The sequence below is a fragment of the Scyliorhinus canicula genome, chromosome 5 (assembly GCF_902713615.1).
Source record: "Scyliorhinus canicula chromosome 5, sScyCan1.1, whole genome shotgun sequence".
Taxonomy (NCBI): Eukaryota; Metazoa; Chordata; class Chondrichthyes; order Carcharhiniformes; family Scyliorhinidae; genus Scyliorhinus; species Scyliorhinus canicula.
The window spans coordinates 199,388,280-199,676,637 of NC_052150.1; the positions used below are offsets into that span (position 1 = coordinate 199,388,280).

Sequence of the window (288,358 nt, forward strand, 5' to 3'; positions counted from 1 at the left end):
CTATCCACAATGCTACCGTAGCTGCAAAGCTTATGCTTCGATGGGAATGTGGAATTCGAAACACAGATTAGTCATGATCTTATTAAATGGCGGAGAAGGCTCGAGGGGCAGAATGACCTACTTCTGCTCCTATTTCATATGTTCTCACCGAGCTTCATCTGTTCGGGCCCCAAGTCCTGGGATTCTCTCCTTGGACCACTCTGCTTGTCAAATATCTTTCCCTCCTTTAAGATACACCTTAAAACCTACTGCTTTAACCAAGCTTTTGTGGTTTGCTGTTATATGTTCCTTTATAATCCTCCTTTGAAGCACTCTTATTACATTAAAGTAGTTTTATAAATGTGAATTGCTGTTCAAGAATTGTTCCAAAAGTTAACTTCCAATCAACAGTTACTTAATCACTGAAAACACAATGTATTTGCTGTTTGTTAAGCTTTATTAATCTGTTTGAAAGCACAAACACCACTTACAATGATGTGTACAATGTATGACTTAAAAGTCAACACATGTACAATCAAGCATAAACCGTGAACAATATTTTTCAAGGATTAGGTATGATGCTCAACTTCCTCAGAAGCTCTAAATCTGATGTCAATTTGCATAACAGGACAAAAACAAATCTTTAAACCGTGTAATTCGAGGGGATTGTCATCAATCTTTCTACAATTCTACTTTAACATGGAAGCTGTCACTTAATACAAATTCAACAACTAAATATTCCAAACAGATACTATATAATTTGGTTATGAGTTGGTGATTAATTACACTTTAAGGAAATCCTCAACTTTAGTTTCTAAATATAAATATATGCAATTTGAAGTTGCATATACCGACAATGTCCCGGGGCTGGGATCGAACCCACGTCCTCGTGCCGTTATGTAGCAGTGCTAACCACTGCGCCACCGTACTGTCTCGATTTGAGGTAAATATATTTGAAATATATTCTTCACCTTTTATTAGTTCAGATGCCTAAATCCTAAATGGCTTATTTTATTGTTTTTAACTCTAAATTAAATAAATCTAGTATGCACAAAATGTACTTATATTCACACTTGATCTATATGGACAAATGTAACTCTTCTGTGTCATGAAGAATGTAAGTAGCATTATAAAGGTCTTTTACATTTTTCTCTCTCATTTTCCATAATCTTTCATTCCTCCATCCATGTTGCTTTGATTATCTTTTCTCATTTATTTGTTGCATTGGGCAGTTTTTATATTTCTACCTTGCCTCTTTGAGTATTTTTGAGTGAACATTTGGTTTTGCCAATTGAATTTTATTTCCTTGATGGAAATGGGATCAAGTTGATAAATTTTCTATGACAACAGTGAGACATTTTCAAGCATTTTCCTTTATTGCACTGATGAATTTGTTGCCTAAACCGGAAGCTGGCTGCAAGTTCCTAAATGTTTTGATACATTTGGTAAAGAAGAATGCTACAATACATTTTAAATATAAAACAGCAATATTTTTGTCATAGAGAAAAATCTTCAATACTGTTGCAATGTAGATAAATGTGTTACTTAGGGTTGACAACCATAAAGCATAAAAAAATTAATTTACCTTTACTTAAATGTTGGCCCTAATTTATTATATCACAAAAAATGAATCAGTTGGTATTGTGATAATTACTATATCACAATTTAATGTTTGATGTTCCTGTTCTGACCTGTTCAAACTGTAATGCTCCATTGCTTTAGGACTCAAGTTTAACTGTAAATTGATTATCATCTCTGTTTGCGATACGGCGAGAAGCATAGTGATAAAGTGACTTTAAAGCTTCCTTCAATTTATGCAGTCTTCCCAAAGTGTTTTCTTCACTTCCTGAAGCAGGCAGCTCTGGTCGTCTTGAAGCTGAAGACAATTTAGCTATATTGTATTGCTTCAGTATCTCTCTTTCTGCATCCCTGGTTGATTGCTCATTCTGTATTTTGTTCTTTATTTCCAAGTTTTTGTTAAATATCTCTTCTTTTAGTTCTGCCTGTTTGTCACCTAATTGTAAATCCTTATTCAGAATTTCGAGACCTAATTCAGGTTGTACTCGAGCGGCACTCATAATGCGCGGTTCAGGATGTCGTGAACGTTCCAACTTATCTGCAATATTTTGGGGCCCATCACCATTTCTCTTTCCTGATAATGATGTAATTGCACTAGCTTTGACTGCCTCCATTTCTTCAATAATTCTTTCTTTATCTTTTAATATAGTCTGTTTTTTGACTTCCTTTGTATCTGTAAATTGGTAATATTAATCAATATCCATAACCTAGGTCAAATTTCCCAAAATAAAGATTCTGCAAATGTTTTAAAAACAGAACAAATAATTATTGCATTTAATAGATACATGAATGGTTAAAATAATAACTAAAATTATGTTATTAGATAAATTAGCCATAGAATCCCTGTAGTGCAGAAGGAGGCCATTCGGCTCAACGAGTCTGCACCTCGTTCATAGGTCGGAGCAGACTCAATGGACCGAATGGCCTCCTTCTTCACTGCAGAGATTCTGTGACGCTCTGAAAGAGCACCCTACCTAAGCCCACACTCCTCCACATCTTTGGACATTAATGGACAATTTAGCATGGCCAATCCACCTAACCTACACATATTTGGTCTATGGGAGGAAACCTGAGCCCCCGGGGGAAACCAACGCAGACACAGGGAGAAAGTGCAAACTCTACACGGATAGTCACCCAAGGCCAGAATCAAACCTGGGCCCCTGGCGCTGTGAGGCAGCAGTGCTAGCCACTGTGCCACCATGCCGCTCATACTTTGTTTTAAAATGAGGAACTAATGTTACAGGCAGCAGTATTAAACTTTAGAATTACTAATATTGCATGTAACCAGTACATTTGCTTTCAAAATAATTAAACGTAGAAACATATAAATTAGGAGCCGAATTAGGCCATTCAAGCTTGCTCCACCATTCATTACGATCATGGCTGATCATCTAACTTAGTAACCTGTTCCTGCTTTTCCCCCATATCCTTTTATCCCTTTAGTCCCAAGAGCTATATCTAACTGGTTTAGCTCCGTGATCTAGACAGCTGGTTTGTGATACAGAACAAGGCCAGCAGCGCGGGTTCAATTCACATACCGGCCTCCCAGGACAGGCACCGGAATGTGGCGACTAGGGGCTTTTCACAGTAACTTTATTGAAGCCTACTCGTGACAATAAGCGATTGTTATTATTAACTCCTTCTTGAAAACATTCAACGTTTTGACCTCAACTACTTTCTGTGGTCGTGAATTCTACAGGCTCACCATTCACTGGGTGAATAAATGTCCCCTCATCTCATTCTTAAATGGTTTACTCCATATCCTTAGACTGTGACCCCTGGTTCTGGACTCCCCTGCCATTGGGAACCTGGGGCAGGATTATGCCGTAATCGGCAGGGCGGGTAACTCAGGTGAGACGGAGTGGCAAGAACCGCTCTGGCGTTGGGCCACCCCAAAGGTGCAGAACCACCCCGGAGTGGTTTGCGCCCCGCCGGCTGGCGGGAAAGGGGCTTGGCGCCACGCCATCCGGCGCCGAAGGGCCTCCATCGGCTGGCGCGACTTGGCACATGTGGAGGGGGGGCCGGGGTGTGCTGCCGTCATCCCTGCGCATGCGCAGAGGGCTTTGCTTCCGCACCGGGAATGGTGGACTGGTACAGCCTCCAGTGCGGAAGGATAGAGTGCCTTCACGGCACAGGCCCCCCCGCGGATCGGTGGGCCCTGATCGTGGGCCAAGCCACCATGGGTGCACCTCCCGGGGGCCAGATTCTCCTCATATGTCAGTCCCGCCATCCCAGGAAACAGTCTCTTAAACCCCTCTTAATTTCCATTCAATAAGTACATTCGTATTTATAATGATTAATGCAGCCAATAAATACATTCATGTTTAAATTAACCATTAGTACATGCAGTAGGCATTAATGTTTAAAATAAATACCAATATTGCATGAAAGATATCCAATAATATCTGAATTAATAATGAACACAGTAAGTACATTGGTGTTCAAAATAATTAAGTGATATATATTGCACGCAATAGGTTAAATTGTGTTTAAAGTAATCACTAATATTGCACGCAAGAACTACAATAAAGTTGTCTAATAGTGAAAACATTAAAGCCAATTTTAAGTGCCTCCTTCTAAAGCAAACATTGAGATTTCAGCCTAAAAACGGTATCAGGTCACTTAGGTCCAGTTTACACTACACTACATTGCTACATTTCATAACGTCTTGAGAAGGGAAGGTAATGATGCTTTTTGCAATATTCACAATGGGGTCCACTATGCACAAAGAGCCCCAGCCCAATTTCCAGATCACAGTGGCATAGTGGTAATATTACTGGACTAGTGATCCAGAGGATAAGATACTGTGGATGCTGGGAATCTGAAATTCAAACAGAAAATGCTGGAAGAACTCAGCAAATCTGGTAGAGTTAACAATTTGAGTCCAATCTTCGAAATCTGTCTTTACACTGAGGATATCGTCCATTGTGTTGAGTGACCTTACCACCATGCTAAATGGACTAGATTCAGGACAGTTCTTTTTTTAAAATATATATTTAGAGTACCTGATCCCTTGAGATGAATCACAGAATGTGCCTCGTAATCAGGGGATGTGGGAGGCCTAAATTTTCTTCCCCTTCAGGATTCTGGGGCAGGATTCTCTAAAAATGGGGTATGTCCCCACGCTGGCAGGAAAACCGGCGCAAACAACTCCGGCATCAACGGCACCCGAAAGTGAGGAATTCTCACCTTTCTAGGGGGCTAGTTTGCCGCCAGAGTCGTCCCCGCAGCTCCAGCGGCAGCGAAGGGCCGGTGCATGTTCACGCATGCATGGAACGGACGGCATGATCTCGCGCATGCGCAGACCGGCTGGCGTATTTCTGCGCATGTACGGGGGTTCCCTTCTCCGTGCCGGGCAATATGGCGGAGCCCTACAGGGGCCCAGCGTGGAGGAAAGAAGGCCCCCCCACGGAACCAGCCTGCCCGCAGATTGTTAGGCCCCAATTGCCCCAATTGCGGGCCAGGCCACCGTGGGGTCCCCTCCCCTCCCCCCCCCCCCCCCCCCCCCCGGGGTCGGATACCCCCCAGGACCACCCCTGCACACTTACCTACCAGGTCCCGCCGTGTGTGAGGTGAGTAATTCACGCCGGCGGAACTGGGCAAATCTTTACAGCCACTTGGCCCATTAGGGCCCGGAAAATCACCGGGGGGTGGCCACTGTCAACAGCACCTGACCGGCCTGGCGGAAATCCCGCCGGCCCCCCAAAAACGGCGCGAGAGAATAGGGCAGCCAGTGACGGGGCATCGGGGCGGGATTCGTGCCTCCCCCCAGAGATTCTCCGACCCGCCGACAGGGTCAGAGAATCCCGGCCCTTATGTCAATGCTTATATTGGAAACTGCCTATGTAAATTTGTCATGATGTAAGTCTACCCTTCTACCAGTGGTGGTATTCTAGTTTTACATCTGTACAATTTTTAGCCTGAACTGCAGAGATACGCCCATCATCTAACAAACTCTGCTTGTCATAGTTTTGCTGTTTAACGATAAATAATGGGTGGGATTCTCCGTTCCGCCAGTCCTGTTTTCTGGTGCAGCGCACCCCCTCAGGCAGCGGTATCCTCCATTCCGGCAGCAGGCCAATGGGGTTTCTCATTGTGGCCATTGCACACCGTCGGGAAATCCACAGGCATGGGTGCTCTACCGGCAAAGACAAGGATCCCTCCAACGGAGAATGCCGCAGAATATCTTTTTCAATTACTATACAAAACAAAACTGTAAACTGGGCGCTGATATATGTCTCTGTGCCTTAGTCCGACTATATCGCTCAAATCAACGTCATTTTACTTGTGAGCAATACCACAGGAGATTGACTGGTAATACAAAAGATACATTCAGGTTTGCAATAATAATTACTACAAAGTGCAGAAACATTAGTGTCTAAAATACCTAAAATGGAGCCAGGGGTGGAGCCCACAAGGGCAACAACATAGTACAATGCAATACGGTGGAGAATGGCTGTCATAATACATTCACCACATTCACACCCTGTTAAAAAAATTGAAGTCCAGCGGGGGTGAAGTGGCTCACAGGTTGAGTCTATCCAGCGCCCTGATCGTGCATTGCGATCGCCTGAGTTCTGGTTTCGCTGCATGCACGGGTGTTGAAATCGTTGGTGTGGGGCACGGGTGTTGAACTCGTCGATGTGGGCACAGGTGTGGACTCTGGGAACATGTATTCTGGAGCTTCTGCCCTGTAGGTCGGCGATAGGAGAAGGGGGTATAGTAGGGGGGTGGAGGCCATGTAGGGGCGGGGGCGCTGTTCGGTGTGGGTTTGGTGGGGGGGTAGGTGATGGTCATGGGGGATCCTGCAGGTGCCAGGTCCCGGAGGGAGACTGTATCTTGTCGGCCGTCGTGGTATGCCACATAGGCATACCGGGGTTGGCGTGAAGGATCTGGACCCTCTCGACCAGGGGGTCGGATTCATGGCTCCTCATGTGTTTTCAGAGGAGTACGAGCCCCAGTGTCGTCAGCCAGTGGTCGATTTCCTGGGGAAAACAAATAGGCGATCATGAGGGGTCTCGTTCGTGGCTGTGCAAAGAAGTGACCTAATGGAGTGGAGCACGTCGAGGAGGACCTCCTGCCAGTGGGAAACTGGGAGATGCCTAGACATTAGGGCCAGGATGATGGCCTTCCATACCGTCGCGTTCTCCCTCTCCACCTGCTCGTTTCCCCAGGGGTTATAACTGGGTGTCCTGCTCGAGGCGATGCCCTTACCGAACAGGTACTGACGCAGTTCGTAGCTCATAAACGAGGAGCCCCAGTCACTGTGGATGTAAGTGGGGAAACCAAACAAGGTGAAGATACTATGTAGGGCCTTAATGACGGTGGCCGCGGTCATGTCAGGGCAAGGGATTGCAAAGGGGAACCGGGAGAACTTGTCAACGACATCAAGAAAATGCACGTTGCGATTGGTAGAGGGGAGGGGCCCTTTGAAGTCGATACTGAGGCGCTCAAAGAGCCGGGATGCCTTCACCAGGTGGGCCTTATCTGGTCGCTAGAAGTGCGGCTTACACTCCGCGCAGATTTGGCAGTCCCTGGTCATGGCCCTGACCTCCTCGGTGGAGTAGGGCAGGTTGCGGGCCTTGATGTAGTGAAGAAGCTGGGTGACTCCCGGGTGGCAGAGGTCGTTGTGGATGCCCCGGAGTCGGTCATCTTGCGCGCTGGCGCATGTGCCGCTGGACAGGGCATCTGGGGGCTCATTGAGCTTCCCAGGACGATGCACAACATCATAATTATAGGTGGAGAGTTCAATCCTCAACCTCAAGATTTTATCGTTCTTGATCTTGCCCCGCTGTGTGTTTTCGAACATGAAGGCTAACGACCGTTGATCGGTGACGAGGTTAAACCTCCTACCACTGAGGTAGTGGCTCCAGTGCCATACAGTTTCCACAATGGCTTGAGCTTCTTTTTCAACTGAGGAGTGTCGAATCTCGGAGGCGCTGAGGGTTCGGGAGAAAAAGGCTACGGGCCTGCCTACCTGATTAACGGTAGCGGCGAGGGCGATCTCTGACGCGTCGCTCTCCACCTGGAAGGGGATGGACTCGTCCACCGCGTGCATCGTGGTCTTGGTAATGTCTGCCTTGATGCGGCTGAAGGCCTGGCGGGCCTCAGCCACCAGTGGGAAGATGGTAGCTTTGATCAGTGGGCAGGCTTTGTCCGTATAGTTGGGGACCCACTGGGCATAATAGGAAAAGAACCCGAGGCACCTATTCAGGGCCTTGGGGCAGTGGGAGAGGGGTGAGTTGCAGGAGGGGGCGCATACAGTCGGGATCGGGCCCTTGGACACCGTTTTCCATGCCATAGCAGAGGATGGCTAGTCAGGTTGTGCGGAAAACGCATTTCTCCTTGTTATAAATGAGGTTGAGGGCTTGGGCGGTTTGGAGAAACTTCTGAAGGTTGGCGTCGTGGTCCCGCTGGTCATGGCCGCAGATGGTGACATTGTCCAAGTACAGAAATGTGGCCTGCAGCCCGTACTGATCCACCATTCGGTCCATCGTTCTTTGGAAGTCCGAGACCCCGTTGGTGACGCCGAAGGGGACCCGGAGGAAGTGGAAGAGGCGGCCATCTGCCTCAAAAGCCGTGTAGTGGCAGTCCTCCATGCGGATTGGGAGCTGGTGGTATGCGGACTTCCGATCCACCGTGGAGAATGCCCGGTAGTGTGCAATCTGATTCACCATGTCTGCAATCCGGGGGAGGGGGTACGATTCGAGGAGCGTGTTCCGGTTTATGGTTTGGCTGTAGTCGACAACCATCCAATTATTTTCCCCGGTCCTGACAACCACCACCTGGGCTCTCCGGGGCTATTACTGATATCGATGCTCCCTTCCCGCAAGAGTCGCTGGACCTCAGACCTGATAAAAGTCCTGTCCTGGATACTGTAATGCCTGCTCCTAGTGGCGACGGGTTTACAGTCGGCGGTGAGATTTGCAAAGAGTGGGGGAGGTTCGACCTTCAGGGTCGCGAGGCTACAAACGGTAAGAGGGGGTAGGGGCCCACCGAACTTCAGGGTCAGGCTCCTGAGGTTGCACTGGAAGTCCAATCCCAACAAAAGAGCGCAGAGATTGGGGAGTACATATAGTTTAAAGTTTGCGTATTCGACGCCCTGTATCGCGAGGTTCGCGATAGTGTACCCCGGATCTGCACTGAGTGCCATCCGGAAGCGAGGGAGATTGTTTGCAATGCGGGGAAAATTTGGAGAGAACAGCAGCTTACCGTGTCTGGGTGTACGAAGCTCTCCATGCTCCCAGAGTCAAACAGGCAAGGCGTTTCGTGCCCATTGACCCGGACGGTCATCACGGAGTTCCAGAGGTGCTTTGGGCGTGACTGGTTGAGGGTGACCGTGCCCAGTTGTGGGTAGCCGGCGTGGTCAGTGGTGGTGGTTTGGTCCCAAGATGGCGGCCCTTGTCGGTAGCACGTGTCGGGCGGCGTTGAAGATGGCGCCAGGATGGCGGCCCCCGTAGGTCGCACGTCTTGGGCGGCGATGAAGATGGCGGCCAAGATAGCGGCTCCCATGAGTCACACGTGCTGTGTAGAGTCGGAGATGGCTGCCCCCACGGACAACACGAGGCGGGTGACGCGTCTGAAGGGGGCGGAGCCGGCAAACACGCAGCCATACTGCGGGGTCTGTGGGCCTGTGAATCAGAGAGTCGGGCCTGTGATTTGGAGGACTTGGACCCGGCCAGGTAAACTTTGGCAAAGTGTCCTTTCTTGCCGCAGTTGCGACAGTTTGCGTTCCGAGCCAGGCAATGCTGCCTAGGGTGCTATTTGCTGGCCACAGAAATAGCAGGGTAGCCCCTCCGGGTTGGGCGGGCAGCTGCGTGGCACAGGCCTGGGGTACTCTCTGGTCCGGTGTCCACGAGGGGGTCGCGTGGTCGGAGGAGAAAACGTTGAGGCTCTGAAACGCTACTTCTAGGGAGGTGGCTAGTTTTACCGTTTCTTCTAGATCGAGCAGGCACTGTCTGACATAGTTGAACCGGACTCCAGCCACATAGGCATCCCGGATGGCGGGTTCCATGTGTTGTGAGGCCGTGACGGCCTTGTAGTTGCAGCTTCGCGTGAGTACTTTCAGGTCGCGACGGCACTCCTCCAGCGATTCCCTGGGGCCTTGGCGGCGAGTGGTGAAGAGATGCCGCGCGTACACTTCGTTCATCGGCCTCACGTATTGCCGCTTCAGGATCGCGACCGCGTTTGTGTATGTGGTCGCTTTCTCAATTTGCACAAAGATTCGATGGCTCACCCGGGCGTGGAGGAGGTTCAGCTTCTGTTCGTCGGTGACAGAGGGTGAGGAGTAGGCAGCGGCGAGGTAGGCCTCGAAACATCGGAGTCAGTGCGAAAAAATCTCTTTGGCTTGAGCTGCCTGTGGGTTGAGTTCCAGTCGGTCAGGTTTGAGGGCTGCTTCCATCGCGATGTTGTAGCTGATTAAATTGATACGACCATCAATCCACACGAGACGGAGAGTTGAAGTGAACTGTGGCTTTAATCAGCTAGAACTGTGCCTGCCTGCGACTGCTCTGCACTGAGAGCTGCCTACAGGGCAGCAGCTCTATATACCTCCTGTCAAGGGGGCGGAGCCAGGGGCAGAGCCCACAAGGGCACCAACATAATACAAAGTGGTGTAATACAATACAATGGTCCATAGGTGGAGCCCGCAAGGGCAACAACATAGTACAATGCAATACGGTGTTTATGGCTGTCATAATACATTCACCACAGGCACTTTACAGCCCACCAGATTCAACATGGAGATCAATAATTTCAGATCAAAACTCTGCCCTCATTTTTTGTGCTCGATAGCAGCTGTTGATAATGGTTTTACTATTGCAGTTTGCACCTCCTCTAGACACATCTTGGGGGTGAATTCTCCACCTCCCCAGCTGCGTGTTCCTTGCCTGTGTGCTGTCGTCGGCAGCGGGATTCTCCATTCCGCCGCTGGCCAATGGGATTTCCATTTGTGGCCACCACACGCCACCAGGAAACACGCGGGCGGGGATGCACTGCTGGCAGAATGGAGAATCCCGCCAGTGAAGAATTCACCCCCTTATGTTTTTTTCAGTTGTGCCAAATGCCATCTCCTTTTGCCTGGAATTATCATGCTTTCTGTTACTTAGCTACTCCTGTCCGCCAACCTATTATAGACTTGCCCGTTTGTTTTACCCCACCTTCCTTTCCCTTCCTCTGTACTTGCTTAAAACCTGTTGTCTCATTTTTTCCAACTTTGACAAAAGGTAATTGACCTGAAACATTGGGGGCAATTCTCTGTCTGGCCTGCAGAGGTGCAAAGCGCATTATGGCCGGAGATCCTCATGAGAGGGCCAAAATCCGATTTGTGCCAGGGAGAACTCATTTTCAGATTCTCCCCACCCCCAGCCAGCGACATAATCTGGTTCAAGCCCAACGAGGGCATGAACCAGGTTAGTACATTTAAACACTAAAATAAAACCAGATTACTGCAGATGCTGGAATCTGAAACTAAAATAGAAAATGCTGGACAATCTCAGCAGGTCTGACAGCATCTGTGGAGAGAACAGAACTAACGTTTGAGTCTGGATGACTCTTTGTCAAAGCTAGACAGAACTGGAAATAGGGTCAGATTTATACTGCTGTGGGGGGGGGGGGGGGGAGCAGTGCGGCTGGATAGAGGGTCAGCAATAGAATCATAGAATTTACAGTGCAGAAGGAGGCCATTCGGCCCATTGAGTCTACACCGGTCTTTGCAAAGGGCACCCTACTTAAGCCCACATCTCCCCCCTTTCCCCGTAACCCAGTAACCCGACCTAACCTTTTGGACACTAAGGTGCAATTTAGCATGGCCAATCCACCCAACCTGCACATCTTAGATCATAGAATCATAGAATTTACAGTGCAGAAGGAGGCCATTTGGCCCATCGGGTCTTCACTGGCCCTTGGAAAGAGCACCTACTCAAGCCCAGGTCTCCACCCTATCCCCGTAACGCAGTAACCTCACATAATCTTTTTGGACACTAAGAGCAATTTAGCATGGCCAATCCACCTACCCTGCACGTCTTTGGTCTGTGGTAGGAAACCGGAGCACCCGGAGAAAACCCACGCACACACGGAGAGAATGTGCAGACTCCGCACAGACAGTGACCCAAGCCAGGAATCAAACCTGGGACTCTGGAGCTGTGTAGCAACTGTGCTAACCACTGCTCTACCATGATTGACAAAGATGTCATGGACATAAAGACAAAGGGAATATAAATGGTGGTGATAATGATAAGAAAGATGCTGAAGGTAGCACATTAAGAGATCAGAATGTGTTAATGGAAGAACAGGAGTAGGTAGTGTGACAAAAGACAACTTAGAACAAGGAACAGATGGCATTAGTTGGGCGGGCTGGGGGGAAGGGAGACAATGGTGACTGAAAAACGGATCAATGAAAGAAACTAAAATAAATTGATAGAAATAAAAACTGGGTGAAGGAGGGAGTTCACTGTCTGAAGTTATTGAGTCAATGTTAAGTCCGGAAGGCTGTAACATGCCTAATCGGAAGATGAGGTGCTCCTCCTCCAATTTGTGTTGAACACATTCGGTCCATCTGCAAGCAGCATTCAGACCTTCCTCACACTTGCCATTTGAACTCACCATGCTCCCATGTCCACATGTCTGTCCTTGGCCTGCTGCAATGTTCCAGTGAAGCCCAACGTAAACTGGAGGAACAGCATCCTCATCCTCCAAAGTGAAGCCGGTGGGAATCACTACCGGTGTCCAAAAAGAGAGACCAGACATGATGACCACATCGGAGGTTCAGAGGTCATTGAAGCCCATAGGTGGTCAGCGTTGTGACTGTAAATTACCAACTCACAACCAAGGGGCAGAAAGTGGGGTATTGGAGGGGTGGGGCTGAAAAAGGGGATCTTTGGCTATCCCATAGCGGAGTGTCGTTCACTTGGTGTGGGGGGGAGGGGGTACCTGATGACAGCAATGTGGAGGAGGGGGCTTTGTCAGAAATTGGGGGTGGGGAATATGTAGGATTGTCTTAGGATCAAGGTACCCTTTAAAAATGGTGCCCCGATCTCAGTGGAACCAGACTTGCCGGCGTCTTTAGGTCCCGCACATCTTATTCATGCTGCAAACTACCCCAACCAGCGTTGCTGGATTGCGATCTGGATCGCGCCGACCCACCGTGTGGAAATTGGGCCACTAGAAACCCTCTAGATTCCCACTAGAGACCACATGTAGAAATATTTTGGGGAGAATTGCGCCCACTAATTCTGGTTCTCTTCACAGATACTGCCTGACTTCCTGCATATTTTCTGTTTTTATTCTAGGAATTAAAATAATTACTAACAACAGTTATAAGCAACTTACAACATTGCATCAGTGATATGGTGCAAAATATATTCTTGCAGTTAATCTCCACATTTCTTGCCAGAATTAGTTTGTCCAGTTGTGGATACTTGCATAAGCAGCATTTCAAAGTATGAGATATATACCTGAAGAATCAATAATAATTAAGAAAGGAGTGATAATAATTAAAACAAACAGATTTTGAAACAATAGCTAAATCTATTTTATCCTTTGCAAAAGAGGAAAATTTCTTTCCAATAATTTTTCTAGAATATTTACATAAGAAACATATGAAATAAGAGGAGGAGGCCACACAGTATTAGGAGCCTGCTCCATTATTCAGTGATATCATAGTTTCATAGAAATTTCATAGAATTTACAGTGCAGAAGGAGGCCATTCGGCCCATCGAGTCTGCACCGGCTCTTGGAAAGAGCACCCTACCCAAGGTCAACACCTCCACCCTATCCCCATAACCCCACCCAACACTAAGGGCAATTTTGGACACTAAGGGCAATTTATCATGGCCAATCCACCTAACCTGCACATCTTTGGACTGTGGGAGGAAACCGGAGCACCCGGAGGAAACACACACGCACACAGGGAGGATGTGCAGACTTCGCACAGATAGTGACCCAAGCCGGAATCGAACCTGGGACCCTGGAGCTGTGAAGCAATTGCGCTATCCACAATGCTACCGTGCTGCCTACTTTCCCTACTTTCCTGTCCTATTCCACTATCCTTGATTTGGACACCGTTTGGCCTGGTCAGGAGAAACTGGCTACAAAAGCAGGAATTTCATTGTGGGGGCATGGGTGCAGGCAGGAGTCGGGCTATCAGCCAGGAGAAAAATTCTGAGGCAGTCACAACGGCTGTAGCGTGTCGAGATGGACTGCTTAAATGGTCCGCCTTAGTGCTGTGGGACTTGTTCCCAGTTAAAATAAAAACAGAAAGGACCTCCAGCCCTACTGACCCCAACCACTCCCCATGTCCCACCTCTCCAGCTCATTTCCCCACCCACTCCCATGACTACTCATAGAATCCTGACAGTGCAGAAGGCCTCCTTTTGGCCCATCGAGTCTGCACTGACCATTTGAAAGAGCACCCTACCCGGGCCCACTCACCTGCCATTTCCCTGTAACCCCACCAAACCTTTGGACACTAAGGGGCAATTTAGCGTGGCCAATCCATCTAACCTGCACATCTTTGGACTGTGGGAGGAAACCGAAGCACCCAGAGAAACTCCATACAAACCCGGGGAGAGCGTGCAAACTCCATACAGACAATCACCCAAACCCAGGTCCCTGGCTCTGTGAAGCAGCAGTGCTCGCCACCATGCCACCCCAATGACCCCCATTGCCCAGCTTTGCCCACCCCCTAACTAGCCCCTATGGTTCCTCATGCCCTATGCTAAGCCATGACACTTGTGTGCCCCTTCATCCTTTCCACACATTATACAACCAAGAAACTCCATAGTGGCAGCAGGATACGTAAAAAAAGCTTTTAAAATGTCATTCATTGATAACTTCCCACTCCTTTTTACTACAGCCAAATAAAAGTATCAATTATGTATTCTTGGCTGAGAGCCCAGACACTTAGAACACTAAATCGCAGAAAACATTGCTTGTTTGATAGTTCTAGCTCTCTGATATTTTGTGTCAATTTCACAATGTTTATTTACACAAAATTAAGAGCTTTTAAGTGCCTGCAGTTTCAGCGGTTGAAACTTTAAAGCATCTGGATGATTGACTCAGTGGAAATCCAGGGTTTACGTCCAAAAATCAATTGATCAGCTTATTTTATTTAAATTTGATTTATCTAATTTTAATTTATGGTTAAGTTCTCTTGTTTGGGGGGGGGGGGGGGGGTGGGGGAATGTGATACATGTGATGTTACAGTATGGGGGGAATTGTGGGTGTTATGGGGCTGTTAGTTGCATATTACTGCTTTTTGCTATACTTTTTGTTATATTTTCTGCAAAAAATTCCAATAAAAAAATTAAAAAAAAAAAAAAAATCAATTGATCACATTCTTGCGTATACTCAATGACTAGATTTCCAAAAGGCATTCGATAAGGTGCCACACGAAAGGGTTATACACAAGATAAAGGCTCATGGAGTTTGGGTTGATGTATTAGCACAGGTAGAGAATTAATTAATTAACAGGAAGCAAAGATGAGGGATAAATGAGGCATTTCATAGTTGGTAGGCTGGAACTAATGGAGTGCCGCAAGGCTCATCATTGGAGTCTCAGCTATTTAATTAATGACAGTAGAGATCAAGAGACTGAGCAGTATATCAGTTTTCTGATAATGAAATGAAAATGAAATGAAAATCGCTTATTGTCACGAGTAGGCTTCAATGAAGTTACTGTGAAAAGCCCCTAGTCGCCACATTCCGGCGCCTGTACAAAGCTATGTGGGAATGTAAGCTATGAGGAGCACACAAAGAACCTACAAGGAGATAGGTTAACTGAGTGTGTAAAAATGTGGCAAATGGAAAATAATTTGGGGGAATGTGATGTTATTCACTTCAGTAGTGAGAACAGAAAAGCAGAATACTTTTTAAAAGGTGTGAAACTTGTAAATGTTGCTGTTTATAAGAACTTTGGTGTACTCATAAAAGGAAGACAGAGGTTGGGATTCTCCGTTGCTGACGCCGAAATCGGGAAACGCGATTGGGTGAAGAATAGATTCCAACGCCAAAATTGCGGCAGGCGCGATTTGACGCCAAATCACTATTCTCCGTCACCTCGACAGTGGCATCAATGCATTCTGGAACACTCGTACAGTAAACACCATTTGGATATCAGTAGCGGGCCTGACCCAGTATTCTCCGGGGCGCCTGTGATTCTCAGCCTCCGATGGGCCAAGTTCCTGATGGCGTGGTTCACTTGTGCTTTTTAAAATCGTGAAACCGGCATCGTGCCTGCCCCCCCACCTCTGGCTGGGGTTTGGCTCCTGGGTGACAGCAGTTATTCACTGCGGTCGTGGCTATCCGGAGGCCACAGACCGACACAGATGCTACAACGATGCCGATATAGCGACTGTGATCGAGCGGTGTTTCGGACTCCTGCAGATGGTGTTCAGGTGCCTGGACTGCTCTGGAGGGATCTTCAGTGTGATGCTGAGATGGTCGCCCATATCCTGGCAGCCTGCTACACCCTCCACAGCATCGCACAGCAGAGGGAAGATGTACTGAAGGTGGAGGATGAACACCAGGCCTCGTCTGGGGGAAGGCAAGGGTGGGCCGGACATGGGGGCCAGGCAGGCAGAGGAGGTCGCATGATGTGTGCATCAGGGCCAATGCACACGGGACGCTCTGTTTGCCTCCCGGTTCGGGGAAGAGCTGCCACCTGCCGTTGCCAGTCCTGGAGGCCTGCTCTGGTCTCAACTATAATCTGCATTCTCACTGCAATGGAGCACAGGGAGTGAACCATCTCCGTCTGGGACTGCGTCACATCACCCATTGACTGTGTCACCACCTTCTGGGTTTGTGTCACATCAGCCAGTGACTGCGCCATCTCCCTCTGGGACTGGGCCACCATCCTCTGTGCCTGCGCCTCACTGGCCAGCGCCTGGGCAATGCCGCTGACATTCCCGCCATGGCCTGTTATGACTGGGTCAACTCAAGAGTGCTGCTGCGATTTCCAGATGGCTCTCACACATGGTTGACTGTGAGGCGGCAACCCTGTCCTGGGCCTCGGCCAGGGCCTACACTGAATGCCCCAGGCCTTGGACATGCTGTTCTGTAGCTAAAACCCTCCACCATGGATGCCACCAGTGTTGTCCTGGGTGGCACACATGGTCGGTACAATCTCCTGTTCCTGTACGTGGTTGGATTCCTCCAACTGCACCTGCAGGTGCTTGATGCTCGCCGACAACCTCTCATGTACTCACTGGCTCTGTGACTGCATCTCCACGATTGATTGGACTCTCTGTTCCACAAGCCCGAAACCCATCTGAATAGCTGCTTGTTCCTAGGATCGGCTTGGCCCCCGACCGTCCACCCCCTCGGGAGTTCCTACCTCCACCTGCTGTAGCTAATCAGCTGTGTAGTGCACACCAGATAGTGTCCCAGGAGCCTCTTCACTAAAGTGCCCAATCGAGGTGAGTGTCTCTGGACGATGGAGGGTGTTGGAGACAGCTGTGTTGGGAAATCTGTGTCATCCTCAGACTTGAGCTTGAGGGTGGGGGTGAGGGTGGTGTAGGGGTGAGAGTGGGGGTGATGGTGAGGGTGATGTTGGAGTGAGAGAGGTGTGGGGGTGAGGGTGCGGGTGGAGGTGAGATTGTGGTGGGCGTTGTGGTGAATGTGATTCACACGGTATTATAATCTGCATATATATGTGTCTATATTGTAGGTGCAGTTGCACTACCTGACCACCAGGGGGAGTAGCTCTGGGAATACTTGAGAGTTGTACTTCTCCCTTGGCTCCGCCTAGGACTCCTCCCCCAGGAGCTGCTGTATAAAGATCAGTGCCACAGGGTCAGCCGGCCAGTTCACCGAAAGTTCAACGGCTAACAGGCTGGCTCTGTTGTAAGTATATTAAAACCGCTATTCTAATCCTACAAGCACGTGTCCATAGAATTGTTGGTTCCAACAATTTAATATACTTAGGAAACAGTCGAAGAAAATCATGGAAGCAGCCCTCAAGCCCGGATGCCTAGAACTCGACCCACAGGATGCAGAGGCTAAAGACATTTTTTCCCACTGGCTGAGATGTTTTAAGGCCTACCTGGCAGAAGCCAGCACCGCTGGAACAACGGAGGAACAAAATCTCAGCCTACTGCACGCGAGGGTAAGCAACAGAATCTCCACACAGCTAAATCTGGCCGGTTCTTACACCGCAGTGCTGGCGATAGTGGACAAAATGTACGTTAGGCCCATTAACGAGGTTTATGCACGCCACGTGTTTACGACTCGCCGTCAGCGGCCTACAGAAACTCTAGCTGAGTTTGTACGGGAACTGAACAATCTTTCCAATGACTATAATTATCAAGCCGTTACCGCGGCTGAACAAAGGGAGCTTGCTGTGTGGGACGTTTTCGTAGCGGGCCTTAGATCTAACTATGTGCGCCAAAGACTGCTAGAAAAGGGGGCCCAGGACTTAGATACTACTGTGGAGGCTGCTACCACTATGGAAGTCTCCTTCCACAGCCTCACCTCGTTTCCCGTGGACCCCGCGACCTCATCGTGGACCCCCGACCAACAATCCCCCCAGGCCTGTGCCGCACGGCCCCCCAGCTACCGCGCTGCCAAAGCCAGTTACTCTGCTGCCCCAGCCAACTACTCAGCTGCTCCAGCCAGCTACTCAGCTGCCCCATCCTGCCATTTCTGTGGCCAAAGCCAGCACCTGCGGCAGCACTGCCCAGCCCGAACCGCGACCTGCAGCAGCTGTGGGAAGAAAGGCCACTATGCCAGAGTGTGCCTTGCGAAAAGGGCCCCAGTTTTTAACTCCCCAGCAGAAAGAGGGTACAGCACGCCATGCCTCTTTGACTCCGGGAGCACCGAGAGCTTTATACATCCAGAGCTGGTAAGACGCTGTTCGCTTTCTATTTTTCCTGTGAGCCAAACTATCGCCCTCGCTTCGGGCTCCCACTGTCGCTACGCTCACAATTCGAGGCGCTAGTTATTCTAAATTTAAACATTATGTCCTGCCTGACCTCTGCGCGCCACTCTTATTAGGCCTGGATTTCCAGTGCAACCTCAAGAGCCTCACCCTCAGCTTCGGCGGGCCCCTGCCCCCACTCACTATCTGCAGCCTAGCCACGCACGCTGTGCATCTCCCCCCCTCCTCTCTTTGCCAATCTCACTACAGATTGCAAGCCAGTAGCTACTCGCAGCAGGCGATACAGCCTACAGGATAGGGTCTTTATCCGATCGGAGGTCCGACGGCTGCTCAGTAAGGGGATCATAGAGGCCAATAATAGTCCCTGGAGAGCTCAGGAGGTGGTCGTCAAGACCGGGGAAAGATTTTGCATGGTCGTCGACTATAGTCAGACCATAAATCGCTTTACGCTCCTAGACGCATATCCCCAGAATTGCAGACATGGTTAATCAGATCGCTCAATATCGGCTATTTTCCACGGTGGGTCTGAAGTCTGCATACCACCAGCTCCCAATCCGCCCGGAGGACCGCCACTACACGGCATTCAAGGCTGATGGCCGCCTCTTCCATTTCCTCCGGGTTCCTTTCGGCGTCACTAACGGGGTTTTGGGGTTCCAACGAGCAATAGACCGAATGGTAGACCAGTACGGGCTGCGGGCCACGTTTCCGTAGATGGACAATGTTACCATCTGCGGCTATGACCAGCAGGACCACGACGCCAACCTCCACTGTTTTCTCCAAACGGCACAGAAATTAAATCTCACTTATAACATGGAGAAATGCGTTTTCCGCACAAACAGACTGGCCATCCTCGGCTACGTCGTGGAGAACAGAATCCTGGGCCCAGACCGGACCGCATGTGCCCACTCTTAGAACTCCCCCTCCCTCATTGCCCCAAGGCCCTCAAACGGTGCTTGGGGTTCTTTTCATACTACGCCCAGTGGGTCCCTCAATATGCGGACAAAGCCCGCCCACTCTTTAAGGCCACACGATTTCCCGTGTCTGCTGAGGCGCGCCAGGCCTTCAGCTGCATCAAGGAGGACATTGACAAAGCAGCCATGTGGGCGGTGGATGAATCCACTCCCTTTCAGGTTGAGAGCGACGTCTCAGAGGTAGCTCTAGCAGCCACTTTAAATCAGGCAGGGAGGCCCGTTGCATTTTTCTCCCGTACCCTATCCGCTTCAGAACTCTGACGCTCCTCAGTCAAGAAGGAAGCACAAGCCATCGTGGAGGCTGTTCGTCACTGGAGGCACTACCTCGCAGGTAGAAGGTTCACCCTCATCACCGACCAACGATCGGTTGCCTTTATGTTTGACAACTCGCAAAGGGGCAAAATAAAAAATGATAAAATCCTTCGGTGGAGGATCGAACTCTCCACCTATAGTTACAATATTAAATATCGACCGGGGAAGCTCAACGAGCCCTCGGATTCCCTATCCCGTGGGACATGCGCCAGCGCGCAGATCAGCCGTCTGAAAGCCATCCACGTTGACCTCTGCCATCCAGAGGTCACCCGGCTCGCCCACTACATCAGAGTTCCAAACCTGCCTTTCTCCAACGAGGAGGTAAAAGTGGTCACCAGGGACTGCCCGATCTGTGCACAGTGCAAACCGCACTTCTATAGACCAGACAGGGCCCACCTGGTCAAGGCTTCTAGGCCCTTTGAACACCTTGCGATTGATTTCAAAGGGCCACTCCCCTCCACTAACAAGAACATTTATTTCCTCAACATCATCGACGAGTTCTCCCGATTCCCTTTTGCCATTCCATGCCCTGATATGACCTCCCACACAGTCACTAGGGCCCTGCATAGTGTCTTCACCCTGTTCGGTTTCCCCAGCTACGTGCACAGCGACCGGGGTTCGCCCTTTATGAGCGACGAGCTCCGTCAGTACCTGCTCGATAAGGGCATCGCCTCGAGCAGGACTACCAGCTACAACCCCAGGGGGAACGGGCAGGTGGAGAGGGAGAACGCGACGGTCTGGAAGACCGTCCAACTGACCCTCCGGTCTAGAAAACTCCAAGTCTCCCAATGGCAAGAAGTCCTCCCAGACGTGCTCCACGCAATCAAATCCCTCCCCTGTACAGCTACAAATCAAACCCCTCACGAGCGACTCATTTTTTCTAGGGGCACTACCACGGGAGTCTCACTTCCGGCGTGGCTGAGGACACCAGGCCCGGTCCGCTTGAGGAAGCACGTCAGGGGGCACAAAACTGACCCCCTTGTTGAAAAGGTGCGCCTCCTTCATTTCAACCCCCAGTACACATTCGTGGAGTTCCTGGACAGTCACCAGGACACAGTATCCCTTCGGGACCTGGCACCAGCTGGATCCAGCCCCCCATAACCCACTGAGGAACCCCTTACCCCGTTCCCTATGCTGCCGCCCCCTCGCACCCCCGATTCCGCAAGCTCACCCCACCGGTTCCACACGCCAGAACCAGCCCGCCCCCTGCGCCCCCAGTCTCCGGTCGAGCCAGAGGAGTATAAAGTTCAGACGAGACCCGCCCCGGAGTCTGCCATCGTACCCCAGCTCTCAACACCCACCCAGCCACATCAAGAGGCTGCAACCCCGGTGCTCCGCAGATCGAAAAGAACAATTCGTCCACCGGACAGACTAACTCTGTGAGCCACCACCCCCGCTGGACTCGATTATTTTTCACGGGGGTGAATGTGGTGAATGTGATTCACACGGTATTATAATCTGTATATATGTGTCTATATTGTAAGTGCAGTTGCACTACCTGACCACCAGGGGGAGTAGCTCTGGGAATACTCGAGAGTTGTACTGGGCTTCTCCCTTGGCTCCGCCTAGGACTCCTCCCCCGGGAGCTGCTGTATAAAGATCAGTGCCACAGGGTCAGCCGGCCATTTCACCGAAAGTTCAACAGCGAACAGGCTGGCTCTGTTGTAAGTATATTAAAACCGCTATTCTAATCCTACAAGCACGTGTCCGTAGAATTGTTGGTTCCAACAGGCGTGAGGGTGGTGTAGGGGTGAGAGTGGGGGTGATAGTGAGGGTGGTGTGAGGATGAGGGTGGTGTGGGGATGGGGCTGGTGTTCGTGGTGGGGGGGGGGTTGATGCACGTGTCACAGGGACCTGCAACTCAGCAGGGTCTCACTTCATCACCTGTGGCCGAATTCCACCCCGGTGACCACCCTTTCCTCCGGGCCGCCGACCACGGGCTCTCTGGCATGCCACGGTCAGGGGCCACAGGTTCGGCGGTCTTTTCCCGCTGATGGCGGTTATGGGCGGTCTTTTCCTGAGGGGGAAAGAAAACGGAAAACAACAGTGCTAACAGTACAACCGCGCATGCAGCCCAGGAGGTGGGTATCTGATGGCCTCAGTGGCCAGGGCACCCAGCCATGACGGCCGGTATGGGGTACCGGCATGTGGGGCAGGGTGGGGGTTCTGCCACCCACCAGATTGGTGGGGGTCAGGTTACACCAGTGTGGATGCGGGTTAGTGCCAGGGGCACAGTGTTGCCTGCTCAGTCTGGCCGCCCTGAGGAGGTCATGTAGTTTTTTCTGACACTGCTGGCCATTCCGAATGGTGTTTCCCATGGAGCTGACTGTCTCTGCCACCTGAACCCTGGTACAGCGAATGGCAGTGGCTGCAGCCTCCTTCCCGGGCCAGGTTACAGGGTCATTCGCCTCTCCTCCACCACGTCCAGGAGGGTCTCTAGCTCGGCATCGGTGAAGCGTGGTTCTGTTTTCCTTGCTGCCATCTTGTTGGCTGGGATGGTGTGTGTGGGAAGTGAAGTGTGTATATCCGGCTGCAGCTTGTCAGCCTCCTGAGTGTCAATTGTGAAACCGGCGAGTCCCACAGTGTTTCTCATTGGAATCAATTGTGTTCCACATGGCGCTGGTGCTAACCCCTCAACAGTAGCAGAATTGATCCATCTGCGGCACCAGTTTTGCTGTCATGGATCTCCATGAGTCCTGCATCGGCGTCAACATTTAGTCTCAGAAATGGAGAATCCAGCCCAGTAGTTTAGTGTGCAGGCACAGCAAGTAATTAGGATGGTGTTCTATCCAAGGATATTCGAGTACAAAATAATGAAGTCTTGCTACAATTGCACAGTGCTTTGGTGAGATCACACCTGAGGTTCTGTGTGCAGCTTTGGTCTCCATACCTAGGGAAGGACACAAATATAAGAAGTATGCCGTTCAGTCCCTAAAGTCCACTCAGCCCTTCAATAAGATCATGGCTGATCTATTTGTGTTTGAAGTTTTACCTTCCACCACGATAACCTTTGATTTTCTTGCCTCACAAGAATTTATCTACCTCTGCCGAACAAATGTTCAATTGCCCCACCTTCCCCACCTTATGAGGCAGGTCCAAAAATGCACACCCTCTGAGAGAAAAGATTTCTCCTTATCTCTGTCTTAAAAGGGCGACTCCTAATTTTAAAAAGTGTCCCTAGATCTGGACTCAGCCATGTCCACCTTGTTGAGACTATTCAGGAGCTTATAAACTTCAATTAATTCTCCCTCCGCCCTTCTAAATTTCAGTAGAAAATAGCCGTGTCTGTCCAAACTTTCTTCATCAGACAACCCATCCATTCCAAATTCTAATAGTCCTAGTCACATTTACTGTTCCAATATCCCACTGCCGACCAATGGCAGGCTGCCTCCGCCGGCACATGGAAAATCCCATTCAGTGTGTGGGACTGGAACCCACATTTAATCCCACATTAGCATTCCAACTTCAAAAAGAAAGTCCAGTCCCATGTCAACAGGGTTTCCCATTCTATGCACCCCACCCCCCGCCATCAGAAACCCCCAGCGGGGGTTCACTGTCAGTGGGACCAGAAAATTCGCCAGTGAGAACTGCTGGAAAATTCCAACCACTGTACCTGGAATATTCATCCGACGACAATCTTTTTACAGGATTGGCCAATTAATGGCCAGAGAAGGCTCGCCGTCCAATTAAAGGCTCCTGAGGCCATTGGGCTAAAAAGTGCTCCTCCAGTGATTACATATGCTCAGCCGAGAGAGAGTGACTGAGTCAGGAACAGAGAGCTTACTGGCTAGCAGCTCTTGGGGGTAGGACATCCTGCCTCAGGGATGTGAAACATCAGCATTGGGAAACTAATTGCCCAAGTCACGCAAAATTAGCTCACCCTTCAATTTTCCAGCCGCCGGTCAGGGCCATGACCTCTACGATAAATTTTCCATTTTCCAATGGATTGCAACTCATGCGGCAAATGTGGAGGCTTCCCATTATGGTTTTCCTCTCAAGAATGGATTTTCCATGCCCTCACCAGTGGTAGGGTAATTGATGGCATTTCTTGGAAAATCTATGTCTTGGATCAGGTGTGTGGACAGTCTGGATCATGTAACATCAAAAAGGAGGAGGCATTGGGTCTTTTAAAATATATTAAGGTAGATAAGTCTCCTTGTCCGGATGGAATTTACCCCAGAATACTGAGGTGAGCAAGGGAGTAAATTGCTGGGGTCTTGACTGGCATCTTTGTATCCTCATTGGCTAAAGGTGAGATCCCAGAAGACTGGAGAATAGCTAATGTGGTACCGCTGTTTAAGAAAGGTAACAGGAATAATCCAGGAAACTATAGGCTGGTGAGCCTCACGTTGGTAGTAGGTAAGTTGTTGGAGTGAATTCTCATGGACAGGATTTATACCCTGGTTGGGACTAGTGGTATTTCACCGGGATCTGTGCTTGTGCCTCTGTTGCTTGTACTATACAGAAACGATTTGGAGGAAAATATAGCTGGTCTGATTAGTAAGTTCACAGATGACACCAAGGTTGGTGGAGTGGCAGATAGTGTTGAGGATTGTCAGAGGATACAGCAGGACATAGATAGGTTGGAGACTTGGGCAGAGAAATGGCAAATAGAGTTTAATCCGGACAAATATGAGGTAATGCATTTTGGTAGGTCTAACATAGAGGGGAAATATACCGTAAATGGCAAGGAATATAGAAAGTCAGAGAGATCTGGGCGTGCAGGTCCACAGATCTTTGAAAGTGGCAACACAAGTGAACAAGGTAGTCAAGAAAGCATATGGAATGCTTGCCTTCATTGGATGGGGCATCGAGTATAAAAACTGGCAAGTCATGCTCCAGTTGTATAGAACCTTGGTAAGGCCGCACTTGGAATATTGCGCACAATTCTGGTCGCCACACTACTAGAAGAATGTGGAGGCTTTGGAGAGGGTGCAGAGGTGGTTTACAGGATGTTGCCAGGTCTGGAGGGTGTTAGCTAAGTGGAGAGGCTGAATAGACTTGGACTGTTTTGATTAGAAAGACGGAGGTTGAGGGGTGATCTGACAGAGGTCTACAAGATTATGAGGGGCATAGATAGAGTGGATGGGCAGGCATTCTTTCCCAGGGTCGAGAGGTCAGTCACCTGGGCCATAGGTTTAAGGTCTGTGGGGCAAAGTTTAGAGGAGATGTGCGAGGCAGGTTTTTTACGCAAAGGATGGCGAGTGTCTGGAACGCGTTGCCAGGGGAGATTGTGGAAGATACATTAACGGCATTCAAAAGGCATCTTTACAAACACATGGATAGGATAGGTATAGAGGGATACAGTACAAGGAAGTTTTGAGTGTTTTGGCCAAAGGTAGTATCATGACCGATACAAACTTGGAGGGCCAAAGGGCCTATTCCTGTGCTGTATTGTTCTTTACATTAATAAGCCTTAATTTTGACACATTCTGGTGTTAAGATACTGGAATAAAAGAAAGATTCAAGAATTCACTAAAATTAGGATTAAACTGGAATAAAATAAAGAATGGGATAAAAAGGGAACTGATGGATGCAACTGTCTGAAGGGGTGTTTTTGATATGCAAATTAGCATAACAGTAGGAAACTGTGTTTAACTCAGTGACGAGGGGAAAATAAGAGGATTTCAAAGTGGAGAAATAAGAAAATAATTTGAACCTATATGCTAAAATCCTGGACCATGGGGTTATCTGAATAAGGTAACATCAAAGGGAAAAACTATTTATCCATAGCAGGACAATTGGAGATGGAAAGACAGGAGAGAAGCAGCTACCAATATAGCCACAACCAGCTGTAGAAAACAGGCTCTCACAAAAACAAGTTGTTGCTAAAAGCTGCTGTTTAAAAAAACTCTAACAGAGAAGATCCTCAACACTGAACTGAACATGGCCTTCCCAAACCTAGAAAATAACCCGTGGGTGCGAACAATATGCTGTATTTAGCTCTTAGAGTTATATCATATTGGATGTTGTTTGGACAGGGAGCATTTCTCAAGAGTTCTGCAAAAGTAGGTAGTTAGGAATAGCGGTTAACTTTATGAGATACTGTGTGCATATAGCCATTATTGCAGTTAGGCGTACTGTTGGTGCGTATTGTAATCTTTCTTGAAATACTTTTTTTAAGTTAATAAATATTATTTTTTACATTTATTCTTTATTAATTGATTAAGCAATACTGACTGTTCCTCATTGGTTTGTATATCTTGCCTCATATTATAACAATTGAAAATATACGCCACTAAGAACCGGTGTTCCAAGTTCCCTTCTGGGTTTTGGGGTACTCTCGCACTTAACATCAATGGGGTTCTTAACATTGGTAATGAGTAAGGTTCAGGAAATATACGACTTGATGTTTTATGAAATTTAACAGCGAGAATTTGTTCCGGATTCTCCAAAAGCTGTACAAAATAACATGTGGGTTAGATGGAATGGCTATTTTTTAACTATGTAAAAGATAATACACCTACAGGTCATAATGGTTTGGTACAATTTCGGCAAAACAAATTATTCTGCAAACAGGCTCGGAGTGCATCCTCAAAAGTTAAAGTTTTTTTAAAAATATTTCTTTATTCTCCTCCTTTTTCACATTTTCTCCCAGATTTACACCCACCAACAATAAACAATAATCAGTAACAAATATGTCAATCCCCATATCAATAACAACGATCCCATCCTCACACCAAACCCCAAACAGTAGCCCGCATGTTCACATAAACAAATAACAAAAAGGAATCAGGAATCACCCATAGTTACGATCAACACACACCGCCCCCCTTCCCCCAACCCTCCCACCCACCCACCCCAACTAATGTTCGATGTTATCCAGTTCTTGAAAGTGCATGATGAATAATGCCCATGAATTGTAGAACCCCTCCATCCTTCCCCTCAGTTCAAACTTAACCTTCTCAAGAATCAAGAATTCCAACAAGTCCCCCCGCCACACCAGGGCACAGGGTGGAGAGGCTGCCCTCCATCCCATCTGCCTTCAGGCGATCAACGAGGCAAAGGCTACAACATCTGCCTCCGCACCCGTTTCCAACCTGGCTGGTCCGACACCCCGAATATGGCCACCCGGGGGCCCGGGTCATTTCCCGTGTACCCTTTAGAACTTCCCCTAAAAACCTCCTTCCAGTAATCGTCTAGCTTTGGACAGGACCAAAACATATGAACGTGATTAGCAGACCCCCCCCCCCCCCCCCCCCCCACCACCCCTCCCCTCCCCCACTGCAACGTTCACACACATCTTCTACTCCTTCAAAGAATCAATTCATCCTCGTCCTCGTGAGGTGTACTCTGTATACCACCTTCAGCTGTATCAGCCCCAACCTCGCACATGAGGTGGAGGCATTCACTCTCCAGAGCACCTCACACCAGAACCCCTCCTCCATATACTCTCCAAACTCTTCCTCCCACTTTGCTTTGATCCCTTCCAGTCGTGCCTTCTCCTCTTCCAAAGTAGCTCTGTAAACCGCTGACACTACCCCCTTCTCCAGTCTCCAAAGTTAAAGTTGGCAGTAAAATTAGACTTGCACCCAAATAATAGCAAGTCAGCTTCTTGTCAGCCCAAATTCTGCTGTGGATCTCATTTGAATGAAACAGATCATCTGCAGTGGGCATCCAGATTCAGCACGCTGGTTAGGTCCTGATGAATTCCGACTGACTCCAATGCTGAACCAAACTGTAGTTAGGACCTGGAGTGGGGGTCAAAATGGAAAGAGTCTAACCTGGTCCATTAATGGTGCGCCAATACCTTTTGGAGCCAAGAAGATCACTTCTACTCCTCCGAGCTACACATAAATGTAAACTTGAAAAAGGATTGTGTCGTACAGTTCCACTAAGCATTACTGACTAGGCGCTTAAAACTTGGTACAACTAGGCAGTGCTTACCAGTAACATCGTGGTTTTACAATCAGCGTTCGGAATCTCATGCATACACAAAGCGCCTCATACTAATTTCAAGCATGTGCCTACTTTAAATATTGTAACCCAATTCATATGAGGGGCAGATAGGGTGAGAACATACAACCACACTTTGTTCCCTATTCTTCATTTTATATCCAAACAATGAGCAAAACAAAACTAAATGACTCCCCCAAGTGTGTTGAGGAATAATTAGAAATTTTATACAATTACATAATTTTCTATCAGTAACAAGGGAGAGAGTAGGGTCTCTTAAGGATCTACAACGTCGTCTATGTGCGGATCCACAAAAGATGGGTGAGATCCTAAATGAATATTTCTCACCGGTATTTACTGCTGAGAAAGGCATGGATGTTAGGGAATTTGGGGAAATAAATAATGATGTCTTGAGGAGTGTACATATTACAGAGAAGGAGGTGCTGGAAGTCTCAAAAGCGCATCAAGGTAGATAATTCCCTGGGACCTGATGAAATGTGGCCCAGAATGTTGTGGGAGGCTAGGGAGGAGATTGTGGGTCCCCTAGCAGAGATATTTGAATCGACGAGCCACAGGTGATATGCCTGAAGATTGGAGGGTAGCAAATGTTGTGCCTTTGTTTAAGAAGGGCCACAGGGAAAAGCCTGGGAATTACACACCAGTGAGCCTAACGTCTGTGGTGGGTAAGTTGTCAGAAGATATTCTGAGAGACAGGATCTACAGGCATTTAGGGAGGCAAGGACTGATTAGGGATAGTCAGCATGGCTTTGTGAGTGGAAAATCTCGCGAATTTCATTGAGTTTTTTGAAGGGAAAACTAAGAAGGTAGATGAGGTCAGTGCAATTGACGTTGTCTGCATGGACTTTAGCAAGGCCTTTGACAAGGTACCTCATGGTAGGTTATTGCATAAGGTTCCATCTCACAGGATCCAGGGTGAGGTAGCAAATTGGATGCAAAATTGTTTTGACGATAGAAGACAAAGGGTGGTTGTAGAGGGTTGTTTTTCAACTGTAGACCTGTGACCAGCAGTGTGCCTCAGGGATCGGTGCTGTTATATATATTCGTGATTTGGATAAGAATTTAGAAGGCATAGTTAGTAAGTTTGCAGATAACACGAAGATTGGTCGCAGAGTGGACAGTGAAGAAGGTTATCTAGGATTGCAACAGGATCTTCATCAATTGGGCCAATGGGCCGATGAATGGCAGGTGGAGTTTAATTTCGATAAATGTGAGGTGATGCATTTTGGTAGATCGAATCGGGGCGGGACCTACTCATTCGGCATGTTTGGTTTCATTGGTCAGAACATTGAATACAGGAGTTGGAACGTCTTGCTGAAGTGGTACAAGACGTTAGCAAGGCCACACTTGGAATACTATGTACAGTTCTGGTCACTCTATTATAGAAAGGATAGTATTAAACAGGAAAGAGTGCAGAAAATATTTATTAGTATGCTACTGGGACTTGATGGTTTTAGTTATAAGAAGAGACTGGATAGACTAGGACTTTTTTCATTGGAGCTTAGGAGGCTTAGAGGTGATCTTATAGAGGTCTATAAAATAATGAGGGGCATAGATAAGGTAGATATTCAGCATCTTTTCCCAAAGTAGGGGAATCTAAAACTAGAGGGCATAGGTGTAAGGTGAGAGGGAGAGATACAAAAGGGTCCAGAGGGGCAATTTTTTCACATAGGGTGGTGAGTGTCTGGAATGAGCTGCCAGAGGCAGTAGTAGAGGCGGGTTCAATCTTGTCTTTTAAAAAGCATTTAGACAGATAAATGGGAAAACTGGTAGCTCAGTGGGCTAGACAGCATGCTTGTAATGCAGAACAAGGCCAGCAACGCGGGTTCAATTCCTGTACCAGCTGAGAGAATTCTGAATTCTCCCTCTGTGCACCCGTACAGGCACCGGAATGTGCCGACTAGGGGCTTTTCACAGTAACTTCATTGCAGTGTTAATGTAAGCCTACTTGTGGCAATAAAAGATTATTATTATTATTAGAGGCTTATGGGACAAATGGGGGCAATTGGGACGAGCTTAGTGGTAAAAACTGGGCAGCATGGACAAGTTGGGCCGAAGGGCCTGTTTTCATGCTGTGAACCTCTGTACTCACTCGACAACTGATATTGATCCACCTGAAGCCAGAAGCTCACAAGGTATCTAGCAAAGTAACTGGCCTGACGAGCAGTCTTCTATTCTAGAGAAGGATGATTTACATCTCAGAGTTGTTACAGCATAAAAGGATGCCATTCGGCCCATCGTGTTTGCACCAGCTATCCAAATAAGCAATTCACCTCGTGCCATTCATTTTCCTTCTCCCCTGTACATTATTCTTTTTCAATAATAATCCAATTCATTTTGAATGTCTTGAGTGAACCTGCTTCCACCACACTCTCAGGCAGTGCATCTAGACCTTAACCATTCACTATGTGAAAAATGTTCTTCTCATGTCTCCATCGCTTGTCTTGCCAATTACCTTAAATCTATGCCTTCTCCTTTTCAATCATTCCACTTTGAGTGGCACCCAGAACTGGATGCAATACTCCAGCTGAGGCCAAATCAGTACTGTAAACAAGTTTAACATAACATCCTTGCTCTTGTACACCATGCTACTATTAATAAAGCCAATGATGCTGTATGGTGTACTAACTGTTCTCTCAACCTGTCCTTCCACCTTCGATAAATTATGCACACGTCCCTCTGCACCTACACCTTTAGAAATGCACCCTTCATTTTTTTATTGTCTCTCCATATTCTTTACTTTTCTGCATTGAATTTCACCTACCACTTGTCTACCCATCCTAACAACATGTCTATGTTCTTCTGCAGTTATACACAATCCTCCTCACAGTTCACAATGTTTCCATGTTTTGTATAATCTGAAAATTTTGAAATTGTGCCTTGTTCACCAAAGTCTAGGTCATTAATAGATATCAGGGAGAGCAAGGGTCCAAATATCAACCCCGGGGAACACCACTATAAACCTTCCTTCCATCCGAAAATCATCCACTACTTTCTGTCACTCAGCCATTTTGTATTCTTGTTGCTACTCCTTTTATTCCATGAGCAATAACTTTATAACAAATTTATTGTGTGTCACTCTATCAAATTCCTTTGGAAATCCAAGTATTCCAAATCAATACCATTGGCCCACTCCATTATTTCTCTAGGAAGTTAGTTGAACACAATTTGCCTTTATCAAATCCATGCTGGCTCTCCTTAATTAACTTGCATTTGCCCAAGTGATACTAATTTTGTCCTAAATTATTACCAATTTTACAAGATGTGTTAGGCGAGGGTGGTAAAATATGTTGGGTGGGTAGCCCACTCCCGACTCAGTCCCCATAATACAGGAGTAGGTAGGACATCCACTGGCCCATCCATCTGCATGACTGTTGAAGCCATAAAGTGGCCAAATAATGGTCGCTTTAAGGCCCTCTATCTCTTCACGCTGCCATTATAGGCTTAGCATTGGTAGGCGGGTGAGAGTGGCAATGGCTTTTTTTTCACCCATGTTTGTGAAAAGTTCTTTGTTCTAGTGGCAACAACCTCCCACCCCACTCCCACCAACTATGATTGTCTCCCAGCCTAGCCTCTGAAATCTGCCTCTCACTCACCTCCCTCAAGTTACTTATTTCTCCTTGCTCTAAAAGACCTGACATACCTCCTCTCTTTTGGCACTACTGGGACTGCATGAGCTGCCACCAATCAGACTGTGGAAGCTCTTATGGGGGATTTCCTTCCAGTGAGGAGCAGAAGTCTGGCCCTCAGCTTGTTAAGGTCACTGCTGTCTACTTTTTTAAAGTCAGTCGATTACCAGCCAACCTTTCTTCTGGGGAGAAGGAGTGTGATGGATCGAGCTGTATGCGCCTCATAAAATTCAGCCTATTGTTTGTAGAAGCTGATGTTAAACTGACTGGTCTCTGGTTACTGGATTATCCTTTTTTGAAGGGTGTAGCATTTGCATTTCTCCAGTCCTTTGGCACTGGATGATGTAATATAGATTGCAAATCATACAGCCAGGGCATTGGAATTTTCAATTAACTACTGCAGCAAATAAATCAGGAACAAAGAACAGGAGATAGAAAATAGTAGCTGTATTAAAAGTACAGTAGAAGCCAATATACTGTATGGTGTAAACAGGCTATGAGTAATATTTTTAATTAATATGTAGCAACAGACTATTTTTCAGAGTGCATAGGTATGTTTCAATATTTTATATGATTTTAACTTTCAGAGATTATAAAGTTGAAACTTGATTCCGAAAATGTAATTTAATAAAGTTAACCATAATTTATCGTTGACAGTACATGGTTTTCTACATTTCAATGAAACTACTGGGCATGCAGACTAATATTTAATGAACAGATATCTAATGCCTTCAAAATCCCGAAAGACTAATGATGAAGCATAGATAAGTTAAAACACTTGCATGTCTATATAGTAAATAACTGTCATTCAAGCAGAACACAGTAAAATAAAAAAATCCTGGTAGTAATTACCTGCAACAGGTATACTTACAGATTGACGATATTTAATGTACTCTCCAAAATACCTTTCAGAATGTCAAGAGAAATAGAAGTTGCACGAAGGTCCCTAAAAATGAATAGATGGTATTATACTTTAGTGTTAATTTTGAACACAATACCAGTAGCTTGAGAAAAATATATATTTGTTCATTTAATTTTGTATACGGTATACACGTGTTACATACTTCCATATTCCCTCTTTGTCTAATTGCTATATTTCTCTCCACGTATTCAGATCTCCCATGCAATTTAGCAGCTACAAACAAGAGGGATGGTAGACAAGCTCCCAAACAAACAGTGCCCCGTAGTAAGTATAGCATTGTAAACCTGCCTCAAGATTGGAGTTTAAAAGAGTAAGGGGTGACTTAATTGTGAAGTATGCCCTGAAGGGCAGCAGGGTAGCATGGTGGTTAGCATAAATGCTTCACAGCTCCAGGGTCCCAGGTTCGATTCCCGGCTGGGTCACTGTCTGTGTGGAGTCTGCACATCCTCCCCCTGTGTGCGTGGGATTCTTCCGGGTGCTCCGGTTTCCTCCCACAGTCCAAAGATGTGCGGGTTAGGTGGATTGGCCATGCTAAATTGCCCGTAGTGTCCTAATAAAAAAGTAAGGTTAAGGGGGGGGGGGTTGTTGGGTTACGGGTATAGGGTGGATATGTGGGTTTGAGTAGGGTGATCATGGCTCGGCACAACATTGAGGGCAGAAGGGCCTGTTCTGTGCTGTACTGTTCTATGTTCTATGTAAAATCCTGAATGGCCATGACGAGGTGTGGATGTGGAAAGTGTGTTTCCTCTTGCAGGTGAGTCCAGAACTAGGGGGCACTGTTTTAAAATCAGGGATTGCCCCTTTAGGACAAAGATGAGAATTGTTTACTTTGAAGGTTATGCAACCTTGGAACTCTCTGCCTCAGAAGGTGGTGGAGTGGGGGGGGCATTGACTATTTTTCAGGCAGAGGTAGATGGGTTTGTGTTAGACAAGGGAGTCAAAGGTTATCCGGGGTAGATGGGAATATGGCATTTGAAACACTAACAGATCAGCTATGGGACGGGATTCTGCATTTTGGATACGAAGGGCGCGATTCTCCGATAAGATTTCAACCCGGCCAACCCCAGACAACTCGCAACAATGGCGCCGAGGAGACCAGTCCCAAGATTCGGGAATGCTGACCTGGGGAGGGTCCTGGACGCGGTGGAGGCCAGGAGGGATGTCTTGTTCTCCTGGGGGTCCTGGAGGGTGAGCCACAAGGCAGCCAGTGCTGCCTGGGACGAAGTGATGGCAGCAGTCAACTCTGGGAGTGTGACCAGGAGAACTGGCCTCCAGTGCTAGAAGAAGGTCAACGGCCTACACCAGGCAGCACAAGTGAGTAGACATCACGCCCCCCCACATCCCCCACACCCCCCAAGGGAGCATCCACCCCCCCCCCCCCCGGCTACCCCATCCTTCCCTCCGCCCCCCCTTCAACGCTCCCTCCACCCATCCCTTCAACCCTTCCTCCATCCCAACCCTCCCTTCACACACACACCCCCCCACCCCCCCACAACTGTGAACACACACATGTGGTTAACAATGCCATCTCTGTGTCTCCTCAGGAAAAGCTCTCCCATAATTGGTGGGAGAGGGCCCAGACTGGCGGTGGGGTGTTGGACTTGAGAATCCTCACTTCCTTCGAGGATCAGGCCCTGGAGGTGACCGGTGTGGCCGAGGACAGGACGGTCACCAACACGGAGGTAGGTGGACGGCGCAGAGATGAAGAACCGCCGGGCTCCACCCAGAGGACCTGCCAAACACGAGTAGTGATTGCCTTACTGACTGAAGCATCCCTCCCACTGACCACATGTGCATTCTCCTGCAGGTAGAGCAGCCGAAGGCGCCGGCCCATCCTGGGTGGCCCCCTCTCCTGACTCTAAGGAGAACACCTCGGAGGAGAGCTCTGAGGATGCATCAGTTATAGTCGCGTCACAGCTATCATCCCTACCCTCCACCAGCGCAGATACACACACCTTGGTGGGACATGTTAGTGGACAAACATCTGGGGCACAATATGGTGAGCACCACACCTCTGCTGATGTACATCTGGTGGAGGCAGGAACCCCCAGGCGAGACAGCAGTCGCAGGATTGCTGGATCCCAGGACCCAGCTGGGTTCCAGCCTGATGCTAAACCTCAGGAAATGGATCACCTGGAGCTGATGCAGATGCACCATAGAATACATCGTATTTGGCTGCATCACAGCCTGGTATGGCAACTGCTCAGCCCAGGACTGCAAGAAACTTCAGAGAGTCGTGAACACAACCCAGTCCATCACACGAACCTGCCTCCCATCCACTGACTCCATCAACACCTCCCGCTGCCTGGGGAAAGCGGACAGCATAATCAAAGACCCCTCCCACCCGGCTTACTCACTCTTCCAACTTCTTTCATCGGGCAGGAGATACAGAAGTCTGAGAACACGCACGGACAGATTCAAAAACAGTTTTTTCCCCACGGTCACCAGACTCCTAAATGACCCTCTTATGGACTGACCTCATTAACACTGCACCCTGTATGCTTCATCCGATGCCAGTGCTTATGTAGTTCCATTGAATACCTTGTGTTGCCCTATTATATATTTTCTTTTATTCCCTTTTCTTTCCGTGTACTTAATGATCTGTTGAGCTGCTCGCAGAAAAATACTTCTCACTTTACCTCGGTACACGTGACAATAAACAAATCCAATCCAATCCAATCCAATATTAGGATGCGGCTGGGACATTCAGAAGGAGATGTCAGCATCACTCCAGCAGATCCATAGCCGATTGGAGTCCCAGAGTTTACAGGTGCATGAGATGGAGACGGCAATGATTGGCACAGAGTTCAAAACTGCTAGGGTGGCGATCGCAGTGGAAAGCCAGGTGCACGACGTCAGCACCATGAATGAAGGTGTCCAAGGCGTCGCTCAGTCGATGATGGCCATGGCCGAGGGTCTCGACAGGATGTCTGCCTGCTGGGGGATGTCACCCAGTACCAGACTGACCTTGATGAGGTTAATAGAATCATAGAATTTACAGTGCTGAAGAAGGCCATTCAGCCCATCGAACCCGCACCGGCCCTTGATAAGAGCACCTTACTTAAGCCCTCACTTCCACCCTATCCCCGTAACCTAATAACCCGGCCTAACCTTTATTTTTTGGACTCTAAGGGCAATTTAGCATGGTACAAACACCTAAGCGGCTCATCTTTGGACTGTGGGAGGAAATCGGAACACCCGGAGGAAACCCATGCAGACACAGGGAGAACGTGCAGACTCCGCACAGTGTCCCAAACTGGGTATTGAACCTGGGACCCTAGAGCTGTGAAACAACACACTAACCACTGTGCTACCGTGCTGCCCAGCGGTTCTGTGCAACATGTCTTGGTCTCAAATGGAAATGACACAATGGTGCAGACATTGGAGAACCGCCAGGGCTGGCGGAGCCAGATGATGCAGGGCTGCCAGGGCTTGAACCAGCTACCCCCCCCCCCCCCCCATCCCAAGATGGACCCCAGGGCCCTAAGGGCACAGACCGGGAGGAAGGGGTACTGAGTGCCAACCTGGACCCATCCTATCAGAGGCAGTTTCTTTACTCAGAGAGTAGTAGGGGTGTGGAACGCCCTGCCTGCAACAGTAGTAGACTCGCCAACCTTAAGGGCATTTAAGTGGTCACTGGATAGACATATGGATGAAAATGGAATAGTGTAGGTCAGATAGGCTTCAGATGATTTCACAGGTCGGCGGCGCAACATCGAGGGCCGAAGGGCCCGTACTGCGCTGTAGTGTTCTATGTTCTATGTTCTATCCCATTGGGTCAGCAGCTACCCTACGTTCCACCCCTCTGATGAGGCCCCATCTTGGTGTCAGCACATGGGACAGGACGACATGGCTGTACATGTGCTGTCAACAGATGAGCCGATTGCCCTCCAGCCCCAGAGCCCCCAGAGGACGCTTGCCAGCGGCATCGAAGGCCATGGGACGAGGAAAGCAGCTGGCTGCCTCCACCTCAGGTGTGCATCCTGGGGAGACACCTAGATGTGGTGGTAGAATTAAGAGGGCCAGGCACGTCGAGGATCATCGAGGGCACGGGAGGAGGGGGGGATGGGGTAGATAGGGATGAGGGGGGTGCAGACAGTGGGGGTTGGGGGGGTGAGGAGGGTGGGGGGGGGCGGCACCACTGGGAGAGTGGGGATCTCTACTGAACAATAAACACCCTTGTGCACAACCAGTAGGATGTCTCTGTCCTTTCTTCCGCAATGCATCACCGTGTGCAGGTGATGGGTGTGAGCAAGCACTCAGCAGACAGGCAGGGGTCAGACTATGGCATAGGTTGAGGAGCACCAGCGCCCATCTCTCATAACCCCCCTGCCCTCGAAACTGACCAACTGACAGTGCCATCACAGTGATGTCACAAATACCCTGGGAGGGTGGGAAATGGGGGTGATGAGTGGGTAAGGTTGCGATGACGGACCAAGCCACGTCCTAAGTGAAGCGGGTGAGTATAAGGGCCTCCCTGGCTCTCCGGGCTTGCCAGACCCTCACAGCTGCCACCTGATTTGCAGCCTTCACTGGGCCTCAGGTTCCTCCCCGGACTCGTCCTCCACCCCTGCTGGTCTGCCGCCTCCTCATCATCCTCGTCCCCTCCTCAGAGGTGTCCACATGTTCCTTGTCACCAAGCTCCAGCTCGTCACCCCGCTGCTGTGCCAGGTTGTGGAGGACAGAGCACACCACAACAAAGCGGGCGACCCTCCGGGGGGTGTACTGGAGGGCACCACCGGAGCGGTTGAGGCATCGGAAGTGCACCTTGAGGAGTCCGATGCACTGCTCAATGACACCCTGGATGGCTGCAAGGGCCTCGTTGTAGCGGATCTCCACTTCAGTCTCTGGCCTCCGTAGTGACATCATTAGCCAGGTCCTCGGCGGATACCCCTTATCCCCCAAAAGCCAGCTGCCCATCCTGGGGTGCCTCCTGAAGAAGGCAGGGATGACCACCTGCCCCAGGATGTAACTGTCATGCCCATTCCACGGGAAGCATGCACACACATGCATTATCTTCATCTGGTGGTCGCACAGGAGCTGGATGTTGAGGGAGTGGAACCCCTTTCTGTTAACGTAGGGCACTCACAGATGGCCTGGTGAGCGCAGGGCGACAGGCGTGGACCTGGGGCATCCCGGCAATGGCAGTGAATCCTGCAGCCCAGGCATCTTGCTGAGCCTGGTCCATGTCAAAGATGATATACTCTTCCGCCCGGGCAGACAATGCATTCGCGACCTGCCTAATGCACCTGTGGGCTATGGCCTGTGAGATACCACACAGGTCCCCACTCGAACCCTGGAATGATCCTGTTGCATAAAAGTTCAGGGCTGCAGTGACCTTGACAGCCACCGGGAGAGAGTGTCCTCCTCCTCCAAGTGCTGCCAAGTCTGCGAGGATATGGCACAGGTTCCACACCTTGTTGAGGCGGAACTTCCTGCGACACAGCTATCCGTCATTTGTTCAAAGGACCTGTCATGCCTGTACACCCTGGGCCATCGCGGGGCTCCCCCACTGGGTCCCTTCCTGGCCTTATGGGCAGCCGGATCCTCAGGATGTGGGGTGGAGTCCAGCACATGGGCCACTGCCTCAAGGATCTGCAGACACTCGTGCTGCCGCCTTCTCCGGTGTCTGGCCGCAGCACAAAGCACCAGTACCATGAGGGCAACTTCTGAATCCAACATCCCTACCATAGCGTTCAATACCTGTAAGAAATTGGGAGAGGGTGTTAGACAGATAAATAGCGGTGGCTCCCACCCAGGGACCCTACATTCCCCCACTGATCTTCCCTACCTGGAATGCCCTGCCCATGTGCCCCCGGCTGCAGCGGGCCCCTCTCACCAGGCCCCAGACCCTGTACCCCGGACACCCGCTCACAACATCAACCTGACCTGGTGCTGGCCCCCTCCCCGTGGCACTCACCCACATTCTGGCCGTGGCATGTCCTTGGTGCTGTGTCCCATCCCCTGGGTGTTCGGATGTTGGCTGCTGCATGTGTGGTGTTCAGGTATACTGTCCACGCATCGCAGTCTGATGGTGATGTTAGGCAATGACTCCCTCATGTTACATGGCTCATCCACCCACGGGAATCCAGTTGGGTTGTGTTCTCATTTAATCACGATTGCCAATTCCCTCGAGGCTATAGACTTCAGCTGTTACAGTCAGAGGCTCAGCAGTCGGTGGGTTATTAGTGGCAGACGGGCTTGGACAAGGGTTGACCCCGGAATGGGTACACATGATCCAGGGATTGGCATGGTGGTGCCATGAGCGGTTGCCCCCCGATTGCCCCACCAGCGCCGCCACCCCCTCCCATGGTGGACCACCCCTGCTGAGGGTACCCAACCTCAGCCAAGGGTCCCTCATCCAACCGAGGGTTCCCCGGTAACAAGCCCTGTGAGCAAAGATGGCTACTCACCTCCTCAGCTCCCCACAGACGCCCTTCCGCCAGGTTCACGTTGAGCAATCATAGAATCATGGAATTTAAAGTGCAGAAGGAGGCCACTCGGCCCATCAAGTCTGCACTAGCTCCTGGAAAGAGCATCACACTTAAGCCCACACCTCCACCCTACCCCTATAACCCAGTAACCCCACCTAACCTAAGGGCAATTTAACATGGCCAAACCACCTAATCTGCACACCTTTGGACTGTGGGAAGAAACCGGAGCACCCGGTGGAAACCCACGCACACACAGGGAGAACGTGCAGACTCGGCACAGGCAGTGACCTAAACCGGGAATCAAACCTGGGACCCTGGAGAAATTAAGCAACTGTGCTAACCACTGTGCAACTGTGCCTCCCTTTTTTTTGCTGGGGAGAGCACTGAATGACGGGAGGCCATTGGATAAGCAGTGATTCTCGTTAATTGTAGGGTTTAAGTGGTTATAATTGGTTTCTCGCCACACTACGGCGAGATCCCAATATCGCCTGGGGGGAGGGGCGGTTGCATCGCCAACTGTTTGGCGCCTGATGCGGATCTCAGGCAGGATTCTGCGCAAATCGTCGGGGCGGGAAATAATGGCGCAAACCCTAGTGGGAACCAATCCAGCGTCGAGCCATCCCAAAGGTGCAGAATCCTCCGCACCTTCGGGGGCGAGGACAGCGCAGAGTGGTTAGCGCAGCGCCAGCCGGCGGGAAGGGGCTTGGTGCCATGCCAACCGGCGCCGAAGGGCCTCCGCCGGCCAGCGCAAGTTGGCGCATTTGCAGGAGCGCCAGCATCTGCTGGCGTCATCCCCGCGCATGCGCAGGGGATTTCATCTCCGCGCCGGCCATCACGGATCGGGACAAGGCTGACGCGGAGGAATAGAGTGCCCCCATGGCATAGGCCCGCCCGCGGATCGGTGGGCCCTGATCGCGGGCCAGGCCACCGTGGGGACACCCCCGGGGCCAGATTCCCCCGCACCCCCCTGAGGCCGCCCATGGAGCCTACTGGGTCCAGCCGGTAGGGACCAACCTTGATTTACACCGGCAGGACCATCGTTAAACGGATGGGACTTCGGCCCATTCGCAGCCAAGAGAATTCAGGCGGCCCCGGGCCCCATTGCGTCGCGCCGGTCCCCACCATTCTCCGAGGCGGGCGGCGTGTTTCACGCCGGGGCGAATCCAGAGAATAGCGAGAGTCCAAAAACGAGGGGCGGGATTCTCTGACCCGGTGTGGGGGGGGGGGGGGGGGGGGGGGGGGTTGGAGAACACCCACCCCTCATTTTTGGCCTTTCTCACTATTCTCTGGCTTTGCTTCGCTTGACCGAGAGTATAACGAGGCCGGAAGATCGCTCCCTAAGTGTTGACGCTGGTGCATAATTTGTGGAGATCCACGTCAGCAAAACCGGCGCCGCAACTGGACCAATTCTGCTAATTCTGAGGGGTTAGCACTGGCACCATGTGGAACACAATCGATTCCAATGAGGAACAGTGCTGGATTCGCCAGTTTCACGATTGACACTCAGGAGGCTGACAAGCTGCCACATATACACACCACTCCCCACACACACCATCTCAGCCAACAAGACGGCAGCAAGACGCACGGCCCCACATTTTGCACACACAGAGCACAAGACCCTCCTGGACACGGTGGAGGAGAGGCAGATGACCCTCTACCCCGGTCCGGGAAGGAGGCTGCCAGCCGCCACCATTCGCTGTGCCTGGGTGCAGCTGGCAGAGGTTGACAGCAGCGTGGGCAGCTCTGTCTAGACAGGCCAGCAGTGCCCAAAAAAACTGCATGACATCCTCAGGACGGCCTGGGTGAGTAAGCAGCACTGGGCCCCTGGCACCAACCCCATCCCACACACTTGTAACCCTACCCCCCTAAACCCCAAGTGTCAGAACCCCCACCCTGCCCCACATGCCGGCACCCATACCAGCCATCATGGCCGGGTGCCCTGACCACTGAGGCCACCAGCTACCCAACACCTGGGCTGCATGCGTCAGCCCCCCCCCCCCCCCCAAAGGAGAAGGCGGCCCACAACCACCGGGAGTGGGAAGTGGCAGGAGAGGGTGGCCAAACCTGCGGCCCTGAACCATGAGAGAGTAGAGGGCCCTGGATGTGGTTGGCGGCCCAGAGGAAAGGGAGGTCGCTGGGGTGGTGTTCAGCCGCGGGCGAGGAAGTGAAATCCCGCTTAGTTGTGATTTCCCATGACACATATGTGTCAAAGCCCCCCAACACCATCCTAACCCCCCACACCATTCTCCCCCATCACCCTTACCCTAACACCCCCCCTCACCCCCACCACATCCCGCCCGTGGTCTAATCATGCATCTTATCTTGTCTCTTGGGTCCATCCATGTCCCCGCCCCCAGCCAGTGCCACAGTCAGAGCCCGCCCATGAACCGATCAGCAACGAGGGCAGCTCGGATGGTAGCCAACCCCCCGAGACCCCGGATTTCGAGTTGGAGGATGACACTAACTTCCCGTCATACTGTCTCTAACTCCCCTCCACCATCCCAGAGACACTCACCTCGGTTGGGCACTTTAGTGATGAGGCTCCTGGGACACTTTCTGGTGCACACCACTCAGCTGATCCGGTGCAGCATCTGGAGGTAGGACCACCCGGGTGGGGGGGACAACCGAAGGGCAGGCCCATTCCAGGAACTAGCTGCCATCCAGATGGGTTTTGGGCTTCTGGAACGGACATTAATTGTGGAGATGCAGTCGCAGAGTCATGGACTGCATAAGGGGTTGTCGGCAAGCATCCAGCACTGGGAGTGACTGTTTTGGCAATGCATCAGCATGTCCAAGACCTGGGGCATTCTGTGCAGGTGCTGGCCATGGCCCAGGACAGTCGACCATGTGCCAGAGTCACCTGGACATTGCAGCAGCACCCTGAGCGTGGCCCAGTCACAGTGGGTCATGGCTGGAAACATCGGCGGCATTGCCCAGGCACAGACACATAGGGAGGTGGCCCAGTCGCAGAGTGAGATGGCGCAGTCACTGGTTGATGTGTCACAGACGGAGAAGGTGGTGGCACAGTCAATGGGTGATGTGGCGCAGTCCCAGACGGAGATGACCCACTCTCTGTGCTCCATGACTGCGAGCAAGCAGGCCATGGTCGAGACCATAGCGGGTCGCCAGGACTGGCAGCACCAGGTGGCGTGGGAGCGTCAGGGCTTAGCTCCATTTGACGGCCATCAGGAGATATGTCGCACTGTCTCTCTGCTCAGCCGGTCTTCGACGGCATGCCTGGTCTGGTAGGTCTTCGAATTACAGGCGTGGCGATACACGGGAGGCCTCATGTGGCATATCCTTTGCACCTCCTCCTCCTCAGCCTGTTGGGAGTTGGATCTCCATCCTGGGCGGCTGCCTCCTGTCCCTCTGTGGCACGCTCTGCTGCTGCATGCTCCATTGATGCAGCTTCCTCCTCCTCCTCGAGCAGCGCCAGCTCGTACAGCCACAGGGCATCCCCCAGGGCTGCGGCGACTAGCAGGAAGGCAACCATTGCTGGTTGAATTCCAATATCCAGTGTCTGCAGGGGGTGAAAAGCCGACATGTTAGCATGGTCCATACCCCGTGTCAAACTTGGTCCAATGGGCTACATGATGCCCCAGTTGACAGGGCAGACTTTGCCCCCGCATGCCCCCCTCCCGATATCCCCGCACCCCTGGCCCCGCGCGTGCATGGCACCGTGGGGTCTCTGGCACTGGCGCCAGTCCCTGATGCCAGGTGCACCTGCGGCTGGCACTGCCCTTGCCAGCGATACACTCCGCGGTCCCCGCCAAGCGCCCCCATTGGGTTACAGTGGGCTTTGCCCTGGGTGGACCCCTGATGTCCCACTGGCAGGTTGGGAGGGGCTGTATGGCGGAGCGGGGGTGCAGAGTTGGGGGCACCCATACGGTCGGTGCCATTCTGAAAAACCAGTGGCCAAGGTGGGTGGTCAGTGGGGTGCACAGCAAGATGGCTGCCTTGCAGGCGGCGGTAATGGCGGTCCGTGACTGGACACCGACCTGACCACATGGCCCATTCCCCCATCAGCCCCCCTCCCCAACCCTGGCAGGGCCCCCCCCAACCCCAGCCTTGGTCTGGCAGCCCACTGTCGTGCCTCTCCATGTCCTACCCACTCTCTCTCCCTCAATTTTTACAAGCACAATTTTAAAAGCACAAGTGAACCGTGCTGTCAGGAATGGGCCCATTTCATAGAATTTACAGTGCAGAAGGAGGCCCATCGACCCATCGAGTCTGCACCGGCTCCTGGAAAGAGCACCCTACCCAAGGTCAACACCTCCACCCTATCCCCATAACCCAGTAACCTCACCCAACACCAAGGGCAATTTTGGACACTAAGGGCAATTTATCATGGCCAATCCACCTAACCTGCACATCTTTGGACTGTGGGAGAAAACCGGAGCACCTGGAAGAAACCCATGCACACACAGGGAGGATGTGCAGACTCCGCACAGACAATGACCCAAGCCAGAATCGAACCTGGGACCCTGGAGCTGTGAAGCAATTGTGCTATCCACAATGCTACCGTGCTGCCCTTTGGGGCAGATAATTGCAGAGGCCCCGGAGAATACCGGGTCAGAACCTCTAATGATATGCAAATGGTGTTTACTGCATGTGCATTCTCGAATGCATTGACCCCACTGTCGAGGCGACGGGGAATTGCAACTTGGCTTCAAATCGGCACCCACCGCGATTTTGGTGTAAGAACCGATTCCCGCCCAATTGCGTTTCGCGATTTCGGTGTCAGCCAACAGAGAATCTTACCCATAATCTGAGCAGGCTCGAGGGGCTGAATGGCCTACTTCGGCTCTTATTTCTAATGTTAGTACAATCTAATTCTTTTGAAGTGTTGATTGTTATTTTGCAGTTTTCTGATTCCAACATAAAATACTAATTGTATGATTTTGTGTAAGTTGAGATAGGAAAGATTAAATGCCAAATCAACCTGACCGCACTATTCACCATTGGTTACATGACAGAGTTGCCAGAGAAAAATACATGGACATAATTTTGACTTTGGGTGATAATATAAAATGGACAATAAGTCATCTGTTATCTCTCTCTCATTTCACTTCCAATAGCTTCAATAGTGAGATGTTAACAGGCAGCGGAATCAACATTGGGTGATGGAGTAAAATGGGCAAAGTCAAATGAGCTTCCTACTTTTTTCCCAGAGATCTGTCCTTCAACTAACTCAAAATATTTTACACTTCAATTATAAAAGTACTAATTGCAAAATATCACAAGTAAATTGAAAAAAATCTAGATTGTCACAACACCCTGGGTTAGAGTGCGGTTAATTCCAGCCCACTTGACCCGGAGCCGCAACACAGGTAACATTAGATTTTATTTAAAATTCCAGAGGACCTTGGCTGAGCCCAATAAACCACAGGCACCAGGGGCGAAATTCACCAAAGTCCATCGTCACGCCCTTGACCGGCGGGCAAAAACGGCGCTGGTGACTCAGGCGTCGGGGCCCGCTTATCAGCCCGAAATCTCCTGTCCCGAAAGGGCCAGCAGCGGAGTGACGCTGTACGCGTCAGTTTCACCCGCTGCGGAAGTGGCGCGTCGGTTGACGTCGGGCAACTTCATCAACGCCACCTGGCGTTGGGGGTATGTGTGGTTGGGGGGGGGGGGGGGGTAGGGGTGGTGGGGGGGGGGGGTAGGGGTGGTGGGGGGGGGGTGTAGGGGTGGTGGGGGGGTAGGGGTTGGGGGGGGGTAGGGGTGGCAGAGTCCGCAACCAACACGGCTGGAATAGATGTGAATGCCTTGTTTTTTTTTAAATGCCGAGTATATTGTGCTGCGAGCTTATCTGAGAGAGAGAAAAAAATTTGCTGCACTCTTGGTGATCCTCATTATTTATTACTCCAAATGTTTGAACTTAATTATGCCATCTTGCAGAACCTTGAGTTCCCTACCCCCCCACCCCTACCCCCCACCCCTACCCCCACCCCTACCCCCCACCCCTACCCCTACCCCCCACCCCCAACCCCCCACCCCTACCCCCCACCCCTACCCCTACTCCGACCACCCAACCCTACCCCGACCCCCCGGCACGCGATGCAAGTGATTTCACTCTCTCTCTTCACAAACCAACCCCCCCCCTCCCAACCCACCGGCACTCGAGGTAAGTGATTTATCTCTCTCTCTTCCCAACACCCCCCCACCCCCAACAACCCCCCCACCCCTACCCCTAGCCCCCCACCTCTACCTCCTACCCCCCTACCTCTACCGCCTACACCCCCCCCCCCCCACCCCTGGCACTCGATGTAAGTGAATTCACTCTCTCTTCACAAACCCTCCCCCCAACCCACCGGCACTCGAGGTAAGTGATTTATCTCTCTCTCTTCCCAACACCCCCCATCCCCAACAAACCCCCCTACCCCTACCCCTAGCCCCCCTACCTCTACCCCCTACCCCCGGCACGCGATATAAGTGATTTCACTCTCTCTTCACAACCCCTCCCCCCCCCCCCCCCCCCCCCCCCCCCCTCCTCCCCGGCACTCGATGTAGGTAACTGAAAGGCGTCAACCATCATCAATGGTTGACGCCGTTATAAACCAACTTTGATTTCCGCCAATGTAACCCATGGCCACATCGGCGGGACTTCGGCCCATACGGGCCGGAGAATAATTAAGCCCAAAAAAACAATGGCATCCCGCCGGCGCCAGCCGTTCTCCGAGGCGGGCCGTGGGATTTGAAGAACGCCGTTTTATGGCGGGTGGGAGAATTCTGAACATGGCGGGAGCGGGAATATCGGCGCCCCCGGGCGATTCTCCGACCCTGCGTGGGGTTGGAGAATTTCGCCCCAGGTTTGTAACTTTACACACAAGTAACCTTTTATTATGTACGCTTTTATAATTAAATGGACAGAAAATGTACCTGACTATCTACTACCCTTTCACAATCCCCGCCCCCCTTCCGAACTATCACCACTCTATACACACACAGATAAACAACACAGAGGTGAAAGGATGGTGGAAAGGGAAATAAAATGTTAATAAAGGATAAAGATCTTTGATGTACTGGGATGACCTCCAGTCAATGTCTTTCAGAAGTTCAGGTTTTCATTTTGCTACTTCTTCCTGCTCGGCTTGAGATGGTTTCCTCTGACAAGGTTGTCTACTTTCTCTGCAGATACACCATCATTTCAGGTTCACAACAAAGGATGTGCCAGGTACTCACTGATTTCAAGACAATAGAGCTGTTCTTTCACTTCAGCAAGCAGGGGAGAGAGGGTGTTCCTTGCACTTCCAAGGTGTAAACACTTCTGCCAGGTTGTCTCAGAAAGCATCAAACAGAAACCAATCTCTGACCGTTGTCAGACAGAACATTGTCCCTGGCCAGCCCACTGGTTGCCAGTTAACCAATCGGACCAACTCCCACCATAACCGATCAGTGTTGGGGGGCAGTGCCAGGAGTGTTGCATGGGGATGGGTTCTGCGTAGGGATGGGTTCACCATTGGGGGAGGGGGGAATGCTCAGAGAGGCTTGTTCAGGGAGTGTGTTTGGGAAGGCGCGTTTGGGGGGTTGGGGTCTTCAGTTTTGGCTTTTTTGGATGAGGCTGCCCTTTAAAAACGGCACCCCGATCTTTAAAAAGCTAAGTTGCTGGTGGGATGGATTCATCATAGCCTGCCCCGCCAGCATTCCATCATGAGAGCCGCTGAACAATACAGCAGAAAATGCTTCTGGTCATGTCATTTTTCCCACCCGTTGCGCCACTCTGCCAAAAAATGGGAAAATTCCGCTGAAATCTATTCAGCTCTCACGAGACTGCCATATTTTCCGCCAGTGGTCAACTTTTGATAACCAATAACAGAGCTTTTGTTTGATTTTGTGCTTCGAGCCCAGGAGGGTTGAGGCTAACTATTTCCCCGTGTACTAATGTCTCAAACATGATTAGCTAACTCAGCCTAGGCCAATGATCAAAGATGCTCTGTATGTTTCAGTGCCACAGCCTGAAGTATCAATGCACTTATCTCCTAAACAACATAAGACCTTTACATTTAAAAATTCAAGACTATAATTTAATAACTAAAAGTATCAGTTAACAGAGTAGTGTGATTTCTCCCAGAGCCTCATAGGTAGTTTCAACTCCCAATGCCCGTACCCACCTATTAAAATTGTTGTACTTAACCCTGTCAAACGCAAGTTAAAAAATATAAAAGCTTAAAAAGTAATTCAAACACATACATAGAAATGCAGATATTTTCAAAATTAACATTTTAATTATTGTAACTTTAATAACATCAGAAATGTACTTACAAGTAGATTATTGAAGACAGATGATCAAAAGCTCCGTCACCTATTAAGCTTAAATAATTATCACTTACATTCCTAAAAGAGAGCATAAATTGCAAAATATTTCAAAAAACTTGTATCTTCGTGGCATACATTCTCCACATCCAAAGCTTATACACCACTTACATTAAAAATACATTTACTTAAAATATTTTATTGAAGATATGGATTTAATATGAATAAAGTTATTTAAAATTGATTTAAATGACCTAATCCGTTTGTATCACCTATGTGCATTTCAACTTTGTAGTTTTTCATTGAATTCCACGCCTTTATTGATCTCTGGCACACTTCACTAATACATTTGGAATCCTGCTTGACATTTATATTATACAAAAGTTTATTTGGTGCAAATGTGTTCTCGGTTTGACTTAAGGAAAAAGATCAGGGAAGAACAAAAAAAATGTGAACTCAGGGTGAGGAGAACTGGAGGAGTGCCTCCATGAACTCCGACCGGGAAAAATTATACGAACGTTGGTGTGAACTGGGATACTTAAGGAAGAAGACAGGCAGAATACAAATGGAAATGGAGATAGTTCCAGTGTGAAAAAGGAAGAGGCAGAGAAGAAGATGCCAGCATTAACAGGAAGGGAAGAAAATAAAGAAAATAAAATAGGAGCTGGCCGGAAGATGGGTGGGCACCCAATCGGGTGACCCTTTCACTCATCAGCTCCTTGCTTGCTGATCTATATTGGCTCCCAGTCTACCAAAACTGCAATTTTAAAATCTCATCCTCCTGTTCAAATTCCTCTATGGTCTTGTAATTTCCCCACTTCTATTACCACACTAATTACTAATCTTTATTGTCACAAGTAGGCTTACATTAACACTGCAATGAAATTACTGTGAAAAGCCCCTCATCACCACATTCCGGCGCCTGTTCGGGTACAGAGGGAGAATTTAGAATGCCCAATTCACCTAACAGCACGTTTTTCGGGACTTGTGGGAGGAAACCGGAGCATCCGGATGAAACCCACGCAGACACGGGGAGAACGTGCAGACTCCGCACAGACAGTGACCCAAGCCAGGACCTTGGGCCCTGGAGCTGTGAAGCAACTGTGCTAACCACTGTGCTACCGTGCTGCCCATCCGATGGTCACTGGGCTGCCAACACTCCAGGATTGGCCTGGAGTCTTCAAGAATTGAATATCAATCTCCAGTGTGTACAATCCTGAAGAAAAAGGTAGTTTTATATTTAAAAGTTTTAAACATTTCTCTTTCCCGCATATAGTAACATTGAAAATGAGGGGGAAAGGATGTTTGGCTGACAATCATGCATCATCCAATTGGGCAAAGATTCTTTTAGCTTTCTAATTGGCATAGGGAGGCAGTGCATTACAAGGATGGATGTATTGACTGACTAATGGCTGGAGTATGGAGGCAAATCATTTGATGAAATAGAAATGCACTTAATCAGAGTTGGTAACCCATCAGTCATGCTTTGAACTTTTTAGGCTCTCAGCTCTGGAATTCTGCCCTCAGTCCTCTTTGCCTCTCCATTTCTCTCTCTTCCTTGAAGACACTCCATAAAACCAACCTCTCTGACCACGCATTTGGTCACTTGTAACAATGAATCCTTTGACTCCGTGTCAATTTTGTCAGACTATGCCGCTAGGAAGCACCTTAGGATATTTTACTATGCTTAAAGCACCAAATAAAATCAAGGGCAAAATTTTACACTGCGCGGGCGAGCATGCACCCGAGAAGTGCATGAAATCATGCAAGTAGACATGGAATGCGCATCCCGCCATCACGTGCACTCGTGAGATATTTTGGTTGGCAGGTGCAAGAGTGGATCGGATGCTCACCTGCTGACAATTAGAAAGTTTGTTTAGATAATTAAAAGTTCTATTGACCAGGTTTTTATATTTCCCTTGTGATTTTTACATTGGTGCATGGGCAGGCGGCCAATTCATTTTTGCCATTTTCTCATTCAAGGGCAGGATAAAAGGGGGCTGGAGCAAAGGAAGGCTGAGGTGGAAGGAGATTTTGGGAGTTTGGTGAGGTTTTAGTTTGGAGCAATGTGAACGTCTTCACTGCTTCCTTCCGCACAGTGCGGATCTTTCAGGACATTTCAGTCTTGTGACATCGGAGATTTGTGTCCCTCTGGCACCCTCCATGAACGGGTCAGCCCCATTAGCATCAGTGCAGAGGGTATACTCGACTCAGCAGGGTGCACCTTCTCTGAGGAGGAAGACAAGAGAGCAAGCCAGGTGGCTGAAAGTATCATCTCAGAGCAAAGACACAGGCACAGGATGCTCAGGGCCAGCATGGAGAACAAGGAGAATACCTCCGCAGACACAAGAAGACACCACTATCCAGCCACCAGAGTGTATAGGCAGCGGTCCAACTACCATGACATGACAGGTCCAGTACTGCAGGATGCTGTGGTTTTCAAGGGAAGCTGTCACGACCATATGCCTGATGATTGGGCCGGAGGTAGCTTCCAATTGTGTGGGTAGACACCAAATGTCTGTGACTCTCAAAGGTCACTTAACTTTTATGCCTCCAGATCTTGCATGGGCTCTGTGGGTAATATTGGCGGAGTCTCCCAGTCAGCTGCACACAACTGTGCCAAGCTGGTCATTGATGCTCTGTTAAAGAGGACGGATCAAGTCAGCCAGGCTGAGTGGGCCAGGGGCTTGCTGCAATTGCAAGGTTCCCCCAGAGTGCCATTGATTGCACCCATGTGGCCATAAAGGCACCAGCCCTCCAGCCAGATTCCTTTGTCACTCCATGAATGTTCAGATAGTTTGTGACCATAGGACCCCATTCTACAGGTCTGTGCAACGTCCCCTGGTAGCACCCACGATATGGGCATAGTGTGCCACTCACAAGTGCCACCGCTCTTTGCAGCTCCAGCGCACCTCAATGGATGGTTACTTGATGAAAAGGTGTCTGGTGACATCCGAGGGCACAAGCAGAGGAGACATACAATTTGCCATGTCTCCACAAGGGTAGTGGTGGAGAGGACAATAGTCCTGCTGAAAATGAGGTTCCAATGTCTGCAGGGGTCCTGCAATATCTGCCAGTGAGTGTCGTTCATTCTCGTTGTCTGCAGGTACACCAGCCTCAGAGGAGGGATCCAATAAAGACTCTGATTCAGATCCCAGGCAGGCAGATGGTGAGGACGATGAGGTTGAAACGAGGAACCTTCAGGGAGGCAGTGTCATGAGGGAAGTCTTGATTCAGGATACTTTCAGCTAGGCTGCCGTGGTTTGCCTTCTGTCTGAGACCATGGGCACTGCCTCATTCCCATACTTCTCATGCATAACCATGTCACATCACTGCCTTAGTAATAAAGTATGCTGCCCCAAACATCTTTCACCAGGCACTAATGAGGCACCCATCGATCACAGAGGACATTCAGCGCTGGTGAGCCTATTTATGATATTAAGAACATCAGAACTAGGAGCAGGAGTAGGCTATTTGGCCCTTCGAGTCTGCTCCGCCATTCAATATGATCATGTGGACTCAGCTCCACTTATCACCCGCTCACCATAACCCTTAATTCCTTTAGTTCAAAAGTCTTTACCTTAAAATCATTCAGTGAGGCAGCCTCAACTGCTTCACTGGGCAGAGAATTCCACAGATTTACAACCCTTAGAACATAGAACAGTACAGCACAGAACAGGCCCTTTGGTGAAGACGTTCCTCCAAATAAACAAAAAATTCCAAAGACATGTGATATAACAAAAACATAAACCACCAGTGCAAGCTCATTTTATGCTCGCTGTGTCTTACGTGTGCAGGTGCTACATGCCCCCCACCCGCAACCTCCACCTCATGCCTTAATGACAGTGGCATTAGAGGTAGATTGCTGAATATGGTGTCCTATTGGTGTAGGTGACCTTGGTGGTTGTCTTCTGGCCGGCAGGGCATGAATCGGCTCCGTCCAAGAGGGTGCGCCCAACAACATGGCTGGGCTCTCCTCAGTCGCCGCAAACTCTGAGGGTGGTGCGGTGACTGGTGGAGAGGTGGAGAAGCTGCTGCCTCATCCGGGGCACCATGAGAGGAGCCCACAGAGATGACAGGCAGCTGACCCAACATTGTGAGGTATATCTGGACCTCCTGACTCACCACTGATGTATGAACATCCATCTGAGAGACTGAATGCTTCATCCTCCAACACTGGCAGTTACCTCCCGAGGTCATTGCTTGTGTGAGGGCTTGCAGTCCAAACACAACCTCAGGAGCCCCTCATTCTGACCTTAGAGTTAACTCTCCATGAGAGTTGTCACTCTCTCAATGGGTGAGGATGTCGCTCGTAGCTCAGGGTCAATGCGCCACTCATGCTCCGCAAGGATTCCCTCATGAAAGAGATCCTCAGGGATCTCTGCCAGATCTCTCTGCACATCCCACTGGACATTCAGCATTTGCAGTCCAATTGACAACTCCAGAGGCTCATCATTTACCTCAGACTCAGCTGTCTTCAGCAGTCCTCCTATTGCCAGTGCGTAAGGCATTCCCTGCCTCCATCATCTGCTCAAGTGAGCATGATGTGCCCACTGTGAACCACCACATGAGCCGACGTGGTATTACCCACCGATGTGCCAGTATCTGCATTCGTTCTTGGTGCTGGGAGAGGATGTGCAGTGGGTGCATCTTCCATTGGCGTAGAGAGCCATCGGTCTCCTGGCTGGCTCTGGTGCATGGCTCACCTGACATATGAAAATAACTAGTAGTCATAGCACATGGAGTGAATGTCCACGCCATGCTGTCCAGTGCGAGTGGCATCAATGGCATCACAGTGGTTAGTAATTGGTGCACCACTGAAGTCTTTATGTGGGATGAGACACCACATTCTTTTCACTTTCTGTCTGTCTCGCTTCTGGTCTTCAAGCTTATTACAGTCATTCAGCTTTCTTATGTTTGGACTTCAAATAGCCGATTTCCATCACTAAATATTAATATCCTTGAACAATCCATACACATGCAGTTAGGATCAATGTGCATGGTCCTTATGAGTCTCATGTCTCGAGCATGAGCCAAAGTATAATTGTAGATTTTGTTTCATTGCTCATGATGTGGTGATTGAATTTGTTCAGACTCATAGAGCAGACCACAGTATTTCTGGTCAAGGGCTTGAGGCGCATAAATTTGATGGAATAGTTGAGAGCTTAATTACAGTAGAATGTTGAAATTGATATGATGTAGTTTAAACATGCATAACATTTCCTGCTGGTTTTGCCAGATGTGTATTAATTCAGTGCAGTTTGCAGGTCATATCCTTCCTCCAATGATTGCAGACATATTTATTTTACAATTCCCCTGTTACGCCATATTTTTTCAAACCTCCCTTTCAGTTTCATACTCTGACTAATGGTTACATTCAAAATGTTAACTTTTCTTTTCCCTTCACAGATGTTGATTGGCCTGCTATGTTTTTCCACAATTTTCTGCTTCAAATTCAGACTTTGGCATTTCCAGGTTTTTGTTAAAATCAGCTTACCGGATCAACTGAAATATTTGACAGATTGCAGAGAGCCATCGCATTTCTGTCTGACAATGAGACAAACGGCTTGTAAACATTAAATGAGTAGCAGGTGAGAAATCGAGAGAGGCTGAAAACAGGTTGACTGTAATGGTGATTAGTAATGCCCATCCTAACTAACGAATTAATGGATTTCCAAGACTGAAATGTTGGGTCACTAAAGAGAAGCAAACACTTTACTGAATCCTTCAATTTTCAGTGTCAGATACTTCCCTGTGATTTGAGCCATTCAAGCAGGTCCCTGCCCCTTCTAAACCACAATTATTACTTTACATGCACAAAACCTGGTGATAAAGTGTTGCCCAAAGAAGAAAATTAAGAGACACAGAAAAGATTGAGTCAATTAAAGGTTAGCTAGCATAGATTTAAAAGGTAGATCATGTTTGATAATTCTAATTGAATTTTTTGATGAAGTAACAGAGAAGGTTGTTGAAAGGAAAACAATGGATATTGTCCATATGGATTTTAAAAAAGTGTTTGACAAAGCACCACACAAGAAGTTGGTAAACAAAACTGAGGCTTATGGTGTAGAAGGGTTAATGTCAACTTGGATGAACAAAATAGCTTGACGACAGAAAACAGAGAGTTGCAAATGGTTGTTTTTCAAGCAGTAAAAAGGTGCTCCCCAAGGACCTGTGCTAGGAACACAGCTTCTATATATAATATATAAATAGCTTTGATGTCACAATTACAAATTAAATTTCAAATTTTGCCAATGATACCAAAGTTGAAAGTGCTGCAGACCATAGAAAAGTTACAGCACAGAAGGAGGCCATTCAGCTCATCGTGTCCATGCCAGCCCGAGGACACCCACATGCCCTTTCTAATCCCACATTCCTGCATCTGGACCATAGCCCTGCAGATGCTCCGTGACATCCCGGACACTGACACCAGGGAGGCAACATGCCAACATTGATTCACATTTGCGGCCACAGAAGTGTATGTCTATGCCGCTAACTATTGAATCCTCTATCACTATAGCCCTGCCACTCATTTTTCTCCCACCTGTCTGAGCAGCAGGGCCACCCATGGTGCTGTGAACTTGGCTGTTTCTGCTTTCTCCTGAGAGGCCATTGCCCCCCCCCCCCCCCCCACACACACACACCTGTATCTAAAGCAGTACTTCAGTTTGAGAGGGGGATGACCACAGAGGACTCCTGCACTACCTTCCCAAATTTTTTACTATTCCTGATTGTCACCTATTCCCTTTCTGCCTGTGCAATCCTCACCTGCGGTGTGACCACCTCGCTAAACGTGCTATCCAAGACTTCCTCAGCATCACGGAAGCTCCACCCGCAGCTCCAGCTCCAAAATCCGGTAAGCTATAAGCTGCAGTTGGACACACTTTCTGCACACCTGGTCCCCAGTGTCCCTCATTTCCCACATTGTGCAGGAGGAGCATGTCATGGGTCAGTAAGAATGACTGTAACACAACAAAGGCCAGCAGAATGAACAGACAGGAGGCAGATGGAATTTAATGCAAGGATGTGTGAGATGATGCTTTTTTTTCAAAGGGAAAGAAAAAAGCAATATACACTGAATGTAGCGTTGTATACTTAACAGTTCTAAAGAATGTGCAGAAGAAGAGGGACCTGGTTTTCATGTGTATCGATCTTTGAAGGTGGTAGGACATATTGAGAGTAGTTAGCAAAGCATATGGAATTTTTGGCTTCATTAGTAGAGACTTTGAGTACACAAACAAGGAAGTTATGCTGAAGTTTTATAAAGCTCTGAGTGGGCCACAGCTGGAGCACTGCACACACTTTTGATTGTTAGGAAAGAGTTAGTGCTCCCCAGTGCTTAAGCTAAAATTGCTGTGTTAGTTGTTTAATAGATCGGATTATCGTTTGATAGACTGCACAGAAATTTGTATATAAAGGGGATTCTGGTGGCTCTGTGTGTTGGGTGAGAAGTGATTACAGAACAGAATAAAATTGGAGTTGAAGAAGTCAAGACTTGCTTTCCAGTTTTTATTACAAGGATACATCGGAGCTAAACACTAATCACCACAATTTAGAAAGGATGCAAAGGATCTTGAGAGTGTGTAGAGGAGGTTTACAGAATGGTTTCAGGGATGACAGAATTTAGCTACGTGGAGAAGTAGGAGACAGTCTCCTTGGAGAAAATGGGGTTGAAGGGCGAGCTAATGGATGTGTACAAAATAAAGCAGACAAAAAAAATATTAGCTGGTGTAACACGGACTTGGGACACAGATTAAGGTTTTGAGCTAGAGATACAAGATTTGAGAAAGGACCTTTTGAAGCAGTGGGTGGTAATACCTGGAACCAGCTGTCTACAAGAGTGGTGGAAGCAAAGACAATCAATGATCTAAAACAAAAAGCTGGATAGGCACGTGAGGGAAATAAACGTGCAGGGCTGCAGGGATAGAATAGGTAAATGGGGCTGACATAGACCCGGTGGGTCAAATAGCCTCCTTCTGTGACATAATGACTTTGTGAAATAGCTCTGTTTTCCATTTTTAAACATTTCATTTCACCCTAATTACCAATAACATACTACTCTTTCGGATGAATAAATTCATAATTTTTCATCATGCTTTCCAATTAATTTTGCAAATTATTGAAACAGATAAGGTTAAATAGAATATTGCAGGTTTTCTTCATCTGTTGCTATAAGTTACAATGAGTCATTTATACCTTTTGGAGAAACGCAAATATCCAGTTCAGCTATTATGTCAGTTATCAAAAACAACTTTCTAATTACTTCCGTGCACTCGTCCAAGGATATTCTCATTAATTGATAATCAGTAATACTCCTGTATACGTTAGTTAAATCATGTAATTCAATAACATTTTTAAAAGTATGCGCGCACAGTTTTGCTAATTAAATTACACATGACTCGACGACTATCAAAATTTTAAAAGCATGGTGCTACATTGTCATTATGTTATAACAATTTCAACTCAAAACCTTTAGAAAAATACTTACAAAAAGTGTAAGCTTGATAGCTGTGAAAAGGCGCCAGGACCCAAAATCAATATATTATTATTGCTCAGATCCCTGGTGCAAAACATAAACAGAATATATGATTCAGTACAAAACTGATGCTCAGATGTGTAATAGGATAAAAAAGGCAGGCAGCCAACTGCTATGTAATAAATAGCAAAATGTGCATTTAGTAACATATGACATATTAATAGTTATCCCTTGTTTATAAAATGTATGTTTTCAATTATTTATGCTTCCCTTATTTCTATTTTTCCTTAGTGTACATCATCATATAATACATCGTATCAACATATGTTGTATAACAAATAGATAGCTATCGTTAAGTTATCCCCATTCATCAATTTCAGATTATGTATGTTCTATATAGTAATTTCAGATGTGCGCATCACTTTGTGCTAAAATAATGAGGGTAGCTGATGTACAAGAACGTGTAATTCATGAGATCCAGACACCTAAAATGAAATCCTGGATCAATGCAGTCTTTCAGACACATAGGGTGAGATTCTCCGCCAGCGTGATTCTCCGTTTTACCGGCACCCGGGGGTTTCCCGACGAGTTGAGGCTGCCCCACAATGGGAAACCCCATAGACTGGCTGGCGTAACGGAGAATCCTGCCAGCGGATCGGGGCAGAAATGTGGCAAGGCGGGTCAGAGAATCCCATCCATAGTAAACAAAGGCTCAGACAGGGAACAAATCTATTTATAGAGCTAAATCCCATACAGCTGCCACAGGCCTATGGGGATAGGCTGTCGGGCTATAATATCTACACATCCTCCGGACGCGGAAATTATCATTGACAGAAGATGTAAGACCTGCTTTTTTGTTACAGAAACGCAAACCAAAAATAAAAAGTTCCCCAAGCATTCTGCATTCTCATTTACTTTTGCCAGTTTTATTTTTGTCAATTTTCTCTCCTCAACTCCGAAAAGGCATCAACCCCTGTGAGAATCTGATTTCATGTTTCAGCTATATGTGTTCATTCCTTGTGCCTGAAGATAGTGGTGAGTGATGGGAAGCTATCTGACAGAAGGGACATCATAGTCCAGCTGATTTTGTCCTGATCCAACATCTACGTGTGCCCATTTTACAGCATGTATTGCTGGCTAGCAGTCAAAAGCAGGGAACGTGGCTGATTTTCCCCTTATTAACTGAGGATGCTGTGACCAATTGTAGAACCTCTTCTATACCCTGGCTGAGATCAGCAAGAAGAGCACAAATGAATAAATGTTCAATTTATGTGTATGCACCACATTATTTCTTTTAGCGAAGACCTGTTTGTGCACTTTATAGATTTATGAAACACTTTTCCATGGAGTGCATATATATTCGCAGAAAAGTTCAACGGGATAGCTGAGAAACTTTGATCTTGTCTTCCACCAAATAAATGACAGAATATAAAATAATAATAAAATCGTCAAATAAATACAACATGGGTACTGCAGTGTAATAGCTACGTTATTAGATTAGGAATATAGAGGTCTGGGTTAATAATTCAGAGAAGGTAGTTCACGTCTCACAGTGGCATTTTGTTAATTTGAATTCATTTTAAACAAACAGATACCCTGAAATAAAAACACTGGTATGAGTGATGGTGACCATGAGGCCATTGGCTTTCCATAAAAACCCAACTGATTGGCTAATATTCTTCAGTGAAGAAAATCTATCATCCTTACCTGGTAGGTAAGGAATTCTATCATCCTTACCATAGCAAAGTATTTGACCCTAAAATGCCCTCTGCAGCACCCAAGCAAGCCATTCAGGTATCAAAACACTGCATAGAAGTATAATAAAACTAAAATCAATTGACCACCCAACGTCAACCTACACATTGGATTCCAAGAATACAAAAGGCACATCCCGCCCAGTTGGCCCTGCAAAGCCCTCCTCACTAACATTTAAGGACTTGTGCCAAAGTTTGAAGAGCTAATCCACAGACTAGTCAAGGATCAGCTTGACATAGTCATACTCACAGAAACATACTTAAGTAGCAAAAATGATCCTCAACCAGAAGGTCAATCACACAACCCCCAAATCCAACTCTTGATATTCAGTGACAATACTATTAATATCCTGGGAATCACCATTGGCTAGAATTTTTAAAAAACATTTTTATTCAGTTTTTCACAGAAATCACTGAATCAGAGAAAATATAGTGCAGAAGAGGCCCTTTGGCCCATCAAGTCTGCACAGACGCATGAAAGATATCTGACCTAACTATTTAATCCCATTTTCCAGTACTTGGGGCGAGATTCTCCGCGAATGGTGTCTTTTCCCTCAGCCGCCCCGCAAGACGTGGCGGCTTGATCTTGCGGGGAGGCGGAGGGAAAAGAGTGCGTCCGTTACGGACGCACAGCCCGCGATCGTGGGCACCGATCGCGGGCCTATGCCCCCCTTGGCACGGCCGTGGTACTGCCGTGCCAATCGGGCCCCCAGATGCCCCAAACGGGCATCTGGCACCCATTTCACAATGGCAGCGAGCAGGTGTGTTTGCTGCTGTGTTGAAACGGGCGTGAAGGCCCGGCCGCTCGGTCCATCGGCCTTGAAGAATCGCGGCTCGCCATAAAAAACGGCGAGCGGCGATTCGTGGCGTGGGTCGGGCATGGGGGGGAGAATAGCGGGAGGGCGTGAAAAATGTTGGGAGGCCCTCCCGCTATTCTCCCACCCGGCGTGGGGGGCGGAAAATCGCACCCTTGGTCCATAGCCTTGAATGTTATGACGTGCCAAAAATTCATCCTGGTACTTTCTAAAGGATGTGAGGCAACCCGCCTCTACCACCCTCCCATGCAGTGCATTCCTGACCACCCATCTGGGTAACAAGGTTTTTCCTCAAACCCCCCTAAACCTATGTCTCCTCATAATTGACCCTTCAACTAAGGGGAAGAGCTGCTCCCTATCCACCCTGTCCATGCCCCTCATAATCTTGTGCACCTTGATCAGGTGGCCACTCAGTCTTTTCTGCTCCAGTAAATACAACCCAAGCCTATCCCGCTTCTCTTCCATCCGAGGCAACATCCTGGTATATCGCCATTGCTTCCCCTTCAGTGCAATCACATCCTTCCTATAATGTGATGACCAGAATTACACACAATACTCCAGGTGAGGCCTCACCAAAGTTCTATACAACTCCAACATGACATCCCTGCTTTTGTAATCTATGCCTCGATTGATAAAGGAGAGTGTCCCATATGCCTTTTCCACAACCCTATTAACCTGCCCTTTTGCCATCGGAGATCTGTGGACAAACATGGCAAGGTCCTTTTGTTCCTCGGAACATCCTAGTGTCAGGCCGTTCATTGAATATTCCCTTGTCAAATTACTCATTCCCAAGAGTATCGCGTCAGACTTTTCGGGGTTAAATTCCATCTGCTGCTTTTCTACCTATTTTACCATCCCGTCTATATCTTCCTGTAATCCAAGACACTCAACCTCACAGTTAGCCACCCGGCCAATGTTTGTGTCATCCGCAAACTTACTGATCTTTCCCTCCGCACGTAGTCATCTATGTTGTTTATATAAATGACAAACAATAAGGGACCCAGCACAGATCCCTGTGGTACGCCACTGGACACTGGCGTCCGGTCACTAGAAGGGGCTGGTTTAGCACACTGGGCTAAATCGCTGGCTTTTAAAGCAGACCAAGGCAGGCCAGCAGCACGGTTCAATTCCCGTACCAGCCTCCCCGAACAGGCGCCGGGATGTGGCGACTAGGGGCTTTTCACAGTAACTTCACTGAAGCCTACTCGTGACAATAAGCGATTTTCATTTCATTACTAAAGCAGCCATCTGTCATCACCCTCTGTCTCCTACAGTTAACCCAATTTTGAATCCACCTTATCAAATTACTTTGTATCCCATGTGCATTTGCCTTATTTATAAATCTCCCATGTGGGACCTTTCAACGGCTTTGCTGAAATGTATGTAAACTACATCAACTACACTACCCTCAGCTACACAGCTGGTCACATGCTCAAAAATTCAATTAAATTTGTTAGGCATGGTCTCCCTCTGACAAAAGCCATGCTGACTATTCCTGATCAAACCTTGCCTCCAAGTGGAGGTAGATTCTCGTCTTCAGAATTTTCTCCAATAGTTTGCATACCTCTGACATGGGACTTGTGGTAAACACCACTAGTGGTCTATTGTATGTATTACGGCACTGGCTACACCCAGCAGGCGGCGTATAAAAGTGTGTGCTCTTCTGCACTGCAGGCATTCTGGTTCCAGCTACAGGAGGCACAACATATTGTTCAATAAAGCCTCGATTGTTCCACCATTCTCGTCTCGTGGTAATTGACGGGACATCAATTTATTGAAGAAGATTTTAAAAGGTGGATTTCCTCATCAAGCCTGATCGCCTGCAGATGAGCCCTCACGCAGCCAACGCCACGTCCACCTTCGACCACTGGCTAGCCTGCTTCGAAGGCTACCTCAGAGCAGCCACTGAAGAACCCTCGGACTCGCAGAAGCTCCAAGTCCTCTACTCACGGGTGAGCCCTGACATTTTTCCCCTCATCCGGGATGCGTCCACCTACGATGATGCTCCTGAAGGGACAATATGTTAAACCGGTGAATCAAGTGTACACCAGGCACCTCCTGGCCACGAGACAGCAACTCCCCGGGGAGACTCGGGACAATTTCTTACGGGCCCTACAGATCCTCGGTAGAAACTGTGACTGCCAGGCAGTTTCGGCAGTCCAATACATCGAACGTTTAATTACAGACGCTTATGTCACGGGGATGTTCGATCTTGCGGGGACTAGGCAGCTTTCTAATTCATTAGAAGTGGCCTCCTGTAACCTGCAGTCCTACACACCCGACCGTGCGGCACCCTCGTTGGCATCGTGGGCCCCACCAACTGCTGACTCCAGCTCACCGCAAGCCTGCGCCGGTGCTATGTCTTTTCGTCCGACGTCATTTCGTCCAACGACACTTCGTCCACGTCTTTTGGTCCAACGTCTTTTTGTCCGCTCGTCTTTTGGTCCAACATCATTTTGTCCGGTGATTTTTTTCGTCAAAGAATTTTTGTGACTTTTTACGTGTTTTTGTCGGATGATTTTCTTGGTCAAAGAATTTTTGTGGCTTTTTGAGTGTTTTTGTCGAATGATTTTTTTTGTCAAAGAATTTTTGTGACTTTTTACGTGTTTTTGTCGGATGATTTTTTTTGTCAAAGACTTTTTTAGTAGCATAGTCATTTAGCATGACCAAACTTGCTTAGTAGCACTCCACTCCACTTTAACTTTTGTAAATAGAAATCTTCTCAAATGCACATAATATACAATAAAGGATCTTTATTACCAGCCTCTTTCCTTTAACGAGCCTCGTTAAAGGATAGTTATTATCGTTCTCTCCCCTTTAACGAGCCTCGTTAAAGGATAGATATTATCGGTCTCTTTCCTAATCCCGAATTCGCCCATCCAGAAATGGCAAAGTTCAGGGAAGGGCTAATAATAGGCAAAAAGGCTCAAATTCTTCGGGGAGATCAGTCGACGTCATGTACGCGATACAAGAAAATAACTGAACGCCTCAAAAGATTGGTCGTTGAATATGTTCCTACAGCGAAAATTGATTTCTTGAGGAATGTTGCTCACAATTTACATCAATTTTAAGTAATTTCGGGAATTCATCCTTAGTAAAATTTTAGATCTTTTTAAATGCATTTTTAGATTTTTTAACTTTTTAACTGCATTTTTCAGCTTGCATTTTACTTGCATTTCATCAATTACTTGCATTTTAGCAATTAAATTCACTTGCTGTATTGTGCCTGCTTTCTATCAATTAAATGCTTTTATACGGAGTTGATTTGTAATTGGTTAATTGGACGAAGTGACGTTGGACCAAAAGACAGGCGGACAAAAAGACGTTGGACCAAAAGACGTGGACGAAGTGTCGTTGGACGAAATGACGTCGGACGAAAAGACGCGACACGGCCTGCGCCGCGCGGCAGCCAGCCAACTCTGGGGGGGGCCCCAAGTGTTATTTTTGTGGGCAAAGCAAACACCCCAGGCAGTGCTGCCCGGCACGGAGAGCGACCTGCAACGGTCACTTTGTTTGAAAGGGCACTTTGTTTCCGTTTGCCAGGCCCGGTCGGTCGCTGCTGTTTCCAGGCCCGGCATTTCTACACCCCCCGTGTGTGACCCAGGGGCACCGCCATCTTCCCCTCCGCAAGCCACGTGCAGCCTGTGGGCGCCGCCATCTTGCCCACCGCACCACCATCTTCGGCGCCATTTTGGATCACGCCTCAGGACACCTGCTCGTCTGGCCGTTCACCGCCTACTGCTACCTCCGCCACCGCTGACCAGCCCGGGACCTCCCAGCATCTTCCGCAGCTCGCCTCCATCACCCTGGATTAGTCTCGGCCCCGCAACCTCGCGACCGCTACGACGACGGTGAAGATCAACAGGCACGAGACGACCTGCCTCATCCACCCCACTACGGTAAGGCGTTTCTCCCTCCCGGTACATCCCGTCACCCAGAAAATCTCCCTGGCCTCCGGATCCCATTCCGTTGAAATCCGGGGGTACTGTATCATGACCCTCACCATCCAGGGCGTAGAGTTCAGCAACTTCCGGCTCTACGTCCTCCCCCACCTCTGCACTGCCCTGTTGCTCGGCCTGGATTTTCAGTGCCATCTCCAAAGCCTGACTTTGAAATTCAGCAGACCCCTGTCCCCCCTCACCGTCTGCGGCCTCACGACCCTTAAGGTCAATCCACCTTCCCTGTTTGCGAACCTCACCCCGGACTGCAAACCCATCGCCAGTAGGAGCAGATGCCTAGGACAGGACCTTCATCAGGTCGGAGGTCCAACGGCTTCTTCGGGAAGGGATCATCGAGGCCAGCAACAGCCCCTGCAGAGTTCAAGTAGTGGTAGTGAAGACTACAGTCAGACCATCAATTGGTACACCCAGCTCGACGCGTACCCCCTCCCACACATATCTGACATGGTCAATCAGATTGCGCAGTATCGAGTCTTCTCCACGGTTGACTTGAAGTTCGCCTACCACCAGCTCCCCATCCGCCCGGAGGACCGCCAATACACTGCCTTCGAAGCAGACGGCCGCCTCTATCACTTCCTCAGAGTTCCCTTCGGCGTCACCAATGGGATCTCGGTCTTCAGCGAGAGATGGGCTGAATGGTTGACCAGTACGGGCTGCGGGCCACCTTCCCGTACCTAGATAACGTCACCATCTGTGGCCACGATCAGCAGGACCACGGCGCAAACCTCCAAAAATTCCTCCATACCGCCAAACTCCTTAACCTTACATACAATAAGGAGAAATGCGTATTCCGCACCAACCGCTTAGCCATCCTTGGCTACGTAGTGGAAAATAGAGTCCTAGTGCCCGACCCCAACCCCATGCGCCCCCTCCTGGAACTCCCTCTCCCCCACTGCCCCAAGGCCCTGAAACGATGCCTGGGATTTTTCTCCTATTAGGCCCAGTGGGTCCCTAATTTTGCGGACAAGGCCCGCCCACTCATTAAGTCCACAATTTTTCCCCTGATGGCTGAGGCCTGCCAGGCCTTCAACCACATCAAGGCAGACATCGCCAAGGCCACGATGCACACGGTCGACGAGACGCTTCAAACGTAGCTCTGGCCGCCACCCTCAACCAGGCGGGCAGACCCGTGGCCTTCTTTCCCTGCACCCACCATTCGGCACTCTTCTGTCGAAAAGGAGGCCCAAGCCATTGTGGAAGCTGTGCGACATTGGAGGCATGGGGCAGCACGGTAGCATGGTGGTTAGCATAAATGCTTCACAGCTCCAGGGTCCCAGGTTCGATTCCCGGCTGGGTCACTGTCTGTGTGGAGTCTGCACGTCCTCCCCGTGTGTGCGTGGGTTTCCTCTGGGTGCTCCGGTGTCCTCCCACAGTCCAAAGATGTGCGGGTTAGGTGGATTGGCCATGCTAAATTGCCCGTAGTGTCCTAAAAAGTAAGGTTAGGGGGGGGGGGGGGGGGGGGGGGGGGGGGTTGTTGTGTTACGGGTATAGGGTGGATACGTGGGTTTGAGTACGGTGATCATTGCTCGGCACAACATCGAGGGCCGAAGGGCCTGTTCTGTGCTGTACTGTTCTATGTTCTATTACCTGACCGGCAGGAGATTCACTCTCCTCACTGACCAACGGTCGGTTGCCTTCATGTTTAATAATACAGTGGGGCAAGGTCAAAAATGACAAGATCTTGAGGTGGAGGATCGAGCTCTCCACCTATAATTATGAGATCTTGTATCGCCCATGGAAGCTCAACGAGCCCCCTGATGCCCTATCCCATGGTACATGTGCCACGCACAAGTGGACCGACTCCGGGCTCTCCATTATGACCTCTGCCACCTGGGGGTCATCCGGTTCTTCCATTTTGTCAAGGCCCTCAACGTGCCCTACTCCATTGAGGAGATCAGGATTGTCACCAGAGACTGCCAAGTCTGCACAGAGTGCAAGCCGCACTTCTACCAGTCAGATAGAGCGCATCTGATGAAGGCCTCCCACCCCTTTGAACGCCTCAGCATGGACTTCAAAGGGCCTCTCCCCTCCACCAATCGCAACGTGTACTTACTCAACGTGACTGACGAGTACTCCCGGTTCCCTTTCGCCAACCCATGCCCCGACATGACTTCTGCCATGGTAATCAAAGCCCTGCACAGCATCTTCACTCTGTTTGGTTCCCCACCTACATCCACAGCGATCGGGGATCCTCTTTCATGAGCGATGAGCTGCGTCAGTTCCTGCTCAGCAAAGGCATCGCCTCGAGCAGGACGACCAGCTACAACCCCCGGGGAAACGGGCAGGTGGAGAGGAAGAACGAGACGGTCTGGAAGGCGTCCTACTGGCCCTGCGGTCTAAAAATCTCCCGGTCTCCCGTTGGCAGGAGGTCCTCCCCGACGCGCTCCACTGCATCCGGTTGCTCCTCTGCATCGCCACTAATGAGACCCTTCACGAACATGTGTTTGCCTTCTCCAGGAAGTCCACCTCTGTTTGGTTCCCCACCTACATCCACAGCGATCGGGGATCCTCTTTCATGAGCGATGAGCTGCGTCAGTTCCTGCTCAGCAAAGGCATCACATCGAGCAGGACGACCAGCTACAACCCCCGGGGAAACGGGCAGGTGGAGAGGAAGAACGAGACGGTCTGGAAGGCGTCCTACTGGCCCTGCGGTCTAAAAATCTCCCGGTCTCCCGTTGGCAGGAGGTCCTCCCCGACGCGCTCCACTGCATCCGGTTGCTCCTCTGCATCGCCACTAATGAGACCCTTCACGAACGTGTGTTTGCCTTCTCCAGGAAGTCCACCTCCGGGGTCTCGCTCCCAGGTGGCGGACAATTCCGGACACGGGGGGGGGGGGGGGGATTTACGCCGGCCCCATGCGATTCCCTGACCCTACGGGGGGTCGGAGAATTCCGCCCCAGTAATCAGATCCTCAAGGTCGCTGATCATAATGTGCAAAAAGCACACTTGTACAGGTCTCCCTGAACAAGCACCGGAATGTGGCGACTAGGGGCTTTTCACAGTAACTTCATTGAAGCCTACTTGTGACAATTTCCACTTTACGCTGGCCCCTTATCCAGTCCCACCGCTCCACGCTCCTCCACTACAGTATAAAACTGGCTCCATTTCCAGTTCACTGTAGCTTTAACAAAGAGTCATCCAGACTCGAAACGTTAGCTCCCTTCTCTGTCCACAGATGCTGTCAGTCCTGCTGAGATTGTCCAGTAAAAACTATTGTTCTGCATACAGTCTAGACAGATCATTCCATACACAAAAAAAAATAGGACATACAATTGGTGCACAATGTAAATACATAGACACAGACATCGGGTGAAGCATACGGAGTGTAGTACTATTCAGTAGAGAAGATGCATGGAGAGATCAGTTCAGTTCATAAGAGGGTCATTCAGGAGTCTGGTAACAATGGGGAAGAAGCTGTTTTTCAATCTGTTCGTGTGTTAAGACTTTTGTATATCCTGCCCAATGGAAGAGGTTGGAACAGAGAAAAAGCACGGTGGGCGGGGTCTTGGATTATGCTGCCCGCTTTCCCAAGGCAGCAAGAGATATAGACAGAGTCAATGGATGGGAGGCGGGTTCGCGTGATGGACTGGGCTATGTAAACAACTCAGCATCCACAGTAACTTGCTTTTTTTATATTTCTCTAACATTCTTAACTTTGATATATTTATGATGCTGGGCTGAACATTTGAGAATCGCTATCTGTATTTCATAAATGATGCAAAGAAGTTGATTTTTACAAAATCTCAAGGAATGAGTACTTTGAGAAAATGTATCTATATAATTTGCCAGGTCTTTTCATCAATTAAATTTCTCAGTGTTTGCATCTAGTTTACTATTGCTTCTTCTAAATATTTTTCTCCTGACACACAAAGCAAAATGGCCACTTTCAATTTGTGAGAGTAATTCACCTGTCTCCCAGGAACCAAAAATTCCAACTACTCAAGTAATGACAGCAAAGAAAGTCTGACCTCACCTACTGAGCATAAAATAGAAAATGGCAATTCTAACAAATGTATTGGCAGATCAAAAACTAGGCTTTCATTAGCCAAACAATTGCAAGGATCGTTATTTTACCAATTAAATAACCAAAACTTAAATGGTTTTAATTTAAATATTTGTTTAAATTGGGCTGCCAGTTTTCCAATCTATATTTCTTGCTTATATATTATATATCAATTCCACATTAAATCTTTCCATCTACAGATGCCCCCAATTCTCTAATTTCCTCAATTTGTTGTTTTTTACCTCCTTTAACCTCTCTGCTTTACTTACCTATCTCTTATTGTGTTAAACCCTTTTTCCTTAAGTGCATAAATCAAAAGTAGACATTACTCCAAGGAGACAACATCCAGACAGGTTTAGGCATGTTTCTGGCAGCAAGTGATCATACTAAATGAAAGGAAGTACTGCGTTGCTAGAGATCTAAAATAGAAACAGAAATTGCTGACAAAACTCATGATGTCTGGCAACAAACACTAGTGTTTTGTGCTTAAACAAAGGAGATTACAATGGGATGAGAGACGAGCTGGTGAAGATAGACCGGGAGCAAAGACTTTATGGTGAAATAGTTGAGGAACTGTCTTCCAAGCGATTTTTCACAGTGCTCAGCGAAAGTTTATTAAAAAAAAGGAAGGAAGGTAGAAAGAGGGAAAATCGACCGTGGATAGCTAAGGAAATAAGGGAGAGTATCAAATTGAAGGAAAAAGCATACAAAGTGGCAAAGATTGCTGCATCATATAAAGATGCATGCCATTAAGGGTAAAGTAGTAGCATGGTTAGAGGATTGGTTAATTAATAGAAAGCAAAGAGTAGGGATTAATGGGTGTTTCTCTGGTTGGCAATCGGTAGCTAGTGGTGTCCCTCAGGGATCAGTGTTGGGCCCACAATTGTTCACAATGTACGTAGATGATTTGGAGTTGGGGACCAAGTGTAATGTGCCCAAGTTTGTAGACAACACTAAGATGAGTGGTAAAGCAAAATGTGCAGAGGACACTGGAAGTCTGCAGAGGGATTTGGATAGTTTAAGTGAATGGGCCAGGGTCTGGCAATGGAATGCAATGTTGACAAATGTGAGGTTATCTATTTTGGTAGGAGATAACAGCAAAATGGATTATTATTTAAATGATAAAATATTAAAACATCCTGCTGTGCAGAGGGACCTGGGTGTCCTAGTGCATGCGTCGCAAAAACTTTATAGGTGCATTTATAGGTGCAACAAATGATTAAGAAGGCAAATTGAGTTTTGTCCTTCATTGCTAGAGGGATGGAGTTTAAGACTAGGGAGATTATGTGCAACTGTTTCAGGTGTTAGTGAGGCCACACCTGGAGTATTATCTTCAGTTTTGGTCTCCTTACCTGAGAAAGGACGTACTGGCACTGGAGGATGTGCAGAGAAGATTCACGAGATTAATCCCAGAGTTGAGGGGGTTGGATTATGAGGAGAGGTTGAGTATACTGGGACTGTACTCGTTGGAATTTAGAAGGATGCGGGGGGGGTTTATAGAAACACATAAAATTATGAAGGGAATAGATAGGATAGATGCGGGTAGGTTGTTTCCACTGACGGGTGAAAGCAGAACTAGGGGACATAGCCTCAAAATAAGGGGGAGTAGATTTAGGTCTGAGTTTAGGAGGAACTTCTTCATCCAAAGGGTTGTGAATCTATGGAATTCCTTGCCCAGTGAAGCAGTTGAGGCTCCTTCATTAAATGGTTTCAAGATAAAGATAGATAGTTTTTTGAAGAATAAAGGGATTAAGGGTTATGGTGTTCGGGCGAGAAAGTGGAGCTGAGTCTATAAAAGATCAGCCATGATCTCACTGAATGGCAGAGCAGGCTCGAAGGGCCAGATAGCCTACCCATGCTCCTAGTTCTTATGTTCTTATGTTCTATTAACGTCTGCGGAGAGAGAAACAGAGGCCGTGATCTACCCGAATGGGGACAGAGTCCCGTAGCGCGTGTGCCGAAAAACATCCCACTAACGCTCATGCAGGTAGATCGGGGGCCTCAATGGCGAACTCCCCGACGAGGCTGCACTTAGCCCTGTTTTCTGCACTGAGGAGCTCCACTCGCCAGCCTGATCACCACCCCACCCAATCACCACCGCGAAAAAAATTAAGTGTTCCTGCCAACTGGCAGTGCTGCCTGGGCACTTTGGCAGTGCCAGCTTGACACCTAGGTGGCACTGTCAGGGTGCCCGGTTGACACTGCCAAGGTGTGAGGCTGGCAGTGCGATGGTGTCCAGGTGCCACCAGTAGTGCCAGGGTACCACCCTGCCAAGAGGGCATGCACCTGGGGGCCTCCAATCCCCTGGGAGACCCTCCCAAGTGTCATTCCGCCTGGTTCTCGTTTGTGGAGAGAAGCAGGGCCGGCTCAAGGTACCGGCAACTCGGGCAGTCGCCCGGGGCGCCATGTGCTAGGGGGCGCCATCAAGGAGTGCGCGACCGGCGTCAGAGACCCGGCGCCGCGTAAAAGACTCGGGTCCCGCGCATGCGCAGTTGGGCCGGTGCCAACCAGCGCATGCGCGGTGGCCGCCCCGCACAAACATGGCGGATGGATCCAGGCTCGCCGGTGGAAGAAAGGAGGCCTGCCGAGAGAGAGACCGGCCCGCCGATCGGTGAGTCCCGATCATATACCAGGTCCCTCCGCCCCCCCCCCCGACCCGACCCAACCCCCCCGACCCGTCCCCCCCCGCTCCCGACCCCCCCCGACCCGACCCGACCCCCCCCCCCCGACCCGACCCGACCCCCCCCGACCCGACCCGACCCCCCCTGACCCGACCCGACCCCCCCTGACCCGACCCGACCCCCCCGCCCCGACCCAACCCCCCCGCCCCGACCCACCCCCCCCCGCCCCGACCCAACCCCCCCCCCGACCCAACCCCCCCCCGACCCGACCCCCCCGAAGGGCGCCGAAGTTCAGCTTGCCCGGGGCGGCAGCAACCCTAGGGCCGGCGCTGGAGAGAAGTACTGAACAGCGCTCGCACAAGGTCCCCAAGGCGACTGAGTTAGATCCCACGTCTTGGTTAGATCTTGGGAACGCACATTAGAGTGAGATTAGCTGTCTGTTAAATCGTGTTAGATTTCGCGAGGCATGACGAGCCGGGTATATCACGGAAGTGGGATCTCCCGGCATCTACCAGTCATGTTGCGCCGCATTGCTTTTCGCTGCAAAGTGCCCGGTAGATCCTGCCCAGAGTTAATGTTTCGAGTCCGATATGACTCCTCTCTCGAAGTGATTATATTTTTCAGCTGCATATCTGTAAATTCTGACACATGACTTCTACACCTTATCACCACCTTCTGAAAGCTAATTTGGGATGGAGAATAGAAATGCTGGTCTTGCCAGTAATGCCCATGTCCTGTAAAAGATTTGTTTTTAATTAGAAAGAAGTTGAGAATGGGAGAAAGGAAGGGCCATAGACAGATTGAGAGAGTTGACAGAACAAGGACAGATGGAGAATAACGTAGGTAAGCGTGCATCATTCACTTTCAATCAAAGAAAGGAAAATCTGAGTATTACTAGATGGTGAGGAATTAGGAACTGTAGAAGAGTAAAGAGATTTGGGAGTCCAAGTGCAAAAGATATTTAAAGAAAACAGATTTAAAAATAAATAAATAAGGCTAATGGAAATGTTGGCCTTCACCTCAATGGAGATGGAAGGGGAGGAAATTCTGCTTCAATTGTATAGAGCCGTGATCTGACTCCAGCCGGAATACTATATTCTCATTAGCAACACACATCAGAAGGTGTTGCAGCACAGATTCAACAGAATGTTGCCGGGATTTATAGAGTAAAATTATGAAGATACACTGAATAAATTTGACTTGTATTCTCTTGAGTACAGAAGATTAAAGGTTGATCTGTTTGAGCTGCTTAAACGGATTAAAGGATTTGATACAGTAGATCCAAAGAAACTGTTTCTTTCAGTGGAGGAATTAAGTATGAGGAGACATTATCTAAAAATTAAAGCTAGGTCATCTGGTGGGAAAACAGGACAAGCAGCCCGCTTGTTTGGCACCCCATCCAGAAATATTCACTCCCTCCAGCACCAACATACAGTGACAGCAGTGTGCACGAATCTACAAGATGCACTGCAGCAGCTCGCCAAGGCTCCCTCGACAGTATCTTCCAAACCCACGACCTCTACCATCTGCTACAAGTACATATAAAGGGCAGCAGATGATCTTCAAGTCCCGCGCAAAGCCACACACCATCCTGTCTTGGAAATATATCGCCATTCCGTCACTGTCGCCGAGTCAAAATCCTAGGCTCCTTTCCTAAAAGCACTGTGGGTGTACGTACACCACATGGATTCCAGCAATTCAAGAAGACAACTCAACACCACCTTCTCAAGAGCAATTAATGATGGGCAATAATTGCTGGCCGAGACAGCAGCACTTACATCCCGTGAACGAATCTATTGGCCAGGGTACCAAGAGATATGGAGTTATGACTGGTAAATGGAGGTCAGGTACAGATCTGCCTTGAAACAACTGGACGATGCTGTAGTCTCCAGGAGCTAAATGGCTTACTCCAGTTCCTATAAATGCAATCCAATTGAAAGTCAGCTCGCCACTGCGTAGTGTGGCCGATCTAATCGACTCACAATGCCTCAAGATCTAACTTGATCTCGAGAGACGTTGCAATGTAAATCCTGCCCATTGTGGGCGGGATCAGTTTTTTGGCAAATCTGCATATTGAAGTGAGATAGCTAGGGCAGATTCCCGAGGTACCTGAGGCTTTGGGATTTACCCCCTTTGCCTCGGAGACCTCGGGTGAGCGCCATTCAGTACTAGTCTCCACAAACAGGAACCAGACGGAACGGCATTCATGGGGGTCTCCCAGGAGATTGGAGGCCCCCAGCTGCATGCCCTTTGGGCAGGGTGACACCCTGGCACTGCACTCCCAAGGTGCGAAGTAGCACTGATAGCTGGCTTGGGGACTGCCAAGGTGCCAAGCTGGCATTGTTCTGCACGCACAATCGGGCCGGATGTGCCCTTGCAGGTTTTGGGGGGTGCAGGGGGCGGGGAACCCTCCCATAGTGCATTCTGGCTAGGGGGATTGCGGGCCGCTTCCAGGGCCTCGGAAATCGGGACGCCATTTATCTCTCGCTACACTGGGGAATTCTGGCGTGCGCAGCTCCTCAGTGTACAAAACAGGGCTATGTGCAACCTCGGCCGCGCATTCCCCATTGAGGACCCTTATACAATGCAAGTAACGTTATATAGCTATGTGTTGTATGCCGCTGCGAGCGCCACGAAAACGCCAGGAAAACGGGCTCGCTATGGGACTTTGTTCCCAATTAGTTGAATCATGCTTTATGTTCCTGAATGTGTAAGGGCAGCACGGTGGCGCAGTGGTTAGCATTGCTGCCTCACGGCGCCGAGGTCTCAGGTTCGATCCAAGCTCTGGGTCACTGTCCGTGTGGAGTTTGCACATTCTCCCTGTGTTTGCATGGGTTTCGCCCCCATAACGGATTGGCCATGCTAAAATTGCCCCTTAATTGGAAAAAATGATTTGGGCACTCTAAATTTATTTTTAAAAAACGTTTCTAAATGTGAATAATGAGACATTAGCCAAATGCTACTAAATTTTGTGGAATCATGTACTGTTAGTGGTAAAGAAAAAACAGAATGAAGAGTAACACTAATTATCTTTTTTATTTTGATGAATTGTACAAAAACACCTATTTCTTTAGAACAAAACCATGTGTACATAGCCCCGCGGTTAATAAAGTATTGATATTTTCTCAAATTGCACAGGATTCCTGGAAGCAAATAAATTATTTTAATTGGCTGATAACAGGAAAAGAGAATACAATGAATGAAACATTCATACAGCAAAATAGTCTTCAAGTTCACATAGAAAAGAGCATGACCTGAATGACAATCTGCAAACAATCATAACTACAAGTATGTTGCGTGTCTGAAAAGTGTGAAATACATATTTCTTTACAAAAGCACTATTCCGGTGGTTTTAAAGCAGGATATATATTCGGTTGCTAATATCAGTTTGTACAGTTATTCATTTGAATAAATAGCGTCCCTTGTCTGCATTCCTCAGCCATAATTGAATGACAGTATCTGCCACAGTCCTTTTGAGTTTCTAGTGCAGTCTAAATAAGTGTTTTTCAAACTTTTTTCCCTGGGACAAACTTTTGGTAATCAACCAACCTTCGGGACCCAGGCTAGCCTACTTTTACGACACATGCCGACCGACCTTCATGACACACGCCATGTTCGCTTACCTTTTAATGCGAAAGGGGAGCCTGCTTGGTCCTCACGATATCTCTTGAATCCAGTTCAAAGGAGCAGAGGGCAATGCGCATATCAGGTGCAGAGTTCAGCCAGTTTCTTTGTGCCGTCTTCATCTTTATGAAAACGGAAATCTAACCTCACACATGAAGGTCATCGTGAAGGGCAATAGCAATAAAATGCGTGTTTTACTCAGCACTGGGTACTCCTGGGAGATGTTAAACCAGAATGCTGATAGCCTTGTGTGCTTTTGGTACATTTTTAATGTGGTATCACAGGTAAGCTACAGCAGCAGTCTTTTAATTTGGAGTCAGCTCCAAGTTAATACCCTGAAAAGGAGTTTTTCACATACCACTTCTCCTTCAAATTCTGAAACTTCTCCCATTTGCCAGTACTTCCCTGCATATAACACACATGGGCTATGCCTCCTTATTTGTATTGCCATAATTGACAAAACCAGACCTCAAAAAATCATCTTTATATATGGCCGTTAACCAGAGGCCCTAGAGCACAAACACTACCACTGCTCTGTCCCATCCTATTGCTCTAACACTACCACTGCTTTATCCTGCCCTGGACTCTCCTGTGCAGCTTTCTCCAGCAGATTCTGTTGTAAGATCCTGTCCAATAAGGAAACCTCCTATTTGAGTCTCTCGCCCTCGCCATTTCAGATCATGCCCCGCACTGGATGGACCTCGGGCTGGGGGAAGAGAGGGACCAATGTCCGCTCTGGCGCAAGGAGGTGGGGCTGTTGACAGACGAGGAGGTGGCCGGGAGGGTCCGGGGGTGTATTGAGAGATACCTCGAGGCCAATGATAACGGGGAGGTTCGGGTGGGGACGGTCTGGGAGGCATTGAAGGCGGTGATGAGGGGGGAATTGATCTCCATCCGAACCCATAGGGAGAGGGGGGAGCAGAGGGAAAGGGAAAGACTGATTTCCTTGATCCTGAAGCGGGACAAGGACCCTCTGCAGTGTGGATCATATAGGCCGATTTCGCTGCTGAACGCCGATGCTAAGCTGCTGGCAAAGATCCTGGCCACTAGAATAGAGGATTGTGTGCCGGGGATCATACATGAGGACCAGACAGGGTTTGTGAAGGGAAGGCAGCTGAACACAAACGTGCGAAGACTCCTCAATGTCATTATGATGCCGGCGGTGGAAGGGGAGGCGGAGATAGTGGTGGCGTTGGACGCGGAGAAGGCCTTCGATAGGGTTGAGTGGGAGTACTTGTGGGAGGTGTTGGAGAGGTTTGGGTTTGGGGAGGGGTTTATCCGGTGGGCGAGGCTGCTCTACGAGGCCCCGATGGCAAGTGTAGCCACGAATAGGAGGAGGTCGGAGTACTTTCGGCTGCATCGGGGGACGAGACAGGGGTGCCCCCTGTCCCCCTTGCTCTTCGCGTTGGCGATTGAGCCCCTGGCCATGGCACTGAGGGAGTCAGGGAACTGGAGGGGCCTGGTGCAGGGTGGGGAGGAGCATCGAGTGTCGCTCTACGCGGACGACCTGTTGCTGTATGTGGCGGACCCGGTGGGGGGGATGCCGGAGGTGATGAGGATTCTTGGGGAATTCGGGGATTTCTCGGGGTATAAGCTGAACCTGGGCAAGAGTGAGGTGTTTGTGGTGTATCCGGGGGATCAAGAGGAGGGGATTGGTAGGCTCCCATTGAAGCAGGCAGGGAAGAGTTTTAGGTACCTAGGGGTCCAGGTGGCGGGGAGCTGGGGGGCCCTGCACAAGCTCAACCTCACGAGATTGGTGGAGCAGATGGAGGAGGAGTTTAAGAGATGGGATATGTTACCGCTGTCACTGGCGGGGAGGATGCAGTCCGTCAAGATGACGGTGCTACCGATGTTTTTGTTCTTGTTCCAGTGCCTCCCCATCCTTATCCCGAAGGCCTTTTTCAGGAGGGTCAACAGCAGTATCACGGGATTTGTGTGGGCGCATGGGACTCCGAGGGTTCGAAGAGTGTTCCTGGAGCGAGGCAGGGATGGGGGGGGGGGCTGGCGTTGCCCAATCTCTGTGGGTACTACTGGGCGGCCAACGCAGCGATGGTGCGTAAGTGGGTAATGGACGAGGAGGGGGCAGCATAGAAGAGGATGGAGGCGGCGTGTGGGCACGAGCCTGGAAGCGCTAGTAACAGCGCCGTTGCCGCTCCCTCCAACGAGGTATACCATGAGCCCGGTGGTGGCGGCTACCCTCAAAATTTGGGGGCAATGGAGACGGCACAGGGGAGAAATGGGGGGCTCGATGGAGGCCCCGATACGGGGGAACCATCGGTTTGTCCCAGGGAGGATTGATGGCGGATTTCTGGGCTGGCACAGGGCAGGTGTTAGGAGGTTGAGGGACCTGTTTGTGGAGGGGAGGTTTGCGAGCTTGGGGGAGTTAGAGGGGAAGTTTGGGCTCCCCACGGGGAACATGTTTAGGTACATCCAGGTGAGGGCGTTTGCCAGGCAGCAGGTGGAGGGGTTCCCCTTGCTGCCCCCACGAGGGGTGCGGGATAGGGTGCTCTCGGGGTGTGGGTCGGAGGAGGGGGGATCTCGGACATATACCGGGTAATGCAGGAGGTAGACGAGGCCTCAGTGGAGGAACTGAAGGGGAAGTGGGAAGAGGAGCTGGGGAGGAGATTGAGGAGGGGACTTGGGCGGATGCCCTGGAGAGACTGAATTCCTCCTCTTCCTGTGCGAGGCTTAGCCTCGTACAGTTCAAGGTGCTGCATAGGGCCCACATGACTGGGACGAGGATGAGTAGGTTTTTCGGGGGCGAGGACAGGTGTGCTAGGGGAGCCCAGCGAACCACGCCCATATGTTTTGGGCGTGCCCAGCGTTAGGGGAGTTTTGGAAGGGGGTAGCAAAGACGGTGTTGAGGGTGGTGGGGTCCAGGGTCGAGCCAGGCTGGGGACTCGCAATTTTTGGGGTTGCAGTGGAGCCGGGAGTGCAGGAGGCGATAGAGGCCGGGGTCCTGGCCTTTGCGTCCCTAGTAGCCCGGCGGAGGATCTTGCTCCAATGGAAGGATGCGAGGCCCCCAAGCGTGGAGGCCTGCATCTCGGATATGGCGGGGACCATTAAATTGGAGAGGGTGAAATTTGCCCTGAGGGGATCAGTACAAGGGTTTTTCAGGCGGTGGCAGCCGTTTCTGGACTTCCTGGCGGAACGGTAGGGAAATAGGCCGGGGGGGGGGGTAAGGATTGGGGGAGGGAGAACTGTGCACATGGGTTTGTGGAGGGTGCTATCTCTCTCTTGTTTGTTTTTTTTCTTTGTTCTTTTTCTTTGTTGTTGTTCTTTCTTTTAGTTTGAAGTTGCACTTGAAGCTGGGGGGGTATTGTTCATGGGGTGTTACCGCGGTTGTATGTTAATACTGTAGAGCTAAGATGTTTATATTTTGTATTTTGTAAAAATTTCAATAAAAATTATTTTAAAAAAAAAGATAAGTCATCTTCATCTGGTACATCGTGAGGCAACCCATCTTGGAAAGATAATAATGAGATATAGGAGGATATTGAATCCTTGGGTAAGGGGGAATCAACATCAGGCGTTAAACACATGCTACACATGGAAACAAAAGAATACTGCTCTACTGAATACTGACAAAAATATTTACGTGTTACCAGATCTGCTATAGGATTTCCACTCGAATATGCCATACAAATAGATTTCTAACAATGCACTGTGCACACATCACAAACGGGCAGACAGGGCAGGGATCCCTCGTGGCCATTCCCCTTCATAACAAGTATACCGTTTTGGATGCTGTTGGGGGGGGGGGATGACCTACCGGGGGAAGGCCCAATCGGTCAGGTCTCTGGCACTGAGTCTGGCTCTGGGGCTCAGAAGGGAAGGGGAGGAGAATAGAAAAGCAACAGTGATAGGAGACTGAATGGTTCAGTGAATAGATAGGAGATTCTGTGGTCGTGAGCGAGACTCCCGGAAGGTATGATGCCTCCCGGGTGCCAGGGCCAGGGATGTCTCGCATCATGTCTTCAGGATCCTTAAGGGGGAGGGTGAGCAGTCAGAAGTCGTGGTGCACATTGGTACCAACGACGTAGGTAGCAAAAGGGGTGTGGATGTAATAAACTAGTTTAGGGAGTTAGGCTGGAAGTTAAAAGCCAGGACAGACAGAGTAGTCATCTCTGGTTTGTTGCCGGTGCCACATGATAGCGAGGCTAGGAATAGGGAAAGAGTGCAGTTGAACACGTGGTTGCAGGAATGGTGTAGGAGGGAGGGCTTCAGGTATTTGGATAATTGGAGCGCATTCTGGGGAAGGTGGGACCTGTACAAGCAGGACGGGTTGCATCCGAACCAGAGGGGCACCAATATCCTGGGAGGGAGGTTTTCTAGTACTCTTCGGGAGGGTTTAAAGTAAACTAATTTGGCAGGGGAATGGGAACCGGACTTGTAGGCCATCAACTAAGGTAGCCGATGTTCAGGACGTCGAAGCGTGTAGTGAGGCAATGGGGAAGGTAACACTGACAAAGGAGAGTACTTGCAGGCACAGAGATGGTTTGAAGTGTGTATACTTCAATGCAAGAAGCATCAGGAATAAGGTGGGTGAACTTAAGGCATGGATCGGTACTTGGGACTACGATGTGGTGGCCATCACAGAAACTTGGATAGAAGAGGGGCAGAAATGGTTGTTGGAGGTTCCTGGTTGTAGATGTTTCAATAAGATTAGCGGAAAGGTTGAGGGAGCTAGGGCTTTTCTCTTTGGAGCGGAGGAGGATGAGAGGCGACTTAATAGAGGTTTATAAGATAGTGAGGGGGATAGATAGAGTGGACATTCAGAGACTATTTCCTCAGGTGGATGTAGCTATTACAAGGGGGCATAACTATAAGATTCAGGGTGGGAGATACAGGAGGGATGTCCGAGGTAGGTTCTTTACTCAGAGAGTGGTTAGGGTGTGGAATGGACTGCCTGCTATGACAGTGGAGTCAGACACTTCAGAAACTTTCAAGCGGTTATTGGATAGGCACATGGAGCATACCAGAATGACAGGGAGTGGGATAGCATGATCTTGGTTTTGGGCAATGCTCGGCACAACATCGAGGGCCGAAGGGCCTGTTCTGTGCTGTACTATGTTCTATTAGGGAAGATGGTAAAATAGGTGGTGGGGTTGCATTATTAATTAGAGACAGTATAACAGCTGCAGAAAGGCAGTTCGAGGAGGATCTGCCTACTGAGGTAGTATGGGTTGAAGTCAGAAATAGGAAAGGAGCAGTTACCTTGTTGGGCGTTTTCTGTACGCCCTCCAATAGCAGCAGAGATGTGGAGGAACAGACTGGGAAACAGATTTTGGAAAGGTGCAGAAGTCACAGGGTAGTAGTCATGGGTGACTTCAACTTCCCAAACATTAAGTGGAAACTTCAGATCAAATAGTTTGGATGGGGTAGTGTTTGTGCAGTGTGTCCAGGAAGCTTTTCTAACACAGTATGTAGATTGTCCAACCTGAGGGGATGCCATATTGGATTTGGAATCAGGGCAAGTGATAGATTTGTTAGTGGGGGAGCATTTTGGAGATAGTGACCACAATTCTGTGACTTTCACTTTAGTAATGGAGAGGGATAGGTGCGTGCAACAGGGCAAGGTTTACAATTGGGGGAAGGGTAAATATGATGCTGTCAGACAAGAACGGAAGTGCATAAGCTGGGAACATAGGCTGTCAGGGAAGGATACAATTGAAATGTGGAACTTGTTCAAGGAACAGATACTACGTGTCCTTGATATGTATGTCCCTGTCAGGCAGGGATGAGATGGTCAAGTGAGGGAACCATGGTTGACAAGAGAGGTTAAATGTCTTGTTAAGAGGAAGAAGGATATTTATGTAAGACTGAGGAAACAATGTGGTTCAGACAGGGCGCTTGAGGGATACAAGATAGCCAGGAGGGAACTGAAGAAAGGGATTAGGAGAGCTAAGAGAGGGCATGAAAACTCTTTGGCGGGTAGAGTCAAGGAAAACCTCAAGGCCTTTTACACATAGGTGAGAAATATGAGAATGGCTAGAGCGAGGGTGGGTCCGATCAAGGACAGTAGCGGGAGATTGTGTATTGAGTCAAAAGAGATAGGAGAGGTCTTGAACGAGTACTTTTCTTCAGTATTTACGAATGAGAGGGGCCATATTGTTAGAGAGCAGAGTGTGAAACAGACTGGTAAGCTCGAGGAGATACTTGTTAGGAAGGAAGATGTGTTGGGCATTTTGAAAAACTTGAGGATAGACAAGTCCCCCGGGCCTGACGGGATATATCCAAGGATTCTATGGGAAGCAAGAGATGAAATTGCAGAGCCTTTGGCAATGATCTTTTTATCCTCACTGTCAACAGAGGTGATACCAGGGGATTGGGGAGTGGCGAATGTCGTGCCCCTGTTCAAAAAAGGGAATAGGGATAACCCTGGGAATTACAGGCCAGTTAGTTTACTTCGGTGGTCGGCAAAGTCATGGAAAGGGTACTGAGGGATAGGATTTCTGAGCATCTGGAAAGACACTGCTTGATTAGGGATAGTCAGCACGTTTTTGTGAGAGTTAGGTCTTGCCTCACAAGTCTTATTGAATTCTTTGAGGAGGTGACCAAGCACGTGGATGAAGGTAAAGCAGTGGATGTGGTGTACATGGATTTTAGTAAGGCATTTGATAAGGTTCCCCATTGTAGGCTTATGCAGAAAGGAGGCATGGGATAGTGGGAAATTTGGCCAGTTGGATAACGAACTGGCTAACCGATAGAAGTCCAAAGATGTGCAGGTTAGGTGGATTGGCCATGTTAAATTGCCCTTAGTGTCCAAAATTGCCCTTAGTGTTGGGTGGGGTTACTGGGTTATGGGGATAGGGTGGAGGTGTTGACCTTAGGTAAGGTGCTCTTTCCAAGAGCTGGTGCAGACCCGATGGGCCGAATGGCCTCCTTCTGCCCTGTAAATTCTATGAAAGTCAGAGAGTGGTGGTGGATGGCAAATATTCAGCCTGGAGCCTAGTTACCAGTGGCGTACTGCAGGGATCAGTTCTGGGTCCTCTGCTGTTTGTGATTTTCATTAATGACTTGGATGAGGGAGTTGAAGGGTGGGTCAGTAAATTTCATAGATTACCATAGAAATTACAGTGCAGAAGGAGGCCATTCGGCCCATCGAGTCTGCACCGGCTCTTGGAAAGAGCACCGTGGACTGTGGGAGGAAACCGGAGCACCCGGAGGAAACCCACGCACACACGGGGAGGATGTGCAGACTCCGCACAGACAGTGACCCAAGCCAGAATCGAACCTGGGACCCTGGAGCTGTGAAGCAATTGTGCTATCCACAATGCTACCGTGCTGCCCAATTTGCAGACGATACGAAGATTGGTGGAGTTGTGGATCATGAGGAGGGCTGTTGTCGGCTGCAAAGAGACATAGATAGGATGCAGAGCTGGGCAGAGAAGTGGCAGATGGACTTTAACCCTGAAAAGTGTGAGGTTGTCCATTTTGGAAGGACAAATATGAATGCGGAATACAGGGTTAACGGTAGGGTTCTTGGCAATGTGGAGGAGCAGAGAGATCTTGGGGTTTATGTTCATAGATTTTTGAAAGTTGCCACTCAAGTGGATAGAGCTGTGAAGAAGGCTTATGGTGTGCTAGCGTTCATTAGCAGAGGGATTGAATTTAAGAGCCGTGAGATGATGATGCAGCTGTTCAAAACCTTGGTAAGGCCACATTTGGAGTACTGTGTGCAGTTCTGGTCACCTCATTTTAGGAAGGATGTGGAAGCTTTGGAAAAGGTGCAAAGGAGATTTACCAGGATGTTGCCTGGAATGGAGAGTAGGCCTTACGAGGAAAGGTTGAGGGTGCTCGGCCTTTTCTCATTAGAACGGAGAAGGGTGAGGGGCGACTTGATAGAGGTTGATAAGATGATCAGGGAAATAGATATAGTAGACAGTCAGAGACTTTTTCCCCAGGTGGAAAAAACCATTACAAGGGGACATAAATTTAAGGTGAATGGTGGAAGATATAAGGGGGATGTCAGAGGTAGGTTCTTTACCCAGAGAGTAGTGGGGGCATGGAATGCACTGCCTGTGGAAATAGTTGAGTCGGAAACATTCGGGACTTTCAAGCGGTTATTGGATAGGTACATGGATTACGGTAGAATGATGGGGTGTAGATTAATTTGTTCTTAATCTAGGACAAAAGGTCGGCATAACATCGTGGGCCGAAGGGCCTGTTCTGTGCTGTATTTTTCTATGTTCTATGTTCTATATATGAACTGAAATTGGCCTTCTGCTATCTGAATTTGACAGGGCGAGTGCACTTCATCATGAATAATGTTCCTGCCAGAGATAGGGAAGAGAGGGTGGCTAGGCATCAGCTACTCGACTCCATACTGGAGGTTGACCAGCGATACTCAGATCTTAGAGCTCCTGGTGGAGAGGAAAAAGCTACAAATATACTTTGACCTGCCCTCCATGAGGAAAGCAATGCACCAACACCGCCAGGCACAGGAACCCTGTACGAGCACGGAGACAAAGCCAGTAACCTGCTGGCTCACTAGGGGACTTGGGGACTTGGGGATGAAACAGTTCCTCGATGGACTGGACATGCCAGTTGTGGGGGAAGACAGAAAATGGGGATGGAAGCACCACAAGAACTGGGAGAAGTCATGGAGAGTATTAACTCCATGCAGGCGGGAAAGGCCCCGGGACCAGATGGATTCCCAGCGGACTTCTACATAAAATGTGCACCGGCACTGGCCCCTCACTTGCGGGAGATGTTCACAGACTTGCTGGCAAGAAGCAGCCTGCCGCCTACACTTGCACAAGCCTCAATCTCGCTGATATCCAAGAAAGACAAAGACTACAGAATGGGGGTCCTGCAGACCCATTTCGCTGCTAAATGTAGATGCAAAAATACAGGTCAAGATCCTAGCCAGTTAACTGGAGGACTGCATATCAGAGGTGGTAGACAGCTAACAGTAGAACATCACGCGCCTGCTGAACATAACAATGACCCCATCTGGAGAGAGAACACCAGAGGTGATCATCTCCCTGTTTGCAGAAAAGGCCTTCAAAAGAGTCGAATTGAAGTACCTCTTAGAGGTACTGGAGCAATTTGGTCTTGGAGCAGGTTTCACTGCCTGGGTGAAACAAAACTCCTATACAGCGCTCCCACGGCAAGTGTACAGACAAATTCCACCTGCTCTAAATACTTCCAGCTGCACATGGGCAGAAGGAAGGAATGCCCATTGTCCCCTCTGCTGTTTGCCCGAGCAATCACACTCAGGGCGGCAAAGAATTCACCCACCTTATCAAGTATCGGCAGCATGGTGCTGCCTCACGGCACCAAGGTCCCAGGTTGGATCCCGGCCCGTGGGGAGTTTGCACATTTTCCCCGTGTTCGTGTGGGTTTCACCCCCACAACCCAACGATGTGCAGGGTAGGTGGATTAGCGACGCTAAATTGCCCTTTAGTTGGAAAAAATTAATTGGATACTCCAAATTTTTTTTAAAAAAAGAATTCACAGTATCACAGAAAAATACAGCGCAGAAAAGGCCCTTCGGCCCATCGAGTCTGTGCCACTGCATGAAAGGCACCCGATCTGCCAATCCTAATCCCATTTGCCAGCACTTCGCCCATAGCTTTGAATGTTAAGACATGCCAAGTGCTCATCGAGGTACTTTTTAAAGGATGTGAGGCAACCCAATTCTACCACCCTCCCAGGCAGTGCGTTCCAGACCGTCACGACCCCCTGTGTAAAAAGGCTTTTCCTCAAATACCCCCCTGAAAATCCCACCCCTCACCTTGAACTTGTGTCCCCTTGTAACCGACCTTCAACTAAGGGGAACAGCTGTTCCCTATTCACCCTGTCCATGCCCCTCATAATCTTGTACACCTCGATCTGGCCACCCCTCAATCTTCTCTGCTCCGGCGAAAACAACCCAAGCCGATCGAACCTCTCTTCATAACGAAAATGTTCCATCCCAGGCCACATCCAGGTGAAACGCCTCTGCACCCACTCCAGTGCAATCACACCATTCCTATAGTGTGACGACCAGAACTTCACACAGTACTCCAGCTGTGGCCTCACCAAAGTTCTATATAACTCCAACATGACTTCCTTGCTTTTGTAATCTATGCCACGATTGATAAAGACAAGTCTCATATGCCTTTTTCACCACTATACTAACTTGCCCTTCTACCTTCAGAGATCGATTTACAAACACACAAAAGTCTCCTTGTTCCTCAAGACTTCCCAGTGTGGTGCCATTCATTGCATATTTCTTGTCAAATTGCTCCTTCCAAAGTATAACACCTCACCATTCTCAGGATTAAATTCCATCTACCACTTTTCTGCCCATTTGACCATCCCGTCTATATCTTCCTATAACCCAAGACTCTCAGCCTCACTAATAACCACCCGGCCTACCTTTGTGTCATCTGCGAACTTGCATAGTCATCCAAGTCATTTATATAAATGACGAATAAGAAACCCAGCACGGATCCCTGTGGTACGCCACTGGACACTGGCGTCCAGTCACTACAGCGGCCGTCTGTCATCACCCTCTGTTTCCTACAGCTCAGCCAACTTTGAACCCACCCACCTTATCAAGTTCCCCTGTATCCCATGTGCATTTCCCTTCTTTATAAATCTCCCATGTGGGACCTTGTCAAACACCTTGATGTAATCCATGTAAACTACATCAACTGCACTACCCTCATCTACACACAGTCACGTGTTCAAAATATTCAATCAAATTTGCTAGGCATGACCTCCCTCTGGCAAAGCCATGCTGATTGTTCCTGATCAAACCTTGCCTTTCCAAGTGGAGATCGATTCTCTTCTTAAGAATTTTTTCCATTAGTTCCCCACCACTGATGTGAGGCTCACTGGCCTGTAGTTCCCTGGCTTATCCCTACAGCCTTTCTTAAATAGTGCGACCACATTCGCGATTCTCCAATCCTCTGGCACCTCTCGAGTGGCCAGAGAAGAATTAAAAATTTGGATCAGGGTCCCTGCAATCTCCTCCCTCGCCTCCCACAGCAACCTGGGACACAATTCGTCTGGACCTGGAGATTTCTCCACTTTTAAGCTGGCCAACACCTCCAATACCTTGTCCCTCCCTATGACAACTTGCTCAATAACCTCACAGTCTCGCTCCCCAAGTTCCATATCTGCCTCGTTATCCCTAGGGTGAAAACATATGTGAAATATTCATTTAACACCCTACCATTGTCCTCTGGCTGCACCCACAGATTCCCCCCTTGGTCCCAAATGGGCCCTAATTTTTCCATAGTTATCCTCTTCCCATTGATATACTTATAGAATATCTTGAGATTTTCCGTTTTACCAGTGAGAGATTTCGCATATACCCTCTTTGAACTCCGAATTGCTTTCTTAAACTCCATCCTGCATTTTCTGTATTCCACTAATGCCTCTGTTGAGTTGCTCCCTTTGTGCTTATTAAAAGCACCTTCTTCGTGTATCCTGAATATCTCTGGTCATCCATGGTTCTCTGGACTTGTTACTGCTTCCTGTTACCCTATGTTGGGCCTGCACCCTCCCCATTTCCTCTTTGAACACCCCCTACTGCTCTTCTGTAGATCTTCCCACCAGTAACTTGTTCCAATTTACCTTGGCCAGATCCTGCCTTATTTTACTAAAGTCTGGTCTCCCCCTATATTTTTGGATTGGATTGGATTTCTTTATTGTCACGTGTACTGGGGTGCAGTGAAAAGTATTTTTCTGCGAGCAACTCAACAGATCATTAAGTACTAGGGAAGAAAAGGGAATAAAAGAAAATACATAATAGGGCAACACAAGGTATACAATGTAACTACATAAGCACCAGCATCGGATGAAACATAGTCTTAGAATTAAATTTTAAAAGATTAGAACGAGTATAAGTTAAGTAAAAAGTGGATCTGTTGGGGAGAGCTCGCAGAGAGTCGCCTCGCTCCAGCACCATCTTCTGGAAGTGTCAGCAGTCTGCCTCCCCATTCACATTCACATCTGTCTTCACCCAAGAGAATGGGGAGACAGACTGCTTTTTCAGCAATTTGTCTATTTCCTTGTCCATAACAAACTTGAATTACACCATATTGTGGTTTCTATCACTGAACTGCTCCCCCACCATCACATCAACCACCTGTCTGACTTCATTCCCCAGAATTAGGCCCAACACTGCATCGTGCCTTGTTGGACCCTCCACGTGTTGAGCTAAAAAGTTCTCTTGTATACCTTTTACAAACTCTGCTCTATCTAAGCCCTGAACACAATGACTATCCCAGTTAATGTTGGGAAAGTTTAAATCACCCACTATAATTACCCTATTATTATTTATTAGAATTGGAGGGGGATCGGAAATGAGACAGAGAGCATCGCTCGATGCAGATGACCTACCCCTCTCCATCACGGACCCAAAAAGCATCATGGAGGGAGTCATGAAGCTCCTGAAAGAGTTTGGAGCCTTCTCGGAATACAAACTTAACCTGAGCAAAAGTGAGATCTCCTGGTGAACCCGCAAGGGGGAGGGGCAGCACTGGTGGGACTGCCATTTAAACAAGCCCGACACAAATTCCGCTACCTAGGGATCCAAATCGCCCAAGACTGGACACGGATCCATAAAAGGAACCTGACCAGTCTGGTGAAGGAAATTAAAAAGGACCTGTAGAGGTGGGGCTCGCACCCACTCTCCCTGGCAGGGAGAGTGCAGGTGATCAAGATGATCATACGCCCAGGTTCCTCCTCCTGTTCAGATCCATACCGATCTACAGCTCCTGACTGTGGCGGACCTTTGGACCTTTTTCTCCCGGTTTTTTCCGGATTTTATTGGATGTGGGACGGTGAGGAGAAATCCCCCTCCAGTGTATGGAGAATTGGACCAAAAGTGGTTGTGTAAAAAGACAAAGTTCTACAAGAAGGACGCAAGCAGAACTGGCAACGCGGGAAAGCATGGCGGAGAAGCAGGGCCGCGGGAAGACGGCACAGTGGTCGACAATGCAGATGGTGAAGCTTTTTGAAGATTGCTTCGCCAAGCTTAAGAAGGACACGCTGGACCTGATCAAGGCTTCGATTGATCAGGTGGTGCAGAATCAAGAAAACCACGGACATGCAATCCAGGAGGTGGAGAAAAAGGTGTCTGAGCACGAGGAATACGTTACCGTGCTGGAGACCAAGGTGGAGATGATGAATGACCACCAGAAAAGAATACAGGAGAAGTTGGATGACTTGAAGAATAAGTCCAGGAAGCAGAACCGGAGAATTGTCGGCCTCCCTGAGCGCAGTGAGGGATTGGATGCGACGGCCTATGTGATGAACATGCTGGAGAAGCTGATGGGGGCGGAGGCGTTCCCTCAGCCCCTGGAAGTGGATAGAGCGCACAGATGCTTCAGAGAGTGTGCAGAGGAGGTTCACCAGGATGTTGCCTGGTATGGAGGGTGCTAGCTATGAAGAAAGGTTGAGTAGATTAGGATTGTTTTCGTTGGAAAAGCCCCGTGAAGAAGCCCCGAGTGAACGAGCCGCCGAGGGCGATGGTAGTACGTATGCACCGATTCCTGGACAAGGAACAAGTTCTGCGCTGGGCAAAGAAAGAACAGAGCAGCAGGTGGGAGGATTGTGAGCTGCGCATTTATCAAGACCTCAGCGCGGATTTGGCCAAGAACAAAGAACAAAGAAAATTACAGCACAGGAACAGGCCCTTCGGCCCTCCCAGCCTGCACCGATCCAGATCCTTTATCTAAACCTGTTGCATATTTTGCAAGGATCTACTTCCCTCTGTTCCCCGCCCGTTCATATATCTATCCAGATGCATCTTAAATGATGCTATTGTGCCCGCCTCTACCACCTCCGCTGGCAAAGCGTTCCAGGCACCCACCCCCCTCTGCGTAAAAACTTTCCACACACATCTCCCGACCGGATTGATTACATGGAACATTAGAAGGCTGAACGGGCAGGTCAAGAGGGATCGCGTGTTCGCACATTTGAGGGGGCTGAAGGCGGATGTGGCAATGTTACAAGAGACACACCTAAAGGTTACAGACTAGACTAGATTGAGAAAGGGGTGGGTTGGCCAAGTATTCCACTCACGGCGGGACTCAAAGACCAGGGGGGTAGCGATTTTGATTAATAAACGGGTGGCATTCAAGGCAAGGAGAATCGTGTCAGACACGGGGGGGCAGGAACATAATGGTGAGTGGGAATCTGGAGGGGGTGCGGGTGATAATCACAGGAGAGTTTAATTTACATATAGACTGGAAGGGTCAGACGGGCAAATGTAGTAGGCTTTCGCGGTAGCTTTTTAGAACAGCATGTTCTGAAGCCAACCAGAGAGCAGCAATACCTAGACTTGGTATTACGCCACAAGATGGGAGTAATTATCTCACAGTGAAGGCACCCGATGTAGCAGCAACCATATGATTGATTTTACATTGTTTGAGGGAGAGGGCAGTGGGTCTAAGACTATGGGGCGGCAAGGTGGCACAGTGGTTAGCACTGCTGCCTCACAATACCAGAGACCCGGGTTCGATTCCAACCTTGGGTGACTGTGTGGAGTTTGTACATTCTCCCCATGTCTGTGTGGGTTTCCTCTGGGTGCTCCGGTTTCCGCCCACAGACCAAACATGTGCAGGTTAGATGGATTGGCCATGCTAAATTTCCCCTTAGTGTCCAAAGGTTAGATGGGTTATGAGGATCGGATAGGATGTGGGCCCAGGTACTGTTACGAAATGCTGGACAAGTGCGCAGTCAATTTCAGTTCCAGTCATCCTGGAGTTCCAACACAAGTGAATTAACTGATAATTCTTATAACATTTCCTGAATCCCATCACCTTTGGCTGCCCAATAATTACAGTCACCAGCTTTGCAAGTTGAAGCACAATTACTGTTTATTTAGAACCACTACCCCCTTTACTGGTTTAGCACACTGGGCTAAACAGCTGGCTTGTAATGCAGAACAATGTCAGCAGCGCGGGTTCAATTCCCGTACCGGCCTCCCCGAACAGGCACCGCAATGTGGCGACTAGGGCTTTTCACAGTAACTTCATTCAAGCCTACTTGTGACAATAAGCAATTGTTATTATTAACTATCACACCCTTAATCCACATACACAAGACCGACAAACACAAAGAGGGAAACAGGTGAAAATGATAAGGATGAAGGTCAAAATATATGAGTTTTTTGCTTCAAATGGTGGTTCCTTTGCACGGTTTCCTTACAGCATTCCTTACAGTCTCCGGTTTACAGCTGGTAATGGTCTTGCAGAATCATTCATTCCGGTTAGAAAATTTAGTACTCACTGGCAGGAGGCTTTCTGGAGACACACTTTCAAACTGGGCTTCAGCTTGAGGTTCACATTCAGGCCTATATCTTTCTGTATAGAGAGTTTGTTTCACATCAAACCTTGCTTTCAGCTCATGGTTTGACTTCAAGTCTCTGCGGTCTCAAAGACACCCAGTGTTGCTGGAGAGACAATCAGCCCTCACAATGACCTTCTGAGGAGAATTTAGCTGGATCTTTTTGGAGAAAATTGGTTAGATTCCTTCATCCAAGCTGTAGGATAAAAAGTGGAACCAAATTGGAACCTCATGATGTTGAAAACATTTTAGTGGGATCAGATCCAATCACCACCTGCTACTGGGCAGAGCACAGCCCTTTGGGCCAATTCATGCCTCACAGCACCAGGGACCCGGGTTCAATTCTGACCTTTGATGACTTGAGTTTGCATTCTCCCCATGTGTGTGGGTTTCCTCCGGGTGCTCCGGTTTCGTCCCACAGTCCAAAGATGTGCAGGTTAGGTGGACAAGCCATAGTAAATTGCCTCACAGTATCAGGGACCTTGGGTTTTGACCTTGGGTTTATTTATACCAAGAACTATCATGAAACATGGGGTAAATATAACTGGAAAATTATAGGTTAATACTTACTATCCACTTTAACTGTCCCACCCTTTCCCCACACACACAACACAGACCGAAGGGGGGAAAGGGGTGAAAGATAATAAGATGAAAGTCAAAAGTTAAGAGCCTTTGCTTCAGAGGATGGTTCTTTTAGCACACTTTCTTCACAACAAACTTATAGATTCGAGTCTTTGGTTTACCGCCGGTAAGGGTCTTCTTTGTAGAGTCATTCATTCAGGGTCCCTGTAGCTTAGAAAATGCAGTACTCACATGCAACTGGTTTTCTGGAGAGACACCTTATTTCTCATCGAACTGGGCCTTCAGCTCATGGTTTGGCTTCAGGCCCCTGCAGTCTTAAGAGAGGCTTATTGGAGAGAGAGTCAGCCCTCATAGTGGCCTTCTGTAAAGAATTAGCTGGATTTGTTTGGAGAGAGTTAGTTATATCTCTTCACCGAGCTGCCAGAATCAAAACTGAAACAAAACTGGAACTCTGAGACTCTGAAAAAGCATTCCAGTGGAATAATATCCAATCACCTCCTTTAACAGGGCAATTGGCCCCACAGTTAGAATATTGCTTCGCCTTGAGTAGGCCAATTTCATATTACAGCAGAATGCAGTGGGCAATAAGCAAGATATTTGTGAACAAAACTTTTTCACAGCCATCTTTCTTTTTGTGTTCAATGGAAAGAGCTGCAAGGATTTTCAATAACTGAGCTATCCAATTTCTGAATAGAACAGAACTTGTTTTATTACTGAAGAGACATTTGAAAAAAAACATGGGGCTGGATTTACCGACCAACCGTCCACATGTTTTTCGGCGGTGGAGCGAGCCTGCCAGTGGGATTTTCTGGTCCCGGCCTTGTCAACGGGATTTCCTGTTTACTGTACCCCCCATCGTCGGGAAACCTGTGCGCTGTTGGTCGGACCGGAATATCCTGCTGGCATGAACTGCCGGTAAATTTGGTCCATGGACTAAATTCAAAGTGGCCATCATAATCCATCCCTAATTGTTCTAAGAAGGTAGTGGCAAATATTCTTGATAATAATACAATAATAATGAAGCACTGGAGAGCAGTCTGATATAATAGTGTGGCTTACTAGGCCACTTGAGAGGTCAATTAGGGGTCAACCACAGAGAAGTAGGCTGGAAAGTTTCCGTCTCCCAAGAACATGTGCATTGTGATTTTATGATAACCAGCTCTATAATCAGTGGAATGAGTCCAAAATAACTTTGCTTCCTACAAGTTGAGCTCAATCTATTTCCATTTCACCTTCATTTTGAGATGCAAGTGGAATTTAGGAAGACAGTTCAGCTTTCATTTTCTGCTGGCAGCGTCTCAGTTCATGGAGACCTCGATATGGGGCTGTATAATGCAAATGAAACCACAAAGAACTTCTATCCTGCATAAACATTTTGCCAGTGTTACCTAATCAGCAATAGCTCATTTGTCTTACAAAATCAAATCTAAATTACTCAAATTGGGCCTCTTCAACTGACTCTCCAATGAAAGGCCAGATACTTAAACCTGGCGAAAATTACAAAAAAACAATAAAGTTTATTAAAGTTTATTGCGGCCAAAAATGACCTCACTAGTCGGATTTTCTCAGTGACCTTTAAAAAGAAATGGCATCAGACTGTAATGCAGAAGTCCTGCCCCATTTCCAAAGACCACATTTTTTCCAGTAGGGGCAAGGGGAAATCACCAAGGTGGACAGACCCCATTTTTCCTGTTTAAAGTGCCGTTAAGACATATGGTGGAATTCTTCTAACCTGGGACCAAGTCCCATGGCTGGCCGGCAACATGGAGTCCAGTACGAAAACATGCCAATTCTTTCGGCACCAACCTTATTAATTATACAACCGAATGTTTGACACTGTCTTCTGTATTAGGGTAGATCTGCTGGTGCGTAGTCCACCTTCCTATCCTGGTGCCATATTGAAAAGATGCTCAACTTTGCTGGCATACTCAGACTTCCGGCAGCAGCCATGAGCTGAACGGTCGCATGAATGGCAGCACTCTCATAGAAACTTCCTGTTAGACCTTGCTAACCCGTCAAACGGACACCAAAAGTACCAAATCTTTCCCCCAATTTGACCCACACCTACCACTCAACCGACTGAGATGCCAGCGAGCCAGCAGCCAAGCCACAAGGCTAGCAAAAGCAAAGAAAGGAAAACCCCGACCACAAAGAGGGGGGGGGGGGGGGGGGACAAAAGGGACCTGCATGGCCCTCCAGAACTGAGCATGGTGGACCCAACAGGATCACCAGCTCTGGCCCTGGCCCAATTATCAGAGCAGCTGATGGAGTTCATCTTCGCTGAGCTACTAAAGCATAGAGATGCTGCGCAGAGGGGAAGAACCCGATAGAATTAGTCTTGAAGATGCTCAGGAAACTGATTGGGGACATGGACTTCGCCAAGCCCCAGAATTGGTCAGGGCCCACAAGTCGCTCCGAGTCGCTCTCTGATTGCCCGAGAGAGAATCCTGCTCAGGTGGAGGTTGGCAGCACCACCCAGAGCTTCAGCGGAGTTCCTAAAACTAGAAAAAATAACATTCGCCATCAGGGGTCAGAGAAAGGGTTCCACCACATTTGGAAATAATTCACCAGCCTTTTTCAAGAACTGTTCATAGCCAGTAATTGTGAGGAGGGAACACCAAAGCGAGGAGAAGGTGAAACCTTCACAATACTCGAGGGGCGCACAGGTGCCCACAAACAGCTACACAGCAATACTGCCATACTAAAGGCATTACCGCAGTGCCAGATCTCATCTCCTGTTTTTCTTCTTCCTGGGGTGCGGTTATCAGGCTACACAGGGGCAGTTCTGACTATATCTTTACCACGCTAGTTATTGCAATGGAAATAGACCACTTTTTTCTTTTTTTGTATTTTTTTTAAACACAAGTGTACATTTTGATCAGATTTCGGTTATGTATAGTAAAATGGTGGGTAATTCAATTTTATTTTTATTAGATTTGCCTCTCATAAACAACAAACTTCAATAAAAACATTTTAAAAAAACATTACTGCCATACTATTGAAGAAAGAAGGTGGGCCTTCTGAAAATGAAGACAGATCTGTGGGCACATTCTGAGGCTGGAAGATGGATACCACCAGGACACCAAATCTGGAAATCCACCAACAGATGTCCCCCTCCACCCACTGTTGTGGTGTTTGGGTGTCCTGGATTGCCGGCGGTCTCCATCCTGATCTCCAGAGCCAGCCCCAGGCATTGTCCAGGCTAGTCCCGACGCCCACACGCCATGTTGCTCCAAACGTTTTTTGTACCGGCATGTTTACCCGCTGGCATCGTGTAGAATCAGGCGTGGGTGGTCAGGCCTTTATCTGCATGCCATTAGCAGAATGCAGATGAACTTCATGCCAGTCTCCAGCGGATCAGCCATGGTGGGCACCAGAGGAAGATCCTGTGGAAAATTCAAGCCAGCGTAAAACTGACTTTTGGGTTTATCGCCAAATCCTCTCTCTGCCCCCCCACCACTTTACACCTTCCATTGAACCCACGAGCGGAGGTATGGGACCTCTCTCTAGAGCGGTCTAGCCCTAATTCCTAAACTATGCCCCCTAGTTTTAGAATCTCCAACTTGTGGAAATTGCTTATCTTTATCTAGCCTGTTAATATCTGAAATACTTTGATCAGATCACCCCATAACCCTCTAAATTCTAGTGAGAACAGGCCTAATCTGTGTCATCTCTCCTTGTACCTTAACCCCTGTAGTCCAGGTATCACTTTTGTAAACCTACATTGCACTCTGACCAAGGCCAAAATATCCTTCCTAAATTGTGGTGCCCAGACTGCTCACAGTACTCCATAGGGTCTAACTAGGGATTTGTAAAGCTGCAGCATAACTCCAATCCTCAAGAGCATTCATTAGTCTTTTTGGTTATTTTCTTCACTTGTTCGTGGCATTTTAAGAATCTATGCATCTCAACCCCCAAGTCTCTTTGGGCATCCACTGTGCCTAACCTTTTTCCATTTAGAAAGTACTCCGTTCTACCTTTTTTGGTCCAAATGGATAACCTCACACTTGCTTACATTGAACAGCGATAAAGTTCCAAGTTAGGATATAGTGTGGGGGTTTGGAAAGAAACTGCTCCCATGAGTCTGCTGTCCTTGTCCTTCTAGGTGGTAGAGGTCATGGGTTTGGAAGGTGCTGTCGAAGGAGCCTTGGTGAGTTGTTGCAGTGTATCTTGTCACTGTGCGTCAGTGGTGGAGAGAGATAATGGTTAAGATGATGAATGGGGTACCGATCAACCAGGCTGCTTTATCCTGGTGGATATCAGGTTTCTTCAGTGTTCTATAGAACCCCTACAGTGCAGAAGGAGGCCATTTTGTGCATCGCGTCTGCATCAACCCTCCAGAAGAGCATGCCACCTAGGTATGACTACAAACCGGTACAGTGTTGTGATCCCAGTTGATGTTATAACTAGACGGGTAGATCTAAGAATGGAATCCTGACTCAAAAAACTGTAACTTGTACTTTTTTTTAGAAAACGTGGGGAAACAGAGGTGCAGGACTGCCAATTATTTTTTAACAAGAAAAAATATTTATTAAACATGAAAAGCTTGATGATAATACAATACTCCATTACACACCCCTTAGCCTCACAAAGGTATACAGTTTTCAAAAAATAACACCCAACTCTGAACCATATGGCCGATGCCACTCGTGGATTTCTCTCTCAATCGCCCTGATGATTGTCATATGCGAATCTCCAAACGCCACTCCCAAAAGGACATGCTTAAAAAAATTTCTTTCAAAAAACATTTTCCATAGCATCAAGAATCCAGTCCGGGTTTTGCAACTATCCTTTCAAACAAAGCTTCCGCTCCACAAGGAATACAGCATCAGGTTTTCGACGTCTCCTTTCAGCTTCCTTTATATTTAATTGCAACATGCAACCAAAGTTCTATTAAACACAGATACTCAGGGCCCAAAAGAATGTGTTTGCTTCAAAAACTGGAAATAAGGACACCTAACCTTATGACTGCTTCAGGTGTGTGGCCTGTCTGCAGCCAACCTCATCAGCTCTTCTCTTCCCTAGTCTTGATGTAGAGATGCTGGCGTTGGCACAGTAAGGAGTCTTACAACACCAGGTTAAAGTCCAACAGGTTTGTTTCGAATCACTAGCTTTCGGAGCACTGCTCCTTCCTCAGGTGAATGGATCAAAACTTCCCTAGTCTGACTTTGACTTCCATCAACAGTATCCTGTTCTCTAGGCAGTTCCTCTTTTTTCCTTTTTACTTCAATATTCTTGGAGCTTCTTTTCCATTCCTTTGTTTTCAGAACTAATGGTCTTTTAGTTTCTCTGGAGCTTGCTTTCGTGCACCTTTCTCCATTGTATGGCTTTTTTTGCTTCTGGCAGAGCTCTTGCTTCCTCGCCCCAACTTCTATAAATCCAGTTAAAACTAAGCTCAAAATGCATTCCTACCCTAACGATGCCCCTGATTACTAAGCAATGATTTTATACCTCTCCCAGCTTGTTTACTTTTCACACCATAACCCTCTCTTAGCACGATAGAAGCATAGGCATGGTTGACCAAACTTCCACACATTGTGTAGCATGAATCTAACTGTAAGTTTACCCTTCTTTAAACAGAAACACTAAATTAAGCCCACTTAAATCTATACCTTACTTCTAAAATTTAACAATACAAATATAGATCACTTAAAAATACCTCTGTTTGTCCGGTGACGGCGGGCAGGAGGCAACCGCGCAACGGAGGGCTCCCGTTATGGAACGGCATTGTCGGGGCTTTAAGCCCGCTCCCAGGCTCCATGGACGCAGAAAAAGCAGGCAGAAGGCACGTAGAAGCCACACAGGAGGCACAGCAGACGATGATGTCCAGGATCAGCAAGAAGACGGTCGTTAAAAAGGCAGCTGAGGGTCCGTCGGGGAGTGGAGAGGTCACCACGGGGTCACCTAGGAAAATGGAGGCTGGAGCACCAGGGGAGGCTGCATTGCACGGCTGAAGAAATAACCAAGGTGATGGCTGCAGAATTCGAAAGGTAGTTTACAAAACACTTGGAGGCGATGAGGAAGGAGATGAGGGAGGTTTTGAGTGTGCTGGTGGAGGAGGCGATTTCCCCGGTGACGATGGCGGTGGCAGGTGCAGTGGCGGAGGTGCGGGCGCAAGGTGAGGCGCTGAAGGAAGTGGAGGAGACATTATTGCAGCACAGTGATCAACTTACCTCGATGGGGAAGGAGATGCGGAAGGTTATGGAGATTAACAAAGATCTGCGAGGGAAAATGGAAGACCTGGAAAACAGATCCAGGCGACAGAATTTGAGGATTGTGGGGCTGCCCGAAGGAGTTGAAGGGCCGAGGCCGACTGAGTATTTTGCCGCTATGCTGGCGAAACTAGTGGGGGAGGGGGAGGATCCATCCCGATATGAACTTGATCGGGCTCATCGGTCGTGGAGGCCTGTACCAAAGGCGAGTGAGCCGCCAAGGGCAGTGACTCTGTGCTTCCGTAGGTACAGTGTGAAGGAGAAGGTCCTGTCCTGGGCCAAGCAGAAGCCGGTGGTGCAGTGGGCTGGAGCTGGTATACGTGTATACCAGGACTTTACGGTGGAGCTGGCGAGGAGGCGGGCGGCATTCAACCGGGTGAAGAGGGCATTGTATATCCAGAGAAACGGAGGGTGACTTATAAGGTCAAGGACTTTTATTTTGGAACAGCGGAAGCAGCGGAGGAATTTGCAAAGGCAGAAGGACTGTGGCAGAACTGAGAAATTGAGAAATGGCCATGTGCCGATGTAACCGCAGGACTGTATTTTCTTCTTTTTTGATTCACTGCATGCGGTTGTGTGAGCTAAACGAGCCAATGTTGTATTTACTTGGACAAGGGAAGTGGGGGGACTTGCAGTCGAAGTAAGGGCTCTTTGGGGTGTAGGTGGATATGCGGGGTGTGTGTGCTAAAAGGGGATTTCTGGGCTTTCCTGGGGCCGGGCAAGGGGAAAGGGACCCGGGCGGGGACCTCCGCGCTGGCCGGTTTAAACCGGCCAGTGAACGGGAGTGAGGTGGGGGGAGGGGCTGCGGCCATCGGAGACTGGCAGAACAGTGTCCAAGTGGTCTAGCCGGGGTGGAAAGTTGGGGGGAAGGAACCGAGGTTGGGGGGAGGAGTTTTACATGAGGCAGTGGATGGGACGAGTTGGAGGGGGGGTGTTTAAAACTCTTGGGTATCACGTACGGTATTCTTTCAGAGGTTGGACGGCGTTGAGTGTGTGTGTGGGGGTGGGAGGGGGGGGAAGCGGATCCTATAGTGACCATGGGCGGTCCCAGACTCCTTTTTTCTTTTTTTCCTTTGTTTTCTGTTTCCACCGTGGGAGGATTTGCTTTATTGGATGCATATCTTGACAGGTGGGCCGTTGTTTGGGGTGGTGGGAGGATGGGATCGTTGTTATTGTTAAGGGGATTGATTTTGTATTTGTTACCGTTTACTGTTTGTGGGCGGGGTGTAATTTTTGGAGGAAAATGTGAAAATGGAGAATAAAAACATTTATAAAAAAAAACCTCTGCTTTCCTGACAGTCCGATTCCCATTGACTTCAACCTGTCAGAGCTCATTTGATGCCAGACCTTGCCAAATGGACAGCCACTCATCTCCCCTCTTGATTGAAGCTCTTTTGTCCATGTTTGCACTTTGACTGTAATTAGGTCAAAAGCTGAGTGGCCCTGGCGGATCACAATCTGAGCATCGGTGAGCAGGTTAATGCTGCGCAAGTTCCATTATAGTACTGTTGATGACACTCTCCATCACTTTTTCAAGGATCAAGGGTAGGTTGATGGGGTGATATTTGGCCTGAACGGGTGTCCTATGTTTTGTAGACAGGACAAATCTGGGCAATTTTCCACATTGCCGGGTAGATGCCAGTGTTGTAGCCGTACTGGAATAGCTTGGCTAAGGGTGCAGGTAGTTATTGATTCAGTACAATTACCAGTATATTGTCAGGGCTTATAGCCTTTACAGCATCCTGAACTTGCAGCTGTTTCTTGATAATATGTGAAGTGAATTAAATTGGCTGAAGACTAGCATCTGTAATACCTTGGACCTCAACGGGAGACCAAAATGAATCATACTATTATAATTTCTGGCTGAAGATAGAGGCAAATGCTTCAGCCTTCTCTTTTGCACTGAAGTGCTGGGCTCCGTCATTATTAGGTATGAGGATATTTGTGGAGCCTCCTCCTTCCATTAGTTGCATGATTGTTCATCACCACTCATGACGAGATATGACAGGTCTGCAGAGCTTAGATTTGGAGGTTGTGTCGCTTAGCTCTGTCTATCACTTGCTGCTCATCTTTCTCTTCTTAGGCAGTCCCTTGGGTTTGAGGAATGCCAGCTCTATGGAGGTAGCATCCCAACGCCAGCCCGGGATGGAAGGATCAATGGATGAAAAAAATAGGCTACAGGAGGAAATCCGGCCCCTGTGGCCACACAATTTCTCTGCATGAGCTTTCCCCTTTATCAGTGAGCCACGTGATTTTCTACATTTTAAAAAAATTACCAGTTGTAGGCTCCCAGGTCTTCTGCATTCCTCAGCAATAACCACTTATCCTGTTGGCGCAGCTGAGTATGTCATTGGGCTGGCAGCATGAGGAGCTGACAACCACCTTAATTGGACGGAAGGCCCACAAGGTGGCCATTTAAAGGTCAACATGGCAAATTGCCCAGCAGGTCCTGCTGCCAGCAAGTGCATGCTTGAGAACCACTTTCACCTTGATGTTAGGGTCCTGAAGCCGAGAGTAAAATTCAGGGATAAGTAACTGAAAAATACACTCAGACAAAAAGTTTCTGGAGCGCCAAGATTTTCCTATTAAGAAAAATAAACCTAGAGAACTTGGGTGCAGACTGGCAACAACAGCTTCACAGGGACAACATTTGATACTGTGCCACAAATAAGGAGATATTCGGCTTGGGTCGGTTTAGCTCAGTTGGCTGGATAGTTGGTTTGTGATGCAGAGCAAGGCCAACATCGCAGGTTCAATTCCCATACTGGTTGAGGCTATCCATGCAAGTCCCGTCTTCTCAACCTTGCCTCTCGCCTGAGGTATGGTGATCCTTGACTTAAATCACCACCAGTCAGCTCTCCCCCTCAAAAGAGCAAAGCAGCCTATGGTCATCTGGGACTTTTACTTTATTCGGCTTGGTCAAAGTGGTAGTTTTTAAGGAATATCTTGAAGGGAGAAAGAGGCAGAGAGGATTAAGGAGGGAATTATAGGGGCAGCACAGTGACATAGTGGTTAGCACTGGTGCCCCATGGCGCCGAGGACCCGGGTGTGTTTAAATTCATTTTTAAAAATTGAGGTGTTGTCAGACTAGGAACCAAGGTAGGTCAGCGAGCACAGGGATGATGGTGAATAAAACATGGACAAGTTAGGATACAGACAGCAGGATTTTTAATCAACTACACTACTTTTTTTAAACTTAAGAGTACCCAATTTTTTTAAAATTTAGAGTACCAATCCACCTACCCTGCACATCTTTGGGTTGTGGGGGTGACATCCACGCAGACATGGCGAGAATGTGCAAACTCCACCCGGACAGTGACCGGGACTGGGATCAAACCAAGGTCCTCGATGCTGTGAGGCAGCAGTGATAAGCACTGCACCACCGTGGATGGACTAAACTTTATGGAGAATGGAAGGTGCAAGGCCGGTCGGGAAGACAGCCAAGAAGTACCAAAGGCATGGACGAGGGTTTCAGCAGCAGATGAGCGATAGTTAGGGTGGAGATGTTTTGGAGGTTGAAATAGGTGGTCTTGGGCAGCACGGTGGCACAGTGGTTAGCATTGCTGCCTACGGCGCTGAGGACCCGGGTTCGAATCCCGGCCCTGGGTCACTGTCCGTGTGGAGTTTGCACATTCTCCCCGTGTCTGTGTGGGTTTCGCCCCCACAACCCAAAGATGTGCATGTTAGGTGAATTGGCCACGCTAAATTGCCCCTTAATTGGAAAAAATAATTGGGTACTCTAAATTTATTTAAAAAAAAAAAGAAATAGGTGGTCTTGATGATGGCATAGATCTGTGGTGGGAATCTCATCTTGGGGACAAATACAGAACTAAGGTTATGAACAGTGTGGTTCAGCCTCAGACAGTTGCCAGGAAGAGGGATGAAATTAGTAGCTTGGGAACAATGCTTAGAGCAGGAACCAGGGCCGTGATTCTCCCCTACCCGGCGGGGTGGGGGGTCCCGGCGTGTTGGAATGGCGTGAACCACTCCGGTGCCGGGCCGCCCCAAAGGTGCGGAAGTCTCCGCTCCTTTAGGGGCCAAGCCCTTACATTGAGGGGCTAGGCCCGCGTCGGAGTGGTTCCCGCACCGCCGGCTGGCGTGAACGGCCTTTGGCGCCACGACAGCCGGAGCCGAAAGGACTTCGCCGGCCGGCATAAGCTGACGTCATCCCGGCGCATGCGCAGTGGAGGGGTCTCTTCCGCCTCCGCCATGATGAAGACCATGGCAAAGGCAGAAGAAAAAGAGTGCCCCCACGGCACAGGCCCGCCCGCCCGCCGATTGGTGTGCCCCAATCGCGGGCCAGGCCACCGTGGGGGCAGCCCCGGGGTCAGATCGCCCCGCGCCCCCCCCAGGACCCCGGCGCCCGCTCACGCCGCCTGCTCCCGCCGGTAAGGTAGGTGGTTTAATCCACGCCGGCGGGAGAGGCTTGTCAGCCCATCGAGGGCCGGAGAATCTCCGCGGGAGGCCCGCCGACCGGCACGGCGCGATTCCCGCCCCCGCCGAATCTCGGTTGGTGGAGAATTCAGGACACGGCGGGGGCGGGATTGACGCCGGCCCCGGGCAATTCTCCGACCCGGCGGGGGGTGTCGGAGAATCCCACCCCAGAACAGTGTTGCTAATGTTCATTTGGAGGGAAATTCTACTCATCCAGCAAGACAATGCATTACAAATCTGCTGTGCATAAATATGCTCAGGAGTTCAATTAGCTTAAATTATTTCAGCATACCATGACAATAGCTAGTAGTTTACATTATTTGTCTAGCCGGGGCCACCTACTTGCAGGATTGTGTGGAGTAGAGTGGTTACTTTTCCAGGCTCAATTGGCCAGTCTACCTGGGTAACTAATAGTCAACAGTGTTCGAGGCACTGGATGCCAGCCTGTCCTGAACCTATCACAGAGAATTAACTCAGTTTCGTAAGATTATATAGCATATATGGCACAGAAACAGATCATTTGCCTTCAACAGTACATGCCGGTGTGCTCCACCTGAGCCTCTTCCATCTTTTCTCATATCAATCTAATATTGCAATTCACAATTCCCTTCTCTTCCTACACTTGTCTAGCTTCCCTCTTCAGGCATCTATAATATATACTTCAACCACTTCCTGTGGTAGCGGGTTCCAGGTTATGACGGCATTTTGGGTTAAGAGGTTTCTTCCGAATTCCCTATTGGATTTCCTGGTGTCTATCTTATAATGATGGCCTCTAGTTATGCTCTTCCCCACAACAGGAAACATTCATATTTCCATCGCTAAACATACGACCATGGAGCTACCTTGCCTTGAAGGGACACTTACTGGTCTTGCTTCAAGAAATGTATTCTGATTTTTGAGCGACAGCTATAAAAGCTATAAATGTACATATAAGCTATAAAAAGTTAGCAAGGCCTTTTTATATCCAGATGTTATTGTGGTTACATGCTAGCTATAGAAATTGTGAACACACCACAGAAAAGTGAACATATTTAGACTACATTTATAATCAACAGAAAGAAAACTATTTTTGTTTAACTGTCTCATCAAAATGCCTGCTGGCACTGTGTAGACTTACAATAGATGGTGCACTGCAAAGTACTGAAGGGTTGATGCTAACATTGGAACCACACACATTGCTTTTAGTATGAGAAAACTAACACCCAAAATCACTCTTGTTCTGATGGGCACCTTTGTGTGCAGCTGCATCAAGATGTGCTTGGACCCTTGGTACCAAAACACCAAGCGTTACTACATGTCTAGTTTCTACCTGGCTCCAGTGCTGCAAAAGATGTGTGTGGCCACGTTGCTGTCAAATGCTCCATGCAGTTGGACCATGCCACACCACCTATCCCTCATAGAAAAGTTTATGCAAAAAAACAGCTTTTATCACAAGTCCATCAGGCACTGGTCTGCACAGGCCCTGCGAGAAAAGAACATGATAGATTGCGTTGGATCGTTCCCCGAGCAAACTGTCAAAGTCATTTGGTAGAATGCCTCATTGCCATAGCTTTCAAACAAGCACCAAGAAGTACTTTGGCCTGTGAAGAGAAAGGCCCTCCACACAAGATTCTTCCTACATGCCCCGAGACTCAGCCCCTTCGCATGTTGACCAACCCCGAGGTGGCTGTAGTGGGGAAGAGACCTCGTCTACTTCCTTGCAGAATGTGCCTTTGAAAAAATGGTTTGGAGATGCAGTAGCTTCTATTGAGGCTCATCCCTAGCAGAAATGTAAAGCAAGAATCTATATTCTATGAGGTTTTTCCAGGGATACACACCAAGATAACATCAGTTGCACTGGATGACCATTAACTTGGTGAAAGATGCTGTTTTGTTTGGTCTGCCTGAAATGCGGCATTCCAGTGCAAAGAGTTGTCCTCGACTGAGGTGTTACATACCGGCCCATTCTAAGGTCCAGGATTACGTGAAGGACACACAAAAGCTTGGGGCAGCCAACCTAGCTGTGATGGTGAATGGTTGCTGTCTAAAGCCTTGATAAAGCATTAAAATTAGTGTAAACCTGCTTGGGCAATATGCCTGACATGGGATTCACTTTGTGAATATCAGGAGTATTGAAATTTTATTGAGGCATCTGAAAGTGGAACATGCTGTATGGAGTTGCACAGAGAACATTAGAACATAGAACATTACAGCGCAGTACGGGCCCTTCGGCCCTCGATGTTGCGCCGACCCGTGAAACCATCTGAAGCCTATCTGACCTACACTATTCCATTTTCATCCATATGTCTATCCAGTGACCACTTAAATGCCCTTAAATTTGGCAAGTCTACCACTGTTGCAGGCAGGGCGTTCCACACCCCTACTACTCTCTGAGTAAAGAAACTGCCTCTGACATCTGTCCTATATCTACCACCACTCAATTTAAAGCTATGTCCCCTCATGTTGGTCATCACCATCCAAGGAAAAAGACTCTCACTGTCCACCCTATCTAACCCTCTGACTATCTTATATGTCTCTATTAAGTCACCTCTCAGCCTTCTCCTCTCTAACGAAAACAACCTCAAGTCCTTGACCCTTTCCTCGTAAGACCTTCCCTCCATACCAGACAACATCCTAGTAAATCTCCTCTGAACCCTTTCCAAAGCTTCCACATCCTTCCTATAATGTGGTGACCAGAACTGCACGCAGTACTCCAGGTGCGGCGGCACTAGAGTTTTGTACAGCTGCAGCATGACCTCGTGGCTCCGAAACTCAATCCCCCTACTGATAAAGGCTAGCACACCATATGCCTTCTTAACAGCCCTATTAACCTGGGTGGCAACTTTCAGGGATTTATGTACCTGGATGCCGAGATCTCTCTGTTCATCTACACTACCAAAAATCTTGCCATTAGCCCAGTACTCTGCATTCCCGTTACTCCTTCCAAAGTGAACCACTTCACACTTTTCCGCATTAAACTCCATCTGCCACCTCTCAGCCCAGCTCTGCAGCTTATCTATGTCGCTCTGTAACCTATAACATCCTTCAGCACCATCCACAACTCCACCGACCTTCGTGTCATCTGCAAATTTACTAACCCATCCTTCTGCACCCTCTTCCAGGTCATTTATAAAAATGACAAACAGCAGTGGCCCCAAAACAGATCCTTGCGGTACACCACTAGTAACTGAACTCCAGGATGAACATTTCCCATCAACCACCACCCTCTGTCTTCTTTCAGCTAGCCAATTACTGATCCAAACCGCTAAATCACCTTCAATCCCATACTTCCTTATTTTCTGCAATAGCCTACCGTGGGGAACCTTATCAAACGCCTTGCTGAAATCCATGTACACCACATCAACCGCTTTACCCTCATCCACCTGTTTGGTCGCCTTCTCAAAAAACTCAATAAGGTTTGTGAGGCATAACCTACCCTTCACAAAACCGTGTTGAGTATCGCTAATCAACTTGTCCTTTTCAAGATGATTATAAACCCTATCTCTTATAACCTTTTCCAACATTTTACCCACAACCGAAGTAAGGCTCACAGGTCTATAATTACCAGGGTTGTCTCTACTCCCCTTCTTGAACAGGGGACAACATTTGCTATCCTCCAGTCTTCCGGCACTATTCCTGTCGACAAAGACGACATAAAGATCAAGGACAAAGGCTCTGCAATCTCCTCCCTGGCTTCCCAGAGAATCCTAGGATAAATCCCATCTGGCCCAGGGGGCTTATCTATTTTTACACTTTCCAAAATTGCTAACACCTCCTCCTTGTGAACCTCAATCCCATCTAGCCTGGTCGATTGTACCTGAGTATTCTCCTCGACAACATTGTCTTTCTCCAGTGTAAACACTGACGAAAAATATCCATTTAACGCTTCCCCTATCTCCTCTGATTCCACACACAACTTTCCACTACTATCCTTGATTGGCCCTAATCTTACTCTAGTCGTTCTTTTGTTCCTGATATACCTATAGAAAGCCTTAGGGTTTTCCTTGATCCTATCCGCCAACGACTTTTCGTGTCCTCTCCTCGCTCTTCTTAACTCTCCCTTTAGGTCCTTCCTGGCTAACTTGTAACTCTCAAGTGTCCTAACTGAGCCTTCATGTCTCATCCTAACATAAGCCTTCTTCTTCCTCTTGACAAGTGCTTCAACTTCCTTAGTAAACCACGGTTCCCTTGCTCGACAACTTCCTCCCTGCCTGACAGGTACATACTTATCAAGGACACGCAGTAGCTGTTCCTTGAAAAAGCTCCATATTTCGATTGTACCCATCCCCTGCAGTTTCCTTCCCCTTCCCATCCTATACAGTTGAATTTTATTACACTTGCTGTTATTTTGAAGTTGAAACGCTCAGAAATGTACTTTTACAAATTTTATGAGTAAGGTATATTTTGGGGGGAAAAAACTGGAAAAAGACAAAGATGCTTATAGTGTTAAATTACTTACAAGACCTTCAAGGAAGGTAATCCGTGCTTTGTCCGAAAGAGATCCCTTTGTATTGCATATAAATGGTTGTTGCTGATATCACTTTTGAAAGAAAGGGTACATTTTAATATGCAGTCTTTTGTATCAAAACATGGTTTAATTTGTTTTTGTGTTTTAATTTAACTTACATGAGTTCAATTTCTGGAGTAGGCTGGAACATATAGTCTGCAATAAACCTTATCTGATTATAAGATAAAAACCTGTGATGTAAAAAAAAAAGAACATGAAGGAATATACAGTTCCATAAACAGGTGGCTCTTTAGCCCACTGCATAAATACCAAGATCAAAAAGACATGATTAGCATTTAAATACTTCAACCAGATTAGGAAGTTCAAGGTCAGTAAAGAGGTAGCAACTAAAACCAGTAAGGTACTAGATAATAAACTCATTGTGACTAAGGGGAAGAGTAGACAGGGAAGAGATGATGGACGCAAAGGGACAGGTGGCCTGAGGGGCATTTGTTTTAATGCGAGAAGTGTAGCAGGTAAGGCAGATGAATTTAGGGCTTGGATTAGTACCTGGGTATATGATATTATTGGTATTGCTGAGACTTGGTTGAGGGAAGGGCTAGATTGGCAACTAAAAATCCCAGGGCATAGATGCTTCAGGAGATATAGAGAGGGAGGTAAAAGGGGTGGAGGAGTTGCATTACTGGTCAGAGATGATATCACAGTTGTGATTAAGGAGAGCACGATGGAGGATTTGAGCACTGAGGCAATATGGATAGAGCCAAGAAATAGGAAGGGTGCAGTAATATTGTTGGGACTTTATTACAGGCCTCCCAAAAGCGAGCTTGAAGTAGAGGTACAAATATGTAGACAGATTATAGAAAAACATAGGAGCAATAGTGTGATCGTGATGGGAGATTTTAATTTCCCCAACATTGAATGGGACTCATGTAGTGTTGGAGGCGTAGATAGAGCAGAATTTGTAAGGAGCATCCAGGAGAGTTTTTAGAGCAGTATGTAAATAGTCCAACTCGGGAAGGGGCCATATTGGACCTGGTATTGGGGAATGATCCCGGCCAGGTGGTTGAAGTTTCAGTCGGTGATTATTTTGGGAATAGCGATCGCAATTCCGTAATACTCATGGACAAAGACGAGAGTGGTCCTAAAGTGGTCCGAAGGAAGAGTGCTAATTTGGGGAAAGGCCAAGTGTAACAAAATTCGGCAGAAGCTAGGGAATGTGGATTGGGACCAGCTGTTTAAGAGTAAATCCACATTTGAAATGTGGGAGTCTTTTAAGGAAAGGTTGATTAGAGTGCAGGACAGACATGTCCCTGTGAAAATGAGGGATAGAAATGGCAAGATTAGGGAACCATGGATGATGGGTGGAATTGTGAGACTAGCCAAGATGAAAAAGGAAGCATACATAAGATCTAGGCAACTTAAAACCGATGAAGCTTTGGAGGAATATCGGGAAAGTAGGACAAATCTCAAACGCACAATAAAGAGGGCTAAAAGGGGTCATGAAATACCTTTGGCTAACAGGGCTAAGGAAAATCCCAAAGCCTTTTATTCGTATATAAGGAGCAAGAGGGTAACTAGAGAAAGGATTGGCCCAATCAAAGACAAAAGAGGGAATTTATGCGTGGAGTCAGAGGAAATGGGTGAGATTCTTAATGAGTACTTTGCATCGGTATTCACCAAGGAGAGGGACATGACGGATGTTGAGGCTAGGGATGGATGTTTAAATACTCTAGGTCAAGTCGGCATAAGGAAGGGGAGGTTTTGGGTATTCTAAAAGGCATTAAGGTGGACAAGTCCCCAGGTCCGGATGGGATCTATCCCAGGTTACTGAGGGAAGCGAAGGACGAAATAGCTGGGGCCTTAACAGATATCTTTGCAGCATCCTTGAGCACGGGTGAGGTCCCGGAGAACTGGAAAATTGCTAATGTGTCCCTTTGTTTAAGATGGGTAGCAGGGATAATCCAGAGAATTATAGACCTGTGACCTTGACGTCAGTGGTAGGCAAACTGTTGGAGAATATACTGAGGGATAGGATCTATTCACATTTGGAAGAAAATAGACTTATCAGTGATAGGCAGCATGGTTTTGTGCAGGGAAGGTCATGTCTTACAAACCTAATAGAATTCTTTGAGGAAGTGACAAAGTTAATTGATGAGGGAAGGGCTGTAGATGTCATATACATGGACTTCAGTAAGGTGTTTGATAAAGTTTCCCATGGCAGATTGATGGAAAAAATGAAGTCGTATGGGGTTCAGGGTGTACTAGCTAGATGGATAAAGAACTGGCTGGGCAACAGGAGACAGAGAGTAGTGGTGGAAGGGAGTGTCTCAAAATGGAGAAGGGTGACTAGTGGTGTTCCACAGGGATCCGTGCTCGGCACACTGTTGTTAGTGATATACATAAATGATCTGGACGAAGGTATAGGTGATCTGATTAGCAAGTTTGCAGATGATACTAAGATTGGTGGAGTTGCAGATAGTGAGGGGGACTGTCAGAGAATACAGCAAAATATCGATAGATTGGAGAGTTTGGCAGAGAAATGGCAGATGGAGTTCAATCCAGGCAAATGCGAGGTGATGCATTTTGGAAGATCCAATTCAAGAGCGGACTATATGGTCAATGGAAGAGTCTTGGGGAAAATTGATGTACAGATGTATTGAATACAAGAGTCGGCAGGTCATGTTACAGTTGTATAGGATATTGGTGAGGCCACATTTGGAATACTGCATGCATTTCTGGTCGCCACATTACCAGAAGGATGTGGATGCTTTAGAGAGGATGCAGAGGAGGTTCACCAGGATGTTGCCTGGTATGGAGGGCGCTAGCTATGAAGAAAGGTTGAGTAGATTAGGTTTGTTTTCGTTGGAAAGATGGAGGTTGAGGGGTACCTGATTGAGGTCTACAAAATTATGAGAGGTATGGACAGGATGGATAGCAGCAAGCTTTTTCCAAGAGTGGGGGTGTCAATTACAAGGGGTCACAATGTCAAGGTGAGAGAGGGAAAGTTTAAGGGAGATCTGCGTGGAACGTTTTTTACGCAGAGGGTGGTGGGTGCCTGGAACGCTTTGCCAGCGGAGGTGGTAGAGGTAGGCACGATAGCATCATTTAACATGCATTTAGACAGATATATGAACGGGCGTGGAACAGAGGGAAGTACATCCTTGGAAAATAGGCGACAGGTTTAGATAAACGATCTGGATCGGCACAGGCTGGGAGGGTCGAAGGGCCTGTTCCTGTGCTGTAATTTTCTTTGTTCTTTGTTCTTTGGACACAAATGTGTTTGAAGAATATGACTGGTCTATAAAATAATGAGAGGCATAGATAAGGTAGATTGTAAAGATATTTTCCCACAGGTAGAGGATTCTAAAACTAGAGGACATAGATGTAAGGTGAAAGGGAGAGATACAAAAGAGTCCAGAGGGGCAATTTTTTCACATAGGGTGGTTAGTGTCTGGAACAAGCTACCAGAGGCATTGGTAGAGGTGTGTACAATTTTGTCTTTTAAAAACTATTTTGACAGTTATATGGAAAAGATGGGTATAGAAGAATATGGGCCAAATGTGGGCAATTGGGACCAGCTTAGTGGTAAAAATTGGGCGGCATGGACAAGTTGGGCCGAAGGGCCTGTTTTCATGCTGTAAACCTCTATGACTATGATCGATATCACTTTCCTTTCCAATAGAAGCAACTCACAAATTCATAGCTCAGAGACAAATATTACAGCTAACATGGTGCAATCATAGAAGGGATTTCATAGATGGAGAATTAATTTCTAAATTTATGTACCTATCTTCTGAATTCACCAGGTGCTCCCTCCTTCCCAGGCCTTTCCAAACTGATAACCCACAACATCCTCCCATCTGCAATCCAATTCCCTTTTAAAGATCTCAATCAAATCTGCTTCCACCACCCTCTCAGGAAGTTTGTTCCAGATTCCAACCACCCTCTGGGTGAAAAGTTTTTCCCCATATCACTTTTATTCCTTTTGCCAATTATTTTGAATCTGTGCCCTCTAGTTCTTAATGCTCTTTTGAGTAGGACCAGTTTCTCACTATTTACATAGAAACATAAAAATAGGAGGAGGACATTCAGTCTTTCGAGCCTGCTCCGCCATTCATTATAATCCTGGCTGATCATCCAGTTTAATACCTGATCCCGCCTTTACCCATATCCTGTGATCCCCTTCGCCAAAGTGCTATGACTAACTGCTTCTTGAAAGCATAGTGTTTTAGCCTCAACTGCTTTCTGTGATAAAGAATTCTATAAGCTGACCACTCTCTATGTGAAAAGACTTCTCCTCATCTCAGTCCCAAGTGGTCTACCCCGTACCCTTAGACTGTGACCCTGAGTTCTGGACACCCGACCATCCAAGAAGGGAACATCCTTCTTTCATCTACCCAGTCCCGTCCGGTTAGAATTTTTCGAGACACCCCCCCCCCCCCTCCCCCTTACGGGTATAGGGTGGATACGTGGGTTTGAGTAGAGTGATCATTGCTCGGCACAACATCGAGGGCCGAAGGGCCTGTTCTGTGCTGTACTGTTCTATGTTCTATATGGTGCCCAGAACTGGAGGCAGTACTCCAGATGAGGCCGAACTAGTGTCTTATACAAGTTCAACATGACTTGTAATTAATGTCCCTATTAATAAAGCGTTGCATACTACGTGCTTTATTAACTGCTCTCTCAACGTTCCATGCCATCTTTAATAGAACATAGAACATACAGTGCAGAAGGAGGCCATTCGGCCCATCAAGTCTGCACTGACCACTTAAGCCCTCACTGACACCCTATTCCTGTAGCCCAATAACCCCTCTTAATCATTTTGGACACTAAGGGCAATTTAGCATGGCCAATCCACCTAACCTGCACGTCTTTGGACTGTGGGAGGAAACTGGAGCACCCGGAGGAAACCCACGCAGACATGGGGAGAACGTGCAGACTCCGCACAGTCAGTGAACCAGCGGGGAATCGAACCTGGGATCCTGGTGCTGTGAAGCCACAGTGCTAACCACTATGCTACCGTGCTGCCCTGTACATATGTACTTAATGTCGTAAGTACATGAGTTCCCCCTGTTCCTGCAACTCCTTTACAGTTTCTGCCTTTATTTTATACTGTCTGAAAATGAAAATCGCTTATTGTCACGAGAAGGCTTCAATGAAGTTACTGTGAAAATCCCCTAGTCGCCACATTCCGGCGCCTGTTCGGGGAGGCTGGTACATGAATTGAACCGTGCTGCTGGCCTGCCTTGGTCTGCTTTAAAAATCAACGATTTAGCCCAGTGTGCTAAACAAGCCCCTACATATCTGTCTCTACATATTGTTCCTGCCAAAATGAATCACACCACAAGATTATCCTCATCACAGTTGACAATGTTTCCAATCTTCGTATCAGCTTCAACTTTTGAAATCATGTCCTGAACACCAGTCTAGGTCATTAATTTATATCAGGAAGAGCAAGGAGCCTAACACAGCCCCCTGGGGAGATCCACTACAAACCTTCCCTCAATCTAAAAAAACAACTATTTATCACTACGCTCTGTTGACTGTCACTCAGCCAATTTATTTTCCAAGTGCCTACTTTCCCTTTTATTCCATGAGCTAGAATTTTGCTCACAAATTTGTTGGCTGGAACTATAGCAAATGCTTTTTAAAAATCCACATCAACAACATTGTCCTCATCAAAATGTTACCTCAAAAAAACTCCAACAAGCCAGTTAAACATGATTTTCCCTTAATTAATCCATGCTGGCTTTTCGTAATTATCCTGCAATTGTCCAAGTGACTATTGATTTGTCCCAAACTTTAGTTTCCAGCAGTTTCCCTACCACCAAACTCAAACTGACTGGGATACAGTTGCCAACTTTATCCTCGGAGCCCTTTTCAAACAAGGGCATAAAATTAGCAATTCTCGAGTCCTCTGGCAACATGCCGTGTCTACGGAAGACTGGAAAATTATCACTCATGTCTCTGCAATTTCCACTCTCACTTCCCTCCATACCCTTGGATGCATTTCATCCGGTCCTGGTACCTTATCTATTTTAAGATTGCCAAACAACTCTACTTCTCAATTGTAAATTATTTGCGTGCACCAGTTACCTCCTCTCTCACCTCGGCCTGGGTAGCATCTTCTTCCTTTATAAAGACAGATGCAAAGTTCTTGTTTAATACCTCTACTATTTCTCCTGCCTCCTCGTGCAAGTCTTTTTTATCCCTAATCAGACTTCTTTATTTTATTATTTATATGCTCAGAGAAGACCTTGGGATTCCTTTTATGTTAACTGTAAGTCTCTTTGCTACATATTCTTTAACTTTATTATTGCACTGTAACTTCCCTTATTTCTGATAAGCATGCGTGTGTGTCCTGGTGTTAGTTTTTCCTTGGGTTTAGTGATAAATAAATTTTATTTCTTTAACTCAAGAAAACCTTGTCTGATTGGCTCCTTATTGCTCACTGCATTAGTTAAACACATTCTGATTTGAAAATGGTATATCCTCGTAAAAAACTAACTTAAAGTTTTGTTGTGACCAACCAAGGAGCTGATAAGAGGGGAGCCAGTCCACTTCTTCTCACATAGTCATAACAAAATCGGGGGCCCGTATCCAGAATTTATTTCCATAGACTGACAAAAGATCTGTTTGGGAAAGTAAATTGTTACAACAAAAACATTTTAAAGCTACGAAAGGTTTTCTTGGGTCTGTAATACTCGAAAGCCAGGAGAACTGAAATTTGGAATGGCTGGTGAAACATCCGGAGGTGGAAATTGAGAACACAAACAGATAAATTAGCGGTAGAGAAATTAAGATTGGAGCAGTGGAAATTGGAACTGGAATTTGAGGAAAGGGAAAAAGAGAGAATAGCAGGAACTGAAGGAAGAGGGAAAGTCCAAAGAAGACAGCAAGAAAGGGGCACAAGACTATATGAACTATGCAGGGAGGTAGAGACAGCCAAGGCAGGCTGGAAAATAGTACTCCTCAAAAGGTCAGGGATAGTCCAGAGAGGCTGAAAAGGCTGACAAAGTCATCAGAATCTGAGCAAGCACAGGGAACCAAGAGGGAATTGAAAGTACTACAGGAGGCAAAGTAAGAAATTGGGGCCTTCAATGAATTGGTGTGTTCTGCAGTCTAAAACCCAAAAAACGCTTTCTAAAAAGGCAACAATTTCTGAACAGTTTGGAAACAGCAAGGTCACTTAATTCAGGCTGCCATGTTTGTGGTGATCACAAGTTAACTAGATGCAATACAACTGAGCAAACACTAGAGGGGGCACGGGAGAGCCATATAAATAGACGGGGACAGGAAGTGATGACACACTTCACAGAGGGCAGAACTTGGAGCAGGACAGACACCCACACATACCAGCTAGGAACACTGAAGGTAACCTTAGGAAACAGCTCTGAAGAGGGAACAAACTCACAATAAAGCATCTTCTCCACATTTGAGACTACGAGCTTTATTAAGACACGAGTAACAACACATGGTACCCAGGAGTGGCTTCAGACGCTTACTACAGGACAACTCAGTGGCAGATACAGAAAGCTCAAAATGGCATGGAAATCTCCTACTGGACATTTGACTTGGGAAGACATCGCTAATTCGAGGATGTGGTATGGATACCCAGATCAGCTGGACCAGACTGGCGTTGTAAGAAATGTCTGGAAAAGGTTTAAACAAATGTTTGATATTTATCTCACAGCTAATGATGTACAAGAAGCCTCAGACAACATTAAAATAGCAATTCTCACCGCAGGGCCTGTAAATAGGAAAGTGTATAATGGATTTAAATACTCAAAAGATGAAGACAGAAACAGCTTACAAATGTTACTAAACAAATTTGAAGAGTACTGTGAGAAATTTGAACAGCAAGGCATGCTCAGAGTCCAAACTGCACAGAGACTGGGTGATGCAAAACTTAAAAAATCACGAAAAGAACAAGAAATCGCGAATGAAAAGTACAGATCAAAAAGAAGAAATAACAAGAATTTCTCACAAAGCCAAAACGCTGAAACCCTGTCCAGATCGGGAAGAGAAGATTACTTACAACTTTTAGAAATCCAGTCCTGGTGGGAAAGAAAAAGAAAAGAAAAAAAGAAAGAAAAATCCCTGAAATCCGCGAAAAACGCGAAGAAATGGCGTCGGAGCACATTTTGCAGAGCACATTTTGTAAGCAAAGAACTACAAATCGCGTCTGCGCATGCGCCGGAACCGGAAGCCGCGCATGCGCAGTTTAAAAAAGATCGCGGTGCCGATCGTTATGCGCATGCGCAAGCCGCGCATGCGCAGTCAAAAAAAGTCTTGGTCGCGGATCGTCATGCGCATGCGCAAGCCGCGCATGCGCAATGGACACAGAACCGCACAGGGAAGGAAAGCCGATTTGCGCATGCGCAATTCATTCCTACGCGTGACGTCATGACGTCTGAGCATCCCGACCACGCCCACTTAAAAGGGAAATGCCCGAAAATTGAAAATAAGACACTTAAAGTGGTAAACACAAATTGTCTTGCCTCAGAACACAGAAAAACGCCTGAACTTAAACCAACAGTTAAAAACAACTTGCACAACACCCTGAAAAAAGCAGTCTGCACCACCCAAAGTGAAGAGAACAAAAAGAATTCCGAAACAACAAAAGATGATTTGTTTTTCGAAGATTACCTCTCAGACACAGCTGAGTCAGTCGGATATGCTTATCACAGCATCAGCGACACGGTCGCAAAGTTCAACACGAATCAACTCGTGGTAGAAGAAGCCAACGAAGATGAAATGGGTATCAAAGAATACTACTCAGACATGGAGGAGTTATTTGGACATGCTGATCACAGCATCAGCGACACCGTTGCAAAGCTCAACACGACTCTACTCATGGTAGATGAATCCAACACCATGATGCCATGGCAGCTCGTCGATACATTGGATGACAGCAATACCCTAGACGAAGACGACGCCACACAGAGAGCACAGGAAGACTCCACAGAGCGAGCGATGACAGGCTCCACAGTGCGAGTGATGAAAGACTCCAAAAGGGATGCAAGCAAACACTCCCTGGCGAACACCATGCATGAACAAGACCATGCAGGTAAACCCGCTGTATCTGAGCAACCGCAAGCAGACTATGAAAGTCTACCAAGCTCACAGGAACAAAAAGAAGACAATGCACCTCTACCCACTGCATGCGAAGACAGTGACAAGGTGATCACACTCGACGTACAGGATCACAGCGAGACTGACAGTTCTCAGCTTGTCTGTACCGACGCACAGAGCGAAAACAGTAACAAGGTGATCGCACTCGACGTACAGGATCACAGCGAGACTGACAGTTCTCAGCTTGTCTGTACAGAAGCACAGAGTCGGGCCACCCAACAGTCCAGAGAGACGATGCCGAAAGAAAACATGCAGATTTTGACTCCAGAAGAGGAGCACCTGGAGTCCAAAGAGACAACGCCGAAAGAAACCATGCAGATTCTGACTCCAGAAGAGGAGCACCTGGAGTCCAGAGAGACCAAGCCAAAAGAAACCATGCAGATTGTGACTCCAGAAGAGGAGCACCCGGAGTCCAGTGAGACAACATCAACAGAAATCATGAAGATTTCAACTCCAGAAGCGGAGCACCAGAAGTCCACAGACACCACGTCAATTGTAATCATGGAGGTTTTGACTCCAGAAGAGGAGCGCCAAGAATCCAGAGACACCGCTTCAAATGAAATCGAGAAGAATGTGACTCCGGAAGAGGAGCACCAAGAAAGCAAAGATGAGGAATCCAATTCTCCACAAATGATTGATGTCACCTGCACCGATGCAACATCAGATCATTCGCACCACTCTCGAGACGAAATGCTCAATGACTCAAATTATCCACTCGGGACACGAATAGAGTATAACAAGAAAAACAAAAGTCAAAAGAAGCACAGCAGAAACGGGACAAACAACAGCAAGAACAAAAGCAACATGAAGCGCGACAAGACCAACAACAATAGCAAGAAGCACAGCAGAAACGAGAACGACAACAGAAAGAACAAAAGCAACATGAAGCGCGACAAGACAAACAACAAAGTCAGGCACAAAGATAGCGACAACGACAGAGACAGAAACAACAAGAACGGCAACGAAAACAACAAAGTCAGGAACAAAGATAACGACAACACCAAAGACAGAAACGACAAAAACAGCAACACGAACGGCAACGAAAACAACAAAGTCAGGAACAACGACAGTGCCAACACCAAAGACAGAAACGACAAAAACAGCAACAAGTACGGCAACGAAAACAACAAAAACAGGAACGACAGAAACAACAGCAATGAAACAACGACTTGTACATAATGGTACTACTTGGCACATGAAGGACAATGCCACAGCACACTGCAAAACGATGACAAGACTACAAACATGTCATGGGATGACGACGAATCGCACAAACACACGTCTGCTCCAGAACGAGCAAGCACACCAGCATCCAAGGCGGATGAGACAATAAATCAACACCACAAGCACAGAAAAAAAAAAAGTCCATGCCAGTCAACATCAGTGAGGTGACCATGCAAACACCTCGGGATGATGCATTGGGTACTTAAAATAACAAGGAACACCAACAACATTGACGGCGGACTTGCAATATCAATATCACCACGTCATCAACAACAAAAAGAAAAAAAAGCTCTGAACAAATTCATCAAGTTTGGACTCATAAATGTTTTTATTAAGATTGGACATATAACTACATTGGCTTTGTACAATATGCAATAGCACCATCACCTGTCTAGATACACATATCATAAGTAACTGTTTTCTATAATTTTCTTTAAAGATGTACAGCAAATATGTAAAGAGAAAAAGGGGGATGTGGTGATCGTAGATTGACTAGAAAAACAACTGAGCAAACACCAGAGGGAGAGCTATAAATACACCGGGACAGGATGTACAATTTTCTTTAACGATGTACAGAAAATATGTAAAGAGAAAAAGGGGGATGTGGTGATCACAAGTTAACTAGATGCAATACAACTGAGCAAACACTAGAGGGGGCACGGGAGAGCCATATAAATAGACGGGGACAGGAAGTGAGGACACACTTCACAGAGGGCAGAACTTGGAGCAGGACACACACACACACGCCAGCTAGGAGCACTGAAGGTAGCCATAGGTAACAGCTCTGAAGAGAGAACGAACTCACAATAAAGCATCTTCTCCACATTTGAGACTACGAGCTTTATTAAGACACGAGTAACAACACAATGTTGACATTTCTAAGCTGGTAGGATGGTGCACCCCTTAACTATGCTAGAGTTTAGAAAGGATCCTTGATATGTAACCTATAAAACGTTGATCTTGAACAGAGTGACAAATAGGAAGGTATGGGTACTTGTGCTGTATCCATTGGTCAGAAGGGTTTGAATAGTTGATTGGGGCTGAATTTCCCACTCCTGTTCCTAGTTCTTATGTTTTTGACACTAGCCTTCAGAAAAAAGGTGGATTAATAAATGCTCTGGCACAGGGGCTGGGTCCTGATGACTTTGCAGTGCTCGTCAGGCACTGTAACCTCAGATGGATTACAAGAAGGACTACCAAGGAAAGGATTTCTTAATAGAGCAAAATGCTGTTACCACAAGCGACTGAGATGAACACACTGTGCTTCTGCCCATCCACTGGGATCCCTCCCAACTGTCATGCGTCGTATACCTTTTCTATCTAATTAATGCATCATATCTAAACTGTTGTTTTATAATAAACTTAATAAATTATCTAATGATTGCCTATGAACTGGGGCAGCACGGTGGCACAGTTGATGGCATTGCTGCCTCACGGCGCCGAGGCCCGGGTTCAATCCCGGCCCAGAGTCACTGTCCGTGCAAAGTTTGCACATTCTCCCAGTGTCTGCGTGGATCTCACCCCCAAACCCAAACAGATGTACAAGGTGGGTGAATTGGCCATGCTAATTTGCCCGAGTCGTCATTTTTCAAAATTCTGCAGATACTTGAATGGTTCTTTGAGGTCAAACGGTAGCAAACGTAACTCCACTAATTAAGATACTCTGAGAGACAATGAAACTCACCCTGTGTCCAGACAAAGATACTTCTAAAGCATACAGAAACTAATTGCTTCATCGATTGGAGATGACAAGAGATCCTCATAATGTCCAGACGGATTAATAGATTTCACTTTCAAGGAATATACGAAAACTGGGATGAAGGCCAGCTGATAGGCTGCCCCAAGTGTGTGTGTGAACCAGTGCTGGGGTGTCAGAAGCAGATGACACCAAACAAAAAAGCCAGCCGGTAGCAGCAGAAACCTTGCAAAAGCTTTTTCCAGGTATATTGTCATCTGTCTTTCTCAGATTAGTGAAGTAACCATGGCAAAATGGCAACAGCCTGAAAACCTAGGCCAGTTGCAGAATTGGACAATCGAAAGTGAACAGCAGCCAGGCCTAATAAGAATTCAGACAGGCCTTATAAACATAGACAAGGGTAAGTCTGAATTTATCCTAGAAGCTGGAACTGGAGTCCTCGAGTGAAGACTACATCCCAGCAAAGAGAAGACACGGCGACAACAGATGAGGGTGTGCGAGACCAGCGTTCGCGAAGAAGATCCTTAGTTCAGAGGAAAGTCATCGGAATCAGCAGAACTCCGCAAGAGTCATTCCCGGAGGAGCAGCCTGGTCAAAAAACTACACGTATAGTATTGATAAGTTTGTTTCACGATTGACGAAATAAGAATAGTATTTTGTGTATTGTCTAGTATTGACATCTGACATCTCAAATCCAGTATCAGCCAGTGCCTCCACAGCATATGTGAAAGGGCTATGTACACTCCTTACACATGAGAATGAACCTCCAGGGGGCTCCTGGTGTCTTCCATATATGGAAACAGGAATCCGATTGGGTGCTGCAACCCCCCTCTCCGGTAACTTGATTGACTGGAAGCCAGAAAACTTTCCAGAAAGGCAAGAAAGAAACAGAGTGGAGGGGGTATAAGGAGACCCCTTGAAGCCACCCCCAGCGAAGTCTCCACCTCGAGTGAAGACTACATCCCAGCAAAGAGAAGACACGGCGACAACAGATGAGGGTGTGCGAGACCAGCGTTCGCGAAGAAGATCCTTAGTTCAGAGGAAAGTCATCGGAATCAGCAGAACTCCGCAAGAGTCGTTCCCGGAGGAGCAGCCTGGTCAAAAAACTGAACATATAGTATTGATAAGTTTGTTTCAGGATTGAGAGTTGAACTAGATCAGCCATGAACTAGTTGTCTGGTGCAGCAGGTTTGAAGGGCCAAATGGAAGACAATAAAACTCACCTTGTACCAGACAAAGATACTTCTAAAGCATACAGAAACTAATTGCCTCCTCGATTGGAGACGACAAGAGATCCTCGTAATGTGCAGACGGATTAATAGATTTCACTTTCAAATTAAAATTCAAAAAGAGGTATGAAAGCCAACATAAGTGTACTTTACCTCAATGCTCGTAGTATTCGGAATAATCTTAAATAGAATCATAGAATTTACAGTGCAGAAGGAGGTCATTCGGCCCATCGGGTCTGCACCGGCTCCTGGAAAGAGCACCCTACCCAAGGTCAACACCTCCACCCTATCTCCATAACCCAGTAACCCCACCCAGCTCTAAGGGCAATTTTGGACACCAAGGGAAATTTATCATGGCCAATCCACCTAACCTACACATCTTTGGAGGAAACCCATGCACACACGGGAGGATGTGTAGACTCCGCACAGACAGTGACCCAAGCCGGAATCGAACCTGGGACCCTGGAGCTGTGAAGCAATTGTGCTATCCACAATGCTACCGTGCTGCCCACATAAGGTATAAATAAGGTAAATAAGTTCATGGCGCAAATCATCGTAAATGACTATGATTTAGTGGCCATCACTGAAACATGGTTAAAAGATGGTCACGACTGGGAGTTAAATATCCAAGGGTATCAAACAAGGACAGAGTGGATGGTAAGGGAGGTGGTGTAGCTCTGTTATTTAAGGATGACATCCGGGCAATAGTAAGGGATGACATTGGTGCTATGGAGGATAAAGTTGAATCCATTTGGGTAGAAATCAGGAATAGTAAGGCAAAAAAGTCACTGATAGGAGTACTCTATAGGCCACCAAATAGTAACATTATGGTGGGGCAGGCAATAAACAAAGAAATAACTGATGCATGTAGAAATGGTACAGCAGTTATCATGGGGGATTTTAATCTACATGTCGATTGGTTTAACCAGGCCGGTCAAGGCAGCGTTGAGGAGGAGTTTATAGAATGTATCCGTGATAGTTTCCTGGAACAGTATGTAATGGAACCTACAAGGGAACAAGCAGTCCTGGATCTGGTCCTGTGTAATGAGACAGGATTGATTAATGATCTCATAGTTAGGGATCCTCTCGGAAGGAGCGATCACAATATGGTGGAATTTAAAATACAGATGGAGGGTGAGAAGCTAAAATCAAACACTAGTGTTTTGTGCTCAAACAAAGGAGATTACAATGGGATGAGAGAAGAGGTAGCTAAGGTAGACTGGGAGCAAAGACCTTATGGTGAAACAGTTGAGGAACAGTGGAGAACCTTCCAAGTGATTTTTCACAGTGCTCAGCAAAGGTTTATACCAACAAAAAGGAAGGACGGTAGAAAGAGGAAAAATCGATCGTGGATATCTAAGGAAATGAGGAAGAGTATCAAATTGAAGGAAAAAGCAGACAACGTGGCAAAGATTAGTGGGAGACAAGAGGACTGGGAAATCTTTAGGGGGCAACAGAAAGCTACTAAAAAAGCTATAAAGAAGAGTAAGATAGATTATGAGAGTAAACTTGCTCAGAATATAAAAACAGATAGTAAAAGTTTCTACAAATATATAAAACAAAAAAGAGTGGCTAGGGTAAATATTGGTCCTTTAGAGGATGAGAAGGGAGATTTAATGATGGGAGATGAGGAAATGGCTGAGGAATTGAACAGGTTTTTTGGATCGGTCTTCCCAGTGGAAGACACAAATAACATGCCAGTGACTGATAGAAATGAGGCTATGACAGGTGAGGAGCTTGAGATGATTATAGAACATAGAACAGTACCTCGGCCCTCAATGTTGTGCCGAGCCATGATCACCCTACTCAAACCCACGTATCCACCCTATACCCGTAACCCAACAACCCCCCCTTAACCTTACTTTAATTAGGACACTACGGGCAATTTAGCATGGCCAATCCACCTAACCCGCACATCTTTGGACTGTGGGAGGAAACCGGAGCACCCGGAGGAAACCCACGCACACAGGGGGAGGACGTGCAGACTCCACACAGACAGTGACCCAGCTGGGAATCGAACCTGGGACCCTGGAGCTGTGAAGCATTTATGCTAACCACCATGCTACCCTGCTGTTATCACTAAGGAAGTAGTGATGGGTAAGATAAAGGTAGACAAGTCTCCTGGCCCTGATGGAATGCCTCCCAGAGTGCTGAAAGAGATGGCTAGGGAAATTGCAAATGCACTAGTGATAATTTACCAAAATTCACTAGACTCTGGGGTGGTTCCAGCGGATTGGAAATTAGCAAACGTGACACCACTGTTTAATAAAGGAGGTAAGCTGAAAGCGGGTAATTATAGGCCAGTGAGCTTAACTTCGGTAGTAGGGAAGATGCTTGAATCTATCATCAAGGAAGAAATAGCAAGGCATCTGGATGGAAATTGTCCCTTTGGGCAGACGCAGCATGGGTTCATTAAGGGCAGGTCGTGTCTAACTAATTTAGTGGAATTTTTTGAGGACATTACCAGTGCGATAGATAATGGGGAGCCAATGGATGTGGTATATCTGGATTTCCAGAAAACCTTTGACAAGGTGCAACACAAAAGGTTGCTGCGTAAGATAAAGATGCATGGCATTAAGGGTAAAGTAGTAGCATGGATAGAGGATTGGTTAATTAATAGAAAGCAAAGCCCACCCGGGGGAGAAAGAATTCTCCTTCTTCCCAGTACACAACGTGTACACCAGAATTGACTTCTTTGTGGTGGGGAAAACGGTGCTTCCAGGGATAGACAAAGTGGAATACTCCGCAATTGTGATATCAGACCACGCTCCACACTACATGGACGTGCTGCTAGAGACGAGAAGGGCCCAGCGCCCCACATGGAGGTTGGACGGTGCCTTACTAGCTGACAAGGCCTTCAGCGAAAGGATAGCGCGGGCCATAGCAGAGTACACGGAGGACAACCAAAACAGGGAGGTCTCACCCTCCACGTTCTGGGAAGCGCTTAAGGCCGTACTAAGAGGGGAAACCATTGCCTTCAAAGCGCAAAGAGATAGGGAGGAAAGGGTGGCTAGGCAGAAGCTGGTCGACTCCATACTGGAGGTAGACCGTAAATACTCCAAGGCCCCGATCGCAGAGCTCCTGGCGGAGAGGAAAGAACTACAAAGGAACTTTGACGTGCTCTCCACCAGGAAAGCAGTGCACCAACTCCGCCAGGCGCGTGGGACCCTGTACGAACACGGAGACAAAGCCAGCCGCCTGTTGGCACACCAGCTGAGAAAGCAGGCAGCCACCAGAGAAATTGCGCAAATCAGGGGTACCGGAGGCACATTGGAAACAGAACCAGAGAGGATTAACAAAACCTTCAAGGCCTTCTACCAAGAGCTGTACACCTCAGAGCCCCCAACGGGGAAGGCTGGGATGAACCGGTTCCTTGATGGACTGGACATACCAGTCGTGGGAGGGGGCAGAAAACGGGACCTGGAAGCACCACTAGCACTGGGAGAGATCATGGACAGCATTAGCTCCATGCAGACGGGGAAGGCGCCGGGACCGGACGGATTCCCGGCGGACTTCTACAAACAATTTGCGACAGCGCTGGCCCCGCACCTGCGGGAGATGTTCACAGACTCGCTAGCTAGGGGCACACTGCCACCCACGTTAGCACAGGTCTCAATCTCGCTGATACCTAAGAAAGACAAAGACCCAACGGAATGTGGGTCATACAGACCCATATCTCTGCTGAACGCAGATGCCAAAATACTGGCCAAAATCCTAGCCAAAAGGCTAGAAGACTGTGTACCTGAGGTGGTCACAGAGGACCAGACGGGCTTCGTCAAAGGTAGACAGCTTACCTTGAACATCAGGCGCCTGCTGAACGTGATAGTGACCCCCTCCGGGGAGAGAACACAAGAGGTGATCGTCTCCCTGGACGCAGAAAAGGCCTTCGACAGAGTCAAATGGAAATACCTCAGAGGTACTGGAGCGGTTCGGGCTTGGAACAGGGTTCAACGCTTGAGTAAAGCTCCTATGCAACGCTCCCATGGCGAGTGTATGGACCAACAATACCAACTCCCAATACTTCCAACTGCACAGGGGCACCAGACAAGGATGCCCACTGTCCCCGCTGCTGTTCGCACTAGCAATCGAACTGCTAGCAATCGCGCTCCGGGCAGCAAAAAATTGGAGGGGGATCCGAAGGGGAGGCAGAGAGCACAGAGTCTCACTCTATGCAGATGATCTGCTCCTCTACATCTCGGACCCACAAAGCAGCATGGACGGAATCATCGCGCTCCTGAAAGAGTTTGGAGCCATCTCGGGCTACAAACTCAACATGAGCAAAAGCGAGATCTTAAAGGGGCTGCCATTCAAACAAGCCCGACACAAATTCCACTACCTAAGGATCCAAATAGCCCATGACTGGAAAGGGATCCACAAATGGAACCTCACCAGCCTGACGGAGGAAGTAAAAAAGGACCTGCAAAGATGGAACACACTCCCACTCTCCCTCGCGGGGTGAGTCCAGACGATCAAAATGAACGTACTGCCCAGGTTCCTCTTCCTGTTTAGATCCATTCCGATCTACATTCCCAAGGCCTTTTTCAAAGCGCTGGACAAACTTATCATGGCGTTCGTATTGGGGGGGTAAAAATGCTAGGATCCCAAAGAAGGTCCAACAAAAAACAAAATCCAGGGGGGGCTAGCCCTCCCGAACCTACGATTCTACCACTGGGCGGCAACAGCCGAGCGAGTAAGGGGATGGATCCAGGAGCCAGAAGCCGAGTGGGTGCGTGCGGAGGAGGCCTCCTGCATGGGGACCCCCCTCCGGGCCCTCGCCACGGCAGCACTCCCATCCCCACCCAAAAACACTCCAGCAGCCCAGTGGTGACAACCACCCTCCAATCCTGGAACTAACTGCGGCAGCAATTTGGCCTGACCAAAATGTCGGACAAGGCTCCCATCTGCGGACTTCCGGTTGCGGCTATGCGGAGCTAAGCCGCACGTTCGGCAGCTCCCGCTATTGAGGGACTTTTGGGCCGTTTCGAGGGCCCCAAACGGCGCTGTTTTAACGCATCCCGGTGGGGGAAGGTGCCTGGAGGAACTTGCCCCACACTATATGGTGCTCACCCGGAGTGGGACGAAGAAAGAAGCTGCAGCAGCTCCCCAAATAAAACGTGGGAAGGAAAACAAAATGGCGGCCGGTTCAACACACGAGGACTGGTGGAAGTGGGCGCAGGAGCAGCAGGCTCCATGAATGCAACTACGAACAAGCTGCTTGGGACCCAGGCGGCCCAGGAGGTGTCTATTCGGGAGTTGCAGCAGCAGGCCGTTGAAAGGGAGGAGGAGGCCGTGGTCCTCGTGGGGAAAGTGGAGTTGCACAAGGCACTTCATAAAAAGTGGCAAGACCGCTAGGAGGAGCTGGACGTTCGCATGAGGTGAAAGAATTTGAGGATCCTGGGCCTGGCGGAGGGGCTGGAGTGTCGGACCTCCCGGTGTATTTGACTACGATGCTGAACTCGTTGATGGGAGCGGGGTCCTTCCATTTGCCCCTGGAGCTTGAGGGAGCTCACAGAGTGATGGTCAGGAGGCCCAAGGCAAATGAGCCCCCGAGGGCGGTGCTGGTGCGGTTCCATCGATTCAGTGACCGGGAGTGTGTGCTGCGCTGGGCCAAGAAAGAGAGGAGCAGTAAATGGGAGAATTCGGTAGTGAGGATCTACCACGACTGGAGTGCGGAGGTGGCTAAGCGGCGGGCCGGGTTCAACCGGACGAAGGCGGTGCTTCATGCCAAGCAGGTCAGGTTTGGAATGTTGCAGCCTGCGCGCCTATGGGTGACATACAAGGACCGGCACCATTACTTCGAGTCCCCGGAGGAGGCGTGGGCCTTTGTACAGGCGGAGAAGCTGGACTCGAACTAGGGTCTGGGGACATACTTTGGCCGTCGTTGTTTCTGCTGTTGCTGTTTTGTTTCAACTTTTGTAACTTCGACATGTGTGTTATGTATGCTGGTTTTCTGTTTGCTCTGTTTACGGGTGGGTTTGTTAGTTGGGTATGGTTGTGGGTTAGGTGGGGAGGTGGGGTTAAGTACCATGGAGGGTGCGTCGCGGCTTGGGGGGGGGGGGGGGGGGATACCGGGTTGCTGCTGGAATGACTAGGAAGGAGCCGGTGGGGAAGAGGAGAGGCGTTATCGCCATGGGGAACAGGTCGGGCGGGGTGTGATGGCCTGGGGCGAACATCTGATAAGCTATGGCTAGTCGGCGGGGGAGGGGGGCGGGTTGCCCTCTGATCCGGCTGATTACCTGGAACGTGAGGGGGCTGAACGGGCTGGTTAAGAGAACCAGGGTATTTTCCCATCTGAGGGGGTTGAAGGCGGACGTGGCTATGCTCCAGGAGACCCACCTGAAGGTGGCGGACCAGGTTCGTCTGAGGAAGGGGTGGGTGGGGCAGGTTTATCACTCAGGATTGGACGCGAAGAACCGGGGGGGTGGCGATTCTGGTGGGGAAGAGGGTGGCGTTCGAGGCGGCTGAGGTGGTGTCGGACAAGGAGGGCAGATATATCATGGTGAAGGGTAGGCTGCAGGGAGAGAAGGTGGTGCCGGTGAACGTATATGCCCCGAATTGGGATGATGCTGGCTTCATGAGGCGCTTGTTGGGGCGCATTCCGGACCTGGAGGCAGGGGGCCTGATCATGGGGAGAGATTTTAACACAGTGCTGGATCCCACACTGGACCGGTCCAGTTCAAGGACGGGCAGGAGACGGGCGGCGGCCAAAGTGCTGAGGGGATATATGGACCAGATGGGAGGGGTGGATCCCTGGAGGTTTGGGAGACCGAGAGCGCGGGAGTATTCCTTTTTCTCTCATGTCCATAGGGTTTATTCCCGGATAGACTTTTTTGTCCTGAGCAGGGGATTGATTCCGAGGGTGCAGGATGCCGAGTACTCGGCCATAGCGATTTCGGACCATGCCCCGCACTGGGTTTATCTGGAGATGGGAGAGGCGCGGGACCAGCGCCCGCTCTGGCGCCTGGATGTGGGGATGCTGGCGGAGGAGGAGGTGTGTAAGAGGGTTCGGAGAAGCATTGAGGGGGAAGTCCGGGTGGGGATGGTCTGGGAGGCTCTGAAAGCAGTGATCCGGGGGGAGCTGATCTCCATCCGGGCCCACAGGGAAAGGAGGGAGAGGAAGGAGAGGGCGAGACTGGTGGGAGAGCTCCTGGATGTGGACAGGAGATATGCGGAGACACCGGAGGAAGGGTTGCTGGGAGAACGGCGCAGTTTGCAGGCCAAATTTGACTTGTTGACCACCAGAAAGGTGGAGACACAGTGGAGGAGGGCGCAGGGCGCGGTATATGAGTATGGAGAGAAGGCGAGCAGGATGTTGGCGCATCAGCTCCGTAGGCGAGATACGGCTAGGGAAATTGGTGGAGTGAAGGGTGGGGGTGGAAATGTAGTGCAGAAGTAAACGGGGTCTTTAGGGACTTTTACAAGGAACTGTACCGGTCGGAACCTCCGAGGGGGAGAGAGGGGATGGAGAGCTTCATGAACAGGCTATGTTTCCCAAGGGTTCAAGAGAGGCTGGTAGAGGGGCTGGGGGTGCCGATAGAGCTGGAGGAGCTAGTCAGGGGGATCGGACAAATGCAGTCAGGTAAGGCCCCGGGGCCGGACGGGTTCCCGGCGGAATTTTACAAAAAGTATGCAGACCTGGTGGGTCCCCTGCTGGTGCGAACTTTCAATGAGGCATGGGAGGGGCACTGATCTCTTTGATCCTAAAGCGGGATAAGGACCCCTTGCAGTGTGGATGATACAGGCCTATCTCGCTCCTTAATGTAGACGCTAAGTTGCTGGCGAAGATCCTGGCCACCAGGATAGAGGATCGTTTGCCAGAGGTGATTCACGAAGATCAGACAGGATTTGTCAAGGGGCGGCAGCTCAACACGAATGTGCGGAGACTGCTCAATGTTATCATGATGCCGGCAGTGGAGGGGGAGGCGGAGATAGTGGTGGCACTGGACGCAGAGAAAGCGTTTGATAGAGTTGAGTGGGGGAACCTATGGGAGGTGCTGGAGAGGTTTGGATTTGGGAAGGGATTCATCAAATGGGTGAGGCTGCTTTACGCGGCTCCGATGGAGAGTGTAGTCACAAATGGAAGGAGATGGGAGTACTTTAGGCTCTATCGTGGGACCAGGCAGGGGTGCCCCCTGTCCCCTCTGCTCTTTGCACTGGCGATTGAACCGCTGGCTGTGGCGTTGAGGGAGTCAGGGAGATGGAGTGGTGTGGTGCGGGGTGGGGAGGAACACCGGGTATCGCTGAATGCGGACGACCTGCTGTTATATGTGGCGGACCCAGAGGGGGGAATGCCGGGGGTGATGGAGCTGTTAGCGGAATTTGGGGGCTTTTCGGGCTATAAGCTAAATTTAGGAAAGAGCACGGTATTTGTAGTGCACCCGGGAGATCAAGAGGAGGGAATTGGGAGGCTCCCTTTTAGGAGGGCAGTGAAGAGTTTCAGGTACCTGGGGGTGCAGGTGGCCAGGAGTTGGGGGACTCTCCATAAGCTTAACTTCACCAGACTTCACCAGGAGGAGGAATTTAAAAGGTGGGACATGGTGCCGCTGTCGTTGACGGGCAGAGTGCAATCCGTCAAAATGACGGTTCTCCCGAGGTTCTTGTTCCTCTTCCAGTGCTTGCCCATCTTTATCCCTAGGGCCTTTTTTAAAAGGGTAACCAGCAGCATCATGGGATTTGTTTGGGCGCATGGCACCCCGAGGGTGAAGAGGGTCTTCTTGGAGCGGGGTAGAGATGGGGGGGGCTGGCGTTGCCCAATCTCTCGGGGTACTACTGGGCGGCCAACGTGTCGATGGTGCGCAAGTGGGTGATGGAGGGGGAGGGGGCAGCATGGAAATGGATGGAGAGAGCGTCCTGTGGGGATACAAGCCTGGGGGCCCTGGTAACGGCGCCGTGGCCGCTCCCTCCCATGAGGTATACCACGAGTCTGGTGGTGGCGGCTACCCTCAAGATTTGGGGGCAGTGGAGGCGACATAGGGGAGAAGTGGGGGGCTCGATGGAGGCTCCGTTAAGGGGGAACCATAGGTTCGTCCCAGGGAACATGGATGGGGGATTTCAGGGATGGTACAGAGCGGGCATTAGACAGCTGAGGGACCTGTTTATTGACGGGAGGTTTGCGAGCCTGGGGGAGTTGGAGGAGAAAATTGGGCTCCCCCGGGAAACATGTTTAGGTATCTGCAGGTAAAGGCATTTGCTAGACAGCAGGTGGAGAGATTCCCTGCGCTCCCCGCGAAGGGGGTGAGTGACAGGGTGCTTTCGGGGGTCTGGGTCGGGGAGGGGAAGATATCCGATATCTACAAGCTTATGCAGGAGGTGGAAGAGGCGTCAGTAGAGGAGCTGAAAACTAAGTGGGAGGGGGAACTGGGGGAACAGATCGAAGACGGGACATGGGCTGATGCCCTGGAGAGGGTTAATTCTTCCTCCTCGTGTGCGCGGCTTAGCCTCATTCAATTCAAGGTGCTGCATAGGGCCCACATGACTGGGACGAGGATGAGTAGGTTCTTTGGGGGTGAAGATAGGTGTGTCAGGTGCTCGGGGAGTCCAGCGAACCATGCCCATATGTTCTGGGCATGTCCGGCACTGGAGGAGTTCTGGAAGGGGGTGGCGAGGACGGTGTCAAGGGTGGTGGGATCCAGGGTCAAGCCAGGATGGGGACTCGCGATCTTTGGGGTTGGGGTAGAGCCGGGAGAGCAGGAGGCGAAAGAGGCCGGTGTGCTGGCCTTTGAGTCCCTAGTAGCCCGGCGAAGGATTTTGCTACAATGGAAGGATGCAAGGCCCCTAAGCATGGAGACCTGGATCAATGACATGGTGGGTTTTATTAAGCTAGAGAAGGTCAAATTCGCCCTGAGAGGATCGGTGCAAGGGTTCTTTAAGCGGTGGCAACCTTTCCTCGACTTTCTGGCTCAACGATAGGGTACTGGGACAGTGGCAGCAGCAACCCGGGGGGGTGGGGGGGGACGATGACTATGTTTGTTTATTTTATTTAAATGTGATTTATTTAATTTTAATTTATGGTTAAGTTCTCTTGTTGGGGTGGGGGGGGGGGGGGGGGGGGGGGGGGGGGGGAATGGGATACATGTGTTGTTACGGTTTGGGGGGAGTTGCGGGGGTTATGGGGCAGTTTGTTGCATATTATTACTTGTTGTTATATTTTTATATTTTCTGTAAAAAATTCCAATAAAAATTATTCTTTTTTAAAAAAGGCTCCCATCTGCAACAACCATAGGTTCACACCAGCACTGACTGACGCCACCTTCAAAAGGTGGAGGCAGGACGGGGGGACACTGACAGTCAGGGACCTATACACGGACGACAGGATCGCAACACTGGACGAACTGACAGAGAAATTTCAGCTAGCCAGGGGGAACGAGCTACGGTACCTGCAGCTCAAAAACTTCTTACGAAAGGAGACAAGGACGTACCCACAACCGCCACGACAGACACGACTGTCGCGTCTGGGAACTGTAGCGACATGTATGACCGACTGGTAGAAAGGGACGACACCGTACTAGACGCAACAAGAAAGAAATGGGAGGATGACCTGGGGATTGAGATAGGGTGGGGACTCTGGAGCGAAGCACTGCATCGGGTCAACTTAACAAGAAACCGTATAAGTAGGTTCTTCCCGGAGGTGGAGGACAGATGTGGACGGTGCCAAAGAGGCCCGGCCAACCACGCCCACATGTTCTGGTCTTGCCCCAGACTTGTGGAGTACTGGACAGCCTTCTTCGAGGCTATGTCCAAAGTAGTGGGGGTGAGGGTGGAGCCATGCCCAATAGTGGCGGTCTTCGGGGTTTCAGACCAGCCAGATCTATTCCTGGGGAGGAGGGCGGACGCCCTTGCCTTTGCCTCCCGGATTGCCCGCCGTAGAATCCTGTTTGGCTGGCGGTCAGTAGCACCGCCCAGAGCTGCAGACTGGTTGTCCGACCTCTCGGAATCTCTCCAAATGGAGAAAATCAAATTCGCCATCCGAGGGTCAGACGACGGCTTCCATAGAACGTGGGAGCCATTCATGCAATTGTTCCGGGGCCTGTTTGTGGCCACAACGAACAAGAGGAAGAATAGTCGGGTGGCCAAGAATCAGGGGGAAATGGATGGGAATCGGGGGAAGGTAGCCGGGGGGAGGGGGGGGGGGCGGGAAGAGGGCTACGGGTTCGTTATGGGGGTTTGATGGGAAGCTAAGGCCCAAAACCAAATTGTAAATAAATGCCGATAAACATGTGCCTCGGCCATATTGGGGAATGTAAAATATGTATGCCGGCTAAAGGGGGCGGCCACAGTTGTTATTATGAAGATGCTTACCTGTAAATATACATGTTAATTTTTGCATGTTTTTTTTTCTAATAATTTGTAATTTGTTGGATATAAAATATGAAAACTCAATAAAAAACATTTAAAAAAAATAAAATTAATAGAAAGCAAAGAGTGGGGATTAATAGGTGTTTCTCTGGTTGGCAATCAGTAGCTAGTGGTGTCCCTCAGGGATCAGTGTTGGGCCCACAATTGTACACAATTTACATAGGTGATTTGGAGTTCGGGACCAAGTGCAATGTGTCCAAGTTTGCAGATGACTCTCTGATGAATGGTAAAGCAAAAAATGCAGAAGATACCGGAAGTCTGCAGAGTGATTTGGATAGGTTAAGTGAATGGGCTAGGGTCTGGCAGATGGAATACAATGTTGACAAATGTGAGGTTATCCATTTTGGTAGGAATAACAGCAAAAGGGAGTATTATTTAAATGATATAATATTAAAACATGCTGCTGTGCAGAGAGACATGGGTGTGCTAGTGCATGAGTCGCAAAAAGTTGGTTTACAGGTGCAAGAGGTGATTAAGAAGGCAAATGGAATTTTGTCCTTTATTGTTAGAGGGATGGAGTTTAAGACTAGGGAGGTTATGCTGCAATTGTATACGATGTTAGTGAGGCCACACCTGGAGTATTGTGTTCAGTTTTTGTCTCCTTACTTGAGAAAGGATGTACTGGTGCTGGAGGGTGTGCAGAAGAGATTCACTAGGTTAATCCCAGAGCTGAAGGGGTTGGATTACGAAGAGAGGTTGAGTAGACTGGGACTGCACTCGTTGGAATTTAGAAGGATATGGGGGGATCTTATAGAAACATATAAAATTATGACGGGAATAGATAGGATAGATGCGGACAGGTTGTTTCCACTGGCCGGTGAAAGCAGAACTAGGGGCCTCATTCCGGCGCCTTTTCAGGGAGGCTGGTACGGGAATTGAACCGTGCTGCTGGCCTGCCTTGGTCTGCTTTCAAAGCCAGCAATTTAGCCCTGCGCTAAACCAGCCCCTAATTTTTGAAGAATAAAGGAATTAAGGGTTATGGTGTTCGGGCCGGAAAGTGGAGCTGAGTCCACAAAAGATCAGTCATGTTCTCATTGAATGGCAGAGCAGGCTCGAGGGGCCAGATGGCCTACTCCTGCTCCTAGTTCTTATGTTCTTATTCAATCATAATCTGTAAAATTTATGTCCTGGCATATCTCTCATTCCACCATTATCAAGACAGGGTGCCAATCCTGGTTCAATGAGCAGTGCAGGACAGCGTGCCAGGAGCCACAACTACTAAACCGAGATGCTAACCTGGTGAAGCTACAACACCAGATTACATGCGTGCTCAACAGCAGAAAAGCATGTGTAAGGGACCTTCCTGTTGATTTCCTTGTTTCCCATTGATTTTACTTTGTCGTCGTCATTTTGATCCATGAGTATTTAATGGACATATGCCATTAAGTCATGCAAACGAAGTGAGGAACTCAAAAGTTGCAAAATGGTACACTGTGCTATGGAGGTTTAGCTTTTGAACAGAAAAACTCACTTTCTGGAACCCAAGAGATCAGAGGCATTCAGTTCGATTGCTGGTGGTCAATGAATTGGCCAAAGGCTGTATTCTGCCTGGTGACAAGCAGTTATTAGGTCCTACCCGTGTGGGATGGTTTTCAGAGAAACCAGGAAGGGACAGTTGTATACTGCATGTTGAGAGAAGAAGCTGTGAGCTGCTGACTCTCTCCAATTCTTTTTCCAGAAATGCTGCCTACCTGCTGTTTTCTGAATCGGCACAGAAATTTTGAGACTTGGATGAATCTACAGCGAAAATCATAACAGACTGCCAGGGTGCCGGGCTGGCAGTGCCAAGGTGCTCGGATGCCAAGTTGGCACTGTTAGAGAACCCCCTAACAGGTAAATTGGGGCATTGGGGGGGGGGATGCAGAGGCCATGGTGGGGGTTCCAGACATCAGGGCAGCATTTAAAAATTATGGTTAATAGAAAAAACTGAGGACAGAATAAAGGGCAGCATGGTGGCAGAGTGGCTAGCACTGCTGCCTCACAGCACCACGGACCCAGGTTTAATTCCGGGTTTTCTCCGGGTCCTCCGATTTCCTCAAACAGTCCAAAGATGTGCAGGTTAGGTAGATTGGCCATGATACAAATTGCCCCTTCATGTCCAGGGATGTGCAGGTTAGATGGGGTTGCGGGAATAGGGCAGGGGAGTTGGTCTAGGTGAGGTGCTCTTTCAGAGGATTGGTGCAGACTGGATGGGCCAAATGGCCTCCTTCTGCACTGGAGGAATTCTATGAAAGCAAAAACCTCCAACTGAAGGTCTAGACTGAAGAAAAGTATACTGGAATACATCCATATGAAGAGAGACTTTTATCCTTTTTACTTTTTATATTATTTTATTTTACACCACTCTTCCCCCCCCCGCCCCGTGTTTCTCTGTCTTGTGTGATTCGGTGACTTGTGTGTGTACAGAGTTTGAGAGGAGAGTTAGGAATTAGATCATATTTAACCAGTTGTACTTGCTGCACATTTAATTATAGTTAATGTTATTAATAAAAATTAATTGGGTTTAAATTTACAAACCTGGTGACTGCAATTATTGAGCAGCCAGAGACCAAAGAATTTGGGTATTTTTCTAAGAATTATTGGTTCATTCAATTGTGTGGTCAAGAGGCGCTGGAATTGGCTGCGCCCCTCGCTCAGGGTGCCGTAATACAGCTCACATAGAACTTACTAAGAATCTTATTCTGGATTTATTCTTTAAACAGCCCACACTACCCAACAACCCATGCTGGATTTGTACCAGCTCCCAGAGGTGAAAATTCGACACAATCAAACCCCATTCTTCATAGATTCTTCTACTCCAATGGAGAGATTTTATCATGTATTTTATTCCTCACTTTAATATTTTCTTTTTATGCTATCTCTTTCAATTAGGAAATCGATTACTACTGACGTTAATTGATACGGAATAGCAAGACAATGTTGTTTTTGTCCCCTCCGTGAGATGCAACAATCTCTGACAATAAGATATTTGAGTAAAAAAACAATCTTATTGTAACAAGCAGATTTAAGCAACACACACAGCTTGCCTTAACTTGTTGAGGGGCAAAACCCACAAATCAGTAAAGTTCATCAAAAGCAGCAAGTAAAGTTTGAAACTTACAAGTATTTCAAATGTGAGAGACCGTCAAAAGTTTCTGGAATCAGATCCGTTATACGATTCCCCTTTAAATTTCTGAAAGTTAATACATTTTATAATGAGCTTCATGCTGTCTAACAGGCTGCTTTTTAATCATGCTAAAAAGTACCAAATATCACCTCTGATAATCAGAGTTACTGTACAAACGTTTAGCTCTAAAAAACTAGTTCCATCACCAAAGCGTGTAGCTTGAAAGGGTGATTGATAGAGAGGAATACCCAAATAGAAAATGCTTATGGACTACTTTTTAAAAAAAAAGAATCCTGGTATTTACCCCTGGAGCAGGAGAGACCAACATTGGAAATTTACTCAGCAAATCTCCTTGAGCAAAATATACCCATTATCCCAGATACACATATAAATAGGGTTCCACCAATCTTCTGCAAAAATTACATCAGCTGAGTGGGACAACACCAAGGAAATTCCTGTGCAGATACTTACATTGGAATAGTTTTAAACACATTATGCCAGCAATCAAGATGCTTTACATAGTCAATTGCCTCATACTTTAAAGATAAAACTGTTGCAGTTGTAGAGACTATGGCACAGGACTTTGCATTCAGCAAAAAAAAAGCAACGGTGCTCGCCGCTCACCTAAAAGAGTTTTTTGCAAAGATTTAGGGATCTCTATGGTTTGCATTTCACCTTTCTAGATGTTAATTTCAGTTTTGCATCAGCTCAAGGTGATCTCTGGCACCCAGAAACAGTGAAGTCATCAACAGACTAAGCAGCCAGTTACACTGAGAAATGGTCAGATTGGATTGGATTGGATTGGATTTGTTTATTGTCACGTGTACCGAGGTACAGTGAAAAGTATTTTTCTGCAAGCAGCTCAACAGATCATTCAGTACATGGGAAGAAAAGGGAATTGAACAGAATTCAAGAAAATACATGAGAATACATAATAGGGCAACACAAGATATACAATGTAACTACATAAGCATTGGCATCGGATGAAGCAGACAGGGTGTAGTGTTAATGAGGACAGTCCATAAAAGGGTCATTTAGGAGTCTGGTGACAGTGGGGAAGAAGCTGTTTTTGAGTCTGTTCGTCCGTGTTCTCAGACTTCTGAATCTCTTGCCCGATGGAAGAAGTTGGAAAAGTGAGTAAGCCGGGTGGGAGGGATCCTTGATTATGCTGCCTGCTTTCCCCCGGCAGCAGGAGGTGTAGATGGAATCAATGGATGGGAGGCAGGTTCGTGTGATGGACTGGGCGGTATTCACGACTCTCTGAAGTTCCTTGCGGTCCTGGGCCGAGCAGTTGCCATACCAGGCTGTGATGCAGCCCGAGAGGATGCTCTCTATAGTGCATCTGTAAAAGTTGGTAAGGGTTAATGTGGACATGCCAAATTTCCTTAGTTTCCTGAGGAAGTAAAGGCGCTGTTGTGCTTTCTTGGTGATAGCGTCGACATGAGTGGGCCAGGATAGATTTTTTAGAGGGTGTTATTAGAGGGGCAGACCACGAAGTAAAAACCACTGGTGATCCTTTTTACTCATTTTACAGAGTGTGAAATAAAGCTTTGGACATACATATGGAATTAAGGTAAAATATAGAAAACTTCTAAAAATTTAAAAATTCACAAAGTTTATCACATCAGAAATTTGACATTTCATAAATACAAAATTGTTCTTTCAGGGCCAAAGAGATTGTTCAACAGTAATTATATACTTGTTACATCTCATTTAACAAGGAATAACCTTTTTAAGGATTCGCATGAATTTAAGTAATGATTAAGATTTCAGAGATTTTAAACAGAGCATTCTTGTGACAGAGGAGTGAAATTGCTGACACCAATATCCGCATTTCCTTGTTTAACTATACATAAGCAGACAATAAAATTTTCTATCAGTTTCACATTGGTAATGACAGCTAACACTTATGGCTTCATTACAACTGCAAAATCCAAGTATATATTATGAGCTATAGTCTGTGATTATATGAACCTATACTTAAATTTGATTGTGAGGGGCAATTGTGGGATCTTTGCTCAGCCTCACAGATTGACATATTTCTCATTATCAATAGTTCACGTTTTTGAAATCTTCAAATTGAGCTGGTGTCCTGAGGTTCACAGCTGCCAAACTGGGCTTGAGGCAGGGACTGAGGGAAACAACGCAAGGGAGCACTGTAGGTCTGATCAATCTACTTGCCATGAATGAAGTTGTTAATGGCAGCACTGGTAGGAGTGACCACTTACAATCCTTGTAAGTACCAAGTCCTGTCTTCATACTGGGTCATTCAACATCATGTCATGTCGTATTACCACTATGCTAAGTGGGATAATTTAAGAAGAGATCAAACAGCATAAAGTTGGACATCCATGGAGAGCTGTATGCTATCAGCAGCCACAGAACTAAAAACCACCATAATCTGAGAATTCCTGGGATGGTATATCCCTCACTTCTCCATTACCAACAAGTCAGACAACCAACCCTGGTTTAGTGAAGGTACAGCATGTCAGGTACAGCAGTAGCCATACCAGAAAGGGAGGTACAAACTTGGTGAAGCTGCAAGACAGAACTATATGTATGTTAAACAGAAAAATAAACATGCCATGAACAGAGCTAAATAATCTCACAACCAAAGATCAAGTCAGAACTCTGTAGCCCACATCTAACTGGTAGGCAATTAAGCAATGAACAAGAAGAGGCTTCTCCATAAATAACACCAGCCTCAGGCATTGCTGAGCACCTAGGCATAAAACATAAAAGCTTAAGAATTTGCAACCTTCCTCTGCCAGAAGTGTCAAGTGTCCAAACTGTCACTGCTCGAGTCAAAAGCTTGTTTTCAGCTACAGGTCCAAGAAAGGCCAAGTGAGGAGGACACAGTAAAAACAACTGTCCCCGACACACTCTGGCTGTGGTGCTGAAGGTCTGAGCTCTAGAACATGCCACGGTCCTAACCAAGCCGTTCTAGTACAGCTGCAACATAAACACCTGCATGACAAGGTGGAAAACTGCCTAGTAGCCTTATCCACACAATTCAGTATACTTGCCTATTTACTATTCTACTCCCAATTATCAGCAAAATGTTGGGAGGAATCATCAATAATGCTGTGCAAAAACACTTACAATAAGCTGCTCATCACTCCCAAGTGTGCATTTGCCATGGACAACCAGTTAGCCTTTGTCTAAACATGGACATGAGGGAAATCCTAGAAGTGAGGTGATAAAGACATCAAGGCAGCATTTGAAGGATTAGGGCATCCTGCTAAAACTGAAGTCAATTGGGATCGGGGGGAAATTCTCCAAGAATGGAGTCATACCTGGCACAAAAAAAGATGGTTGAGGTTGCTAGAGATCAATCATCTCAGCCCCAGGACATTGTTGCAGGAGTTCCACAGGGCATTGTCCCAAGCCAAACTTCCTTCAGCTGCTTCATTAATGGGATAGTCAATACTGAGGAGGACTGTAACAAATTACAGGAGGACATTAATAAACGTGCAGAGTGGGCATTGGCAAAAGAAGTTCAACATAGATAAATGTGAGGTTGTACATTTTGGTAGGAAAAATAGCGATGGCATTTATTGCTTCAAAAGGTGAAAGTCTAGGTTGGATACAGGGACAAAGGGATCTTTGGAGCATAAATATATCAATCGCTAAAAGTTGCACCGCAGGTTAACAAGGCCATAAAAAAGCTAACCAAGCACAGTTTTATTTCTCGAAGGGTAGAGTTGAAAAATGTGAAACATGCATTGAGCCTTGTTTAAACCAGAGGCCCATGGCTTGGTGTGATCATGGGAATGCAGTGGGTGGAAGGGGGAGGGATGATTGCCCACATTCTGCCTGTTCTAGGAGGTTTGCTCTTGGACCTAAAAAATAATCTTGGACTATTTTGCACCCTTCCTCCTTCAACCAGGTTTTTAAATGAGCAGAGAACCCAGTAAACCTGTAAAACTGCATGTCAATTCCACATAAAGCAAAGGACCTCCAACTTGTATTGACTCAAGAGTCTGGCCTGATATACACTGGTGTCTGGGCCATCTAGTGGAAGACTGCAACACAAATAGAACAAACCAAGCATGTCATCAGGAAAGGCTGAACATGCTGAGGCTCTTGTCTCTAAAAGAGAGAAGACTGAGGGACGGCCTGTTAAAAGGTCTTTGAGGTTATGAAATTGTTTGATAGGTTAGTCAGAGGGGTGTTTCCAGTTTTGTGAGAGACCAGAGCCAGGGGCCATTATTATAAGAAAGTTATCTGTAAATCCACTAGGGAATTCAAAATAAACTTCTTTACCCACCCAGAGAATGGATAGAATATGGATCATGTTACCATGCCTAGTAGCTGAAGCAAACAGCACCAAAGCATTTCAGAAGCTAGATATCACATGACGGGGAAAAGAATAAGGATGTGTTAAAGGAAATAGGGTTAGATGAAGGATGGGAGCAGGATCATGTGAAGCATAAACACTTGCATAGGCCTATCATCCAAAGGGTTGGCTTCTGTGCCATCTTACAAACAATGACAGAACAGGAATGGGGCAATGTGTCATCAATCATCTCAATTTTAGCTCTGCCATTCAGTTTCCACCAGGGTTAAGACGACAAAATCCACTCCAAGATCTCCAACCAATTAATCAGATCGAAGTCGCAAAATTGGCCACTATCCTATTAAAAGTTCAGTTCTTCCCTCCTTCCATTTTGCTTTTACATCTCTACAATAGATGTATGTAAAACACATGTATGACTTAAACGAAGGGTGCATGTAGGATCCTAGCATATAGATCAAACAAGCATACCCAAATAATACAAGTTCAAGATTACAACTTCGACTAAGCTCATTAGGTAATTCTTGTTGCAAATAAAGCAATAGCGTGCTTTGCTGTTTTTGTTGCATAGCATGGTTTCCTGCATTTAAAAAAATTAAGGTTTTGTTTGGTTTGGAAATACATAAAAGTCACAACACATACAAACAAACCAAACCATTCAGCCCAACCAGTCCATGTTAGTTTACTCTCCATCTAATACGAACATACAATTTTACCTACTCTACACATCTTTTGGGTTGTGGGGGTGAGACCCAAGCAGACACAGGGAGAATGTGCAAACTCCACACAGACAGTGACCCGGGGTCGGGATCTAACCCGGGTCCTTGGTGCTGTGAGACAGTAGTGCTAACCACTGGGCCAACGTGCCGCCCCTTTGAATCGTTCATCCTGTCATAATTTTAAATGCTTCCATCATATATTTCTTTGTGGGCATCGCCGGTTAGGTCAGCATTTGTTGCCCATCCTTAGTTGCCCTTCAGAAGGTAGTGGTGAGCTGCCATCTTTAATTGCTGCAGTCTGATGTGTAGGTGCACCTACAATGCTGTTAGGAAAGGAATTCCAAGATTTTGATCCAGCTTTAAAGGAACAGTGATAGATTTCCAAGTCAGGATGGTGAGTGACTTGGAGGGGAACCTGCTCTGTCTTTCGAGATGCTAATGGTGTGGGTTTGGAAGGTGCTGTCCATGGAGCCTTGGTGGGGTCCTGCAATGCATCCTATAGATGATACACATTGCTGCTGCTACTGTTCATCAGTGGTGGATGAATTGAATGGTTGCGGGAGGGGTACCAATCAGGTGGGCTGCTTTGTCCTGGATGATGTCGAGCTTCTGGAGTGTTGTTCGAGCTGCACTCATCCAAGCAAGTGGAAAGTATTCCATCACACTGCTGACTGGTGCCTTATAGATGGTGAACAGGCTTTTGGGGGGGGGGGGGGGGGTATAGGGAGGTGAGTTACTCGCAGTGGGCTTCCTAGCCTTTGACCTGCTCTGATAGCCACAGTATTTATATGGCTTGCCCAGTTCAGTTGCTGGTCAATGGTCACCTCCAGAATATTGACAGTGGAAGATTCAGCAACGGTAATGTCACTGAACGTCATGGGCAATGGTTAGATCCTCTTTTGTAGATGGTGATTGCCCGGCATTTGTTTGGCATGAATGTTACTTCCCGTTTGTCAGCCCAAGTCTGGATATTGTACAGGTCTTTCTACATTTGGAGATGAACTGCTTCAGTATCCGAGGACTGGGAGGTAATTGCACCCCCCCCCCCACCGATTTCCATTGACTCAGCCTCCTTAATGCCATACTCAGTCAAACGTTGCCTTGATGTCAAGGGCAGTCACTCTCACCTCACCTCTGGCATTCTGCTCTTTTGTCCATGTTTGAAACAAGGCTGTAATGAGGTCAGGAGCTGTGTTTGTGTAACCTACCTCTTCACTCACCTGATGAAGGAGCTGTGCTCCGAAAACTAGTGATTCCAAATAAACCTGTTAGACATTAAGACTTCTGACTGTGCCCACCTTGTCCAACACCAGCATCTTCACATCATTTCCTCCAACATGGAAGAGTAATAATTCATCAGCTAAGGGGGTGGACAATACATGGTAATCAGCAGTAGGTTTCCTTTCCCATGTCAGACCTGGTGTCCTGAGACTTCATGGGGTCCAGAGTCAATGTTGAGGGCTTCCAGAACAACTGCCTCCAGACTACTCTCCCGTCACTTCTGCTGGGTCTGTTCTGCCAGTAATACAGGACATACCCAGGAATAGTGATGGTGTTATCTGGAACATTATCTGTAAGGTATGATTTTGTGAGTGTGACTATGTCAGGCTGTTGCTTAACTGGTCTGTGAGACAGCTCTCCAAACTTTGGCACAAACCATCAAATGTTAGTAAGGAGAACATAGCAGGGTTCTTGGACTTTCCAGAGCATAGGGCAATGCCGGGTGGTCCGTCCAGTTTCATTCCGTTGTGTTTCCTTTGCACTAGTTTCATACAACTGAGTGGCTTAAGAGTCAGACCAGGTAAGGGTGGCAGGTATCCTTCCCTGAAGGACAATAGTGAACCAGTTGGGTATTTACAACAATTGTTTCATGGTCAGACTTTTAATTCCAGAAGTTTTATTCAGTTTAAGTTCCACCATCTGCCATGGTGGGATTCGAATCAGAGTCCCCAGAGGATTACCCTGGGTCTCTGGATTACTAGAGCAGCGACGATACCACTGTGCCACCGTCTCCCCAATTATTGTATAATTATTATTGCATAATTAGCACTATTAGCACAGTTCTCAATGAGTTCGACTCTCTGCTAATCTAAATGTAGTAACTCAGTCTAACTGAACCAGCCTTGCTCTGAGCCACGTGCTGGGGTGTGATGCTGAGGATACACTTTGTCTCACTCTGTAGATGTTGGTCTGTGGAAAGAGGCGGGATGTGAGTGCCTCAACCCTTTTATAGTGAGATACCACCCCCGAGTGTCCTGACTGCTCATTGGTCGTGTCCTATTCTATGTGTTCATTAGCTGCATGTTTGCATATCATGACATCTCCACATTTTTTTAATGTTTTACTGGCGTATGTGAATGTATTTACATGTGAATGAGTCTGTCTAACCTGACTGACGGAGAACAGAACAGAGCAAACAAAACAAATGTTCACAAGTCCAGTCTCTGAGGCTTGCACCCGATCCTGGTCGACCGCCGGAGAGGTGGAGGAGGGGACGACGGCGCCTTGACAGGCGGGATGGAAGCCTGACTGGTGGCCTCGTTGTGAGAGGTATTAGGAGGTGGCAATTCAACATATGGAAATGGAGGAGAAAGTGGTTACGGGCAGGCAACCTTCGGCAGTGCCCGTCGATTCCTTCGCACAATGGAGCCATCAGCCATACATACAACATAAGAGCGGGGCGCGGCCTGTCGAACGACAGTCGGGGCAGACCACCCACCATCCGGTATCTTGATCCTGACAGTGTCTGCCAGGGATAGCATGGCCAGATTGGTGGCATGGGCATCATAGCCCTGCTTTTGACGGTCTCTGAGCTGCTGCATCTTCTGCAGCACTGGGAGGTGATCCAGGTTGGGCAGATGTATAGCTGGAAACATCGTCCGCAGGTCCCTGTTCATCAGGAGTTGAGCCGGCGACATGCCAGTGGACAATGGAGTCACCCTGTACGTGAGCAGTGCAACGTGTATATCGGAAGCAGAGTCCGCAGCCTTGCAGATGAGCTGTTTCACAATGTGCACCCCTTTCTCGGCTTTTCCATTGGACTGCGGATAGTGCGGACTGGAGGTGACATGCTGGAAATTGTATGACCTGGCAAACGTGGACCATTCTCAACTGTTAAAGCACGGGCCATTGTCGCTCATGACGGTGATTGGGATGCCATGCCTTGAGAACGTTGTAGTGTTATGCTTCTTCTTGTAGCATAAGCCGCTTCCTTGATGTATACTCTGACAAAGGAAGGTTCAGACTTGGAGATAGGTTTAACACATTTATTGAACAGTTAACAATTCTGCTACTTGGATTCGACTCTCCTGCTTATCTTACTATAGAACTCAGTCTAACTAACCAGTCTGCTCCAATCCATGCGGTGGGTGTGATGCTTCCTGATCTGCCCATATCTCTCTGAGTGTCGCCAATGGAAAGAGGAAGAGCATGTGTGCCCTGTCCTTTTATATGTGTAACCCCCTTGTGGTAGTGTCACCTCTTGGGTGTGTTTTGACTGCCCATTGGTTGTGTCCTATCTTACTGACCTATTGGGTGACTGTCTGTGTGTCATGATGTCTCTGGTGCTCCCTCTAGTGTTTACATAGTCTTAGTGTATTTACATTAACCCCTTGTGTACATACAGTGATACATATCACCACATCCCCATTTTTTCATGTTACATATTTTCTGTACAGTGTTAAAGAAAACTGAACAAAATAGGTAGATAAGTGATGACATGTACAAATCATGATGACAGTGATGATTATACAATACCAAATAATATGTACGAGTCCAAAGTTCATGAATTTATATGGTCGAGTGGCTTTCCTGTTTTGTCATCAAGTGGTGGTGTTGATGGTGGCATGTCGGTAGGGCAAAGGGCAGCACGGTAGCATTGTGGATAGCACAATTGCTTCACAGCTCCAGGGACCCAGGTTCGATTGCGGCTTGGGTCACTGTCTGTGTGGAGTCTGCACATCCTCCCAGTGTGTGCGTGGGTTTCCTCCGGGTGCTCCTGTTTCTTCCCACAGTCCAAAGATGTGCAGGTTAGGTGGATTGGCCATGATAAATTGCCCTCAGTGTCCAAAATTGCCCTTAATGTTGGGTGGGATTACTGGGTTATGGGGATAGGGTGAAGGTGTTGACCTTGGGTAGGGTGCTCTTTCCAAGAGCCGGTGCAGACTCGATGGGCCGAATGGCCTCCTTCTGCACTGTAAATTCTATGATGTACATTTTGTGGAGGAGAATGCTGAGACCCAGGCTATTAGAATAGATGGCATTGAGGTGCGTAGGGAAGAAGTGTTGGCAATTCTGGACAAGGTGAAAATAGATAAGTCCCCGGGGCCGGATGGGATTTATCCTAGGATTCTCTGGGAAGCCAGGGAAGAGATTGCTGAGACTTTGGCTTTGATTTTTAGGTCATCATTGGCTACAGGAATAGTGCCAGAGGACTGGAGGATAGCAAATGTGGTCCCTTTGTTCAAGAAGGGGAGTAGAGATAACCCCGGTAACTATAGGCCGGTGAGCCTAACGTCTGTGGTGGGTAAGGTCTTGTAGAGGATTATAAAAGATACGATTTATAATCATCTAGATAGGAATAATATGATTAGGGATAGTCAGCATGGTTTTGTGAAGGGTAGGTCATGCCTCACAAACCTTATCGAGTTCTTTAAGAAGGTGACTGAACAGGTAGACGAGGGTAGAGCAGTTGATGTGGTGTATATGGATTTCAGTAAAGCGTTTGATAAGGTTCCCCACGGTCGGCTATTGCAGAAAATACGGAGGCTGGGGATTGAGGGTGATTTAGAGATGTGGATCAGAAATTGGCTAGTTGAAAGAAGACAGAGAGTGGTAGTTGATGGGAAATGTTCAGAATGGAGTTCAGTTACGAGTGGCGTACCACAAGGATCTGTTCTGGGGCCGTTGCTGTTTGTCATTTTTATAAATGACCTAGAGGAGGGCGCAGAAGGATGGGTGAGTAAATTTGCAGACGACACTAAAGTCGGTGGAGTTGTAGACAGTGCGGAAGGATGTTGCAGGTTACAGAGGGACATAGATAAGCTGCAGAGCTGGGCTGAGAGGTGGAAAATGGAGTTTAATGTGGAGAAGTGTGGGTTGATTCACTTTGGAAAGAATAACAGGAATGCGGAATATTTGGCTAATGGTAAAATTCTTGGTAGTGTGGATGAGCAGAGGGATCTCAGTGTCCATGTACATAGATCCCTGAAAGTTGCCACCCAGGTTGATAGGGTTGTGAAGAAGGCCTATGGTGTGTTGGCCTTTATTGGTAGAGGGATTGAGTTCCGGAGCCATGAGGTCATGTTGCAGTTGTACAAAACTCTAGTACGGCCGCATTTGGAGTATTGCGTACAGTTCTGGTCGCCTCATTATAGGAAGGACGTGGAAGCTTTGGAACGGGTGCAGAGGAGATTTACCAGGATGTTGCCTGGTATGGAGGGAAAATCTTATGAGGAAAGGCTGATGGACTTGAGGTTGTTTTCGTTAGAGAGAAGAAGGTTAAGAGGTGACTTAATAGAGGCATACAAAATGATCAGAGGGTTAGATAGGGTGGACAGCGAGAGCCTTCTCCCGCGGATGGGGGTGGCTAGCACGAGGGGACATAGCCTTAAATTGAGGGGTAATAGATATAGGACAGAGGTCAGAGGTGGGTTTTTTACGCAAAGAGTGGTGAGGCCGTGGAATGCCCTACCTGCAACAGTAGTGAACTCGCCAACATTGAGGGCATTTAAAAGTTTATTGGATAAGCATATGGATGATAAGGGCATAGTGTAGGTTAGATGGCCTTTAGTTTTTTTTTCCATGTCGGTGCAACATCGAGGGCCGAAGGGCCTGTACTGCGCTGTATCGTTCTATGTTCTATGTCCTTGTGATCGCCGTCAGTTTCCATGTGCTTAAGGAACCAAGAAGTGGTCAAATCACTTCATTGTCTGATTTGGACTCTTTTCTTTTCTATGCTTGTGGTAGCGATGCAGTATGTCATCTGTGTTGTCCCATCTGGACTGTTTCTTGTGATTGCGATATTGATGCAGTATGTCATCTGCTGTGAAAGCTGGGTTGCTTGTTCGTAGTGGAGAAACTCATCTGCCTTGAAAGCTGGTTTGCTGTGGAGCAAACTTGAATCGGTGAGATTTGCTGTCATGGCATGGTATGGCTGTACTCGTGCCAGTGTTAGGAGCTGTACTGTTACATTGTGCTGTATTTGCTGAGTTGTACCATGTCGTACCAGTCGTTGTTCCACTGTTGTTTTTTGTCGTGCTTGTTCTTGACGTTGGTGCCTTTGGTACGCTTCTTGTTGTCTTTGTTGTTGTTTTTGTAGGTTTTATTGCTGTGTTTGTGCGCTCAATGACCACACCGAGTGGAGAATTAGAGGCCTTCACAAAGTTACTTGTGTCAGTGTCCTTTGTGGCGTCTGCTGTTTCAGTGAGCGCGCCGTCTCTGATTCCTCGGCGCTCCCCGAGTGGAATCATGTCCGGTTCACTGGAATCATCTTTGGCTTGTTGAAGCTCACCGTCTGGAGTCCTTTCTGGTTCACCTGAATCAGCTTTGGTTTCTTGACACTCCCCGTCATTTCAGGTTCACTTGAATCATCTGAAGTGTCTTGATGCTCCCTGTCCGGAGTCAAAACGTTCAGGAATACATTTTCGTGTGGAGAGGCTCAAGTGGATGAGGTTTGAATTAACGTGGTGTCACTGGAGTCACTAGTAACCTCACTTTGATTGTCGAGTGCCGCTGTACAGACTAGCGGAGAATAGTCAGTCTCGCTGTCATGTTGCACATCTTGTATGGGAATTGTGAAGCCTTAATCACTTGTCTCACATACAGTGGTTAGACCTTCAGTGTCTTCTTGTCAGTTAATTGGTTGTTCACGTGAGCGTGGTAGACTGTCATAGTTTTCTTGCTGTGCACTTGAGCGGGGCAGACTGGTATCGTCTGCTGCTGGTTGCTCAGATGAGGTTGCTAGACCTTCATGGTCTTGTTCATGCAAGAACTTCGCTCTGGAATCTTGCGTTGCTTCCATCGTGGAATCTGTCAATGAGCTCGTTGTGGAGGCTTGTATTGCTCTCTCTGTGGTGTCTGGCATCGTTCCCTGTGTGGAGCCATGCAGTGGTCTCACTGTGGAGGCGATCGGTGCACTCTCAACTGAGTAGTGCAACGGTCTCACTGTGGAGTCTTTCAATGTTCTCTGTGTGGAGACGTGCAGTTGTCTCGCTCTGGAGACTGTCATCGCTTTCTGTGCGGAGTCAGGGACTCTTCGTGGTGCGTGGACCACCCCCTGTGTGGAGTCGGGGACTCTTCCTGGTGCGTGGACCACTCTCTGTGTGGAGTCGGGGACTCTTCGTGGTGCTTGGAGCACTGTTCGTGGTGTGTGGACCACTAGTTTGGCGTCAAGCCACTCTCTGTGGGCTTGTACCTCTCTCAGTCTCTTGGTGTCAGGCTGCAGCAGAATCCTGTACTTCGGGTTAGGATGTCATCTGTGCTGGGCTGAGGATCCTCAAATCCAAAGAACTCACCATGTCTGTGGCGGATTCTTCACTGTACAGCACATCTTGTTGCGGTTCGGATTTGGTACTGAGGTTGCCACGTCCAATGATGAAATCATCGTCGGAGTCGTAATCTTCAAGGACAATATCATCACATTTTGTGTCGGAGCTTTGTGCTCACAATGTCCAAAGAAGTAATCATGTCTGAGTCATAGTCTTCAAGGACTAAATCATCTCTTAGGGCGGTGCTAACTGGTTGTTGCAAGGTTCTGCGGAGGTTACTTTCAGCTACTGGTCGAAGTTCAGGCATTATGCTGTCGTTCCAGGTGAAAGAATTATGTTTTACGGCTTTAAAAAAAAATTTCATTAGTTTGGGACATTTCCCCTTTAAGTGGGCGTGGTCCAGGCCCTTGTCATGGCGCTTGTGGCGTCGAGCGTAGGAATGGATTGCGCACTCGCAAATCGCTGTTCCTTTACTTTCCGCAATTGCACATGTGCGGCTTCTCACGCATGCGCAAACAGACCTTGCTTTCCTGTGCGCTCTTTGCACATGCGCAGCTTCTCGCGTATGCGCAAAACACTGTTTGGCTGGTTCTCGTCCTCTGGGGAACTGCTCATGTGCGACTCCTTTCTCAAGATGGCTGCCAATCAAAACTGCCGTTTTCTGCATTTGCAGGCCTACCTTCACCTCGTGTTGAGAAATGGTGCCTCTTTTGTCGTTCTCTCGTGTTTTCCTCGCAGCATGTTTGAAATTTGTTTAGGACTGTCTGGAAGTCTCTCCTGTCTTGCCCTTTGGAGCACTTGAAGGTCTTGAAGAATTCTGCTGCTCTTGCACCAGCAATGCTGAGCAGGAGTTTTATTTTCTCTGCATCCGGCCACGCTATCTAGGTCGGACGCTACCAGGTACATCTCAAATCTCTGCCTGAACGCACGCCAGTTTGCACTGAGATTGCCGTGGTACCCGAGCTGCTGTGGAACCGGAATCTTGAACATCTTGCCTGGGTGCTGTTGCTGGTAGTCACGGATATGTTGAGTTGAGCTATGTAGATTTAACAGGCACTAACTGGTACCATGTTGTGTTATGCTTCTTCATGTAGCATAAGCTGCTTCCTTGATGTATGCTCTGACAAAGGAAGGTTCAGACTTGGAGATAGGTTTAACACATTTATTGAACAGTTAACAATTCTCCTACTTGAGTTCGACTCTCCTGCTGATCTTACTATAGTAACTCAATCTAACCAACCAGTCTGCTCCAATCCATGCGGTGGGTGTGATGCTTCCTGATCTGCCCCTGTCTCTCCGAGTGTCACCTATGGAAAAAGAAAGAGCATGTGTGCCCTGTCCTTTTATATGGGTAGCCGCCTTGTGGTAGTGTCACCTCTGGATGTGTCTTGACTCCCCATTGGTCGTGTCCTATCTTACTGACCTATTGGTTGAATGTCTGTGTGCCATAATGTCTCTGGTGCTCCCTCTAGTGTTTACCTAGTCTTAGTGTATTTACATTAACCCCTTGTGTACCTGCAGTGATGCATTTCACCACAAACGTCTCCTTACTTTGATGATGGTCCGAGAGGTGAGTTCCGGGAGCTTCAGCACCTCAGGGTAATTTGAGAAACAGTCACTGATCAATACGTAGTCGCGACCATTCACATGAAAGAGGTCGATGCCAACCTTGGACCACGGAGAGGCCACTATGTCATGCTGTTGGAGCGTCTCCTTGCTCTGCGCTGGCTAGAACCGCTGACAGGTCGCACAGGACCATGTTCGTGATGTCATGGCTGATGCCGGGCCAGTAGACAGCTTGCCGGGCTCTGCGTCTGCACTTCTCGATGCCCCGCTGTCCCTCATGAATCTGCCGCGGCACCAAGCTCTGGAGACTGAGCGGAAGGACAATCCTGTCAAGCTTAAGGAGGATACCATCAATCACCGTCAGGTCATCCTTCAAATTGTAAAATTGTGTGCACTGCCCTTTCTGCCAGCCATTGGTGAGGTTGTGGATGACGCGCTGCAAAAGATGGTCTTTGACTGTCTCATCACGGATGAGAACTACCTTCTCATCTGTCGCCAGGAGAGTGCTAGCACACAGCTGCACCTGCGATTCGATGTGCTGGATGATCTCCCGCGGCTCACTGGGCGAGGTGACGGAGCGGGACAATGCATCAGCGATGATGAGCTCCTTGCCAGCTGTGTTCACCAAGTTGAAGTCAAACCTCCTAACTTTAAGCAGGATTCTCTGCAACCGAGGCGTCATGTCGTTCATTTCCTTGTGGATGATGTGGACCAGATGCCTATGATCCGTCTCAACAATGAATGTCGGCAGGCCGTAGACATAATCATGAAATTTGAGGATGACGGTGAGAAGACTCAAGCACTCCTTCTCAATCTGTGCATATCTGGTTTCAGTGGGCGTCATTGCCCTTGATGCGTAGGCTACTGGTGCCCAGGATGATGTGTCATCTCGTTGAAGCAACACCGCACGGATGCCATCCTGACTCGCATCTGTGGATATCTTTGTCTCCTGGTCCGGGTCGAAGAATGCCAGGACTGGTGCAGTGGTGAACTTGGCTTTCAGCTCCAGCCACTCTGTCTGGTGTGCCACCTTCCACTCAAAGGCAGTTGACTTTTTCACCAGGTTGCGTAGGGCCGTGGTGTTTGTGGCCATGTTTGGAATGAACTTGCCCAGAAAATTGACCATACCCAAGAAGCGCAGCACCGCCTTTTTGTCCTCTGGGATCTTCATCACCTCGATGGCCTTGGTTTTGTCTGTGTCCAGGCGCACACCATGCTATGAGATCTGGTCGCCTAGGAACTTGAGTGTCGATGTGCCAAAACAACATTTGGACCTGTTTAACTTTTGGCCGTTGGCATGTACACGGCGGAATACCTTCTGGAGACGGGACACGTTCTTCAGGGTTCGTGGACCATATGATGATGTCGTCCGCGTACACACGAACCCCTTCAATGCCTTCCATCATCGACTCCATGATGTGACGGAATATCTCCAATGCCGAGAGGATGCCAAATGACATGCGATTGGAGCAGTATCTGCCAAAAGGCGTGTTGAAGGTGCAGAGCCTTCTGCTGGACTCTTCCAGCTGGATTTGCCAAAATCCCTGTGATGCATCTAATTTGGTGAAGAAGCGCATGTGTGCCATCTCACTCATGAGTTCCTCCCGCTTCGGAATGGGGTAGTGTTCCCACATGATATTCTTATTGAGATCCTTGGGATCAATGCAGATGTGTAGGTCCCCCGAAGGTTTCTTTACGCACACCATTGAGCTGAACCAGTCAGTCGGTTCGGTGACCTTGGATATGCTGCCTTTTTGCTGAAGATCCTTGAGCTGTGCCTTCAGGCGCTCTCTCAGTGGAGCAGGGACTCGTCGTGGTGCATGGACCATGGGCTTGGAATCAGGTCGTAGCAGAATCTTGTATCAATACGGCAGCGTGCCCATCCTGTTGAACACATCTGGATACTGGGCAAGGATGTCGTCGATGCCGGCCTGAAGATCCACATGGGTGGATGTTGTGGTGTAAACCCTTTGAATGAGGTTCAGCTGCTTGCAGGCATGCGCACCTAGTAGATATACCCTGTCCAGCTTAACAATTTCAAAGCGTAACCGTGCTTGTGTGAGTCGGTTGGATAGAACAAAGAACAAAGAAAATTACAGCACAGGAACAGGCCCTTCGGCCCTCCCAGCCTGCACCGATCCAGATCCACGTGCAGATGGCAGGATCCCAGTGCCATGATGGCATTCCCGTTGTAATCCAGGAGGCTGCAGGCAGCTGGAAGGACCGTGGAGGACTTGTTAATGCGTCTGAAGTCTGCCTGTGAGAGGAGGTTGGCAGAGGCATGTGTCCAGCTTGAACTGGATGGGCAGTGGTTGACCTTCATCACTGCTCGCCATTCGTCCTCGGAATCCACAGCTAGGATTGATTGGACTTGCGATGTGCCTTGTGTGGCATATTCACACTTGATAATAATGCCCACACAGTAGGCGTTGTCCAGACATTCATCATCTGGATCCGTTGCACTGCCGGGATCAGAATCCTGGAGGCGTTGTTGCACACTCCGGATGCGCCGTCGGAATTGGGAGCCCTGGCTCCTGACTGGTGGTGCAGATCTGCACAGGGCTGCATAGTGGTCTGGCTTCCTGCAGTTTAAACAGAGTCTGCCTCTTGCAGGACAGTGTTTCTTTAAATGGGCGGTGCCACAGTTCCAGCACATCATGACGTCGGCGTCCTGACGCTTCATGCGTCATTGCACATGCGTAGTGCGGTTCTCAGATGTCTGCACCTGCGCAGTACGAGTTTCGGCCGCTTCGTTATCCCGTTCGCATCGCGCATGCGTCGGGCCCCGGGAAGAGCGCGCAAAATGGCCGCTTTCGTAAATGTTGAGGTGCTGCTTCTGGGAGATGGCCTGCACACTCCGCCTTGTGGGAGGCTAGTTTATCATTTTCTGCCGTTCTGTACTGGGAATAGCCATTTTTAGCGTGCTCATGCACTGTTCATGTTTCAATCGCGACTGGCAGGGTCATATGCTTGATCTTCAGTAACTGCTCTCTCAGAGGATCAGAGTGAACTCCAAAAACGATTTGGTCTCTGATCATGGAGTCAGTGATATCACCAAAGTTGACGGATTGTGCCAGCAGTCTAAGGTTAGTTAAATATGACTTGAAGGATGTGTCTTTACCTTGCAATCGTTCCTTGAATATGTAGCGCTCGAAGATTTTGTTGGTGTCCACCTCACAGTGGCTGTCAAACTTGTCCAGGATGGTCTGAAAATTTGTCCTGTCCTGGTCTCCGGCGAAATAAAAGGAGTTGAATATTTCCAAGGCGTGATCACCAGCTGTGGTGAGGAGAAGAGCTATCTTCCGTGCATCAGACGGACCATTGAGGTCTGATGCCTCGACGCAAAGCTGAAATTTCTGCTTGAATGTCCGCCAGTTGGCACTGAGATTGCTGGAGGTCCTGAGCTGATGAGGAACCTGAATCTTTTCGATTGTGCCCCTATACATTCGCTGGTCATCACGGATCTTGCTGAGTTGAACTAACTAGATTGACCAGACTCCTGGTATCATGTTGTGTATGTAATTTGGAATAACACAAGCTGCCACTTGATGCAGTTTTGAGTAAAAGATGCTCCAGACTTTGAAGTGAGTTCAATGTGTTTAATTGAACTATTAGCACAGTTCTCAATGAGTTCAACTCTCTGCTAATCTAAATGTAGTAACTCAGTCTAACTGAACCAGCCTTGCTCGAAGCCATGTGCTGGGGTGTGATGCCGAGGATACACCCTGAATTTGAATTGGTTTTGGAGCAGGCAAGGAGATGGATTAGGAGTTTGCCCCTGTCCACTCTGAGCTTTGTAACTCTGATCAAGGAATTTTAAAAATGAACACAAAATGGCAAACTTACAGCTTCTTGGTCAAGCCTTCGCCCCTCGATGTTGTGCTGAGCTTTGTCGGAAACCAAGATCAAGCTATCCCACTCTCTGTCATTCTGGTGTGCTCCATGTGCCGATCCAATAACCGCTTGAAAGTTCCTAAAGTGTCCGACTCCACTATCACAGCAGGCAGTCCATTCCACACCCTAACCACTCTCTGAGTAAAGAACCTACCTCGGATATCCCTCCTATATCTCCCACCCTGAATCTTATAGTTATGCCCCCTTGTAACAGCTACATCCACCCGAGGAAATAGTCTCTGAACGTCAACTCTATCTATCCCCCTCATCATCTTATAAACCTATATCAAGTCGCCTCTCATCCTCCTTCGCTCCAATGAGAAAAGCCCTAGCTCCCTCAAATCCCCTCCAATCCAGGCAGCATCCTGGTAAATCTCCTTTGCACCCTTTCCAATGCTTCCACACCCTAGTAGTAATACTAAAAGAAATAAAACGGGAAGTAAAAACATAAATGGTAAGCGACGCGGCAGCTTGTTACATAAAGATATGGGTTCAACGACAAGGAAAATTAGGAGAAAAATTAAGAGGAAATATAATTTGGGAGAGGTTACTGATCGAGGTGTTAAGATTCAAAACAGAGGTATAAAAGCCAACATAAGTGTACTTTACCTGAATGCTCGTAGTATTCGGAATAAGGTGAATGAGTTGATGGCGCAAATCATCGTGAATGACTATGATTTAGTGGCCATTACTGAAACATGGTTAAAGGATGGTCACGACTGGGAGTTAAATATCCAAGGGTATCAAACTATTTGGAAGGACAGAGTGGATGGTAAGGGAGGTGGTGTAGCTCTGTTATTTAAGGATGACATCCGGGCAATAGTAAGGGAATGACATCGGTGCTATGGAGGATAAGGTTGAATCCATTTGGGTGGAAATCAGGAATAGTAAGGCAAAAAAGTCACTGATAGGAGTAGTCTATAGGCCACCAAATAGTAACATTATGGTGGGGCAGGCAATAAACAAAGAAATAACTGATGCATGTAGAAATGGTACAGCAGTTATCATGGGGATTTTAATCTACATGTCGATTGGTCTAACCAGGTCGGTCAAGGCAGCCTTGAGGAGGAGTTTATAGAAAGTATCCACGATAGTTTCCTAGAACAGTATATAATGGAACCTATGAGAGAACAAGCGGTCCTAGATCTGGTCCTGTGTAATGAGACAGGATTGATTAATGATCTCATAGTTAGGGATCCTCTCGGAAGGAGCGATCACAATATGGTGGAATTTAAAATACAGATGGAGGGTGAGAAGCTAAAATCAACCACTAGTGTTTTGTGCTCAAACAAAGGAGATTACAATGGGATGAGAGAAGAACTAGCTAAGGTAAACTGGGAGCAAAGACCTTATGGTGGAACAATTGAGGAACAGTGGAGAACCTTCCAAGCGATTTTTCACAGTGCTCAGCAAAGGTTTATACCAACAAAAAGGAAGGACGGTAGAAAGAGGAAAAATCGACCGTGGATATCTAAGGAAATGAGGAAGAGTATCAAATTGAAGGAAAAAGCAGACAACGTGGCAAAGATTAGTGGGAGACAAGAGGACTGGAAAATCTTTAGGGGGCAACAGAAAGCTACTAAAAAAGCTATAAAGAAGAGTAAGATAGATTATGAGAGTAAACTTGCTCAGAATATAAAAAGAGAGAGTAAAAGTTTCTACAAACATATAAAACAAAAAAGAGTGGCTAGGGTAAATATTTGTCCTTTAGAGGATGAGAAGGGAGATTTAATAATGGGAGATGAGGAAATCGCTGAGGAACTGAACAGGTTTTTTGGGTCGGTCTTCACAGTGGAAGACACAAATAACAAGCCAGTGACTGATAGAAATGAGGCTATGACAGGTGAGGAGCTGGAGATGATTGTTATCACTAAGGAGGTAGTGATGGGCAAGATAATGGGGCTAAAGGTAGACAAGTCTCCTGGCCCTGATGGAATGCATCCCAGAGTGCAGAAAGAGATGGCTAGGGAAATTGCAAATGCACTAGTGCTAATTTACCAAAATCTACTAGACTCTGGGGTGGTCATGGCGGATTGGAAATTAGCAAACGTGACACCACTGTTTAAAAAAAGTAGGTAAGTAGAAAGTGGGTAATTATAGGCCAGAGAGCTTAACTTCGGTAGTAGGGAAGATGATGGAATCTATCATCAAAGATGAAATAGCGAGGCATCTGGAGGGAAGTTGTCCCATTGGGCAGACGCAGCATGGGTTTATAAAGAGCAGGTTGTGCCTAACTAATTTAGTGGAATATTTTGAGGACATTACCAGAGCGGTAGATAATGGGGAGCCAATGGATGTGGTATATCTGGATTTCCAGAAACCTTTGACAAGGTGCCACACAAAAGGTTGCTGCATAAAATAAAGATGCATGGCATTAAGGGTAAAGTAGTAGCATGGATAGAGGATCGGTTAATTGATAGAAAGCAAAGAGTGGGGATTAATGGGTGTTTCTCTGGTTCGCAATCGGTAGCTAGTGGTGTCCCTCAGGGATCAGTGTTGGGCCCACAATTGTTCACAATTTACATAGAAGATTTGGAGTTGGGGACCAAGTGCAATGTGTTCAAGTTTGCAGACGACACTAAGATGAGTGGTAAAGCAAAAAGTGCAGAGGATATTGGAAGTCTGCAGAGGGATTTGGATCGGTTAAGTGAATGAGCTTGGGTCTGGCAGATAGAATACAATGTTGACAAATGTGAGGTTATCCATTTTGGTAGGAATAACAGCAAAAGGGATTATTATTTAAATGATAAAATATTAAAACATGCTGCTGTGCAGAGAGACCTGGATGTGCTCGTGCATGAGTCGCAAAAAGTTGGTTTACATGTGCAACAGGTGATTAAGAAAGCTAATGGAATTTTGTCCTTCATTGTTAGAGGGATGGAGTGTAAGACTAGGGAGGTTATGCTGCAATTGTATAAGGTGTTAGTGTGGCCACACCTGGAGTATTGTCTTCAGTTTTGGTCTCCTTACCTGAGAAAGGACGTACTGGCGCTGGAGGGTGTGCAGAGGAGATTCACTAGGTTAATCCCAGAGCTGAAGGGGTTGGATTACGAGGAGAGGTTGAGTAGACTGGGATTGTACTCATTGGAATTTAGAAGGATGAGGGGGATCTTATAGAACATATAGAATTATGAAGGGAATAGATAGGATAGAATAGGGCAGGTTGTTTCCACTGGCTGGTGAAAGCCGAACTAGGGGGCATAGCCTCAAAATAAGGGGAAGTAGATTTAGGACTGAGTTTAGGAGGAACTTCTTCACCCAAAGGGTTGTGAATCTATGGAATTCCTTGCCCATTGAAGTAGTTGAGGCTCCTTCATTAAATGTTTTTAAGACAAGGATAGATAGTTTTTTGAAGAATAAAGGGATTAAGGGCTATGGTGTTCGGGCCGGAAAGTGGAGCTGAGTCCACAAAAGATCAGCCATGATCTTATTGAATGGAGGAGCAGGCTGAAGGGGCCATATGGCCTACTCCTGGTCCTAGTTCTTATGTTCTTATGTTCTTCCTATAATGAGGTGACCAGACTGTACACAATACTCCAAACGTGGTCTCACCAGGGTCCTGTACAGTTGCAGCATAACCCCATGGCTCTTAAACTCAAGCCCCCTGGTAATAAACGCGAAAACACTATAGGTTTTCTTCACGGCTCTACCCACTTGAATGGCAACCTTCAGAGATCTGTGGATATGAACCCCAAGATCTCTCTGTTCCTGCTTACTTCCGCCATAAAATTCCCGTTCATCCTTTTCCTCACCTATATTACTGCTGAAAAAACCGTGTGATTATGTCACCTCAACATCCATTTTCGCCAAAGGTCTCCATGCTGCCTCCCATCCTTTATAAACTTATTTGTCCAACACACAGGTGCTTTAAAATGGCTCACACCCAGCTATGTTAGTTCCTCGACTCCCATTGCATTAGTTAAAATCCTCATCTGAAAAAGTCTTAAATTCCTTGCACCACCTTTAAAATCTCAAAAAAGCCCATCTTCTCATACAAGCTGCTAATTCTTGTACTCTGATTTAGCAGCCACAGCTTTACTCTTTCTGTCTACTTATTTTCTTTTTCTTCCCTCAATTAAATCACTTTTCAATGTTTTTTTAATTAAAGGGGTTTACATTATTATTTAAACCTTAGGGGCGGCATGGTAGCACAGTGGTTGGCGCTGTTGCTTCACAGCGCCACGGTCCCAGCTTCGATTCCCACTTGGGTCACTGTCTGTACGTAGTCTGCACGTTCTCCCTGTGTCTGCATGTGTTTTCTCCGTGTGCTCCAGTTTCCTCCCACAAGTCCCAAAAGACGTGCTTGTTTGGTGAATTGGACATTCGGAATTCTCCCTCTGTGTACCCGAACAGGCGCCGGAATGTGGCGACCAGGGGATTTTCACAGTAACTTCATTGCAGTATTAATGTAAGCCTACTTGTGACAATAATAAAGATCATCATTATACAAATGCTGGCCTTTTGTTCGAAAGCGAAATAGATCAACCAGTTCACTGAACTAAAAACACTAAAATGTTTATCGATACGGAAATAAATGAAATTTGACTTGAGAAAAGTACATGATTGTAGAATTAGCAACAAAGTGACTGTGAAGGCAAAAATAAAATGAAGAGGTTAAGTGAGGCATGATTCAATATTTTTAAACTGCACGAAAAATACAGAAGGGAAGACATTTTCAGTGGATGCGTATCATGAAGTTTGGGGAACTCAGGGCTTCCTGCATGGGGTGCTGAAGCATCTGTAATGTTCTGCACACTCTTCTCCAAGAGAAATTATGTTTAAACATTTTGAGATGACTGCAATCTCTACAAACTGTAAAACTTAATTCCCATCTGTGCTTTACTCTCAGGTTGAACCAAGCAGTTTCAAGCCTCAGCATTCTATTCAAATCACAGCTAAGCATCCAACTCCATATTCTCTCCGTCACGAAGATGCTGCATTGCTACCTCAGTAACATTTACTAGTTCCAGCCCTCTCAGCCTGCCTGTCTTTGAAACGGCTTTGTTACTTCCACGATTTACTTGCAAAATTGTTCCACCTTGTTGGATGAGAAATATCACTGCTGCTCTAGAACAGCTTTACTAGAGGCATGGGGTAGAGAGGGGATGATTCTGGTGGACATGTCTTCAGCACCACATCACTGCCCAAAGCTTTATCCATATCCAATATCCTCAGCATCACGTGAAATTAAATTGATTGATACAAATAAAGTCCATGGTAATAACTCAGTGTTTTAAAATATTAATCAAGGTGTTTTATTAACCTCAACTCTCATACAGAGAGTTGGTGTTCATGTTATCAAGCTGACAATCAGGTAAAAGTAGGGAACAAATAGAACTTAACCTACATATGAAGGTACAGATTAGGAGATGGACTAGGGCATTCAGCCTCTCGAGCTTGTACAACATCATAGCTAATCTAATTGTGGCCTCAATTCCACATCTTGCCTCTTCCTGATTGAAAGATTCTTGACCAACAAGGGAGTCAAAGATCATCTATCTCTGCCGTAATCATTTTCAACTGTGCTGCCTCCACCATTCTTTGGGAAAGAAAGTTCCAAAGATTCACGACCTTCAAAGAAAAAAAAAACTCTTTTCCAACTTAAATGGGAGACCCTTATTTTTAAATTGCGTCTCCCAGTTCTAGTCTCTCCCCCAAGGGAAAACATCCTTGCACATTCATCCTGCCAAGTCTCCACAAGATCTTATATATTTCAATAAGATCACCTCACATTCTTCTAAACTCCAATAGGTATAGGCCCAGCCTGTCCAACGTTTCCTCATTAGATAGACCCACCATCAGAGATATCAGGCGAGTGAGCCTTCTCTGATCTGATCTAAACACACTTATATCCGTTCTTCTTACCAACAAAACATCCCTACTTTTATAATACATTCTCCTTTCAATAAGTGACAATACTCCATTGGCTTTTCAAATCACTTGCTGCACATATGTACTAAAGTTTGTGAGTTCATGTACCAGAACACCAAGATTCCTCCATACCTCAAGAGTTGCAATCTGTCTCCATTCAAATATCAGTTGACTAGTAGTAGAGGCCCAGGCCACTGCACTGGGGCCACAGGGACACAAGTTCAAATCCCACCATGGTAGCTGGTGGAATTTGCATTCAGTTAATAAATCTGGAATATAAAATTAGTCTCAGTAATGGTGACTATGGAGCTATCGTCGTTGTAAAAACCCACCTGGTTCACTAGTGCCCTTTGGGAAGGAAATCTGCCATCCTTACCCAGTCTGGCCCACCTGTGACTCCAGACCCACAGCAATGTGGTTGACTCTTAACTGCCCTCTGAAATGGCCTCGCGAATCACTTAGTTCAAAGGCAATTAGGGATAGGAAACAAATGTTGACCTCGGCAGCCAGGCCCACATCCCATTAAATTATTATTTTTATTATTCTTTCTGCCAAAATGCCAAATTCACATTTTCACATTCTACTCCCCTACTCACTTAATCTATCTGTGTTCCTTTGTAGACTCCTTGGGCTGGATTCCCCGCCAGTGGGATTCTCCGTTGCATTGGCAGTGCTCCCATGCCTGAGGGTTTCCCGGCAATGTGAGGTGGCCACAATGGGAAATCGAAGAACAGCACTTTCACATGTTCCCCTTCATCCATGATGCTTGCTATTTCTTCTCCAATAAATTAGTCAAACATAATTTGCCTTTGACAAAACCACGTTAACTCTGCTTTTTCTAAGTGTCATGCTATAATTTCCTTAATAATAGATTCCTGCAAATTCCGAGTAGCTTCCTGCTTTCTGTCTCCCCAATTTGTTGAATAGAGCAGTACATTCACTATTTTCCAACCTGATGAGACCTTCCAGAATCTAGTGAATTCTGGAAAATTACAACCAATGCATCTACTATCTCAGAAGCAACTTCTTTTAAGGCTTCAGCAGGGAGCTGGGGACCTATCAAGTTTTGTTCTAATAATTCATTCAGCACCCTTCCCCTGGTTATTGTAATTGCTTGGAGTTCCTCCCTCCCTTTCACCTCCTGATTCCCAATTATTTCTGGGATGTTATCTGTATCCTCTACAATGAAGACAGACATAAATATTTTCAATTCATCGCCATTTCCTTATCTTTCATTATTAATTCCCCATTCTCACTCTCTAGGAGGCCAACACTCTACCTTACTTAATCAGTTCCTTTTCAAATACCTGTATAAACTTTGTAAGAAGTCTTACAACACCAGGTTAAAGTCCAACAGGTTTGTTTCATACCTCTCCATTCACCTGAGGAAGGAGCAGTGCTCCGAAAGCTCGTGTTTGAAACAAACCTGTTGGACTTTAACCTGGTGTTGTAAGACTTCTTACTGTGCTCATCCCAGTCCAACGCCGGCATCTCCACATCATGTATAAACTTTGTATTTTTAGTTAGCTTTCTCTCATATTGTAATTCCTCCCTCCTCATTAATCTTAACCATATTTTGCTGATCTTTATTATACTCTGTCCATTGTTATGCCCCTCACTCACCTTTGCAAAATTACACGCCTTTTCTTTCAATTCAATTTGATAATGCCTTTACTTCATTACTGAGCCATGAATGGTGCCAAATGACATGGGCTAAATAATTTTACTATTAATGGAACTCACAAGTATACTCACAGATATTCTGTACTCGGATAAAATAACCAGTTGTCTTTCCATATAAATGAAACGTTGTTATCTCGAAAATCCCTAAAGTGAAAATAAATACCGTAAAATATTACAGCCCAGACCAAACATACTGAATAAAAGTGTTTTGAAGAATTTACTGGCTTAATTTATTACATTTCTCATATGTCACAAATCTCAAAGTTATCTTTTCACAAAGCTATTCTACTCCTTATAAAACATGCCTTACTGGGTTCCATCACACTCCGTGTTGGAATAATTCTACAGCATGTGCATGACATCACTGCCAAGTTCTCCACCCAGAAGCAAGCCTTACTGGCAGACTTGACCTCCAGTCAGCTGGGGAAGTCCAGAGGGACACCTCGCACAGAGCCAAGCCTCAGAGTTCCACGGTCTCAGTGTCTGGGGGAGGGGGAAGAATATTGGAGAGCTGGTGGGTGGGGAGATTGGAAGGATCAACAGCAATGCCTGTCCTAACTTTCTTTCTTGGACCTGGCCTATTTATTTTAATGCACAATTCCTTTAAATGCCACACATACAGTATCTTGAAAAGGGCCAATAAGTGGACAGTCTAATGCTGCCAGGTTGCCATGCAGCTGTACACATGTGCAGCTTAGACAGAATGTTTGTCAGTAGTGAAAAAGGGTTGTTTAATCATGGCGAAAATTGGTCAGACAGGCATTGTGGTTGGAGACAGGCTGGGCTCAGCAACCCCCATGGAGGCTGGATACCAACTCCTCACCAATAAGGCACTCTACGACAGAATGTCACAAGCCATCGGTGGATACATATCCTGCAACCAGAACGGGGAAGTCTCACCCTCCACTCTGCTCCACTTTTAACAGTGAGTCCAGTCCAGGATGAAATACCAGCGCCTTTAGGATTTCTTTGTCTTGACAGCTGTGCAAACTGCTCACAATTGCTTTAACTCTCAATTCCCATACTGTATGAAAATGGCGATTCATCTACCTCTAAAATCTGCTGTTCCACTTTAAATTCGGCATGGCCACATTGACTCTAACCAACTTTTACAGGTGCACCACAGAAAGCATCCTATTTGGCTGCATCACAGCCTGGTATGGCAACTGCTCGGCCCAAGACCACAAGAAACTTCACAGAGTCCATCACACAAACCTGCCTCCCATCCATTGACTCTATCTACACCCCCCGCTGCCTGGGGAAAGCAGGCAGCATAATCAAAGACCCCTCCCACCTGGCTTACTCACTCTTCCAACTTCTTCCATTGGGCAGAAGATACGAAAGTCTGAGAACGTGCACGAACAGATTCAGAAACAGCTTCTTCCCTGCTGTTACTAAACTCCTAAACGACCCTCTTATGGAGTGATCTGTTCCATACTACACTCCTGTATACTTCGCCCCTGCTGGTGTCTAGATATTTGCATTGTGTACCTTGTGTTGCCCTATTACCTATTTTCTTTTCATGCACTAAATTATCTGTTTGAGCTGTACGCAGAAAAATACTTTTCATTTTAACTTGGTACATGTGACAATAAACAAATCCAATCCAATCCAATATAGTTAATGCAATTGTCTCTTTAACTCCAAACATTTTCCCAAATGTTTGTACTAAAACGGGGAAAGTGATCGAAGATTATGTGTGGTTTAATTGTAATGGCGAGGCTTCACCATCAGTGGTATGGTAAGCGCTGTAGCTATTAGTGAGGAGTGATGTCATTTTGTTTCAGGCAGAGGTGGATAGGAAGGTGAGGGAGGAATGGCATCAGTTGATAGAGGTGATTTAGGAAGTGGTTGGGAGGTATGCGGAGGACACAGATCTGGGTCTTCCAGTGAGGAGAAAGGAGTTACAGGTGAGGCTTGATCTTCTGTCTATGGGGAAGGTGGTTCGGCAGCTGAGAAGGACAAGGGGGGTCATTTATGAGCATGGGGAGAAGGCCAGACGCATGTTGGCGGGTCAGCCCCACAGGCAAGCAGCGGCGTGAAAGATAGGTCGGATCAGTGATGGGACGGGTGGGGGCAGCACGGTAGCGCAGTGGGTTAGCCCCCCTGCCTCACGGCGCTGAGGTCCCAGGTTCGATTCTGGCTCTGGGCACTGTCCGTGTGGAGTTTGCACATTATCCCCGTGTTTGCGTGGGTTTCACCCCCCCAACCCAAAGATGTGCAGGGTAGGTGGATTGGACACACTAAATTGCCCCTTAATTAGAAAAAATTAATTGGGTACTCTACATTTTATTTTAAAAAAGAGATGTGACAGGTGAGCTGGTGGTGGCGCCAAAGCAGGTGAACAAGGATTTTGAAGAGTTTTATAGGGGCCTGTATAGGTCAGGGCCGCCGGATGATGCACCGGATATGTGGGAGTTTGTGGGGTGATTGGAATGTTCGGAGATAGAAGAGGGCAAGATTGGAGGAAGTCAGTGGGAGTGGAAGGAGTTCAAGTAGCGATTGGGAAGATGCACACAGGTAAGGCATTGGGCCCGGACAGTTTTCACTTGGAATCTTATAAAACGTCTAAGGATAAGTTGGCAAGCTGTTGGTAGAAATGTTTGAGAACGCAATGGTTAGGGAGACCTTGACGAAAACGATGGGTCAGGCATCCATTTCATTGTTGCTTAAAAAGGATAAAGAGCGGTGGATGTTGATGCTGGCAAAGGTGTTGGCGTTGAGGTTGGAGGAGTGCGTGGGAAGGATCAGGCGGGGTTCGTTAGGGTAGGCAGTTGCCATCGAATGTGCGGCGACTGCTGAATTTGGTGCTTTTTCCAGCAGAAGGAAGAGAGTTGGAAGTGGTGGTGTTATTGGATGCAGAGAAGGCATTGATTGGGTGGAGTGGAGCTATCTATTTGCAGTGTTGGAGAAGTTGGGATTGGGCCCAGGTTTGTGGCCTGGGTGAAATTGTTGTATAACGATCCGGTGGGCGAATGTGCGAACGAATGATATGAATTCAGGGTACATTCCGCTGTATTGGGGAACAAGGCAGGGATGCCCCATGTCCCCCCTTCTGTTTGTGCTGGTGACAGAGCCCTTGGCCATTGTGCCAAGATGCTCGGATTTATGGAAGTGGGGGTGGGCACAGGGCATCCCTGTACACATATGATCTGGTGTTATTTATTTCAGACCCAAGCTCTTCGATGTCGGACATAATGGGCCTGCTGAAGAGAGTTAGGGCGTTTTCAGGATACAAGTCTAATTTGGGGTAGAAGCAAGTATTTTGTGGGTTCTTCTCCAGGGGTTGGGGGGGGTTGCCGTTTCAGGTGGCAACAACCAATTTCAGTTATTCAGAGGTGCAAGTGACCCGGGATTGGGTGCAGTTCATAAGCTGAACTTTACAAGTCTGGTTGGGAGGATGAAAGCAGACTTATTGAGGTGGGACAGTCTTCACCTGCCATTGGCAGGTTGGGTGCAGGCAGTTAAGATTAATATTTTGCTGTGGTTTTTATTATTTCAATGCCTGCCAGTCTTTTTGCTGAAGTCTTTTTTAAGGAGGTGGCCAAATTGGTTTTGTCATTTGTTTGGACAGTGAAGGTAGTCAGGATAAGGAAGGTGGTACTTCAGAGGGCCAGCAGTTGGGGGACGGGGGGTGGGCACGCATACATGGGGAGAACATGCAGACTCTGCACAGACAGTGACCCAAGCAGGAATCAAACCCAGGAGCCTAGCGCTGTGAAGCAACATTGCTAACCACAGTGGTACCATGCCACCCTGGTGAGGATGGAGGCGGATTCTTGCAGGGGTTCGGCGGCACTACTTCCGTTTACTCCAGGGAAGTATTCGAGAAGTCCTGTGATGGTTGCCACGTTGAAGATTTGAAGGCAGTTTCAGCAGCACTTTAGGTTGAGAGCAGAGTCGAGGCTGATGCTGAGCCGGGGAGGGTGGTTACGAGATTTCCGAGATGGGAAGGAAGAGGGGTGAAGGTGATTAAGGATTTATTTTTGGAGGGGCGGTTCACAAGCTTGGAGAGGTTGAGGGGGAAGTTTGGATTTCCACATGCGGAGGGATTTTGGTATATGCAGGTGCGGAACTTTGCTAAAAAGGTTTTCCCGACCTTTCTGATAGCACATGGTTCCTCATTGTTGGAGGAGGAGGTGCTGTCAGCAATGGGTTGGAGGATGGGGTCATCTTGGCGATTTATAGGAGAATTGTGGAGGAGGATAAGGTACCTAAGGCGGGGGTTAGGCAAAGTGGGAGGAGGAATTGAGGATGGCACTGGAGGAGGGCTGTGGTGTGATGTGCTGAGGAGGGTAAATGCCTCAACCTCGTGCACGATGCTGGGGTTAATACAGTTGAAGGTAGTAAACAGGGCCCATTTGATGAAGTCAAGGATGAGCTGGCTGTGTGAGGGGGTAGAGGATACTTGCGAACGGTGTGGGAGGGGCCCGTCTAATCATTTGCACATGCTCTGTTCCTGTCCAAAGTTGGAGAAATTTTGGGGGTTGTTCCTGCATGTGGATTTGGATCCGGGTCCCCTGGGAGTCATATTCGGGGTATCGGACCCGCTGGTGTTGCAGATGGGAGCGGGGGCAGGTGTATTAGCCTTTGCCTTGTCGATCGCTCAGAGGCGGGTTGTGTTGGGATGGAGGTCAGCTTCTCCAACCTGTGCCTCATCGAGGCTGGAGGATCTAATGGAGTGTTCCTACATCTTGATAAGATAAAATATGCCCCAAGAGGGAAAAATGGGCTTCTTCTGCACTGGAACTTCTATGTGGCCAGCACGGTAGCATAGTGGTTAGCACAGTTGCTTCACAGCTCCAGGGTCCCAGGTTCGATTCCCTGCTGGGTCACGGTCTGTGTGGAGTCTGCACGTTCTCCCAGTGTCTGCGTGGGTTTCCTCCAAGTGCTCCGGTTTCCTCCCACAATCCACATTTATCAGCAAATTTCAAGACCGCATTCATTGGTAAATAAAAGCTAAAATGGTTCCACCAATAATTCCTGAAGTGTACTATTTCCAACCCTTTGCAGTTCAGCACAGCTTCCATTAATCCTAACTCTATGTTGCTTACCTTGCATTTATATAGTGTCTTTAAGATAGATGTGTCCCAAAATGGAGGCATTAAAAAGGGGGTGAAAATACTCGAGACAGGAATCAGAGAAGTGTGCAAGGGGGAGGCAATATTGAAGATTTGAAGAAAAATAGGGCGAGGTGAGAGACCATGAAAGAATTTGAAATGAAGGGTGAGAATTTTACAATGAAAGCATCTGGGGAGTGGGATCCAATCCAGCTCAGCAAACAAGATGTGGTGTGAGAGACTTGGTGCAAGTTAGAATACAGGCAGCAGGACTTTGGATGAACTAAATCTATGGAGAATGCTGCTACATTTCCTCTTGCATCATGTAACTGATTTTTTTAACAAGTCTTTTGTGAATGTTTCATTGAATACCTTCTGAAATTGTGTATCCATAACATCAACTGCAATCCCTTCAGTGATCCTTTCAATCACATACTCCTTCAAATGACTATTAGATTTATCTTCAGAAAATGAAGCAGTCCATGGCTGTGTGCAGAAACACCTGGACAACAGCCAAGCTTGGACCGCTAAGTAGCAAGTGACAGTCATACCACACAGGTTACTTCACATGGACTGCAGACGTTCAAGAAAGTGGTCCGTGATTAACTGATTAAGGACAAGCGCAGATGGACCATAAAATGCAGGTCTTGCCGGCAACACACACACACATCTTGGGAATGTTTTTTTTTTTTTAAACGACTTGCTCTTAACAAATCTATGCTCGTTGTCTTTGCTTAGCTTATGCACATCTACATGCTCACTAATTTTATCTCAATTATGGATTTGGTTTTAACTTTGCCCGTCTCCAAAACCACAGAAGGAAATCTTGAGCCTCTCCTGGTCTGGACTCTGTCCACTCTTGAGGTCACCCCAATTCTCCTCCGAAACCATATGCCAGACTGCCAGGGGTTTAGCCAGAGGTGGCCTTCTGCCACCTAATATTCCATTCATGATCACCAGGCAGCCGCACTTCATACCAGGTTTGACTGGGAAACGGATGGAGCCAATACATTCAGGGATGCTAGAGCTTTCCTAATTGTTGAGCGTTTGTCTGGCAAGTGAAAAATGGCTTCCCCTCTCCCTTAATCCGAATGGCTCCTCCTCAAAATTAAATCTCTCAACTCTGAATACAGAGGCAACAGTGTAGTGGTATTGTCGTTAAGTAATCCAGAGACCCCGGCTAATGATCTGGGTTCAAATCCCACCATGGTAGATGGTGAAATTTGAATTCAATAAAAAATCTGGAATTACAAATCTGATGATAACCATGAAGCCATCACCGATTGTTGTAAAAAAAAATCTGGTTTGCTAACGTCCTTCAGATAAGGAAATCTGTCATCTTTATCTGGTCTGGCCTACATGTGACTCCAGACCCACAGCCGGGGTCTCTGGATTACTTAGCGACACTCGCACTCCACCATTGCCTCTGTATTCAGAGTTGAGAGATTTAATTTTGAGGAGGAGCCATTAGGATAGGCAACAAATGCTGGCTCAACCAGTGACACTCACATCCCATGAATGGATAAAAATAACCATTCAACAAGGAGAAAACTATTCACAATGTATCAATCCAATGGCTAGAGTCTGCATTATATTTCGGAATTTTTATTTCAGATATTATCCTCAGTGTTCTCTTGCATTTTACAAACTATTTATATTTACTTATTAGGATACTTTTCAAATATCAGGCTAATTTCAGTTGGAACAGAAATCCCAGAGTCACTTCATTTTAGCTCATGATTTTTCCACAATTTTAGATGGTGCCAAAATAAACACGCACGAACACATGCCAGTAATGCTTCCTTAACTGCACTGTATGTGAAGTCATTTTTTTTGTAAATTACTTTCATAGCTGACAAATTTGGAGAGAAAAAAAGATACTAACACAGCTAGGTCACATGTTGTGGATAGCTCAGAAAGTTGGACATTTGTCATGAGCAAGAATGAAATACAGCAGGACTGAATGTGTATGAGAACTAAGGTTGGCCATAGCCTATTGGAATATTGCTAAAGCCTCAGATAATAAAAACTGTTAAACACAAGGGTGCCATAAGTTTCCAAATTGACGAAGTGCTCTTTAGTTGCCAAGACTGTACAGATAACAGCCCCAGTATAAGAAGTGATGTACGAGGGTCACAAGGCTCGAGGAAGCCTTGGCTTTATGGATGGGTCAAATCTACAACTTGGCAATATTATGATGGGTGGAAGTCAGTGATAGGTCGAGTACAATTCAATAAGAGTACAATTCAATAATTTTTACAAAAAGATGTAAGAAGGCGATTAAAATGAGAGGCACAAAAGACTTCGGAGAGAAATCATGGAATTCAAGAGATACTCAAGAGGACCAGGGATGCGGAAAGTGAGTGAGTATAAACAAGATGGCATAACATTCAATTGTAGCTTGAAAACTATTACCCCAGACATAGAGTCCTGCATTTTTTTTTAATTCATTCATGGGACATGTCCATTGCCAGCTGGGCCAGCATTTATTACACATTCCTAATTGCCCTTTAGGGGGGCAGTTAAGAGCCAACCACATTGCTGTGGGTCTGGAGTCACATGTAGGCCAGAACAGGTAAGGATAGCAGATTTCCTTCGCTAAAAGGACATTAGTGAACCAGATGGGTTTTTACAACAATCGACAATGGTTTCATGGTCATCATTAGACTTTTAATTCCAGACTTTTACTGAATTCAAATTTCACTATCAGCGGTGGCGGGATTTGGACACGGGTCCCCTGGGTTTTTGGTTTACTAGTCCAGTGACTAATACCACTATGCCAATGCCTATGTGAGGCCATCTGCGTTTTAAAATTTAATTTGTATTTTTGGGGAAACTCTAACGAAAACAGAAATTGAACAGAAGAAAAGGGAACAAAGGGGAAAAGAACAGGTAAACATAACAAGGAACCAGAGCCTCCCGCTTTCTAAGAACACAAAAATAAACTGAGGTTTGGAAACCAAAAGTTCTGGGAAACTGAAACTATTTAAAAGATATAAAAGAGAAAACCAGTCCAAGCTGGATAGCAATAGTTGATGCACAAGCACTACAAGCAAGCTGACGGTGAGAGTCCATATCTAGAAGCTAAGAATTCATTATTACAGCTGTTTCCTTAACTGGAAGATGACACTGGTGCGTCAACCCCATCCAGACTGAGCTGAGCAGGTACTGCAGACATGGTATTTGTGATGGAAGGCCATGACCGTGGAACTCGGGTTGTTTGTGCATTGCTGTCAGCTGGGAATCAGTAGCTCAGAGAAGGAAAGGAGCTGAAATATCTCATGAGGAAAACAGCTGGAAGGACTCTGACCTGAGTGTGATCTCCAAAATCTGAGTGGACAAAGATATGTCTTAGATGTATCTACCAGTTAATGTGCAATTTATAGTTCACTTTGACTATAATTTTTCTGATAATTCATATTAATACTGGATGTTAGAGTAGAGAATAGAGAGCATTTAGTGTCTGCTTTGCTGAATCATGCAAAGTAAAAATTCTTCAGTTTTAAACTGCGGTATCTTTTTTTTTATAAATGTTTTTATTCAGTTTTCATATTTTATATTGAACAAATTACAAATTGTTAGGAGAGAAAAAGAACAAAAAAAAAAAAAAAAAAAAAAAAAAAAAAACAACAAACAAACACGCAAAAATTAACATACATATTTACAGGTAAGCATCTTCGTAGTAGTAACTGCGCCCGCCCCCCCCCCCCCCCCAACATGTTTATTTAGTTTGGTTTTGGGCCTTAGCTAGCCATCGAACCCCCGTACCGAACCTGTAGCCCCTCCCGCTACCTTCCCCCGACTATTCTTCCTCTTGTACATTGGCCACAAATAGGTCCCGGAACAGTTGCATGAATGGCTCCCACGTTCTGTGGAAGCCGTCGTCCGACCCTCGGATGGCAAATTTGATTTTCTCCATTTGGAGAGATTCCGAGAGGTCGGACAGCCAGTCCGCAGCTCTGGGCGGTGCTGCTGACCGCCAGCCAAACAGGATTCTACGGCGGGCGATCAGGGAGGCAAAGGCAAGGGCGTCCGCCCTCCTCCCCAGGAATAGATCTGGCTGTTCTGAAACCCCGAAGACCGCCACTATCGGGCATGGCTCCACCCTCACTCCCACCACTTTGGACATAACCTCGAAGAAGGCTGTCCAGTACTCCACGAGTCTGGGGCAAGACCAGAACATGTGGGCGTGGTTGGCCGGGCCTCTTTGGCACCGTTCACATCTGTCTTCCACCTCCGGGAAGAACCTACTCATACGGGTTCTTGTTAAGTGGGCTCTATGTACCACTTTTAGTTGCGTCAGGCTGAGCCTTGCGCACGTGGAGGTGGAGTTGACCCTATGCAGTGCTTCGCTCCAGAGTCCCCACCCTATCTCCATCCCCAGGTCGTCCTCCCATTTCCTTCTTGTTGCGTCCAGTACGGTGTCGTCCCTATCTACCAGTCGGTCATACATGTCACTACAGTTCCCTTTCTCTAGGATACTTGCGTCCAGTAGGTCTTCCAGTAGTGTCTGTCGTGGCGGTTGTGGGTACGTCCTTGTCTCCTTTCGTAGGAAGTTTTTGAGCTGCAGGTACCGTAGCTCGTTCCCCCCAGCTAGCTGAAACTTCTCTGTCAGTTCGTCCAGTGTTGCGATCCTGTCGTCCGTGTATAGGTCCCTGACTGTCAGTGTCCCCCCGTCCTGCCTCCACCTTTTGAAGGTGGCGTCAGTCAGTGCTGGTGTGAACCTATGGTTGTTGCAGATGGGAGCCCTGTTCGACATTTTGGTCAGGCCAAGTTGCTGCCGCAGTTGGTTCCAGGATTGGAGGGTGGCTGTCACCACTGGGCTGCTGGAGTGTTTTTTGGGTGGGGATGGGAGTGCTGCCGTGGCGAGGGCCCGGAGGGAGGTTCCCATGCAGGAGGCCTCCTCCGCACGCACCCACTAAACTGCGGTATCTTGAGGCTTTAACAAATAACAGGGATTTTGTATTTCTTCAATTTTTTTTTTTTAGTTACTGATCTATACCAAGATGGTAACACTTGTGCTGAATAAAAGTTTAATAACTGCACCAATACTGGTCAACGTCAAAACATTGGCTATCAGGGTTTATCAAAATCTAACAAAGGATTGGATAGGCAATATGGCACAGAAATAGGCCACTTGGTCCAAGCACGATCAACATCCTGGGGGTTACCAGTGACCAGAAACTGAACTGGACTAGCCATATAAATATTGTGGCTACAAGATGTCAGAAACTGGGAACTCTGCAGACAGCGACTCACCTCCTAACTCCCCAAAGCCTGTCAACCAGCTACAAGTCACAAGTCAGGAGTGCAATGGAATCCTCTCTATTTGCCTGGATTAGCGCAGCTCCAACAACACTCAAGAAGCTCTACACCATACAGGACAAAGCTGATTGGCACCCCTCCCGCAAACATTCACTTCCTCCATCAACACACGGTAGCAGCAGTATATACGATCTACAAGATGCACTGCAGTAACTGACCATGGCTCCTTAGACACCACCTTTCATACCTGTGACCTCTAACACCTACAAGGACAAAGGTACCAGATGCATGAGAACGCCACCACCACCTGCAACATCCCTTCCAAGACACACGCAACCTAACTTGGAACTATTATCGTCGTTTCTCCACTGTCACTAGGTCAGAATCATAGTACTCGCTTCCTGTGTGCACCTACACCACATGGGCCACAGCATTTCAAGAAAATGATTCACAAATCACCTTCAGGAGCAATTAGGATGTGCTATAAATGCTGGCACAGCCAGTGACACCCACATCCCGTGAAAGAATAAAAACTCGACGCTGGAATTTATGATGTACATGAGCCTCCGTCCATCTTTTCGCATGTAAATCGACTATTGTAACTATCGTCATGGGAATGTCCCTTTAAGAAATGTTTGTCTTCTCAAATGGCTGCAGTGATGTCATTGTGTGGTGGAGCTGGACTGTGGCTCTAGTTTTTACTTTTGTTTTGAGCTGGAAGCTATTTGGGGCTTTGAGTTTTACTTTTGGTTTAAGACGGTTGGAAGCTGGATTCAGACAAAAGACGGCTTCTCTGGTCTCTCTGCATGTTAACGGGTGTCTCCAGATCACTTGATAACTTCAAAGTAATACCTGTTTTCTGTAAGGAATTCAAACCTACTATTTTGTGAAAAAAGGGTGTTTTGATATACAGCTGTTGTTACTTGGGTAAAAACAGTAAAGGGAAGTTATTAAGGGTTAAATATAGAGTACTGTAGCTGTGTGGGGTATTTATGTTTGTAGTTGATAAAATGCTTACAGTGTGTGTTTATAAAATGTTAACTGAATTTGTAGAATAAACTTTGTTTTTGATATAAAGTGCTCAAGGCCTTCTGTTCAATACAACCTGGAAAGTAGGCCCCTGTGCTCCTCATAGCCTAAATCCATAAACAGTTGTAGGTCAGGTGAACTCCATGATATTCTACTCCCTGATTAAAACTCTGGCCCATAACAAATTAGGGGCTCGTCCGGGATAAAAGTCTATCTTTTGTGATTGGGTTGGCTTAGTGAACGTAAAGACAGTGAGGGGTGAGCATATTTGTGTTTGCTTTTCAGGTGTGGTATTCCAGTTTAGGTAGGGGGTGTGTTGTGGACAATGGCTCTTTCAAAGGCTCAGAGGTTTTTGGGGGTGGAGAAGGTCGTACGCAGTACCTTACGAACAGAGACTAAAAAAAGGCTTTTAGATTTGGCAAAAACATTGCAGTTAACATTACCTGACAAAATAAGAGGTAATTGCTGTGGTAGCTGAGCATTTAAAACTGCCTAAGACACACTCAGACTCATTGGAAATGGAAAGAATTCAGTCACAGATCAAGCAACTTGAACATGAAAAAAAATTAAAGCAGCTTGAATACAAAATGAGGGAAAAAGAAAGAACTGCCCTCGCAGAACAAAAAGAGACAGAAAGTTAGATACAGATCAGAGAAAAAGAAAAAAAAGAGAGAAAAAGATAGAGAGGAAAAATAAAAGGAGAGAGAAGGGGAAAAAAAGAGAGATTTTGAACTTCAGAAAATGGCCATGAAACATGACAGTCAGTTAAAATTGGCGGATGCAAGGAGAAACGTACAGTTTGAGGGTAGTGAGTGTTGGGGGGCATTTTCTGATACTGAATTATGGTATAAATTATAGGTGGCTCTGCAACTACATTTTTGCTCCTATGTTACTTTTGAATAGTTCTGCTGAGACAAAAGGTACTCATTGGAAGTGCGGCATAGTCAAAGGCTTAGTGGGGATCTACTTAAATATGTCCAAACATTGCCACGGTTTAATGAGAAGGATGGAGAAGCCTTTTTCATTTCATTTGAGAAGGTAGCTAAACAAATGAAATGGCCACAGGATATGTGGGTATTACTGATTAAAACAAAGTTGGTAGGTAGAGCCAGTGAAGTGTTTGCATCACTATCAGAGGAGGTATCTGGGACTATTGAGGAGGTGAAAAAATTACATCTTGGGTGCAGATAAACAGTGCCTGAAGCCTACAGACAAAGGTTTCGGAATTTAAGGAAAGAACTCGGTCAAACGTACATGGAGTTTGAAAGGATCAAACAGAGTAATTTTGATAAGTGGATAAGAGCTTTGAAAATAGACAAAATGTATGCAGCTCTGAGAAAAATTATATTTTTGGAGGAGTTTAAAAATTAAATTCCTGATGTAGTGAGAACTCATGTGGAAGAGCAGAGGGTTAAAACTGCGAGATTAGCAGCAGAAATGGCAGATGATTACGAATTAGTTCAGTGTTTTTCAAACTTTTTTTCTGGGGACCCATTTTTACCAACTGGCCAACCTCCGTGACCCACGCCGGCCGACCTTCGCGACCCACACCAGCCGACCTTCGCGACCCACCATTTTCTCTTACCTTGTTTGCTGCTGACAAAATGAGGAATCACAATCGCGCCCAAAGCATGTGATGGCAACGTTCAGGGGCGGTGACCTGCTCTCTGCCTCCCTCAAGCAGGAAGATTACATAGAATTTTTTTTTCATCTACTGCGTCTCCGATTGTGCAAATTTGCGGTTTTCATCCGTAGCAGCCGGCTTTGATATTCAATTTTTAATTTATTTTTTGTAAATTGTAACAATGTTGTTGCACAGTATGTTTTAATCAAAGAGACCAAAGCCCATGTCATCGTTAGACTATTCAGATTCTTCCCGTTGCTTCTCTACCTTTTTCTCTTCAGCAGCTGGGGCATTCGGTGGAAACAACTGCTGCAGCAGCTGGGGCACTGCTACTAGCACCAACATTGCAGATCAGACTATTGATGTCGATATTAGCCAATGCCTTGGCAAAGACTAGGCCAGAAAGGCTCAATGGTCACACCAGCTGTTTTAATCAGGGCCTTGAGTTTGTCTTCGGTGACAGTGACCTCACCATTGTGCAGGATGAGCGCGTTGTAGAGACAGACGAGTGTGGGTGGTTCCGATGGTGCTAGTTGCCAGGGGGAAACTGGGCCTTAGCTTCATTCAGCAAAACCAAGCACTTCCGAACCGGGCAAAGCGAGCAGCAGCCGGATTTTAACTATGCCGGCTGCAGGCGGCCTTTTTACCATATAAAATAAATGCGGCCGAACTGCATATGCGTGCCTTCGCATCGGTGAGCACTTTGTTTTATGGTAAAAAGGCTGCTCGCAGCCGGCATAGTCAAAAGCCGGCTGCTGTGGCTGTTGCACGCGGATTTGCACAATCGGGAGCGCCACGATGGATGGCTCCGCGACCCTCTCGACACACGTCCACGACCCACCCGTGGGACGCGCCCCTGACTTTGAAGCTCACTGAATTAGTTCATAAATCAAAGTTTGGTTTCTGACATCAGCTTCCGTCTGTGAGGGATAGAAACTGGGGAAGAGAGAAATACTCAAGTGGTAAAGGTAAAGGGAATCTGATGGGAGATAATAAGGAGTGTACCTCAGATTAAAAAACAAATCCATCTGCATTACTGCCTCAATGTCTTTCCACTTTATGGCAGTCTCCTGACTGTACCCTCTGGGCTGACAATCAGATAGGATTGAGGTTGCTCATCATCCTTGCTGATGATAATCCTTTATTCGTTCATGGCACGTGGGCATCGCAGACTGGACCAGCAATTATTGTTCTGGGTCTGGAGCACATGAAGGCTAGACCACGTAATGATAACAGATTTCCTTCCCTGAAGGACATTAGTGAAGCCGATGGATTTTTACGACAATCAACACGGGCTTCATGGTCATCTTTAGACTTTTAATTCCAGATTTTTTTTTATTGAATTCAAATTTTACCATCTAGTGGGATTCGAACCCTTGTCCCCATAGCATTTTCCTGGGTCTCTGGCTTACTAATCCAGTGACAATACAGCTACTGCCTCTCTCTCATTCTTTAATCCAGACCTTGCCATCCTTTTGTAGGTGAAGCAAATATTTGGTGCAGTGGTTTTTATTCTAGACGGAAGCCTGCTTCTGTCTGTAAAATTGCTCTCTTGCTTGCACGTTCTGACAATTCTTGGTTTCCAACCCTGATGTCAGCCTTTTTGTCAAGATTGGAGGTTGTGTGCAGAATTTCCTGCCCAGAGGTTCAGATAAGGCCAGGCCACATTCTAACAGCTAGGTTAGCAGTGATACAGAAAAGTCCTCATTCTTTTTTAAGACGACAGAGACAGTGCAGACCTCTCTTTCAGCCTCCGGATTTGACTATGGATATCTCGCGTAGCTGGAATGGTGATGGAAGCTGGATGTGGTGGCGAAGGGTACAAAGTACTCATTTGAAAATTGTGGGCCATTATCAGATACAATCTTTTGCAGCATGTCGTGACTCGCAAATTCTCTTTCAATGCCTTAACTACTGCCTCTGTGTTAGTCATATATCGTTGCCATCTCAAAAGTAACAGAGTACTATCAGGAATAATTTGCTGTTGAAGGCAAATAGTCAATGTACAGCCTCTCCCAGCCTTGTTGGGAATGTGCAATAAGGTTCTCTCTTTGCTCCCGCCTTTGCAGTGCACACACTTGACAGGTTGCTACGGTGTCTTCAGTTGTCTTGGAAATGCCTGGCCACCAGACAGTGGATTGGGCTTGTGCCCTGCACTTGGTGATGCCCAGGTGGTCTTGGTCTATTGTTTGTAGGATCTCCGGTCGAAGGGAGATTGGGGTGACTAGCTGCTCATTGCAGACCAGGAGCTCATCTATGACCATTGTGTTTTTGATTTTGGGACCAAGCTTTCATGATAGCACCACTTGGTCTCTGTTATGGCCACCCCTATTGGAAGTAATGATGGATGCAGACACACTCCTCATCATACATTTGTTTGTGATAAATCTGTTGTAGTTTACTCCATCAAAATTCAAGAAAACGTTTTTTCAATGAAAGTTAAATAGTTGTAACAAAAAAATTAGAATAGGTCTTTGAACTTATTTTCTTATCTACTTCTAAACTTTTAATTAAGCAAAATCCATGCACACAGCTCAAATGCTACTTATTAAAGTTAACACTCAGTGGCTTACAGGTTTATTCAAAGTCCTTGGGAGAAAAGTTTTCAGAAGTCAGTCTGAGAAACACATCTCCTTTCCTCAGAAACCAGTGCAATACTCCAAAGGGGGAACAGATTTATTCAAAGTCCTTGGGAGAGAAGCTTTCAGAAGTCAGTTTGAGAAACACATCTCCTTTCCTCAGAAACCAGAGCAATACTCCAAAGGGGAAACAAAAAAACAACAGACACAGGGCAGGGCAGAAAAACTAAACTAAAAAAAACAGACCCAGCCTCTGTGATGAATGACATCACAGCCTGCCCAGCTGTTGACCCACTTAATCACAGCTTCAGCAGACATGTTCCCAAAAGGGAACAAAGTCCCTGAACGAGCGCGTTTAGCCGCCTGTTTCCCGGCACTCGCACTGAATAAGGAGCCTGAACGGGGAATGCGCGGCCAAGGTTACATGTAGCCCTGTTTTATACTGTGGGGAGCTCCACTTGCCGGAACTCCCCATTGCCGCGAGAGATCGGGACGCCATTTCCAAGGTCCCCCAAAACAATCCCTTCCCCAAACAGCCTGAAAGCAATACGGAAGAGTCCCCGGCCACGAGGTATACCACGAGTCCGGTGGTGGCGGCTACCCTCAAGATTTGGGGGCAGTGGAGGCGACATAGGGGAGAAGTGGGGGGCTCGATGGATGCTCCGTTAAGGGGGAACCATAGGTTCGTCCCGGGGAACATTGATGGGGGATTTCAGAGTTGGCACAGAGCAGGCATCAGACAGCTGAGGGACCTGTTTATTGATGGGAGGTTTGCGAGCCTGGGGGAGTTGGAGGAGAAATTTGGGCTCCCCCCGGGGAACATGTTCAGGTATCTGCAGGTAAAGGCATTTGCTAGGCGGCAGGTGGAGGGATTCCCTTCGCTTCCTGCGAGGGGGGTGAGCGACAGGGTGCTTTCGGGGGTCTGGGTCGGAGAGGGGAAGATATCTGATATCTACAAGGTTATGCAGGAGGCGGAGGAGGCATCAGTAGAGGAGCTGAAAGCTAAATGGGAGGGGGAACTGGGGGAACAGATCGAAGACGGGACATGGGCTGATTCGAAGACGGGACATGGGCTGATGCTCTGGAGAGGGTTAATTCTTCCTCCTCGTGTGCGCGGCTTAGCCTCATCCAATTCAAGGTGCTGCACCGGGCCCACATGACTGGGATGAGTAGGTTCTTTGGGGATGAAGACAGGTGTGTCAGGTGCTCGGGGAGTCCAGCGAACCATGCCCATATGTTCTGGGCATGCCCGGCACTGGAGGAGTTCTGGAAGGGGGTGGCGAGGACGGTGTCGAGGGTGGTGGGATCCAGGGTCAAGCCAGGATGGGGACTCGCGATTCTTGGGGTTGGGGTGGAGCCGGGAGTGCAGGAGGCGAAAGAGGCCGGTGTGCTGGCCTTTGCGTCCCTAGTAGCCCGGCGAAGGATCTTGCTACAATGGAAGGATGCGAGACCCCCAAGCGTGGAGACCTGGATCAATGACATGGCGGGTTTCATTAAGCTCGAGAAGGTCAAATTCGCCCTGAGAGGGGCGGTACAAGGGTTCTTTAGGCGGTGGCAACCTTTTCTCGACTTTCTGGCTCAACGATAGGGTACTGGGACAGAAGCAGCAGCAACCCGGGGGGGAGCGGGGGAAGGGGGAGGGAAGGGGGGGGGGGGGGCGGACAATGACTATGTTTGTTTAATTAATTTTAATTTATTTTTAAGTTCTTTTGTTGTTCATTGGGGTTGGGGGGTGGGGGGATGGGATACATATGGTCTGGGGGTGTTACAGTTATTATGGGTTATTTTGTTGCATTTCATTGTTTGTCGTTATGTTTTATATTTTCTGTAAAAAATTCCAATAAAAATTATATTTAAAAAAAAAAGAAGAGTCCCCGGCCACCTCCCGCGCTCCCCCAACACGCTGAGCAACCCTGGTCCGATCGCGCACAAAAAATGCTAGCTTGGCACCCAGGTGCCAGGATACTCCTCCGAGTGCCGTTCCATCTGGTTCCCGTTTGTGAGTGGGTGAGGCCTGCCATCCGGGGGTATGTGGAACACAACGAGACAGGGGAAGTTACAGCCACCGAGGTCTGAGGTGATGGGGTTGAATCCCAAAGCTACAGGAACCTCAGGAATCTGCACATTGAGTAAGGCTTACTGCCTTTGCTAAATTTGCAGGTTTGCTAAAATGTGATCCTGCCCACGGGCAGGATTCACTGATCAATATGATTGCGTCAAATCTCACGAGGAATTGCGAGTCGGGTAGATCCCAGGACCACGTAAGGGCGGCAGAGGACTAAAAAGGACATTAGTGAACACAATGGGTTTTTACAACAATTGACAACTTTTAATTCTAGAGCGTTATCCCATATCTCTAGATTAGTAGTCCAGTGACAATAACACTCGGCCACTGCCTCTCCTAGCCATGTCAAGGATTTTGCTACTTCTTAGGTTAAAATAAATATCCAGTGTTTTTAACAGACAACTCGTTGATTCCTTGTTTAACAATAATTTTGTCTGCTATTAGGCCAGGGGTAAAGCAAAACGTTAACTTGTTCAGCTTCTCATTGAGCAAAGCTTGGACCGGTTGAGCCCGAGATCGGGGAAGGTGTCGGCGGTGGTGACAGAGCTGAGTTTATGGGGCACATGGGGGTGAGGAGGGGGAGGGGGACCCGAGGAGGTTTGGGAGACCGAGAGTGAAGGAGTTTTTGCACTTTTCTTATGTGCACCAATGTACTCCCGGATTGATTTCTTTGCGGTGGACACGGCGTTGCTGGTGGGGGTGGTCGATTCGGGGTATTCGGCGATTGTGGTTTCAGACCACGGGCCATTTTGCGAGTGGACTGGGGGGGGGGGGGACAGCGTCCGTAGTGGAGGCGAAATGTGGGGTTGTTGCCAGATGAGGAGGTGTGCAACCGGGTGAGGGCTGCCATCCGGGGGTATGTGGAACACGACGATACTGGGGAAGTTACAGCTGCCATGCTGTGGGAGGCACTCAAGGCGGTGGTTAGGGGGCAGGGGGGGATTATTTTGATTCAGCCGCACAAGGAAACAGTGGAACGAGCAGAGATGGCAAGATTGGTGGAAGAGATTTTGAGGGTCGATAGGAGGCACTTGGAGGCTCCGGAGTCAGGATTGTTGAAGGAGAGGCAGAGGCTCAAGATGGGGTTTAGGCTGGTGTCTATCAGGAAGACAGTAGGGCACTTGCAGAGGGCCAATGTACGAGTATGGGGAGAAGGCGAGTAGAATTCTAGCCCACCAATTTAGGAAGCATGAGGCGGCGAGGAAGATTGGAAGAGTGAGGAATGAACCAAAAGGGTGGTCCTCGACGTTGTGCCTTGTGGGGGTGAATGGGATGTTGGAAGAGTTTTTAGGAAGATATGCGAGTCGGGGCCCCCAGCCTGGGGGGGTGGGGGTGAATGGATGAGACGGTTTCCAAAGGTGGATGAGGACCTGGTAGAGGGACTGGGGGTCCTCATTGGGTTGACGGAGGTGATGGAGATATGGGGAGATGCATGGAGTTTTACAAGACGTTTGGGGGTGGGGGATTTTGAGGCCTCTGCTGGCGAGGGCATGTAACGAGGCTAGGTAGAGTGGGTAGCTCCCCTCTACACTATCGCAGGCATCTATTTCCCTGATACTGAAGAAAGATAAGGATCCGCAGCAGTGTGGGTCCGACCGTCCAATATTGTTGCTAAATGTGGATGCCAAGCTGCTGGCAAAGGTGCTGGCCTCGCAAATCGAGGAGAGAGTCCTAGGGGCGATAGGCGAGGATCAAACGGGGTTTGTGAAGGGAAGGCAGTTGTTGGCAAATGTAATGAGGTTGCATATCATGATTATGATGCCCCCGGAGGGGCAGGAGGTGGAGGTGGCAATGGATGCAGAGAAGACTTTCAACCGGGTGGATTGGGAATATCTGTTGGAGATGTTGGGATGGTTTGTGTTCGGGAAGGGGTTTGTGGATTGGGTCTGGTTGCTTTACAAGGCGCCAGTAGTGAGCGTGCGGCAAACCGGGTGAGCTCGGGATATTTTGTGTTGCACCATGGGACAAGTGCCCATTCTCCCCGTTGCAGTTTGCCTTAGCGATAGAGCCATTGGCAATGGTGCTTAGAGTGCCGAGGGGTTGGAAAGGGATTGTGCAGGGGAGTGAAAGAGTAGAGTACGATGTTTTGCTGTATGCGCTCGACTCGTTGCTATATTTCGGACCCACTGGGGGTTATCGGCAGAATTATGGGGAATTTGGAGGACTTTGGCCGCTTTCCGGATACAAGCTAAACACTGGGAAGAGTGTTCCCGTTTGAGGTTAGAGGGCAGGAGAGGAGGTTGGCAGAGCTGCCGTTCAAGGTGGTGGGGGAGAGTTTTAGGTACTTGGGCACCCAGTGGCGCAGGTTTGGGAACAGCTGCAGAAGTTGAATTTGGCTCGGTTGGTGGAGCAGATGAGGGCGGATTTTAAGAGGTGGATGGACTTCCACTGTCGTTGGCGGAATGGGCAGACAGTGAAAATAACGGTGCTGCCAAGGCTCTTGTTTGTGTTTCAGAACCTCCCGATCTTCGTTCCAACATGATTTTTGTGTGGCCGGGGAAGACACCAAGGGTAGAGAGAATGCTTTTGGAACAGGGCAATGAGGGCGGGCGGGGGGGGGGGGGGGGGGGGGGGGGGGGGGGGGGAATATAATGAATTATTACTGGGCAGCTAACATCACTATAGGTAGGAAATGGGTAGTGGGAGAGGGGTTGGTATGGAGGCGGATGAAGGCGGCTTCTTGCACGGAAATGGGTTTAGGGCCATTATTGAAGGCGCCTCTGCCATTTTTGTGAGCCCAGTGGTAATATTAATAATCTTTATTAGTGTCACAAGTAGGCTTACATTAACACTGCAATGAAGTTACTGCAAAATCCCCTAGTCGCCGCACTCCGAATTCAGAGTGTCCAAATTACCGGACAGCACGTCTTTCAGGACTTGTGGGAGGAAACAGAGAAACCCCACACAGACACTGGGAGAACATGCAGACTCCACACAGTGACCCAAGCCGGGAATCGAACCTGGAACTCTGGCACTTTGAAGTAACGGTGCTAACCACTGTGCAATCATGGTGTCGGTCTTGAGAGTATAGGGGCAGTGGAGATAGCATCTGAAATTGGAGGGTGCCTCGGTGTGGGCACTGATTTGTGATAACCATAGGATTGCACCAAGGGGGCTGGTGCAAGGTTACGGGGGGTTACGGGGGGGGTGGAAGCAAGCAGGGATTGAGCGGTTTGGGGATCTGTTTGTAGGGGGCAGTTTTGTAACCTTTGAGGACCTGAAGGAAGAATATGCGCTGCCCAGCAGGAATGGGTTCAGAGACTTAAGGTCTGGGCCTTTGTGAAGAGGCAGGTGCCGTCTTCTCCTGGGTTGCCACCTTCGGGGCTGCAGGATAAGGTGCTGCCGAGGGAGGGGGTAGGGGAGGGAAAGGTGTCTGAGGTTTATAAGGAGCTGATGGAGTGGGAGGGAGTCCCAATAAGAGATGTTAAATGAAAATAGGAGGAAGAGCTGGGGAGGGGCGGGGGGGGGGGGGGGGGGGGGGGGTTTGGAGGTGGAGGCCAGGACATGGGAAGAGGTGTGGCAGGGGGTGAATGCGTCCTCATTGTGGGCAAGGCTCAGCCTTATTCAATTTAAAATAGTTCACAGGACACACATGATGAGTAGATTCTTTGGAGTAAAGGTTAGGTGTTGACGGTGCGCAGGGAGGCCTGCGAACCATGTCCACATGTTTTCGGCATGAACGAAACTGAAGGGGTCCTAGCAGGGGTTTGCAGACATAATATCAGAGGTGTTGGTGGTAAAGGTGGTCCCAAGTACAGAGGTAGCAATATTTGGGGTTTCGGAAGAGCCAGGTGTTCAGGGGGCGAGAGAGGTCGATGTCTTGGCCTTTGCCTCCCTGACAACCCTGGGTGGAGGGACTTGGAGCCATCGAAAGCTGGGGTGTGGGTGAGTGACCTGGTGGAATTCCTAAGGTTCGAAAAGATTAAGTTAGTCTTTTTTTCAATTATTACGAGTACTCAATTATTTTTCCAATTAGAGGCAATTTAGCAAGGCCAATCCACCTAACCTGCATATCTTTTTGTGTTGCGAGAGTGAAACCCACGCAGACACAGGGAGAATGTGCAAACTCCACACGGACAGTGGCCCGGGGCCAGGATCAAACCTGGGTCCTCAGCGCCGTACGCAGCAGTGCTAACCATTGCACCACCATGCCACCCAAGATTAAGTTAGGAGAGGGTCAGTTAATGGGTTCTCCCGGAGGTGGAAGCCGCTCATCAACTTCTCGAAAGAGGATTGAGGTGTCAGCAGGGGTGTGCTTGTTATTTATTATGCTGTACAAGTTTGCTTTTGCTCTTATTTTCATAGAATTTACAGTGCAGAAGGAGGCCATTCGGCCCATCGAGTCTGCACCGGCTCTTGGAAAGAGCACCCTACCCAAGGTCAACACCTCCACCCTATCCCCATAACCCAGTAACCCCACCCAACACTAAGGGCAATTTTAGACACTAAGGGCAATTTATCATGGCCAATCCACCTAACCTGCACATCTTTGGACTGTGGGAGGAAACCGGAGCACCCGGAGGAAACCCACGCACACACGGGGGGGATATGCAGACTCCGCACAGACAGTGACCCAAGCCGGAATCGAACCTGGGACCCTGGAGCTGTGAAGCGATTGTGCTATCCACAATGCTACCGTGCTGCCGTGTTTGTTGTTTATATAAATGCCTTAATAATGAAAACATTTTAAACTTGTTCAGCTTCTGTCTTTTTATCCAGGTCTGAAGCAATTATGTATCTTAGAAATTTTTTTCTCAAAGGTCCCCAATTACATGATTGACCTGGGCCTTGGATAAGCCTAAACTGACCATATTTTGGATTTTTGACCCACAAGTTAAAAAAAAATCAAGTCTAGGTTCAGTTTTTATGAAGTTCATGAAATTGAAAATGATTCCACCGCTCATTTGAAGACAAGGGTTCACCCAGTCCTGCTAGTCCCCCCAGGCCTCTGTTACAATGGCACTCGCGCTCAATACCCCCCCCCCCCCCCCCCCCCCCCCCCCCCATTGTAAACACTGGCTGCTTGGATCAACTGGCTGCAGACTTCTAATTTTCAGCATTAGGGTCACAAAAATGTCAAATCCTGACCTTTAAAGCCGATTCCTTAGTTGCAATCCTTCCAAATTAATTTTCTTCCCCTTTTTGGAGTGAGCTTGGACACTCAGGAGCTGGCTCAGGAATCTGGCTCTCCCAACAAGGGTTTCAAAAATCATTTTCTGACCACTAAGCTGTTTGAAAGTTTATCAGGACATGCTTTCCTGAAATTTCAAAGTTTTCGCTCACCCCTGCTAGGTCTGCTGACTGTATTCTGGGAATCATTCCAGACACCCAAGAAATCCCATGGAGCCTTCTCACTGCAGCAAGGAGCCTCAAACTTCTGCCTTCAACTTCCAAGACTTTCTTTGCAGCTATTCCATGGCAATTTTCTTCTGCGCGTCTGGTTCTCGAGTTTTTCTTCAGGTCAGAATGCTTCTTCAAATTTTCCTTTAGTCTTGCAGGATTTCAGTTTCTCTTTGCATTTTTTGAGTTTGGTGTTTTTTTTAAACATTCCCTGCCACTATGTTATGGAGTGTTGGATACCTTTCATTAGGTCTTAATGAAGTCTTCATAGACCCAAGCAAGTTAACTAAATGTGTTCATTAACTTCAAGAACTACATACATACAAACAGAAAAAGTTTTAATCCAGGAGCTGGCTCAATGATTGCTTGTGCACATGATCCAACACTAAAATGACCCCCAAGGTGCAGATCAGGTGTTAGCTTACATCAGTATGTAGGCAATGGGGTACTCAGTCCCTCATTCACCCTATAGGTTACATTATAGTCCAAGTCAATCCAGATCTCTGTAGTGGAGCAAGAAAAAGTAACATTTATAAGCAACTTGTGCACTGCAAGTCCCACAACCTAAATGTGTTAAGTAGTTCATCTATAGGTCAGGCAGCAACTGTAGAGAGAAATAGAGTTAACACTGCAAGTCAATAACTGATGATGAACGATCATCTACCTAAAATCTTACCTCAGTTTCCCTCCATAGATGCTGCCTGATTTGCTTAGTAGGTTTAGTATTTTATCTTTAAAATTTCCAGCATCTGCTTTTGTAAAAGTAATTAATCTATTTTTGATACTTTGTTTGCAGGAGGATTGTTGACCAGGGCACATGATGGACTCTCGTATTCTTCAATTAGTGTTTTAGGATCTGAATACCTACGGCATATAAAGGAAGCCCAGAAGTGTATCACTCTGCACCCTCGTTGTAAACAATATGCATTTTGAAAGGGATCTAAAAGCATAGAACTCCTACAGTGCAGAGGGAGGCCATTTGGCCGTTGAGGCCACACCGACCTTCTGAAAAAGCACCCTACAGAGGCCCACTTCCCCACCTAACCTACACATCCTTGGATACTAAGGGGCAATTTAGCATGGCCTAACCGGTACGTCTTTGGACTGTGGGAGGAAACCAAAGTACCTGGAGGAGACCCATGCAGATACATGGAGAAAGTGCAAACTCCACACAGTTACTCAAGGCCGGAATTGAACCCAGGACCCTTGAGCTGCGAGGCAGCCTTGCTAGCCACTGTGCCACCATACAGCGAGGAAAGTAATGCTGAAGAATAAATTGTGAATTATCATGGGTGAAAAGACTACCGATTTGTTTTCCTTCCTCTATCTCACCTATACCAATAAAGATTCATGAAGTATTATACATGTAAAGCAAAGATTCAATATTGTTGCAGGAAAAATCCCACATTAGGTGATAGCTTTGCTGTGACGGAAAACAGTAATATCGCAGAACCACAGACACAATTGTACAGCGCAGTTTGAAACCATATAGTCCATCACATCAGCATTGTGTCTTACCACCAGTAAAAATTTTAGAATCATATTTCAGAGCTTTTAGAATACAAAAGAAGTAACATGCAATTATTATGCTTGATAAGCATTCATCTTCGAAAGGAAAACAGTATTAGACCAATGGTGTGTGTTTTGTGCAGCTGTGAAATAATGAACACGATAAAGGAAAGGTGCAAAGTACTCGGTTTTATTTGAGAAAATTAGAAATTTCAAATAAAAACAGTTAAAAAGAAATCACAGTTTAAACAGAGATAAAACCCTGGTTCGGTGTCAACTAGAATAGTGTGTCCACTGGGCACCACAATTCAGGAAGAACGTGAAGGTTTTACAGAGGGTACAGAAAAGATGCACAAGAATGGTTTCAAGGATGAGGAACTTCAGCTACATGGATAAATTGGAGAAGCTGTGGCTGTTTCCCATGGGAAGGTGAAGAAGAGATTTGATAAAGATTTTTAAAAATTATTAGGGAGCAGGACAGACAACAAGGAGAAATTGTTTCTCTGGGCAGAAGGATCGTCATGAGAATGTCACTTTAAGAAATGGTTAGCTGCTCATGTGACTGCTGTGATGTCAGAGTGTGGGTGGAGCTGAGCTCTGGTTCTGCTTTTTAGTTTCACTTTGAGAAAAAGCTTGGGTGTATCTGGGTTTTCCCAGTGTGCTGCAGCTGAAGTTAAATAAAGAGATGTCCTGTTGATCTCTGCCATCCAGACTATCTCTGGATCATTTGGTGAATTCAGAATTATAAAATGTTCTCAATAGTGGATGTGAGGGCAGCATGGTGGCTCAGTGGTTAGCATTGCTGCCTACGGCGCTGAGGACCCGGGTTCGAATCCCGGCCCTGGGTCACTGTCCGTGCGGAGTTTGCACATTCTCCCCGTGTCTGCGTGGGTTTCACCCCCACAACCCAAAAAGATGTGCAGGATAGGTGGATTGGCCATGCTAAATTGCCCCTTAATTGGAAAAAATTGGGCACTCTAAATTTATTTTAAAAAACAAAAAAATAGTGGATGTGAACCCAATGTGCTCCTGTTTAAAGGTTTGGTAAGTCTTTGGATGTTAAAAGGACAGCTCAAAGGATTATTTAGTGTTGTATTCTTTGTGGGTTATCTTTGAATTAATGGTTGCTAAGATATTCAGTTTGTTTTAAAAAGGTTAACTTGAGTTTATAGAATAAACATTGTTTTGTTTTTAAAAATACTGGTCCATTTCTGCTGTACCATACCTGCAGAGTGAGCCTGAAGAGTGTGCTCCCCATATCACAATCTATTAAAAGTTGTGGGTCAGGTGAACTCCATGATACACTTTGAGATTCTCTAAACCCTGACCCATAACAGGATGGAGAGAAAACCAAAGGGTACTGATTTAAAGGCCCAGATCTTCTGGTCAGTATCAATGCTGCGTGCATTGACGATGCCCGCAAAGACTTCTGTGACCCAACCTGTTTGTGATTTTTCAGCTGGACTTCTGGCCCAGCTGAAGCAACACAGGGTCAGCACAAAAATCTATAAGGAAGATCACTCCCCCTTTTTGCAACAGTAGGTGCCATATTCAGATATGTTTTAAAAGGTTTCAAGTTTTTAGTGGCAAGTGAGTGGTAAGGAGGGGCAAATGGTTCAAATCGGGGGTGGTGTGGGTTGTGGTGCACAGTTCAGTTGTACTGGCTAATCACTGACTTACACCAGGCATTAATCAGTACAACATTCCGAGTGTAAATATTTAGGCAGGTCTTGCATATCTGACCCAAGTCTCTGACATGGATCTCAGTTTAGTGGGGACAGCAGAAACCAGCTCATCGGATGTTTAAACGCCTCAGGCAATTTCCGACAGTGAAACAGTGGTTAGTACTGCTGCCACACAACGTCAGGAACCCTGGTTTGATTCCGGCCTTGGGTGACTATTCTCCCCGTGTCTGCGTAGGTTTCCTCCGGGTGCTCAGGTTTCCTCCCACAGTCCAAAGATATGCAGCAGATTAGCTATGCTAAATTGCCCCTTTGTGTCCAAAGGTTAGGTGGACTTAAGGGGCTAGGGTAGGGGAGTGGGCCTAGGTAGGATGCTCTTTCGGAGGGTCAGTGCAGATTCAGTGGGTTGAATGGCCTCCTTCTACATTGTAGTGATTCTATGGAATATGTGCAAGTCAGGACTTCAGCAGGGCCCTGACGCCCATCTCTCAGTTTACGCCAAATCTCCAACAATCCGGTACTGGAACATTTGGACCAAGGTGATTAGCAACGGAAGGAACAGCGACATGAGTGATACCTATTTTTTTTAAACTTGGCATGTGGTTAGGATCAGGAATACTCAGTGTAATGGAGGCAGATTCAACTGAGGCTTTCGAAATGAATTGAATTATCGTTTACAGCATAATGAGGGAAAGGCTGGGAGTGGGACTGAACGCATTGTCCTTCTTGAAAGCCAGCATAGACACAACGGGCTAAATCATCTCCTTTTGTGCTGTAACTATTCTATGATTGACAAGAAGAAAATTAAATAATAATTCCCTCTGGAAGCTATTCCATTGGTATCAATACTGAAGAGTCCGAGAGTACTTAATGACAAACCAGAGAAGTTATACAAAGCAAAACAACACTGAGGAACCAGGCTACAGGCCACAAAACTGATTAATATATTTCCAGATGCAGAAGCTGCTTCTGAAGAGCTGTAATGCAACCACCTGGGTAGTAAAGGTATTATTGTGTAGGGCAGTTAGCTCAGTGTCCGCCTTGTAAAAATGATCAACTCAAAGCTGATGGAGAGATGGTATTTAACTTTTCTGGAGCTTTTGAAGTTCAGTAAGAGAGCAACTCATTTTCTTGGGTCAGGTGGATACAAACACTACTTCTGGCATATTAGGCCGACTGGAAAGTCCAGTACCCACCCATTCATAGGAAAGGGAACCCAACCTCACCTCTAAGCAGGCCATGATGCAATTCAAAATGGCCAGTCTACTAAAACAAATTCAAGGCTTGTGGGAAAGACACGGTGATAATCTTGGGAGATTTTAATTTACATATAGACTGGGAAAGTCAGATGGACAAAGGTAGCCTAGATGAGGAGTTCACTGACTGTTTTGGGGATAGTTTCTTGAAGCCAGGTTCCGGAGCCAAGCAGGAGGCTCCACTAGACATGGTATTGGACAATGAGAAAGGACAATTAATGATCTCATTGTGAAGGTGCTCTAGATAGAAGCGACCATTATGATTCAATTGTATATTTTCTTTGAGGGAGAATGTTTTAAACTTAAACAAAGGCAACTATGTGGGCATGCAAGCTGAGCTGCCTAAAGGGAATTGATATATCAGGTTAAGGGATAGGTCAATAGAGGTGCAGTGGCAAATATTTAAGGGGATATTTTAGAATGCCTAGAAGCAATACATTCCATCAAGAAAGAAAAAAAATCCAAGGAACAGACACACCATCATCCATGGTTAACTAGAAAGGTTAAAGATAGTATAAAACTTAAAGAAAAAGCATATAATGGCGCAAAGAGAGGTGGCAGGTCAGAAGATTGAACAGAATATAAGGAATGGCAAATTAGGAATAAAAGATTAATGAGGAGGAAAAGAACTGGAGTACAAGAGAAAGCTAGCCAGAAATATAAAAACAGACAGTAAGAGCATTTATACATCTTTAAAAAGAGCATTTGTCCTATAGAAAGTGAGTCTGGAGAATTGATCATGGAAAACAAGGAGATGACAGATGAACTGAACAAGTATTTTGCATCAATCTTCACTATAGAGGATAAAAATAACATCCCAGAAGCAGCTATTAACCAGGAAATGGTAGGGAATGAAGGAACTCAAGAAAATTACAGTCACCAGAGATGTGATGATAGAGTAAATTGTTGGAGCTGCGGGCTGACAAGAGCCCAGGTCCTGATGGACTTCATCCAAGGGTCTTAAAATATATGCCTGGTGAGATGACGCATTAGCTTTAATTTTCCAAAACTCCCTAGGTTCGGGGAAAGTCCCACTAGACTGGAAGGTAACAAACAGAAATCAATTATTCAAAAAGGGGGCAGCACGGTGGCACAGTGGTTAGCATTGCTGCCTACGGCGCTGAGGACCCGGGTTCGAATCCCGGCCCTGGGTCACTGTGTGGAGTTTGCACAGTCTCCCCGTGTTTGCGTGGGTTTCACCCCCACAACCCAAAAAGATGTGCAGGATAGGTGGATTGGCCATGCTAAATTGCCCCTTAATTGGAAAAAATTGGGCACTCTTTAAAAAAAAAAAATTTTTAATTAAAAAAAGATTATTCAAAAAGGGAGACAAAGCGGGAAACTAGACTAGTCAGCTTAACATCTGTCACAGGGAAAACGTTCAAAGCTATTATTAAAGAAGTTATAGCAGAGCACTAGGATAAGTTAAAGGTAATGTGAAAGGTAAATCATGTTTCACCAACTTATTGGAGTTCTTTGATGAAGCAAACTGTGCTCTGGATGAAGGGGAACCAGTGGATGTACTAGACTTATATTTCCAGAAAGCGAAAACGCAGCTAGCTGTGAGAATTAATGTGAATTGCAGAACTCTTAGCGTTGGATCATTCGGCACGTGCGTCGATGAAGAATGCAGCTAGCTGCGAGAATTAATATTTCCATAAAGCATTTCATAAGGTGCCACATAAAAGGTTATTGTGGAAAATAAAATCTCATGATATAGGTGGTAACATATTGGCATGGATAGAAGGTTGGTTGGCTCACAGGAAACCAAGAGTTGGCATAAATGGGCATTTTTCAGGTTGGTGCGGTGTAACAAGTAGTGTGCAACAGATTCAGCACTGGGACCTCAACTGCTTACAACTTAAATGACTTGAATGAAGGAATGGTTGCCAAATTTGTCAATGACAATGAACACTCTTCAGGGTGACAGGCTGTTTGACTGGTCTGACTTTCTGAAGCGTTGTCCATATACATATTTACAGAGGACAATATAATCCCGTACACGCAGGGTCCTTGCCACAATGACTTCTCAAGGTCCCATTCCAGTCATACAAGCAGGAGGCACTGGTTTAATTCTCTTGGATTGACTCCATGGTTCTTGTATGTCTTTGAAAGGAACGAGGAGGACAACCAGTCTTCAGTTTCTTGTGTCTTCTATTAGGAACTCCGATATGGTATTTCATCTCCACAGTGCTTAAAAACTGACTGTAGCACTGAGATTGGACAAGGATTTCAGCTCAGTCTGTGAATGCAGAAAGATAAAAAAGACAGAAACAGAAAGGTTCTGAAAGAGAAAATGGTAGCTGCAAGTTGTCACCAAGCTCAGAAGGAGAACACATCAGAATAATCTGAAGTTATGTTGTGTAAAATCAAGGAAGATGATTCATTAATTTTGGGCTGTACAGCATGTTTATTACTGTTGCAGTGTTACACCAAAACAAACTATAGTGATAGAATGAAGTGAATCTTAAGCATAACTACTATGCTGCAAGTTCATATACTTTGAAATAAAGCCGTTGTTCGAAAAATGTTTTTTTGTCGGTCTCCAAAAAGATTGAAGAGTACATTATAGGCACAATATGTTGGCTAGATTATATATGTGTGTGTGTGTGTGTGTGTGTGTGTGTGTGTGAGTGAGTGGGAGGAGGCGGCATGTTACACTCCTAACTTACACTACCATTAGATATAGAGCATTGTAAGACTACTCCAGCATAAAGGTTTTGGGATTACTTACAGGATCAAGAAGGTGGTATCTACATTTTTAATAGGGATGTGCAACAATTAATCAGGGATTACATTAATTATTTTACATTTTGAATAGTAAAAACAAGATTTACTTTCAACTGATGCAGTAGCAAATAAAATGTTGGGAATAGATTTGCCTCAAATGAAAAATGAGAACGAAAACACTACCAAATCTAAATAACATACGACTGATTCAATTCAGTAATTCCACAGCTCCTTAGAACAAGGTGGAGTCCTTTGAGTAAAAGGTTTAATTTGGCATTAGAGGCATAAAAGACAATAAATTGAAATTTTAAATCGTGTTATTGTGGCTCAAATATTTTTTTTTTTTTTAATTGGCTAAACTCTTACTTTGGACATTGAGAATTCTACTTATGAGTGGAAAAAACAAAAATAAAACAACAATTGAAAAACAAAAATCAGTACTTTAAGAAAACGATGATGGCTAGATTACAGAATCTGAATGAAGATTCTCCTTAATGTATAGAAATCTCTCCTTAAGGGTATAGAAAGTTACAATGAAAAGTACGGAGATAATAAATCTTACAAAATGGCGGGAGGAAGGCATAAGATTTATAATACCTGAAAAACAGAACATTAATTTGACTATTGCTTTATTTCAGTTTTTCACTTTATCTCTGAGAATTCCCAATTGCTCTTCAATTATTTTTCCAGCAGTAATATTGCTGATCTCCAATTTTCAGCTGAGAATACACTACCAAGTATTTTATGTGAAACTATGGGTAGAGGACTTCCCCGCCCAGACTAAAGTCACAGGTGGGAGAACACTCAAACATATGTGTTTTCAATGAACTAACAATTCCAACTTTGGACTTGTACCAATGTGACTCATTTGCCCCACAACCCCACATAGGTCCCCACAGAACATACAGTACAGAAGGAGGCCATTCGGCCAATCGAGTCTGCACCGACCCACCCAAGCCCTCACTTCCATCCTATTCCCGTAACCCAATAACCCCTCCTCACCTTTTTGGTTACTAAGGGCAATTTAGCATGGCCAATCCACCTGACCTGCACATCTTTGGACTGTGGGAGGAAACCGGAGCACCCAGAGTAGACCCACGCAGACACGGGGAGAACGAAGACAGTGACCCAGCAGGGAATCGAACCTGGGACCCTGGCACTGTGAAGCCACAGTGCTATCCACTTGTGCTACCTTGCTGCCCCCAGCCTCAATTCTTCCACATTATAAGACAGTATCTGTAAATAAACATGTAAAACTTTTTCTAGATGATGTACAACACCAAGCAGTCAAAATAGAGCACTTCAACGTTCCAAATATTTTTGCAATGATACACCAATTTTATCAACCCATTACTTATGTTATTAATTTATAATTCCCGTTATGCCTTTCTCTTGCAAAATGCTTGTCAGTTTTACTTCAGCAGGTGCTATGAAGAGCAGTAGAGGGGGCATTCAAAAAGGAAATGGGTAGGGTACAGGTCCAGCATGTTTCCTCTAGGGCGATAGGCAGTAATAACGAACCCAAAGAACCATGGATGACCAGTGATATTCACGATACAATGAGAAGAAAAAGAGAGGCTTTTAGCAACTATGAAGGGAACAAATCAACAGAGACATTAGTGGAGTACAGAAAGTGGGGATGGAGCTTGAGAAAGCAATTAGCAGAGCAACAAGGGGGATATGAGAAAGCTCTGGCTGTTAAAAGTAGGGAAAATCTCAAGGTACTCTAGAAGTATATCATCACAGAATCCCTATAGTGACGAAGGAGGCCATTTGGCCCATCGAGTCTGCACTGGCCCCTGGAAAGAGCACCCCATTTAAGCCCATATCTCCACCCTATCTTCATAACCCAGTAACCCCATTTAACCTTTATGACACGAAGGGACAAATTAGCATGCCCAATCCACCTAACTTGCACATCTTTGGACTGTGTGAGGAAGCCGGAGCACCCGGAGGAAACCAAATCAGACACAGGGAGAAAGTGCAAACTCCACACAGTCAGCCGAGGCTGGACTTGAACCCGGGACCCTGGAGCTGTGAGGCAGCAGTGCTAACCACTGTGCTGCCGTGCCGCCCATATGGAAAGAGGATAACCAGGGATAGAGTAGAGCCCATTAGGGTCCAAGGGACAATCTGTGGGTGGAGTCAGAGGATATTGGTAGGGTGTTAAACAAGTATTTCACATCTGTCTTCAACCAAGAGAATAAGGCAAGTATGGAGATTGAGGTTCTTGAAAAAATTGACATAGGGAGTGACAAAACAAGATATTGGAGGTTTTGGCAGGCTGAAAAGTAGAAAAACTCCAGGTCCAGATGAATTGTGTCTCAGGCTGCTGTGGGAGGCAAGGGAGGAGATTGAAGGGGCTCAGACCCAAATATTTTATTCCTCTCTGGCCACAGGAGAATTGCCAGAGGACTGGAGAACATCAAATGTGGTTCCACAATTTAAGAAAGGTGGTAGTGATAAGCCAGGGAACAACAGACCAATAAGACTCATGTCAGTGGTAGGGAAGGGAAACAATTGGAAAAAGTTCAGAAGGAGATAATCTATCTCCACTTTGAGAGACAAGGTTCGATTAAGGATAGTCAGCATGCACCTGGAATGTTAGAGGATTAAACGGGCCAGTCAAGTGGACACGTGTGTTCGCGCACTTACGGGCTCTGAAGGTGGATGTAATGTTGCTGCAGGAGACGCATTTGAAAGTGGCGGACCAGATTAGATTACGGATTTGGGGCTTGACGCTAAAACCAGAGGGGTCGCGATCATGATTAACAAACGGGTTAAGTTTGAGGCGGACAGCACAGTTGCGGATGGGGGTGGTAGATTTCTCTTGGTCCGGGGCAAGCTTGAGGGGGTGAAGGTGGTCCTAGTGAATGGTTACGCTCCAAACTGGGATGATGAAGATTTCATCAAAAGGCTACTGGGGAAAATCCCTGACTGGATTTGCACAAGTTGATTATGGGTGGGGACTTTAATACAGTCCTCGACCCCGACCTGGACCGGTCGTGCTCCAGAACGGGCAGGATCCCGGCAATGCCAAGAGAACTGAGAGGGTTCATGGAACAAATGGGAGAGGGGGGTAGACCCCTGGAGAATCAGCCGGCCAACGGGGAAGGAGTTCTCATTCTATTCACATGTTCACAAGGTTTATTCTCGTATTCACTTCTTTATTATGAGTAGGGACTTTTTGGAGGGGGTGAGGGATACATAATACTCGGCGATCACTATTTCGGACCATGCTCCACATTGGGTCGACCTGCTGGTCTACAAAGAAAGTTACCAGCGCCCACAATGGAGGTTAGAGGTGGGATTGTTGGCAGAGGAGAGGCTGTGTGAGAGAGTGCGGAAATGCATGCAGGACTATCTGCAGGTCAACGATACAGGGGAAGTCTCAGCAGCGGTGCTCTGGGAGGCGCTGAAGGCGGTGGTGAGAGGGGAACTGATCTCAATCTGAGCCCAGAGGGGCAGAATGGATAGGGCAGAGATCCAGGGGCACAGTGTATGAGTATTGGGAGAAAGCCAGCAGAATGCTTGCACAGCAACTTAGGAAGAGGGAGGCAGCCAGGGAGATAGGGACGGTAGTGGACGGGGCAGGGAACCGGGTGGGAGACCCGGCAGGACTGAACAGGATATTCAGGGACTTTTATAGTAAGCTGTATACCTCGGAACGCCCCACGGGGCCGGAGGGGATGAGGCGCTTCTTAGATGGGCTGACCTTCCCAAAGGTGGGCAGGGGGATGGTAGAGGGGCTGGGGGCCCCGATTAGAGCTGAAGTAGTAATGGGGGGCCTGAAGGCCATGCAGTCCGGTAAAGCCCCGGGGCCGGATGGGTATCCAGTGGAGTTCTACAAAATGTTTGCAGGTAAACCGGGGCCGGTGCTGGTTAGGGTGTTTAACAAGGCGAGGGACAATGGGGTGTTACCCCCGACGATGTCGCAAGCCACCATCTCGCTGATATTAAAACGGGATAAGGATCCGGAGGTCTGTGGGTCCTATAGGCCAATCTCCCTGATTAATGTAGACGCTAAACTGTTGGCCAAGATCCTGGCGTCCAGAATCGGAGACTGCATACCGGACGTGATTGTGGAGGACCAAACGGGGTTTGTTAAGGGCAGGCAACTGGTAGCCAATCTAAGAAGGCTACTCAATGTGATTATGATGCCCCCGGAGGGCATAGAGGTGGAGGTAGTGGTGGCAATGGATGCCGAAAAGGCTTCTGACCGGGTGGAGCGGGACTATTTATGGGAGGTGTTGGGACGGTTTGGGTTTGGAGAAGGCTTTGTGGACTGGGTTAAACTGCTATATTAGTCCCCGGAGGCTAGTGTAAGGACGAACAGGACGACATCTGAGTATTTTAGACTACACCACGGGACAAGACAGGGATGCCCCCTCTCGCCACTGCTGTTTGCGTTGGCCATAGAACCGTTGGCAATTTCTCGGAGAGCGGCAAGGGGATGGAAGGGAATGGTCGGGGGGGGGGTAGAACACAAGGTCTCGCTCTACGCGGATGACCTGCTTTTGTATGCGTCAGATCCAGCGGCAGGGATGGACGGGATTATGGAAATCCTAGGGGAGTTTGGCCGGTTTTCGGGCTACAAGTTGAACATGGCAAAAAGTGAGATGTTTGTGGTGCAGGCAAGAGGTCAGGAGAATAGGCTGAGGGAGCTACCATTTAGGATGTTTGGGGAAAGTTTTTGGTATCTAGGGATACAAGTGGCGCGCGATTGGGGTAAGATGCATAAGTTGAACTTTTCCAAGCTGGTGGAGCAAATGAGGAGCGAGTTTCGGAGGTGGGATGCACTCCCACTGTCACTAGCAGGGAGAGTATAGACGGTGAAGATGACGATCCTCCCGAGATTCCTGTTTATTTTTCAGTGTCTCCCTATTTTCATTCCACGGTCCTTCTTTAAAAGAATCAATAAAATCATCATGGGATTTGTTTGGGCGGAGAGGTCCCGCAGGTAAAGAGGAGGATGCTGGAACGGAACCGTAGCGAGGGGGGGTTGGCATTGCCGAACCTCAGCAACTACTATTGGGAGGCTAACATAGCCATGATAAGGAAATGGATGGTGGGTATGGGGTCGGTTTGGGAGCCGGTGGAGGCTGCTTCGTGCAGGGGCACCAGCTTGGCAGCCCTGGTCACGGCTCCCCTGCCGCTCCCGCCGGCCAGGTACTCCACCAGCCCTATAGTGGCGGCGGCTTTACGGATTTGGGGCCAATGGAGGAAGCATGCGGGGGACGTGGGAGCGTCGGTCTGGTCCCCAATATGTGACAACCACCGATTTGTCCCGGGGAAGATGGATGGCGGGTTTAGAGCGTGGCGGAGGTGGAAAGGATGGGCGACTTGTTCCTGGAAGGGAGCTTCGCGAACATGAGGGCGCTGGAGGAGAAGTTCGGGCTGGCGAGGGGGAATGACTTTCAGTACTTGCAGGTGCGGGATTTCGTACGTAGACAGATCCCGTCCTTTCCACGCCTTCCACCAAGGGGGATCCAGGACAGAGTAATTTCCAGGGGTGAGGTAGGAGAGGGGAGAGTCTCGGATATTTATAAGGAGTGGAGGACATAGGGACCGACGAACTGAAACTTAAGTGGGAGGAGGAGCTTGGTGGGGAGTTGGAGGGAGGTGTATGGGCAGACGCTCTGAGGAGGGTAAATGCAACCGCGTGTGCCAGGCTCAGCCTGATTCAGTTCAAGGTGGTTCACCGGGCCCACATAACGGTGGCCCGGATGAGCAAATTCTTTGGGCTGGAGGACACGTGTGCTAGATGTGGGGGAGGACCAGCGAACCATGTCCACATGTTCTGGGCGTGTCCAGAACTCAGGGGATACTGGCAGGGATTTGCGGACGTCATATCCCGGGTAATGAAAACAAGGGTGGCGATGAGTCCAGAAGTGGCGATTCTTGGGGTGTCGGAAGACCCAGGAGTACAGGAGGGGATAGAGGCCGACATTGTGGCCTTTGCTTCCCTGATAGCCCGGCGACGAATACTGTTGGCCTGGAGGGACTCAAAGCCCCCAAAGACCGAAGTATGGCAATCGGGCATGGCTTTCTCGGCTTGGAAAAAATCAAGTTCGCCTTAAGAGGATCACTATTGGGGTTCGCCCGGAGGTGGCAACCGTTCATCGACTTCTTCGTGGGAAACTGATCGTCAGCATGGGGGGGGGGGGGGGGGGGGGTAGAATAGTGTAGAGTAGGGGGGAAGAATAGGCGGGTCTATCTGCGAGAGTGGTACTGTTATTTGCACTATGTTTTTTGTAATTGGTATCTGCACACTAATGTCTATTGTTACTGTTTACAATGCCAAAAATACCTCAATAAAATTGTCTGATTAAAAAAAAGGATAGTCAGCATGGCTGTCAGAGGGAGCTCATGCTTAACAACTTTTGATTGAATTTTTTTGAGGTGTGTAGATGTGGATAGTGCAGTTGATGTAGTTTATATGGATGTAGTTCATATAGATGTATTTCATATGGATTTCAGCAAAGCTTTTGACAAGGTCCCACATGGAAGACTTAGAAAGATGGCTGATGCGCCTTGGATACAGGGTTATTTGCTACGGTGGATTCAAAATTGGCATTGTAGGAGACAGAGGGTGATAACAGACAGCTGTTTTACTGACTGGAAGCCAGTGTCCAGTGGCATACCACAGGGATCTGTGTTGATTCCCCCATTAGTCATTTAGACAAAAGACCATGTGAGGGATAGGATTAGGAAGTTTGTGAATGAGACAAAGATTGGCCAGGTAGTTAACAGTGAAGTTGAGTGCCTTGGGTTACAGGAAGATATTGATGGGTTGGTCAAATGGGCAGAAAAGTGGCAGATGGAATTTAACCCTGAAACGTGTGAGGTGATACACTTCGGAAGGAGAAATTTGACAAGGAAGTATTAAATGAACAACATGACACAGTGTGTTTGCCCATATATCTCCGAAAGAGGGGTGACAGGTTAAAGGGTAGTGGAAAAGGCATATGGGACTTTATAAATCGAGGCATAGATTACAAAAGCAGGGAGGTCATGGTGGAGTTGTGTGGAACTTTGGTGAGGCCACAGCTGGAGTAGTGTGTGCAATTTTGGTTGCCACATTATAGGAAGGATGTGATTATACTGGCCGGGATGCAGAGAAGATTCACCAGGATCTTTTTTTTAATAAATTTAGATTACCCAATTATTTTTTCCAATTAAGGGGCAATTTAGCGTGGCCCATCCACCTACTCTGCACATTTTTGGGTTGTGGGGGCGAAACCCACGCAGACACGGGGAGAATGTGCAAACTCCACACGGACAGTGACCCAGAGCCGGGATCGAACCTGGGACCTCAGCGCCGTGAGGCGGTTGTGCTAACCACTAGGCCACCATGCTGCCCTCAATTCACCAGGATCTTGCCTGGGATGGAACATTTTAAGTTATGAAGAGAGGTTGGGTAAACTTGGGTTGTTTTCATTAGACCAGAAAGACTGAGAGGTGACCTAATCCAGGTGTACATGATTATGAGAGGCATGGACAGGGCAGATAGGGAGCAGCTGCTCCCCTTTGTTGATCATGAGGGGACACAAGTTCAAGGTGAAGAGCGGGAAGTTTAGCGGGGATGTGAGGGGAAACTTTTTTTTTAAAACCCAGAGGGTAGTGACGGTCTGGAATGCACTGCCTGGCAGAGGTGGGTTGCCTTTATAATACATTATTTATAAAGTACCTGGATGAGCACTTGGCAGTTATAGCAGTCAAGACGATGGGCCAAATGCTGACAAATGGGAATAGGTAGGTAGATCAGGTGTATTGGTGAAGACTCGATGGGCCAAAGGGCCTCTTCTGCACTGTACATTCTGTGATTCTGTAAATGCAAAATCTTCTGTAATGCTGTTGACATGTGCAATAAAGTGCAACAGTTTCATAAAAGCTGACTGAATGGGAATAATCTTGCTGGATTCATACCTCCAGAATCTCCAGGTTTACAGGGATACCGTTGCAGTTTACATAAAACTACTGCTAATCAACATAAAATTGGCAATGTGAATGATAATGCAAATTATGATCCTTTTCCAATTAGTCAAGAAAAGCACAATTGTTTGGGCATTTGGAATTATGATACATTGTAGGATGAAAGTCAGCAAGAATGAAGTGAGCTGGAGGGGTTGCATGACGTTTTCCTATAATGCGTGTAAATTGAAGAGGACATTGTTGAAGTAGCTATTAGAACACTTTTAAACACATGGATTTTAAAACATTTCATGTCAAACAAAACTTATCATTGTTTAGGAACATAGTAACATTCAGCGTGTTAAACCTGCTCCTCCATTCAATTAGACCATGGCTGATTTGTCTACCTCAACACCATTTTCCCATGCTACTTCCATACCCCTTGATGTCACTACTCACCAGAAATCTGTAGATTTCAGTCTTGAACATGCTCAATGATTAAGCTTCCACAGCTCTCTAGGGTAGAGAATTTGAGCAAAGAAATTGCTCCTCATCCCAGTCTGAAATGGCTTACCCCTTATTCGGAGACTGCGTCCCCTGGTTCTAGACTCATGAGCCAGGGGAAACATCCTACATCCACCCGGTCAAGCCCTGTACATTTCAATGTGATCACCTCTCATTCCTGGAAACACTAGAGAACACAATGCCCACTTTCCTCAATCTCTCCTCGGAAGACAATCCCGACACCCCAGGGATTAGTCTGGTGAACCAAAGTTGCGATTCCTCTAAGGAAAGTATATCCTTCCTTAGATAAGGAGACCAAACTGTACACCTGGCATGCTAGCTTTTGGTGGCTCGTGAACAAGGACAAACGTGTTTAACAGCACCACTAGGAAAGGAAAACACACAAAATGAAGAATAAGTGGATATGAAAACCTACAATACAGAGAATGGTGTCAGGACATTGCCAGACGTGGTGCCTCTGATCCCTTGGGGCACTTCAGTGAGAATGTCCGTGCTCTCCTCCTCCGTGGTGTTGTGGTTTTTGGAGTGCGGTGACTTGCCGCTGTCGTCGGTGGGGTCGGGCTCCAGCAGGCCGGTGGCGGCGTCGTGGCTGTGCGAGTCCACCGGCTTGGCCGGGTGGCAGGACAGGATGTTGATATAGCAGCGGCACAGCTCCGGGCACACGGCCTGCGGCGCCACGGGCAGCTGCTGCCCCTCGTTCGAGCTGTTGTGGTGCAGAACCACCATCATCTTCCTGGCTGCCGAGCAGCGCCACAGCAACAGGCACGAAGCCACCAGGGTGAAGAGGCCAGCGCTGCTCGGTGCCATCCCTCAGTCTCTTCTCATCGCTTTGCTCCCGGGTCCAGCCCCCCCGTGTGAAGGGAGGGGGAGGAGGGGAGAGCAGCTGCCCCCCTCTCTCTATTTATGAATGATATCCTTACGTTCCTCCTCCCCCCGACCCGCCACCACTACAGATTTTGTATGGCGATTATATTTATAATAAGGCGGTGGTTCCGGCCTGGAAGTTATCCGTTGCCATGGTGAGTGAGGGTCGCTCGCCACCTCCCCCACTCCCCTTTCCCGGCTCCCCACCCCCCGTTTACGCCTGCGCGCCTCCTTTGTTTGGCAGGCCTGTCGCTGGGAGACGAGCGCCGCGTTATCACAACAATGAGTGCGGCCCCGCCCATCTTCCAAACCAATGGGAATCGCTCGCGGAGGAGGCCGCTCGGCCCCTTGGCCTCCCTGCCAGTTTGCTGCTGGAACACCGAGATTCTCCTGCCTCGTCTCCCCCGCCCAGATTACCGCCGCCCCCGTGCATTTCTATTTTCTGTGCACATACTTATTCAATTCCGATTTCAAAGCCGCCAGCGACTTGGCCACGGAATTTGTCACCGCTGTAGAAGTAGGGCCATTCGGTCCGTCGTGTCCGTGCCCGTGCCCGGCTCTCCGAATGAGCATCCTGACTTCGTGCAATCCCCCCTAGCCTTTTCCCTGTGACCCTGCAAACTGTTTCTATTTAATTAATCATCCAATGCCTCGTCCAGCCTGCTTCCTCTCCCACACTTCCAAGCAGTGCATTCCAGACCCAAAACACTGGCTATGTGAAACTCTTTTCTCACACCACATTTGCTTCTTCAAATCTGTACCCTCATGTTTTTAGGAGCGGGAAAAATTTCTCCCCATACTTTGTCCAGCCCCCTCCTGCTTTTGAATACCTCTGTCAATTCTTCTCTTCGCCTTCTCCTCTCCAATCTATCTTCATAGTTAAAGTTTCTCATCCCTCGAACCATACTTGTAAACCCCTCTGTACTTGCTCAGTGTGCTCGCATCCCTCCTAAAGTGTGGCACCCAGAACTGTACACAATATTCCAGCTGAGGTCTAACTAGTATCTTATAAAAGTTCAACATAACTTAGCTCTTGCACTCCATGCCACTCTTATTAAAGCCTCGGATACTGCTTGCATTAAAACATTTTTTCCTCATATCGCCTTTAGCTCTCTTGCTCTCTTTAGCTCTCTTGGTGGCATAATGGTATTAGAACATAGAACATGCAGTGCAGAAGGAGGCCATCGAGTCTGCACCAACCCACTTAAGCCCTAACTTCCACCCCATCCTCATAACCCAATAACCCCTCCTAACAGCTTTGACAAAGAGTCATCGGACTCAAAACGTTAGCTCTTTTCTCTCCCTATAGATACTGCCAGACTTGCTGAGATTTTCCAGCATTTTCCCTTTCGTTTCACATTCCAGCATCCGCAGTAATTTGCTTTTTACCTTACCCCTCCTAAACGTTTTTCACACGAGGGGCAATTTAGCATGGGCAATCCACCTAACCTGCACGTCTTTGGACTGTGGGAGGAAACCGGAACACCCGGAGAAACCCATGCAGACACGGAGAGAACGTGCAGACTCCACTCAGACAGTGACCCAGCGGGGAATTGAACCTGGGACCCTGGCACTGAGAAGCCACAGTGCTATCCACTTGTGCTACCGTACTGCCCAAAAATTCGATTTTCAATTCCAGATTCTTATTGAATTTAAATTTCACCATCTACTGTGGTGTGGTTCAAACATGGGTCCTCAGACGTCTCTGGATTACTAGTCCAGTGACAATACCACTACGCCACCACCTTGTTATTGGATTCATAATCCCAAGGTAATAGTGGATACTGGGGACACATGTTTGGCAAATGGTGAAATTTACAGAGACCTGGTTGAGGGAAGGACAGGATTGGCAGCTAAACGTTCCAGGATTTAGATTTTTCAGACGGGATAGAGGGAGATGTAAAAGGGGTGGCGGAGTTGCGCTACTGGTTAGGGAGAATATCACAGCTGTACTACGGGAGGACACCTCAGAGTGCAGCGAGGCTATATGGGTAGAGATTAGGAATAAGAAGGGTGCAGTTACAATGTTGGGGGTTTACTACAGGTCTCCCAACAGCCAGTGGGAGATAGAGGAGCAGATAGGTAGACAGATTTTGGAAAAGAATAAAAACAACAGGGTTATTGTGATGGGAGACTTCAACTTCCCCAATATTGACTGGGACTCACTTAGTGCTAGGGGCCTGGACAGGGCAGAGTTTGTAAGGAACATCCAGGAGGGCTTCTTAAAACAATATGTAGACAGTCCAACTAGGGAAGGGGCTGTACTGGACCTGATATTGGGGAATGAGCCAGGCCAGGTGCTAGAAGCTTCAGTAGGGGAGCATTTCAGGAACAGTGACCACAATTCAGTAAGTTTTAAAGTGCTACTGGACAAGGATAAGAGTGGTCGGAGGGTGAATGTGCTAAATTGGGGGAAGTTAATTATAACAATATTTGGTGAGAACTGAAGAACCTAGATTAGGGGAGGATGTTTGAGGGTAAATTAGCATCTGACATGTGGGAGGCTTTCAATTGTCATTTGAAAGGAATTCAGGGCCGGCATGTTCCTGTGCGGAAGAAGGATAAATACGGCAAATTTTGGGAACCTTGGATAACGAGAGATATTGTAGGTGTCGTCAAAAGAAAAAGGAGGCATTTGTCAGGGCTAGAAGGCTGGGAACAGACGAAGCCTGAGTGGAATATAAGGGAAGTAGGAAGGAACTTAAGCAAGGAGTCAGGAGTCACAAAAAGTCATTGGCAAATAGGGTTAAGGAAAATCCCAAGGCTTTTTACACGTACATTAAAAGCAAGAGGGCAGCCAGGGAAAGGGTTGGCCCACTGAAGGATAGGCTAGGGAATCTATGTGTGGAGCCAGAGGAAATGGCCGAGGTACTAAATGAATACTTTACATCAGTATTCACCAAAGAGAAGGAATTGGTGGATGTTGAGTCTGGAGAAGGGTGTGTAGATAGCCTGGGTCACATTGAGATCCAAAAAGATGAGGTGTTGGGCGTCTTGAAAAATATTAAGGTAGATAAGTCCCCAGGGCTGGATGGGATCTACCCCAGAATACTGAAGGAGGCTAGAGAGGAAATTGCTGAGGCCTTGACAGAAATCTTTGGATCCTCACTGTCTTCAGGTGATGTCCCGGAGGACTGGACAATAGCCAATGTTGTTCCTTTGTTTAAGAAGGGTAGCAAGGATTATCCAGGGAACTACAGGCCGATGAGCTTACATCAGTGGTAGGGAAATTACTGGAGAGAATTCTTTGAGACAGGATCTACTCCCATTTGGAAGCAAATGGACATATTAGTGAGAGGCAGCATGGTTTTGTGAAGGGGAGGCCGTGTCTCACTAACTTGATAGAGTTTTTTGAAGAGGTCACAAAGATGATTGATGCTGGTAGGGCAGATGTTGTCTATATGGACTTCAGTAAGGCCTTTGACAAGGTCCCTCATGGTAGACTGGTACAAAAGGTGAAGTCACATGGGATCAGGGGTGAGCTGGCAAGGTGGATACAGAACTGGCTAGGCCACAGAAGGCAGAGAGTAGCAATGGAAGGGTGCCTTACTAATTGGAGGGCTGTGACGAGTGGTGTTCCACAGGGATCAGTGCTGGGACCTTTGCTGTTCATAGTATATATAAATGATTTGGAGGAAAATATAACTGGTCTGATTAGTAAGTTTGCAGACGACACAAAGGTAGGTGGAATTGCGGATAGCGATGAGGACTGTCAGAGGATACAGCAGGATTTAGATCGTTTGGAGACTTGGGCAGATGGAGTTTAATCCGGACAAATGTGAGGTAATGCATTTTGGAAGGTCTAATGCAGGTAGGGAATATACAGTGAATGGTAGAACCCTCAAGAGTATTGAAAGTCAGAGAGAGCTAGGTTTACAGGTCCACAGGTCACTGAAAGGGGCAACACAGATGGAGAAGGTAGTCAAGAAGGCAAACGGCATGCTTGCCTTCATTGGCCGGGGCACTGAGTATAAGAATTGGCAAGTCATGCTGCAGCTGTATAGAACCTTAGTTCGGCTACACTTGGAGTATACTGTTCAATTCTGGTCGCCACACTACCAAAAGGATGTGGAGGCTTTGGAGAGGGTGCAGAAGAGATGTTGCCTGGTATGGAGGGCATTAGCTATGAGGAGCGGTTGAATAAACTCGGTTTGTTCTCACTGGAACAACGGAGGTTGAGGGGCGACCTGATAGAGGTCTACAAAATTATGAGGGGCATAGATAGAGCGGGTAGTCAGAGGCTTTTCCCCAGGGTAGAGGGGTCAATTACTAGGGGGCATAGGTTTAAGGTGCGAGGGGCAAGGTTTAGAGGAGATGTACAAGGCAAGTTTTTTTACACAGAGGGTAGTGGGTGCCTGGAACTCGCTGCCGGAGGAGATGGTGGAAGCAGAGACGATAGTGACATTTAAGGGGCATCTTGACAAATAGATCAATAGGATGGGAATAGAGGGATACGGACCCAGGAAGTGTACACAATTTTAGTTTAGATGGGCAGCATGGTTGGCATGGGCTTGGAGGGCTGAAGGGCCTGTTCCTGTGCTGTACTTTTCTTTGTTCTTTTGAATTCAATAAAAATCTGTAATTAAAAGTCTAATGATGACCATGAAACTATTGTCGTAAATAAAATCTGGTTTATGCGTAGAGAAACAATTTTGGGGAAATTAATAGGATTGAAGGAGGATAAATCTCCAGGGTCTGATAAGGAAGTGGCCCTAGAAATAGTAGATCCATTGGTGGTCATTTTCCAAAATTATTTGGTCTCTGGAATGGTTCCTACAGATTAGAGGGTAGCTAATATAACCCCGCTTTTCAAAAAGGGAGGTAGAGAGAAAACAGGGAACTAGACCAGTGAGCCTAACGTCTGTAGTGGGAAATTGCTAGAGTCCATTATCAAGGATTTCATAGCACAACATTTGGAAAGCAGTGGAATAATCAGACAAAGTCAGCATGGATTCACAAAAGGAAAATCATGCTTGACAAATCTACTAAAATTCTTTGAAGATGTAACCAGGGAGAACCGATGGATGTGTTTTATTTAGACTTTCAGATGGCTTTCGATAATGGATCACACAGCAAATTACTATGTCAAGTTAATTTTGGGATTGCAGACAGACCAAGCAGGCCAGCAGCACAGTTGTAACTTCATTTGAAGCCTACTCGTGACAATAAGCGATTTTCATAGGGGCTGGTTTAGCTCACCAGGCTAAATCGCTGGCTTTTAAAGCAGACCAAGTAGGCCAGCAGCACGGTTCAATTCCCGTACCAGCATCCCCGGACAGGCGCCGGAATGTGGCGACTAGGGGCTTTTCACAGTAACTTCATTGAAGTCTACTCGTGACAATAAGCGATTTTCATTTTTCATTTTTCTGATTGGCAGGCAGTGACAGGTGGGATACCTCAGGGATCTGTGCCAGGATCCCAACTGTTCACATTAATTATTTGGACGAAGGAAGTAAATGTATTATTTCCAAATTTGCAGATGATAAAGTTGGGTGGGAGGGTAAGCTGTGAGGAAGATGCAGAGATGCTTAAGTAGGATTTGGACAGGCTGAGTGAGTAGGCATGTGCAGTAAAATGTGGATAAATAATTAATAATCTTTATTGCCACAAGTAGGCTTATATTAACCTTGCAATTAAGTTACAGTGTAAAGCCCCTAGTTGCCACATTCCGGAGCCTGTTCAGGTCCACGGAAGGAGCATTCAGAATGTCCAAATTACCTAACAGCACATCTTTTGGGACTTGTGAGAGGAAACCAGAGCACCCGGAGGAAACCCACGCAGATACAGGGAGAACGTACAGACTCCATACAGACAGCGACCCAAGCAGGGAACCTGGGACCCTGGCGCTGTGAAGCAACAGTGCCAACCACTATGCTACCGTGTCACCCAGATATGTGATGTTATCCGCTTCGGTAGCAACAACAGGAAGGCAGATTATTATTTGAATGAGTGTAAATTGAGAGTGAAGCCACCGAAGTTGGCCATTCCCTAAATACAAAATGGAGGAACGCAAAGCTTGCAGGTTAAAATGGACAATGTTTGCAGCACAAGCAGGCTGCACCAAGCCAATGTGTATTCTGTCTGCTAAGAAAGCAGACAGCACCAAAACAAACATTCCGCATACCAATGAGGCAATCTCCGGGATAGTTAACATAGCAATGGAACGATCCCAGGGACAATGGACACAAATAGAGAAGTGATTGCAACAGTGTATGGGAAACCAGACACCCCGGCACCAGCGGGGTTCGAAAATAAAGCACCTGAAGGCCCGCCCAGTAGCCGAGAGATAGCCTCAGTATTGGGGGGATTCAAACAAATCGATTGGGAAGAGACCCAATCGATTCCCAGCAGGAAAAGGGTCCGCCCAAAAGGGCGCGAAGCCCTAGGACCTATAAAAGACAGGTCCCACACTTAGTTTGTTCTTCTTAACCAGACCTCCTCTCTGGACCAGCATCTCGACCAGCTTTTGCCAAAGAAGACCTTGAACGAGAGAGAGGAGAGGTTTGGGACAGCAGCCGCCAGCAAGTAAGTGTCTCACAATGGTCGCTACCAGAGATAGACACTCTTGACCCCTTTTTAACCCGTACCAACCTGAAGTCTGCAGACCAGAGCAGAGCAAGAGACCTTGTCCCCTGATCCGGCAGTTCCCTTTGAGATAAGTATTGGTTTATTTAGTGGTAGGAATAGTTTAATCATCTTAGCGTGTGCTTGGGTAGTATTATAATTGTATTATAATAAACTCAGATGTTTGAACTTACTAATTGGTGTATGGTTTTATTGCTTTGAACTTGACCTTGAAACTTGTGGCGGTATCTTAATGACACCTGGCGACTCCAGAGCTAAGTAACGAAACAGAGCCAAATTGACTGTCAAGCATACTCACCCAGAACGAGCAACAAGAGGTGGATACTCAGCAAAACCTTGGATTCCTTGTGCATCAGTCACTGAAAGTAAGCGGTGCATCAATCACTGAACGGCAATAAAGAAGGCGAGAGGATTTGAATATAGGAATTGGGATGTTTTACTGCAATTGTATAGGGCATTGGTGAGGTCGCCCTGAAGTATTGTGTGCAGTTTAGGTGTCCTTATCTGAGGAAGGATGTTCTTGCTATGGAGAGAGTGCAGCAAAGGTTTATCAGGCTGATTCCTGAGGTGGTGGAACTGTCATATGGGATTATATTCATTGGAGTTTATAAGAGTGAGAGGGGACCTCATAGAAATTTATAAAATTCTAACAGGATTAGGCAGGATAGATTCAGAAAGAAAGTTCCCAATGGCGGGGGAGTCCAGAACTAGGGGTCATAATTTCAGGATAAGAGGTAAACCTTTTAGGACTGAGATGAGGAGAAGTTTCTTCATCCATGGAGTGGAATTCACTACCACAGGAAATAGTTGAGGCCAAAACGTTGTGTAATTTCAAGAAGAAATTAGATATAGCTCTTGGGGCTAAAGGGATCAAGTGATAATTGGGGGGGGGGGGGGGGGGGTGGCTGAATCAAGATATTGAACTTGATGATGAGCCATGATCATAATGAATGGGGGAGCATCTGACTCACTAATGTCCTTCATGGAAGAAAATCTGCCGTCTCTTACCTGGTCTAGCCTACATGCGACTCCAGATCCACGGCGTGGTTAGGGATGGGCAACAAATGCTAGTCGGCAATCCCCACATCCAATGCATTTTTAAAAAAACTTGGAATGGAAAACAGTTACAAGTTCATTTTAATTCGGGAACAGAATATTTGAAAGTGCAGAACTCAATATTATGATAAAAGAGCATTTCAAGAAATTTGCTAAAACAGATGGCTGGGGGTAATAACTTGGCCTTAATTTAAAACTGAAGGGTTCAGAAGAGTAAATAAAGGCGTCCCAATCTGAAAATGAAAGGAAATGCTCACAAACCTATCTGGTGTCTGGCATTTTGGCAGGGAAATTATTGGGAAAAGTTCTGAGGGACAGGAGAGGCAAGGATGAATCAAGGTAGTCAAGGAGAGAACATGTCTAAAAAATCTAATTGAATTTTTTGTGGACTCGGTGTGTAGATGAGGGCACTACAGCTGGTGTAGTTGACATGGACTTCAGTAAGGCTTTTGACAAGGTCCCTCCTGGGATCCTGAGCGATTTGGCAAATTGGGTCCAAAATTGGCTTAATGACAGGAGGCAGAATGAGTTGGTCGAATGTTGTTTTTCTGACTGGAAACCTGTGTCGAGTGATGTACTGCAGGGATTGGTGCTGGGACCCTTGGTGCTTGTAGTATACATTAATGATCTAGAAGAGGTGTGGGGAGTATGATCAGTAAGAGCGCAGATGTTAAAAAAATTGGTGGTGTGATAAATAATGAGGAGGAAAGCCAAAGATTACAGGGTGATATAGAATGACTGCTCAGATTTACAGAATAATGGCAAATGGAATTTAGCCCCGAAAAGTGTGAGGTGATGCATTTTGGGAGGACTAAAAAGACAAGGGAATACACAATGAACGGTAGGACGCTAGGAAGTACACAAAACCAGAGGGATATGAAAATGAAAAATGAAAATCGCTTATTGTCACGAGTAGGCTTCAATGAAGTTACTGTGAAAAGCCCCTAGTCGCCACATTCCGGCGCCTGTCCGGGGAGGCTGGTACGGGAATCGAACCGTGCTGCTGGCCTGCTTTAAAAGCCAGTGATTTAGCCCAGTGAGCTAAACCAGCCCCTGCTAAACCAGCCCCTGGTTTATTGGGGTGTATGTCCAGAGGCCCCTGAAGGCAGCAGGACAGGAGGTTAATGTGGTTAAAAAGGCATATGGGATACTCTCCTTTATTACTGAGGCACAGAATATAAAAGCAGGGAGGTTATGATGGAACCAAAAGAGAAAATGCTGGAAAATCTCAGCACGTCTGGCAACATCTGTAGGAAGCAAAAAGAGCTAACGTTTTGAGTCCAGATGACCCTTTGTCAAAAGCTTTTTGAGTCCAGATGAACTTTTGTCAAAAGCTTTTGACAAAGGGCCAGCTGGACTAGAAAAGTTAGCTATTTTCTCTCCCTGCAGATGCTGCCAGTCCTGCTGAAATTTTCCAGCATTTTCTCTTTTGGTTTCAGATTCCAGCATCCGCAGTAATTTATTTTTATCCAGAGATTATGATGGAGCTGTATAAAACACTTTTTCGGCCACAACTAAAGTATTATGTGCAGTTCTGGTCACCACACAATTGGAAGGATGTTATTGCATTGGAAAGAGCGCAGAGGTGATTCGCCAGGTTGTTTCCTGGGCTGGAGCGTTTCAACTAGGAAGAGAGACTGGTTAGGCTGGGATTGCTTTCCTTAGAGCAGAGAAGGCTTAAGGGGAACAGGATCAAGATGTACAAAATTATAAAGGACATAGATAGGGTGGGTAAGAAGAAACTTTTCCTTTAGTAGAGGGGTCATAAAACAGGGGGCACAGATTTAAGGTCAGGGGCAGGAGATTTAAAAGGGATTTGAGGAAAATCTTTTTCACCCAGAGGGTGGTGGGAATCTGGAATTTACTGCCTGAAAGGGCGGTAGAGACCAAATCCCACACAACATTTAAGAAGCATTTAGATGAGCACTTGAAATGGCAGCATACAAGGCTAAGGACCAAGTGCTGGAAATTGGGATTAGAATAGATAGGAGCTTGGTGGCTGGTGCAGACACGAAGGGCCTCTTTCTGTGCTGTACGGCTCTGTGGTTATTTTAAAGAATTAAAAATGAATTTTTTCGAATCTTGAAAAAGAATTGGCCCACATGTCAGGATGATTGCACCTATTACTGTTTCTAAGCATATTGATAGATATTTATGAATTCTATGCTCCCCTTTGTTGTATCTGTAAAGTCTCAGGTACATCAATCAGTATTTTAATCAAAGATTTTATCTAGATGTCTTTATTAGCAAGGAGAACAAAGGATAACACAAGTATAAAATCAAATCAATTTTATTTAACAACAATATTAATTCTTAAATTAACCCAAAACATATAATAAAAATAATATTTTATTGTCACAAGTATGAAGTTACTGTGAAAAGCCCCTAATCGCCACATTCCGGCACCTGTTCAGGTAAGCTGGTACAGGAATTGAACCCGCGCTGCTGGCCTTGTTCTGCATGGCAAACCAGCTGTCTAGCTCACTGAGCTAATATACTAAAGATCCCCAAGATTTGTTATACTACCCATAAAGATGGCTTGGGTTGAGCGATGGGTCCGATTCTCTGAGTCTCTCAGGTTCGTCGTTGCAGCACAGTGGTTAGCATTGCTGCCTACGGCGCCGAGGACCCGGGTTCGAATCCCAGCCCTGGGTCACTGTCCGTGTGGAGTTTGCACATTCTCCCCGTGTCTGCGTGGGTTTCACCCCCACAACCCAAAGATGTGCAGGATAGGTAGATTGGCCACTCTAAATTGCCCCTTAATTGGAAAAAATAATTGGGTACTCCAAATTTATTTTTAAAAAGGTTCATCGTTGCAAAGGTGGGTCTCGCTGGTAACTTCCTTCCTTCTCTGGTCAGTTTTCGGATGGTCATGGTCACCTCCCATGTCAAGTCTTCACTGGGGTGTGTCTTGGGTGTCTACCTTTATCCCCCTCCCTCTCAGCCTTTCTAGAAACTTCTCTGGCTTCCACCCAATGAGGTCTCAGGAGGGGGTCCCAACACCCAATAGGTTTCTTAATGCCCGCTTGATAGGACTCCGGGGCCCGTCCCCAGTTGTCCATCCCCAATGGGGTTGCTTGCACGTAACATGTTGTCATGCAAGGTAAAGGCAAGAACTCTGGGTGCCAAAAAGTCTGGTTCGATCTGGGCGACCCATAACAAATTGTTGCATCTTTTTTTTAATTTAAAAGTACCCAATACTTTTTTTCTAATAAAGAGGCAATTTTAGTATTGCCAATCCACCTACTCTGCATCTTTGGGTTGTGGGGTTGAGACCCGCAAATTGGTGCATATTAATAGAACTGATTATCTCCTGACGTGCGATTAACAAAGCAGGTCCAGACATGTCCTGGCAGTTTGTCTGTGGTTTGTGTATTTGCCTTTCGTCAAGTCTGAATTCCCATCAGCCTGCCTGAGGTTGCCAGCAGTTTGATTTGAAGTGTCCAATTCTTTAATTTAAGATATACAATTTAATCAGGCCTAAGATCAGGCTATGCCAGGTTACCACACCTTGCATTATTTTTTGTCCTTCGTGGGATGTATCATCTATTGTACACCCCCTAAATGCCCTTGAGAAGGTGGTGGTGAACTGCCTTCTTGAACCATTGCAGTCCAAGTGGTGTAGGCACATCTTCAGTGCTGCTAGGAAGAGAGTTCAAGGATTTTGAGCCAGCTACAGTGAAGAAACGGCATAGCAGTAAATCAAAAAACAGATGGGAGTGAGGAACTCATGAAAATTACAATCACCAGGGAAATGGTACTGAGTAAATTGTTGGAGCCGTGGGCTGACACGTCTCCAGGCCCTGGTGGACTTCATCCTTGGGTCTTAAAAGAAATAGCGAGTGAGATAATTGATGCCTTGGTTTTAAATTTCCAAATTCCCTAGATTCGGGAAGATCCATTAGATTGAAAACAGTAAATGTAATCAAAAAGGGAGGGAACAGAAAGCAGGAAACCATAGGCCAGTTAGCATAATGTCAGTTATCGAGAAAATGTTGGAAGCTATTATTAAAGACATTATATTCGGGCACTTAGATAAATTCAAGGTAATCGGGCAGAAGCAACATGGTTTTGTAAAAAGGAAATTATGTTTAGCCAAGTTATTGGCGGTCTTTGAATGAGTCACATGCGCTGCGGACAAAGGGGAACCGGTAGCTGCGTTTCCAGAGACATTTGATAAGGTGCCACATAAAATGTTTTTCAGATAATAAAAGCTCATGGTGTGGGATGTAGAGGGTAACATATTGGCATGGATAGAACATTGGCTAGCTAACAGAAAACAGAGTAGGCACAAGTGGGTCATTTTCTGATTGGCAAGATATAACGAGTGAATCATAGAATAGAATTTGCAGTGCAGAAGGAGGCCATTCGGCCCATTGAATCTGCACCTCCTCTTGGAAAGGGCACCCTGTCTAAGCCCACACCACCACCCTATCCCGTAACCCCACCTAACTTGTTTTTGGACACTAAGGACAATTTAGCTTGGTCAATCCACCAAACCTGCAGATCTTTGGAGATCACACGGTGCCACAGGGATCAGTGCTGGGGCCTCAACGTTTTACAATGAATATAAATGACCTGTATGAATGGATTTAATGTATGGTTGCTAAATTTACTGATGATAAAAATGTAGATAGGAAAGTAAGTTGTGAAGAGGACATAAGGAGGCTACAAAGGGAAATAGATAGGTTAAGTGAGTGGGCAAAGATCTAGGGGTAGGATTTTAAAGATGGCAAGTGATTGGCGCTTGCCATCCCGAGGGTCGGTGCGTAATGCACACCTGCCAACCATGAAACTCCCACTGCCATTTAAAATTCACTTGAACGTTGATTGGCAGTAGGCGGGATGTCCGTCCACCCTTGGAAGGCAATCCTGTCTATGAGAGCTATTGGCCCATCTAATTGGCCGACAGCTTTTCAACCCAACCAGGCAAAGCACTGCAGTGGCCAGAAGTGGTACTGCAGAACTCTGCCTGGAACTAAGTCCCGGGGCCATTGCAATAGGTCCCACGGATGGGACAGTAAGGGATGGCTTGGAAGGAGGCGCTCATGCAGTCAGGAGAGGGGGTAGTCCGTGAGGGAGGAGGTTCTGGAGCTCCATTGTCCCAAAGGAGGGAGGGGGGGGGTTGCTGGTCAAGAACTCCAACTCTGAAGAGGCCTTCAGAGTGAGGCGCTCCTCCACCTTCCTGCCCAAAATGGGAACAAATTTCATTGTAACTTTCCCACCCTACCCACTCGCTCAAAAATTGAGGCTTATTGGAATAAGGCTCTTAACTGGCTATTAAGTGGCCACTTAAGGATCTGAATAGATGGGCGGCACAGTGGATAGCATTGCTGCCTACGGCACTGGGGACTCGGGTTCGATCCCAGCCCCGGGTCACTGTCTGTGTGGAGTTTGCACATTCTGCCCGTGTCTGCGTGGGTCTCATCCCCGCAACCCAAACATGTGTGCAGGGTAGGTGAATTGGCCACGGTAAATTGCCCCTTAATTGAAAAAACGAACTGGGCACTCTTAATTTAAAAAAAAATTTTTTTTTAAAGGGTCTTAATAGGGGAAATAGTGGGATTCCTGCTCAAAGCCCTGCCTGCCCGGGGGAGGATGAGATAAAATTTGCCCTGTAGGGGTTACTTTCAACAAACAACGCATCACCCACTTAAGGCAGAGATGAGGAGAATTTTTTTTCCCTCAGGGGGTCGTGACTCTCTGGAACTCTCTTCCTCAAAAGGCAGTGGAAGCAGAGTCTTTGAATATTTACGAAGAAAGCTAGATAGTTCATGGTAAGCAAGAGGGTGAAAGGTTATCTGGAGTAGGTGGGAATGTATTTTAGAGTGCCCAATTATTTTTTTTGTCAATCAAGGGGCAATTTAGCATGGCCAATCCACCTAACCTGCACATCTTTGGGTTGTGGGGATGAAACCCACGCAGACAAAGGGAGAATGTGCAAACTCCACACGGACAGTGAACCGGGGCCAGGATCTAACCCAGATCCTCAGCGCTGTAGGTAGCAGTGCTAACCATTGTGTCACTGTGCCGCCCTGGGAATGTGAAGTTGAGGTTAAATTCCTATCAGCCATGATCTTATTTAATGGCAGAGTAGGCTTGAGGGGCCAAATGGCCTACTCCTGCTCCTAATTTATACGTTTGTATAGTTCCAAACCAGTATTTTGTTTTTTAAAATTTAGAGTACCCAATTCATTTTTTCCACCTTGCACTACCTTTACTACCTTGCACATCTTTGGGTTGTGGGGGCAAAATCCACACAAACACAGGGAGAATGTGCAAACTCCACACGGACAGTGACCCAGAGCCGGGATCGAACCTGGGATCTCTGTGCCATGAGGCCGCAGTGCTAACCCACTGCGCCACCATGCTGCCCTCTCCAGTATTGATTATTAATAACGTATTTGGTAAGTGGGCACTCACATCGAGTAACTGAAATTCCATGGTTTATAAAAAAAGACAAGTGAAGGAACTCATCATAATCAGGTAAGCTCAGGAAAATTATTTCAAATTTAGTCAAGGACAGTGAATCAGGCAATCATAATTAAACTTTGTGAAAAATTTATTTTAAATAAATCTGATCAACTGCTTCTGAAATAGAAAATGGAAGTTTGTTCGATGCCTGCTGAGTGGTCAGAATATTTTTTTTTTTTTTTTTTTTTTAAATTTAGATTACCCAATTATTTTTCCAATTAAGGGGCAATTTAGCGTGGCCAATCCACCTACTCTGCACATTTTTGGGTTGTGGGGGCGAAACCCACGCAGACACGGGGAGAATGTGCAAACTCCACACGGACAGTGACCCAGAGCCGGGATCGAACCTGGGACCTCAGTGCCGTGAGGCGGTTATGCTAACCACTTGGCCACCATGCTGCCCTGAGTGGTCAGAATATTGATTTCACATTTTAATTACAAAATTGGCTAAGCGACACAAACAAGAGAATAGTTGTTCAGACCTGAGAAATCTATACAGCAATGTTCCCAGGAGTCACTATGAGAACCACAACTCTTTCTAATGTATGTTGGATTTTGTGGTCACCACTGACCTCAAAGAGAGCAATCCACAGAAAACCAGTGACCTCTGGGGTGTGGACGTCCCCTTTCCTAATGATAGTTTGCTTCTGGCCCCTAAGTCATGGGAATCGCCATGTGCCCAGCAGCAGTGACGTGATTTCCTGAAGAAAGATAAGCAACTCACAGCAAACCAAGAAATGTAAAGAAAACGCTGAATCCCTTCACATTGGGTGCCGTACTTGAGGAAGGGTGTGAAGGCATTGGAGAGAGTACAGAGGAGATTCACAAGAATGATTCAGGGGATAAAGAACTGTAGCTACGAAGATAGAGTGAGAGAGGTTAAGATTGTTTTCCTATCAGGCATGATAGCACAGTGGTTAGCACTGTTGTTTCATAATGCCAGGGTCCCAGGTTCGATTCCCACTTGGGTTCCTGTCTGTGCAGAATCTGCACATTCCCCCGTGTCTGCGTGGATTTCCTCCGGATGCTCTGGTTTCATCCAACAAGTCCCAAAGACGTGCTTGTTAGGTGAATTGGACATTCTGAATTCTCCCTGTGTAGTCGAACAGCCGCCGGAATGTGGCAGCTAGGGGATTTTCACAGTAACTTCATTGCAGTGTTAATGTAAGCCTACTTGTGACAGTAATAAAGATTATTATTATTAGAGGTATTCAAGATCCTGAGAGTTATGGGCAGGGTAGATCGTGAAAAAGTGTTTTACGTACGAAGACCTCAAGAACTGGAGGGCATAGACTCAAAAGTAATTGGCAAAAGGGGAAGGGTGATGCGAGGAAAATTAATTTCACCCAGAGGGTGGCTGGGGTCTGGAATGAACTTCCTGAGAGTAGCAGGTGCAGGTTCGATTGAGGTATTCAAAAGGGAATTGGATTCTTATCTGAAAAAAAAAAGAATGTGCAAGGTTACGAAAATAAGGCTTGGGAACGGGACGGGGTAGAATGTCCTTTCAGAGAGCTAGTGCAGACGCGATGGGCTCAACAGCCTTCTTCACACTGTAAAGATTCTGTAATTTAAACTTTTTTACAGATAACAGAATAAATTACTCGGAGGCACACATGGGATAAAATGAGGATAAACTATCATAGTTACTTTTTAACAAATTGTAGAATATGGAATTTGACATTCAACAAATATAAAATTATTCATTCAGGAATGGTGAGGAATTGCACCTCATTTGACAAGATGTAATTTTCTCAAGGATTTTTACAGCGATACAAAGAGCGCAAGAGTGAAAGTTCTTATTAGTACAGCAGTGTGGGGAGTCATCAATAGCACACTCTCTATAGAAGCAAAGAATCACTGCCAGCAATCTCTAAATTTCCATACGGCACCGAGGTCCCAGGTTCGGCTCTGGGTCACTGTCCGTGTGGAGTTTGCAAATTCTCCCCGTGTTTGTGTGGGTTTCGCCCCCACAACCCAAAGATGTGCAAAGTAGGTGGATTGAACACGCTAAAATTGTCCCTTAATTGGAAAAAATGAATTGGGTACACTAAATTTATAAAAACAAAAATAAAAGAAATTGGTATAAATATACATATGTAAACAAAAATTCTGGTTTAACATATAGACAGCTGGTGTGTCTGCAATTAGGATGTTGTTCAAGTGAGATTGTCATTCATTCCAACGCATTTGTTTCCAGAGTCCTAATGAAACTTTGTTATGTTTGCTGGAGAATCCCTGGAGAGTAGATAATTTTAGTGTGTTTAGATAAGCAGGTCCTGGGATCTGGGTGGGATAAAGAGGATGTAATTCATGGGAGGAGCCAGGTTTGTATGTTGTTTTGCAGTTTGATATATAGTCTGCTAAGAGTTTTTAAGTTGAGCAGCGATTCTTGCCAGATTGTGCCAGGTTGAGCAGGAATCTGACAAAGACAGAAGGATCTGCTGTCTGTTTCCTGAACGGTCTCTCTCTCTCTCTCCAAGCAGTCTTTCCAAGAAATCTCTATACAAGCGTGCAGCAAGTAACTCTGTGTTTCCTAACTTTATTTATAAGTCGCTTTTGACCATATATAGTAGTTAGTAGTAAAAAGCGTTTCCTTTTGTTTTAATTATTATTTAACTGTTAATTGAAAAGCTATTTTCTGTGATGTTAATGCGTTTAATCCTGTGTTAATAATAAAGTTTGTTTCAATATAAAAGATACCTATTAGTCAATGAAATCACTCCTGGAGCGAAGTACCCTTTCCTCACAGCTTTAAATTAAATTTTTGTTAAGTGTTTGGGGTCCTTCTATCGTAACAAATGTTGGGGTCTGGTCGGGATCTTAACAAGGGGCCAGAAATATAGTAAACAATTAGGAGAATTCAAGTACATTTCAGATGCACCCAGACAGACTGGTGAAATTGTCAGAAACGTGGCAGGTTCAATTTATTGCATAGTCAAGTGCTGCATTTTAGGAGGAAGAAAGAGACAATATAAACCAAAAAGTTCAATTTGAAAGGAGTGCAGAAGCTATTAGAATTTCATGTACACAAATTATTGAAGCTCAGCGGTAGCATTTTCTCCTGAGTCAGCAGTAGCATTTTCTCCTGAGTCAGCAAGTTGTGGATTTAGATTCCTTTCTGGTTTAGCACACTGGGCTAAATCGCTGGCTTTTAAAGCAGACCAAGCAGGCCAGCAGCATGGTTCAATTCCCGTACCAGCCTCCCCGAACAGGCGCCGGAATGTGGCGACGAGGGGCTTTTCACAGTAACTTCACTGAAGCCTACTTGTGACAATAAGCGATTTTCATTTCATTTCATATATCTAAGATGCCCTTCAGTACAGTATTGTGGGAGTGCCATTGTGTCAGAGGTGCTATTGGATGAGACGTTAAATAAAAACCCAGTTTGTTCTCTCAGGTCAACATCAAGGATCCCATAGAAAGATTTGAAAGAGAGTCAGGATCCTGGTTAATATTTATCCCCCAAATTTGGCTCATTCTTGGGATACAAATTAAACGTGGGGAAAAGTGAGGGGTTCTCGGTAAGTTCCCAGGTAAAAGGAAGGGGCCTGGAGAAGTTGCCATTTTGGCTGCTCAGGTGGAATTTTTGGTATCTGGGAATACAGATAGTGCATAGTTGGGCTTTGTTGCACAAGTTGAATGTGGCCAACTTGGTAGAAGGGGTGAAGGAGAATGTAAAGAAGTGGGATGTTCTTCTGCTATCGCTCGTGAAAATGACAAAGTTTTTATTTATTTTCCAGAATCTCCTGATTTTCTTGCCTAATTCTTTTTTGGGAAGGTTAATAGGATAATTTCAGCCTTTATATGGGCAGGTAGGGGCCAGGGATTCAGGGATCATTTCTACAGAGGGACGGGCGTCTGGTTAGGCTGGTGTTCCAGAATTTGATGAATTATTATTGGGTGGCAAATATGGAGAAGGTTCGGAAATGGGTTATGAAGGAAGGGTTGGTCTGGGGGCAGATGAAGGCGGTTTTGTATAGCAAGAGAAGTTCGAAGACACTGGTGATGGCTCCATTTCTGTTCTGGACGGCCAACTGGTAACCATCAGCAGGTAGGGGGGGGTGTTTTTTTTAATATTAGAGCCATAAGGCGGGGCATATGGGGTGATATGGTGGAGGGTGTGTTTATAATGAGAAATGCATATTGTTGAATGGAATGTTGTGTTTTGTATATAAAATGAAAATGTCCGGAATAAAAATATTTTTCAAACATTAAAAAATATATTTACCCCCCAACCACTGTAACTATAATAGGCTGCCTGGTTAATGTCTCATTGCTGTTTATGGTGTCTGGCTGTGTGAAAATTAACTATTCTTGTTTCCTCGTTTACAACAGCGACTCCACTTCAAGTTGCTGAATTGACCGTAAAGCACAATAGGATTTCCTGAGGTTATAAAAGGTGCTAAATAAATGCAAGTTTTCTTTTCTTAATTTGTTTTACAACTTGGGTTCCACTCTGTATAGTTTTTCTCCAATCAAGCAGGATCTTAGAATCATCCGATGTATTGAAAGGCAAAGTCGTGAAAATGTAACATTATTCCATAGCATTTAAACTAATGCAATAACACTATCCCCCTGTACACTGTACATCTGAACACCACATAACAGTTCTTAATGCCATTATGCCAAGTGTGTTGTATGTTCAGTAGGTATCACAAAGAGATTCTGAGTCCTAAATAGTTGAACATTATGTGTTTATTAATAATAGAGAACTATGTACATATGTACAAGGCACAGTTAAAGCAATGAGCTAACTCCATGCTTGCTTCTACAGTTTCTACATCCCAGTGTCAGGTCATGTATCTCTTTTCATTACACTGCAGGCGTTACTGTTTCTCAGTCCAACAGTAACCCTTGCTGTGACAGTTACCCTTACACTACAAAGTGCGCCTGATATGATATTCTCAATTGTTAATAAAGATAACCACTTGTCCATTTTATTATTAATTTATGAAAAATGAAATGAAAATCGCTTATTGTCACGAGTAGGCTTCAATGAAGTTACTGTGAAAAGCCCCTAGTCGCCACATTCCGGCGCCTGTCCGGGAAGGCTGGTACAGGAATCGAACCGTGCTGCTGGCCTGCTTGGTCTGCTTTAAAAGCCAGCGATTTAGGCCTGTGAGCTAAACCAGCCCCTATTTAGATAGGAAACTAGCTTTAATTCTCAGTATCCAATAAAAAAAGCCAAGATTAAAAATTGTACAAATAGTATTTACACATCTTGACATCTATTAATTATTAGAAATATTGAGTGGTCTCAAGGCTCCAGAGGTTTTGTATCTGTAGGTGACAATTCAAGGCAAAGTTATGTGACCAATGAATTACAAAAGGGTCACATCTAACGGCACAAGCCAGTGCCTGTCTGCAAAGTTTCTGAACCCCCCCACTGAACAAGTTTTCAAAGTTTACCCCATCCAGCTCCGAATGTCCCCTATACACCAACTTTATGGACCGCATTTTCAGACCCACCCACCACCACCAAGATTTCAATTCTTAACTGATAACATGCACCCACCCAAACACCTCATTTAGGGGTTTAGCACACTGGGCTAAATAGCTGGTTTTTAAAGCAGACCAAGGCAGGCAAGCAGCATGGTTCAATTCCCATACCAGCCTCCCCGAACAGGCACTGGAATGTGGCGACTGGGGGCTTTTCACAGCAACTTCATTTGAAGCCTACTTGTGACAATAAGCGATTTTCATTTCATTTTTCATTTTCTAAGCATATGTACAGTCAAATTCACAACACTACATTCAAATGAATTGGTCGCAATAACTTGTGCATCACCAACCGCCTCCCGATCCCACAGTCCATTTTTGGAGTTTGAAACCATGTTGTGCCCAATTCTCACCACCAAGCAATAGCTCTCAACTCTGCACCCTCTTCTTCCTGAGCAACTTTCTGCGTTTCAACCTTCCTACTGACAGATTTCAAATCTTATCCGGTGTCGTTTCTGCTCCCACAAACCATTCACCCCCCCCCCCCCCCCCTTACCCTGCGTAGCTTCTGCATCCATAAACCATTCACCCCCCCCCCCCCCCTGCATGGCTCCAGCACCTACAAACCATTCACCCCCCCCCTCACCCTGCGTAGCTTCTGTATCAACAAACCATGCACCCTCACCCTTCGTAGCTTCTGCACCCACAAACCATTCACCCCCCCCCCCCCCCCACCTTGCCCTGCGTAGCTTCTGCATCCATAAACCATTCACACCCTTTACCCTACATGGCTCCTGCACCTAAAAGCCATTCACCCCCCTCCCCTCCCCTCCCTACATAACTTCTGCATCTACAAACCATGCACCCTCACCCTTCGTAGCTTCTGCACCCACAAACCATTCACCCCCCCCCCCCTTGCGTAGCTTCTCCTCTCACAAACCATTCACACACACCCCCTCCAATCTTGTTAAAATAACCTACACGAAGGAGCAATTTAGCATGGCCAATCCACCTAACCTGCACATCCTCTTCGATGGCCGTTAATCATTTGACCTTCTCCACTCCAGGGGGCAGTTGCTCGAGACAATCGCAAGACAGACAGGCAACTGGCACAAATTAAAAGGCTGGATGAGGGCGTAAAGATCACGTTCCCACAGGGAGGAGACGTCAGGACGTATTCGGGAGAGGGCGGAGCCGGAGGGCAGTGGAAGGAGTGGGCGGGCAGTGGAAGGAGGGGGCGCTGCGCGGTGAATTGGATCCAGGCCTGAGAAGGCGGCCATTGTTGTCTTCGGGGGTTCGATTTGAAGGCCGACACTTGCCGGGTAACGGTTCCAGTGCGCGCGTGCCGCCGCGCGAGCGAAGAGGCGGAAGGGACAGCGCCTGTTCCCCGACCCCAGCCCGAGTCCGCGCAGGCGCGCGCGGGAGCGCTCGCACCACCCGCCGCTGATTGGCCGGCCCATCGGAAGACTGCTGAGGGCGGCCAGCCGGTTGGCGGAGGCCGGTTGGGACCATGCTGCGGGCAGCGCTGGCGCATGCGCGGCGGGGCGCGAGCCGGTGCTTGGAGCGGCCGCTGGGGCTGCGAGCCGGCGGGAGCGGCAGTGTGAGAGCGGTACCGAGCCGGCATTGCGGGTAAGTGACAGCCTGCCATGCAGACCAGACTTCCCAGCTAGACTCTGCCCCAACACTTCTCACCACTCCATCAAACCTCATCAGCAAGGTCTATTTCTCCCTTCCTTCATTCCTCGTCTTCCCATCTCCTACATATCGATGTTATTTGTCTCAGATGCATGAAACATACAAATATGCTTGTGGCAGTGTTACCGTCTGTGGCGGAGATTCTCCTGACTTCTCTGGAATTTTGATTTACTAGTGACTATCTTGTGCATTTTTGAGTTCTAGAGTTATGATTCCTATCCAGCTGAATTTACCTTCACCTGCCATTATTTGCTGCGTCTGGTTAGGTTGGAAACTTTTATTACCCAATGGAAAAGCGAGGTCTGTGATTATACTGCCAGGAAAAGGGAGCTAGCTCATCAGCATCAGTCTCCTGGAATCTGATATACCAATGGGTTGCGTTTTTCAGTAAAGTACACTGCTCTTTTAGGCCAGCAAAAAGCTGTTTATTCCCTGACCAGGAGGATAAAATGTGACCTTTTCACAAGTAACCAAAAGATACTTTTGTATGTGTCACAGACTGTTTCCTTTTTTATTTCTTCTGGCAGCTAGCTACATAGCCTTTTGATAGCCTGGCTGAAATTGGGAAGTTGAATGGTGACGTGAAACTCCTTATTCGTTTGTGCTGTCTTGCTGTTGTAAATTGAATTTGGGTACCACCATGCTCCGGAAGAAACTTAATCTTTGATACTTAATTTATCGCATGCCAAATTATATGACAAAAGTTCTTCATGTGTCAGGCTTTTTCAATGAAATCTTGAAACAATTGTTTTATACATACATGTTGGAATCGTTAAAATAATGTAACATTTGAATGATACTTCTTCCACAGCTTTATTTATTCCCCTGTTATCAGGTGTATTGGAAGTAGGAATACAGCAACAATGCCAGATGTAAACATGGACAATCTGGATGAAAAGCAGGTCCGACTATTGGCTGAAATGTGCATCCTGATTGATGAGAATGATAAAAGGATTGGGGCAGACAGTAAGAAAAATTGCCATCTTAACCAGAATATCAATAAAGGTGAATGAAGTAGATCCAGTTCGATTTTGTATTTTGGGTGTCATTTAAGATGTATGTAAATTTTAATAAGGTTAAGTGTTGGTTAATTTCCCAGCAATGGTTAGCACTGCTGCCTCGCAGTGCCAGGGGCACAGGTTCGGTTCCAACCTTGGGTGACTCTGTGTGCAGGTTGCAGGTTATCCCCGTGTCTGTGTGGGTTTTCTCCGGGTGCTCTGGTTTCCTCCCATAGTTCAAATATATGCAGGTTAGATGGATTGGCCATGCTAAATTGATCTTTAGTGTCCAAAAGGTTGGGTGGGTTACGGGGATAGAGTGTGGATGTTGGCCTGGGTGGTGTGCTCTTTCGCAAGGTTGGTGCAGACTCAATAGGCCGAGCGGCCTCCTTCTGCACTGTCGGGATTCTATTCTATGATTCCCCATGTCTTTCCATTTCCTAGACCTCAAGCACAACTGGGAAGGATGACAGCATGTGCAGCCTGGAAAGTATCTTGTTAATGAAATCCCTGACCACCCAGAGCCCCTCTACCATGGAGATTGCATTATTTATCATGCTATTATAACCATAACTGTTAAGCTAATATTTTAGAATTAAGCTATTTTTCCACAAGAGGAAAAATTATCCTTTATTGATTTCTCTGGAGAATGGGAAATTAGATGGATGCTGTGGAGGAAAATACACACACTTGCTGACCCTGGTGGTCAGTTTTTATCATCCCATTCTGAATGTTGGTAATATTTGGCTTTAAACCTTCGTCACCCTTGCAAAATAGCAAGTTGTTTATTTGTGAAATCGATTCACACTAGAGTGCTCATTCTTTGAGCAGATGAGAATGGAGAACAAAGAACTGTGTCCCGTCTCAGGAAGGTGAGAGTGAGGTGATAAGAAGTATCACCTCTCTTGAATGAATTACTTGTATACTCAAGATCAACAAAGAACTGGAACTTGCTTACGTCTATAAGATGGCAACCCCCTCCCCACCCACCTCAGCTGACATGCGGCCTTGGGATCCATCTCCGTTTCCTCTCTCTGCAGAGTAGCTTCTGTTGATGACTTGGTGAAAGAAGAGCTTTATAATCACATGAACAAACAAGCTTATTCAAGAAGGATTGGCTGATGCCAAGAAGTCTCAGGACCTGGCAAGAATGAGGGGAAGACTATCCTGAATCTTGATTTCAACGATATGGGTGTATTTTAAAACTCGGAAGGAACAGGAGAAGAAACTTCACAGCACACTGTAATTTAAAAAAGGATTATTGAAGGGGAAAAAGTAGAATATTTTATAATATTACATGAATCTGCAAATTTACATCCAAGCAATATCTTGCACACCCACTTTGTTTTAAATATTTACAGATAGACAAGCAACTGTTGGGATTAATTATTTATATTGTTTCTTCGAACACTTTCCCATGTAATATTAAATTATTGTAACTGCAGTTGTCGATGCAGGTTGTGGCGATGCTTTTGGCTGTCCTGGAGCTTGTCGCAAAAGTGAAAGGGTTAACCATAACAAATCTTTGTTTCCCAGGTTTACTCCACAGAGCTTTCAGTGTCTTCATCTTCAATAGTGAGGGAAAACTTTTGCTGCAACAGAGATCTGATGCAAAGATCACATTCCCAGGTAAAACAAAAACATTTAATTTTGCTGTATTTTCCAAGACACAATTTTGTCTTTTGGGCCCCTGCTCTTTGGTAGAGAAAAGACTTGCATTCAAAGTATCATCTTGCATCTTTGACTTTGTCTATATAAATGTTTCTGAAATCCACCTATTTGTTTACCTGAGGAAGGAGCAGTGCTCCGAAAGCTAGTGATTCAAAACAAACTTGTTGGACTTTAACCTGGTGTGTAAGACTTCTTATTGTTCGTGAACTGCTGCAGTCCTTGTGATGCAAGTACACCCACAGTAGTATTTGGGGGAGGGGGGGGTTCCAGAATTGTGCCTTGTTTTCAAGTCTCATCATGAAAAATGGCACCTGTGATCGTGCAGTACTCCCTCAGCAGTACACTGGCTTGGTCTGGATTGTGTGCTGAAGTCTCTCTAAAGTGAGGTTTTTAAAAAAATTTAGATTAGCCAATTATTTTTCCCAATTAAGGGGCAATTTAGCGTGGCCAATCCACCTACTCTGCACATTTTTGGGTTGTGGGGGCGAAACCCACGCAGACACGGGGAGATGTGCAAACTCCACACGGACAGTGACCCAGAGCCGGGATCGAACCTGGGACCTCAGCGCCGTGAGGCGGTTGTGCTAACCACTAGGCCACCGTGCTGCCCTCTCTAAAGTGAGGTTTGATGTGAGTTTATTTATAACCTTTTTTTGGCAACAATCATGCATTTTCTGATGTGTTATGTACTCTGGGATAACACGGGCTGCAACTGGATGCAGCTTTAACCAAAAGATACTCCAGACCTTGAAGTTAGTTCAATCTGATTTATTGAACCAGTAGCACAGTTCTCTGAGTTTGACTCTCTGCTAACCCAAGTGTGGTTACTCTGTCTGACTTAACCAGACTAGCTCTTAGCCACATGCTGGAGGTGTGATACTGTAAATACACCCTGACTCACTCTGTAGATGTTCATCAGTGGAAAGAGGCAGAGTGCGAGTGCCTCATGCCTTTTATAGTGAGATACCACCCCTGAGTGTCCTGCCTGCTCATTGGTCATGTCCTGTTCTCTGTGTTCATTAGCTGTCTGTGCCTGTCTGTATGTCAATATCTGCATATCATGACATCTCCCTTTTTAAAAAATCTTTTGTTGGCATATGGGAACGTACTTACATGTGGTGGCATATATTAACATATTTACAAGCGATGGCATATGTGAACATATTTACATATGAAGACAGCTGTGAGAAAACAGAACATGGCAAACAAAACAAATGTTCATAAGTCCAGTCTCTGTGGCTTGCGTCTGATCCTTGTCGACCGCTGGTGAGGTGGTGGTGGAGACGACGGCGCCTTGACAGGCGAGATGGAAGCCTGACTGGTGGCCTCATAGTTCGAGGTATCAGGAGGTGGCAAAACAACGGGTGGAAACGGAGAAGAAAGCGGTTGCGAGCATGCAACTTTGTGCAGTGCCCCTCTGTTTCGTCACACAACAGAACCATCAGCATATGTACAACATACGAGCGGGGCACAGCCTGTTGAACAACAACAGCTGGAGTAGACCAGCTACCATCCGGTATCTTAATCCTGACAGTGTCTGCCGGGGATAACACGGGCAAATCGGTGCCATGAGCATTATAGCCCTGCTTTTGCTGGTTTCGGAGCTGCTGCACCTTCTGCAGCACCGGGAGGTGATCCAGGTTGGGCAAGTGTATGGCTGGAAGTGTCGTCCACAGTTCCCTGTTCATCAGGAGTTGAGCCTTCCACTCGAAGGCAGTGGACTTTTTCACCAGGTTTCATAGGGCCGTGGCGTGTGAGGCCAGGTTTGGGATGAACTTGCCCAGAAAATTGACCATGCCCAGGAAGCGCAGTACCGCTGCCTTGGCTTCCGGGACCTTCATGGCTGCGATGGCCTTGACCTAGTCTGTGTCAGGGCATTTGCCCTGCTGAGAGATCTGGTCTCCTAGGAACTTGAGTGTCGACATGCCAAAGCATCATTTGGCCCTGTTCAGCTTCAGGCAATTGGCATGGACACGGCGGAATACCTGCTGGAGACGGGAAACATGCTCTTCAGGGGTCATGGACCATGTGGTGATGTCGTCCATGTGCACCCGAACCCCTTCAATGCCCTCCATCTTCTGCTCCATGATGCAATGGAAGATCTCCGATGCCGAGACAATGCCAAACGGCATGCGATTATACCAGTATCTGCCAAAGGGTGCATGGAAGGTGCAGAGCCTTCTGCTGGACTCATCCAGCTGGATTTGCCAAAATCCATGTGACACATCTAACGTCGTGAAAAATGTGCGTGTGCCATCTCACTGGTGAGTTCCGCCCGCTTCTGGATGGGGTAGTGTTCACGCATTATATTCTTATTGAGATCCTTGGGATCAATGCAGATGCGCAGGTCTCACAAAGGCTTTCTAACATGAACCATCGAGCTGACCCAGTCAGTCGGTTCGGTTACCATGGAAATGATGCCCTGTTGCTGAAGATCCTTGAGCTGTGTCTTCAGGCGCTCCCTTCGCAGAGCCAGGACCCGGCGTTGTGCGTGGACCACTGGCTTGGCATCAGGTTGTAGCAGAATCTTGTATCGATATGACAGCGTGCCCATCTCGTCGAACACATCCGGATACCGAGCGAAGATGCACATTGGAGGATGTCATTGTGTAAACCCGCTGCACGAGATTCAGCTACTTGCAGGCATGCGCGCCAAGTAGGGATGCCCTGTCTGGCTTGACAATTTCAAAACGTAAACGTGCTCCGGTTGGAGACGAGTAGATGGCAGGATCCCAGTGCCGTGATGGCATTTCCGTTGCAGTCCAGGAGCCTGCAGGCTGCTGGAAGGACCTTGGGGGCTCCTTGATGCGTTTAAAATCTGCCTGTGAGAGGAAGTTGGCAGAAGCACCTGTGTCCAGCTTAGAATGGATGGAGCAGTGGTTGACCTGCATCACCGCACGACATTCGTCTGCAGAATCCACAGCGAGGATGGATTGAATTTGTGATGAGTTGGATGTGGCATACTCACATTTGGTGATGATGCCCACACAATAGGTGGAGTCCAGGCATTCTCCCTCTGGATCCGTTGTGCTGCCAGGATCAGAATCCTGTAATCGTCGTTGCACACTCTGAACACGCCGTCGTCGGAATTGGGAGCGCTGGCCCCTGAATGGTGGTACAGATCTGCACAAGGCTGCATAGTGTCCAGGCTTCCTGCAGTTTAAATATCACCTGCCTTTTGCAGGGCAGTGTTTCTTTAAATGGGCGTTGCCGCAGTTCGAGCACGTCATGACGTCGGCACCTGACGCTCCGTGCGTCATCGCACATGCACAGTGCGGGTGTCAACCACTTCGTTATCCCGGTCACATCGCGCATGCGTGGGGCCCCAGGAAAAGTGCGCGAAATGGCCACTTTCATCAATGCTGAGGCACTGCATCCGGGAGATGGCTTGCGCACACTAGTCTCTCATTTTCAGCCGATTTGTACTGGGCATAACAATTTCTGGCATGCTCATGCACTGTGCATGTTTCAATTGCAACTGGCAGGGTCATATGCTTGATTTTCAATAGCTGCTCTCTCAGAGGATCAGAGTGAACTCCAAAAACGATTTGGTCTCTGATCATGGAGTCAGCAGTCTCACCAAAGTTGCAGGACAGCGCTAGCAGGCGGAGGTTCGTTAAGAAGGAGTTGAAAGATTCATCTTTATCTTGTAGATGCTGTTTGAATATGTAGCAGTCGAAGATTTCATTGGTGTCCATTTTACAGTGACTGTCAAACTTGTCCAGGATGGTCTGAAACTTTGTCTTGTCCTGGCCTTCGGTGAAGTGAGAAGAGTTTGATGGCTTAATCACCCGCTGTTGAGAGGAGAAGCACGATCTTCCTTGCATCAGACGCACCCAAGAGGTCTGAAGCTTCTATGTACAGCAGAAACTTTTGCTTGAATATCCGCCAGTTGGCACTGAGATTGCCAGAGGTTCTGAGCTGGTGAGGAGCCTGAATCTTCTCCATGGTGCCGGGATACATTCGCTGGTCGTCATGGAACGGACTGAGGTAAACCACCTAGATTAAACAGTCTCCTGGTAGCATGATGTGTTATGTACTCTGGGATAACACAGGCTGCAACTGGATGCAGCTTTAACCGAAAGATATCCAGACCCTGAAGTTAGTTCAATCTGATTTATTAAACCAGTAGCACAGTTCTCTGAGTTCGATTCTCTGCTAACCTAAGTGTGGTTACTCTGTCTCACTGAACCAGACTAGCTCTTAGCCACGTGCTGGAGGTGTGATACTGTACATACACCCTGACTCACTCTGTAGATGTTCATCAGTGGAAAGAGGCAGAGTGTGAGTGCCTTGTGCCTTTTTATAGTGAGATACCACCCCTGAGTGTCCTGCCTGCTCATTGGTCATGTCCTGTTCTCTGTGTTCATTAGCTGTCTGTCTGTATATCATCTGCATGTCTGCATATCATGACATTTTTCTTTTCCAGATAAAAAATACCAGTACAAAGAATTAAATGTAGCGTTTGTGAAAATTGTTGAATGCGTCCCTCCCTTTTTTCTAGTAAACATTTTTGAGCTGACTAATTCTTGTACATGATGCTAGTTCTGGAATTGTCTTCATTTCTCTCCTGACCATTGACTCATTCTGTGCAACCAGAGTGGGTGAAATCTGCAAAACTCTTCTTTCTCCCTTCCAAATGACCGGCGAGTGTGATAGGAGGAGGTTGGCTGTGCTAAATTTGGATTAATTGCAGGGCGAGGCTGTAGTTCCCAGCCAGTCATCATAAAAGTAGAAATTTATGTTTATGTCGATCTTGGATTAATATATTCCAGATGTGTTGTTTTAAAAGGATGTGTTTTTTAGGTTGCTTTACAAACACTTGCTGCAGTCACCCTCTCAACACAGAAACAGAAATAGAGGAGAAAGATGCGGTTGGTGTCAGACAAGCAGCCCAACGCAGGTTAAAAGAAGAGTTTGGAATACCTGTTCAACAGGTGAGAAATGCAAATGAAGTAAACATCAGAACTATCTGGTCATTTGCCTCAAATGCTCAAGACTATTGTCACAACCACGCAAAAGACGTTTCCTCAAAGTGTTACATGAGCTAAGAATTTTGTGTATGAAGTCCCGTTTTAATTTGGAAGTGATCAATTTAAAATTAACCAGCAGCAAAGCTTTGGTCTCAAACAAGATAAGGGTTTGTTTACCATACAACTGCTGTAGGTTTCTTTGGTCAAAGTTATAAAGTTACCAAATGAACACATACAAAGATCAAAAGGTCCTCCCGAGATGAAATTCAGTTCCGTTCATTAAGGTATCATTGCAGGTCTGAAGCTTGCAGTTGTAGTCTGGAGTGAAGAGTTTGTTCAGCAGCTAAGTGATGGCTTCTGTAGTCAATTAGTCAATGTTTTGCCTTTCAAGCAGACTCAGCAGGGTTTTGGGAGAGAGAGGTTTCTTGTCCCTCATGAAGTTCTGTGGTTACAGCACCATGAAGATTGTTTAGATTTTTTTCAGCAGAACTAAGGTTTATTTCTGGATCCCTTCCTCTTTGTCCCCCTCCTTGGCCAAGAACACACTGCTGTTATGTGGGTTCTGCACAAAATGGCTTTCACAAACTGTCTTTATCAGAGCCAAAGCCAAATGGTTGCCATCCTAATTTAGACAAAACATTGTTCCACCGGGCAAAAGTTAATCATTGAGGTCCTTTTTAAAGTCCGTTCCTGTCTCCTGTTTGCTTAGTAGCTGGATGATTCAGTGGTCATCCCGAGAGGAATCTTTGCATTTTAATTACTCCTCAAAGTCACCTCTGGAGATGAGCTCTGGAGAGTATCGAGGAGCTTTGAACAAAAACAGAAAGGTTCCAGGAAGTCTGACTACTTTTTCGAAAAGGGCATTAAACCCAATTTGGACTGAGCTTAGGAGGAACTTCTTCACCCAAAGGGTTGTGAATCTATGGAATTCCCTGCCCATTGAGCAGTTCAGGCTCCTTCACTAAATGCTTTCAAGATAAAGATAGTTTTTTTTTTAAGAATAAAGGGTTGTGGTGTTCCAGCGGGGAAATGGAGCTGAGTCCACAAAAGACCAGCCATGATCTCATTGAATGGCGGAGCAGGCTCGAAGGGTCAGATGACCTACTCTTGCTCCTAGTTCTTATGACAGCAACCATTAGTTAAATATGCACTGTAATCACTAACTGTACAGAAAATTGAATATAACCTCTACATATACCGCGTGTACACCCTGCAGGTAAGTTCAGTCATCATACTCTGATAGGACCACCATCAAAAAATTGCATAATCTCTGACTTGGTGTTTGTGCGCCTTTACAAAAGAGAAGACTTGGAAATCACCTCAGATCTTTAAATTATCAATTGGCTGTACAGGCTAGATGTGGAAACAATTTTTCCACATAATCAAACATAATTGGGGGGAGGGGATGATGTAGATCTGCACTAGATGAAATCATTACAAGATTGGTCCAGGTGTATGCCTCTCGATGATCAACAATTGTTGCTGCCCTCATACGGTCACTATCTGAGGTCAAAATTGTTTTCTTCCCCCTTCGTTTTCTTTCAATGGGTGATGAATACTGGTTTAGCCAGCATTACCCATATCCTGTAAAAGAATTAAAAAATAGAACTCGCACTTTCACTTAATTTACCTAATTTGTGGGCTTCATATTTTGCAATTCTTTCCCAAGTGTAATCCTATTTGTTTTGCAGGGAGTAAATGATATTAAATTACCAACCACCTTGATGCTTTTGCTTCGTATAATGACTAGCTTTGCGGTGGTTTATCAGACATTTTGCAGAACAGTAACTCACTTGATGCGAGTTCATAAAGCTTTTGTGAAATCAACTAGTGAACAGGCAGGGGCAGCACGGTGACCTAGTGGTTAGCACAGCTGCCTCATGGCACTGAGGTCCCAGGTTTGATCCCGGCTCTGGTCACTGTCCGTGCGGAGTTTGCACATTCTCCCTGTGCCTGCCTGGGTTTTGCCCCCACAACCCAAAAATGTGCAGAGTAGGTGGATTGGCCATGCTAAATTGCCCCTTAATTGGGAAAAATAATTGGGTAATCTAAATTTAAAAAAGAACTAGTGAACAGGATGTTCTGATGTAGGTTGTTGCTCCCACTGATTTCAATAGTAACTTCACAGTGCAGCAAGAGGAATATTACACAAAATATACACTCCAAGCTTTGAATTAATTTTAAAACTTGGAACCAAGGATCAGTGAATCTGCAGACTCCATTCAGATATCTCTACAATGGTTTGGGGTTGTGGAGTGTTTTTTGCACTTTCTCCCATATTTAACTTTGTTTTTCACGGCAGGTTCCTCTGGAAGAGATGAACTACCTGACCCGTATTCACTACAAAGCTCAGTCGGATGGGATTTGGGGCGAACATGAAATCGATTACATCATTTTCATACAGAAGGATGTAAGTTTGAAACCTGACCCCAATGAGATACAAAGTTACTGCTATGTGACGAAAGACGAACTCAAGAACCTGTTGGAAAAGGCAGAGAACAATGAAGTGAAAATCACACCTTGGTTCAAACTCATTGCTGAGAAGTTTCTGTTCACGTGGTGGGACAGTCTGCATAATCTGAAGCAGTTCATAAATCATGAGAAAATTCACCGAATGTAGAACATAACTTCTGGTTTTCTGAGTGGAGCAACCGTCCTCCAAAGGACTAATCTTGCATATGTTAAAACTTGCTAAGCTTTTGCAAAGTGATGCCAAGAAAATGGACGTTCAGGGCAGCGTGGTGGCACAGTGGTTAGCATTGCTGCCTACGGCGCTGAGGACCTGGGTTCGAATCCCGGCCCTGGGTCACTCTCCGTGTGGAGTTTGCACATTCTCCGTGTCTGCGTGGGTTTCACCCCTACAACCCAAAGATGTGCAGGGTAGGCAGATTGGCCACACTAAATTGCCCCTTAATTGGAAAAAATAATTGGGTACTTTTTAAAAAAATTTAAAAAGAAAATGGACGTTCTTAAAAGAAAATGGACGTTCAAGTTAAATGAAATGAAAATGAATTTGCAGACAACAAACATACCAGTGATCAACCCAAATGAAGATGAGAATGTGCTTCTGAAAATGTTTAATTTATTTGTAAAATTTGCAGCATATGAAATAGTAATTACTGATCTTTGTTTCCTCAGACTACTGCTGAGAACCTAATGTCTGAATGTAAATAACATTATGGAATAAATAGTGTGTTTATTACCACTTAGGCAAACGGTGTTTTGAAGTTTATTAGTTCTGCTCTTCCTCCCTTCAATGATAACATTGTCAGGTGATTTTTAAAAAAATATTTCTTTTGGAATTTAAATTTTCTTTTTACAAATAACGCAACAAACACAATTTCATTGCAAAACAGGTCCCGTGTAGAACAAGAATTACTGCAAATACAAGAACAAAAATAGCATCCCAATAATACAAACACAACAAAGACAAACCAAATAACTTAAAACTCTATCCCTAACAGCTGACAGTGTCTATGCTTTTGAAAAAGGAAATAAACGGTTGCCAGCTCGCAACAGTAAATTTAATTTTCTCAATGCAAAGATGACATAAAATCCCCAAACCAGCCAGATTGCTAGGTGGAGCTGGAGACCACTAACCAAGCTGTATCTGCCCAAAGAGGCAAAGGTGATGACGTCAGACTCTACCCCAATGACTTGCCAGAGAGTCCAAAATCTCAAGTATGGCCACCAGCGGGCATCGCTATAATTCTAATCGGAGAACATTCGACATAGTGTTAAATAAGGAAGCCTAGAAGCTGGCAAGTCTGGGGAAGGACCAAAACACATACGTGTGATCTGCGGCGACAAGTGAACAGCGGTCACATCTGTTCTCAACATTGGGGGGGAAACCCACTCTCCTTGCCTTGGTCAAGTGTGTCCTATGTAGCACTTTGAACTGAATGAGGTTCAACTGGCCACAGGGGGAAGTGAAGTTGATCCTATATAGGGTCTCTCTTCAAACTTTGTGAGAGTGTAGGGTCCAGTTCACTCTTCCCCCCCCCCCCCCCCCCCCCATTCATTGGGGAGGGATCACATGAGATAATGTGGTCATATAGGTGTGAGATAGACCCTGAGCTGAGGAAAGAATCCTCCCCAGCAAGGTGGAGCCTGAGGAAAGGGAGAGCCAAACGGCTAAAATCGTAAACTTGAAAGTGTGCGAAAAAGACTTGTTGGGTAGCAGAAATTTGTTTGCTAATTCTCTAAAGCTGGCATGCCTCCACTCTGAACAGGTTACCAAAGTGCTTGAGTCCCTTCAGTTTCCACACGTGTTAAAGGTTGCTTCCAGCCCTCAAAGTAAGAAAACGTGGTTGTTACAGATAGGGCCTGGTGAAGACAAGGACAGGAGTTTAAAATGTCAAAGAGAGGAGGCCGCCACCAGGCTTGGAAAGCTAGCGGGAGAGAAGGGCAATGGGGCAGTGACTATAGCAAGGAGAGTGGATATAGTGCAAGAGCGAATCTCTATTTGGTCCCTGATTGAATCAGGACCACTGATCCACAGTAATATTTTTTGAATATTGGCGTCCCAGTCTGTCTTTCCCTCTGGAGTAGAACGCTGTAGATTCTGGGATTCGCCAAGATCAAGGTGGATATTTGGGCAGGAAAATGGGGAGGGACTGAAAGAAAAATCTAGCGATGTTCATTTTTATTGTTTGAATCCTGCCAGCCAAAGATAAACAATCTAACATTGTTGATTAGGCTGGAATGTGGAGTGAGGCACACATATGGGTCACCCTAACCCCCAAGTATCAAAAACCTGAATTGGAGAGGCGACAGGGTAACGTCTTCCGTAGGGGTTGACTGGAAAATATTCGGTCTGACCTAGATTTAATTTATAGCCAGAGAAAGAGCCAAAAGTATTAAGTGTCTTCATTATGCCCGATAGAGGAAATTGGGTCTGTAATATGTAAAAGTAGGTCATCTGTATAAATAGATACCCGATGTTCCACCTCATCCCGATTAATACCCCTCCATTGATTGGAAGCTCTCAAGGCTATAGAAAGGCTCTAATGTCAGGGCGAATGGACGTGGAGAGAGTGGGCAGCCCTGGTGCCCCTATTCAAGGGAAACAGTTTGAATATAAATAATTTTTGTTAACACTGGCAGTAGGGGCATTGTATAACAAACGGATCCATGAGGCAAATGTTTGGCCGAATCTGAATCTTGCAAGAACCTCAAAGTCCCAATTTACCCTGTCAAATGCCTTCTCTGCGTCTAAAGAAAATATCACCTATGCCTCAGGTGCAGGAGAGGGATGACAATCAAATCAGGTGCAGGAGAGGGATGACAATCAGGAAAGTATGACAATCAAAAGGTGATGCTTATTAGCTGATAATTGACGGCCAAAACCTATTTGGTCCTCTGAAATTATGCTTGGTAGGCAAGATTCCAAACGGAGCGCCACAATTTTAGCGAGCAATTTAATGTCTACATGTAAGTGTGAGATGGGTCAGTATGAACCGCACTCAGTCGAGTTCTTGGTCTGAGGAGCAAGGAAATAGAGGCCAAGGCAAGGGTTTGAGGCAATGAACCGCAGGATGAGGCGTTGAACATATCTAAAGATGTACGTTGTTCTGAGAATTTCTTATAAAACTCGATCGGAAAGTCGTCCGGGCTAGAGGCCTTACCAGCCTGCATGAGGCCAATGCATTGTAAAATCTCGGCAGGCGTAACGGGAAGTCCAATTCACAACTCTTGACTGTTTCAACATATGGGATCGGCGTGCTGTCCAGAAAATCAGCCATGATCGACTTGTCTGTGGGAGGCTCAGATTTATACAGGTCATAGGAGTAAGATGTGTTGACTACTTTATTTCTATATGAAGCACAAGCTGTTTCTCATATTGACTGAATAACCACACAACCAGTATATTAATTCAAAAGACAGTTTATTAACAAACACACTTGTTTTGTATGCAATGATTCACGCGGCTACGCACTAAACTAGACCTAATAACTAAGATGACCTTTACTTAACTTTGGGGTGACCAGCTCTGTGCAGGAGATAAGGCCTTTATATGTGTCTATGTGGGTCGGTTGGAAGTCTTCAGGTTTGTCTTGGCTGGACTCGTCCTTCAGGTAGCGATCGCGGGTCCTTGAACTTGGCTGGTTGATATGCTGCAATTGGTCGCACACAGGCCGGTCCAAAAGAGACCGATCCCTAGTGCGCAGGGCTTCTTATCCTTCTTCTCTTCCACACCCTTTTGGGCAGTCCTAACTCCAGATCCAATGGATCAATAGGGTTTCGATCACCTTCATTGATCCTGGCCAGTTAAGGGGCGGATACTTCGGTGGCTGGGCAGGTCCTAGCTGTCATTGTCTCAGGCACATAGGCCTTTCTAAATAAGGGGACATGGCACCGGTTAGTCTGCTATTGTTGTGGCTCCTTGATTTGAATTCTGTTGTCCTGGGGGAAATGGTGATTGACTTTTAATGGGTGCAAGTTTTGGTCAGGTCTGGCTTCCTTGCACAATACACAGAGGCTGTGTACTTGTCTATGTCCCAGTTGACCACAATTTCCATGGTCTTTTGCAGGTGGCCATTTTAGATGGCTACAGATGTAAAAGTCAAATTGATCTGAAGAGGGGTGGAAACAAGGATGCTGCACTGGTTCAGTATCTGGTGGAGCTCACGGGATGCCGATTGGCATTTAAGTTGGCGTGTTAAAAAAGACTGGCCTTCTCCCCATATTCATAGTAAGTACCCCATGAGCACTGTTGCTTGCATATAATTCTGGTGCGGGATCAAGAGAATATTGGTGATCTACATCTAAAATGGTCCACCAGCCTCTTCTAATTTCTTCATCTTCAACACATGTGCGCTTAAAGAAATACTTTTCCCCCTAAAGACAGCCTGAAAAGCCTCCAAAAGCGTGGAATGGGAGTCAGACCTACTGAATTTAATGTAGTCGTCAATAGAGGTGGACAGGCGCTCGCAACAATTTTATAATCGGCCAACAAAGTAGTATCCAACCTCCAGGGTGGGTGTTGGATGGGGCCGGACCCCAGCAACAGATCAAAGTGTGGGCCGTGGTCAGAGATTACAGTTGCTGAAAACTCAATTGCCACTACCAATGGGAGAGCCCTGTACAGAATGAAAAAAAATCAACGTGTGAGTACGCATGATGAATGTGGGAGAAAAAGGAGAAATACCTGCCCTTTGGATGCACAAAAGGTCAAGGGGTCTACTCTCATCTGAGCCATGAAGGAAGACAGAGCCCTGGTCACCCCCGATGGGACAAAAGATTTGGGTTCTGATCGATCCAATTTTGGGCCCAGAACACAGTTCAGATCACCTCCTAAAATAACATGGTGTGCTGAGGTTGGGGGGCGGGGGGGGGGGGGGGGGGGGGGGGGGGGGGGGAAGAGATAAAAAAGGTGATGAAATTCATATCATTCCAATTAGGGGCACAGATGTTGACCAGAACTCCTGGGATGTTCAATAGGGAGTCGGGTACAATTATGTATCGACCATTTGGGCCAGTCACAATCTGGGATGAGGAGAATTTGACTCTTTTGTTGATTAAAATAAGTGCCCCGGTTCTGCTGTTAAAACTAGAATGAAAAACATGCCCAACCCATTCTTTGCGCACCCTGATCTGAGTTAATGGGTAAATGGGTTTCTTGCAAAAGAAATAATCAAATTATAGGCTCTTAAGATGCACAAATACTCTTGATCGTTTTGCAGGGCCATTCAAACACATAATGTTCCAGGTAATCAGTCGGATTGGTGGTGTCCCGCCATCCCGAGTCAGCCATTGCCAGGGATATATGTTAAACAAGGGGCACTGAGAAGACAGAGCAAGAAGATCAACCCAAGATGGCCTCCGAGCCAAGTCAGGTCACTCGACAGAGAGACCAGCAGACACCGTCAGCAAACTAAAGCTACAACTAAAATCCACCCCCCAAACCAAATACGCCATTACAGTCGCACATAACCACACCCAAAAGCAAATGGAACGATAGCGAACAATAACAACCTAAAACCTACAAATAACAGAACACAACTCCACACAAACTCTAAGCTCATTTTAAAAACTATTATGAGCTGCAGAAAACCATTTAATAGTGTTCCCGTTAACTAACACACATTGTTAGCTGGGAGACTCCCAAATGGGGAGCAAAAACATATTTGACACAGAGCGCTATGCGGGCGCCTGAAAGATGAACCAAATAGTAAGAATGAAAAGGAAGAAAATCAGTGACTGTGAGGAGTGAACAATAGAAATCCCTCATATACAACTAAGGTCATCACAAGTACAGCCAAACAACAGACATGAAAAGTGGCCATACAACAGCCATTAAACGGTTTAAACAGAGCACAAATTGTGCTTCTGGACAAAGGAGTCAGCATCTCCCAGCAAGGGACAATAGTCCTCTTCACAGAACGTTACATGAAGGCAGGCTGGATAAATCATCCCAAAGTTGACTCCAGTCTTCTATAGGGAATATTTAATTTTGTTGAAGGCGGCCCTTTTCTTGGCTAGGTCTGCACTCATGTCCCGGTATAATCTGATAGAGTGGCCTTCCCACATAAAATCCTGGTGCGCTCTTCGAAGCACCAATTCCTTCTCTTTAAAGCTGTGAAACCTTGCGATGACAGCACAAGGAGGCTTGGGTGGGAGTGAACGGTGGGCCCAGTCGAAAACTGGGGAAGATGAAAGTATGTTCTAACCTAGCATTTTGTGTAACAGGTCTGAGAAACAGATGCGACCTTCAAGCCCCTCTGGTAACCCCACACCACCAAAATTTTGCCTTCTGGATCTGTTCTTCAAGTTGTCCAGTTTGAAAGTTAATGTCTTGTTATCCTTGATCACAGCAGCAAGATCAGACTCCAGGGAGGTGATCCTATCACTATGGTCAGACAATGCAGTCGCTATGCCGTTGATTGTGGTTCGATGTGCTTCAACAGTCTGGCTGGTGATCTCGAGAATTGAATGAATGGGGGCCAAGGCCTCCTCTTGGTGTTTTCAGGTCCAGACAAAGACTAGACATTTTTTGAGTTCAACCGCCAAGATATTTCTGAGCGCTTCGGCCGTTAGTGGAGTAGCTGGAGAAGCTCCTGTCTCCGCCTTACCTGCAGTTGAACTACGGTAGACTTCAGAGTCTGTCATCAAAATTTGGGCCGATTTCTTTCCAGCTTTACCTCTCCTGGGCATCTTGGAAATGAAGGAACTCCATCCAGATAATTTAAGGTTTTTTTTCTGGAAAGTTAAAGACCCATGGCGCTGGCTGAAAGGGTAGAAAGATCAGGATTCCAGCAGGATCCACCGCGTACGCATTTTCCCTTCGCGTCGCGCCACAGGATGTCTGTTAGGTGATTCCAAAGGTCGTGGTTGGAGGCTGCTAAATTAAGCCTTTGTAATTCTGTGTAGTCAACTTGGACCTTTTTTTAAAAATCTTTATTAGTATCACAAGCAGGCTTTCATTAACACTGCAATGAAGTTACTGTGAAAACCTCCTGGTCGTCACACTCTGGCTCCTATTCGGGTACACTGAGGGAGAATTCAGAATGTCCAAATTACCGAACAGCACATCCTTCAGGACTTGTTGAAGGAAACAGAAGCAACCGGAGGAAACCCACACAGACACAGAGAGAATGTGCACACTCTGCAGTGACTTAAGCATGGAATCAAACTTGGGACCATGGCGCTGTGAAACAACAGTGCTAACTACTGTTATACCATGCCACCCTTTTTTTCTCAATTGCTTCCAGACCAATATTTATCTTTCGAGCAGGAGAAATAGCAGATTTGTGTCTATGTTTGTATCGTGATGTCTAAGGTTTGGTTAGATATTAACGCTACATAAAATTTGTTTCAATATATACATTGATCAATTAGCTGTAAATAATACAACCAGGAAGAATTACTATTTGAAATACTCTTACTTAGAAAAACACTTCCATACTGTTGAAACTATACCATGCATCTATACAAGAGCTAGGTATAGGAGGGCATCTGGCCCCTCGAGCCTGCTCTGCCATTCAATGTCTGATCTTTTGTGGACTCAGCTCCACATACCAGCCCACTCACCGTAACCTTTTATTCCTATACTGTTCAAAAATCTATCTACCTATTTCTTAAACACATTGAATGAGGTAGCCTCAACTACTTCACTGGGCAGGGAATTCCAGATTCACGACTCTTTGGGTGAAGACATTCCTCAACTCAGTCCTAAATCTGTTCCCCCTTATTTTGAGGCTATGCCCCCTAGTACTAGTTTCACCCACCAGTGGAAACAACCTCTTCTATTCTATCTATTCCCCTCATATTCTTCTATGTTTCTATAAGATCCTCTCTTTCTTTTAAAATCCAATGAGTATAGTCCCAGTCTACTTAATCTGTCCTCAAACTAATCCACTCAACTCCAGAATCAACCTAGTGAATCTCCTCTGCACACCCTCCACTCCCAGTACATCCTTTCTCAAGGAGACCAAAACTGTACATAGTACTGCAGGTGTGGCCTCACCAGCATCCTACACAGCTGCAATGCAACCTCCCTGCTTTTAAACTCCATCCCTCTAGCAATGAAGGACAAACTTCCATTTGCCCTCCTAATTACTTGCTGCACCTACAAACCAACTTTTTGCGATTCATGCATGAGGACACACAGGTCCATCTGCACAGCAGCATGTTGCAATTTTTTACCATTTAAATAATAATCCAATTTACTGTTATTCCTATCAAAATGGATCACCTCACGTTTATCAACAATGAACTCCATCTGCGAGACCCTTGCCCACTCACTTAAACTATCTCTATCCCTCTGCAGACTTTCAGTGTCCTCTGCACACTTGGCTCTACCACTAATCTTAGTGTCATCTGTAAACTTTGATATATTACAGTTGGTCCCCAACTCCAGATCATCTATGTAAATTGTAAACAATTGCGGACCCAAAACTGATCTGAGGCGCATCATCAGCTGCTGATCACCAACCAGAAAAACAACCATTTATCCCCACTCTTTGCTTTCTGTTAGTTAACCAATCCTCTATCCATGCTAATACATTACCCCCAATGCCATGTGCCTTTATCTTATGCAGCAGCCTTTTGTGCAGCACCTTGTCGAACACGTTTTGGAAATCCAGACACACCACATCCACCGGTTCCCCGTTGTCCACCGTGCTCATAAAGTTCTCAAATAAGTCCAATAAATTAGTTAAACATGATCTGCCTTTCATGAACCCATGCTGCGTCTGCCCAATGGGACAACTTCTATCCAGATGTCTCACTACTTCTTCCTTGATGATAGATTCAAGTTAAGCTAACCAGCCTAGTTACCCACCTTTTGTCTTCCTCCTTTTATGAACAGTTTGCTGTTTTCCAATCTGCCGGAACTCCAGAGTCCAGCGGTTTTTAGTAAACTACCACGAGCACGTTTGCTATTTCCCCACCAATTCTTTTAGTACCCTGGGATGCATTCCAACAGGGCCAGGAGACTTGTCTACCTTCAGCCCCATTGTGCTTGCCCAACACTACCTCCTTAGTGATACTGATCGTTTCTAGGTCCTCACTTGCCATAGCCTCCTTGTCAACAATTATTGGTATGTTATTTGTTTTCCACTGTGAAGACCGACATAAAATACCTGTTCAATGCCTCAGTTATTTCCTCATATCCCATTATTAAATCTCCCTTCTCATCCTCTAAAGGACCAATGTTTACTTCAGCTACTCTTTTTCATTTTATACATTTGCTATCAGTTTTTATATTCTGAGCTAGTTTACTCTCATCATCTATCTTACTTTTCTTAATAGCTTTTATCGTGGCTTTCTGTTAACATTTAAAGGTTTCCCAATCCTCTAGTTTCCTACTAATCTTTGCCACTTTATGCATTTTCTTTCAATTTGATACCCTCCTCTATTTCCTGATATCCATGGCTGAATATCCTTTTTCTGACATTCCTTCCTTTTCACTGGTATATACGTTTTCTGAGCACTGTGAAAAATCTCTTTGAAAGTCCTCAATTGTCCCACCAAAGTCTTTGCTCCCAATCTACCCTAGCCAACTCCTCCCTCATCCCACTGTAGTCTCCTTTGTTTCAGCACAAGACGCTGGTATTGGATTTTAACTTCTCACACTTCATCTGTATTTTAAATTCAATCATACTATGATTGTTCCTTCTGCGAGGATTCCTATTTATAAGATCATTAATTATTCCTGTCCATTACACAGGATCAGATCTCGGATAGCTTGCTCCCTCATAGGTTCCATTACATACTGTTCGAGGAAACTGTCGCGGATACATTCTATGAACTCCTCCTCAAGGCTGCCCAGACCTACCGGTTTGAACTAAAAATCTGTAAAGTTATCAAACCCCAAGTACAACAAAATCCATGCAATGAGTTCCCATTTATCTTAAGTTTTTTAAATCCACCTTTACGGGAAGTGGGCGTTGCTGGCTAGGCCTGCATTTATTGCCCATCCTAGTTGCTCTTCGGAAGATGGGGTGAGCTGCTTCTGGAACTGCTGCAGTTCCTGAGGTGTAGTCATACTCATAGTGCTGTTAGGGAGGGAGGTTCAGGATGCTGATCCAGCGACAGTGAAGGAACGATGATACATTTCCAAGTCAGGGTGGTGAGTGACTTGGGAGGGAACCTCCAGGTGGTGGGGTTCCCAGGTATCTGCTGCTCTTGTCCTTCGAGATGGTAGTGGTCGTGGGTTTGGAAGTTACTAAGGAGCTTTGGCCAGTTCCTGCAGTGCATCTTGTAGATGGCACACACGGCTGCCACGGTTCGTCTGTGGTAGGGGGTTTGAAAGTTTGTGAAAGGGGGAGCAGTTAAGCAGGCTGCTTTGTCCTGGATGGTGTCGAGCTTCTGGAGTGTTGTTGGAGCTGCCCTCATCCAGGCAAGTGGAGTGTACTGGGTGGCACAGTAGAACAGTGGTTAGCACTGTTGCTTCACAGCTCCAGGGCCCCAGGTTCGATTCCCGGCTTGGGTCACTGTCTGTGCAGAGTCTGCACATTCTCCCTGTGTCTGCGTGGGTTTCCTCCCACAATCACGAAAGACGTGCCATTAGGTAATTTGGACATTCTGAATTCTCCCTCCGTGTACCCGAACCGTGTACCCGAACAGGCGCCGTAATCCCCACGACATTTTAAGGGTGGGCAATAAATTCTGGCCAAGCCAGCAATGCCCAAATCCCATAAATAAGTTAAGAAAACAAATTATTTGGACTCACACCGGTTCTTATTTCTGATGTGTGTGTTTCTCATGTTTTTTATTATTTTTCCTTGGGTTAAACTTTTTCTTTGATTCAAGAAAACCTGGATTAAATGAGCTCCTTAATAACAAAAAATAAATACATTTGGATTGGGAAAAAATATCCACGGAGAAAGAATTTTAAACAAACCTTCGATGCAACCAACAGAGGAGGTTGAACAAAAAGTGTAGCCAGCTCATTCCTCCTCACCCAGTCATAACAATACTTTGGTCATTTCAACCTATCACCGATGTGAAACCAACAGAGCATTGAAACAGTTCCATTAATCACTTAACCTCATGGAAAAACTGAATGTATAATATTTTGAAACTGAAACCAAAGTCATACAACATTACTACATCCCATAGCAGAAACATCAAAATATATTTTAATGATTAAAGTGTAGGGGAAAATTCAATAAACACAGCAAATTTGAACATTGAGCAATATTTTTATTTGAAGGGGACAGAATGGCGCATGAAAGATTGAAACAGGAGTTGGGAAAGAAACGCCCATTATGTCTACAAAATACCCAAACCATCATCTTCAGTTAGGAGAGGTGGAATGACTGAACTTGTTGAATATGACTACCTGAATCAAAAGCTGGAAGGGCTCGACTCAAGAGCCAAAATATTCTGCTTTCTTGTAACACAATTGAGAGCACTCACGGAGCTCTAAATGAGTAACAACAATATGATGGGTATTTACAGGATTTAATATAGCAAACGTTCCTTCTGAAATGTCATCCAAAATGTCTTTTAAGGATTAAAACATCTGAACATGTATTAGATGCATATATAATTTTTAAAAATATTTTTATCACCCAGTTCGATCTTTGAAAATGCACTTTTTTTTTTAAAATTAAATAAATTTAGAGTACCCAATTATTTTTTTTCCCAATTAAGGGGCAATTTAGCGTGGCCAATCCACCTAACCTGCGCATCTTTGGATTTTGGGGGTGAAACCCTCGCACACAAGGGGAAAGTGTGCAAACTCCACAAGGACAGTGACCCTGAGCCGGGATTCGAACCTGGATCCTCAGCGCCGTAGGCAGCAAGCACTAAACAAGTCAAAATTTATTTTCCATCTCCTTTTAAAAGGAAAATGCTTCAGTTGCTTGGTGTCATCTCATTTCATGTTGCAGAGGACACAACAGGAATAATACTTAAGGGAGCAATCACTTAAAGATACAGGTGTCAAAGAATATATTTTTCTTAAAATGTGGCAAAAAATTATCCTCCACCAAAAAGCATAAGGATAGGTTTGCTTTCAGTTTAAAGACAAAACAATGCACTGCGTGGCACTAATACCCCAGTGGAAGAGATCTACAAAAATGATCCAAACAGTACAAAAACTGACCTGAAGTAAACACAGCAGCAATATAAAGGCATTTTAAAACTGAGGAACGCCCAAAAATCCCTGGTCTTTCCAGACTCTGGATGTCTGGACGTGGTATCATGCATTAATAAACCAAATCGTAAACCCAGTTTTAACATCAATGAATACAAAGGCAGTCTTATTATAGTTATCATGGAAGCACTGATGATTCTGTTTACAATGTACATTCCTAAATTCTAGTCAGATCATCCAATTGCCGTCAACTGAGAATACCGCATTAGCGACTTTTCAAAGTAGCATTCTATCAGACCGTCCTAAATTACATAAATTTCATTTTGAAACACATGTTTCTTTTACATATTTATTATTGGAGGCCACAAAACACACGTTCATTAATAAGCAATCAAACCCTTGAATTTAACATCTGAATTAATTTTCTTTCCAAATCACAAAAGGCACAATTACATTCTTGACAAGCTACCTTGTATGTTCAAGATCTCGTCGCAATGAAATACTATTCCTTCCTTATATCACGTTACACAAGACGCATTAGTTCCTTTTCTGATGGATTACAAAAGGACACAACTGTCCTGAAATCTAGAGCACGATATTACTTTCTAGTTTATCTATGGTCCGCTTTACCCATTTTCCTCTTGCCAGCAAAAAGATGCTTCGGTTTAAGGTCAAATACATGTCGGTCAGCTTCACCTTTCCTGCCCAGGCGATTCATGTCTTGTTGGGAGTTCTTCATCATCTTCTTGACCTTGCTCAGCATCTAAACAAAGCAAAAGCATTTAAGTTTAAAAAATGCAACAACAAAAAAAAGGACAGTGGTAACAACTTAAATTTCTATAGCACCTCTAACATAATAGACCATCCCAATGTGTTTCACATGAACAGCAAGACAAAATTAAGACATTGAGCCATTAACATAAATTAAATGACCAAATGTTTTGTCAAAAAGATTTTCAGAATTGTCATAAAGGCTGAGATAGGCTGATAGTCAGAGATAGGCTGAGAGTCAAAGAGGTTTAGGGAGGCATTTCCAGAGCTTTGGGCCTAGGCTCGGTATCCAAAGGCATGGACACCAATGGTGGAATGCTTAAGATCAGTGATGCTTAGAAGACCAGGAGAGATGATCATAGGTATTTTGGACAATAGTGGGTCTGATGGAGATTCCAAAGGGAGGACCGAGGCCATGGAGGAGTTTGAAAACCAGAATGAGTATTTTAAACTCAACATGTTGCTTGATTGGGAGACAATTTTGGTTAGCAGGAACAGGGGCAATGGTTGAATGAGACGTGGTGCGAGTAAAGACATAGGCAACAAGGTTTTGGATGACCGCAAGTGTACCGAGGATAAAACACAGGTGAATGCCATGGGTATTTTGGAATAGACAACGGTTCCCGAAACTGGTAGTCATGCAAATGGCCAAGTAATATGGGTAAATAATGTAGAATCATAGAAGGCCATTCAGCCCACAAATCTGCACCGACCCTCTAAAGGAGCGTCCCACTCAGGCTCACTCCCCCACTCTATCCCCTTAACCCCACCTAGACTTTGGACACTATGGGGCAATTTAGCATGATCAATCTACATAACCCACACATCTTTGGACCGTGGATGGAAACCGGAGCACCCGGAGGAAACCCACGCAGACACGGAGAGAACATGCAGACGCCACACAAACAGCCACCCAAAATCAGAATCAAACCCAAGTCTCCGGTACTGTGAGGCAGCAGTGCTAATCACGATGCCATCCCAACAATAATACTAATCTTTATTGTCACAAGTATGCTTACATTAACACTGCAATGACATTACTGTGAAAAGCCCCGAGTCGCCACATTCCGGCGCCTGTTCGGTACACTGAGGGAGAATTCAGAATGTCCAAATTACCAATATCAGGATAGATTAAAAAATGACTGGGGTTTTCGTTCCTACAAATATGTCACGTAGAATAATCAACTCTAAAGCCCCCAAGATCTCAGAATCCTCCGTATAGTTAATGTTATAAGGGTAAGAGGGACATAGGACGGAAGGGCTGCATGGCAGCAGTGTTTAGCACTGTTGCTTCACAGTGCCAGGGTCCCAGATTCAATTCCGGCTTGGGTAACTGCATGTGCGGAGTCTGCATGTACTCCCCGTGTCTGTGTGGGCTTCCTACGTGTGCTCCGGTTTCCTCCCATAAGTCCCAAAGGCGTGCTTGTTAGATGAACTGGACATTCTGAATTCTCCCTCAATGTACCCAACAGGCGCCAGAGGGGCTTTCCACAGTAACTTAATTGCAGTGTTTATGTAAGCCTAGTTGTAACAATAATAAAGATTCTATCCCATTCCATGGGATAGAAGGCAGTCAATGCTATCTCTCATACACCATAAATGGCAATGACAAAATTAGTCAATGACCTTTGTGAAGTTGGCAAAAATAAGCAAAGACTTGAGCACAGATGAACTAACCCTGGAAGCATGACTCACCTCTGCGCCTACAGTGTAAATGAAGATATGCACAACACTGAGTAATGTGGAACACAGGAGCAGGAGTAGGCCAGTTGGCCCTTCAAACCTGCTCCGCCATTCAATAAGATCATGACTGATTTAGTTGTGGTCTCAGCTCCACTTTTCTGTCTGCACCCCATAACTCTACACTCATTTGCCTAAGAACAGTTACCTAACTAAGCATTGGATAAATGTTATGCCTCCAATACTTCCTGGGAAAGAGAATTCCTCATACCAAAGATCATTTGGGAGAAAATGTTTCTCCTCATCTCTGTTTTCAAAGGAACAAACCTTATTTATAAACTATGTCCTCAAGTTTTCATCTCCTCCACAAGAGGAATCATCCTCTGGATATCCACCTGATCAAGTCCCCTCGGGTGTTATACGACAATTTACAGTGCATTAGAAAGGATGCTGATTGGTTGGCAAGGAAACGCTGATTGGCAGAGGGGTTGCCATGGTAAAAGGTTTTCTTTTGGTTTGTCGAGAATGGGTCGCTAGGTATGATTATGTCACTTCTAGCAAGTTTGACTGATTATCTTCAATTGCTTGTTAGTGTAGCTATTAACTATTACCGTGTGGGCAATACGGTAGCACAGTTGCTTCACAGCTCCAGGATCCCAGGTTCGATTCCCGGCTTGGGTCACTGTCTATATGGAGTCTGCACGTTCTCCCCGTGTCTGCGTGGGTTTCCTCCCACAGTCCAAAGATGTGCAGGTTAGGTGGATTGGCCATGATAAATTGCCCTTAGTGTCCAAAAAGGTTGGGTGGGGTTACTGAGATATGGGGTTACAAGGATCGGGTGGAGGAATGGGCTTAGGTGGGGTGCTCTTACCAAGAGCCGGTGCAGACCCGATGGGCCGAATGGCCTCCTTTTGCACTGTAAATTCTATGATTAATGTATTTAAGATTGTTCAACAAGTGCTGCCCAATTGCAGAATCACATCTTTGTTTTGGGTGTTGCAAAATTGCCCCAGCTCTGTTCAAGTGTAACCCACCTAGTCCGTGCAGGTCCGACCTACCCCAGAGCTGGTCTCAATGTCCCAGGAATCTGAAACCCTCCCTCCCGGCACAATTATTCCAGCCAGGCATTCATTTGTTATATCCTCCTGTACTCAATTGTGCATTCTCCTAGGTATAATCCAGAGATTAGCATCTTTGAGGTGTTACTTGTTTGTTTCTTTCCTAGATCCATAAATTATGATTTAAGAGGCTCGACACTATCCTGGGCGAAGCAGCCGGCTTGATTGCTACGCCTTTCACAAACATTTAATCCTTCCACCATTGACGAACAGTGGCAGCTGTGTGTATCATCTCCAAGATGCACTGCAGGAACGGACCACAGTTCCTTTAGCAGCACCTTCCAAACCAATGACCAATACCATCGAGAAGGACAAGGATACCGGATATCCAAGAACACCACCACCACCTGGAGGATCCCCTCCAAGTCGGATTCCTGAGAACATCACCATCTGGACGTTCCCTTCCAAGTCACTCATCATCCTGACTTGGAAACATATTGCCGTTCTTTTACTGTTGCTGGGTCAAAATCCTGGAATTCACTCCTAACATCACTTTTGGTGTAACTACACCTCAGGGACACAGTGGCTCAAGAAGGCAGCTCACCACCACCCTCTCAAGAAAAATTTGGGGACTTCCGGTGGCGACTATGAGGTCGCACATTTGGTGGCTCCCGCTCTGGCTAAACATTTGGACCCCACCCCCCGACTTCGTTTGCACTTTTAAGCACTGGATTTGAAGAAACAGTGAACAAATGTTTGCTGTATATATTGGTTTATGGAACAGAGAGCCCGAAGAGATCGAAAGGGAAGAAACAAAAAGTCAGGGTCGAGCTGGCCTCTGCTGTTCCCGCCGGCGCGCTTCTCCACCAGTCCTGTAGTGACGGCGGCCCTTCGGATCTGGGGACAGTGGAGAAGGCATGTAGGAGCAACGGGAGCATTGGTCTGGTCCCCAATATGTGGGGGTATCGAGTATGGCGGAGGGCAGGGATTGAGCGGATGGGAGATTTGTTTTTGGAAGGGAACTTCCCTGGCTTGAGGGCGCTGGAGGACAAGTTTGGGTTGACGAGGAGGAATGAATTCCGGTATATTCAGGAGCAGAACTTTTTGCGCAGGCAGGTGCCATCTTTTCCACTCTTGCCACGAAGGGGGATCCAAGATAGGGTAGTGTCGCTAGGATGGGTGAGGGAGGGAAGTGTCTCGGATATTTACAAGGAGCTCATGGGGGCGGAGAAGATGCAGACTGAGGAACTGAGGCATAAATGGGAGGAGGAGTTGGGAGGGGAGATTGGGGAAGGCCTGTGGGCAGACACGCTGAGCAGGGTTAATGGGACTGCAACCTGTGCCAGGCTTGGCCTGATTCAATTTAAGGTCGTCCCCCGGGCCCACATGACAGTGTCCCGGATGAGCAGATTCTTCGGTGTAGAGGACAAGTGTGTAAAATGCCTGAGAGGACCGGCAGACCATGTCCACATGTTTTGGGCGTGTCCAAAACTTAGGAGATACTGGCAGGGGTGCGAGGACGTCATGTCTAGAGTATTGAACATAAGGGTGGCAATGGGTCCAGAGATGGAGATTTTTGGGGTTTCAGAGGCCCCGGAAGTCCGGGGGAAGAAAGAGGCCGACGTTTTGGCCTTTGCTTCCCTTGTAGCCTGGAGACAGATACTTCAAGCTTGGAGGGAGTCAAAGCCTCCAAAGTCGGAAGCTTGGCTGTCAGGCATGGTGAGTTTCCTGGGCTTGGAGAAAATCAAGTTCGCCTTGAGAGGTTCGTTGTTACGGTTCGCCCGGAGGTGGCAACCATTCATTGACTTCTTCGCGGAGAATTAATCGTCAGCAGGGGGGCGCAGGGGGGGTTAGGGGAATGTAGTAGAGGGTCAAGTCGGCAGATCTGGGTAGGACGGGTTAGGGAAATTGCACTGTGTACTTTGTTTATTGTACAGTCCTTTTGTTTCCACACTCTGTAATTCTACTATTTACAATGCCAAAAAATACCTCATTAAAATTGTTTATCAAAAAAAAAGGAAAAATTTGGGATGGGCAACAAATCCTAGTCGAGTCAGCGACATGCACATCCCATTAATGAATTTCTAAAAGCTCACTTCCCTCTTTCAACCCATGTTGTTGATACTGATATGGACCATGGCTGCTGGCTGTTCACCCTCCCTCCTCGGGTGTTCTGCAGCCACTCTGTGACATCGTTGACCCTGACACCAAGGACACATCATATCATCCTGGATTCAAGTCTGCAGCCACAGAAATATCTGCCTCTTCCCCCAACTATCAAATTTCCATCTATTGCTGGAGAAATTAATGGGACCAAAAGCCAATACTCCCCAGGGCCAGATAATCTACATCCCTGTGAACTGAAGGTGGTGGCTGTGGAAATAGTGATTGGTTGGCTGTCTTCTCCCAAAATTCTATAGATTCTGGGAAAGTCCCAGCAGATTAGAGGGTGGCAAATGTAACCACGTTATTTAAAAGAAGAGGGAGGGAGAAAACAGGGAATTTCAGACCGGTTAATAGTAGGGAAAACACCCGAGTCTATAATAAAGGATGCAACATTTAGAAAATAGTGTCAGGATTAGACTAAGTCAACATGGCTTTATTAAAGGAAAATGGTGTTTGACAAACCTATGGAGTCTTTTGAGGACGCAATTAGTAGAATAGATCACTGTGATCCAGTGGATATGGTGTATTTGGATTTTCAGAAAGGTTGTGATAAAGTCCCACATATGAAGTTAATGTGCAAAATTAAAGCACATGGGATGGGGGGTAATACATTGGCATACATTGAGACTTGGTTAGTAGACAGGAAAGAGTAGAAATAAATGGGGCTTTTTCGAAGTGGTAGGCAGTGACCAGTGGGGGCCCGCAGGCATCAGTGCCGGATGCCAGCTATTCACAACATAGATCAATGACATGGATGAGGGAACCAAATGCAATATTTCCAAGTTTGTTGGTGCATAAAACTTGATGGGAATGTGGGTGGTGAGGAGGTTGGTGACGAGGATATGGAGTGGCTTCTAGGTGATTTGGACCAGTTCAGTGAGTGGGAAAATACATGATGCATGCAGTATAATATGGCTGAATGTAACGTTATCCACTTTGGACAGAGAAACAAAATAAAAGTATTATTTAAATGGCGATAGATTGAGAAATGTTGACTTGTACCAGGACACCCAGGTCCCTTTGTATCAGTCATTGAAAGCAAGCATGCAGGTGTAGCAAGCAGTTTAAGAAGGCAAATGGCATGATGGCCTTCATTGCAAAAGGATTACAGGAGCATGGATGTCTTACTACAGCTGTACAGGGCCTTGGTGAGATCACACTTAGAACAGTGTGTGCAGTTTTGCTCTCCTTATCCAAGGATATGCTTGAAATAGAGGAAGTGCAGCCAGACTTATTTCTGAGATAGCAGGATTGTCACATGAAGGGAGATTGGGTCAACTGTGCCTGTATTCACTGGAATTTGGAAGAAAAGAGAGGATCCAACTGAAACGTATAGAATTCTGGCAGAGCTGGACAGACTGGATGCAGGATTGTTGTTTTGTCTGGCTGGAGTGGGGATTTAAAACAAGTGGTCACAGTCTCAGGGTACGGGGTTGGTCATTTAGAACCATAGAATTTCTACACTGGAGGAGGCTATTCAGCTCATCGAGTCTGCACCAACCCTCTGAAATAGTATCCTAACGAGGCCCATTCCCCACCCTATCCACTCAACCCCATCTAACCTGCTCATCTTTGGACCGTGGGAGGAAACCAGAGAACCCCAAGGAACCCACGCATACACAGGGAGAACAGGCACACTCCACACAGTCACCCAAGGTTGGAATTAAACCCTTCCGCTGCGAGGCAGCAGTGCTAACCACTGTGCCACCCCGGAGGAACATACGAGAAATACAGCACAGAACAGGCCCTTCGGCCCACGATGTTGTGCCGGACTTTTGTCCTAGGTTAATCATAGATCATAGAATTTTGGACACTAAGGGCAATTCATCATGGCCAATCCACCCAACCTGCACATCTTTGGACTGTGGGAGGAAACCGGAGCACCCAGAGGAAACCCATGCACACACGAGGAGGACTGAGATGAGAAGTATCTTCACTCAGAGGGTGGTGAACCTGTGGAATTCTCCACCACAGAAGGCTGTGGTCAAGTCACTGAATATATTTAAGAAGGAAATAGATAGATTTCCAAACTCTAAGGTGTCATGGGGTCTGGGGCGTGCACAGGTGTATGGTGTTGAGATACAGGATCAATCACAATCATATTAAATGGTGGAGCAGGCTCAAAGGATCGAATTACCTTCTTATACTTCTATTTTCTGTTCCTATGTTTCAATTCCAAAATGATCAAATTCCATCCAATCAACTAATCGCCATTGGTTCTATTTTCCAGTAACTTATTGTGATCAGTTTGCAGAAAATTTCTTACCGTAACAAACAAAATTATCGATAACTGTCTCAAAACATCTCAATGTTTTTGTTTCTGCTGAACTGCCTTTTGATTCTTTACAATTTACTTTTATTCAAAACAGCAATTCAGTTATGAATTGGAAACTAACCTTTTCATCACGTACACCAGAAAGATCACGCGGAGTGCGGGAAGTACTGCGACTGCGGACTTTAGATGTTGGTGGCTGAGATTCTTCACGTTTGCGTTTTCTGGTGACACTTCTGGAACGTCGAGCTTGTTGTGCATAATGTGTCTAAACAGTGTGGGAAAGAGTAAATTCACACTCAAGCAGCTTTTGAGCATTTAAACAATCTATTCAAATTATAATTTAATGTATTTGAAAACCTAAAGTTGTCACTTTCATTATATTTGTAATACCCAATTCAAGAATATAATTTTAAATACATTTCTAGGGTGTTACTAGATCTAACTTACTTCCTCATTGAGCAGTGAGGACTAGAACTACAAGCCACGACAAGGCCCGAGGGTTCCCACGGACGAGGAGCGGGCGGCACAGAAGTTCCTGGGTCTGAGAAAGTGCCCAGTGCGCCTATATAAAAACGAAATGGCGCAAAACGATGGGTCAGGTGACCCAAGCAGCAGGGTACCACATTGGAGAAGAGTACCAGACAAGGCAGGGAGAGGGGCCAGTCAGAGGTCTCAGAAAGAGAGGAGCAAAGAAAGAGACTCCCAGTAGTAAAAGAGCAGCAGTTGGTGGAAGAAGCCCTGGAGATCAAAGAAGGCAGCAGAAGATTGGTGATTCCGTGCTGCGGGCCTTTGGGGCAAAAGTGCCCCTTTGGAGCAGTAGTGTGCTGCTAAGTGCGGCTGACGGGCTACAATTGTGCTTGCGATTTGGTGTTGGCATGCACATCGGAACTCCAGGAGAATAGAGTCTGCAAGGTGCAGTCACGGGGCAGTCCAAATTGGATAAACTTTTGGACAGATTTCAAAGGCTAAATCTTCGACGGTAAAGAGTGGAATCTCTCTTGAGGGACCTGTTTATTGGCGGGACGTTTGCGGGCCTGGGAGAACTGGAAGATAAATTTGGCCTTCCCCAAGGGAACATGTTCAGATACTTGCAGGTAAAGGCGTTTGCTAGGCGACAGGTAGAGGGATTCCCTTTGCTGCCCTCGCAGGGGACGATGGACAGAGTGCTTTCAGGGGTGTGGGTCGGAGAGGGGAAGGTGTCTGACATCTATACGGTAATGCAGGAGGTGGGGGAGTCGTCAGTGGAGGAGCTGAAGGCTAAATGGGAGGAGGAACTCGGGGAGCAGATAGAGGACGGGACTTGGGCAGATGCCTTGGAGAGAGTCAACTCTTCCTCCTCATGTGCGAGGCTTAGTCTCATCCAATTTAAGGTGCTGCACCGGGCCCACATGTCCGGGACTAGGATGAGTAGGTTCTTTGGGGGTGAGGATAGGTGCACCAAATGTTCGGGGAGTCCAGCGAACCACGCCCATATGTTCTGGGCATGCCCAGCACTGGAAGAATTCTGGAAGGGGGTGGCGGGGACGGTGTCGAGGGTGGTTGGATCCAGGGTCAAACTAGGGTGGGGACTCGCGATTTTTGGAGTTGCGGTAGAGCCGGGAGTGCAGGAGGCGAAAGAGGCCGGTGTCCTGGCCTTTGCGTCCCTAGTAGCCCGTCGAAGGATTCTGCTACAGTGGAAGGATGCAAGGCCCCCAAGTGTGGAGGCCTGGATCAGTGACATGGCGGGATTTATAAAATTGGAAAGGGTCAAATTTGCCCTGAGAGGATCAATACAAGGGTTCTATAACCGATGGCAGCCTTTTCTGGACTTCCTGGCTCAAAGATAGGTAACTTGGTCAATAGCAGTGTCTATTCTGTCACTTTATTGTGTTAATTTGCATTGTTGTTAAAATGCTGTGTTGTTCATGGAGGTGGGGTGAATGTTTATGATTGTTAATATTATTGTTATTTTTGGTATTTTACTAAGGTGCGTTATTGTTGTATAAATTCAAAATTTTTCAATAAAAATTATTTCAAAAAAAAAAAGTGGAATCTCTCGTGAGAGAGAGTTTCAACAAGATTCGGTGACTCACATTGTTTCTGACGTCTGAGTGGGTTGCTGAGAAATCCATGGGATCTGTCTTGGTTGCATTTGCTATTCAATGTGTAGTGTGTGTTAAACCACGTTTGCCCATTAACTCACATTTATCTCATATTAATCCTGAATGTTAGTGTATAATATATTGTAGTGTTTCATCTCTAACTTGTACAGTAAAGATTATTTTATTTGTTAAAAAACAGTGATATCTTGTGGCTTTATTGTCTTGGCAAATGCCTTGAACCTCAAACTTTATCCGGATTGTTCCAAGAACTTGAGATGGGGGGGGGGGTCAGGTCTAGGGTCATAATAAGTGGCACATTATTGTAATATAATCGAAGGAATCGCACAAAAAGACAATTTCCAAATTGCCACTATTTTCAACAAAGGGCACAGTTTGTGACTCTCAAACTATAGTATTGCATTTCAAAACGGGATTAAAATGCCCCCTCTTGACAATTTTTTTTCACTGCTTGCAATATATTTATCAATACGTCACAAGGTAAAATGGAACTCGACTCACTAAATCAGAGGATAACCTTTAGTGACAGCTAGAATGAAAAAATTCATAAGCCTTCCTGTCCAATTGTCCGTCATTATCTGCTGTGTATTATTAATTACTGACATGATCGGCATCAAAGTATTCCTGCTACTCTAGTCATGAGATGAAGAAACCGATATGCATGTGGACAAGACATTAGTATACAAAACCATGTTACCATATTTTGCCAATTTAAAGCAAATATTCACATTGCATGCTTTTCATTATTTATGACATAATTCAGGTACAGTTTTAAATGCATTTTTTAGACAAATACCGCAAGCCATTTTGCAACCAACGGGATATCTTCTCCATGATCTGCAACAAAGCAATTGTGTGATTCAACAACAGCTTGTCCAGTTGCTTGGATATGTTTGGAGATTAAGCTGAAGTGAGGAAGGAGATGAAAGAAAAATATTCTTCATAATTCTCCTGCCTTTCTGGAAGGAAGCACGACATTTTCCACAAAGCCTCTTGACAAAAACCCCAACAAAACATAATGAAAACACAGATATCCACTGGTCTTGGGCTGCCACAATCATAGCTTTTCTCTTTTTGAATGAACTACTCAATTGTAAATAATATTTCTTTAAAAAAAGTTTACATTATCTTTGTTTTCCATGTCTAAGCCAAGCGACCCCATCTCCTTTTCCAAAGTTTTTCGTTCAACCTGAAAAATAAAAAGCTTCATTAGAGATTGTTTTTCAACTTTCCAGGAGAATATTGTTTCTTGTCACCCAACTAGTCCATCAGCGGTCATCCTTCCTTTTAGAAAATCAATGCCATAATTGTCGAAGAACCATGCATTGTTGCAGGCAATAACATTGACCGTTGCAAACCCATTCATTATTCAATAACTATAACTCGAAAAGAGGGTTGAAATGAAAAAAATGAAATGAAAATTGCTTATTGTCACGAGTAGGCTTCAATGAAGTTACTGTGAAAAGCTCCTAGTCGCCACATTCCGGCGCCTGTCCGGGGAAGCTGGTACAGGAATCGAACCGTGCTGCTGGCCTGCTTTAAAAGCCAGTGATTTAGCCCAGTGAGCTAAACCAGTCCCTAGAGGTTGTCTCCTCTCTGACATATTTAAGGGCAATTCATGGTATTGATGATCTCAATTGGCTTTCAAGTGGTACAAACGTACAGCACAAAACTGTAGAATGAGTTACATATCAGTGAGTTCACTCAGAAAGACTGTAAATACAATGAGTAGAGGTAACTCTTGTCCCACATGTGAATAATGGTTACCTGGGCAAGGTGACTGGATCCAAATCCAAGTTTACTGGACAATTCCACTTGTCCTGTACACTCAGATGATCACTGGAATCATTTAAATGTGGGAAAACAAAGTGATCACTGATGTGCCAACATACTCAAGAACTTTAAAAATTAAATTTATTACCCATGTTGTTCAATACCACACACACACACACACACACACACACACACACACACACACACACACACACACACACACAAAGTACTTGCCTTCTTAGCAGTTCTCGGCATTGTGGGACCTTTTTTGGTTTGTTTCTCTCTGGATATCAAGATTCGCATCTTTTTCTTCTCCCTTATCTGAACGGCCAACTGTCTGATGTCCCTCATTTCTTCATCCTCACTCTCAGAGTCAGAATCGTATTCACCTGCCACTTGTTTCAGCTCTTCTTCTTTTTCCAGCTGTTCAAGTTTCTGAAAAGAAGCATTTACATCTTGCTCTTTTAAAAGATGGACACCAAATCCAAAATCAGTGAATACTGACAACTTCGTCCAGAAAAAACAATGCAGAAGTTTAAATACTGTACCATACATGCAGTTAATTCTTAGCTGAAATAACTTGCAAAATAAAATATAAAATACATATAATAAAATATCCAGCAAAAAATACACAGTGTATTGTACAGTAATTTCAGATTGACCAGGCTGTGGTGACAGAATTTGGTGAGTGCAGTTTTCAACTGAAATCCAGAATTACCTGCACTGGCCAACTTATGCCACTAGGTGGGGTCCAGGACTTCAGTGGGAGATCAGCATGGGTGAAGAGCAGAGGCAGCTGCAGAGTGAGTAGCCAAGAGGAGCAGAACAAATCCCAGAAGCGGTTGTGGGAGGGAGGGCCTGGGAGCAGGACAGAGGGAGGGGGAACTGAGGGAGAAGCCAGAAGAGCTGGGCGAAAGGTTTTGTGAGCAGACAGATCACAGAAGAGGAAATCTGTGGCAAAGTTACTGTAAAACTGGTAAAGTTAAATGTACTGACACCACTTTATTAACGACATTAAAGTGAATCTACATTAAATGAGTTGTAAATTATTGTTCAGCACTTGATGTGTTCAAATAATCCAACTCAGTAAAGTTCTGGTTACTTGTCAAAACATCAAATTTGTTTTTTTTTTATTGCAGAATACAATTCTCACTCACCTTCATAATGTCAGGGTCAATGAAATCAGCTATGTTATGACCTTCCCATATTTCAGGGATCAGATCGTGCTTCTCTGATGCGTTCATCAAATCCCAGTATTCTAAAGAGTGAACAGATATTATTTACTGAGGTGTAAAGATTTGATAACTTAGCAGCAATATTACCTCAGCACTACCTGCAAGGAGACAGGCAAACACCCAAACTCCAGTCACCTGAATATTCATGTGTTCAGCTGCAAAGTAGTTTTACTAAAGTTGGCAACAATACCTGGAAAGGATTCTTTCCCACATCACACTTCCCAATGAAGTAACCAAACAGCAGCATCCAAACATAGCTACTTGCCAGGCCTTCAAATATATGCTGTAAGTAAAACTCCCCACGCCCATTAAGACAAATTATGTTATCAAGCTGTCTGATGTCAGTCATCAAAAGAGTCATAGTCATTGAGTCATGAGGTTTACAGCATTTAAACAGGTCCTTCGGCCCAACTTGTCCATGCTGCCCAGTTTTTAACCACTAAGCTAGTCCCATTGCCCGCATCTGGCCCATATCCCTGACTATCTTCCTTATCTATGCCCCCCATTATATTATAGACCTCTACGAGATCACCCCGAAGCCACATACGCACCAGGGATAAAATTTCTAGTCTATCCAGCCTCTCCTTATAACTCAAACCATCAAGTCCCAATAGCACCAGAGTAAATCTTTTTTTTTTAAATGTATTTTATTACAAATATGTATTAAAACAGGTTACAACAAATAAACACCCCGGGAAACATACTTCCCAGAAATCAACTATATAGTCTATACAAATTTTTCCCCTTTTTCACCCCCCCACGGCGATGAACAGCTCCTCAAACATGGTCACAAACACCCCCCACCTTTTCTCAAACCCATCTGCAGAGTCCCTTAACTCCTGCTTTATCTTCTCTAACTGCAGGAAGTCATGCAGGTCATTCAACCTAGCCGCTACGCCCGATGGCAATGCCGACTGCCACTCCAGTAAAATTCGCTGCCCTGTATTCAGAGAGGTAAAGGCCACAACATAGACCTTCCTCCTCTCCCTGAGCTCCGGCTTTTCTCAAACCCCAAATATCGCCACCAAAGGGTCCGGGTCCACCTCCTCCTCCACTATCCTGGCCAAGACCGCGAACACTCCCACCCAGAATCTTCCCAATTTTTCGCAACCACAAAACATGTGCGGGTGATTCGCTGCCCCCCACCCACACCTCACACTCATCTGGTATCCCCTGAAAGAACCCACTCATTCTCGCCCAAGTCATATGCACCCTGTCCATCACCTTAAACTGCATCAGGATCATCCTTACACAAGAGGAGACCCTATGCAGTGCCTCACTCCATACTCCCCAATTGATCGCCCCTCCCAACTTTGCTTCCCATTTATAATAATATAATAATCTTTATTGTCACAAGTAGACATACATTGACACTGCAATGAGGTTACTGTGAAAAGCCCCTAGTCGCCACATTCCGGCGGGAACACAGAGGAAACCGGAGCACCCAGAGGAAACCCATGCTGATGCAGGGAGAATGTGCAGACTCCACACAGACAGTGACCTAAACCGGGAATCGAACATGGGACCTTGGAGCTGTGAAGCAAAAGTGCTACCCACTGTGCTACCATGCTGCCCCATTTCTCCTTGATCTTCACCACCTGCTCGCCTCCCTGCTCCCCCAGCCACTTGTGCATATCCCCAATTCTTCCCTCCCCTTCCACATCCGGAAGCAGCAGTCGCTCCGGCAGGGTATATCCCGGTAACCGAGGGAACACCCCCCTCCAGACCTTTTGCGCAAAGTCCCTAACCTGCAGATATCTGAACTCACTCCCACCCCCGGCAGCTCTACCCCCTCCCGTAGCTCCTCCAGACTGACAAACACTTCCTCCAAATACAAATGCCGCAGCTCGACCAATCCCACTTCCCTCCACCTGTATACACTATCCATCCCCCCCCAGCTCAAACCCATGATAGTAAATCATTTCTGCACTCTTTCTATTTTAATAATATCCTTTCTATAATAGGGTGACAAGAACCGTTCACAGTATTCCACGTGTGGCCTTACTAATGTCTTGTACAACTTCAACAAGACGTCTCAACTCCTGTATTCAATGTTCTGACCAATGAAACCAAGCATGTCGAATGACTTCTTCACCAACCTGCCACCTGTGACTCCACTTTCAAGGAGCTATGAACCTGTATTCCTAGATCTCTTTGTTCTGTAACTCTCCCCAATACCTCACATTAACTGTGTAAGTCCTGCCCCGATTCGATCTACCAAAGTGCATCATCTCACATTTATCTAAATTAAACTCCATCTGCCATTCATCAGCCCACTGGCCCAATTGATCAAGATCCCGTTGCATTCCTAGATAACCTTCTTCACTGTCTACTATGCCACTAATCTTGGTGCGCTCTGCAAACTTACTAACCATGTCTTCTAAATTCTCATCTAAATCATTAATATAAATAACAAACAGTGGACCAAGCACTGATCCCAGAAGTTGCTCACAGGCCTCCAGTTTGAAAAACAACCCTAAACAACCATCCTTTGTCTTCTGTTGTCAAGCAAATTTTGCATCCAATTGGCTACCTCACCCTGGATCCCGTGAGATTTAATCTTGTGCATCAAAACATCGGATCATCTTGTCATCCTAGATCAGGAGACAATGATATTCCACGGACAAGCACAAACACATGAAAGAAGCCTTATTATGAGTGTTGTGAAATTTGACTGAAATCTGAGTTTGTTGTAAGGCAGTTTTTACTTGTGCAGCAACACGAGCTCTTCCTGTGCATGTGCAGCTGCAGTCTCTGTCTGTGTCACAATGTCAGCTACTTGCATTAAAATGAACTAGTTGGCTTGACTAAGTTCAAGTTATCCATTCTTATGTCAGTTCAATCCTTGGCCAACTTCAAGTTCTTGTGCATGATTTACGTTTAATTTATCAACTGTTTTCTCCTCTGTAAAACATGCAAGCAGGAAATTTCAGAAAATGAGATCCCCAACATTCACTGAACTCAAAAGGAGAACGGATTGCAATATGTTGTTTAAGGGCACATTTTGGTACAAGGCAATATTTTAAAAAGTAATTTGAAAATGTTTCAGAAAATTACCCAATGTGGGACTTGAGCCCATGATCCTTGAGTGAGAGTCCCAGTAGCTGCCAACTGAGCTAACTGGCTATTACTTCCACAAAAAACATGAATGGAAACAGTTCATTTTCAAGACTATGGTTATGTAGGTCAAGCCTGCAGGTCTCCAAGCAATGTAACTTGTGGGAAATGGATGTGGAGCGCAAAATAAACTCGCTGGGACCCCAGATTCAGAACTTTTGCTGTCGACCAGAAAAGATGTCAGGAAGAATTGTGCCTGTGCCAATGGCCGCAGTGTTGACCGAGTGCACATGCAGTAGTTCTTCCTGGTCAGAAGCAGGAGTCATAGTGTTACTGTAATTTCATAACCAATTATGAAGTTGGTTAATAATTATAGATCTGCAAAGAACATGCAACAAAAGTCGCCTTTCATTACGCTCTGTTCATCTTCCTTCCCCATTTACAAATTACCGTACAAACACCTTCCTAAAATCAAAAGTAACATTTTGCCGATGCCCCTAATTAAAACTTTGCTCACCATATGTCTACCTATTGGTGACCATCAATTAATCGAGCACAATGTATAAATTTTAATGTGAATAATGTTTCTTAAATGTGCAAAGCATCAAGTATAATTTTAACATGTATTATTTTATTTGTTGTAATGTGCCAATTAGGTAACAAAAAATGTCAAACAATTACTTACTCTGGAGGTCCAGAACATAATCATCACCCGTCTCCAACTCCAAGTCCCGCCTCTGTAAAAGACAGCCTCTTAGATAACAAAGCAATGACAGAAATTTGGATCAATAGGTTACAACTTAACTCCTCACTAACCGATTTGCGTTGTGGAGCATCAACCTCCATTTTTCTGCGCTTGGAAGCTCCTTCAGGTATCCAGGGTGGCCTCTCCTAAGAAAAAAATGACAAGACAAAATAAAACAATCTTTGACACAGATTTAACGAGAGATGTCTGAAAACACACAAAACTGGGAACGCGCTATTGTGCATTAAAAAAAATAGAACCAAGAATAATATCAGCGCGTCATTGTGCTTAATCATACAAGCCAACCCAGCCCAAGATGATTCTTGATTTAATCCCTCATCTGTAGCACTTCAGCCAGGGTGATAATGTCACAATTTGTCATAGCACCCTAAGGGTAAGCAAGAAAAATAGAAGAAGAAAAATAATGCCAGTATATCTCCTGCAATTTGCTCTCCAGTGATCCCTGTTGGAAACATCTGTGAGCACCAAATGGAGGTGAAATGATGACATTGACACTAGGGCAGCACCACTAAACATCAAGACTTATATTGGAAGAAATACCATTTGGACCAATTCCCTGAGGATGCTGTGGTAAAACCAATCTCGATTATATACATATTGTCAAAACATTTCTCCCTCTCTTCGTATCCTAACCCTGAAACCATAAGATGTAGAAGTAGACCATTCAGCCCAATGAGCCAGCTCCGCTGGAGATCATGACTGATCTGATATAATCCTCAACTCCACTTTACTGCCTTTTCCCCATGACCCTCGATTTCCTTACCTGATTGAATATATACAAGGGATAAATTGAATAAGGCTTGAACATATTTAATGTCCCAACTTCTACAGCCCTCTGCAGTAAGGAATTGCACAGATTCCCTACCCTCGGAGAAGAAATCCTCCTCATCTCTCTCTTAAATGGGTGACCCCTTACTCTGGAATTAATGTCCTCTCTGGTCCTAGACATTCCCACAAGGGGAAACAACCTCTCAGGATCTACCCTGTTCAGCCCCCTGATTATCCTATGATCCACTAAGGTCCCCTTCTCATTCTTCTAAACTCCAGGAGTACAAGACCTACCTACTTAACCTCTCCTCCTAAGAAAATCCCTCCATAGCTGGAATCAATCTCAGTGAACCTTCTGGGCTTCCGTAGTCTTCCTTAATCTTACTCTAGAGGCAGGGATCATTTTTGTTGGTGCTACATTTCTTAATTTTGCGAGGCTCTTTAAACAGGTGGTTGTTTGCCTACCTTAATCTCTTTTGCCATCGATCTTGCCCATCATCACCAGAATTTTAAAATCATGATTTCTCATTATGTGCCCAAGAAATTCCAACCGTCTCTTCCTATTCTTGATCACCAGAGCTATTCTGGTCACTGATTTTAGTTGCAAATCTTCACTGTCGTGACTCGTCCAAGACATCTTCAATATGCTCAAAAGCTACAACTCAATTTTATCCTGCATTTGCTTCGCTGATCGGCCAACACTCACTTTCATCAAAATCAGTGTGATGCAGCATTCCAGGATGCTGTTTTGTTTTCATGGCTAACTTTCTTTTCTGGCTCTTAATCTTTTTCATTTTTTGAAATGCTTCTTTGGCCATTCCAATCCTTTGTCTTATTTCTTGTCCAATGTTAGCACACTTACTAGGTAACAATATTTGTCTATCTGCTTGATCATTTCATGCTCCACTTTGATCCTGCAATCTGGTATGGTTTTATTTTTGGACACTACTAGATATTTTATTTTCTTACAATTTATGCTGGGCTCTTTCTTCCCACTTTCACCCACTACTCCATCTAAAATCTTTTGCAGTTTTGCTTCAGAGTTTGCAATAAGAATGGTGCCATCCGCACATTTTAGATTATTTAGATAAAAAATCATACTTTTAGAAACAACAAGATGGAAATGCTAGATAAACTTAAATGCTGGTGGCAGGTGTGTGGGGGGGGGGGGGGGGGGGGGGGGGGGGGAGATTGAGAGAGAGAGAGAGAGAGAGAGAGAGAGAGAGAGAGAGAGAGAGAGAGAGGAGTGAAAGAGGGGCAGGAATCATATCTGCAGATACAGTTCACTTCTCCGTAAAATTAAACCACCCATTTAAACATTGATATTGAGAGGCTGTTGCACAACACACGATTACTGCACACGGTGTAAAAAAACAATGATTTAACTCACCTTTTGATCTCTTTTTGATGGGACAGCTAGATGGAGTCTGTTCAGTAAATCATTCACCTTCTTGCCTCTCATTTTGCTCTCAACACGATGAGTAAGCAGCCTATCACATGCCTAACATTAATTGCAGATCAGTTTTAACAATTTGAGGCTTACATTTTCTTGAACAACAAATTCCTGAACAATAAAAACACATTTCAATGCTTTCAAATTAACTTCATCCATTAATGTGCAAGACTTTAGACTGCTAATTTAAATTAATCTGCTGGATCAGGTCATTGGATGCAGTTTACTCCAGTTTGAGAAGTTTTTTTTTATAAATTTAGATTACCCAATTATCCACCTACTCTGCACATTTTTGGGTTGTGGGGGCGGAACCCACGCAGGCACGGGGAGAATGTGCAAACTCCACACGGACAGTGACCCAGAGCCGGGATCGAACCTGGGACATCAGCGCCGTGAGGCGGTTGTGCTAACCACTAGGCCACCGTGCTGCCCTCAGTTTGAGAAGTTAACTGAAAATGAAAAAAAACAACTCCTGAAATAGTTTCTTGCAATTTCATTTGGAATCTTGCTGCTTCCATCCACCCGGTTTGCAAGTTTAACAGCTCCACCTTCCCTCTCCTCTCAGGTCACTTCACCCTACTCCGAGCAAAGGAGGTAGCAAGTCTCCAGCTCAAGCACTTCCTTTAGACGGTAGCATGGAGAAGGCCGGGTCCATGGAGAAGGCGAACCAGAACAAGATCAATTATAACTGAGTCGAGGGCAGCATGGAGGTGCAGTGGTTAGCAAGGACCGGGGTTCGATCCCGGCTCTGGGTCACTGTCCGTGTGGAGTTTGCACATTCTCCCAGTGTCTGCGTGGGTCTCACACCCACAAGCCAAAGATGTGCAGGGGAGGTGGATTGGCCGCGCTAAATTGCCCCTTAATTGAAAAAATTAATTTAAAAAAATTTTTTTTAAAAATAAATTTAATTACCCAATTTTTTTTTCCAATTAAGGGGCAATTTAGCGTGGCCAATCCACCTACTCTGCACATTTTTGGGTTGTGGGGGCGAAACCCACGCAGACACGTGGAGAATGTGCAAACTCCACACGGACAGTGACCCAGAGCCGGGATCGAACCTGGGACCTCAGCGCCGTGAGGCGGTTGTGCTAACCACTAGGCCACCGTGCTGCCTAATTTTTAAAATTATAACCGAATCGAAATATCCTCCGAGCTTCAATAAGCAGACCAACATCACAAAATTGTTAAAAGGCTAGTTTTACAAATAAAACTATTACTGTATAATTCTTGTAGTTAAAAAAAGACCTGTTCTTTCTGCTATTGATACCGTGCTAATTATCATGCAAATATCATACCACAAAACGAGAACTTCGAACGGGGAAAAAACAGACCTCAGTTTTAACTTTAATAATTCCCTCCTCTGTCAAAGTACTTGTTTCTGTTACAGTAATTCCATCCGCCATAAAATCTGCAAAGACTTTCTGCAACAACAGGTAAAGCATAATTGTGATTAAATAGCCATAATTCAATGAGATCTTACACCCTGACTCATCAAAGCTCAGCCTTTAAGAGATGGTTACCATTAAGCACCATTTGTTTAAAGGTGAAATTGGACACAAATGTGGATGGCAGCTCATGAATACTCAAAAAAAGTCTCAAAAGTCACGACAAAAAAAGTCAAGCAACACCCCCTAAACATTTTCAGGGACTTTTTAAAGTCATTGCCTCAGGTCCTGCAGAGGGCAAATGCACTGGTTGTCAGTCTGAGTCATTCTCCTGCCCATAACCATCGAGTCTGCTCCGTCATTTGATCATGGCTCATATGTTCCTCATTCCCATTCTCCTGCCCACAACTCTTTATCTCCATATTAATCAAGAAATCCCCTAATTAATCAAGAAATCCCCATATTAATCAAGATGTCACACACAGGCCACACAGGGTAAGGGCAAGTTTTCTTCCCTAAATAACATTAAGGAACTCGTTCCATTTTTATGACAATCTATTGTCAGTTACACTGATACCAGTTACTAATTTTCAACTTTTAAAAAACGGATTTTAAATTTTCAAACTACCAGTGTAATCTGAATTCATACTCTCTAGATTATGAGCCCAGTACAACCACTACAATAGCATACCCAGGCGCGCAAGAATGCTATACAATTATCAGAGAAATGTTTTCAATCAAGATGCCAAATGTAAAGTGTGTGCCTTACAAAAAATTAAATATATTGAAAAAATATGGGCCTACAATAATCTTATGCTCAGGACAGGATAAGGATACCCTGAAGTATTCTTCATTTAAAATAATTTAGCTTTGGTGTATGAAAATGCAAGTCTGCAAGGTGTCTGACATCTACCAGATGATGCAGGAGGTGGAGGAGGTGTCGGTAGAGGAGCTGAAGGCTAAGTGGGAAGCGGAGCTGGGGGAGCAGATTGAGGGGGGGACATGGGCGAACGCCCTGGAGAGGGTGAACTCCTCTTCTTCATGTGCAAGGCTTCGCCTCATCCAGTTCAAGGTACTGCACAGGGCTCATATGTCCGGGACGAGGATGAGCAGGTTTTTTGGGGGCGAGGACAGGTGCATTAGGTATTCAGGGAGCCCAGCGAGCCATGCCCATATGTTTTGGGCATGCCCGGCACTGGGGGAATTCTGGCAGGGGGTGGCGAGGACGGTGTCGAGGGTGGTAGGGTCCAGGGTCAAGCCAGGATGGGGACTCGCGATATTTGGGGTTGGGGTGGAGCCGGGAGTGCAGGAGGCGAAAGAGGCCGGTGTTTTGGCCTTTGCGTCCCTAGTAGCCTGGCGGAGGATCTCGTTGCAATGGAAAGATGCGAGACCCCCAAGCGTGGAGACCTGGATCAATGACATGGCGGGATTCATTAAGCTGGAGAAGGTCAAATTCGCCCTGAGGGGGTTGGTACAAGGGTTCTTTAAGCGGTGGCAGCCTTTCCTCGACTTTCTGGCTCAACGATAGGGAACTAGGTCAGCAGCAGCAGCAACCCGGGGGGGGTTCAGGGGGGCATTGTTTATGTTAATTTAATTTATCTTTAATTTATTTTGTTGTTCATTGGGTTTGGGGGGGGTGGGGGGGTTCGCGATATGCGTTGTTACGGGTCCGGGGGGTGTTTATTATTGTTATTATTTTTGTTCTGTTGTTATACATTTGTCAAAAAATTTCAATAAAAATTATTTAAAAGAAAATGCAAGTCTGCAGTAAATGTTGGTTTTAACACTTTGCACGGTCAACCAAAAAAAGGTACTGACCTTCTGTTCTTCAGTAAGTTCATCTATCTTCTTCACATCAGATTTATTTGCAACAATAATAAGGGGCTGAAACATTAAAGACAGCGAAATGAAGTAAACCAACTTTCTTCAATACAGATACATTGATTGAAATATTATATATAGAATTACAATTCAGATCGAGCCATTTGTACTTTTTAAAAATTCACCCACAGGATCTGGGAATCCCCTGGCAAGGGAGGTATTTATTACCATCCATAACTGCCCTCCTGAATCTGGTGGCAGGCTACCTGCTTGAACTACCACGTAAGACCATAACAAAAAGGAGCAGAATTAGGCCATTTGGCTCATCGAGTCTGCTCCGTCATTTGATCATTGCTCATATGTTCCTAATTCCCATTCTCCTGCCCATAACCCCTTATCTCCGTATTAATCAAGAAATCCCCTTATTAATCAAGAATACCAGATTTGTGTTTGAACTGCTGTTGCCTACAGGGCGACAGACCAAGAGCTGGATGGTGAAATCAGACAGAATAGTTATTTCTTAGAACATAAGAACTAGCAGCAGGAGCAGGCAATTTAGCCTCTCGAGCCTGCTCCTCCGTTCAATACTGATCATGGCTGATCTCATCGTCGCTTCAACTGCACCGTCCTGTCCGTTCTCTGTAACCCTTCAAACCTATTACCAATTAAAAATCTATCTAACTCCTCCTTAAACTTAACTCACTGTCCCAGCATCACCACATTCTGGGGTAGCGAATTCCAGATTCACAACCCATTGGGAGAAGTAGTTTCTCCTCATTTGTTATAAAATTTGCTACCCCTTATCCTGAGACTATGACCTCCTGTTCCAGAATGCTCCATAAGTGGAAAGATCCACTCCATGTCTACTTTATCCATACCTTTTATCATCTTATATACCTCAATTTGCCTCCCTCATTCTTCTAAACTCCAGAAAGTATAGGCCTAAACTGCTCAATCTCACTTCATACGACAAACCCCTCATCTCTGGAATCAATCTAGTGAACCTCCTCTGAACTGCCTCCAATGCCATTACATCTTTCCTCAAATAAGGGGATCAAAACTGTCCACAATATTCCAGGTGCGGTCTCACCAATGCCGTTTATAGTTGCAACAACACTTCCTTACCTTTATACTCTATTCCTTTAGCTATAAATGTCAACCACAGACTGTGTGGTGTTCAGCATTCTTTGGCACAATGGTTTGGTAGAACTGAATGGCTCACTGGGCCATTTCAGAGGGCAGTTGAGAGTCAGTCACATTGCCAATACTTGGGAGTTACACACAGCCTAGACCAGGTAAGGATGATAGATTTACTTCTTAAAAGATATCAATGACTCAGGTGGGCTTTTAATAACAATGCAGTATTTCCATGATCATTGTTACTCCTATTATCTTTTTAAAATCCAGATTTAATTGATGAAGTGAATTTAAATTACCCAGGGCCTTGGTGGGATTTGATCTCCTGGCTCTGCACTATTGGCCCACATCTTCCCTTCAACCACTAAAGAAACCATTTTGAAATTAACACATTCATTAATTAGGATAGTGCATTCCCACAACCTCACACTATCAGGTTATCAGTCTTAAATCTTTTTCATTTAATCATAATTATGTGCCTTCGACTACTGAACTATTTACCATCAAAATTTAAACACTACCAAAGCATTTCTGTTCTAACAAAAACTGACCCAAATGTAGGCACTTCATATCTAATGAGATGAAGTGAAAAGTCAAATGAGAACTAGATTGAAAATGGCGCTTTCACAACTTTGCGATGTCCTGCTCACGTTACAGCCAATTACTTAATTATCGCAGGAAACATGACAAGCCAATTTGCAAACAGCAAGTCCCCTGAACAACAATGAAATAATGATCAATGAAATCAATGAAATAACCAGAAAGTTTAAAAGTTTAAACTTAATTTTATATGCGCGAAACAAAGATTTTACCTTATTGGCAAAGAGAGGCCGAATATTTCTGAAGAGCTCTAGCTGCGCCTCCACAGTGTGACCACACTGCTCTGACACGTCCATCACATATAGCACAGCAGCACGGAGATGAGCTAGGGCAGTGATTGCCTGCATCTCAATGGTATTCCGCTCCTCCAATGGATGATCCAAAACACCAGGTGTATCAACGACCTAATCCAGGAAAATTATCGCCTTTAGTGCAAGTCTTTCCTCAATGTTTATTTTTCATTTGAGAATTTACTACAGCATTGAACCATGTCAACACACTATCTTTCAAAACCAATCATATCAGGCACTAAATAAAAGCATAATCGAAGTACTCTAATGGTAACCATTTTGTTAAACAAGTGTAAAAACTGCTTTGTACAAAATGAGATTCTGGTCCTTTATGAAAGGAGGACACCGTGAAAGATTCTCAGCTTCACGCCAATTTATACAGTGCACATTCTCTTCGAGCAACCAGAGGAAAAAATTCAGAGGGTGAAAATAGCTACCAGTAAGTCACTGCCGTGTTAAAAATATTAAACAATTTCCAAAGTCCCCCCCCCCCCCTTTTATGAAGACATGTGCGAAGCATTCATAGACTTTCCTCCTCCACTCACAGGTTAGCCTTTGGTCTATAATTCTCCCTCTTCCTTCCTTTGCTATCCTTCCACTCCTATGGACTTATGAAACATCTTTGGGGTTCCCCTGATTTTACTTACCATTTTTCATGCCCTTTCTTTAATTTTAATTTCACACCTATACTTTTTATATTCCTCTTAGATTACAGTAGCTTTCAGCTCTCGGTGTGTCACATAAGCTTCCCTTTTTGTTTTATCTTATCTAACAAGCTCCTGGACATCCAGAGGGCTCAAGAAATGCACCAATTCACATTTCATCTTCTATGTGTCTGCTTCGTTCACCCGTCTATGGTCTCCTGAAGTCTATTACTATCTTCCTTATTGCGGAATACATTCTCATGTTTTGTGACATATATTATGTCATGAATATACCCAAATCCAGGATATTTATATCAAAAAAGCAATGATTTTAATATTGATCCTGTATACAAGATCACAAGAATTAGGAAGAGTAGGCCATTCGGCCCCTCAAATCTGCTCTGCATTCAATAAGATCACGGCTGATCTGACTGTGGCGTCAACTCCACTCCTCCTGTCTGTCTCCATAACCCTCAACTCCTTTAAACAAAAATCTATCTAACTCAGCCTACAGTATATTCAATGACCCACAAGATCTCCGTGGAAGAGAACTCTACAGATTAATAACCCCACGAGAAAAACATTTATCATCAAATGTGTTTTGAAAGTACACATTATCAACTGCAGTAATAATTCTGTTACTTCAAAAAACTCATATTAATCAAACATGATTTGTCTTCAGCAAATCTGTTCTGGCTGTCACTTACAACACATCTAATTAATTTTTGTTTCAGACTTTGTCTCTAATTTCCTCACTACCCACAATAGGCTAACTGTACTGTAGCTGCTCTCATGTCCATCTCTCCGTTTGTTTGAACAGTCTCTGGCACTGCTCCCAGATCTAAGGAGTATTAGAACATGATGGCTTGTGCATTTGCTCACTGTACCCTTACTTCGCTCAGAACTCAAGGTGACATTCCATGTTTTACCCAGGTGACCAATCTACTTCGAGCGCTGAAAACCTTTTAAGTGCCCCAACTAGATCCAATCTTACCGTTTTTTATAAAATATTTTTATTAGGTTATTTGCAAGTTTTTATAATAACAATAACATCGACATAAACATGGTACAATAAACATTTCCACCCCATCACAATCTTCACACACCCCAACCATAAAACAAGTGTGGCCCTCTCGCCCCTCCCCCCTTTGGAATTCTGCTTCTGCTGACGTTTTAATTTTCTCCGAGAAAGTCGACGAACGGCTGCCACCTCTGGGTGAACCCTACCATTGACCCTCTTCAGGCAAACATTATTTTCTCGAGACTGAGAAACCCAGCCATGTCACAAACCCAGGTCTCTACACTCGGGGACTTTGAGTCCCTCCACATTAATAAGATCCGTCTCCGGGCTACCAGGGAGGCAAAGGCCAAGTCTCGGCCTCTTTCGCCCCCTGCACTCCCGGCTCTTCCGACACTCCAAAGATCACCACCTCCGGACTCGGCACCACCCGTGTTTTGAGTACCGTGGACACTGCCTTAGCGAAACCCTGCCAAAACCCTCTAAGCTTCGGGAATGCCCAAAACATGTGGACATGACTTACTGGGCTTCCCGCGCACCTATCCTCTACCCCAAAAAAGTTGCTCTTCCAGGCCACCGTCATGTGTGCCCGGTGGACTACCTTGAATTGTATCAGGCCAAGCCTAGCACATGATGAGGAGTAACCTTCTTAGGGCATCTGCCCACAAACCCGCCTCTATCTCCCCTCCTAGTTCGTCCTCCCACTTGCCCTTAAGCTCCTCCACCGGAGTTTCCTCCGCATTCAAAAATATACAAGAGCAGGTCATCTGCGTAAAGTGAGACCCGGTGCTCCATCCCCATCCCCCCCAACCAGCCCTTTCTTGTTGCTAGAGGCTCTTAACGCCATGGCCAAAGGCTCTATAGCCAGAGCAAACAGTAACGGGGAGAGGGGGCATCCTTGCCTCGTCCCTCGGTGTAGTTTAAAAATACCCCGACCTCATTTGGTTCATACGTACACTCGCTAATGGTGCCTGATAGAGCAACTGCACCCAGTCAATGAAGCCCTCACCAATCCCAGACCTTCCCATCGCCTCCCACAGTAATCCCACTCCACCTGATCAAAAGCCTTCTCCACATCCATCACTACCACCACCTCCATCCCCCCTCCTTCTGAGGGCATTATAATAACATTTAAAAGCCTTTGAACATTGGCCTGGAGTTGCCTGCCCTCTAGAAATACCGTCTGGTCTTCCCCTATCATCCCCGGAACACAATCCTCTATCCTTGTAGTCAGTATCTTAGCAAGCAGTTTGCCGTCCATATTCAGTAGAGAAATTGATCTGTATGACCCGCATTGCTCCAGACCCTTCTCCCGTTTCAGGGTCAATTAAATCGAGGCCTGCAACATTGTTGGGGGGAGGTCTCCCTTCTCTCTTGCTTCATTAAATGCCCTCACCAGAGTGGGCTCAATATCTCTGAAAACACGTTAATAGAATTCCACTGGGTTGCAGTCCAGCCCCGGGGCCTTGCCCGACTGCATGCCCTCCAGCCCCTCAATTATTTCCTCAATTTCAATTGGGGCTCCCAGCCCTTTCACCAGATCCTCATCCACCCTCTGGAATCTCAACTGACCCAAAAACTGCCTCATCCCCTCCACCCCCGCCGGGGGTTCCGACTCATAATTTGCTGTAAAAGTCCTTAAACACATCATTCACCCCCGCTGGGTCCAGGACCGTATTCCCAACTCTACTCTTTACTCTCCCTATCTCCCTGGACACCTCCCTTTTTCTGAGCTGGTGCGCTAACATTCTGCTAGCCTTTTCCCCATACTCGTAGATCGCCTCCCTTGCCTTCCTCAACTGTTCCACTGCTTTCCCTGTAGTCAACAGCCGAAACTCCACCTGTAACCTCCACCGCTCCCTCAGTAGCCCCGCGTCCGGGGCCTCAGAGTGTCTCCTGTCCACCTGGAGTATCTCCTCCACTAACCTATCCCTCTCGGCCCATTTTGACTTTTCTCTGTGGGCCCGTATCAAGATTAATTCCCCTCTGACCACTGCCTTCAAAGTTTCCCAAACCGTCGCTGCGGAGACCTCCCCCTCATTTGTTTCCAGGTAGTTCTGGGTGGACTTGTTCACCCATCCACAGATCGCTTTGTCCACTAACAAGCCCACATCTAGCCTCCATAGTGGGCATTGTCCTCTCTCCAAACTAACCTGTAGATCCACCCAATGTGGGGCATGATCCCACACTGCGATTGCCGAGTACTCAGTATCCACCACCCTGCACCCAGTATTAGCGCCCTGCTCAGAACCAAAAAGTCGGTGCAAGAGTATAACTTGTGGACATGTGAGAAAAAGGAAAACTAGAAACTCAACCACCCATCTCAAGCTCCAGCTTAACACCTGCTCGCCCCCCACTGTGCTTCCGTGAGTCAGCTGACTAAGCGGACTTGATATCTCCCACCCATGGCACCAAACAGTCCGTCTCCACATTGATCTGACCCCTCTCCCCCCCACCACTTGGACAAACATAGTCAAAGCATTACATTCCCAGTAAACAAACATCAGAAAAAACAATGAAAAAACAGCCACAGAAACCACTTCCCCTCCAACCAACTCCCAGCAAGGCAACGTTAACTTTAGCCATCGAAACAGCCCTTTATGTCTTTTCACCATCGGCCACGTCTTGTAGGTCGGCTGCCACCAGGAAGAGTTCAAACCTTTGCCGGAATGCCCGCCAGTTTTCGCGGAGATCGCCGTGGCACTGGAGCTGCTGCAGAACCCTGATCTCGAACATCTTGCCAGGGTATCGTTGCTGGTTGTCACTACACGCTGAGGTATGGCTATATGGATTGATACAGTTCATTCCTGGTATCATGTCTTGTTATGCTCTTTAGGTGTAGCATAAGCGGCTTCCTTGTGGTGCACTCGACAAAGGAAGGATCAGACGTGGAGATAACTTCAACACGTTTATTAAACTATATACACTTCTATAACTTGGGTTCGACACTACTGTTAATCTTGCTATAGCTACTCAGACTGACTAACCAGACTGCTACAATCCACGTGGTGGGAGTGATATCAAATCAACTCTGTCTGTACTCACTGACTGTCTCCACTGGAAAGAGGAAGATCATGTGTGTGGTGTCCTTTATATATGGGTTGGTGTAATGCCCCCCCTGTGGTCGTGTCACCTGTGTGTATCGTGAATGCCCATTGGTCGTAGTCAATCCTCTATCAATGCCAGAATATTATCTCTAACACCATGAACTCCTATCTTGCATAGTAGCCTTTCGTGTGGCACCTTGTCAAATGCCTTTTGGAAATCAAAATAGACACCGACTGGTTCTCCTCTATCTATTCTGGCTGATTGTTCCTCAAAGAGTTCTAGTGAATTTGTCAAGTCAGATTTCCCCTTCATGAAACCAGGCTGACTCTTGATCAGATTATGACTTTCCAAATACACTGCTATTCTCTCAACAACCAATTCTAATCTATTTCCATTGTGTGTGTGTGTGTGTGTGTGTGTGTGTGTGTGTGTGTGTGTGTGTGTGTGGTGGTGGTGGTGGTGGTGGTGGTGGTGGTGGGGGGGGGGGGGGGGGGGGGGGGGGGTGGGGGGGGGAAGAAAGAGTTGGAACCACATCCGGGTCTCTGACACTGAGGCAACAGTGCTAATCTCCATGCTAATCCCTGTGCCACCAATACAGGGTACCACATTGGCAGAGTCCCACATTTGAACAAGGGTACCACATTGGCTGTTTTCCAATCCTTTGGCACAGTTCTACAGTCCAAAGAGTTTTGGAAAATGACTATCTCTGCTCTGCCTGGCAGTCCCCCATTCCCTTTCTGCCTGTGCAGACTTAGCATGGGGCGTGACCACCGCTCTAAACATACTATCCACGCAAATCTCAGCCTCACGTTTGCGATGTAGCTGTTACAAGGGGGCATAACTATAAGATTCAGGGTGGGAGATATAGGAGGGATATCCGAGGTAGGTTCTTTACTCAGAGAGTGGTTAGGGTGTGGAATGGACTGCCTGCTGTGATCGTGGAGTCGGACACTTTAGGAACTTTCAAGCGGTTATTGGATAGGCACATGGAGCACACCAGAATGACAGGGAGTGGGATAACTTGATCTTGGTTTCGGACAATGCTCGGCACAACATCGAGGGCCGAAGGGCCTGTTCTGTGGTGTACTGTTCTATAACACTACTTATTCAAACCAGCACAGAAGTGTGTTATGGACCAGGGTTTAGAGAACTCCAAAGTGTATCATGGAGTTCACCTGACCCACAACTTTTAAGATTGTGGTATGGGGAGCACACGGCCCACTTTACAGGTGTGGTACAGCAGAAATGGAAAAGTATTTTTTAAAAACAAAACAATGTTTATTCTATGAACTCAAGTTAACCTTTTTAAAACATAGTGAACATCTTAGCAACCATCAATTCAAATACAACCCTTAAAGACAACACTAAGTAAACCTTTAAGCTTTCCTTTTAACATCTATACGACTTTAAACACCTTTTACCAGAAGCACATCAGGTTAAAGTCACTACTGTTATTAGTTTTAAATTACCAGGATCGATTTTCGATTTACAGTCTTTAGATTAGAGAGAGATTCATACACCTTCTGGCTGTGACTGCAGCTATCCAGCTCTGAAAACGAACCTTAAACACACCCTGCAGCCTGCTCAGAACTGAAAGAAAAAAGCTGACAGGCAGCCCAGCTCCACTCGCTCTGACATCACTGCAGTAGGAAACACCATTTCTTAAAGGCACTCTCACTAGATATTTATATACACACCCATTTATAAACACCAATCTCTTGAAGGTACTCTCACATGACAAAGTGATTTTCAACAAATCAACACTAAAATACTCTCCAAAGATTCAGTGTCTTTAGTTCACTTCCAGTCTTTTTTCCTTTATGAAAGACCATACATCGTCTGGTGTTTCGAAGTAAAAATTCAGTTCCTCATATGTGACCCACAGACTGGCTAGGTACAACATCCCAAACTTCACCCCCTTCTTAAAGAGGACCGTTTTTGTCCGATTAAATCCAGCTCGCCTCTTGGTCAAATCCGCGCTCAGGTCTTAATAAATGCACAGCCCTCAATTCTCCCACTTGCTGCTCCGTTCTTTTTTGGCCCACCACAAATCGTGTTCCTTGTCCAGGAATCGGTGTAAACGTATCACCATCGCCCTCGGCGGCTCATTCGCTCGGGGCTTCTTCGCGAGGGCTCTGTGCACTCTATTCACTTCCAGGGGCCGAGGGAACGCCTCAGCCCCCATCAACTTCTCCAGCATGTTCGTCATGTGGGCCCTCGCATCCAATCCTTCACTGCCTTCAGGGAGGCTGACAATTCTCAGATTCTGCCTCCTGAACCTGTTCTCCAGGTCCTCCAGCTTCTCCTGTATTCTTTTCTGGTGGTCATTCATCATCTCCACCTTGGTCTCCAGCACGGTTATGTATTCCTCGTGCTTGGACACCTTTTTCTCCTGGAATGCACGTCCGTGGGTTTCTGGATTCTGCACCACCTGATCAATCAAGCCTTGATCGGGTCCAGCGTGTCCTTCTTAAACTTGGCAAAGCAATCTTCAAAAACTTCGCAGCTGCTCCATCAACCACTATGCCATTTCCCCACAGCCCTGCTTCTCCGCCATGTTTTCTCGCGTTGCCAGCTCTGCTCGCGTCTTCCTGGTCGGACTTTGTCTTCTCACACGGCCACTTCTGGTCCAATTCTCCATACACTGGAGGGGGATTTCTCCTCACTGTCTCACTCTTCACCGATTTATCCAATACAATCCGGAAAAAAACGGAGAAAAAGATCCAAAAGTCTGTCACAGGCGGGACCTATCAAATGTGTGACCTACTCCTCCATGGCCGCCACCGGAAGTCCCAATTTTACCCTGTTGAATTTCTCTTCCACCTTCTCCTTTGTGGTGAGATTGGGAAGACGGTTGCATAGTGGTAACACTGGTAACTCCAGAAGCCCAGGCTAATGCTCTCGGAACAAGGGTTCAAGTCCAACCACAGCAGCTGGTTGAATTTAAGTTCAATTTATTAATTTAACAAAAATCTGTAAATGAAAGCTAGTCTCAGTAATGATGGCTTTGGGAGAGGACTGACATGGGGAGGGGAGGAACATCGGGTATCGCTGTATGCGGATGATCTACTGCTGTACGTGGCAGACCCAGAAGGGGGAATGCCGGAGATAATGGAACTATTAGCAGAGTTTGGGGACTTTTCGGGGTACAAACTAAATTTGGGCAAAAGTGAGGTTTTTGTGATACACCCGGGGGACCAGGGAGAGGGAATTGGGGGACTCCCCTTCAAGCGAGCAGGAAAGAGCTTTAGGTACTTAGGGGTGCAGGTGGCAAGGAACTGGGGGACCCTCCACAAGTTGAACTTTTCCAGGCTGGTGGAACAGATGGAGGAGGAATTTAAGAGGTGGGACATGGTACCGCTGTCGCTGGCGGGGAGGGTGCAGTCAATCAAAATGACGGTCCTCCCAAGGTTCTTGTTTTTATTTCAGTGCTTGCCCATCTTCCTCCCTAGGGCCTTCTTCAAAAAGGTGACGAGTAGCATCATGAGCTACGTGTGGGCGCGCGGCACCCCAAGGGTGAGGAGGGTCTTTTTGGAGCGGAGTAGGGGCAGTGGAGGGCTGGCACTACCCAATCTCTCGGGGTATTACTGGGCGGCAAATGTGTCGATGGTGCGCAAGTGGATGATGGAAGGGGAGGGGGCAGCTTGGAAACGAATGGAGAGGGCGTCCTGTGGCAACACAAGCCTGGGAGCCCTAGTAACGGCACCATGGCCGCTCCCCCCCACGAGGTACACCACGAGCCCGGTGGTGGCGGCCACCCTCAAGATATGGGGGCAGTGGAGGCGACACAGGGGGGAAAAGGGAGGTCTGTTGGCGGCGCCAATAAGAGGGAACCATAGATTCATCCCGGGGAACATCGACGGGGGATTTCAGAGCTGGTACAGGGTGGGCATACGGCAGCTGAAGGACCTGTTTATAGAGGGGAGGTTTGCGAGCCTGGGAGGGCTGGAGGAGAAGTTTGAGCTCCCCCCGGGAAACATGTTCAGATATTTACAAGTGAAGGCATTTGCTAGGCGGCAGGTGGAGGGGTTCCCCCTGCTCCCCAGTAAGGGGGCGAGTGATAGGGTGCTCTCGGGGGTCTGGGTCGGAGGGGGGGAGGATATCGGACATCTACAAGATAATGCAGGAGGCGGAGGAAGCATCGGGGGAGGAGCTGAAAGCCAAGTGGGAAGGGGAGCTGGGAGAGCAGATAGAAGACGGGACGTGGGCGGATGCACTGGAGAAGGTCAATTCTTCCTCCTCGTGTGCGAGGCTGAGCCTCATTCAATTTAAGGTGCTGCATAGAGCTCACATGACGGGGACAAGGATGAGCCGGTTCTTTGGGGGTGAGGACAGGTGTGTCAGATGTCGGGGAAGCCCAGCGAACCATGTGCATATGTTCTGGGCATGTCCGGTGCTGGAAGGGTTCTGGAAGGGGGTGGCAAGGACGGTGTCGAAGGTGGTGGGGTCCAGGGTCAAACCAGGATGGGGGCTTGCGATCTTTGGGGTCGGGGTAGAACCGGGGGTACAGGAGGCTAGGGAGGCCGGAATACTGGCCTTTGCGTCCCTAGTGGCTCGACGAAGGATATTAATTCAATGGAAGGACGCGAGGCCTCCAAGCGTTGAAACTTGGATTAACGATATGGCTAGCTATATTCAGCTAGAAAGGATCAAATTTGCCCTGAGAGGGTCGGTACAGGGATTCTCCAGGCGGTGGCAACCTTTCCTTGACTTTTTAGATCAGAGATAGGCGTTCGGGGTCGTGGCAGCAGCAACCCGGGGGGGGGGGGGGGGGGGGCAGCAATGGTCGTGGGGGGACATGCACGACTGTAACGCGGGCAAGTCTGCTCGCTGCTCATTGTCTGAAAACTGTAGGCTGCCTTGTTTGTTAAGTTGTTGCTGGGGGGGGGGGGGGGGAGACTGGTGCGCGCGAGAGGGCGGGCGAGGGAGGTATTTTGCCTAGAGGGATTGTGTTGTAAATAATTTAAAAATTAGTAGGGGTAAATGTCTGTATGGAAAAAACTCTTTCAATAAAAATTATTTTAAAAAAAAAGTAATGATGGCTTTGAAATATTATTGCGAAGAAAACATCCCTTAGGGATTTTAGCTGCCCTTACCTATCTGCGACTCCAGATCCACCGCCATAGCAACACGGTTGGACTTCTAATTGCTCTCAAGCCAATTTAGGGATGGGCAACAAATGCTAGCCTTATTAGCAACACTCAAATCACGTGAAATTTTCTTTTAAAGGCAAAAATTCCCTTAATTAGTTCTCAGCCATGCCTGCTATCCCACAAGATTATCTTTTTGGTCCCTCATAAGTCTATCTTCCTTTGACTACCCTTTTACCTATTTATACGTTAAAAAGGGGAACCAAAAATTAATTTTTTATGTTATCCAGTAATCTATTTCTCATACACTCAGTCCCCACACATTCCTTTCTTAATTCTCTTCATTTATTCTTTATTTTTGAGCAGTGGCTCCCTCATTTTAAGCTCCATAGCTTATTGTTCCGGGTAGCTACAGTTGTGGATGCCATTCCTTTCCCAGCTTTTGAAATCTTGTTTGAACCCGAGATATCTCCACTTTGCTGTCCTCCCATTACATATTAACCATTTTAACCTGCCAATCTTTCATTCCAACCAGCTGGGCCACATGGACTTTTAATGAACCGAAATCAGGCCTCTTCCAGTTGAATATTTTCACATTTGATTTTCTCTTTCCTTTGATGTAACTGTTCCAATACATTTATAAACCTGGGAAATGTTAGTCTTCAAATATTCATGGTGTTAGTCGTTTTTCTGTGTTATTGTGTTGTTATTTTCCCACGTTCAAACTGTTAAAATTATGCTGAAATTAAAGCAGAGTTCTGTCCCTTTAAGGCCACATGGTCTATTTGCTATAAAGAGCCACAGCCAAATGTCAATTAGAGGGTCATTGTTTCTCTATAGATTGACAGCTTTCTAGATCCCGACTCCATGAGGTCAGGGAAAACATCTTAATGCTTTCCATTTGCCAAAAAGGTTAATGGAGTCAACCACACATGCATATTTGAAGTTTCACAGCACACTTCTAAAGAACATTAGGCACATTCGGATTTTATGCTACATGTAATTGTTCATAACGTAAAATATTTTATGTATTTTTAAAATTTGTAAATACGAACCTGCCAGCGCAAGTACTTGTAATCCATATGTCCCACAAACAATGACTTTGTGGTAAAAGCATACGGTTGTACTTCAACATCTGCCCGAGTAATCTGTAATTAAAAATCAATTTAATTAATATATCCGTAAGTTTAAATACAACACCCTGAAATATAAAAACATGAAGGTACATGCCAATAAAAAACTCATATTTGGTTCAGTGCCTCAGAGATGGCCTGAGATCTTGATAAAAATGAAGTTATTTTGAGGCGCAGTTAGATTTTGGTTAGAAAACATGACAGTCATCGTCCCACAAACAGTAAATGAGAGTAATGTCCAGTTACTTCATTTTTATGGTGGTTTGTTAATTGGGGCAATTTGGTAGAACTTGGTAGAAGCCCTTCTTCATGAGACCTTTTAAGTCTGCCTGAAGAGGCAGATGGAAGCCTGGTTTAACAACCTATCCATAAAACAACCCATCTGCCTAACATAATACACCCTCAATACTACATTGAAGAGCCAACCCAAATAAACCTGCTCAAGTCCAGGAATAGAATATGAACACACAGCCTTCTGACTTGGATTGAAATGCCGCAAAAAAAAAAACTTACAACTGACAAACCAAAGGAGGAAAAGCTTGCATGCTTAGTCATACACTAGAGAGGAATGAAGAGGTAGGGTAGAATGAGACCAATGGGAGTTAATGCTAGCTAATGCCAGCAGCGTGGGTTCAATTCCAATACCGGCCTCCCTGAACAAGCGCCGGAATGTGGTGACTGGGGACTTTTCAAAGTAACTTCATTAAAGCCTACTTGTGACAATAAGAGATTATTATTACTAACACAAGAATTAGTAGTTGACACTCCTCCTCAATGATGTCCAACAGCAAATGCACATTTTTATTATAACAATGATTAAAGCTACCGTTTTTGGATCAAAAGCTTGACTACAAGCTAGATATAAAGTTCATTGGCATTAAACCATCCCTAAGATAACATTTTTTATTGTACTGAACAAATGAAAAAACTAACTTGTCAGAATACCAGTGCAGCTTCAGAATGACTGTCACAAAATATTTAATTAACACATTAAAAGTTATATTTGTTATTCACCCTTTTAATAAAAAAGTACCTTGTTAATAAAGCTGGATTTTCCAACATTAGGGTATCCACAGAGTAACAAAGTTCTCGTGTTGGGATCAATAGATGGCAGACGAGAAAGATGTTGCCGCACTGAAAGAGAAGGAAGTGTTGAGATACAGATTCCACGGATTTTGAGGCACTGAAAAATCTCTGACAAAATTCTCTTGAACCCTAATAAATGAGTATCTGAAAGTCTGTCACTTACCTTGTTCCAAATACTCCAAACTTTGTTTCTGTCGTTTGAGAATGGTACACATGCGTCCCAGAGCCGCACGCTTCAACTGCTTGCATCGGTACAGAGAATCGCCATATTTCATCAAGCGTACATAGTCCTTAGCAACACTAGTTGAAAATTAGATTTTTATTTAGGTCCGACCAAACATAGATTAATAATATTCTGAAAGCAACTCTTAAGAAAAATATCAGAAATGGGATAAATGCAATCTTTAGCAGATCTAATCTCAGATGTTCATCGCTGATACAATTCATTTAATCATGGAGCAACAAATTGACAGATTTAAAAACATTTGCATTACTCCATCGCTTGCAACAGCTTGTATAAGATAACACCTTTCATGTAATAGAACTTCCTATTGCAATTAGTTGGTTACAGAATCTCAAACCTGGGCCAGTTAAATTAACAACCCACTGGATGTTGTTTTCAGATTTTGCAATAGCAACACAAACATGAGGACTGCCACATAGCTACTCATCCAAAGGCTGAGTAGTTAACAAAACAAACTGTTAAAATAACTATTTAATAATTTTGTCAATTGTGGATGCTGAGACATCCCGTGTGTATTTACTATGTTTTTTAGTACAATATAAAAACCAAAAATGTTGGATAAACTCAGCAGGTCTGGCAGCATCACTGGAGAGAAACAGAGTTAGAGTTTTGAGTCCAAATGACTCTGTTACAGAACTTTTATTGATGCTATTTTTATACTTGTTTTTTCTACCAAACCCAAGATAGCCCAACTACACTATCTAGTACCAACTTGTATTGTCTTCTGTTGGTTCCTACAGTTCACTTTGGAGGGAGGCGCAAGTTTCAAATCGAAGGAAAAAGCATACAAAGTGGCAAAGATTAGTGGGAGACTGGAGGACTGGGAAATCTTTAGGGGGCAACAGGAAGCTACTAAAAAAGCTATAAAGAAGAGTAAGATAGATTAGGAGAGTAAACTTTCTCAGAATATAAAAACAGATAGTAAAAGTTTCTACAAATATAACAAACAAAAAAGAGTGGCTAAGGTAAATATTGGTCCTTTCGAGGATGAGAAGGGAGATTTAATAATGGGAGATGAGGAAAAGGCTGAGGAATTGAACAGGTTTTTTTGGGTCGGTCTTCACAGTGGAAGACACAAATAACATGCCAGTGACTGACAGAAATGAGGCTATGACAGGTGAGGACCTTGAGATGATTGCTATCACTAAGGAGGTAGTGATGGGCAAGCTAATGGGGCTAAAGGCAGACAAGTCTCCTGGCCCTGTTGGAATGTATCCCAGAGTGCTAAAAGAGATGGCTAGGGAAATTGCAAATGCACTAGTGATAATTTACCAAAATTCACTAGACTCTGGGGTGGTCCCAGCGGATTGGGAAATTAGCAAACGTGACACCACTGTTTTAAAGAGGTGGTAGGCAGAAAGCGGGTAATTATAGGCCAGTGAGCTTAACTTCGGTAGTAGGGAAGATGCTGGAATCTATCATCAAGGAAGAAATAGCAAGGCATCTGGATGGAAATTGTCCCATTGGGCAGATGCAGCATGGGTTCATAAAGGGCAGGTCGTGCCTAACTAATTTAGTGGAATTTTTTGAGGACATTACCAGTGCGGTAGATAACGGGGAGCCAATGGAGGTGGTACATCTGGATTTCCAGAAAGCCTTTAACATGTGCCACACAAAAGGTTTCTGCATAAGATAAAGATGCATGGCATTAAGGGTATAGTAGCAGCATGGATAGAGAATCGATTAATTGATAGAAAGCAAAGAGTGGGGATTAATGGGTGTTTCTCTGGTTGGCAATCAGTAGCTAGTGGTGTCCCTCAGGGATCAGTGTTGGTCCCACAATTGTTCACAATTTACATAGATGATTTGGAGTTGGGGACCAAGGCAATGTGTCCAAGTTTGCAGATGACACTAAGATGAGTGGTAAAGCAAAAAGTGCAGAGGATATCGGAAGTCTGCAGAGGGATTTGGATCGGTTAAGTGAATGGGCTAGGGTCTGGCAGATGGAATACAATGTTGACAAATGTGAGGTTATCCATTTTGGTAGGAATAACAGCAAAAGGGATTATTATTTAAATGATAAAATATTAAAACATGCTGCTGTGCAGAGAGACCTGGGTGTGCTAGTGCATGAGTCACAAAAAGTTGGTTTACAGGTGCAACAGGTGATTAAGGCAGCAAATGGAATTTTGTCCTTCATTGCTAGAGGGATGGAGTTTAAGACTAGGGAGGTTATGCTACAATTGTATAAAGTGTTAGTGAGGCCACACCTGGAGTTCAGTTTTGGCCTCCTTACCTGAGAAAGGACGTACTGGCGCTGGAGGGTGTGCAGAGGAGATTCACAAGGTTAATCCCAGATCTGAAGGGGTTGGATTACGAGGAGAGGTTGAGTAGACTGGGACTGTACTCGTTGGAATTTAGAAGGATATGGGGGGGATCTTATAGAAACTTAGAAAATTATGAAGGGAATAGATAGGATAGATGCGGATAGGTTGTTTCCACTGGCGGGTGAAAGCAGAACTAGGGGGCATAGCCTCAAAATAAGGGGAAGTAGATTTAGGCCTGAGTTTAGGAGGAACTTCTTCACCCAAAGGGTTGTGAATCTATGGAATTCCTTGCCCAGTGAAGCAGTTGAGGCTCCTTCATTAAATATTTTTAAGATAAAGATAGATTGTTTTTTGAAGAATAAAGGGATTACGAGTTATGGTGTTCGGGGCCGGAAAGTGGAGCTGAGTCCACAAAATATCAGCCATGATCCCATTCAATGGCGGAGCAGGCTCGAGGGGCCAGATGGCCTACTCCTGCTCCTAGTTCTTATGTCCAAAAAGCCAGGTTTTCAATTGGCTTACTTTGGAAGGCTGACGGGGTAAAATATAAAGCAGGGCACAATCACATCACGGATGCAACCAAATAAATTTTGGAACATGTTTGTAGACAAACATGGGACATCTGATCTAAAGCAGAGATTTCAAGTGTCACACCTGACTCAAGGAATTAAACTTGCATGCTCAAGATTGAAGCCCAGCACCCTTATATACTACATGTGATTTTGTCCCGGTCTTTGCTACTTATTACAGCAATCCAACTATTTTAGATTACAAGCGTTCATCATAATCAGAAATGAATCTAACTCTTACCTGTCAATGAGGTTTTTTGCAATGTTAATCTGCCCTAATGCCAGCTTGTAGTGATCTTTGTCGTACAACACATTCATCAAATCAGCATAAAAGGGGTGGATGTCCTACAAAAAAACAAGTTTGACTATTCTTCAAAGTGCAATTCATTTCCAACATATTATAACACTTCAATTTTTCAAAACAGATTATTTCAAAGCAAGATTCAATTGGCATTATTTGACAAATTATGCTTTGAAATAGTGGAATTTTCAGTCATTGCTATTATCCAGTAGTTTTATTGAAGATCTTTAAGTTGAAAATGATATTCTCACTTTTGCCATGACCAAGCATTCCCAATTCACGGACATCAGCCTGACATATTGTCCATTGGATATATAAGTTACCATTCACATTTTAAAAAAAATAATTCATGGGATGTGGGCATCAGTGGTTGGGCCAGCATTTATTGGCCATTCCCAATTGCCCCGCAACTGAGTGGCTTGTTGGAGTCACACAGATTTCCTTCCCTCAAGGATATTAGCGAACCAGATAGGATGGTTCCATGTGCATTGGACTTTTATTTTTCCTGAATTCAGGTTTCACCATCTGCCCTGGTGGGATTTGAACTCTGGTCGCTAGAGCATTAGCCTGGGTCTCTGGATTACTCCTCAAGTAACATATAGCACTATGCCGCTGCCTCGCCTGTAATTTTAACGTTTTGTAAAGAGAATCAAAATCTTTAATGCTAAAAATCTTGTATAGTATCCAAGCACACTATATTGACATTGAGCATTTAACACATGCGGGTACTTGGACCCAATTTTGACACAAATCCTGGAGGTCAGCTCTGCACGTGGGCTGGATAGCCAGGCCAGTATTGTCGGGGCTGCAAAAACAGCACCAAATTTCAGGTCAGCAACCGACAGGGCAATGACATTTACTTTGTTTGAAACAAAACATTGGAATCAGTTGTGTTCTGGTGGAAATCATCAAGTATGCAAACTGCAGAGTAAACACTGTAGTCAAGACTTACAGCAAAAATTATTTAAACAGGAAATAACTGTTTAGTCAATAGAATTAAAATAAACTCTTGTTTAATTAGAATCCGAGAAAGCTACAGTATTTGGCCCATCACACCTGTGCTGGCACTAGATTAACTGTACTCACATCTGCAAAATATTTTGACTATATTGAACAAAAGAATGTTAAAAATTGGCAGCAGAATTGCACTCCATTTTATATTAAAGATCGACATGGACCTCATCAGCCAGTTAGCAAGTTTACGGATGGGGTGGCATGGTGGCTCAGTGGTTAGCACTGCTGTCTCCCAGGGACTCGGGTCCGATTCCGGCCTCGGATGACTATGTAGAGATTGCATTCTCTCCGTGTCTGCGTGGGTTTCCCTCGCGTGCTCTGGTTTCCTCTCACAGTCCAAAGATGTGCAGGTTAGGTGGATTGGCCACAATAAATTACCGCTCCGTGTCCAAAGATTGGGTGGGGTTACGAGGATAGGGTGGGAAATTGGGCCGAGGTAGGGTGCTGTTTTGAAGGGTCAATGAAGACTCGATGGGCCAAATGCCTCCTTCTGCCCTGTAGGGATTCTATGATTCTATGAATGAAAAGCTATAAACACATCAATCCCATAAGCATTAACTTGATATATTTAAGCATAAAGAATTGAAGTTACATTTATTTGATGCAAAATATGACATTCAGCATTATTTTGAAGCAACCACAAAGCAACGACTTACATCGAGTTTTGGGAAATCAGTCAGAATCATGCTGAGACGATCGTGATAGTTTTGCTGAGTAAACTTTATCTTTCGCATATAGAAGTGACGAATTCGGGTTGATTTGATAGTTTTTGTGAATCACAGTTGGTGTCTTCCGTTGGGTTTTTGACAATGTTAAGTCGATGAAATCCTAAATCAAAAAGCAGAAACATTTGACCAGGCCAATGTATATGCTAGACCTTGAAATCATCACATTAATAATATTTTGGGAAATTACTGATGCAGTTCATCTAGAAATCCGCCAACACCGTTGGATTCCTAACTCCAATGTAAACTTTACATCTTAAACAACATGAAAACAACCTGCAATGTGTGCTATAGCCTTTCACATCAGCTAATACTGTATGTTTTGTATTGGGAGCCTTCTCTTGGCAGTTCATCTGATAAGTTTTAAACGGGAGTGGAAAATCACCTAATACTGGCATGTTCAGCTGGAATTGGAAATGGGCTGGTTTAGCACATGGCTAACTAGCTGGCTTTTAAAGCAGACCATGACAGGCCAGCAGCGCGGGTTCAATTCCCGTACCAGCCTCCCCCAACAGGTGCCGGAATGTGGCTACTGGGGGCTTTTCACAGTAACTTCATTTGAAGCCTGCTTGTGACAATAAGCGATTTTTATTTAATTTTTCATTTCAAATGCAGCATGGAAAACCATGGACTGTCCCACAGTCCAAAGATGTGCAGGTTAGGTGGATTAGCCATGAAAATGCACAGGTTGAGGTAGAGTGTGTGTGTGTCGAGGTAGCGTGCTCTTTTGGAGGGTTGGTGCATACTCTATACCTTCTGCACTTTAGGAACTCTATGCTACTGCAGCATAAATAAATGCAGTCTTTCGGAGGTTACAGAGATAGCTGGTTTTAAACACGAAGATGGGAATGCTGAAGTTAATCTGCTGTGACAGAGCCTATTGTCTAGGCCAACAAAAACCGGGGTCATGAGAGTGCAAATCTTGGTAAAGGGCACTGTCTCAAAATTTTGGATGAACTGAAGTTTACAGAGGGTGTTGAATGAAAGTATTTCTCCAGTTTCTCTTGTATCTCCCATCATCCTCCTCCTGCCTTGGGAAAGCCTGCATAATCAAAGACCCCTCACACCCGGGTTATTCTCTATTCCAACCTCTTCCATCAGGCAGGAAATACAAAAATCTGAGAACATGCACTAACAGGTTCAAAAACAGCTTCTTCCCTGCTGTTACCAGATTCCTGAAAGTGGAGTTGAAATAGAAGATCAGCGAAGATTGTATTGAATGGCGGAGTAGGTAGTTGGCAGCTAGTAGGAATAGGCTCTTATGGACTGAACTGATCTCTTCAGACGTCTTCTCTACTTAGTACTACACCATATGCTTCACCCGATGTCTGCGTCTATGTATTTACATTGCGTATTTATTGTATGTCCTATTCATGCGTGGAACGTTCTGTCTGGACTGTAAATCTAATCCAACATCTATCTAAACGTGTCCCCAAGATCTCCTGCCATTGAGTCTATTCCTACTAGCTGCCAACCACCTAACGTCTCCTGTTTCTGAAAATCCAGGTTTGAAACTCGCCACTCAGGTTTTCATCCCTGAAACACAGTAATGAGTGACCCTAGCCGAAGTTACAAACTATATACAGTGCCTATGATCGTGGAAGTTGTCACTGAATCAAAATTTCCAAAAATAAAGTAGAATTCACATTTAGTCAACCTTTTTAGCAGTCTGGACATAACTAATACTGTTGTTTCACTAGAATACGAACGGTGCAAACATCATTTACATAACTATAGTAAGTTGCCTCTTAAATATAAAAATATACACCTGAAAATTAGCTAGCCATAAGGTAGTTGTGACATCAATACTTTTCTTAGTCTTATGATCACTGGACTCATTTTGGATGTTATAATAATGAAAGAGTTATGAATTAAACAATTTAGCATTAGTTTTTTTTCTGAATAACTGGGTTGAATAAACAACTTGAGAAATGCATTAAACATATGACTTTGACGTCTCTTTTCAGGGAAGTGCAAATCATTGCCGTGCAAGGCAGCACGGTAGCATTGTGGATAGCACAATCGCTTCACAGCTCCAGGGTCCCAGGTTCGATTCCGGCTTGGGTCACTGTCTGTGCGGAGTCTGCACATCCTCCCCGTGTGTGCGTGGGTTTCCTCCGGTGTGCTCCGGTTTCCTCCCACAGTCCAAAGATGTGCAGGTTAGGTGGATTGGCCGTGATAAATTGCCCTTGTGTCCAAAATTGCCCTTAGTGTTGGGTGGGGTTACTGGGTTATGGGGATAGGGTGGAGGTGTTGACCTTGGGTAGGGCGTAGGGTGCCCTTTCCAAGAGCCGGTGCAGACTCGATGGGCCGAATGGCCTCCTTATGCACTGTAAATTCTATGTAAAAAAAAATTACCCCTGAGACAGTGAATCTTTGATGAGTCCAAACACAGGTTTTTCACCAAACCTCAAGAATTAAGATGTAAGAACTTAAGAAAGAGGACCATAAGGCCGGCTGAGCCTACTCTGCCATTCAACACAATCTTCGCTGATCTTCTGTTTCAACTCCACTTTCCCGCAAGGTTGTGGCCTCTGTGGTCTAACTTCCCCAACCAGGGGAAAAAACAACCACCCGGTGTCAAATTTCGAAAATGAGAAAAAAGGGTGGAACAAAATTGAATTTGCTTCCTGGAATATATAATTTTGCCAATTGATTGGCAGCTGATTAAACTAAACTCATTCGGTCAGGCTTAGCAGTGCAAATCTCAGTACGGCTGGAAACTGAAGATTACCACAACGATCTGAGGAGGAAGAGATTTAAACAGCTGAGCAGGAGCCTGTGACAACCCTTCATCGCCCTTCCACACCTGGAGCTTTCCTTTTACCGGAGAGCGGAACTGAAGGGTAATTAACAAGGAGAATGGAGCTATTCTGAGAATTAAATACATGATCCACGACCATCAATCAGCACTGGGATATATAAAACGGTTACACTTTAAATATCCCGATGAAGACCGCTAACAGTTTGCAAAGACTATTTTTCGACGAAGGGGGCCTCACAATTGAACATATTAATAATAACCTGAACCCCCCCCCCCCCCCGCACTGGACTCAGGGACTGAGGGGCAGACACGTGTCCCCGGGCCTACCGCCCAGGCACTCCCGGCCGAGCAGCCGCCAAGACAAGCCTCCAGTGCTGATGATCGGAATAGCCGAATCTATCAAACAACCGCCCAGCCCCGAGCCGCAAGGACGCACCTTGGCAGTCGGCACCACCGTGATCTTCTTGAAGTTGTACAGCGCCATGGCCGCGCTCTAGCTCCACACCGTCAACCACCCAGGACAGGAGGAGGAGTCACCGAGGAGCAGCGGCGGCAAGATGGCCGCACCTGATCTCCTCCCGGCCGGGGTGAGGAACAGCGCCCCCATTCCTCCCAGCGGGGAGGAGGAACAGCGTCCTCTCTCCTCCCAGCGGGGACGGGGAACAGCGCTCTCACTCCTCCCAGCAGAGTAAGAAGTCTTACAACACCAGGTTAAAGTTGAACAGGTTTGTTTCAAATCACTAGCTTTCGGAGCGCAGCTCCTTCCTCAGGCCCTGTGCTCACCCCAGTCCAACGCTGGCATCTCCACAACACCCAGGGGCTGGTTTAGCTCACTTGGCTAAATCACTGGCTTTTGAAGCAGACCAAGCAGGCCAGCAGCATGGTTCGATTCCTGTACCAGCCTCGCTGGAATGTGGCGACTAGGGGCTTTTCACAGTAACTTCATTGAAGCCTACTCGTGACAATAAGTGATTTTCATTTCATTTTTCACTTCATTCCTCCCTGCAGGGAAGAGGAACAACGCTCCCACTCCTACCAGCCAGGATGAGGATCAGAGATGTAAATAAACCAATGCGTTACTTTTAAAGCGACTCTCTGCATTTGCTCCAGGTGCTTCCAACGAATTAACTAATGCTAGTGAATCGCACTGGGACAAATTCAGTCAACCTGCCAAGGCCTCCAACCTCCACAGGCGCAGAAGCTGGGATTTGGGGGATTTTAGACGTAGATTTATTGTCACTTGTGCCGAGGTACAGTGAAAAGTGTTGTTGTGCATACAGTCCAGGCACACCGCTCCATACATAAAAACAGAAAATATATGACAAATACATGAGGATACATAATGAAAATGCATAAACATAGACAGCGGATAAAGTATATAGTGCTACAACTGTAGAGAAGGTGCGTAGATAGAATTGCATGGTAGCACAGTGGGTAGCACTGTTGCTTCACAGTGCCAGGGTCCCAGGTTCGATTCCCAGCTTGGGTCACTGTGCGGAGTCTGCATATTCTCCCCATGTCTGCGTGGGTTTCCTCCCACAAGTCCTGAAAGACGTGCTTGTTAGGTGAATTGGACATTCTGAATTCTCCCTCTGAGTACCCGAACAGGCGCTGGAATGTGGCGACTAGGCGACTACTTGGGACAATAAAGATTTATTAGAAAGGTCAGTTCTGTTCATAAGATCAGTTCAGACCCAGGTTATTTAGGTGTCTGGTAACAGCAGGGAAGAAGCTGTTTTTGAATTTATTGGTGTATGTTCTCAAACGTTTATTGGTGTATGTTCTCAAACGATGGAAGAGGTTTGAAGAGAATAGCCCAGGTGGGAGGTGTCTTTGATTATGCTGCCCATTTTCTCAAGGCAGCAGGAGGTATAGACGGAATCAATGGATGGGAGGAGGGTTCGCGTGATGGACTCGGCTGTATTCATGACTCTGTAGTTTGTTACAGTCTTGGGCCGAGCAGTTGCCATACCAGGCTGTGATGCAGCCAGATAGGATGCTTTCCAAGCAACATCGATAGAAATTGGTAAGAGTCGTATCGTACATGGCGAATTTCCTTAATTTTTGGATTGAGCAGGGCGAGTAAAAAGTTTATTAGTGATGAAGACTGGCAGTGCATCCTGTGGGACTGCAGAAGCCTGTGAAGGAAAGACGGACCCCAACCCCCCCCCCCCCCCCCCCCCCCCCACCTGTCACCACAGTCTGACTCCTCAGCTTCTGCTTGTGATCAAGTTGCTTGCTTTTTAAAAATTACAGTAGTTAACACTGCTGTCTCACAGCACCAGGGACCGGGTTCAATTCCAACCTTGGGTGACTGTGTGGAGTCTGCACGTTCTCCCTGTTCTGCGTGGGTTTCCTCCAGGTGCTCTGGTTTCCTATAACAGTCCAAAGGTCTGTAAGTTAGGTGGATTATCCATGATAAATTGCCTCTTAGTGTCCAAAGGTATGCAGGTTAGGTGGGGTTATGGGGATCGGGTGGGTGGGTGGGCCTAGGTAGGATGTTCTTTCAAAGGGCTGGTTCAGATTTGATGGGCCAAATGGCCTCCTTCTGCACTGTAGTGATTCTAGTCTATATTTCATTATTTCCATACATTCATTCTTGACAACCTTTGCTGCAGTAAATTAATGCGCAAGGGAAAAGCTGATATAAGAGTAAGAATTCTTAAGCAAGACCACTGTACTCATCACAGCTGGTTTATAAAGGCTGTTCATTGATGGATCAAATCAGAGCATATAAACTATGAGGAAAAATTAAAGAGACTTATGCTTTACAGCCTAGAAAGAAAAGATTAATGGGAATTCTTCAATGAAAGATTAATTATTACAGATAAGGTGGGGCCAGATTGTTATGCATGCTAAGCACGAAGAATTTGATAACATAGACATTAACTAAAAGCAAATCTAAAGAAAACACAAGTTAAGATTAGACTACTTTAAGAGTGAGAGATGGAGCAGTCCGCCAAACAGGTTAACATATCGTGAAAAACAAATTGGAGTTTTTCCAAGGTACTGCTAGATGTTCTGATGGGAGGGTTGACGTATTAGGGGAATGGTAACGAAGTTTAACTATTTTCTCTGGTTTTACCTTGGTAGTTAACCTTTATTCAATCATAATAATCATTTTTAACACTAGCTAATCCTCCACCTAACTTAGTACAAATGTTGTGGCATTGTTTTGGTTGCCTTCTAGGTTGAGGGAAACGCTGAGTCACATTAAAGTAGCAAGTGAGAAGGAGCAGGAGCATGGCCTGAACTGGACTTCAGCACTGAAATAGCTTGATACTGCTTTCAGTTGTTTGGATGTCCCAATACCTTAAATTCATTTATTAGAAGCCAGTGGCTTCAACAAGCCAGTGGAAAACTGTGCTGTGCAGTCATGCATAGTTAGGGAGTGAAAGGGGGCACTCAGAGGTCGGATGTTTTCTTGTCCTCAACCCAGTGAATGCATGGAGGTGAGTCAACCTCCAAGCTTTCCGAAGTATCTTAGTCTGGACTCCCCACTGCCAACCCAAACAAAAACTCAAAAAAATCCAGTTAATGCCCTCCCAATAAAAAAATACATTAATGGCTGGCGACCCCATCAGTGGAAATAGTTGTTGGCTGCTTCTTCTGCCTCCGTTGATGTGGTGACTGTAATGATATGTATAATCTAAGGAGAGTAAAGGGTTAACAAGATGATGTTCGTGTATATCAACACAAGATGGCATCACTGAGTAGTCTGGGGAACTCTCTCGGCGGGGGAGAGGCTGTGTCTCTGTGCATTCTGGAAGAAGCTGTTGGAGAAGCTGTTGGAGGAGGATAGTATGAAGTTGAGTTGGAGTGTAGGTTATATATTAGACAGATAATTAATCACTGTATCATAGATTCAATGCTATTATTTTATTAACTGTTACTCAGTAGAGTGTGCGAACCATTTCAAGTAGTGGAAATTCATAACATGCTACCAGTAGTAGACAGTCACAACAGCGACGACCCAAGATACACTCTGAGTGCTGTGGGTGGTGCTGGCAAAATGCATCTGACTGTTGCAAAGTCAGCAGGACAGGTCACTGGGATAGATGACAATCCTAATATTACAGCTTTATAGCATAGAATGTAAATGGGCGGCATGGTAGCTCAGTGGTTAGCACTTTTGCTTCACAGCGCCTGGGTCCGAGGTTCGATTCCCAGTGGAGTCTGTACGTTCTCCCTGTGTCTGTGTGGGTTTCCTTCGGGTGCTCCGGTTTCCTCCCACAAGTCCTAGAAAGATGTGCTTGTTAGGTGAATTGGAGATTCTGAATTCTCCCTCTGTTTCTGAACAGGCGCCGGAGTGTGGCGACTCAGGGCTTTCCACAGTAACTTCATTGCGGTGTTAATGTAAGCCTACTTGTGACAATGCTAAAGATTATTATTAAATACAAAAGGATTCCTGATAGTATCCTTTGCATTGAGTTGAAGATTAATTTACCTTATTTTTTCAGCCTTTCCACACCAACATACTGACAGACTCTAGTGGCTTTGCTGCAGTCATTGCCACCACCACCACCACCCCCATCTCTTCACTCACCACTTCCACTTGCTGCCTACAGCGTGAATCATAGTCTAATGACAAAACATAATATTCTGTTCAACAGTATTGACCTTACAATGGTGGGCTCTTACCCAGCATCAAGATAGCTGGGAACACCACCACCTGGACGTTCCCCTCCAAGTCACTCACCATCCTGACTTGTAAATATATCAGCTGTTTCTTCATTGTCGCTGGGTCAAAACCCTGGAATTGCCTCTCTAACAACACAGTGGCTGTACGAACTCCTCAGGTACTTCAGCAGCTCACCACCAACTCACCACTCAAGCAACTAGGGATGGGCAATGAATGCTGGCCTCCCCAGTGCTGTCCACATCCTGTAAAT

The 288,358-nt window shown here is 46.4% G+C and overlaps 3 protein-coding genes across 7 annotated transcripts; 1 reads left to right on the plus strand and 2 right to left on the minus strand.

Moving 5' to 3' along the window:
* Positions 1-1,332: 1,332 nt before the first annotated feature.
* On the minus strand, positions 1,333-195,982 carry LOC119966513 (leucine-rich repeat-containing protein 37A3-like). 2 transcript variants are annotated; one of them, XM_038798327.1, is made up of 10 exons: positions 195,342-195,982; positions 156,421-156,492; positions 130,826-130,897; positions 103,245-103,316; positions 103,078-103,158; positions 55,354-55,425; positions 46,875-46,946; positions 32,128-32,202; positions 12,886-13,010; positions 1,333-2,230 (listed from the first exon to the last, which is right to left on the minus strand). In XM_038798327.1, exons 1-10 carry the CDS (start codon positions 195,731-195,733, stop codon positions 1,698-1,700), a joined length of 1,566 nt encoding a protein of 521 aa, XP_038654255.1. In that variant the 5' UTR covers positions 195,734-195,982; the 3' UTR covers positions 1,333-1,697. The 2 variants fall into 2 exon arrangements, with proteins under 2 accessions (XP_038654255.1, XP_038654256.1); XM_038798328.1 differs by lacking the exon at positions 156,421-156,492.
* Positions 195,983-216,531: 20,549 nt separating this feature from the next.
* idi1 (isopentenyl-diphosphate delta isomerase 1) lies at positions 216,532-227,896 on the plus strand. 4 transcript variants are annotated; one of them, XM_038798331.1, is made up of 5 exons: positions 216,532-216,666; positions 217,851-218,044; positions 219,574-219,666; positions 224,515-224,645; positions 226,984-227,896. In XM_038798331.1, the coding sequence occupies exons 2-5, from the start codon at positions 217,903-217,905 to the stop codon at positions 227,299-227,301; spliced, it is 684 nt and encodes a 227-aa protein (XP_038654259.1). In that variant the 5' UTR covers positions 216,532-216,666; positions 217,851-217,902; the 3' UTR covers positions 227,302-227,896. The 4 variants fall into 4 exon arrangements, with proteins under 4 accessions (XP_038654259.1, XP_038654258.1, XP_038654257.1 ...); XM_038798330.1 differs by lacking the exon at positions 216,532-216,666 and adding an exon at positions 216,728-216,973 and having other exon boundaries at positions 217,875-218,044; XM_038798329.1 differs by lacking the exon at positions 216,532-216,666 and adding an exon at positions 216,730-216,973.
* A 10,414-nt stretch (positions 227,897-238,310) lies between these two features.
* On the minus strand, positions 238,311-283,997 carry gtpbp4 (GTP binding protein 4). The gene is given in 18 exon segments (XM_038798333.1): positions 238,311-239,992; positions 247,301-247,444; positions 250,402-250,467; positions 251,286-251,486; positions 252,209-252,309; positions 256,029-256,080; positions 256,160-256,234; positions 258,268-258,378; positions 259,662-259,751; positions 261,534-261,599; positions 263,486-263,677; positions 274,419-274,511; positions 275,530-275,630; positions 275,746-275,882; positions 278,904-279,007; positions 280,634-280,729; positions 280,731-280,805; positions 283,903-283,997. Coding segments are annotated over 18 exon segments (1,905 nt in total). The 5' UTR covers positions 283,951-283,997; the 3' UTR covers positions 238,311-239,839.
* Positions 283,998-288,358: the final 4,361 nt, after the last annotated feature.

Bases quoted from the DNA above. Each gene is read 5' to 3' on its own strand.
- idi1 (XM_038798329.1), top strand. From the start codon at position 216,855: ATGCTGCGGGCAGCGCTGGCGCATGCGCGGCGGGGCGCGAGCCGGTGC. The intron at 216,974-217,850 runs GTAAGTGACAGC...CTTCTTCCACAG, and splicing joins GTACCGAGCCGGCATTGCGG to CTTTATTTATTCCCCTGTTA. The intron at 224,646-226,983 runs GTGAGAAATGCA...TTTTCACGGCAG, and splicing joins TTGGAATACCTGTTCAACAG to GTTCCTCTGGAAGAGATGAA.
- LOC119966513 (XM_038798327.1), bottom strand. From the start codon at position 195,733: ATGGCACCGAGCAGCGCTGGCCTCTTCACCCTGGTGGCTTCGTGCCTG. The intron at 130,898-156,420 runs GTGAGTATACTT...ATTAACTTTCAG, and splicing joins TATCCGAGTACAGAATATCT to AAATTTAAAGGGGAATCGTA. The intron at 2,231-12,885 runs GTAAGTTGCTTA...ACCAATTTACAG, and splicing joins CATATCACTGATGCAATGTT to ATACAAAGGAAGTCAAAAAA.